The sequence below is a fragment of the Gambusia affinis genome, linkage group LG13, assembly GCF_019740435.1.
Source record: "Gambusia affinis linkage group LG13, SWU_Gaff_1.0, whole genome shotgun sequence".
In the NCBI taxonomy this organism is placed as follows: domain Eukaryota; kingdom Metazoa; phylum Chordata; class Actinopteri; order Cyprinodontiformes; family Poeciliidae; genus Gambusia; species Gambusia affinis.
The window spans coordinates 11140798-11429155 of record NC_057880.1 but is presented as its reverse complement, the minus strand read 5'-3'; the positions used below and the strand labels follow the sequence as shown (position 1 = coordinate 11429155).

The following is a 288358-nucleotide window of genomic DNA, read 5'->3' as shown; positions in this document are numbered from 1 at the left end:
AAGCAAATTCTTTTTTTCTGGCATTTAGGAGTTAGAAATAGTTTTGTTAATCCCAACTAATATGAAATAAGTGCTTTGTCTGATGTTAGAGAGCAAAAAAAGGGTATGTATTGTATCTTTCTGTGCAATACAGTGTAAGTGGTCCAACTGGATTAACAGACTTCTGGACAAAACGTTAAAGCATAACTCATCAAGGTCATGAAAACAATGACATTTTTCAGATTCAGGGAGGCCATCAGGATAATAGGCTGTTATGAATAGATCTAAAAGGCGAAGCAAGGACATTTTTAATTGGCATTGGGGATACAGTTAAATGTGGTAAAAGGTCAACTATGATGTTATCTGAAGTAAGCATTTCAGATTCCAGAATGAATATTTTGCATATTCTTTGACACCTTATATTTATTTGCCTAAATCAAAAATAGGATATTGGAAATAAATACAGATATGAAGTCAAAATAAGGTTTAATTCTCATGTTATACAGTTAGTGAAGGCTCACTGACATTTAGACAAAATACAGAGGAAAGTTAAACCTATAAATGGCAACATAAAACTTTTACACAGCCAACCAATCCTAAATCAATATAAAAGCTATTAAAGTTACACTTTTCAATGCCACCTTTAATAAAGTATGAATGTATTTCATTTTTACAGATGGGTTATAAAAAAATAAAAAATAAAACAGAAAGCACCCAGGCGCTCAATGTATTAGGAAAACTTAAATAAATTGACTATTTTGTATCAGACCTTTATGAGGATTTATATATATATATATATATATATATATATATATATATATATATATATATATATATACATACATAATACAGAATCTGGATCATCAAGTGTTTAAGTCTATTTCCCACAAAGTTTCTCAAACCACATTAAAGTGACAGAAGTTGAAGACAATGGTAAAGAAAAAAATTACTTCTAGAAATGCTTGCTGTGCTGCCTACACAGAAAAAAAACCACTCAGTTTTATTCTAATGGTTTATAATTAAATAAATTGATGGTGTTTACAGAAGATAAAATCTAATTTATCCCTTATTTACAGTGATGTTGGTTGATTTGAGGAAGACCAGGTGGTCACTCCTTCTAATTCCAGTTAAGGCACATTTTGAACAAGTTTCCAGTCCATTATGCAATGCTGAACTTTTATACTTATAAGAGTTTATAAGCAGTTAACCTAGCATGTATCTATGTGGTCTTTAGAGTTCTCTAGAAACCCACGCAGGCTAAAAGAGAACATGCAAATGCCATACGTAAAGGCCTCAAGCAAGGTTGAACTATAAACCATCCTGCTCTGTAGTGACGGTGCTAACCGGTGCAATAAGCCACCCACATAAAATACGCCAGCGGACCACAAATGTATTTTAGCTCTTACTTTATTTTCCCTTGCAAAAACGGGGCAGAAAAAGGCAAATATGGAAGACAAAATAAGCCCCAGGTCTTGTTGTTGAATGGGATTTTTTCCCAGTTGGACTTCTTAAATTGGTCTAATGAGGGAAAAATAATCCCCTTTTCCTTCTTTAGTGTTGAATTATTTTCTTTAAAAGGCCTTTAAACAAGGAATATTTTATACAACAAAGTAACGTTGTCGAACAGTCTCCATTAATACGTCTGACAAATCTATTCCCTGTGGGTTTTTTTTTAATTTTCATTTTTTTTAAACACTCTTTGTATGCTCTGAAAAATATCCCACAATAATGCTGTGCTTCAGTAAAAAATAACTTCATGACCATTTTTTTATGAGCTTTGGACAAAAAGCAATTGCTTTATGCAAGCAGCTGCTTTGTGAATAATGAAAACCTCCATCATTCTGGCGCTTTATAGTTTCACTTTTGGGTTAACTAGTCTTTCAACTTAAGAGACGAAAAATCATTAAACGTATTTTTCCCCCATTTCCACTTGAGTGTGCTGCCAGAGAGAGAATTGTATCTGGGAATTTAAGCTGTCAGCTGCAGCCAAAACTAAGTGAACTTTGAGCTCTAGAGACTGTAGTTTGATGCATTCTGCATTCATGGTCTGATTCTCTTCCCTAAAAGTTTGGGACTCACCATTTACTTTTATCATTAAAGTTGCATAAGCAACAACAATTACACAAATCAGTGCATTTCTAGCTAATGACAGAGCCTTGCTAGCAGCACCTTCTCTCCAACACTGGAGCTTTTGCTGTCTCACAAACACACAGGCTTTTTATCCAAGAAAAGTAAAAGAAAATATTTTATATATATATATATATATATATATATATATATATATATATATATATATATATATATATATATATATATATATATATATATATATATATATATATATATATATATATATATATATATTAAAATAATGACAAACAAGAACAGCTAATGTAAATTTAAGTTCCCTTAAGAAAAAGCAGAGATGTCTTGATGTTAATCCATGTCGATACACTCATTTTATGTCCAGAGGTTTCTTACAGGCAAAACAAAATCTTCAACAGATGATTTCACATGAAAATCTGCTTCATATTGGAGTTTACGTTGCTTGATCTTTGAGTTTCTCTTTAAACATTTGGGCTGATGCTTGTGTGCTTTTGTGAAGATAAAAAAAAAAAAAAAAAAAACACAAAAAGATGTTTTTCTGTTTTTTTTGTTTTTTTTTCACTCTACATAAATGTTTCATATCAGTAGCATCAGACATATGTTTGACAGGTTACCTCATGCTATCTCAGACATGGTCAGAGATAGCATGACCGTGTCAGTTTACAAACTGATTTCTTATTCAATATCCCAAACCAACCTGGCTTCAAAGGATGAAAAGAAATTGCCTCTCCTTGTTAAATGACAAATATGTCATATGTATGCCTGATTATTGCCCTGCAGAATCAAAAATATTCTTCATACTGAACTTGTCACATCTAAATCGACGACATGTATTGATAATCTTGGTGTAAACTGTATGTTGGAACACCAGTACAATAAATTTGTGCGAAAGATCTGGTGGACCTGCTAAGAATTTTAAAAAAGCAAAAAAAATATTATATATATATATATATATATATATATATATATATATATATATATATATATATATATGTAGTGTGGTTATTTAATTTGCTTTACTTTCATCTTAGGTTTTCCAAAAGTCAAACTGTAGAGTAGAGGGTAAACTGTGTCTTTGAGACATGTTGCTATAACAACGTAGCGAATCATCCAAATTAAAGTATGTTGTGTCCATAGACCACTTGTTCATCCCTTTGAGCTTTAGCAGCTTTTTAAGACTCAATGACACATGAGAGTCAAGTAGCTTAACAAACAGAGAAACATTCTCCTACAAAGGATTTGGTGTTAGTCTGAAAAAATAAATCTAAAGTTTGAAGATAAAGCTGGAAAAGCTCTTCAGAAGTGATAGAGGACTATTGATTAAAAAGCAGATGAGAAGGACAGCTGGCTTCATGCTCCTGTCCTTTCTTTCGTTTGCCGCAAGCAGTCAGTCACCCAACAATAGAAAGGCTTCTGCTTTTCCCATAACTTGTGAAATAGCAGAAAACTACAAATCTTTTGGCCTTGATGTGCATTTGCATTACCCCTTATGTGCAAACCTTTGCTTAACTACATTTCAGAAGATGGTATTGCTCAGTGGTATTGCTATTATCAGTGAGTTTGTTTTGTTTTTGACTAAATCTTTACACATTTTGAAAATAAAATATACTGTAACATGTTTGTATTCGTTATTCATTTTCCTTCAGGCAAACAGTAAAACCGTTTTTAAAGATTTATGACCTCTAGTAGCTGAGTGAGGTTGTATTCAAATGTGGTCAAATTGTTGTTCTGCTCAATAAAACTATTCCTTTCTAAACCTCTGACATTGTTACATTTAGATAAAAAAAAAAAACAGATTACATAAAAGTGTAATGGAGAAAAAAGGTTAAAATATGCCTGGCTCAGTCGTGTTTTGGTGAAAAAGAAAACTATATAAAAATCTAAAACCATACAGTATTTCTCATTAGAATGAAAACAAAATGCTAGCAAAGGGTTACGTTACTAGAAACCTGAACTCACGCACTAAGAAACATTTTAGTTATAATAACAGTAATTATCACGATGAATTGTAATGTTGTACAGTCAAAGTAAAAGCAAGCAATTTCTGGGAGGCGGTGGACAGGAGTAGGAGAAGTTCCCAAAAGCTGAGAGTTTGGTATTTCAGAATGAATTATTGTTGGTGGTGTCAGAGAGGTTGGCTGGGAGGGATGCTGACTTTCCAGGAGCTGGTTCTCTTTCATAGAGGTGGCATTTGGTCCAGAGATCCAGTGTTTGGTTCTGAGATTCTGACAGAGGCGATGCTGGAGGTGGATGAGGATGCAAGGTGTGGTGAGTATTTTCAGGCAGTAGCTGTCCAGAAGAAGACGGCTGCGAGACAAGCTGCTGATCCAGATGAGCGTAGCAGGTTTGGGGAAGCAGACAGATCTGGGATCTTCACGAGTGGAAACACAAAGTCAATCTCAGATTTGACTCTAAGACCACAGACAGACAAGTACTTACACAAGTGAGGATTTGTGTTTGGTCAATTATTTCATTGTTGTAACAATGCCTCTGGGCGATACGACTGTTTATTTCCCTTTAAATGGTGCCACTTTTTAAAGGAAAACTTATTTGTCTCAGCAGAAATTAGTATTTGGGTCGAGTCAATGGAAAACTTCCCAACACTGATGACACGCTGAGTTGTATTTTATTTAAAAAAAGAAAAGCCTAGTCTTGGAGCACTTGAGATGTATACATTTGATTAACTTTAACAAACACAAATACAGAAACAATGCAGTAGATAAAACCATAAATCTTATTTAAACTTCAACTCCCCAGTTATAGTTTCTGTTGCCTTGCTTGGTTACTTATTTTGTTCAACAGCCCTAATATACAATAATAACCCTCAACCTTTCACCTTCAACCCAGAATAAAATTAAGTAGGAATCGAAAGTCGATTAAAAAAAATATGTCAAAATGTCATTCTGGTACCTGCCTGCTATATTTTCCTGATATTATAATTGTACGCCTATATTTTACATGAAGAACTTCTAGCTTCTTTTCAAATGTACTTCAGCTCTGTGGTGCACTGCAGCAGAGTTGTTACCCTAGCTGTGGACACTTAGATTTGATAAATCACAATCAGATCTCCCCAGTGTCTCTATTTGACACCTAACAATGAAAACCGATGTAATGATGATAGCCCACAGTCTTACAAGGGGTGACAAAGCATGGTATTTAATTAGAGCCAGGTTTTAACCTCTTTCAAAAAAACGCAAACCTCAGCTGAATGGTTCTGCTTTTATAATACTCTTTTTTTCCCTCCATCTTTAAGTCTGAAATATTCTATGCCAATCACATCAAGAGGCACCCTGGGAACAAGTTCAGGCACATGTTCAAAATATGCTCACAGAGCAGGAGTGTTGCTCTGAGCTCCCTCCTCAAGGATATTTGAGAAAAAAACATAGCTACGAGACAATTTCTCTAAAGTTCAGAATTTTTTATTTATTTTTTTACTTTTTTTTGTCATTGCAGCAAAATCTAATCCAAGATGAATGGATGCATTAATATAAATTGTAGGAATTTAAATTAATTAGATCTGCAAACAAGTCCATGATGCTATTTCTTGCCAATCAAAAGTCCACGTGAAACAATATTTCACTGTGTATAACCACTTGTTGTTGAGTGATATGTGGATTACACAGAGTGATAGTCTGAATCTTAATTATTCTAAATAATGTACAGATAGATAATTGAGGTCTAGGAGGTATTAAATTACTCTCTCTGATTTGTTTCTTTTTTTAAAGCCACTTTCACGCGTTAAACGTTAGATTTCTTATTTAGACTGAAAGTTTTTGCTTTCGCTCAATATGTAAATCATTAGACATATTCCAGTATTGTAGCTCTCAAGAGAGCAATACTCCACATCATCATTAAAAGTCAGCGAAAGTAACTTTTAATGGCGTCTTCCCTTGTTATTTCATTAAAAATAACCTTGGACATTATTATGCATCAAAAACCAATGGCTGATACCATCTACTGACCTAGAAAACAAGGATAATTTTCTGAAAGTTTTTAAACATTTAAATGCTTTTTCAAAGTTCATTGACATTTCTATATCTTTGCCTTGAAATGTTATTGGTACGTTTTACCGGCATGTTTATAATGCCCCAAAAGAATTGACAAGGTATTAGACAAGTAGGCCTGAAGCCAAAGAACAATTGATTAAGATCTGGAGATGTTCCAGGTCTAGAACTTCCACCATTAGGCAGTTATTGGTTATTGGTTTTAATCCATAGCTACAAATTTAAGGAGGATGGAAGCTTGATTCCAAATCCTGAGGGCATGTTTGCAAAGTGAAGGAATCAAATTAACCTGTACGTGGCACGTTAGGAAGGATCTCTTTGGAGACAGCTTTTGGCACAGTAGTCTCAGCCTTAATCAGATTTGGACACCAATAGGACAGAGGAAATGATTGTTGCAAGTGGGAATGCTCTTCCAAAGCTTTTAATGGTTTTAATAAAGTCTGCTTTGCTCTTTTATCTCTGTCACCAATTCTTTACAGACGCGGTAGAAATTCCCTTTCAAGGATTTGGATGTGGAGGAGTGCTCACTGAAAGCTGTTCCTCAAATATATATCTCTGACTGTGCTCCTGGCATTATTAGGTCCTGGAAGTACCTCAGGGAATACTGTGGCTCCTCACATTTGAGGCAATCTGTGACACAGTGTGTGAAACTCTGCTTGCGTGACCCTGTTAAATGAGTTTAGTTTGAAGCCAATCCTGATATGACAAGAATGATGAAACAGAGAACTTTTTGGAGCTTATGACAGTAGTCTAGCTGGAATTTATTATGATCCCGGAGAAGTATCTCCTCTCTGAATTAATCGCCTTGACTCCTCTAGCATTGTTTCAGATGGTTGAGGCGTGGTTGTACCATCTAGTAGCTTGGCCTTATCAGTGTATGAATTTGCCCTTTTAGATTTCAATTTGATATGAAACAAATTATAAATCAAATTCATTGTTATTATATATATATATATATATATATACGCCTTGATAGTAACAACTTGTCGGAGATATGTTTTACATGTGGATCACAGAAGCAAAAGGTGCCTTGAAATAAGCAATCCCCTTAAATGAAATTCTAACAAAATCAGTCGCATCCAGCAACCTTTAAAACACGGGTTAAGGTACTGATATCATACAGCATTTTACTGTCTTCACAACCACTCAGTGAACATTTACTCTACAAGACACACTCGCCCATTTACACTCATGCAATCCTACACAAAGATACATTGAAACAGGGAATCGGGAACTAAACCTGCAACCTGCCAGTTGACAGACAACTTACTCTTCCCACTGAACAGCAACTTTCACCCGTCCATCCACAAATCTGTCTATCCGTCCATCACTCTTCCTGTTCAGAGTAACAGAGTCACAACAGAGCAGGGAGGACAGAAACAAACATTTAGTGTTTTTAGAAGAAGTTTCAGTTGTTGCTGTGTTGTTTTCCCTGAACTCAGAGGTGTATTTATCAGGAGCGGCAGCAGAGCTCTGTCCAAGGTGAGTGAGATGGTGATTATGAACATTTGTTTGCCTCTTTCTAAAAGAAATAGGCAACCATTGCATCAATAGTATAGTTGGTCATTTATTGTGCGTGGCTGTTGGGTTGTATTTTAATTTACTGTTCAAACTACTTGTCATATGGTTACTTTGATGGTGCATCATTTTCACTTCAAATTTTCAATAAGCAATGCAATGCAGGACTTGGCATTTTACATAGGAATCTGGTCAGTCTACCATCTTATTTTTTTCCCCAAATTTCAATCTTTCTTTTTTTACTCTCAGTAGCAGGAGTGATTTAAAAGATAACTGTGTACAATATGTAAAGAAGTGCTTCAATAACACTTTTTTAGAAATATGTAAGAGTGTAGCGGTAAACAAAAATACATATACATAAATAAGTAAAATATGAATGCTTTACGGTTTTTATCTGGAATGAAATGTCAGTTCAGCCTCCTGAGACACAGCTGCGTTCTTGATAAGTGTCTTCCTTTTTCTTTGCTCTGTTATTGCAGAAGGAATTTACTCAAATCATATCCAAAGACCTAACCCATCCAGCTGTGAAAGGAAGTCCTTGGCATTAGCAACACTTCTATTAAAAATGTAACACCTAACTGAATCTTAAAGCGCCTCTCCACCATTTGATTGGCTTGAGATTTTCAGCTTTTTTTTTTTTTTTTTTTTTTTCCATCTTGTAAGACAAGCGGTGTTGGATGGCCTTGAGACTTTTAAATAGCTGAATATCTTTCTGACAAAGAAAATTAAATAACTACGGTAATTTAATGTCTCATGACAGCAGCTTAGTGTTTTAAGGGATCTAGACGTGTTGAAGATGACTTGCTGATGTCTAAACCGAACATTAGAAAAGGAAGAAAGAGGATATAAGAGACCTGAATTGCATCATGGTTATTAAGGCCAGAGGTGTTCATCTGACTATTTCAGGTCTTGATGATCTCAAACGTCCATCCATCCATCCATCTGTCCGTCCGTCCGTCCGTCCGTCCATCCATCCATCCATCCATCCATCCATCCATCAGTTGAGTTGTGGGGACAGCCAGTCTAACAGGAAGGTTTATTCTTTTTCTGTGTAATCAACATGCTCCATATACAATACTACATATGCAATGCTACATATCAAATATTTTGGGTATCACTGAGTAACTCCAACAGATGACAGATGACCTTATATTCACTACATCATGATATCCATAAACCAAACGAGAATTCTTTAAACATTATGAATTTTATCAAATGACAGATGGTTTTTAATTCTCTAAACCATGTTACTTTTTTAAGTTAGTGCTTTTACTCAAATACCTTGTCCCTTTTTCTCACTTTTTTTGTGTGTTTTTAAAAATGCTTCTTTAGTGCTGTCTCTGTGTCTCAAAGCTTCACATTGGCAGCCATTATTTACTCACTGAATGTCATAACAATATTGTTTCTCTGGTTTTTGAAATAACCCATAAAGAAGAGCTAATTTTTAAATAAAGCGATCTAAATAATGTTCGTTGTGTGAGAACCGTCTCAGAATGTGCAAAACGCAATAAATTCAACGTGAACTCAACAGTCCCTCAGCTGCCCCTCAGCTGCCCCTCAGCTGCCCCTCAGCTTCCCCTCATCTGCCCCTCAGATGCCCCTCAGATGCCCCTCAGCTAGCTCACACGTGTACTAACGCATTAGCACTGGTTAGCTTTCAGAAATGTCCCGTTTTCTACACAATACTAATCACAAACCGAATAATGTGACTCAGTAGTTGACACTCGATTTATTAAACCTCTTCAACTCTTAAAGGTAGCAAATATATATGCATCAAAATACATTTTTACTGGCCTGTGATATAGAAAAGACAAGACACACATGCTGAACTTCCGTTAGCATCTAACATGAAGGTTTATAATTCTTCTGCATGCCCACATGGACACGACTGGCTCTCTCTAGCATTTGTATGTGGGATCACACTGAATAAGTGAAATAACACTAAATAACTTATTATAACAATAAATTAAGGATAGATAAGAAAGTACCTAAGTAACACTGTAAAATATTAGATTTTAGTGAATAGTTTTACAGATGCTTTAACACAGCTATGTCCAGATGATACCACCAAATGCTCATTTGGATGCATTTTGCCTCCATATGTGCCATTTGATCTTAATCAGGTGCAAGACTGGAAATGAATGTATTTCATTTTTGGCACAATTGGAAGATGATGCTTTCAAATCATTCATAAAGTTCAGAACTGCATCATCCACCACTGTGTCCCTGTGCCCCTCAGTCGTTCTTAGTATTCCAACACAGTTTTGTTCATCAATCACTGCAGGAGGCTCAGGTGGTTTGCCAAAAATAGTGAGGATGGGTGAGATTAAAGCAGCAGACATATTAATACAGAGAGCAGCACAGCTAATAGGTTGTGCATGCTGTTGTGAAAACTGATCAGTTTCTGGCTGTCCACCTTTTGGTTCAACACCTTTGGGAGGTTTTTCATTAGTTTTACTTTTATTTTGGCGTATTCTTATCCAAAAACAGATTTAATTTAAAATCTAAGAATATTCTTAAATAAACATAAAGTGCAGATTTTTGAAAGTACTTCAAATTTACAAATTTGTAAAAGATGTTTAACATTACTTTTTTTTCAACAAAAAAATTTAAGATTTTTACAACCCACATTATGTTAAAATGAGAATCTTTCAACAAAGCTGTAAAACCCAGCATTAAAGAGATCTTTTAATAGTTAGCATGTCATGTTATATTTTTGCAATTGTGCCAATCTGTGTCAATTTCAACATATATTTATAACATGAGACCATTTTTAACGTAAACAATAAGCAGTATCAATACTAAATTAAAATGCCATGTTTGTGTACTAATGTATGCCCGTATGCATTTTTGGGAAAAAATATTTTTGCGAATAATTTGGAGTCTGCCTTTTTAATCTGAGAAGCAGCTTCACAGACGAAAGAGGAAAATTACAGACATTAGCAGGATGAAGCTTTTGTATTTTTGTATTCTTATACATTGGTACTATACTGTATTACCAAAGTTGTTCAACACCACAACAGTTTGCCTTTTCCCTGAGGTAGCTATTTTCTACAGTGTACAGTTAGCTACTCATGACAGCATCACAAACTTCTTCCAACGTTAAGTGAGCCCCAGTTGTAACTTTGCCTTCCAGATCATAGTCTCAGTGGTGAGCATTCTAGCCAATCAATGACGGGAGTCTGCCTTTTTATTGGGGCCTGCCCATAGCAATGCATAAGGAGAGCAGTGACTGACTTGCTTCGCAAGTCAGTCACTGCCTCCATGCATTGCATGGCAGGCACCTATTGTTCTACACCCAATAGAATGTTTCTTTATTCTTAACTTATTCATCCGCCTACCGGAATGCGGCTCGTACCGCTGCGAGCCCACCCACAAAAGTGGTATCAAAACGTGCGGCTCGTGCCCGGGAGGGGTGCTATTATTTTTATAAGGAATCGGACTTACGATGGCGAAGTAAAAAGCGAAAAACGAGCAAAATTTCCAACTGCCGAAACGCAGAGCATAACTGACACCAACTGCCGCTTTTTTAGAGTGAGAATTTAAGCAGATTTCTGACCCCAAAGCGATTTTGAAATCGCCGTCACGCCCACAAATATCACCCGATTTGTATCAAACTCGGTCATGACATTGATACGCATGCCTGCTCCGGTAAAATGTGTTCGATATTTCTCTAGCATTTACGGTTTTCTGTCAAGGTGCTTCAGAGTGAAATCATGGGACAGGGTAACTGACGCTCTCCCAGATTCACTTCAATGTATTTCTGAAAATTTTCTGAGCCCTGCACACACTATTTTTTGTCTCATCACTGCAATTACTGTGAATGAGGTAAAAATATGAATTGCGGTACTATCGGAGACGACAAATAGCCCTCTCATACGCTTCAAACGGTTTTCAAATATGTATTACGGTTCCTGAACGGCAAAGGTTTGTTCGGAGTGCTTTTTCCATATTAATTGGCTGGGTGTCTCACAAAGATAGAATTTTTTTCCCCCCTTTCTGTCTCACACAGACATGACAGTAAGCAGCTGATCCATTACCATAGCAACGGAACACATGAGGCCAGAGCAGCTGATTTATGGGAGGACACTCTGGAATGAGCTGGCCTTTAGAACTACTTGTGTTTTGGGCATTTTATAACTGATTTTAACAAACCATTCTTACACAAAGGATTAGTGTGTAATTTTTAAATAAAGCTTAATGGAAATTTCCCAATAAAAACCCCAATATCTCTGTCAGGTGAGTGCAGCGCCGTAAGGCGCTGCAAAAATCTCTGCCTATATTATCTTTTCCTCTCAGGTTATGGCACTGGCTTGCGCAGCAAGCCAGTGCAATGGCATTAACCTTTGACCTAATGATATTAAATAGGACTATCAGAACACCATATCTGTAGTTCTAACTAACAGTTAAAACAGAGCTTCCATTTAGAACTACTGGCTGTTTAGGTCAGTAAATAAGGAATTTAACCCAAACACTGTTAGGCATTGGATTAGTGTGAGCATTTAATATGAAGCTTATGTTTATTTTTCAAAATAAAAGCCTTCATGGCAGATCATTAAGATAAGACTTTTACCTTAAATAAACTATTAGCTATTTTACTTACTTATTAGTCATTTTAAATATACTGAATTGAGTAAGTAAATTACAGAAAACATTCTAATGATACAGTGCAATGGCATTAACCTTTGACCTAATGATATTAAATAGGACAACCAAAACGCCGTATCTTGTAAATCAATTACAGAAAATATTCTAATGATACCCCACATGCTATTGGCAACACTTAGGTAAAGATATGTTTGGCCTGCTTTGATCAGAAAAACTAACTGCTTCAAACTATTAGGATTCCATCTCTCCCTGTGTGTTTCATTCTCATGACAGTTGAGCTGCTCTTTAGAACTACAAAGACTGAAGGTTAGAACTACAACATGGCAGGCATCTATTGTTCTACACCCAATAGAATGTTTCTTTATTGGGGCCTGCCCCATAGCAATGCATAAGGAGAGCAGTGACTGACTTGAAGCAAGTCAGTCACTGCTCTGATAGTCTGCTCTGATAGTCTGATAGTCCTAATAAATAGGACTATCAGAACACCATATCTGTAGTTCTAACTAACATTCAGTTAAAACAGAGCTTCCATTTAGAACTACTGGCTGTTTAGGCCAGTAAATAAGAGATTTAACCCAAACACTGTTGGATTAGTGTGGGCATTTAATATGAAGCTTATGTTTATTTTTCAAAATAAAAGCCTTCATATTGCCCTCAGGTTAATGCATCGCCGTAAGGCGATGCAATAATATTAGAATGCTTTATATTCTTCTCTCAGGTTAGGGAACAGCCTTGCGCAGCAAGGCAGATCATTAAGATAAAACTTTTACCTTAAGTAAACTATTAGCTATTTTACTTACTTATTAGTCATTTTAAATATACTGAATTGAGTAAGTCAATTACAGAAAACATTCTAATGATACCCCACATGCTATTGGCAACACTTAGGTAAAGATGTGTTTGGCCTGCTTTGATCAGAAAAACTAACTGCTTCAAACTATTAGGATTCCATCTCTCCCTGTATTTCATTCTCATGACAGTTGAGCTGCTCTTTAGAACTACAAAGACTGAAGGTTAGAACTACAACATGGTGGAACTGTCAGTTACTACAGAGGAGGACTGAGCTGGCCTTTAGAACTACTTGTGTTTTGAGCACTATAGAAACGATTTAACACATTCACTGTTACACATGGGATTAGTTTGACCATTTCTTATGATGCTTACTGGAAATTTCAAAATAAAAGCCTTGGCAATTTTTACATCATATATTTGCTCATTTTTGCTTGACGTGATTGGTTTATCCAAAGCACTCTTAGACACTGGATTAGTGTGGGCATTTAATATGAAGCTTACTGCAAATTTCAAAATAAAAGCCTCAATATGACCCTCAGGTTAATGCATCGCCGTAAGGCGATGCAATAATATTAGAATGCTTTATATTCTTCTCTCAGGTTAGGGAACTGCCTTGCGCAGCAAGGCAGTTCATTAGCATTAGCATTTTATCTTAAATAAGCTATTGGGTATTTTTTTGTCTTTTTAGCCATGTTTAGTATACTTAATGGTGTAAGTCAAGTATAGACAACATGCTAGTGAGCTGATTATCATGCTGAATCGTGCATGTCCATGTTAGTCAACATTCTTGTGATTCTCCACATGGTTCTTTGGAAGTTTTTAAGCTTAGCATTGATGCTAATTGTTACCATCAGAACGCTGGGTCCAAACCGACGGGCACACTTTGGCAGGCCCCAGTTAAATTTCTTCAGGAATTTTCTAGTTTTCATGCTACAGTGCTGTGTGTTTTATATAAAAGAGTCGGCTGACCAAAGCAAGTAACTTGGCAACCGCTCAAATGAGATCAACTAAATACGAGAATAGCACATTCCAAAGAATCTTAAACGCACCAAGACCACAGACCCAAACACTCATGCCCCATGAGAGAAGCTTTGATTTCTACTCAGCTGTTGGGCTCTGTGATAAAAAAAAAAAAATAAAAAAAAACTAATAAAAAAAACAGCAGCAGAACCAAACAGTGTTGATGCCTGTTCATGTTGCTGCCAGTCTGAAAGCAACTTGAGAAAGTGCCAGAATTCACATCTACAGCTGCACACAATGCAGCTCATTTGTGCGGGACTTTCACTGTTCAACTTTCTGGAGAGATTAAGGTGCCACGCTTCTCACATCAACCTTTCATAGCCGTGAATGACAAGGTTGCATGTTTTTATCCCTTCTTTTTCCTGACAATTCAGTCCAGTCTTATCTGTGTGATATTTGGTCTTGCAATATTTTCTTTAGGTTTTGTTTTTGCGGTAAGGAGCTGCACATTATATCACGTTAAAAAACACAAACACCATCTGTGGTAATCCTCCGGAATTAAAATAAAGTGTAGCCTTGCAAATTTATTTGTGCAGTTTATATAATATCCAGTGCCAAATGAAGACAAGTTGTGTTTCCCGTTGTTCTTTTTTATCACCTTCCACCCACTTCCATACCTCGCGTCAACATGTCTGCTGCTACATTGTGCAATGTGCTCGCGGTAGCCAATTTTTGTGATCATGTCACGGCTTTCCTCAGAGACACGAGCCTTCAAAAATGCCGAAGTCCTGTTTGGGCTGAAATCTTTATGAATCTGATATTCAGTTAGAAGTGGGGAATAAGAACCTCCCTTCCAACCCCCCAAATGCAATTATTCCCCCACTCCTGTTTTTCTCTTTCTCTCATAGCCTTTGTTTTTTGTGTCCCTACCACCAATTACTGATTTTGTTCATCATTTATTGTTGGCTACTGTCTTCCCCCCAATCCAGGGTGTAACCACCTTGTAAAAACCAACCAAGTTATAGATAATGGATTATTATTTGCATTCATTCCGATTTTTCTTTTATTATTCTTTGTTTTTTAATTCAGAATTTTTAGTGAGCTATTTATTTGTTAAATACCCCTGTTAAAATATGTATATATTTATGTTAATTTTTCTCCCCCTGCTGGAAGAGAGCATAGAACCCACTGTTCACTGATTCTGTAAGACATATCTCATCTATTATTAGATTAGATTGTCTGTCTCATGCTCTTTGAGTTGATTCTATTGTTACTTTTCCAAAAAAAAAGAAGGTTACGTGTCTGTTTAATCTTATTGTAACTATTAGTGTTATTATTACTGTGAATGTTTTACATTTTTCTATATTTTCTTTATAAATCTGTCTATGAAAGGTATTTAGGGCGGGTTTAATAAATGAACACAAAAACTTTTTAAAACAAGAAATTGTTTTAGATATTTTTTAAGTCAATAGATCAATTTAAAATTCCTGATCACAAAAATGTGGCATTTTAATAAGTCAACATTTTAAAAAATTCAAACCACCCAGTTGGAGTTCAGCTCTCAGAGGGATGTCGAGAGCATCTGACTGACACCGGGATCTGACATACAAACTTCACAGCCCAAAGCTACCAAAAACCTATTTTCTTGATTTTCTTCTTTTTCTCCCCACATCGCTGCTGGAGGATCCACGAAACAGTGACAGCCGATGCAACACTGAAGGAAAGCCTGCATTTTTAAACTCAAATGGTTCGCTAAGTAGCCACTAGATGGCAGTGTAGCGTTAGAAAAGTTCTAAGCAAGTTTCACCCCACCCCTCTCCCTCAAAAATGCATCATTACACAAACTTTCAAAGGATTCTTCGCCTTTCTTTTTCTCTTAGAGGATATGAATATGTAAAGAGAAATACTTGTGCGAGCCTGGATATTTATTTTGGGAAGTTGCTTCCATCGTGCCGTGACTCCTGACCTCATGCCTCGTTTGACTGGGGTCATCCTGTGGGTGTGGTTGCGGTGACTGCAGAGAGCTCAGGAAATGAATGTTTTATCAGCCTGCAGAAAGACAACAACAACAGCAGCGTGGTGGGTGGGAACACACAGAAACCTCTAAATTTATCCCCGTCAGCTGAGGCCAAACCAAAGATCAACAGCAGACAGTTTCCTGTAGGTTCCTCTTCCAGAACAGCTGAGATTTCACCAAATAGATTGCTCCCAAGTTTACTGAGACCTCAAATTATATGGATGCAGCTTCATAGCTGCTGCTGCAGCAGGATGATGTTGACAGTGTGGGGAGGAATCTGCGCCTGAAGTCATGACATTACACAGTGTCAGTGTTTCTTGCAGAATTCATGTCAGTTTGGAGAGCTATGCAGAGACCCCTCGAATCACAGGTTTGCTTCCCACACATCACCTCCCATCATTGTGTCCTTGCTGTGGCTGTGTAAGCCAGTGTCTATAGCGCGTAATTACCTCACATACCCACCAGAAAAGCGTGATCTCTTCAAAGGTCTTCTGTATTCAGGTGGTGCAGAGGAGAGGGAGAGCTGCTCGTCCTACTCATTCAGTGTAAAGAGTCTATGTGGGAGGAGGTGAACGCAGGCAAGCATTCGCTGTGTGCAATGCCATCCTAAAGAGCAAAATTTAGAACATGAGGCACTCAAAGCAAGCAGGAGAAAAAAAAATGTGCCAAGACGGAGATAGATGCAGTTTCCTTCTATTTATTTTTCAGCAGAAATTAAGCTTGGTTATTCCTGAATATTAAAGTTTTGTATCAGTAGAAAATGAAGTCGAGCACATCCCTACTTGAAGGAACTTACTCATTGTTACAATGTATAAATAGGAGGGGCGGACGCTTGAGACACCCATTTTGCCCATTGCAGTCCAGTCTCATTTGAAGGTTTCCACAAACCCCCCTGTCAGGTCTTCCTGCCTCCCCATGAGAATAGGCAGCCGCCGTCACAGACGAACGGTGGGAGTTCAGGAGATCTGAGGCAAAGCACCAGTTGCCTGTTTTTTCTGGGAAACCAGATGACCCTTCTCATACTGATAATGTAAACAGTCATCTAGCAGAGCCTGGAACCGTGGGACTTGGAAATAAAACCCGAGGATTTTCGCAACAGGGTAAGTGTGAAAACAGCCAACTCTGCAAGGTGTGTTCATTTCTCTTTTCATTACTCTTATATACAGAGAGCATATAAGTTACAGCGTCACATGCAGGAACTCCAGTGATAAGTGAGGGTTGATGGTCGAGGAAGTGCTGATAACTGAAACGAGACACATTCACTCTGACAACATTAATTTTTTTGCACATTGTAAAAAGTAATTATTTTCTAGGTCTGCATGAGAAAGGAAAAACAGGACATATGCATTAATGCCTTCTGTTTAAAAACTTTGTCAGTTCAACCATCCATCCATCCACCCACCCATCCATCTATCATTATTGATCAGCACTTTGGTTGGACCTGGTTGAAATTTAAAAGTACAGCATAAAAAAAGTGTTACGTGCTGTCATTCATCCATATCTGTCCATTCATTTATCTGTCTAGCCATTCATGTATATGTTGACCTTTCTGTCCGTCCATCAACACAAGTTCCATATTTCAGACTGGTCAGTGTAGAAACATCAACCGCAAGTTAGTAGGAAACTATTGTATTAATACTTTAAATTGGTGTAATATAGACGGAGAGCTCATGCAAATGGAGTCTGGAAAAGTGAAAAACTTTCACATGAAACGTGCAAGGATCCTGACGGTCTCGTCTTACTTTACTGGACTTTTAGATAACACCCTGGCGCTGCCGAACTCCACTCAATGGACTGTTTGCAGCTGCACTGTCAACTCCATCTGCAGAGGTTGCAAACAGCTGGATTCAATAAATGTGGGCCAGCAGAAACATTACTCTGAGTGAGCATTTGTTGACTTTAGATGTGGAGCTGGGGGAGCACAGGGTTTCATAATATGAGAGTCTGGTGATGTGAGTTATAGGGTCCCAAAAAATAAAATAGGTAGGTCATGACCCAGACCCTTTCACCCATGTGATCGATTATTCTTTGGACAGTTCATATCTCTTTACATATTTTGCGTGCTATAAATTTTAGCTCGGATTAAGCTAACTTTAGTAGCTTGCCAAATTCTTTCAAACCTGCATTCATTCATTACTCTGGTCAAATGGTAGATATTTTTATTAAATGTCAGCATGTAGTTTAAATGTAAAAGAGACTTTTAAGACATATCAAAATGAAAACTACCTTGTTTCAATCAGTTTTGCCTCAAAAACCTGCGTGAGATCTGCTACAGCCACACCACCTCCACCCAAATTTGAACTGAACCACATACTAACCACTGGAGGCCATCCAAAGACAACCACAGTGGGAACTCCAGCCAGCTCCTCCACTTTTGTAAACAAGTCTGCCTTTTACCACACAACTGCAATCTGTGTGCTTATGTGTGTGTGTGGGCATGCACGTGCGTGGGTGTGTGTGTGTGTGTGTCTGACTGTAATTACGAGCATGTGTAAGTTGACGCAGTTGCCGTAAAGGGAACCGTTCCAACTGTAACAATGTGAATTATTTCAAGTTCAAAGTGGACTCTCTATGGTGCCCCTCCTCCCCTTCCCCCACCCTACTAGCACAGAGGGGTGTAGCCCAGTCATTTCCAACTAACGCTGGAGTTTGCACTCTAAATATATCCAGACAATGACACAGTTTTTTTTTGTTTTTTCAGAAATACATAGTTGCTTGCACAACACTTCCCTCTCATTGGCCCATCCTACTTGTCACAGTGTAATTGCATGTAGTACATTGTTTTTCCTTCTTTAAGTCATAAAGTTTGAGCTCTGTGTCAGTTTCTGATTTTCTGATTTCCTGTAGCTCACTCAAAGGTTCCCCGAGTTGTGATAATATCGCATTCAGAATGAAGAACTCACCGTCAGTGCATCGCACTATGTCCACTCATGACAAAAGTAGTGATAGCAAAGTCTTCATCTGTGTTTACTTCCACTGAACACCCAGATTCCCAGCACATTTGTTTCCAAGTGTCTTCCAACATCATTTTTCTCTACTGCCAACTGGTGGTTGCATGCATTGAAATATTTTAAAAAAAAAATAATAAAAAAACTTCATAAAATGGTCATTCTTAATCAAGAAAATAGTAAGTATCATATGCAGGACAACAGTCAGTCACACACTCCAGATTCAAATAGTCATTTAAATAGAGCACACACTTCCTGTTTTTAAGAGATTTTTGGCTGCAAAGGCTTGTTTGTTGTCAAAAATTGGTTTTAAATTACTCATCTGCTTTGAAAAACAAAGATTATGATGGAATTGTGTTTTGTATTTTTAAATTTATGGGGTTTATAGCTCTAAAATATATCCCCCTTCAATACTGTTAAACATGTACCGGTAGTAAATTTTACATTTATACTGTGCATACTCTGTGCACAACACAGAGTTATGCTATTGCTCTATATAAAACATGATAATAAATTAACTGACTTGAAATGTTTGAAGTTATGTCTAACTTAATCTAAACCCATCCATTCTCCTTTTGAGCTTTATAATTCTTAAGGCTAAAGTTTTATCAAAACAATCTTGGTTGTGACATTGAAACTTCAAGAGTCCCAGATCACCATACTGTCAAATCCCAAACAGCAGCCAGTAGCTTGCTCTCAGCAATAAGAGTGATTGTGCTGACAAAAAGGTTCCTCGCAGAAGTGGATATCAGGGAAGGCTTGAGAAAACCGTGGTCAATATTTAATGTTTTTCTCCACTTCAGAAACAGTTGTGATCTCACCATTCAAGAAGACGCGATGTCTGTTGTTATTAAGAAAATACACACTGCCTTTCCCACAGGCTCTAATTACAGCCGAAAAGTTCAATTAGGCAGCATTAGCAGTGATATTGATACACTGCTTATGCTTCAAGATCCTTACTTGTGTTTCCTTGAACCGTTTAGGCCAAAGTGACTTATTTCTGCACCAATCTAGATTAATTATCAAACAATTGATAATATTAAAATGCAATCCAGATACCCAGGACCCAACTTAATAAAAATTTGAATTGATGTTCAGCAAACAACAACCTATTCCAGTGCTTCAAATATTATTAGTTAAGTTGCATATTACATTACATAGTACAGGGTGAAATTATGAACATGGATGCCTGTTCTCTTAACTGCAGAGGAAAGACACAGATATCTCTGTTTATTCCCCCATGTTTCATCATGTAAGGTAACATCATATGAAACAGACATAAACACCAATAGTCTCATTTTTACTACAAGACAGTTATATATGTATAAATATTTTTGGAGCATGACCCGAAAATGGAATTAAAGCTCAATAAATTTCTACCTGAAATTCATGTCTTTCTTCAGCTTCTCTTAAGGCCATTCAAATAAGAAGAACACACAATACACAATAATCTGCATCGTATTATTGTGTATATTTGGATGGGTGACCCATGCTAAAACTTTAATTACAATGTTCTAAGGCAGGGGTTTTCAAAGTATGAAAGGGTGAGCCCCCCTCCAAGGAGCACAATGCCTGCTGCGCCCCCACCCCGAAGGTGGTGGGGTTGTAAACTCCACCTTCAGCCCCGCTCTGGCCAAAACCAGTGATGGCATAGTTACTTTGAAAAAGTAACTTTAATCGGACTACTGATTACTCCTTGAAAAAGTAACTTAGTTATATTACTGACTACTGACTTGGAAAGTAACTAAGTTACATTAAAAGTAACTGTTTAGTTACTTTCAGCAGCTGCTAACAACAACGCTCCGCCTCCTGTGAAAATCACATTGATCTTTGTCAATACTTAATTGTAAGCTATTTTATAATGGTAACATCAACAATGTGTCTCCACTGATAAGGTTGAACTGAAGAGGAGATTGTACAAAAAAACAGCACAAAAAATAAAAAACGTGAGTAATTTGTGTGGTCCACTGTTGTCTGGAAAACTCTAAGAAGGATTTAAAGCCCCCCTCCCCCCAGCCTCCAGATTCTGCGTTACGGCCCTAAGTTTGGTGTCACAGCACAGAGCTCCTCCTGCAGCTCCACAGCTCAGATGGCTGCACAGATTTGTGACACTTATCTTAATATTAATAATTATAATGATGTTAAGTTGCCATTATAACTATTGGAAACTCCGGACACGTTCATTCGTGGCTGTTTTCACGTTTATTGCGCTGTTCATATTGGTCTCGATGTTTGTAGTTTTCTGGAGCATAACGCGCTCGGCGTCATTCAGAGGTAATATATTAACTTGACATTAACAAAGACACAGTGGGACGGATCATCCGGGAAATGATGAACAGGGAGACTGACTAAAACTACCTTAATGACGGACAAATTCTGGGATTTATTATGAGTCTCTGCTTATTCCAAAGTCCAAATGAGCAACTTCACGTTCAAAACCGAGCCCAAAAAGGCGCAACCAGCAACTCGTTAAATTTTCAAACGACTTAAAAAAATGAAGCCCAAAGCCGCTTGTAATAATCGGACTTGGCGACAGAAACTCAAAATAGTTCCAGTTTTTCCTCCAACAAAATGCGCATCTCCCTCCATTGTTTACATTTCTGTCGCATAGAGACGTCGGTCACTCGACAAGACGCGTAGAGGAAATATGATTAAATAACAAAAGAAGATAGTAACGCAGTAACGCAAAAATGATTTTGATAAGTAACTGTAGTCTGACTACTGGATTTGAAATAGCAACGCGTTAGATTACTGGTTACTGAAAAAAGTGCTCCGACGTCAGTAACGTTACTGACGTCACTGGCCAAAACATCCTCTAAGGGGGGAAACATTTCCACTGATCCCGCTCCACGCGCACCCACAGTACCAACTTTTCCTAAATCCACAGAGTTTATCGTGAGCGTAAAAGAAGTTACTCTAACATCAGTAGAAATCAAGCAGATAGCTTTTCCGGTTTATTTTTTTCCCTCGCACCGCGCCTCCCCTAAAGTGCTCTGGCGCCCCCCAGGGGAGGCGCGCCTCACACTTTGAAAACCGCCGTTCTAAGGTATTTCTTGATAATATTCTGGGGATGATCAGAGTACTTCATTGTGTTATTAGTTAAGCTATGTTAAGCTATTCAATATTGAGGAAACTATATCAACAATTTGTCTCTCAAGAGTCTAAAATTAGGTTTTTATGCTGCCTATTTTTGATTATGACATCATCTTTAAATTGCAAGTGAAAAGGACAAGGAAGCAAAGATCCAAAGGCTCTTAGCCACCTGAACCCATTAGCTTTCAGCACCAAAGACACAAACTAAAGAAAGAATTGAGCACCGTTCTACAATTCACTTCATACAGAGGGTCTGGACCCTGAGCTATTGAAAAACAATTGCTTACTGGAGATGTGGACTCTGTTTCGGTTTTAAATTTAGCAGAATCACTATTCATGCTCTCCTGGGATGAATAGCAGAAAACGTGATCAAAGAGCCAAAATAATAATTCCTTAAAACTTTCTGGAGTTTATTTATAAATAGTCAAGGGACTGCCGCTTATTCATAAAATATTTTGACAAATACATTTTAAAGAATTGAATGATACTTTTAATATTTAGTGATATCTGTGCGTGAATTATTTGATGCATAAAGTGATTCATTTCATTTCAAAATCAGTGTATCAGATAGAATTTTTGGAAACAATTTTAGAAACTAATGTGCATTTATCTAACAATTAAATCGGTATGACAAGACGCGTGATGCTGTATAACAAATCCTTTTTTTAAAAAAAAAAAAAACCTGTATTATTGCGATTCTTTTCTGAGTGTTCAGTCAAAGAAACCAATTTCTGCACATGCCTCCACAAACCCGTCACCAGCAGAGATAAAAACAAACTCCTGGGTGGGTCAAAGGTGGACTCAAGCTTCCCACTTTTTCAGATTGTTGTGCTCTTACAGACATCCTTCTGAAAGATTCAGCCATGACACGACTGACTCTCAGTCTCTGAGCTGAGGTCCCTCTGGATTTTCACAGTAGCTCCTCGTCAAGCATGACAAGCTGACGACTTTCAGATTTTCTATAAATCCTCGATCATGGCAAACTTGTTCTTGTCTTTCATTTTCAGTGTCTTGAGTTCATTTTTCTGTATTTAATGTGGTTTTACTCGACTTGATTGAATTCTAACAAGCTGCTGGTTGTTGGATACTTTTGAAGTCAGGTGAGAATCTACATTTTAATATTTAATTTGACCCTTTTTTTGGCAAATTTTGCATGAAATTCCTCTTTAACGTAAGGATCTGAATTTGACCTTTTCCCACCTTCCGAGCTATTTGTCGGTGGCTCCAATGTGCCTGCCTCTTTTAATAAATCACAGAAATCTCTCCATCAAAAAAGTAAAAATATTAGCTTTCAATCGTAGGCATCCTGATGGCCATCTGTGTGAACAAAGTGCCGGCTTATGCTAACTGACATTTGGTCAGTAGTTTCCAGATAAAACTCCCCTCCCTGAAAGTTCAAGTGGTTCGAAGGAATGTGGGGGCTGGACGATGGGAGGCTGTTGTGTGCAGGAGTCTAAGCTTACATGTGGTTTCATTGGGAACTCTGCCAGGCTCAGGGGCTGTTTTTTTTTTTTTTTTTTTTTTTTTTTGGTGGCGGGGGAGTGGGGTGGGTTGAAGGGTCACGTTGCTCCAGCGGGGGAAAGTTCTGTTTTTCATTACATTAACCATTAGATCACATATCTGCTCCGGCTCTCTGACTCTGCTGTTTCCTGAAATTTTCCTGTCAGTCAGCGATCCAGTCCTCCTCTGTATTGCACCACAAGTAAAGATAAAGGTGTAAGTGCCCGATTGTGTTTGACTGAAGGTGTAATAACTTTGTAGGGATACGTGGGCAGTGTAAGAAAAAAAAAAAATAACATTCCAGAATTGATTTCGGTTAATATGGGACACATGAACACTGCTGAAACTGACAAAGCAGCTTTTACAAAAAACAAAGGAGAGGCGATATATAACAAACATGTTCATGTTTTCTTATAATTATCATGTTGAAACCATATACCTCAATGTATTTTGTGAGAATTTTTGTGCGAAAAAAATTATAGTAAACTAGATGGACAATAATGTCTTTTTTATTTTGTCGCAAAGTTTTGTGCATATTTATACCCTGCAGGTTTTCCTATAGTATTGCCACATGTGTAGCTCCATCTATATTTCCAGCAGAGTTAGTTTTCTACCCAGCATATTTTGAATTTAGGCCAAAAAGTTCCAGTTAGGTCTCATTCGACTGGAGCACCTCACTCAATGAGTTTCTTATCTTAACAGCATGGCTCAGTGAACTGGGAACAAGATTTATTAAATGTTTTCTTTTAGCCACTTTTCAATAACTGCTGTTGTGAACATTTCCTAGTTGTCTCATATCAACACATTCCCTTACCTGAGCTGTGGATTTCTGCAGCTCCACCAGAGTCACCATGCCCTCATTTTCATGGCTAAAACAGCACATTCTGAGATTATCAAAATTTGGGATAAACGAAGCCATCTGTAAGCTTTTACATAATTTATTTCTGACCTGTCTTTTTTTTGTTTGTTTGTTTCCAGGTCTTCACTAATTTTCTCTAATCTTGTAGTTCACCCATTTTTCCCTCTGTGCACCACCCACCATCCCTTTACTAGGACCAAAACCCCTCAGTTTCATTATTTGACAAACAATGAGATTTGGTTAAGTGTAAAACTGGCTTTAATGCCGAAAATGATCAAATGTTACAAGCCATGCAAGTCATACAAAGTGACATTCATAGTCCAGCGATGGACTCCTCTTAGCTCACCTTAGGGGTGACACCGAAGTGAAGCGAAGATTGTCGCTCATGTTCTGCTTTTATCTTCACCTCATTCTGCACCTGCTCTAAGGGGGTGTTGGTCTGCCTTAATCAGTTTTTATTTATGTGCGACTGTCTTAAATATTATGGTTATGTAAGCAAGTGAACAGATAAAGACCAAGAACCATTTTTATCCACAACACTAACTAACATCTGAAGGCCTCATAGAACAGCTAGGCATTTTTGGTTTAATAGAAGTCAAAGCCTATTTTTATTTTTAATGTTTACTGAATCCCACTAAAATATATATAAAAAGGTCAAGGGTTATTGATGCTCAACAAACTGTAGGCACAGCTGCATTCACTCCAACCTTACCTTTATTTATGTTCACAGTGGAGGAACATACAGATATTTAGAGAAAAGCATGCATGTAAAAGCTTTTGCAGCAAAGGCTATTGAAACGCTTTAGTGGTGTTATTATTATTATTATTATTATTATTATTATTATTATTATTATTAAATCTACACGTGAAGTTACTTTTATTAAAATGGTAGAACCATGTTAGACACAATTTGTTGGATATTCCATATTGTAAGTTTTAAGTTCTTACTATATGGAAACGCTTTGGAGGGTAACATGATCCGTTTTGATACATTAGATTAGAGTCATAAACAGACAGCTGTCTTAAAGGAGGTGATAATACACAGACACATAAAAGAAACAAACTTCTTTTTTTGTTTATTTTTTGTAATTCACGCAACAAGCTGCTTAAGGGGTTGCGTGAATTTTAGGATCCATGTGGTTTAAAAAAAAAACCGACCGAAATCAGGCTGAAAATTCAGACACCTTCAGCTTCAGCGCGCAGTTGTAAAATCCCGTCCACAATAAGCGCCTCTTTTGTCCCGCTCGCGGGGCCCCGGTGGTGGGTGGATAAGTGGAGTCACATGGTCACTTTTCCTTTTTCCCACACAAACACACCCACATCCTCCTCCATGCTGCCGCTCTTCTTCCTCACTCCTCGGCTCAGCAGTGAGAGGACCGCAGCGGGCAGTCCCGCTCCGTCTGGATACTGTAAAGCAGCAGCGGTACAAGTTGCGCCTCGCAGGCTTCTTACTTTTGTATATTTTTTTTTCTTCCATCCTATCACAATGAATCCGAATCGACCATAGCAGCCGCGCTATTCCGCTTTATCCCAGTCTGTGTTGGAGAAAGTCGACATCAAGCCGTCCGGGAGGAGTTGGGAGGACTTTTTTAGAGGTAATTATGAATGTAAAGAGTTCACCATTTGTCTCGTTTTCTTTAATTCGAGTTTCACTTTTATGTGCATCATCTTCTGTGTTGCTTTCTTTTGGTTTAAATGCTTTAAAGTTGTCTGCATGCTCTGCTTTGTTGTAGTAACTTTTAAGCAGGCCTAATGTAAATGCAGTGTCCTATCCTCTGTAGCTCCAACATCCAGGTGCAAACTACTTTCAATATGAGCTCGTTTACAACAGACCCTTAGCTTTGTTTACCCTGCACCATTCTTTACAGTTTCCCTGAGTGGGGGGTTGTGTTTTTAAGCCTAACATTTGGAGGTGAAAGAGTTCTTGGATCGACATGCATCATTGGTCTTATTGTGGAATTATAGTCCAAAGAGTTCCCTTCCATCATGCTCAAAGCATCTCTGACTAATACAGCTTTGCACAAATCTGCCTCAGTCACAAAACAATGTTCTGATCTCTTTTGTCTATTTCACTGTAATTACATGAGTCACCACTGCAACCAGAACAGCTTCTTTCCCAGCTAAAATAACACCGGTTGCCTTGACAGCCTCAATCTGAATCTGAAGTTGAGGTGAGCCGATCCTCGTGTTTTTCAGAGAAAAGGAGGAAACCGAGGAGGAGGAGGACAAGACATGAGTCTGGTTGACGTGAGGCGAGCGGCCGGGGCCCTGTCCCTGCCCCTGTCCGGCAGTGACTCCAAGGAGCAGCACTTGGATGGCGCGGGCGACAGCGACCCAGAGTCGCAGCGTAACCGGACCCTGTCGCCGGACCTGAGGCAGGACTTCAACATGATGGAGCAGAAGAAGAGGGTCACCCAGATCCTGCAGAGTCCAGTACGTAGAGCAGAGCTGCATGACACTGCTTTCCTCCTACACAGAAGCTTTCACTGTGTATGAGTAATGAGTGGTGGTGTTAGCGCCAGAGAGGCAGTGAGATGCTTTCTTTTTCCATGTTTAAAAAAAACCCTTCTGCATTTACAAATGTTATACGGTAAATTACATGTTCTTTTTCTGTGAAATGCTGCCAAAAAGGTTCAACTTATGATACAGTTACACTGCAAAACATGAAAGAATGTTCTGGAACAACCAGAATTTCGTTTTATAGAGAGAAGGAAGATGCAGCATCTCCTAACTTCCTCCACATGTTGCTGAAATCTACTGGTCAGCTAACTTTAAAAAAAAAGAAAAATAGAAGCTAATACACTTGTTCAGCAGAAAGCTAAATTTGACTCCTTTAAGGTCTTTGTGGTTGCTAAAATCATTAGTAGTCTTGGCCTAAAATGAAAGGTGTGCCTCCCATCATTCTTTTTAATGCAGCACTTTGAACTATAGCTAGCAGGATAACTGTTAAGCAGCCAAGGGCAGATTGTACCAGACTTAATATGCTGACTAACTGGTTAATTTCAGTTCGTCCTGCAGAGTTTTCGGTAGAATGGGGTAAACTGTAATATTTGGATTTAGATTTTTTTTCCTACTTATAGAAAAGTGTCAAAAGTGACTTTTGATGTTTATGTGTCCATCATTCCTTTGTCCCTCCTTGCATCCCTTAATCAATCACTGTAGAGTTGCCATAGACTCACCATATGAAAAAATCATGTTGCCTACACGTTTCAGGGCCAGGGATGAGATACTATCTTCAACAATCAATATGCTAAAGTGTTTCATCAACAGCAGGAACACTTTTAGCTATTCTGTTTTAAATTCAAGTGTTTATGTAATTTTATACATTTTATATCTAAACCTTTTGCATAAATACAGTAAAATTATGGCATTCTTATTCAATATTGTAATTTCGTCATAACCTCATACCAAATTAGTTCCTACTTGTTGGATTATAGTCTTCAAAATCTTTACCCTTCCTCTACATTACTTATGTTTGTTCATTCATCATTAATTGTTAAATATTGCAATGATCATGTTACTGTGTCAAGTTTTTTTGCTCTCTTAAGCCACTTCAGCTTTTGTCCAAACTTGAAAAGCTTTCTTCCGCCAAAGAGACACAGGAACAACTCATCTCAGTGACACCTTTTATTCATTCTTTCTTTTTCTTGCCTTTAGATTAATCTCATTGACAGCATATGAGCAAACATGTGTTCACATGAGTAGGTCACAGAGTCAAAGAGTAGGTTGAAAACCTACAAATAAATATTAATTGCAGATCCCAACAAGTTAATTTCAACATTAACTAATTAACTAGTTTCTCAAGTAATGACTTAATAATTTACTTGTAAGTTAACAGTGAATAAATAAATAAACTATTTTCCAAACAGTGCAATTAATTTGCTTCCAAACACATGAAAAACATTGCATCAAACAAATCTATTTTGGTCTTCTGAACGCAATTTAAATGTTGTAAACTGTGAATAATGTCCATTCCTACCAGCGGTGTCATCGAGGAAGCTTTCAGTTGAGGTTTTTTGTCTGAAGACAGATCATTGTAAGCACAGGTGTGGCAAATGACCTTATAGATTTGCCTGCTGAGCTTGAGAAGTGAACGGGATGGGTGCGCTTGATTCTTTGCGAGGTGCATGCCAGTTGGGTGGAGATGTTGAATACATTCAAAAGTGTACCATTTGCTGTTTTAACTTGACGCTGTGGTAGAGCCACATTTCCTGACTGCTGTCTGCCTAATCTGTCGTTACAATGCTTCAGCCACTCTGTGTGACTCTCAGTATGTAGAGTAACTTGTATGATGAACGGACATCAAGACCAGCAAACTAATTATGTAATCGGCATGCAGTGCATGAATATCATGCCCACAGTGACATATTCTGATGAGACCCGGTTTTTCTCTCTTGAATTTCTCTCTGTATTTTGATGAAATTCAGAAAGTCTTTCCCAAACTGCTTCAGAAAGCGTCCTTTTCTGTACAGCTGAAAGCAGCACTGTCTAAAGCACCAGGAGGTGTAATGCACAAATTGCCAATGAAGTGCATAGAAATAAGACGAGCCCACACTCCTCTTTCATTGCATAACAGGCACAAAAAGTGTAACTCGTCACCATGGGAACTGTGGATGGATGGAGCAGAATAGCAGAGCTCAGCAGTAGCCCACAGAAAAAAAAGGAAAAAAAAAATATTGCTGTTTCAGGACTCACTGGCAAGTTCTTGATGCAAAAATTGATAGTCGGTTTTAATGTACAACCCCCTTCGTCCCCTCTTTGCTTTTAATGAAGCCCCCTTTTCACAGCCTCACAAAGAGCCTTTTTAATAAGCCTTTGGTGATTTGTGTACAGTGGTAATAAGGAGAGCCGCGCTCCCCGGACACATCCTCCGGAGACGCCGGAATGAGGTCAAGGTTGTGTTTGTCCCAGTTGTCAGGGTGACGCGAGATTTACAACAGTGTTTTTCCTCCTTCTGCTGCCTTGTTTACAGGTGTTCAAAGATGAGCTGGAGGGCCTGATTCAGGACCAGCTGACGAAGGGCAACAACCCCTCTGGTCTCCTGGCTCTCAGGCAAATTGCTGACCTGGTCATGGCCAGCACCGTGGGAGGAACTGGCCCTTTGACTTCACCCATCAGTGAGTGGTTGTGTTTGCAAAAGAGTCTGTCCTTGTCCCCGAGGGCCCGGTTGACTCTAAGCGCACTACATGTGTACGAGCGTGTTCTGCACCCTGATTAACCTCATTGTTAGAGGGTAAATTCTCAGACTCTTGTGACGCTCGACAACCCTGAAACTGCAGAAGAGGCACAAAGTTGTTGACAACGTCCTTCATTGTGTGCGTCTCTCATGACCACTCTTGGTAAAGAATTACAGCAGTTTGGATTGGTAATTATGTTAGTGTGACGGTTTGCCTCAGGGGAGTGTTCCGGGAGGTCACGGAGAAGTTATAAACATTTGGATCATGCCATGAAGGAAGTGGTTGTGAAACTGCTTATGCAAACCTTTCTTTCAAAAAGCCAGAGTGGCTGTAAAAGAAGGCCGTGTTCTGTATCATTATATGGCCTTATATGGAGGTAAAGGCCAAAAATATCCTTCTGTTTCACGTTGGGAATTGTGAGACCTTTTTTAGCCTTGGAGCCACATTCAGCCGTGGAGACTCCAGTTTTCTGTTTGTAGGAAGCTGCATATATAATAAAAGCAAATCCTGCAACTGGATCACAGTTAGATGGTTTCTATGCCATCTGGACAAGAATGGAAAAGGAAGATTTGCTTTGTTTTGTTAAATTGAGTGTATAAACTGAATAAACTAATATAGACCATGCAGAAGAATTTGTTTTTCCAAACCTTATTTGCATTGTTGCATTCATCCATCCATCCATCCATCCATGGCAAACTATTTCACCCTAAAGTTTGGGGTTTTTGACACGTGACATTGTGTCGGAAACGCAGACGTAAACTCTGATTTGCATCCTTGAATCGGAACAGTGCACTGAAGCTTTTATGTCTCGCTGCAGGCTTTGGGATGGTGACTCCAGTAAACGACCTGTACAGCATAGAGTCTCCGTCCTTTGCCAAAGGAGAGAAGCAGAGCCGCTGCAAACTGGCCACCCTCTACAGGCTTGTCGATCTCTTCAGCTGGGCTCGTTTTACAAGCTCCTACATCACTGTGAGCACAACCTCACTGTCACGCTTCGGTGGACAGCTGCTTATTTATGCAGTGGTTTGCATTTCTTTATGCGAGCTTGTCATTGTGACCTCTTTAACAATCTATAGAGGGAATCCCTCTTTAATTTCAGAAAGCATGAATGATAAATGGTGTAGATATCTGAGATCTTGAAGCAGAAATGGCTCTGAGAAGCCAAGTCACATTTCTGTCTATGTATAGAGTTATACTTCACTGTCATCAATGCAGATCGGCTTTTATATATTGGCCAGAGTGAATTTTCTTTCACATGGTTGGAAGTGTTGATATGCAGCTTTGCAGCTGGTTATTGTTGGCCCAAGGAGTGAGCTTACAAATCTCTCTGCGTCTCAGGTGCGTGTCAACAAAGAGCAGGACCATATTCTCATCAGTCCACGAGGCCTGTCATTCGCTGAGGTGACAGCAGCAAATTTGGTAAGAACAACACCCGAGCAAGACGTCACTAACTGAATGTTGTTAGTACCGGTGTTACAGTGCTTTCAGCTGCTGACCTTGTTTTCCATCTTTTGCCCAAATTCACTGAAACATCAACATTTGCTATGAATTCATTCAGTGCGAAAACTGGATGATTGTTTTTAATTAGGAATATCGAGACAACAATCTAACTTTGTTGTTGTTGGCATGTTGCTGGTTTTTTTTTTCACTTTCTGGGTTCTCATATCATAATGATGCATTAGATCTTTTTCCACAATCATTTAAATTATATTTTATGTGTTAGTTTCTGTAGCGTTTAGAGGTGCAGAAAAATCAGCTGGCAGGTAAAATCAGATTGGCTTTTGCCTGACTTTCTATCAGAGAAAGCACCACATTTAAGAGCCATCACATCACTCTAACCACAACATTCTTCATTGTGGAAGATGCTACTGCTAGAATGTGATACTGTGGAAGAACACTTAAAGTTCACCATTTTTAGTATCAGAGAAGTGTTTTATAAGAAATCAGATGAAGCCAAAAGGCTGTATTTCTGAAGAGCTATGCTAGCTGTTCATTAAAACAGCCAACATAACTCTTGTTTTAATCTTGTTTTATTTTGCTAAGGTTTCATTTTAGCAACATTACTTTCATAGCAGTACTGACTAGTGCTACTTAAAGAGTATTAGTCTCTCAGCTAATATTGATCTTGTTACTGTGGGTTTTTTCTTTTTGTTTTGTATCACATGTAGGTAAAAGTGAACATAGTGGGTGACGTCGTGGACCAGGGTTCCACTGACCTGGGCCCTGACCATTTTGGATTCGCCCCTCATGCTGCCATTTACTCAATGCGCCCCGATGTGAAATGCATCATCCATATACACACCTCAGCCACAGCTGCTGTAAGTATTCCCTGGTCATATTAGAGGTTTTTTCTCTTTTTTATATATATACATATTTTTTACTCTACATAAAAGTTACTGCTTTACAGCTAAAAAAACATGATCAAGTGAAAAGCAGCCTCTCACATGCCTGGTTGGTTCAGGTACAGAACCCCTGTAATGTATTTTTACCATCTCTTTTGAAGCCTCGCCGTAAACGCAGAGCACACTGCAAGCATCGCTATAAAACCGTGTTTTTATTTGTGCCCAAGAGCAAAAAAAGAAAAGAGAAAAAAAAAACAGTGCTTCTGTTGAAGACGTTCGTGCATCACAGTCTCGCTTGTTTTCATCCCACGCTAACAGGTGTCCTCGATGAAATGTGGAATCCTGCCCATTTCCCAGGAGGCTTTGCTGCTGGGAGACGTGAGCTGCTTCGGTTACCATGGCTGCCTGGATAATAAAGAGGAGAAGGTGGAGTTTCAGAAAGCGCTGGGCCCGACTGCCAAGGTACCACCAAACTGAAGCACCTCATTAACAGCTTGCTCACATTAACATGAGGCAGGCTTATTATATCACAATGTTTCACACAAGGGAGTCTATGAATGTTTTGTCGAACTGGTTTAATCATAGCCATACGTGCCACAAGGCACGGCTTAATTATAAGAGTGTATGCATAGTTTCTAAAAAGATACAGTCTCAAAACTTTTCAGAGATGTTCCACTATAAATTTGTTTTTTAAATAGCACAGTATATCTGTTGCTGTACATGGCTGGTTATTGTACTGAAAGAGGGCTATAGCAACAAATATTATGTTGTCATGGTATAAAACCTTAGAGAGTACTTCTAAAATGTAGCAAATATGAATATTGCCAGGAATCCTTGCTGAGCTAAAACGTGTACTTTTGTTTTGATGTTTACTAGTTAGAAAAAAAAGCATTATATGCTACATTGTGAACCATTGTGTGTAGGAACTATGCACAACGTCTTAGTCGTGCCAAACTCATCATTAGAGATTTAAAGTAATTAAGAGAACACAACCGATTTTGAAACATGATGAAATATAAAAGTTTGCGATCATAGTTGAGTATTATGTCCTTCCATTGCATGTTACACCTATAAGATTCTATTTCATACCCATTTCCTTAAACCATTCAGTGATAGTTTATTTCTCTTTGTGCTTTAAGCATTTTTCATGAATTATGGAATGAAGTGTTCAGATAACGTCATGCATATTATTTTATGAAAACTTTATATGGTTGGTGTTTACCCTTTCCGTGTTTGTAGTTGCTGCCAACCCCTAAAACAGCGACCTTGCAGATTTTGCTGCCAGTGCGTAAGGCTTCCCACCCTCTGAAGGCACGACATGCATCTGCAAAGCAGTCCATAGAAACTGAGTGGTTTTACTAAAACTTCAAAGCTGAGAACAGAGCTCAAGTTTCGTTTTCTTTCAGAAGAAATAGATTTATTTTAGCACAGGCAGAATATTGAGGACTTTTGCTCACCAACATCAAATTATCAAAGCTTATCCTGTTTAATTTTGTTTTGTTTTGTTTTATTTATGTTTTTAATTCAGACAGAAAATCAAAAACCAGTGTGAGTTTGTTAATGAAGTAGCTAGATCACATACCATGATCTCATGATGTGTTTTTCAGGTGATGCTTCTGAGAAACCACGGGCTGCTCGCCTTGGGAGAAACAGTGGAAGAAGCTTTTCATTACGTGTACCATTCACAGCAAGCCTGTGAAATCCAGGTAAGCAAATGATGCTCTTCATTGGTTACCCTATGCTGTACCGTTCGGCTCATTTCAACCCGAGTGTACTGTACTCACACTTGCCACCGTCTAAGGTAGCTGAGTTATTGTTAATCATACGTTGATTAATGAGTCAGACGGATGAGATAAAGCCAGCGCCTAAAATAGACGTGCAGCAGATGATGTCTGGCATGCAGGATTTCCAAGCAAATCTAAGTCAAATATGAACTGGATGAGGCTGTTCTTGAGTTGGATTATTTTGTTTTCTTTTTTTTTGTTGTTGTTGTTCTGGTCACAAATTTACAGTCAGGGCTTCTACACAGGCTAGGAAGTCTGAAAATGTGTAGAATTAGACCTTTGTGTTCTCCAGATCTGGATAGGTATAGAGAAAAAAAGAGGATGAAAAAAATATAGCATTTGCTGACTTTATTCCATTTTCTTTTTCTTAACTCTCTTCATCTCTTTGGTCTCTTTGTTTCCTACCTACATTTCTTTTTTGTGAACTTACTTCCTGGCTTCTTTTCCTTTTGTCTAGCCTTTCTTGTGCTGTGCCTAATGTTTTTCTGTGTTTCTTTTTCTTTCTTGTGTCCTTCCTTTTCTCCCTCCTGTCCATTTGGTCCTACTTTTCTCACTCCCATTTTCTTTCTCTGTCCTTCTTATGTCATGTATAATTTCCTTTTATCTGCTCTTTCTTCTTGATGTTTGTTTGTTTTTTGTTTCATTTCTTTCTTCCTTGTGCTATACATTTCTTCCCTTCATGTGTTCTTCCGTCCTTCCTTTATATAGACTAATAGTATCTCTGAGTTGCTTTCATGGTGCTGTTTTCAAAGTGCATTTTATTGTACACATGACAAAAACTTTCACACAGAGTGTTAAAATTTAGCTAACACTCTATTTGACGCCTTTGTTCAGGTGAATTCTCTGAGGTGTTCAGGCACTGTGGACGACCTTGTCCTGCTGGACAGGGACAAGTTTAAGCCCCGCACCCAGGGAGTGGCTGCTGCCGGCGTCGTCATTGACAACGAGGTCAAGTGGAAGGTGGGCGAGGCCGAGTTCGAGTCCCTCATGAGGATGCTGGACAACCTGGTGAGTGAACCCTCACCTTCCCAAAGGAAGCGCCTGATTAGAGAACACAATGAAAAGACTACATGTGTTTGTTAATGTTATATTTTGTGTAAATCAATCATATTGTTATGTGATTGTATTCCCATTCCCCTCATGGAGCATGTTTGTATTTTTATGTCGTTGGGAGCAGTGAGCCCGTTTCCAGGGTGTGTTTTTTTTTGTTTGTTTGTTTGTTTTTCATCTCTCTAAGGATTTCTGTGGGCTGTTTGCAGCCACTGTCATTGCACCCACTCTGATAATAAAAAAGCATCCGGCTCGCTCTGTGGACAGACGAGATGTCAGGCTCTAAGTCTAAGTGGACTTCTCGCTAACAGCTGCTGCAGCTGCGTTAACTCTGTGGAGTCATTACCCGCCTGTCCACTTGATCACAGCTTTTCAGACGGGAAGGAAGGCTGTGGGCAGCTAAGAGAACCACAGACCGCACGATTGCTTATTAGAACAGCTGTATTTCAATTAGTTTGTATTTGGCATTTCTTCAAAGGCTTTTAAGGGCTACCGCGTGAAAATACAAGTTCATTAAGCCTAACTGGTGGTCTGACCTTTTAAACCAGAAGGGTAAGTGGGCTAGTTGTGTGGGGAATAAATCATAAGCAATAGGCCCTTGCAGAAAGAAAAACAAATTAGGTTGAGTGCATTAGTTTTCTGAAGTAAGAAAAGAAACAGGTCTGAATTTCAGATGGGATTTATGATCTCTGGTGTTTTAAAAACCAAATATTAAGAAGTACAAAGAACGACATTGAAGTCGTCATTTGCTATCCCTAATTATTTTCATGGATAACATATTTGATGGCTTAGACACCCTTTAGTGACCTTATGTTAGTGATTAGCATGGTTAGCATTAGGAGTCTTTTTGTTGTACTCTGTGGACAGAATGTAGATTGTTACTTTAAATGTGGTATAATTTGAAAATGCTGGCACCTTTTCCAAATCTGGCCTGTTCCATTACAGACAGAAGTGAAATTCTCATTTTATTCCATTCAGCCTTCCTGTTATCTGCTGTCTTTCTTGCTCTCTCATACCCTGAATGAACACACTAAGGTGGGGCAGTTGTCATTAAATTTACAATTATTAAAAGATAAATTTGTCTTGATACAAATTAGAATTCATTGTGAGCACAGTAATCTTTGATGATGCTTGCAAACCCCAGAAATGGGCGTTATGGTTGGAATTATTACTATTCCCTTTTTCAGAACAACTTCTTTCACTGTTTTACTGTTTCAGTTACACGTACGAAAATTGGCATTTTGTAATGCCCTTTTTAAGTAATCAATATCAAGATTTTGATTAGTATTACAGCAAACAAACCTTTTTATAATGGTTGACCAGCTTTTTTCCTGTTTCCTGTGGCATTTCTGTTTGTTTATGTTTTGGTCTGTTTAAATATTTAAAAGCTAAACGGAAATGGATGTTTTGGGGCTTGTGGATTGTTTGCATTTTAAATATTTTTGAGTGCAACTCTCATGCCTGGGTAATGTAAATTGTTCCATTTTCACATCACAATTTAGTCATTTGTTGCCCCCTCTTCACGCAACCTGATAGGGATACAGAACAGGCTACTCTTATCGGAACCCCATTGTCCGTGAGAAGCCCCGTTCCAAGAACGACGTGGAAATCCCCGCCACGGTGTCGGCGGTGCCGTCGGACGATAGTGACCCAGGTCTGCGCAGCCCCTTTAAGTTCATGGCACAGAAACAGCAGAGGGAGAGAACCAGGTGGCTCACCTCGCCTCACAGCTACCTGAAGGTCAACGTTCCTGAACAGTCACCCAGCGGGGATGTCAGCCCCAGGACCAAAATCATGGTATGCTGATTTTAAAAGCTCCACCCTTCATGAGAAATTGAGTCATTCACAGTGAGGCCCTCTGCTTCTGGCTGCAGAAACAAACTCTGCTCAGTGCATTTTCTTTTTATGTAAGCCTGCCCTCTTGTGGTTGTTTTGTAAGAAAGCATGCATTAGATGTGGTGGCTACTTTAATTTTTCTAATGAATCTGCTTTGGATTATTGTTCAGTGGATGAAGTCGTCGCAGCCAGGCAACAGCGTGGGGACCCCGATAAAAATTGAGGACCCTAACCAGTTTGTCCCACTTAACACAAATCCCACAGAGGTGTTGGATAAGAGGAACCGGGTCAGTTTTCACTGCACAACGAAATTTCTGTCTCAGTTTCATGATATCACTTTCAAAACAACAACCAGACATGTTATTTAAACAATTACTGATCATCAATATCAGGTAATCTGACTGCTAAACACAGTATGTAGTTATTTTCATTGTTTAGCGTAAACAGTAAGCAAACAACCAGTCTAAAAATGTTTAAGCTTTTGTACAGATACTTGGACAAGCAGCTAATTAAAGGAGGGGTGGGCTCTTTATTTTTTATTTAAACATAATTCTTTTAATTAAATTATAAACAAAATGAAAAATTTCAATACTAGCAAATAAAAGCACCTAACTGAATCAGTATTTTAACACCAATATGAATATATGTAATATCTATTTACTTTTATAAGAATAACTGATACTTAAAAAAAATCTATAAATCATACATTTTTATGTGAACATAGGAAGTAAAAAAAAACAAATAAAAGAATCATCTTAACACATTGAAAAGAATATGCAAACATAAAAAAATTATATGCAGTACATTCGTATTCCTTTGACATTCTGATATAATAGCTGTTCTGAACAGTGAACTATTCATATAAAACAGATTAGCTCAAACTAACACATAATCCATGAGGTCGATTTTCAAACAGAATAATTCATCAGTCTCTAATCCTGATTTTGGCAGACCAGGTTTTTCAGCTTAATCAACAAACTGCCTCATTAGAGTAGCATTGGAAAAAAGACGAACCAAACATTGACATAAGACTCATAATGGTTCTCTAAGACTCTAAAACGACAGAGAAAAAGAGAAATGTCAGCTGATTCTACCTCTAGGAAAAGGGCGGTTTGGTTACAGAATCTCACTTCTTGAGTGAATAGAGTCTGGAGATCTTTTTACTTTGATCTTCACAAGAAGTAACTAACAAATTCACTCAGTATGACTACAACACTTCATATTAACTAGAATGCATTTTGGTGCCTATAGCACTTAGAAAGTAAAGTGTTTTGGATTATTATATTTACTAGGTATCCTACATTTGCTCCATAGTTTGTGAGCTGAATAAAACATGAATATACAACATGATATTTTTCTCAACTTTTAGATATTACAAACATCTGTATGACATAAAACATATTTACCCCAAGTATCTAAAAGGATCTTTGAGGAGTTGACGAATCCACTTAGTAAACAGCTTTAAGTTCCTGCTCTCTAATGTAAAACCTTGTTTTTATATTGTTCTAAAGTCTTGTCAAAAGGTTTGTATATACATATTTCTATATATATATTATATATATATTTTATTATTATTTTTTTTTAGATAAAGGAACAACACAGGGGAGATCAGATGACTCCAGGACCAAAATCTCAATTACTGGCAGGCATTGTAGTGGACACCAAACCAGGACCAGTGAGTATACACACATGTGATGCTAAGAGTTCAGTACCTGTAACTGTAGTTTACTAGTTTTTGATCTGTCCTTGTTGAACATAGCTTTATGGAAACATGTAGTTCTATCCAACATAGTTCATTAGAATACAATATTCCTTTTATTTTGCTTAAAGCAGGAAACAAATATTTAGGATGACCCATTCATTCATTTTTCTCATTTTTTTACTAAAGATAAAATTTAATTAATAATCTTGAGAAAATAAAAGACCACATTGTTTTTAGTAAAAGTCTTGTCTGTAACTCTGAACGTTATTCATCTGCTGTTGATGTTTTCTGGTAAAAAGAATTTTTTGCTATAATTAGCTATTATCATGAGCCCTCGATGTGAAGGTATGTGCTTAAAGACACCCTGTTTCTTTACCCTTAGTTTAACCTTAACCTTAATTTAAGGTTCTCGAAAGGAGAACCCTAAATTTAGGTAAGCGTTTAAACCTCAACATCAATCTAAACCTGACCTAAAGTATTCTGCACTGAGTACATATTCCTTGAAATACAGTTTCTGATGCATGGAAGGTTTACTTGGTTTGCATATATGAAAAAATGGGGAGTGTTTTGCCAAAATTATTGCTGGTGTCATCTCATTTCATGAACCCAGTATTGTTTATAGTCTTGTCTCGTAAAATGAATTAATCTCCGAAGTCCTATAAGTAAAACTGGAGTAAGAAATGGATAAACCTCAAAATAAGGCGAAATAACTGAGTCTTTGCCTTTTTCTGAGCTCTTCACACAATAGTTGTCCACAGTGACCAGGCTAACTGTTATTAGCATTCTAAGGTAATAACAATGTATTTGTTAGCATTTTGTCTACTGCTATTTTAACTGGTACTGAACCATGTTGACCAGTAGAAGTTATAAACTATTATGTGTACAATTTTTTGAAATCCAAACCACACTTGATTTCACTGCAATGGATTTTGATGTCTGCTTGGTGATAAATGTGTAACTTTTAACAAAATATGTACCAGTGGCACAAATGTATATCTTAAATGCTTTTTCCGAACAGTGTCTGCAACACGTTGGCTTAAAACAAAAATACAGTAGCCTGCCAGAAAAAAATATTGATTATTCTCTTCATATTCCTACTTCACGAAACCACTGAAGTTGTTTTCTTCTGTGTCGGAATTGAACGGCCTCTCCCACACATCCTCAACCTCGCTTTCGATTTCGCTTTCATCTTGAGACAAATTCACTTTTCGCTTGTGCCGTCGTCTTTATCGCCCCTTCATCAGTCCAGAAACCTGTTGGTGAAAAGTCGCATATTAACCGCATCACAGCTGTTCACAGTATGTGAAAAAAAAAGTAGCAGCTTGTAAATCCAGAAATTACGGTAGTAAAATTTGACTTCTCTTTCCTCCAGGCTTTCATCATTGAAGATGAGGAGCTGACCCGCACTCTTCCTCCCAACCCCTTCAATGATCTCACAGAGAAGGAGCTGGAAGAATATAAGAGCCTGGTAGAAGGAAAGCAGCAAGGCCAAGAAGGTATTATTATTGTTGTTATTATTAAAACTGTTATTATTAGTAGTAGCAGTAGTAGTAGTATTGTCATTACAGTGATCAGATGGTGTCTAACTGCCCAGCCCTCTCCCATGGCAGAGCAAAAGGGAACACTGTCCGAATTTCAGATCTGTCTGAAGGTAGATAAGATTGGTTTTATATGTAAATATGGGCCAATCCTCAATCACCCAAAATGTAGGAAATCGAGGCTGATAGGTTCACTGCCGCTCCCTCCAATAAAACACAAGTGTCACTGGAGGGTATCACTGTCTCTGTGTGACCCAGCTATAATATATTTCTGTAATAAAACAATTTTTATTGGGTTTATGTTATATAACCTTTTTTTCTTAGGAACTAAATTATGAGTTTTCATTAGCCATAAGCTAATAACTATCAGAACAAGCAGAAATCAAACCCAGGCTGGAATCAGGCTGGATGTAGCAAATCTACATAACAAATTGAATCACTAAATACATTATTTTTTAATTAATATTATAGTATATTGAGATGATATTGTAATACATGGAGATGCACCTGCATATAGCAGTTAGGTTATTAGATTGTTTTCCAGGCAGTTCATTAGTCCATCCTAGAGTTGGATCATTTCTGCCTGAGGAAATGTTAAGGCAAGATGAGCAGAACCTTGAAGTTTCCTGCAAACAAGCGTTGCAAACAGCCTGTCCTCGGTGCTGTTCAGTTAGCTCACAGGACGATGAGGGATGAGCAGCAAAGACTTCAATCTTGTCAAACCCTTCATGTCTCGGTTGTTACTGCAGGCGGGAATGAAATGTGTGTGCAGGAGAAGAATATGTTCACGACTGTGCAGTGGCGTGTCACCTTTATTTTCCTTAATAATGTGTCATTTCTGAAATATGTCAACTTTAGCAGATCTACGCAGCTTGTTTAACAAGCTTCTTGTGTTATTTTGGTTTGTGTGTTGCGATGCTAGCAGCATCTGAGCAAGTATCGGACGAAGGAAAGGATGGCACATTGGATGGTTGACCTCCTTTTTTATGATCTCATGCCTTTTGTAGAGGATGAAGATGCAACTGATGCTGATGAGATGACCACATTCGATGGGTCTACTATCTCCCTGTCACTTTCTCCTATAATGACACCAGCTAAACAAGGTAACCGGAGAATCAGCTGTCTTACAAAATGATTTATACTCCTTGGATATTTTCACACTTCAACACAATAGGATCATATGTGATTGAAAGTAGAACGTAGCTGTGAAGTAAAATGGAAAAGTCCTAATAAGTACAAATCAGAAACACCCACCCTGATCCCACCATATAAAATATGTTATCTATCTATCTATCTATCTATCTATCTATCTATCTATCTATCTATCTATCTATCTATCTATCTATCTATCTATCTATCTATCTATCTATCTATCTATCTATCTATCTATCTATCTATCTATCTATCTATCTATCTATCTATCTATTTTCTACTTTAAAATGTGATAAAGTCCAAGGAGTAGGAATCCTTTTGTAAGTCACAGAGTATCAAATTGACGGTTTAGCTCGTGATTAAATGTCTCTTCTGAAGCCGCTTTCTGCAGCTCGTCTCTGACTCAGTCTTATGTGTCGACAGATTCAATACCCAACGGTAAGGACCACTTGTCTGAGCTGGAGGAGGATCTGAGCATCGAGGTATCCAAGCTGAGCGTGAGCACTTCAGAATCTGTGGAAATCTCCATAACAACGAGGGAAAAGACGGGGGAGGCCCAGACCCCAGAGAGCCAGACCAAGTCCCCCAAGAAAAAGAAAAACAAGTTCCGCACTCCCTCATTCCTAAAAAAGAGCAAGAAAAAGAAGGAGGAGAAGGGAAAGACGGAAGCTTGAGTTTTAACATGAGGGGAAAAGCATGAAATGAAAGCCTTATTTCCGTTGTGTTGGAAGGGAAGTGAAATGAGAGAAACGGTCTGATAGGAGAGCCTTCTGTATGTTTCCCCTTATTCACAGCAATCTTTCCAAGTTCTTTCAATATTTTTTAAAATTTGTGACTGACCACTGAGAGCTTCAAATGGATAAATCAGATCAAGACTGAATGCAAAATGGCATTTCTGTACTTCTTACCCATATTTATAATGGGCTGTCATCGGTATCATATAGGAGTTCATACAATGAAACATCAAGGTGGAATCCTTAAACAGTTGTGTTTTTCTTATTATTGCACAAGTTGTTGAATGTATTCGACGATCTAGGATTTTCTAAAACACGTTTAGTTAACAGTAATAGAAGTAGTTTTAAGAGTGGCTGAAAAGTTGAAAGTTACAATGGTGTTTAGCTTTTTAAACAGTATGAATTGCATTTGAGCTTTGAATATAATCATAGTTATATTTACATGTAATAATATATGTGGGTTTATATGACATCTATAACAGTATAGTGTTTGGTAGTAAATGATTTGATAGCCTTTATTTACTCACACACTAAAACATGCTGTGATGAATGGGACGGTATCAATCCATGTTGTTTCCTACACGTGTTCACATGTTTGCTGCTTTTACGGTATTTGTGATGAGGAATCGAACTGTGACTAATAGAGAAAGCTGATTAAGCGACTGTTTATGAATTTACTTATAGCTACTTTTTTATTATGGGATGGCAATTATGTAAGTGCCAAGTGTGAATTGCGGCAAGAGGATTTGAGGACTTGGTTTTGTTTGTTATACTGTCAATGAAGGTATCAGGCTATAAAGCTTTTCTTTTTGCTCTCTGTTGGAGTTTTCCATGAAGTACAATGGAGGATTGTATATTTTTAACCCAGTCAATAATGTGAATGATTAGTTTGAACCCAAAGGGAGTGAACTTTTTTTGTAAATAGTCTTGTTTTTGTGCAGTTCCTTTGTTATGCTAAGCCAAATGGAAATGACTCTTTAAAAACGTGACAGAACAATCTAATATCAATATTTTAACACTCCCTGTATCACAATGTAGTTTTACTTACTTTGATTAAGCTCCATAATTTTTTCTGCGTTTACATTTGTATTGCTAGCGTGTGCTTGTGTTTCCCCTTTTGTTTTTGTTGCTCTTTGTATTGCCTTATTTCAATGTTAGCCTTTTTAATACTGCCTTCTAGCTCAATAAAACATTTCTTCTGTAAGTTGTTCTCACGTCTTATTTTCTAAGAAGATATGCAACTCATTTTTAAATCCAAAATCCACTGACATGCAGTAAAGAAAAAGATTTAATTCGATTTTTTTTGGCTAAACAAAATTACGCTTTCCATTTAAAATAAAGCTTTTCTCAACAGTCCCCCCTTCTTAAAATGCACTAAACTCTCCCCCCACCCATCAGAAAACAACTCATTCATTCCGTTTGGTGATAATTACCCACGTGAAGCTGCATAATCAGCCTTCAGCCATGATATGAATGAGCGTTGTCATGGTAAAGCCCTGAGTGTGGGGGCTGTGAAGACAAAAGAGGGGATTTGGTGTCTCCAACAGGTGTTCGTGGTGGGGGAAGTGACGGGATCTGCACCTTCACGACCCCCTTGAACCACACACACACGCCCACACACATCCTCCTCCATAAAACACATGGCGAGGAAGATTAGTATTTTTTTTTCTTTTGATTAATGCAGTAAAAGCATCTTTCGGTTTATTAGATTTTTACCATTTTTGTGCTTGACCACCATCAGACTCTATGTTTGCTAAATGAGCATGTGGATAACAAAGCTCAGTTTGGTTTCTGCCCTGCCTGTGGCAGAGGGTGCAGAGGGTAAAGAGCAGGTGACAAATGTCTGACCTGCAGCAGCTTTGAGCTCTGACCTCTGGACAAAGGGTCTCTATTGTCGAGAAACAACTATAGAATCAACAGATCACCAGTATGCGTAAACATAGGTTGAACCTTTTACTTTTTTTCACATCGAACTACAAACTCTAATGTATTTCATTGGAATATTATTTGATGGACCAACACACGGAAAATTATACTTTTACAAACATTTTTAAACAAAATAGTACTTGGAAAGCATTTGTAATAACTTGAGATTAATACAGCTGTTTTATGAAGGTATTGAGATTTGAAAGAGAAAATGTATTAAAGCATCATTGAGACAAAGAACTAAAGTTACAGAAGACAATAGTTTCCTAAATGTTGAGCACCTCATAATGCCGTGTTCAATCAATAATCCTGAAATCATAAAGAGCATAGCATAACTGGAAACTTACCAAGACAGATCATTAATGAAAAAAGCAGCCAACATGACCATAGATACTCTGGAAGAGCAGCAGAGATCTAAAAGGTAGGATGACCTGTTGAAAGAAAGCCACAATGTAGTTTTCCACAAGTCGAATAGTAAACATGTCGAAGATCATAGATCAAATCAAGATTTTGGTCCAACATGCAAAATACCTTTCCCTCAACACGCTACACATCAGTATGGACAGGGAAACTGAAGGGAAACTTATATATATATATATATATATATATATATATATACACGGGACAAAGGATGAGTCGTCCTCATTGAGATGTTAAATACACTTTCACAACTCTGCTATGTTCTTGCCACCTATACAGGAGTTTAGGGTGCTTTGAGAATATATATATATATATATATATATATATATATACACGACTCATCCTTTGTCCCGTTCTATGTAGGGACGACAACCATTAAAGTTATAAAAGGAATGGGTTAAAACTGAGCTACACATGTGGCTCAGTTTTTCTGAGACCAGATAGATAGAAAGACAGACAGATGGACAGACGGACAGAAGGGCAGGCAGATAGATAGATAAATAGATAGATAGATAGATAGATAGATAGATAGATAGATAGATAGATAGATAGATAGATAGATAGATAGATAGATAGATAGATAGATAGATAGATAGATAGATAGATAGATAGATAGATAGATGGATAGATGGGTAGATGGGTAGATGGGTAGATGGGTAGATAGATAGATAGATAGATAGATAGATAGATAGATAGATAGATAGATAGATAGATAGATAGATAGATAGATAGATAGATAGATAGATAGATAGATGTAGATGGATAGATAGATAGATAGATAGATAGAGAGATAGATCGATGGATAGATAGATAGATAGATAGATAGATAGATAGATAGATAGATAGATAGATAGATAGATAGATAGATAGATAGATAGATAGATAGATAGATAGATAGATAGATAGATAGATAGATAGATAGATAGATAGATAGATAGATAGATAGATAGATGTGTTTTCAGTTTAAAAAATAAGCAGCACCGTGTCTTTGCCTCTTCTATGATGACAGCCGAGCCACTGGTGTAATCCTCAGGCTTTTCAGATTACTCCAGTTGGGGTCACATTCTACACCAACCTACAGCGGGTCAGCTTTCCACTGATGAAGCTTTTTTTCTGGTGAAATGCTGTTAGGTTCCCTCCCCCACTGATCTCTCTGTGCAAATCTGTCCTTTTGAGCGCACTGGCCAGAGAGCTATAGGAGCAAAGGGTGATGTCTGAGTTACACACATCAGAGCTGCTGCAGCAGACAAAACTCTGTAAAGTGGAGTTTTTAAACGTGCACACCGGCAGAAATGCAAATGAGTATCTTTGCCTTTAATGACCAGCTTATGAGGTATCAGGGCTCCAGGCCTCACCAGGCGGCTGCTATAAGCTCCATGGGAGGGTGAACTCTCTTTCACTCGGGCGTCCGTTACAGGCCTGGCCACATCTGCAGCAGGCGAGCCATCTGCACCTATTGTCTCAAAGCCGCAACGCGGCCGTGCACGCATGGCTAGCCTCGTAAAGGCAGCGAGTCCCTTTCCCCTCTGTTCTCTGCCATCTCTCGTAGCGAGGGCGAGCATGACTTCTTAATCTCACAAAAGCAACAAACAGTAAGCAGACATCAAACTGAAAAGAGCTTTCATTTCAAGGTAAGCTTTATTAAACAGGAGAAAACATTAAACATCAGTGAGGTCATTGTCACTATCAAACACATGGAGATGGCAGAAAGGATGGGTTGTGCTCATTGATATATCAAATATACTTTCACAACTTTGCTATGTTCTTTCCATCAAAATGGCAATTTAAAGTGTTTTGAGAACATTACGTAAAGCGAAAAATATTAGAACAGGTACATCTTTAAGAATGAGGAAATAGTGAAAAAGCTTAGTGTATTTTGTCACTCACTTCAAAAAGTGAAACTCATGTAGTATATATATTAATCACATCGTGTTCGTTGTTTCAAGCTTACAGATAATAAAACCCCTAAATTTAGTATCTCAGAAATTTTAACATCACACAAACCCAATAAAAAAAAAAAAAAAACATTTTCAATGAATAAGTGTTACATAATTGCCATAATACCCTCAGACCACAAAAATGTCCAGAAGGCAGTCACATACACCGTCCACAATGAGAGTAAGATACAAAACCTCATTGCTAAAGAAGCAGGATGTTCACAGAATGCCATATCCAAGCATATTAATAGGAAGTTGAGTGTAAGGAAAAAGTATGATAGGGAAAGTGTGCAACCGGGAGAACCGCAGCCATGTGACAATTGTCCAGCAAAATCCATACCAGAATTCTGAGAAGCCTTATAAGGACTGAGGTTGGGGCCACTCTGTATAGACGAATCCACAAATGGGATATAAATGTCACAGAGTTCATATCAAGCCAGGCCTGAACCTCAAACCATCACCGACAGCAATGTTTTGGGATCCCATGTCATCTGGTGACGTTGATCCACTGTGTTTCATGAAAGCCACAGTCATAGGTCTTATTGGCGAGATAGTTGCGTGGATGTTTCAAAACATCCACGCAACTATGTCGCCAATATTTCATTTGGTTACAAAGAATATATATAAAACCATACCACTTTAAAGTGTTTTTATTTGTTGGACTTTGTAGCAAACAGCTAATAAGCCACTATTTAAAAATGGTGATGCCCTGAGCATGATAAGCATAACACTAGCAAGTTTCAACTGCTTTCCCAAGACCATGTAGGGCATAAGGCTGAATTTCATTTCCCAAGACCATGTAGGGCATAAGGCTGAATTTCATTTGGATGGTACACTTCTATCTGTGCCCTTTACAAAGAGACTGTGTTTGTGGTGGCTCTGAAGTCGAAAATCACACAAGTGGATTGTGCTCCAATTGCAAGTTGGAAAAATCCCTGAGACTTACAATTAGTTGCGGCGATGATGATTAGCAGTCATCATTAGGCATGTATTTGTCTCCATTTTATGAGCTTAAATACTTAAGGGATTGAACTGCACTATTTCCTACTGCTTTAATGAGATAACAATCAACAGAAGAGCTGATAAATAGTTTATACCTGCAGCTTTTACTGCACCTTCCACAGTAGCCATACTGGATTCAATGTCAGGCCTGTTCCTTGACCTCCAACTCCATCAGTCAGAACTCCAACTTTAAGGGACCTTTCTTGTTTAAGTCTGACTAGAAACTTGGAAAATCCAACTCCAAGACACAAAGAGAGCACACCAGTATTGGAAATTGGTACCATGTTTTGCAAGTCCTAAAGAAAAAAGCTAATACTTTTTTTTTTTTTTATCTACTTACAAACAGTTCTAGAAAGCTTGTGGCATGAGCAGGATTTTTTGAATTAGTGATTATAAATGTCTTTGTTAAAATATTTCTGAAAATATAATTTTTTTTTTGTAACTTTGTATAAGTTGTGAGTAACTGGTGCACTTGCAAATGTTCCCTAGCTGAAATCAAGCTGGACTAAGCCATCACAATGTTCACTAACACCAGCCGTGGTTACAGGCACTTTGCTTTTGGTGAATGTCTCTGGCTGCTTTACAAACTCCACAAACGGGCTTAGCAAAGTCAACAAAAAGTTTGCTTTCTTTTTGCTTTTGTATAGAGCTTAGGGTATTTCTACAAACAAAGGTATGCTCATAAGTACATTGTTCAAACGGAAAAATATAAGCAACATACAATAAAATGTACAGTTTGATATGTAAACATCAAAATGAGGTCTAAAAGAAACTTTTGGAAATATATTTGTTTGAACTTTCTTCAGGAAGTCATTGCTTAGGCACAAATTGGTCTTCCAAACAGGCAATGACTAAATATATCACAAAAGTACTAAATATTCTTGAAATGGCTATCACAAAAACTATAGAGAGAAGCTTGCGGAAGGACAGCCGTAACAATTAAGCCAAGTTATGCAGTTTAAAGAAATTCGAACAACAGTAACAACAACAACAACATAAGAACATGTTTCTGGAATTTGAAGAAAGAAAAATGTTTTGCTTATTGTTCTGGTGTTTATCTACTAGAAACAAACTGACCAAAAATAGCAAAGGTTTTGTCTGGATTAATGTCAGACAAATAGCTACGGATCTTTTTCCCCACAAGGTATTTGAATACTGACTGTCATGGCTGCAGATGACATCAAAGTTGAACTTATACTGTGGCACCAAATTACTTAGAAATCAGTGTGCACAAAACAAAAAAAAAAAAAATAATTTTTGGGTTTTTTTCTGAGGTAATAAAGTGGCTTTTCTGCTAGCTGAAGCAGCCTTTATAGTTGCATTTGCCGTTCTCCTGCAGTATTGATAATGAGGATTTATTATGGAACAGTTGACAATGAATGCAATGTGCATGCGTTAGTGGGAGGGATTATCCACCAAGTAGGGCAAGTGGCTAAGGCTAAGGACTGCAATTCCATCCAGCCTAGTTCATTTCAGTCATCCGCTCTGAGCACACGCACTCACACACATACGTACACAGGACAAGGGGAGCACATTTCTGCGCAAGCTCTTCCCCACAATAGTAGTAGTAATAATAATAATAAAAATAAAAAGCCTTCAGTGAAAGGAAAAGGGGGTAAAATGGTAAAGTACATTGGACAGGATAGCAGCAAGCTGAGAAGCGAAGAGGTCCTGTCGGAGTCTGACGCGTCCAAGGAGCAGCAGGAGAGATTCGGAGAGATGTCCGGTTGTTCTTTCAGCGACGCTTTCTACTCCAAATGTTCCGCAATGGACCAGATCGGGACTTTCATGCGGAACGTGCAAGTGCTGCTGGAGGCGGCCAATTACATTGAAAGCGCTGAGAAGAGCAACGGAAGTAAGTAAACAAACGGGACATTTAATGCGCCGAGCAGACAACAATAGAGAGCGAGGGCGACAAAAGACGCGCAGCAGACAGATGCACTGCTGGCCCGAGCGGCGGCTGCGACGTTTCACCTGCTGCTTCCTATTAAACAGAGCTCTTTTCAGACTGACACATTTAAAACGGGACTCATTTGCAGATGTGTTGGGAAATGCATTCAAGTAGGAAATTGGGAGAACAATCGGTTCATCGGAAGCAATATCCTGCAGCCGCCTCTCGCTGCTGTTTAAGATGATTATTTTGCCACTATTAGATTAGATCTAGTTTTTTTTTCGTTTGCTTTCTTAATTACGTGCACGATTTTAATGAGCCTTCCTTATGTGCACTTGAGTCCACATTATTATAGCCTATTTGCGGCGTCCCATTTCTACACCTAGTATTTATTTTTCATTTAACAGAACCTATCACCGGATTATGTCCTTTAAGTTTACACATTCACTGGGAATACGTCATGTTTACTGCCCTTCTATCGTAACCGAGACTCCGATTTGGATTTTATTTCCTCTTGGCTTTCCAAATGATCAGCCCTGCTGCCCTGTTCTCTGAGAGCTGCTGCTTCCTTGTATGTGTTGTTCACATGGTCTACACATGGAACAAATTGCAAAGTTTCTATTGGTCGGAAGCCACGTCCCCAGTCCCTTTTACACAGCAGCTAACCAATCGTAGGCAGGTTTCATTTCTGACGTCTTATGCTACCGAGAATAGTGGTTCATGGGAACTGTAGGAAACAGGATCCTAAACCAACACTAATTCTACTGTTAAAGGAGAGTAGAATATTGACAAAACCTTATGGCGAGGGAACAATTGAACAAGCTTTTTCCACTTATTCTGACCTTTTGTAAACTGATAGACATATCCTCAACGGCCATTTTATTAGGTGCACCTTTGCTGGTGTTGTTTTTAATTATTTGCAGCATATTTTGGTCTATACTGACATGATAGCATTCCAGTCACCACATCCAAAATGTGCCCAGTTGGTTTGAGATTTGGTGATGAGATAATTATATATATATTTTTAAAAAATCATAGAAAGATTGTATGACATTTGTTACATGATGTATTCTCCTGTTGGAAGTAACCTGTTAGAGATAGACAAAGTCAGCAGCAATTCTAAGGATGTCTGTGATGTCTAAATGACGTTCACTTGATACCAAAGGGTCAAAGAGCACCAAGAAAGCATCCCTGCTGTCACCACCAGCCTGAAATCTAGATATAAGTCAGGATGGAGCCATTCTTTTTTGTTGTTTATGCCAAATTTTGATCTTGTGTGAGCCTGTGCAAACTGTCGCTTCAGTTTCCTGTTCGTAGCTGACAGCAGGTCTTCTAACAGACTCATGCGAAGAACAAATTTGATTATCATTATCAAAATGCAACCAATATAGCAGCTCTATGTAGCTGCTGGAAGGTGTCCCACACCAACAGGAAGAACACTGAATTGTTAAGAAGAGACGTTTGCAGATATAGCTGACCGTCAGCCATAGAAAGGGAGCTTTCTGTTTGATAACTTTCACTCTCTGCTTGATTGCGAGACACTACAGAAATTGTATTAAAACAACATAAGATATGTCAAATTTCAAGACTTTAAAGATAAACTATGCATTATGTCGCTTGATAATTTTCTTATAGCTGTAACTATATTTGCAACATTAGATTTATCATCAATAAACATACATATTTGGCTGATTTATGAAAGAAATGTCTAGGGCTATGGTTATCAGTTGTAGTTGGAAGTTACTGAAATTTAGCTTAGGGGCCCATACAACCCTGGGTCAGTTCTGGCAACAGAGCATCAACATTTTCATTTGCTTGAGTGTTTCCAGAATTCTGTATTTTTTATTGCATGGACCTTTTTTTACAATTCAGTATGTAAACTTCAGGTCATATTTGGTCACTTTTATCAAGTAAATTCAGCCTTCCTTGTGGTTGTGACAGATTCAATAAAATAAAAATATTAAATCTCTATCTCCATTTATTTTTCTTCCACTTATCAGAATGTGAGCATGGTTATGCTTCATCATACCCTGAAGCACAGATCGCACATCAACAAAAACATCGCAAATTCAAGAACAGGAAAGTGGACAATATGCACAACAGGTAAGTGAATACTATTGACTTGTTGCAAGATCCACAATAATCATTATGTCATATTATCTTTGTTAATGACTGAAGTAACGTCAGTATGTTGGGTTTGGTGTTTGGACACAGTATGCTATGCTGCTGTGGATCTGGTTTCTCTATCAATTAAATAACTGACAGTAAATGTTTTAATGCTTTCAACAGATCAGCACACAATGAGCTGGAAAAGAACAGGTGAGTGAAGCAAGGTCCTTCCAATGCATGTTTTAACTTTTGAGACAGTCCCACTACAAACAGTTCTAAATCTGGTGCATGCTTAACACTTGTGCATGATAGTGAGTATAAAACCTGAGGAAAAAAGAGGAATAAATCAAAAATAAGAATAGACTTTCTTTCTTATCTGCAAGTTTCATAATGGCGCTCCAGGTGCACAAGCCCACAGCTTTCCTTCCCTCAGCCACATTTGCATATCTTGGGTAAATGCTAAATACATCAGCCATATAATTTTAAAATAAGATGTGCTGCAGGACTGTAAATTAACTTATCGTCGCAGCACCTTAAAGGAACTTTTATAACAAACAGCTTTGTCATTTCCGTACCGGATATTGGCGTAGATTTGCAAGGCAAAATAGAGCACGACCACAGTGTAGCAACACTGTTCCTCGAGGACATGCAGACATTTCCCCAGTCAGCAAATGGGAAATGTCCGTTTCCAGACAACAGGGTTCCTTCCTGAAAGATTTCCAGCTGGGAAAGCTGACTGCCGTTTGCGTTTGCTACCCCGTAACGTGGCTCCTGCTTTAAACAGGGAGCCAAGGAACGCCAATCAACCTTTTATTCTAAATTTAAATCAATAGCCATATGCATGTGTAAGAAGTGTAACCTTTTAAATATAAGGGGAAACACCCTAAAGGAAGATTCAGAAGAGATTACTCTAATTTACAAAATGGAGGCCAATGCAGATATGACATCATGATTTGACCTACATTTTACTCCATTATATGCAGGCATACTGAGAGTCCTTTTGCCAGTTATTGTGCTCACTCAGACTGCAGAGGAGTCTCTGGATGGCAGAGTAACAGATGACTTCAGCAACTTTGAGATCTCGACCCACATTTATGCCTACATTTGAAACATGATTAATGACATTATAAAATAGCCATTTTTTAAAAAGCCTTTATTTTTTGGGGGGGCGGGGGGTTATGTTCAGTGTAGAGAATGTGATGTACTCGTTGTGTTCGGTCCCTGCAGAGAAATTACCTGAACGATGTCTCCTCCCACAGGCGAGCACATCTCCGCCTGTGCTTGGAGAGGTTGAAGTCACTCATCCCTCTGGGACCAGACTGCAGCCGGCACACCACACTGGGACTGCTCAACAAGGCCAAAGCACACATCAAGGTGTGGTAGTGTGAGAGCTGTGGGAGAGGGGACTGCTGAAGGCTTCCCCTTTTTTGGCTTTAAGAAATACTTCTCATGAGGGCAGCTTTGTTTTTCTTCAGGTTTCACCACAAAGCAGTAGCTGGGTTATATAGGTTTTAGAAAAACTTCCGAAAGAGTGAAAACATGTCGTTTCAGGTTATGAAACGCATTTTAATGTTAGACAAATATAGCTAGAGTAAAGAATTTTGTAAATCATTTCAAACTGACTAAAGCCTGTGTGAAAACATAAATGCAACCTCAAAGTTTAATGATGTATCATAATGCATTGGCTGTGTCGAACCACATTTTCTAGACAGCTGAGTTGTATTTCACTTGCCACACTCAGACCTAATTTTAGTGCCAAACTTTGTGCTTAAAAGGCCAAAACAAATCAACAATTTAAAAAAAAAAAAACAGAGAGAGAGATGAGAAGCTGGCACAAAACAAAGAGAGAGAACACAAACAATATCTACAGCACTACAAGTCTCCTTTACTTCAGTTAATGTCAGTGTTCAGGATTAAACAAAAAGAAAGAGAGGAGGAAACTGAAGGAAAATGGCATCATTGGGAAAGGTTGCAGTTTGAAAACAGCTACTGACCAAAATGAACCTGTTTAATATTTCCCAGAAAACATTTTGGTTGTCTTCAAAATCTATGGTATTTTTGCAGCTTTAGCACATTCAAACAATGTTCCGATGATGGATGATCCTTGAGATGTTTAAAGCTTGGGATATTGTTTTGTAATTCATATTGCTTTAAACTTTTCTACAGCTTTCTTACTGACCCTAACTGGATTTTTATGATTCAGTTTGTCCACTAATATTTTCTGACACACAGATCGAGTCTATTTAGTAACTGGGTGACTTTTAAAAGCAACTTATTTTGTCGCTATCATGCGAAACTAACTAATTTGATTTTTGTAGCTCCAGCATTGACCTCTGGTATCAACGCAAGTTAGCTTAGCAGACCACAGTGTCTAAGCAACACAAGACAGAGGAGTTAAATAAAAACAAAAAAAAAATTAAGCTCAAAAACATCCCCCATTTAACACAGCATATGTAAGTCAAATCCTTTCTGAAGTGGAGTAGAGGTTGGAGGGAAGCCATATAAAAACTATCCTGGTGACAGCCTACAAGAGTTTATCACGTAGACGGGCAATACGTGAGAAAGCTGCGAGGTTTGCTGATGACGTTGGATTTGTACAATTAAAGTCCAGAAACTGAGGCTTTCCAAAAGTTACTGTAGTTTTATTTTTACAACCTGAGGTTGAGTATTTAAAGGTTGGAACAGGTGCAGCTGGCAAAGGGCCATAAGGCCTCCGGGCATAAAAGCAAAGCAAACTAAAATCAACAGCTGTTTTGCAGAGAGCAGTGATGAAAGCTCTTCTCCCTTGTATGAAGGCACTCTCCCTTGTGGAAAGCTCTCTATTAGTTTTAAATGTTTGACAGGTTTTAACTTTAATTTAGTCTTAAACAGTAATATTGGTCTCTACTGGGTTGTCTTTTTTTTCTCCTGTGAATAGAAAATGCCTTGATCACTTCTGCATTTTGTCATGTTGAATTTATAAACTTCAATGTAGCTTCCTGGGAGTATTGTGTTATAGACAAACACAAAGTTTAGCATATTGGTTGTAAGGGAAATTAAATGTGCCTCAAAGGTTTTTTTTTACAAAAAAAGAAATATCAAAATTGTTAAAAATTCTATATACATTTATTAATTTGTCGATGAATAAAAAAACAAGGATGTTATAAAATTTTGTTTAGGTCACCATAAGCCATTACGAGACAGTTCAGATAAATAACTGATCCAGAAGTGATGTACACAAATTACAAGCACTTTCTTTACATTTTTTTCAACTACAAGAGCTCTTTAATTAGAAATGAACATTCCTTTTTTTTTTTTTGTTTCTCTAAAGAAACTTGAAGAGGTAGACCGAAGGAGTCAGCACCAACTGGAGACCTTAGAAAGGGAGCAGAGGCACCTACAGAGGCAGCTGGCTCTGCTGCAATCTCATGGAGAAAGAGAGAGGGTCCGCACAGACAGCCTTGGCTCCCGCATGGACTCGGACCGCTCAGAGTCTGACAGAGGTCAGTGTCGCAATGAAACCATTTCCTTACTTTTTTTTTTCAATGGTTGATTACTTATTGATTGTGATTTTTTTATTATTATTATTTTTTTTTTCTGGACACAGAGGAAATTGAAGTGGACGTGGAAAGCACTGAGTTCTCCCATGGAGAAATGGACAGTGTTAGCACCAGTGGTGCAAGTGACCTGGACGACCACAGCAGCCGGCAGAGCTCAGCCAGTGACGAGGGCTACTCCACCTGCAGTCTGAAACTTGCCTTCTCCGCTTAAACAACCAGCCTATACCTACACTGAAGCTGCAGTCTTTATATGGCTTTCTCCCTTCAAAGTACCAGCCTAGAGCTCCGTTCTCCCTCGAACCTTCCTACATGAAAAATCTAATATAACTCTCCCCAGAACCAGCCTTAAGTTCAGTACACTCCCCTTCAAAAAAAGAACAGCAGCCTTCTCTCTATCAAATTATTACAATAATACAACTTTGGTAATGTACAACCATTATCAAAACATCGTTCCCTTTACCTTTTGTAAGTTCAAGTGAACTATACTCGTTTTAAAAGTCGATCCCGTGGAGGACCGGATATTTAACCAGTGTCAAACACTGACGGAGGAACTCTGCTTTAAACAAGCTGATCTTTAAAATAAAAAAACAACAACCAGCAAATCCCAGTTTCACGCACACACAACCAGCGAGGAGCTCAGCATTGGAAACATCTGCGCCATATGCCTTGTAAAAAAAACAACAAAAAAAAAACCTTTTTCCCCCCCACTGGATGACACGTCCAGACAGCACTTCTTGTTAACATACAAGCCGGCAAGGGCTAAAATATAGCTTGCATTCCAAAATACGCTCCACTAGTCTGTGACTCACGCTTTAGGATCCACAAATCAATCCTTGATTTCATGTGGCATCCCTCTTCTTCAACAAATCAGTCCAATCAAGACAGGTGGCGTGTAGTCCACCTGTTACTCCTAATATATTTTGCATGATTCTATTTATTTTTGATATATTTAATTGTACTTTAGTTGTGCTTGAATGGCAAACCTTTCATCACTGTTTTTAAATGTCTGCCAAACTGACTTAGTAGGAAAACCCCACAAGAAGCATTTGCTGTGCTATGAGGTTCACCCATTGCTCAGTGCTTAGTTAAAGGCTTTCACACTGTGTGCAAATCCAATGAGTTTAGTCGATAATAAGCTAATCTAGCACTTGTCCAAGCACAAAGCTCAAGCAATAATGTCTAGTTTGATCATGTGTAATGTTGGGTGGATTTGATAATTCTTTTCCCCCCCATCCGTCCAATTCCAAATACGAGGATATACACTTGCTTTTGGTAGTAGAATCAGCGACTAATAATCAGCAGTAAAATGATTGTAATTGACTCGAAACGCTATGGTGCATGTGTCTTGAATGTAGCCTTTCTAATATTGTAATGTATTTTTGAATTGACAAGTCTCATATTAATAATAATGTTGGTAGCATGAACAGCAAGTGACAGAATATTGGTTTTGGTTTCTACTTCTGTGTTTAATACTGTATCTTTTTTTGTACTGTAGCCAAGAAAGGAAAAGTTGAATTTCTTGATATTTGAAGACTGTCCACTGAAATCCAGAATATATTTAATACAAAACTGCACAGCTGATGTTTCAACAATTGAAACCAAAAATAGATATTTCAATATGAACATTTATCTGCGTTCTTCTGAACAAAGTCCTAAGTAAATCACCACCAATTTGTGTCTTAACGTGGGGATTGTCCAACGCCTTGTCGTTGGAGATCGCTCCCCTACCCAGCGTGTTTGGGGAAACTGCAAAAAAAATTAAATAAATAAAATGCACTATTTAAAGAAAATGTCAATTATGCCGAGGCACAATGTTTTTCTTATGCTTACTAAGCCGTCCAAGGTGACTTTTGTGCAAAATACGTGCTGCTGGTCCCCTGCTAACAATTTGTTACAACTCCTAGAAATTATTCCTAGAATCTTAATAAAACCTTTAAAACACAAAAAAACATGCCTATGTTTTTTTTTTTTTAAAGCTTCCAGTAAGCGTTTATGTACTGTACATCACAAATGATGCAATTAAAAAGTTAAGTCAGCAAAAATTAAAACTCACTTTTTCATTATAGTCATATATTTCAAGCATTTATTTCTATTAATTGTGATAAAGACAATAAATAAAAGCCCAACATTCTGTTTCTCGGAAAATTACATCAAGCTTAATTTAAACAAAGGTTTATTTTAAGTACAGAGTTGATATGGCCTACATAAACACAGGCAAGCCTGCTGACTCGACAGTTGTCCAATAGAAAAGACTTATTTTAATGATGTTCTAAGTTTCTAAATGTACCTTTGCCAGCAATTTTAAATCATGCTGCATGTTTACTGCTCAACTGAAGTCAGGTCTTTGTTTTTGTTGGGCATCTCCAAAAAGGCTTCACGTTTTAGCGTAATTGTATTGTTTGAGTGTAAAAGTCTCTGCTGCCATCTGCAGGGTCGACAGTCACTATACTACAACGAGGAAAAAAAACAATAGGACCTTTAGAAAAGAAAAGAAAAAAAAAAACAGATCATAACGTTTATTTTACGCTTTTATATATATGTACAGAAATTAAAATGCCAAGTTAGTCAATCCAAATTCTCAACATAATTAATAATCAGATATTATTGTTATTGATGAGAATTGAACAATCCAGCATCAAATGTACACTCCAAATCAACAAATCTTAGAGGAGATTTTACCTCAAAAATAAGTACAAACAGCAAACTCCACAGTTTTTTTCCATAACATACGTTCTTACGCAACAGGAGGCTTTGTTCCAGTGGTGGAAAAATCTCTCATGTGAATCTTTTAGTTGAGTCTATGTAATATACAAGAAAACTACAGCAATACTTTAAACACCGGTGTCCAACCAGTTCCTTTAAAAGCTTTCATTATACGAGGGACTTTAATCATGTAGAAACACAACAAAAAGCACCAATACAACTAGTATACAGTGGATTATTATGTACAGAGTGTGCGAGGTCATTGTGGCATCAGATGTCTGACATTGTATTTAGATGTGTCATTATACTGGGTCATAGGTTTGTCTGCAATGCCACATGTTCCCACTCCCACCTTTCCGTTTACACTTTCTGGTGATGCAAATATGCTTCTCTTTACCTATAAGGACATAAAAATAAACATGTTAGCTAGAAAAGAAATAATTAAAAAAAAACAATAAGAGGTAAAAAAAATATCGTACCTGTCCTTTCTTGTTCTTTGAGTAAGCTTTGTTGTTGAACTGTTGCCACTTAGACTTCTGCTCCTCCCTCTCTTGCTCCAGCTCCTTCATCCTCTGTACTTTTTTCTGAGCTTTCTTCTTCTTATACTCCCGCTGCTCTGCTATTTGCTCTTTTCTAGAAAGTCAAACAAGACGAGAGAAAGTTAAAAAACAAACTTCACACCAGAGATCGGAAACTGCAATTTATGAACTGACTTGAAGTAGTAGACCTGTAACAAAAATAATAATGTTAAAGGGCTGTTTTATTTTTAACAATTTTATTTTTTATTATTCAATATCAAAAATACATTAAAAGATGCTAATAAAATTGTTCGGTTAAATAATAAACATTGCATTGCCCAAGATGCAGTAAGTTTCTTTCACATGTGCAAGGATGCATCAGGTTTTTCCTGTCCAACTTCATATGGTGAATAAATGATCTGTTGCTAAAATGTTAGATTAACCAAATAACAATTGGACAGCAAAAACTAAAACCGTGTTGTGACTGCTGCAAAATTAACAGTGATTAAGATTTAATCCACATCAATTCATTTGCTTAGTCTTTGGTATTTTTTTTATATGTAATTAAAACAAAAGAAAATCTCAATCATTCGAAGTCAAGAGATTGAAATAATGTTAGCACCCAAACTAATCAGCGACTACAAATCAGGAGTAAAATGACTGTAATTCATTTGAAACGCTGTGGTGCATGTGTCTTGAATGTAGCATTTCTAATGTTGTAATGTACTTTCAATTCTCTCCACTTGAGGCTCCCCTTCCAGGTTTTATTGCTTTCTTAAAAGTCTTAAAGGCATGGGCACCTCCATATTTGTCTGAACTTCTGTGGCCCCAACACTCCACCCACAGCAATTAATGTGCACAAATCAGCTAATGGTGGACATCCATAAATCTAGACTCAAATGCAAACTCGAAAACATCCTCAGTGATGGCGCCTGATCTGTGGAACAGGTTGCCATGCACCTCAGGGAAAGACAAGTGCATTTTTTAACAAACCTAAAGAAAACACTTCTATGGTCATAGGTGGAAAGACACAAAGTCATATCTTATTTATTTGGGGAAGCAGAATGTAAAGTGTCAGTGATGCAAGGCTTTCACAGATTTCAGTGTAGAAATACGAACAAAACAAGAAACAAGATGGGGTTGTTCATTACCTTGACTTTGACTTTAAACCGCCGTCATCCTCAGAACGTTTCCCTTCCTCCACGACTTTGAGGTTCTGCAGAGGAATCACTTCAGCATTCCCGTACTCTGTGAACGTAACGGCCGCAGTGCCATTCTCTCGGTCTATCTCCTCAATCTCAGCTTCATACACCCTGTCAAAAGATCACGTCTGTAAGCAGGTGAGTATGAGCCAAAGAGTCAAGGTCTACTTAATAGGCAACGTTCAATAATTACTCAGTAAGTACAAAATAATTCCATTTCAATGTTACAAACTCTAATTTCAACTTTATAAGAAAAACTTTTTAAATATCTCCCAACTATACACTTATATACAGTTAAAAAGAGACAGACTCTATAAAGCAACAATGTGTTTCCTCAAGTTACATAAGAAGAATGGAATACAGTGATCCCTCGCCACTTCGCGGTTCACTTATCGCGGATTCGCTATTTCGCGGATTTTCATAATGCATTTTTTTTTTTTGGTGCATTGTGCTCTGCATTCTGATTCGCTAAAAACTCACTCCCGCTTCTTGTATCAAAACATACTAATTACTGGAAGGACTAACGCTTGGTCGCTAGCAAACCATGGTGCGAATGGCCACTGAACTTAAGCGGTAGCTGAGGAATGGGACCCTTTGATGAGCCGTCATTACAGTTCTCCAACGATCGATGGTGACATGTCGGTGTACAAGGATCTTTTGCAAAGAAGAAAAAGAGCGACAACAGCCGCAATCACTATGTTCTTCTCCGAACAAACACACCTGCACCGCTGCTTCAGAAGAAGAGAACACTGCAGAGCGCAGTCAGGATGCAGCGGCCCAGTCTGAAGAGCAGTGAAACGGCCTACACGTCAGTCACTGTATTTGTATACATGTAATAGTTGTTAATTGTAAAAAAAAAAAAAGTTTTCTATTTCGCGGATTTCACTTATCGCGGGTCATTTTCGGAACGTAACCCCCGCGATAAACGAGGGATTACTGTAATAAAATGCAACTGAATGTCAAAATACAGTTTTGAGGGTATTCACGCTTGCTTAAGGTTTCTGAAATGTTACAATTATGATTCGTCTTAATCAGTTTCCATTTACAGAACAAAACTACGGATAAAAATATTTTTGTGACTCTACTGAAGAAGGTGCTGCTTTATGGTGACACACATTATACTGGTGAGGCATTTGTTTATTTAAAAAGAATGTTGAAACTCACTGGCCATCCCGGCTCCACATTGCCAAACATCGTTCACCCACTTTCCAGCTTTTCTTCACTGGCACCGACTCTGAGCCGCTGGTGCTGGAAGCGCCATCAGCGGGTTGCGAAGACAGGAGATCTGTAGTCAGATCGATGACTTCCTGCAAAAGAGCAAGAAAAAAAAAAAAAAAAAAAGAGAATAATTACAGGAACTAAGGTGCTCTTATTAGGTTAGGCAACATAATGACTTCCTACTTCCTTCCTTTCAAATGCTTCCATGCCATCAGTTATTTTTAGGGTAGAGAATATTTCAAGTTAATACAATTCACCACATCTAGACTTGATCAAACTTATTAGACAAAGGTAAGAGTGTGTATTAAGGTAAACCATCCTTATGGTTTAGGATCTGCTTAATTGTGTAAACCTACAGGTTTAAGTCATTTTAATGAGAAGTCACAGACGCTCCTGTTGCTCTGCCAGCGGCAGTTAGTTGGAAGAGAGCAAATTTATATCATAAGATTGTCACACTGGCTCATGTCTATATGCAATTTTAGATTCTATAAATATTAAAACTAGGCGGAGTTTCTCTTCAATTGGATTTCCTGCACTGTACAAATTCCTGTCCTAGAAACTATGCATATGTGGGGCTCACATAATTATAGGGGCAAATTTTATTAATTTACAAACTTCAATAAAAACACTTATTACATATCAAGATCACAAAGAACTGCAGAAAATAAGTACCACCTAAAGCAGAAGGACATCAACACTATTTGCTTCAACATAGTTCATTTAACAATCATTGTAACTCTATTGATTACACGTTTCAAAGATTTTGTGTAGCCCTAACTTTTATTATGCATTTGGTTATCTTATTGAAGATAGTTTGTCTTTTAAGTCTATACAAAAGAAGATAGATTGCACAAAAAGTAATGGTTAAAACACCAAGAAAAAAAATACCCAAAAGTGACAAACACTTTTTAACTTTATTCAAAATTTCCTAATAAAAATAATGAAAAGGCATACATTTCAAGAATAATTTACTTAGTTTTCCGATGTTTTCAGTCTCATGTTTTTAAACGTATGGCAAAATATACCTACGGTACTAGGGTCCAGCTACGTCTAAGTAATCTGCAAAAACCATAGTAATAAAGAACAAACAAAATGCGAAGGAAGGATGAAAAATATTGCAATTGTGGGAAGCAAAAAATATAGAACGAGAGGCAATAAGAATGGAAGAATAATGAACACAAGGGTGTATTATCATTGGGATGGATGGAGCCAGACAAGACCGCATATCAACAAACATGATGACCCACGATCTTCCTAGTAAAAACTTTTTCTAAATGCTACAGTAAAAACAATTTTCAGATGAAGGGAGAAAGCAAACCTGCAAGTCCTTCTGAAGTTTCAGGAGGTCTTCATTATCTTGATCGGTTGATAAGGCAACTTCTACTTGCTGTAGCTGAGCTTTGTAGCTGCTCAACTGTTTCACCAAATCTTCCGACATTTGTGCGCTAAAAAACAAAAAGCGACATTAACCAGTTTTCTACGAGTAGCTGTTAGGAAGGTATAGTATAAACACGGTTATGACTATACTACTAATCCCGCTTTGTAAAAATTTGAATAAATTGATGTATAATGCGTTAACTAAAAAAAATAAACGTTAGCACATCGCTAACACAATTAGCAAGGCCTTTTCTTCGACGTACGTATAACGTAACGAGGCTACCGCTAGCTAACATCCACAGAAAAGAAACAACAAAAGAAGGGCTATGTGTGGTCTTACCTTTGTTTTAGAACCCTTATCTGATCAGCTGAGCAATAAATACGATTCAAAGTCGATTATTTTTCGTAAATAGCCGTTCTAATTTTTAAAATGTGCTCTTCGCTCTATCTGTGAATAGCACACCGGAAACCAATGTAAATCCCATGCAATGATATGCTGTTCTATAGGCTCATCAGCGCCCCTATCGACTGGACATAGCATCTTTAGTCTCTGACTTTCGACTAAAAAACCAAGCTTGTGCCGTCGCCAAAACAAATTCCAATAAGCTTAAAATTGTTTATTTATACAGTTTTGGTCTCTTTAAACATGCAAAAGCGTACTTCTTAATCTCACCCCATCATAAAGTTATATGTATTTAACTTCCCGCAGCTCTTACGCAAAAACGATGGCTGCACAGATGGTTTTCTAGGTGGTCAAAAGTAAAACCACATTTTCTTCCACATCATTTCTCCAAAAATACTAAAGTATATAAAACCCATTTTGTCACAACATTAAACATATTGCCAGAGTTATAATGAAATAGTTCAGATCAAAGCAAATGTATGAGTTAGAATTGCTTAATCACAGTTTTCCAGTTCCCATGCAAGACTTAAAAAATACTTTGTTCACAAACACTTTACATTCAGTCTGACTGAGCTTGCAAAGAATTTAAAGAATGTCACTCTTTAAATTAGAGAAGCTGCGATAAATATATACTTGCAGCTGTAACTGCAGCAAAAGATGAGTTGACAGAGTACTAAATCAGAGTCGACATAAATGGACATGACGTCTTTAAATTTTCTCTTAAAATGAAAATTGGAAAATCGTTTTCTTTACACTTCACAAATATGAAATAATTTGTGTTAGTTTATCACATAAAATCCCATAGACGCTGAAGTTTGTACATATAAAGTGAAGAAAATGAAAAAGTCCAACAGATATGAGTACTCTAATGCAGCAAGGCTGAGCTCAGCAACAACAGCTTCACTCACCCAGAAAGTCACAGATTGGACTGGAATGTAATGTAGAGGTGTTGCAAAAAAAACAAAATGAATAACTTATTATGTAAAACTATGTGCAGTGAAAAATAAGCAAAATGTAATAAATTCAGAGAAACTGCAGAAAAATTACATTATCAGATAAGAAGCACAAAAAGAACAAGGATCCTAAAAACCTAAATTAAAATGAGCCCATATGTTTATTCTTTCATTGCACACAAGTAACAACTTTAAAATATAAGCTGTATCTGACTTACTTTATAAAAGTTTAGTATATTAGTGAAACCCATTCATTTTGATTAATGCAGTTCTGCTCTGAAAACAAGATTAGATTAATCTGTGTCAGGTTGTGTGTCAACAGTCTTCTCTATCTGGGCCCTAAGTGCTATTAGTGAAAAGCTGAATAACCCCCATCCTCTCTCCAAAGACAACCATTATTTCCAGCTATTTTTTCTTTTTCTTTTTTTTTTTTTTACTTTCAAGATATATGATTGGTTTATGACACAGAAGCTCAAAACGATAGAGTGTACTTGTACAACACTGTAATCTAATAGTGCACATAAATTGCTTCTATAAATCACCAACATAATTATCCTCAAAAATCAACCAATGACTTAGGCGTCTGGAAGCAAGCACCGAATCACTTTTCATGTCTTCAGCAGTTGAACTCCTCCCATTCCTGTTCTCACTGTAGTGGAGGCAGCATCACAGTTCTCCAGCGTCAGATCAAGCCCATTGAAAACACAAGCTTCACTACAACTGCAACAGATGAAGAGACCTGCTTCAGTCAGAAATCAAAGGAAAATGGGTGCTTTATGATATGGCTTACAGGGAATTAAAATGTGTAGTTTTATTCCTAAAGGTAGGTGGATTCATATTTCTTACTGCTATTACCATCACTAAGTAAAAAAGAAAATTATGCAAAATCTGGAATGCATTAAATCACTTTTAATAGATCTTGTCTCTTTAACACAAAGAGATATTCATGGTTATTATGTTTATACTTTTTTACCCTCCAGGGAAACACAAACTATTGACTACTTCAGCAATCTCAGCAAAATGAAGAGACCATTCTCTGCTGCTGTTTTCCTTTAGAGAATCCCCTGAACAGGCAGTGGGAGAGCAGTTTCTCCTTGGCTTACAGTGAACACAACTCAAGACTATTATTTTGGACCACACGGCTCGTCCTGATGGGCTGCCTCAACCTCACCAGCAGAAACGAGACTTTGCCTGGCAAGCAGCCCTTCTCTGTGCAGACCTCGGTGATGCTCACCACCCTGGTGGGGATGCTCATTTTACTAACCGTGTTTGGCAACGTCATGGTAGTGATCGCTGTGATCACAAGCCGAGTCCTGAAGGCACCCCAGAACTTGTTTTTAGTCTCTCTGGCGTGCGCAGACATTCTGGTTTCCACCTTAGTGATGCCCTTTTCCTTAGCTAATGAACTCATGGGTTACTGGTACTTTGGCACAGTGTGGTGTGAAATCCACCTGGCTTTGGATGTTCTCTTTTGCACTTCATCCATCGTTCACCTGTGTGCCATTAGCCTGGACAGGTACTGGTCTGTGACTAAAGCCATCGAGTACAACCTGAAACGGACGCCCCGCAGGATTAAATGCACAATCTGCTTGGTTTGGGCGCTTGCAGCCTTGATTTCATTTCCCCCGCTCATCACAATGACAAAAAAGGAGGGAGGAAAGGACAACCCTGCGTGCAAGATCAATGAGGTGAAATGGTATATCATATTCTCGAGCATTGCATCCTTCTTTGCACCCTGTGTCATCATGATTATGGTGTATGTCCGGATCTACCAGGTTGCCAAGAAAAGAACCAGAGCCTCACCGGGAGAACGGCAAAGAGAGAACGGCAATATAGAGAACACCCAATTTGACATGGACCCCGGAGAAAAGCAAGAAAAAGAAATGGATGAGCTGAAAGATGGGGAAGAGGTCTACGGGCTGGATGTGGAGGAAGAGCCGTCCTCCTCTGATGGGAATGAAAACAACTTGTGTTCCCTGAGGAAAAAGAGGAGTGGGAGAACACCCAAAGTGACTCAGGTGAAATCTAAAGAAACCTGTACAAAGGCAGAGGACCTGTCCTCTGCAAGGGTGAGCAAGTGGAAGGGAAGGCAGTACAGAGAGAGGCGCTTCACCTTCGTCCTGGCTGTGGTCATGGGAGTGTTTGTTCTTTGCTGGTTCCCCTTTTTTTTCACCTACACGCTTGCAGCAGTTTGTGACACGTGCTGCATCCCAGAGACGCTGTTCAAAACCTTCTTCTGGTTCGGTTACTGCAACAGCTCACTAAATCCGGTGATATACACCATATTCAATAAAGACTTCAGAAAATCATTCAAAAAAATCCTTTGCAAAAGAAACACAGGAGGCTTGTAATTAAAACAAAAAAGTGTATTATGCTTGTTTTGCAATCTGTATTACAATGTTGCAGCATGCCAGTTTAGAGTTTTCATATTGTATAACTGTGACATAGTGGGTGGCTATTTAGGAAAAATGTTACATTAAATGTTTATGTTTATCATAATTATAATATTGTCATGAAGAGTACAAATTTAAAATGACACAGATGCATCAAAACATGACTTATATCTGCACGCTACAAAGGTATAAATCTCCTAAAATTTCAAAGTTTGTAAATAAACATAACTTGGCACATTATTTATTTCTGACAACTGCATAATATCCTCACAGCGGTAGTGATTCAGTAAGGGAAATGAAATGCCAAAAAGATGCATAATAGACCTGTGACACTTACATAATCACCTCGTCAGAGCTGGCCCCAATCATTTTAATTTGGGGCCCCATTTTCAGTTAAGCCCCCAGCCTCCACAACGCCATAAATCTGCTTAAAATTAGATTTAACAGCGGTAAGCTTTCACAGTTCACTAGCAAAACGACAATTAAATTGACTATTTGTATTTATCTCGACCCTGACATCATTTGCTTCGTATTGGTTATTAAAGTAAAACCTGAAAATGCACTAGGTTGCAAAACTTAGACATATTTTGTTAGGATTTCTTTTTTCTTTTATTTATTTATTGCATCTATGAAAAGTGAAAGGAACAAAAAGTGCAAATAAAAATCTAAGAAAGTGTGGTGTGCCTTTTAACTCTCCTTTGATGTTAATTTCTGAGACACAGTCTTAATGTTCCTGGCTCAAGTTGACCCAGGGTTTTTTTTGTTTGTTTTTTTTTTAAATATGCACTAATGTCAGAATCCAAAATTATTCCCCCAAAACATTCTTATATCTGATCAGTACTAACAATTTCAATCAATATTTACTGCAATGATGTTATTTGCCTCTTAGAGGTGAAGGCTGAATGAGAATAATGCACTTGTTTTTCACAAAAATAAAACTATTTTAATTTTTAATCTCCACTAGGAAAGCCTATACAGACAAGTCAACCTCAAAATTATATTTTTCTATGTTTTTGTCAGTGTTCAGTCGTTTGCCTGGTGCTATGTGATCCAGTAACCGTGTCCAAGTTACCTACTCCCCCTTTGACAGTATTACAGAATTTGTTTTCTTGTCCTTTCAGGTGATGATTTCAGCACTTTTTTGCAAAGTACTCAAGAGTTCAATAAGCTTTCCCTTTTTATTAGGGTACTGTAAATTATCTCAGATTATGTTTTGTCCCCTGAGACCATTTTCCATAGTAAGCACTGCCCATGTATCCTAATTCTTCTCTAGAGATGCTACAGCTGGTTTTCCAACAAAAACCTGCATAGTCTATGTATAGTTAGTGTTTGCATCACATGCTGCCCATATTATTTATGCCATATTTAGCCCAAATATGCATGAAAAGTATTTCCTAAAGCTCCATTTATTATTATAGAATAACCAAATAAATAAATAAAAATGCTAAGAGCTTTTGCATCTCCCACCCTACTTTTTTGGAGAATCAAATGTTGCTTTCTCTGGGGCCAGCCCTGCACCAAGTTTCAAGTTTCAAGCAAGTCAGCGATTTTGCATAACAGCAATCTTTTCTTATTAAAAAACCTGGAAGGAATTACCCAGAATTGTAATTTACTTTACTTTTGGCTGACAATTTCCATGATGTTTTCCATGTTTTCCAACTTCAACTTCAGGAAATGTATTTCTTCTCGTCTTAATGCACGTGAATTTGGATAGTAAAGCCACCGTTGTTTATTTCAAGGTGCTGAAGTGAAAATATGCTTCACATATTTAACAGGCTGCAGTTTTTCAAAGTCTCTGTTGATATGATTAGCTGTGATGGTGTATGACAAGAACATGGTCAATTGTTCCAATGTTTAACTCCAATAAATGACTTTTTGGCTTCTTTATTAAATGTGACTCTGCTTTTATAATTAGGCTTCATTAAAGAAGCAGAAAAAGAAAAACCATTAGCTCCAATTATCTGCTGCATGATATGCATTGATTGTGGCAGCCAGGCAACTGAGCGTCTTTCGCTGTGAGACCGAGAAAACAAGCAATGTAAATTTTCTGAAAACTATCATACATGTCTTCTAATGGCTGTACAAACAATTGTGCCCCCTCCTCGCCCCCAAAGCAATCTGTACGGAGGAGGATGTTATCTCCACCCCACCGGCTAGCTCACTCCCTCATAACAATCCCTAGAACAAGACAATTATACGAAAAGAAAATTATCCCTGGGAGGGACGAGTAACACGACAGTATTGAACACAGTTTATCATGAATTATAGCCCCTCATATCAGGATATCATTAAATCCTCCCCTGGAGTCAAACAGAACTCATGCTTGGATAGAAATATGAGTGTCTTCTGCAAATTACGCTGTGAGGTTAATATCCAGCAGCTTATCAGTATTTTTTTTTTTTTTTTGAGTGTTATCAGTGTTCCTTATCTCTTGTCCATTTTTGCTCACTTTTCATCCTGAAACTTCTTATTGTTTGTGCTTTTTTTCACTTAGTTAGCTTTTAGGTTCAGATTGATTTTTTTTTATAGTCAATCATTTGTTTTATAACATACAAAACATTTTCTTAGTCATGTATTTTATTATTTTTGTTTTTACTACAAACAACTGAGAGGTTCCCAGGACGTGCTTTCTGGGATTCCGGTATTGTAAGATTCCCATGGTTTAGCCACTTCTCAAAGGCTTAAAATACAACATAATAGAATTTCCATAAAATTCCATTATGAGAAAATAGTATTTTTAGGTTTTGTGGTGAAGCCTAATCATGCAACATGAATGTATTTCTACAGCAGCATGGATAGATCTGAAGGTACTCATGCAGAGAAAAAGTGGATATTTTGGTCTGTTTTGGAACAAATTAAAAGAAGTATCTGCTTATGAGAGTCTTGAGTATTAGTATGAAATATTTAGTACTATGAGGAATTCAAAAGAAATGTATCTCATCTGGTTCTGGCTCATTGAATATCAGTGTGTTTGGAAAAAATAAAAAATAAACTGCTGTGATTAGTTTCTGAATGCCTCCTTTAATTAAAATGACTATTCTCTTGGAGTCTGCTGCACTGCTTGAGCAGCTGCATTGCATAAATTACAATTTGTAGTGCCTCAACATCAAGCAATTGGGAGATTAAAATGCCAAAAGGAACATTACTGTCTTCCCCAAAAAGATTAATGAAACATTTGTAATCTTACGGACACACTCAGTTGGTTTGGTTCAAACCACAATAATGCTGGCATCATTTCAAGCCCTGCATGTTTTCAGGCTGTATTTTTGTCTCATGTCAAATTACAGTAACTTCCGTGACTTGTGTTTGGTTACAAACTACAAACGCTATTGTTGGAGTAGCTAAAGTACACATGAGTCCACTTCCACTGTTTGCTGAGACAATGATTAATTTCCTTCTGCGAAGACCGCAGACCATCACGATTTATGCCCATGATGGCTCAACTTGTAAAACTATCTTTTACACTTTATCACATTTGGAGTTCCCACAGCTTTCACACAGTTTCCCTGTCAGTTCTCTCCCTTTCATAGTTCTTTTCTATTCAGTCTGTATTTTTTAAAAACTTTTTGCACTCTAAGAAACAACCTACTTTGTATCATTTTGCTAAAAATGGGTCAAATACGATCCAATACTGATTATTCCTTCAAAATGTCCTTGCAATCCCATTTGGATCAAACTCTCATTAAATGTGTTTTTATTATGTTGACCATAGGAAGAATAGGCATTGGCACAACGATAGCTAATGGGGATCCTGAGCAAATCAATAAAGAAAACAACACACAGTCATCTATTAGTCATTGTTTAGATGGTAATTCTTGCATTAAATCCTGAATGAGATATTGTGTTTGTATTAAAATAGACTGATCAAACCTTTGCAACCTCAAATGTGAAAACCATTTTAGTTATGTCAGTAAATTTCTCTATACTGTAATCAGTTATCCACATTTTCGGTCTTCATAGTCTTCTGTGATTTACAGACAACACCACAATCTACTTCCTTTGTGCAATCGGACATGCCCACACACTTGTCAGACCCCACCTCTGATTGGATGATTAGCCTGTTCTGAGGACTCCTCTGGTGCATGAATGCAAGAGCTGACTTGGACTGCCAATTTGGATACTGAAGTTTGCCTGTAGTAATATCATTACCACAGCCCACTGCATTAATGAGCAGATTTTTTTGTTGTTGTACTATCTTCATGTTGTGAAAGAAGTCTGTGAGAGGTTCAAATTGGTAATCAGTGTGGAATGAAGACACTCCTAGCCTCTACAAACTGGATCAGGATTTTTTAGCAAATGTTTGATTAAAAATGCCAAATCTCTATCCTGACAGAATAAATCAAACATTTGTGTTGAAGAAATCACCCATACGCCTTTTCTGTTTGCCACACTCTCATAGAAGTAGTTAGAGAGACATCAGATAAACAAGAGTTGTCTAGAAGCCCTAACAAGTTTAAATAAAAGCATGAGATGAATAGGCTGTTTTTAATTTAATGGTAAGTCATCTATTATTTATTAATCAGAATGCACCAGGCACACTGGGGTATATTAGATCTCCTCCATGATAAAGACACAAGATAATATAATTTGACTCAGAGGACTGCAAGCGGCAGGAAGACCCTGTAATGCTTCATATTTCTTCCATTCCCGAGGGTTTACTGCTGCATATAAAATTAACAATTAACCCAGTTTTTAATTGTGTTTGAAGTGAGACACCTGTGAAATAAGAGTAGTTTTTTTTTTTTTTTTTTAAGAAACAGCATAACATCATAGTATGACTTCTAAAATATAGATTTGGCTATCTCCTCCTCCACACCCCCAGCCCCCTCAAAAATACATGATTTGCATAATTTATTTATTATTATTTTACATTTTTCATTTACCATGCACTTGGCCTCTGTTAATTCACAAATAAATCTTAATTCGCCTCAGGTCATCTTCTGATTGACAATAACCCCTAACAGGCCCAGTGGAGACAGTGTACCCCAGTGCTTTCATGTATTTTTTTGCACCTCTGCATAATTTGAATATTTCCACAATCTTGAGCAGTTCTTACCAAACAGTTTCCCTGCAGGGATCAGTGAGATTTTTTCTGAATCTGATTAAATCTTCAAGGACTCCACAGCCAAATGTTTCTTGTCTGCTTTGACTGGAGGCCACTCTTGATCTCCAGAAGAACACCTCGGGGACCAGAGGACCTCACTGGGAATTAAAAGAGCTAGAATAGAACTTATAAGGCATAAGTTCTACGCCTTATTCCAAGGCATAGAACTTGGAATAAGAAATCAAACATCTCTGCATTTTAACAAGCCTGTAATATGGTAAGTTGAAGGTTTTCAGTCTTGTTTTAGTTTGTTACATAGATTTAAAAAGGACATTTGTGTTCTCATACTGCTATGGCTTCTTCCTTTCTTCCTGCCCAAAGTGCTTATTTGGAAAAGAATGGCAAAATTACAGAGGCCACAGAGGTGATGTGTTTAAATAAACCTTAGTACCACATAATCCCCTCCTCATGTTGTATAAACAAAATAATGAACAAAACTCTACACTCCTATGTTATGAAGCTGCAGGAGAATTCTACCTACTACAAATACCATTAATTTCAGTAGGAAAAAGCTGATTAAATAAGGTAAAACTGCATAATGCATGCAGGAGTTATTTGAGAAAATTATACAAGCTGAGTACTCTTGGTTAGTTATTTAGCATAAAATGGAATAAGCACAGGAAGGTGTCCATTTTATACGTATTATAATTACCTCCTGGGCAGCTGGAAATGTATTCTACTATAATGCTATGAGCCATAACACATTTCAATGACTCAAGAGCGAGGAGAAAATGGAGCAAGTTTTCTGAAAGGTGATGATCTACATGGTGGTGGATGTGAGGGTAAGACGGCCTCAGTCCAAAGCAAAACTCGCAACTTCAACTCCTTGAAATTAAAATGAAACTTGATATGTGCAATGCTAGCACAGTTCTAACCAGTAGACACTTTATTAAAATATTCACTGACTCAACATGTAGTCAACAGACTAGGATTAAGCATGGGCTATACAAAATCCAACCAAATCTGGAAGTTAAACAGAAAAGGATTGCTAACATATTAGTATAATCCATGATCTTACCTGGTGCAAATTTATTGACAAGTTTGCTATCCTGTTATATCTGTCCTCCTAATATTATCATCTCCACTCTGTTTTCTCCTGGTGTTTTGCTCACAACATCCTCCCATACATGCACATGCCCTTGGGCAATGCCAGCATCCGACATACATAGACAACATAAGTATCAATTTCTATTTTCTTTTAGTGAACTATATCTATTCTCACCAGTCAAGTGTTGAATAAAAATTCTATTGATGAGATGTCATCTACAGCACACCTAGACACACAAAGACTTAGCTGAATACAGAGGTGTTTAAACAAGCTCTGACAGCTTCGGTAAAGGTGTCAACTTTACTTTATTTCATCTTAAAAGACTTTCAGAGAACAAAGTAAACCTACCAAGCTGGTATTGAATCATACCTAATGGCATTTTATTAAGTGATGTAAAGATGTATCATAATAACTGCAACATGCAAATCAGTTGGCATTAATATTCAATGATCTTTTAGCCCATAAAATAAAAAATATTGCGAAGACTGAGGGAGACATTTCTAAACAAGGTTCAGACTTTTTGATAACATAATATTTTAATTATTAATTTGATTGATTATAATCAATCATAGAAAGATAAATCTATCTTTCTATGATTTTCTTTGTTGTTTCTTTGGATTAATCATTTAATATGTTTCTCTTGAAGCTGGAAATAAAGCACTAAAATTATTTCAGGTTATTATGGTAGGTAAAGTTTGGGGTAAAGTGACCATATCTCAAATAATTGGTATTTAGCAGACTTTGAATTAGCTGTCTAAATCTTTCAGGGACTTTGGTAATTAAATGTTAAATGGTTGGCCATAAATTAAGGTTCTGCTGAAAACATCCAAAGGAAAAATAAATGCATTACTTTTTTTAATTATCACATTCTCAGTCGTACAGATACAAAACAAAAAGTGGTTTTCCTTAATTTCGACCATTTACTCCTCATTTTATTTGTTTTCACCATTCACCTACAAGAAGAATGACTTCTTCAATATTTGGCAATTGTCTTATTCAAAAATAATATCAATACTTACATTGCTCCAAATAGCTCGCAAAAGTCAAAATGTCCTGTATGATGTTAATCGCAACCTTTTATTTTTGTTGCATTTACAAAATTAATTTAAAATAGTCTTAACACTTCTCTCTGCCTAAATAAATCTATTCCTGTGTGGAAAAGGAACCCACATCACAGAATAATAAGAAGCTCTCTCTATTGTAGAAATAATTAAATTTTTTTCAGGATAATCAGTCATGCTTATCTCCATGGGAGCTAAAATAATTACATTTGCCAGATTCAAAATTGGGCTTGCCCGATGAAGAACTAATGAACAATGAATCTGTATTTTACCTTTCCACATTGGAGCATACATGAAGAGGTATGACAGGTAATGTTTTTCATTGTGAGTCTGAAAACTTTAATTCACTTTGATTAATAGGTCTATCAAAGTTAAAACTTAACTGATTTGCCAATTGCTTGGCAAAAGTATTCAGACCCCTTTTTTCCCACATGTTGTTATGTTACAACAAACTTCAAAGTGTTATATTAAGAAACCATGTGTTCAAACAACACAAAGTAGCAAATAATTTTAAAGCCTTGAGAAAATGATGCAAATTAATGTGCATAAGTATTCTGAGTCAGCGCTGCGTAAAACTGCTTTTGAATGGCAGCTGCTTCTGCAGTATTTTGGGGGGTTCTTCTAGCAGCTCTGGACCTAAAACTTAGATTTTTCCAGTCTTATTTACAGCCCCTGCCGCCGCCCAAAAGTTAAGACAATAACGAAGACATTAAAGAATAACCTCTAATAATTAATATTTAATTAACAACTAACTTTGCTATAACAATTGTTTAAATTTTACACCCTCTTCCACCCTCCTACCCCTCTCAAATGTTTATCAATACTTGACCTCAAAAAATATGTAGTGACACAGCTTGGAAAGTGCCAGTGCGGCTGCTACTCTGAAGGACACGACAGTGATGAGTCATTGCTGCCATCTTCAGACGGCTGAGTGGAACTGCAATATTTCAACAAACCTGCACAAAGAAATAAACTTGACATGAGCTAAGTTTTTTTAAAAAATATATATTGCTACAGTGATAATTTACCAGATCTTAATATGCATCCGTGATGCTTTAAACTTAACTGAAAGGGTATTCAGAAGACGTAGATGTGACTCTGCGCATGCGCACTGTCTCTGTTGTCATACTGGAACTTGGTGTGCGTTTTATACGTGCCCTCCTTTGTGGTAGCTGCCAATCCCAGTTCGGATAAACAAAATATTGCGTCACTGTTATTGTGCTAGTTGAGACTCCAGCTGGTCAGGGACATTTCGCCACCATTTCACCTACATTCAGGCCTTTAAAGCTGTGTTTGCGATTAAAATTCGTCACACGGCACAGCGCAAATGTCGCTTCAAAAGGACGCTTCATCTGACGAGAGTTTGCAAGGTAAAGTATTTAAATCTAATGATATATAAAACATTAGAAACGCGTTGTTGTCTCTATATTTAATGGCGTTTCCCTCCTCAGCGTGTGAATTGTTTGTTGCGCTGCTGTGCCCTTTACCCTTCGTTGCAGTTGTAACCAATACGCCTGTAAACAAATTGATAATAACGAGCATTCATGTGTAGACATTGTTTATTCTAAGGTTCCTGGATAGAGCTGCATTTCAGTGGAACTGGCTCCCAAGGTGCCAGTCATCGAGGAAGTCAGGAGCACATTCCCACGTCCAGTCAGGAGGGGGACGTGGAGAAAATGCTCCTAGAAGCGCAACACGAGTCAGGCAGGAGCAGCTCCAAAGGAAGTTCCCAGTGCAACAGGTTGGTCTGCAAAATAAAAAATGAGGAAGAAGAATCAGGGTTGCTCTTTCAACGTTGGTTGTGCAACACCTATTACCCAATAAGCTGTTGTTGCGTGTGTGTTCACATCTCTGTTATGTATTTTCTTCTCCGCAACAGCCCACTCAGATCACAGACTCCCCTTCTTCTGTGGAGAGGCTCAGAGGGAAACAGCTCTCAGGTAGAATATGTTGGAACTACTTAGTTTTTGTACATTCCCTGATCTTTTTTCACATTCAACTGAAAAATAGTTTTTAGAACCACCTTGTGCTGCAATTGCAGTTGGAAGTCTTCTGTGGAATGTGACTGTCGGCTTTGCAAGTCTACGGCCTGGGATTTTTGTCCATTTGTGTTTACAAAATAGCTCAACCTAAGTCAGATAGGTTGAGACAGCTACTCCAGTTTCAAGGCTTTTAAAGCCTTTAACTTCCACGCCTACCCTGTATTTAACTCCATCCATCTTTCCATATCACCACAGCGGCTGTTGACTCTACCATGCTTCACTTGGCGATGGTGCGTTCAAGGGAGGTTGTTGAGTTAGTTTTCCACAGTGCACATCGTTTTGCTTGTAGGTCAACAACTTTAAATTTGGTCTCATCTGACCAGAACTCCTTTTTTCACGTGTTCGTTGTGTCCCTTACATCGCTGGTGGTGAAGTTTAAACAACTCTTCTAATGGTTTTCTCCCTGCAAACGCAGACTCGCTGTTCTTTATTTAAATAAAAGTCAGATTTGTGATGTGGATGACTAACAGTTATCAATATATTCTCCCAGCTATGAATGTGTGCAAGTCTTCCAGAGTTACCATGAGCCTCTTGGCTGTCCCTCTGATTAATGCGCTTCTTGCTCAGCCTGCTGGTATAAGTGGATGGTCATGTTAACTTAGGTTTACAGTTGTGCCATACATACTCTTTCCATTCTCACATGATGGTCTATAATAAAACCGATTTCTGTGGTTATAATGTAGCAAAATGTTCAAGCTGTGTACTATAACGTGGTATACATTTACAAGACTGTAGCAGCACTATATTTGACATGTCAAAGCAGGAACAAGAAAATATGTCCTTATAACTCTAGCATTCCTGTAGAGGGAGGTTCTCATTTGTGCATTCAGGCTTAGTTTGTGCAAGTGAATCGGACTTAATATTACTTACGCTAATCTTGGACTTCAAAGCCATTGTACACCCTGAAAACCATCTGTTGCTCATGTATCATTTTAAATCACAGACGGTTGTCATTGCTGTCTACTTTTCCAGTCAGATGAAGACTTTCAAGAGAGAAGACGTGAAGTGGAGAGTCTTATGAAGAAAAATGCTGACTGGATATGGGACTGGTCCAGTCGGCCCGAGAACAGTCCGCCAAAGTAAAGAGCTTTTTTTTAAACACAAAAGTTTGAACGTTTAGGGCAGTGTTTCCCAACTCTTGCCCTCAGGGCACACTGCTCTGCTTTGACATACCTCAATCAACAAAAGTCTGGCAATCGGCCATCAATAGAAATCAGGTGTGTTGAGGCAGGTAAACATTTAAAAATGGGGGTGGTGTGCCTTGAGGAGCAGGCTTGAAAAACACTGACTAGGGCGCTGCTGTTCACTGAGGTGTGTAGACTGGTTGCTGTTATCAAGATATACAAAGGTTTGAAAAGTTTCAAAAACACTTACATCTACTGTCACACTATTCCTACTATTCAAAACCCTTTGAGATTCCAAGGAAAGGTGACTGAGCAATAGCCATAAACCGATACCATGAAAAGCATTGCCATAACTGTAATAAACACTATATTAGCAGCTAGCGTAATAGTTACTTTTCAGTTTTAAATGAAGTCACTTCAGTCAACCATATAGTTCTAGTGTAGTTTTAACTACAAACACTCAGGGCTCTAACCTGAATTAGATTGCTTATATTTTCCTCATACTGTCGTATTTGTGATTGGCTGACTTCACGGGGGTATCTGTGTGAGCACGGGCGTTCGCATGACATTAAACCAGAAATAGCTGATCTTTAATCTATGCAAAAGACTGAAATATTAATGTGCTGCTCTGCAGGGAGTTCCTGCTGAAGTACCCCAAGCGCTCGACCTCGCTCAGCATACGGAACACCAGTGTCATGAAGAAGGGCGGCATCCTCTCCGCTGACTTTCTGAAGATATTCCTTCCCTCGTTAATCATTTCTCACATTCTCGCTCTTGGCTTGGGGTAAGCGGTAGGATTTATATTCTGACTCTGGGAATGTTGTGGAGTCTCATTAATTTTTACGCAGCACACAGGTGCATCTCAATAAATTTTAATATTACTGATAGGTTAATGAATTTCACAAATGGAATTCAAAAAGCTCAGCTCATATATCCTATAAATTTATTAGACCTGGCGTAGCGTATTTCAAATATTATTTCTGTTAAATTCGATGGAAAGAAAATTACTTTTCTCAGGAAAATGTTGTGGTATGGCTTACACAGTCCTGAAAAGACTGCTGTCTTGATAGTTGTCCAGCAGTTACTTACACACCCAACAAGAAGAGTAAGCCATTAAAGATCATTTTTAAAAGTGCTCCATCCAAACATTTTATTAGGAAGTTGAGTGGAAGGAAAAAGTCTAGTAGGAATTGGTGCAAAAGCCAGAGTGGTAATGGCTTCCTTCAGGAGGTTGTGAAATCTCCCAGGTTCAAGTACTAGTGCATGCACTGTCCTGTGCAGTTTATGGCCATATGTATCAGTGGGGTTAACATTTCTGTTTTTGAATTTTTATGTTTTTTGTCTCTTCAGTGAAAACATTTGTTTTTTGTTCCATTTTGGCATTTTACTAACTGTAAGTCAAAATCATCAAAATGAACAAAAAATGAACCTATATCAGTTTCATTTTTTTGACATATTGAAATAAATAAACTTTTGGAATATATTCTGTATTTTTAGATGCACCTGTAATATTTGAATTCATTCATTTGTAAAGGACTACTTCACCATACAAATGTTTCTTTGTTTTCAGGATATTTATTGGGAAGCGACTAACTTCCCACAACACCTACTGAGCAAGCTGCTGATGCGTTTAGGGACACCGCGTTACGACCAGCTTGGCATGCCTTAAATTGGGACCTGTACCAAGTGACTTGTGATTCTGACTGATTGCCCCACACCAGCATGAAGACCCAATGATCTCTCACTGCTGTGTTGTTGAATGCACCACAACCAATCTCCCTGTCCATGATGTGTTCGCTGTTAACTGAGATGATCGTTTTGCTGCTTACTGCTCCTTACACATGCATGCTATGGGACAAATATATATGATATATATGTAGATCACTTTTTTTGATTTAATTAAAATCAGATTTAATTTATTATGATGTTCTGAATTTGCTCTTCTTTTTAGATCAGCCTTGTGACCAAACATTAATAGGAAAATTGTTAGTGTTGGTGATCAGAAACAGCTAAGTGTAATAATAAAATATGATAGAATTTTTAGGAAATTGAAAGTACATTTGATAAATAAATCAGCAAGTGTATTTGTTATTCCCAATAATCTAACATACAGATCATTAAATGTTACACAAGTTATATGACAAAACCATATCTGTTTGATAGATTTTGGTTTGCAGTGCACCGTGAAATATTAGTTCAGGTTTGGACTCACACAGGAAATGTGACCATTTCAGTCCAACTTCTACATGGGTCTGTGTATGAAGTTTCTTCAATCCCTGACTCCAGGTGTAGTTAGCAAATTGTAAATCTCCAAATTCCTTAATAGGCTTTGATTCACAATTCTCTAAAGGTCAGTTACATTTTTCCTACCACTAAACTTTCTCACATGTGCTTGGATACAAAACTTTAATCCAATGACCAGTAGTGACCCACATCACTGACTCTTAATGGTCCAGAACTTGTTTAAAATAATTACTGATCATGTTTTTTGGAAAGTAAAATACAGCTATGTGTTTTATCAGTACTCCATTTATTACATATTTAATGTTACGTTTGCTTTTAAATGTAAGTGTTAGGATCTATTGAATTGTGCGACGCTTGGACCCACGTAGTGTGGAGGTTTGTATTAAACATCAATGTGCCAAAACAACTCTTTATCACGCATAATAAAAAGAAAAGGAAAACATGCAGATGAACACAATTAAAATTTTATTGAACTTTGGTCAAAATAATAAACAAGTGAATACATTGCCACCATGTTAGGAATCAATGGACAAAGACAATGCATTATTATGTGTAACGTCATCAGTATACGTTTTGTGTAGTCAACCTTCATGTCTGCATTCACAACTACAAAGATCCACGTTTGCAGTATGTGGTTCAGATCTGGGTGGCATCCCTAATCAAATGGAGAAAAAAAAAAAAGGAAAAAAAAAAAAAAAGGGCACATGTATGAGGCCTGTCTCTGTTTCCTACTTATTACAAGATTCGGAGGCACTCTATCACATATACTGTATGTATGGTGTGCAATTTTCCTCCTTTATGTTTTTCCATAGACAGCCACGTGTAGCAGCAGTGTATGAGGACAAAACTCTATAAAATAGGATTTACAAATAATGCACATGAGGTTCGTATAACGCTCGGGGACACAACTTGTAGCTGTCACTGGTTGAAGTAGGTATTAAGGCTGCAGATTCCCTTTGTCCTGGACTCTATTTTGTGCCGTTCAGTTTCCAGTCTGCATCCTAAAAACAGTGTCAAAAAGTAGGACTTTATTATCTTCACGCAGACATCTTCTGACAGTAATTTCCAAACGGATTGCCCCAAATAGTTTTTTCCTCGACGAGTTTGCCGTGGATCTGCTCGAGAAAAAAAAAAACGAAAGAAGAAAAAAACAGTGGCGTGACTGGACATTTCTCCACCTCTCTACAACATAAAAACATGCAAAGCAATAAACATGTTTTAATACCTTACTTCTAAATTTAAAAACACATCTGTAGTTTTAGTTTCTTTTATTATGTCGATGACAAGGTGTACTTGAGTAGATACAGTCAGTGAATTTTATGTTGCTGTATTGACTGGGGGATAAAAAGAAGAGAACGGGGGAGGGCAAGGGAGGAAATGAAACAAGTCCACTTTTCAAATTCATGGGCCTTTTTCCAGCAGTAATTTGGCCTGCATACGAGACCAATGGGGGAATGTTACAGTTAGGCCTACTGGCCTATTCACCCGAGCTTCTCAGGGCCCAAAAATCTCTGAAAGATGAATACAACCTTAACAAGACGTCATTTTTAAGGACTTCCGAGAGTTCTGTCGTTAAATCGTGAAATGAAGGCTTAAAATGTCAACACAAATAGCAATGTTCAAGGGTTTGACCTCTAGGAAGTGCCATTCCATCAATTAGACCCGAATTGGGCTTTCTGGGTCAGGGGAGGGGCGTGCTGATTGCCCTGGTGCCAAAGGCAAAGAACAACCTAAGCTCAGACTCGAAAATAAAACAGGCCTATGGATCAACCTCCTGTGGCAAAAAAAAGTAGACACGTGCTTTCAATTTCTTCACCAGGAGGAACAACAAGGCTGTTTCTTCTTATACAGATAGACAAGTAGTAGGCTTAACTACACAGGTATGGTAAAAGCCCTATCCTCTGGAGCCCCAAATATTTTTTTTTGTTGTTTTTAGTTGATTTTGTCCTGGAAAATGTACAAGTTGTTGGTGGCTGCCACAGCTATCACGTTATCTTTGGGGTGCCAGGCAGTGTGGAGGATCTTCTTGTTGAAGTCCAGGCTGTCCACGCTGATCTCGTCCTTCTTCCTCTTGCCGCCGGTGGACACTTTGCGGGGTTTGAGCGTAGCCCGTGGTTTGCTGCTCTCCCGGGACGCCTCCAGTGTAATGTCCCGCCTGGTGTTGCGGTCAAACATTCGGAAGAAGTTGTTGTAGGAGCCGGTCATGATGGCACTGGTGGAGGAAGTAAAAACAAATTACCTGCATTGATTGTCTTGCCATAAAAAGAAAGGAGGGAAAAAAAGAAAAGCGACTCATGGATCGATGATGCTGAAAGATCTAAAGCGGCAGCAGGGGAACAATAACTGCTTGCAACAGGGAGGACGTTTGTTTACCTGTCACTGCCATTCCAGCAGCACTCAAACTTGTCAAAGATGCAGTCGTTTTCATACAAGGAGCAGAGCTTACTGCGAAGGTATTCATGGACCTGAAACAAAACATTTTAATAAACATGAATACTTGACTTGAAAAATACAATTGCTTTTAGAACCTTAAAGTAGTCACACAAAACTTGTTATGAATTTACAGCCCATGTTATTTTTAAACAATCATTCTCTGCAAAAGCAATAAATGGAGAGCAGTGAATTGCATGTTGTCAAGCAGGAATAATTGAGCCCAGACCTCAAGAGCTACTTGTCCTGCAGCTTTCAGATGCATCTGTTCAACACACCTGAATCTGATGAGGGAATTTAGGCATTTGATTTAAGTGTGCATCCAAAAGTTGCAGAATGTTAACTCTCAAGGATTGGACGTGGGCACCAATGGCACCTGATAGTGTTCCATTGTATGCTAATGTTATTGTAGCAAAATATAGCATTCACACATGACTTTCATAGTAAGTACAACTTATGTTAGGCAACATTTTGATGTATTGTAGCTCAAGACAGCATAGAAAATTTAATGAGCAAAGCTGAAAGAGGCTAACATGTACTTGTTAGCATATTAGCCAAAGACAGCATATATACTTCTTTTAGCACAACAGACAGGGTTAGCTAACATAAGCCAACATACTAATAGCTTGTTAGCTTACACTAGCATTTTAGATAACAAGCACGCAGTACTCAACTTTAGTAAAACATTGTCTAGATATTGATAGGAACATGTTAGTGTTAGCATGTCAGATATTTTTTTTGGAGATTCCCAGAGGGCCTAAAAAGCCCAAAGTTAATACATTTTAGGGATAACATAGCTGTCCCTGTACACACCAGGATTTCTTCAAGACCTTTCTAGCTTAATGTTATTTTGATTATTTGTATGTCAATGGAGCTGTCAAATATATTTCTCTTTTAAAAAAAAAATCAGAATGAAAAACATAAAAATTACTCTGAATTTGGCGGTTATTTACTATTACTTACTCAATATTGTTGAAATGAGAGACATAAGTCCTAACGGTCTTAGTGGATTTACATTTTATATATTTGCACAACGTCCAGAGAGCTGCACCTAAAACAGTTGTTTTAAACCCCTGCAGAAGTAGATCTGCGCACCTGATACGTCTCCACTGGCCTGTTCTCCATGTTGAGGTCCCAAACCTTGACGGAGAGGTAGTCACGTGTCATCATATAGCGTCCGCTGTGACTGAACTTCACGTCTGAGATGGAGGAGATGATCTCTGAGAAAAAGGATCGGCTGCTTGGATCCTCAGGTTCCTCGAAGACTAAAAATACACACACACACACATTCAAAGAAAAATAAGAATGGTTCCCAAAACTATATTTACAGATAGTTATATTAGGATTTAGGTAATCCTAATATCCTCTATTGAGCCATAAACTTACACTTAGAGTGCCTATCGCAGAGTGCCGCTGCTCGCATGTCACACAGGCGGATGGTGCCTTTGCTACTGCTGTACACAAATACATTGCATTGGTGTGGATGGCACTCAGCAGCTGTGATTACTTCTGTCAGTTCTTCCATATTGGCGGGCTTGATGTCTACAATATCTGGGAGAGCAGTGTTAAAGGAACAAACCGCCTTCCCCTCCAGTAGGACACAGACTCCAAACTACGAGGCATGCGTTTGATATTTGATACATATGATCGAGAAAAGGATACTAAAACTTCTGTCTGTGATTTCCAAGTGCCATAGATTTATTCTTAGGTCATCTGCAGAGAGGTAAGTTTCATGGTCACTATTTACAGAAATGGAATTAATGTGATAGGTGTGCGCATTTGCAAAGATCCTCCGTGGGCTTGCTTCTACCATGAGATCCATTGGCATCAGAACTGGTACCTAAAAGAAAACGCAGAACAATCACTTGTTATCGATTTTAAAAGTTTTAGAACTCATCACAAGCAAAAACTAACGAGGCAGGTTTGAACTGCGGTTGCACATACCCGTAAAGAGGTGATTCTAAAAGGATCTCTGAGTCGCCCATCTTCATCTTTTAGGTTGTAACCCTCTGCCCGTTTATCTCTTTCGCTTATTTTCCACAATTTGATAGTTTTATCTGCCAGAAGTTAAAGACGTCGTCAGTTTTCAAAACCATGTGTGAGCATAGAGTCTAAAACCAAGTCGAGGCCTCTCACCGTTTGTTGAAAGTAGAAAGTGAGCAGCATTTTGTTGGGGTAGCCATCTTATTTTATTAATTTTTTCCTCAATTTCTAAACTTTTCAAATAGTCAAATTCTGGCTCATGACTCTGAAAAGTGCTATAGACGTTGTATTCCCCACGCAGATGTGGACGATTCTTAGACTGAGGAGAACAACAAATAAGAGCACAAAAAAAAAACCCAACATGAGTCACCAGGTTTAAATCCTTTCACTGCAACAGAGGAGGGGGGGGGAGAAGAGGGGGGGCATTGTAAATCATCCCTTACTATACTGAATAAATCTTACCTCTTGTTCATGTTGAAATATCACTACTCGCCCTCCCTTGTCTCCAGTTGCAAGTAAATCTCCAGAATAGTTGAACTCAACAGTTGAGATTATGTCAGCTGAAAAAACAAACAAAAAAAAAACAAAACACACATATTGAGTGACTGCCACTTCACCCAACGTTGTCTTTTTGACTAAATTTAATATCTGCATGACAGCTAATTTTAAGATCTCGCAAAAATTATTCTGACGTCTCACATCCACAGTTACATAAATCTAAAATGATTTCAAATGTCATCAAGAGGTGTGAAATTGAGCGTGAGGTTGCTATAGCACTATGCGGCTCTCTGGAGCATTTCAAAAGTATCATCTTGAGGAGGAAGAACAATACTGATGTGAAACACAGCAGCAGATTTCTTGGAGACAGCAAGTGTTGACCTGATGATAAAAAAATAAATAAATAAATAAAATAATCTTTTGGTTTATGCTGTCTACTTGCTGGCCTAACATCTACATTTTTGTATTTCAGTGTATCTGTACATTGACCATTATACTTGCTGGAGCATCACCAATATATTGGCCAGAATTCGGATCAGACATTTTTTTTCCTTGATTGGCGTGAACATTTTATTTATGTGCATCAAAACTTAAGAACTATAAAAAATTTCAGTCTAAAAGAATCCACCAGCAGCAACTACTTTGATCAACTTCTTCATTTTAATATATGAAAAAACACAAAAATAACTAAGAAACGTTAACTTTGATTTTTTTTTTTTACGGGAATAGTTTAGCAATAGCTTTAACTGGTTTTGTTACATTTTAAAACTGAAACCTTTAGTAAAGAACCTGCAGCACAATTTTACTTTTAAAATATAAGGGGGAAAAAAATAACCTGATTGGCAGGTCAGAAAATAAACAAAATAGGCAATCAGCTACAGCCTACAAAAGCTTGATTGATACATATTTAAAGGTCCCTTTTATGCATGTCAACAGCAATAAGCAAAGAAGTAAGTTAGAAATAAGATCTATGGACCTGGGAGTCAAAGGTTGCACACTGGATTTCTGTGATTCAATATTTTACTGGTTTTTTTGGATCAGGATTGCCCTTGATCGATTCTACCTCAAAATCTGCAAATTTTAACTCTGTCAAATCTGTGCAGGATTACCTTGATCTATGATTATGGTCAATAAAACTTTAGTTTGTCTAAATTTAGAAAAGTGGCAGTTTTCAAGCATTTTCTTTCATACCTAGGACTGACCCAAGATTAGCAACACACATTTTTTTTAAAGGAACGTGGATTACTCCCCGTTTACATTTAAGAAACTTTTGAGTGTTATTTATTTATTATAAAGTCCGCAGTTGCTGTTGGTGCTCCAGTGGATTAACTTTTGAATATGCTAGTCTTGGCTGCACTGTCCCATAAAAAGGACATTTTATTTGCTATTGTAGATTCTTGTTTTGAAAATGAACAAAAGACAACTGTGTGTAACCTACACAAAATAGCAATTGTTACTTGTTGAATATAAGTTACTATTTCTGTATGTGACATGATATTGAGCTTATTTTCAAAGATTTAGTCTTATGATAATTAAGTACAAGCAGAATTCATACGTATCCCGAAACTAACAAAAAAATAAACTGATTTGATACATCAGCTAAAATAAATCAGCCTGTGCGAGGTCCAGAGATTCCAACCAAAATTAGAAATACTTTATTTCAGGATGCAACAGTGTTTCATTTGAACAAGAATGCATCTTTTTCATAAAGCAGGATTTTTTTTTTGTGTTGCTTTTCCACCATTTTACAATGGTGTAAACATAATTCGCTAACAGATGTCACCTGTAGGCTGAATAAAAAAAGGACTATTTAATAGCAATTAACTAATATTTAGTGACCATTAAAAATGCTAAAAGTTGATCAAATATTGTAAATAACCACAAATGTTTTCATTACAGCAAATCTGAATGCGTTTTATTTTGCCAGTAATTTTGACATTTGTTTAACTGCTTAAACGCTATATGCCAATCATAAATAATTTTTTAAATAAACATTGCTGTTTGCTTTTGGTCACAACCTTAAGCAAACTTCTGTATAAATTGAGAAACATAAGTTACCACAGAATTTCAGCTTTTAAAGCTGCTGTAGCAGTACTCATTTTTAACACACACATGATTTCAACACTTGAAAGTTGCTACCCTTTCAGATAAAATATTTGGTTTTGACAAACAAATCTCATGACATACACAAATTTAGCTAAAACGTCTAGCTTAATATTCTTTTAATAATGCCAGATGTCAAAAATGTGATGAAATAGCCCTTTAACCCTGCAGCAAGATCAAAGGCCAACTTCGACATCAATGAAAAAATTCAGAAAAGCAGAAGACAATTAGATGATTTGTAGTTTAAAAATGTTCCATTACTCATACAATGCCAAAAGGCTCCATTAGAAATTTGTTTAGCTTTTAAAATAGCATTTCCCTGAATGACTAAATATGTATAAAGAGGGTGTCTCTGAGGGAGTAACAGTGTTGCCTCGTTGCTAGTGAATACCTGAAATGTCATTCTACTGACAATGAGGAAGTACACTTCAGGTACAGGCAGTGCAGACATGTACCGAAAAAGGGAAGGACGGGCCATATTTCAGCGACTGACAGCTAAATACGCACAGCGACTCTTAATGTATGAATGAAAACAAGCCATGATGTCACGCCAGCAGCACACTGACATTTAGCTCCCACCTAGCTTACAGCTAGTTAGCGAAAACAGCAATTCACAGGGTAAGGGCGTTCCCACAACCACAGTCACACAAAACGGGAGAACTGACTTTTAAAATAAATCATGCTTGCATCTGTGGCTACGTGTCGAGAATTTCCTTTCAAGCCCACAGGGCGCCATCCTCACGGCATCCGAGTAGCAGCTTTAGCTTAGCTGCCGAGCTAACGCTAGCTACATACCTTCCGCAACATCTTCATCTATCGCTCCTTTCACTTGGGAGAAACACCACTGGAAATCATTTCCTCCTGCAACTCCTGTGAAAAGAACGATGGCGTTAGTTTGGGTTAGACTATCTCCTTCTTTTAGTTTTACAACTGGTGATGAGATGACCTGACAGGGACACAGTTTGACAACTTAGCTCGCTAGCGCTAACGTTGGTTCAGATTCAGGCCACACCGAGAGAGAGGTGGATCCTTTTTCCTCCCTTCAAAAGTAGCTTACCCGCCATTGCTTCATTTAGCAGCTTTTGTTGCACACAGCTTCCGATACCCGATCAACCCAACGCGGCTCGCTCGCTCCGGGAAACGGATAACATCCACAATCAGTGAGAAGACTCGGGTCCAGATCTGTCAAGACCACGGAAATTATCCGTGATTTTTTTTTCTTCCAAAATGGCGCACGGTACATGGAGAAACGACGTCATGCACACATGCCACATCCTGGCTCCATCCATCCTCCCGTGCATCCCTTTCTAACGCCTTACATTTTCTCTCTTTCTTCCATTTATCCAACTTTACTACACCAAACTAGATAATAAAACCTCCGCGTCTTGTTTTAAAGACACGTTTTCCGTTCTTTGGCGACTGAGTCAAACATTACATCCAGAGAACAACTATGAAAATGATTTCTAAATGTAAAGTAAAGAAAATACATCTTAACGAGCTACTATCAGACTATTACATTTTGTAGACCGCGTGTTCAACAGGCGGCATATTTTTTATTTATATTTTAAATACGAAGGGTTAGAAATGCAAAAATATTATTTTAAAACATAACGTTATTTATTTTTTTTTTTTAAGTTTTGTGAAATGGTTACAAATTTAAAGTAAGATGTAATTTAAAAACGTGACAGGACAGGGTACCAATGGTTCTATTTGACGGGCATTTGGTGACATCTAGTGGTGAAATGGTGGAAGTCCATGTCACTGTTGAATAATCTATGGTCAAAAGGTGTTACACTAAAAAAAAACCATAAGCGATTATATAAATATCCCTAAATGTGATTATTAAACATTTTACACAAATGTTTAATAAAAGCAGGCATAATTATTTAAATCTTTCAATGATGTATGAAATACGTGGATAAATAATAAAACATTATTAGTCTTCAATTGAAATTTGGATTGCAATTGAGGAATTGTATACACATTCCAAACAACTGCTGACATAACCAGGTTTTTCTTTTCAAACAAGTTCATCACTAGATGATTTCCGATCTCCGAAAATATCTGAAGTGTTATTGCAGAACCTACAGGAGGACTTTGCAACTGTGGAGATTCACCAGAAAAACACTGCATAGGTTTTACTCCTATGGAGGTGTGCAAGGATGAAAACTTTTCTCTTAATGGCCCATACATAATTCAGCTAAAGACCAGAACTTCTGAAGTAAAACTCTTTTGGGAGATAAGGCCAAAATGATATTTTGTACAACACCAGAGAAAAGCCAATAAATGCATTTGAGGAAAAAAAACAAAAATATCCTTCAAAATGTGAAGCATGAATGTGAAAGGGTGATGTTTTTGGAATGCTTTGACTCCAACATGAATTCTGCTGTTTGTCACACGGTTCTTGAGAAAAATGTCACTCTGTCTACAAACAAATCAACATGGATAGTGACCCTAAGCATATCAATGAATATCTCTTAGTGAGAATTAAGACATGGAAAGTCCAGGACTGATTCAGAATTTTGATCTTGATCTCATTGAACATGAACATTGAACTGAACATGGACCTAATTTTTTTCTCAAACTAGATACATTTTGATTCACACGGTTTGTTTTATCAATGAAATTACGGTTGTATTTTAGCACTTACCTATAAATAAATCACATTTTTTTCCAGCGGAAAAAAAACAAAACAATTGTAGATTAATCCTTTTAAATTTCTCAATCAAAACCCACAATTTGGACTATCCTTATTTTTTCAAATGGATGAATTTGTGGATGAAGAAAAAAATAGACCAAACATAATTTCAAGCCAACAACACATTTGCTTTTATTTCATCACTCGATCATATTAATGTTTCAACAAAAATAGATTTTTAGATACACTCTATGTTGGGCTGCAGTTTCTACTAAATGTATCTTGCAATATTAAGTATAGCATCATAGTGAAAGCTGTAATGCTCCACTTGTGAAAGAAAATCTGTTGGCCTTCACCTTACAATTCTGAAACAGAAAGGTTACGTATAAAAAGACAAAAGAAAACAACCAATAATGCTTTCCTTCCTTTCATTGAATGTTTAAAGATAGTTTCATTTAAATTGAACCCCAAAATAAATAGTAAAAAACCAACAGAAGAAAAAAATATGTATGAATTAATGCAAAAGACTGACTATCATATGAGGCAGCACATCATTTCAGCTGTGTATTTGTTTATTCCACAAAGTAGTATATATAAACAAAAACAAAGTTTCAAATGCTCTTCGACTCAACCGGAATTTATGCTGCGTACTTATTTATTTAGCATGCTCAATCAAAGTAGTGTAAAAATACACCGAGAAATAAATGTTGGAGCAGCAGAATTCGTTTATAGTTTCATACTTGTGATGCTGTGTGAAGTGCTTCCTGTACAATGAGTGCTGTCATGAACTGGGAATAAAAAGATTCCCCATTGGGACTGATAGTGCTATAAAAAAGTAACATTCCAAAAAAATATGAGGGGGAAAAATCTCATGTAGCGTGGGAATGCTTGATATCTGGGCCACATTTGAGTGGATAAAGTAAGCACATTTGTTCCTTTGAGTTCACAAACTGATAGAAGCACCCTAGTTAAGCGCATACTAATATATGTGTACATATATTTAAAAAACTGAAATAGGTCCTCTTCTTTTTACATTTTCCTCTTTGTTCTAAAATATCTCTGCAACTTGGAAAAGCACTATTTCCCAGTTAGTAATTGTGATCCATGAGCAAGATGTCTTACACAGAAATAAGACATCTGTGACTTCTTTTGTTATATGTTTTCTTCATCTGCAGATTCTCCTGGAGGTGTCAAGACAATGGATAGGAGTGCAGCCTAAAAGACCTGGACCAAACTTGACCAAAAATCCTCTCTCCAGTATCTCCCGAGCTATGCGCATCTTTCTCATCAATCACACTGCGTGTCCCGTGGGAAGGAGCCGAGCAGAGGCCTGGAGGTTAGATACACTCACGCACAAACACACTCACACATCAACATACACAGAAACAACCAGTGAGAGAGAGAAAAAAAGAAGAAAACTGACATAAATAACAGAAAAATTATGCATTGGGCATGTTAAAAACAGATAATTATGCCATATCTCTTCTTCTGCTTCACCTTTTGCACCAATCCCATTTGGTTATTGCAGATGTGGGAAGTTGCGAAAATTGATTAGAGGTGTACCCCAAGGCTCAGTTCTTGACCCACTCTTTCTAGTTTTACATTGGGCTGATTTGAAAACAAGCAGCAGGAAAAAGATGTGTCTGTATTGTACCTCAAGGCTCAGCTGTTGGCTTAGTATTTTAGTTCATATTGAACGGATTTTAAAATAAGCAACACAAGCAAATTTATCTATGGATTGATGGAGGTTTCAAGATGGATGGTGATGATACAGTTTGGATGGAGCTATTCAGGACATCGCATGTATTGATATTTGGTTTCCGTAGAGGAATGGCTTGTAAATTTATACATTATGCTGGCTGTAAAATATATATATATATATTTTGTTTCCTTGATGTTTTAGTTATATCAATTGTTAAACTGAAGTTTAATTGGTAACTTATGCTGCAAGTACTAGAAAAAAAAATTGTTTTGAATTTGACATTTGACAAGAAGGTGAAGAAAACCTATGAAAGCAGTCTTCTACAGACCTGAACTGATCAGACAGTAGTTTCTAGTTTATGCCACAAATTACTCTTATGACACTCTTGACATACTTGAGTAACTCCAATGCAAACTGTAGGATTAGTTTATGTAGAGATTTTCTTGAATAAGTATCATTCTCTTTAGGAGAGGTCAACAAATGGATTTGCAGACCTATGGAACTACTTCTGAACTCATACTGGGGTCATTTTAAAATAAAACTGAAATGATATGTAAAGGAAGGAAAAGAAAAGAAAAAGGAAACGTTTTGGTTGTTAAATGTTGTGTGTTTATAATCAAGCCCAAATTTACTTGGATAGCCCCAAAATTAAATCTATTGCAACCACCTGCTGTCAGAAGCCAAGGTTAGTAAATAGAGTCCGCCTTCCTGTTATTTATTCTAAGTGCAGTTGTTCTGAAAAGGCTTCGTTTGTTAGAGATCATTAGTGAACAAACAGAATCATGAAGACCAAGAAACGCAGCAGATCTGCAACAAACCTGAGGAGAATTTTAAGTCGGGGCTAGGTTACGAGGCATTATGTCAAGCTTTGAAAATCTTGCTGAGAACTGTTCAATCTATTATCTGAAACTGGAAAGAGTGCAAGATTATTGTAAAAATGCCAAGATATGGATGCCCACCTTAACTGGACCACACAAGAAGAGCATTATGAGTGGCAACTCTGGGGGAGCTGCAAAGATCCACAGCTCAGGGGAAAGAATGTGATGACACATCTGGGATTTTTTTATGGAGGAGTAGAAAAAACAAAACCAAAAGATCCCCAGTGTGTCACTAAGTTGGGAAGACAGAAAACATGTAGAAAACGTACTTCTCCTAGAAAATACTGTATATAATTGAAACATAGTGTTCGAAGTATCATGTTGTGTGAACGGTTTACTTCAGTGGTGAAAGGGAAGCTAGAGAGAGCTAAGTACTGGAAGATTCTGGAAGAAACCCTGACTTCACAATTGACCATAAAAATACAGCTGGAACTACAATATCACAGTTTACATCAAAGCATATTAATATGTAATGTAATACTGTTTTCCTTCAACTTCACATACTTTGTGTCGGTCAGTTAACAAAAATCCCAATAAGATAGAGACAATGATTGTGGTTATAACTTCACAAAATGTGAAAAAGTTTAGAGGTATAAATACTTTCCGAAAGCATTGTGCATTAGTGTAATATGTAGAGTTTGTCCTGATAGCAATGGACTACAAATCAATGAACACAAATTGTTCTGATGTCGCAAAAGAATCATTTTAAGAACCTTAACCTCTAAGGCATGTTTGACTTACTTTTAAACATGTTGGTTTGTTTTTATGTAGCTTTCACCTTTAGCTAAAATACATTGTGATAGAACTGAACTTTATTTGCTCCATGAGGTACAAAGATTTTTAAACTAAAAGCTTTTCCATTGACATATGTGATATAATAACACAGAGTACTGTATTTGGACCTTTGAATTCAAGGAGTTTTGCCAAAGAGAAATTGCATTTATATGATGTTGTTTATCTTATAAACGGCATCATATGTCGTATTTCTTTTTAGATTCTGAAAATGTGTTCCGATGCCAAATATCAAACTATTAAAATCATCAGACTATTTTCTGTCTATGTGAAATATTTGACTGAAACCTAATCTGCTATTTTATAAACTAAATAATTAAATCGTGTTTGCAGGATTTTAAAATGTTTCTTTACAAGTTTACAGTTTTGGCAGTGATTGTGCGTGTGTGTGTGTGTGTGTGTGCTGCCGTAGATTCATCAGGTATAAGGAGAGGTGTTGACTTTATTCCGAGCCTCCAGTAACACCACTGACTCTGATAGTTCCCCATCCCTGTGGGAATTCATTATAAGACAGCTAGAGGCTGCTTGTGGATGGTTACTGTGCTGTTAACTTGTCGCTATCGCGCAAGGCAAACATGTGGTGCAGCTGCTTTCTCTGGCTGTGGGCAACCTGGAGAGATTGATTGGTGAGCCTTCTGTTTTATCCAGGATCAGGGCCACATTCAGTAGACAAGGTGCCTCCGGAGAAGCAGCCATTTTCCCCAGAAAATATAGCTCATTACCAGCACAGACAAAATGAAGGTGTATTGACTTTTTAACATCTTACAACACACCTATTCCTGGGTCGTTTAAAACAGCGTGCATTTGTTTTTCTGAAAAATCATTACCTTATTGTATTCTTGAGCAAAAAAGAGGCATAATATGAGTTAACTTTGTTTTGGGGAAAAAAAGAAAAAAAAAAGAAAAAGTCAATGCAGCCACTGTCCTCTTGCAATTTGGTGCGAGTGGCCGCACAGAGGCATTAAAGCACAACACAAACACACTCCTCCCCCACACTCGGCCTATCAGATGGTCTTTAACACAAGCCATTGGCCAGTGGATGTGTCTGCCCTGCTCAGGGGCATTAAGCTCTGTCCAGGCCTTCAGTCTTTACTTACAGACACACACAAACGCACACACAAACAGCAAAGACAAACACAATCAATTATTCAAGACTCCAGTTTTTGGCTCGTGTTTTTTTTTTGTTTGTTTGGGTTTTTTTTTTTTCTTCCCTTATTATTTTTGATTCTCTTGCTTCTGTAACATCTTCTGGCAACCTTAACAGCCGGAAGGCCAGATGAGTGAAATGTGAGGCCTGATGACTTGAGGTCTGCGTATGTCTTTGTAATTTGGATGGCAGAGTGTAATTTGCATGCGCAGCCTTCGACATTGCCTCATTTTCTGAAAGAAGGTTGTCCTTGCAGCTCACCACAAACTAACGGCTGTCAGAGACCTGGCTCGAAGGGTAAATCTTTGTTTATTTCCCCCAACATGTATGGTCATTTAATTCGGTTATGCCCCACCCCGTAGCCCACGTGTATTCAGTGAAAAAGTACACAGACTTGCGCTCTCGTTTCTTTTCATTTTCTACCTTCAATGTGCCCACTGTGTGATGTGCTGTGCAGCTTACTTTATGTGCACAGGGACTGTCGCTCTTCAGTGTGCAAATGCGTTCACTAGATGGCACTATGACACTTATTATTCAAGCACATCATTTTTATTCTGGATGATGTACCTGTGTGTATGTCACTGGCACAAACAGTTTAAACAAACCTAATGGGTTTTCTTCCATTTTAATTAATGAATAGTTATTACCTTTAATTGTGAAAAAAAAAAAAAAAAAAAAAAATAGAACTCTAATTTTAATATCATGGGTTTGATGTAGGAAAATACACATAGCTGGATTCGTCCAGAGCATCAAAGTTTCCAGCTGGACTCTGAGCACATGTGCCTCGTTTTATGGGCTCAGCTGCACATCAAACAGAGCACACTCTTACAAATCAATGAAAACAGAAAAGAATTACATTGCGAGGAATGTACCAGGTTGCGAATCCTTGCAGCAATGATGTCCTCGTAACAGATCATATTGTAAATAAGATGGGTTAAATTGCACTTGTAGCTTCCCTTCAAATAGTCAGGCTTTTTTCTCTCAGGGGGGCAAAGAGAGAGAGAGAGAGAGAGAGAGCGAGAAGGAGAGGGAAGCGCTGCCGACTCTTCCTCTAATAACGCCAGACAATGAGATCCTGGCTCATAACGTAGGCCTCCACTATATAGAACAAGTAGCGGGGGCTTAGCAGCTAATAAAGTGGCAAGTCTTCAAATCCATGTCAGAGGAGCAGAGTGCCACGGGGACCTTTCATAACACTTGTACGAGCAGGTTCCAGTGCAGTGTAAAGGTTACACATCCGCGTTGTACTGATCTAACCTGATGAATTGCCTTAAGCCCCACAAATTTTCAAGGCTGTTTTTATTATTTATTTATATTTTTTAAAAAAGCAGATCCAAATAATTCTCCGTCTCCCTAAAAGATGGCAGGCGAAGACATGAGAGGGGAACGGATCCTAAAAAACAAGAGCATCTACAGTCAGCGTGAACTTTGCTATTGAATCTGACAAAAATACGACTTCAGCTGTTAAACCTGATTTAAAGAACCTGTCCAGGGGTGTATATTTTTCCTCTGACAGATGCAGGCTGATAATAAAAATACAGATGGGTAATAAAGTACAGATTTCCACTGCCAGATTTCACAAAATACAAAGTCTTTAAAAAAGAAAAAAACACCGAAGGAAAAAACAGCTAATCCTGATTTTTGTTTGATTTGGTTGACAGCAACACAGAAAGGTAAGAATTCAACATATTGGCTGGAAAAATTAATCTCAGTTAAAAGCATTAAACAGACTATAAGTTTTTTTTTTTGTTTTTTTAAAAAAAAAAAAAAGACATCCAACTTGGCTTGTAGTAATGGCTGCTGACTTTTAATAATGAAATCAGCTCACTGTACTCCAACCATGGCTGTTCAGATCCCATCTGTTTTATTGTTGAAAATTCTTCTGTGTTCTGACTTAAAGTCATATAAAACACAGGGAAACATCTTTAAATATGATTAAAAACATCCTTGGAAAAATAGAAATAGACACACAAAAAAATACATACAACAGAAGTCTGTGTTGCCCTATGCCAAATCTAATGTAACCAAAACATGTGTTCATACAAGCTTGTTTTAAGGAGTGTATATTTTCGCCAGGTTAAATAACAATTTCTTGATTTTTGTTGTTGTTTTATACCTAACAATCTAGTTTTGTCGGAATCATTTTTACTCCTCAATAACAGTCACTTTTGGTACTCCATACAATTAGTTTTATGTCAGGTAACCTTTTTACTTTTTCTGCATGACAATAAAGGTTTTCTAAAACTATTTTTGTATTTGTCCTTTCTGAAACAAGTATGGGCTTAGAGTAGAGGCAAGTTTCTTTTACGTATGCAAATCACAATAGAATGATGATTAAAGGTCAAGATCTTTAAGCCTAGTCTATATTTAAATACAGTGTATTTTATGTTTTTTTTTTGTTTTATCATGGAAAAAAAATCATGACATCCTTCCTAGATGCTTCTAAAAAATATATTAGTCAAATTAGCAGCAGGTATTTATAAGATCACTGAAATGCTCCAAAATCAAAGTCACACTGATTGACATGCTTTTGATCAAGAGACAAGAAGAGCATTATGAGATTGAAGTTTAGACAATAAAAATGATCATTTTCAAATAGTTTCAGCCTTCTACAGAGAGGTTCACAAAATTAAAATACCAAACTTAAATTAAAATTTTCTTAGGAGACTTATACAGCAAAACCATTGAAAAAAATTAAATATACAGTTCGGGAATCCCAAAATCTCAGGACCCCAGACTATGGCCCAGTAAGCCCTCGGTAAATTCTGTCCAAGTCCACAATGTGTGTCGCTGAATCACGCCGCCTTATGAGTTCAGAAACACAGCCTCAGTAATTAGCCTTCGACTGCCTGGTCTATGTTTGATAAAAAATTGTCGCTCCTTCCTTTTCTATGGTGAACCTGTCCTTCACTTGAGCACTCCTCCAGCATTTCCACCCACTTTGTTTATGAGTCTTTGATCCACAGAATTCCAGTTAAAGTTACACCCATGTGCTGCAAGTTGAAACTTTCAGCTTTGTTGCTCAGGGGAACCTTATACCCGTGGCGCCTTCTGCTTTTGTCCTTCCTTTTACCAACAGAACTCTCCTATGCTCCTGGACAAAAGACTACTCACGGCATCATTTTATGATCTCTGTGATGATACCGTTTCCTTCCCCTGTTTGCATGTTACCCCTTGCTTATTTTAATCCAATCCAGCGTTATGTCAAAAAAGAAAACATCATTAGGAAGGAAGGTGGAGGTGGGGGCTGGGGGGCTCTCCTTTGAGACAGTTGTTGATTTGGAGGAATGGATGAGGAAATAAGAAAAGATATGTGTTTTACTCCGAGATGGAACAAGAAAACCAATTTAAATAGGTTCTCTTTATGCACAATAACACAAAAGCATAAAAACAGATGCCGCCAAGTTTGTAATTTAACCATAAATCCAAACCCCGACCCCCCCCCAATTATATTTATTTGCACTAAATCAGCTGGACTAAACAATAACTCTCATTCTCTTGATTGTTTTTGTGCACGTATGTGACATGCATATAAATGTGATTGTGTGCTGAATTACACAGCTCTTATGTGAAGCGTAATTGACACACCACCACCAACCACTCTTTCTAACAACAACACAATCTGGTGGATAGAACACATGCAGGCAAAAGCCAACAAATACAGTATATCGAAGTTGCATGTGAAGTGCTGTGACGTCTGGCCCCCTCCCCCAGTTTGTCTAATCACTTATGTGACTGAAACATTCATGGTACGCTAGATCAGTTCAATATTTAATTTCCCAACAAAGACTACATGATGGAACAGATGCTCAAACTTTGCATGTTTCGTCAGCGAGAGGGAGTGTAAAACTCTCTGTTTGAGCCGCTGCAAGCACAAGATCAGATTTGCGTGAGAATTCCTCTTGTTTTGTTGTTGTTTTGTCCTCACTTATGTGCGCTACCTCAATTAGTTTTGAAATAATTATTTGATAACTTTTAAACTACATTTGCATACTGGTTGTTTTGCATACTTTTTTTTTCACTCTTTAATGTTTTATTTTAGTCCAGTGTAATATAAAATATAATTTTTAGTTGTTGTATTTCTAAGACTTCAACAAAGTTGATGCTTACCTCTAAATCTTCTTACTTGTCCTATGCAAGCAAATTGCCACAAATATTTGATTTTAAAATGATGGACTGCAAAGGAAGAGTTTTATAAAATGCTTAACAGAATTATTCAAAAATTAAGTTAAATATTATCAAATACTGTAGAAAATAACAGTGAAAATGTGTGTATTTTTTGTGATGTGTAAGTTGCTTTTGGTTTCTTCAATTAATCTGTAATATTCATATACTAAAATAAAGATAGCTATACGTTCATTACTTAGTAGGTTTATATTTAATGGTAGAAGCATATAAAAACATTTATATCTATTGTAAATAGTTTATGTATAATTTAGCAATGTAATAATGTAACTATTTTGACATTTCAATAAATACATTTAAGAAAAACAACCAATAAACAGCTCAGTTTTCAAAGTGGCAGTATGAGGTATTTTCTAGGCACACAGTGCCGTTTTATAGCACAGTCAAGTTACTATGTTACCTTTGGTTGTTATAAAAATGCTATATATACTGATCATGACTAAAAAGAAATTTGACGCCTTGAAATTGGGCCTCTGTCTCTTTAAGAAGATCCTGTTCTTTATGACACTGCTTTCAGCACATCATCGTGACATTTCTCTATTTAGCCTTTAATCACTTTCTTTTGGGGCGTTACACTTAGAAGTAGTTCGTATGATGAGCTCAGCAGATGCACAGCTCTGGTAGGTGTGTGCTCATTGCTGCTGCCGCTAGTCTGGGGAGCTAAGGCTCGGAGGAGGGGCTCTCAGTTCCAAGGAGGAGCTTTGTGGAAATGGGCTGCAGTTTATGGGAGCAGGAGGAAGATTCATGGATTCCTCAAACATTCATGAAAGATTCATAGTAACATTCCAGGTATATTTTAGAAGAGGGCCTAACATTATAGCACAATATAAAAAAAGAATCTAATTCACACAATACCACCCCTCCCCTTTCAGGTAAAGTATTTTCTGACCTTTTCTTGTATCAAACGTTAAAGGCATCAATTGTGTTAAATTACTTGTATAGCTCTTTGGTGCAACTGAGGTTGTTGTGAGTGTGCCCTATTGGTAAATAAAATCATTAAAATGCAACGCCGAAACTCCTGAAATTTTTGTTCCGTCTTTCGGCTTTGGTGCACTACTCCAAGATCATCAGTGGGGAACCCTTCCAGCCGTCCCTTTTGCAAACTTTCTGGAGTCAGCCCTGCTCCGACATGCACTGTGATTCGGTGCTCAAACCATGTTCTGAATACATCACTTGTTTACATCCAGGGGCACTGAACACTCATGTGTGGAACCACATTAGTGATGCGCCAAGGTTGCCCTTTGCCTTTATGTCACATTTCAAGTGAAAATTTGACTTGGCATGTTTACATAGGATTCCTTCATCTCCCTTTTCAAACCCCCTATGGGCAAGCTGAAGGTGAGGGGAACTAAGATTATTATCCCCCCACCACCCCACCCGTTTCTCAGAGGAGCTTTTCTTTATGCACACCCTCACAGATGTCGACATTTGGTTAGGCGGTGTACATAGAAGCCCCAGATTATCTGCCGCTCCAGGAAGTCTGTTTAGCTGAAGTTAGGAGTGGTTACTTTCCGGCACCTTTTTTTAATTTGTGTTACCCAGAGACCCGTTTGCTTAGCCTTACATCTGTGTTAAAAGGGAGTTTAAGAGGGAAATATTAGATTGGATAACGCTGTCCGTTCCCGAGCAGGTTTTAATTATACTGATGTTCGCGTCAATAGGACTCCACTTGTGCAGATGTAGACCTATACTCACAGGAAGTGTAACAGATGGTGTACTATATGTCATAATGCTATAAAATCCAACAGGAATTGACAATTGAAATCCCACCCTGGAGTTTGCCTCTTTTTAGCTTTTGCATAATCTTCTCAGGATTTCAATTGCAAAGTCAAAGAGAATAGTCTAGCACATGGGGACTAGTTATCTGGGGCAAACGCGGTCTAAGGTTGACAATGCGAGGGCTATGTTTATGTGCATCACACTTGCTATACTGAATGCTTCCCAGAGTGCAAGAACATCCTCCCCTGAATTCTACTGCTCTTCCCACGTCCCAGCGCTGCCGTGGAAAGTAGGCCAAGTGAGCACCAGGGCGTTGCTTTTTTTAAGATGATCAGTTTGTCAGTGTTTTTCTATGTGCGTGTGCGTGCGTGTGTGTGTGTCTGTGTGTGTGCTCAGGACAGCTATTCATGTTGCTCTACCCGGTGGAAACAAAGAGCAGCATTATACAATTTGCAAGCCCTTCCAAAAGAGGGGAAGAGGTTGTAAAATAGGGACAGGACGAGCGCGGATGAAACAATGACAAAATCTGGCTTGTTCTCTAATTCATTTACTTCCTCCTCTTTTTTTCCTCTTCTTCTGCTTCATGTCTTTGTTGCAGTAAAAAGGTCCCTTGCCGGTAACACTCCTCTGTAAGGATCACACTGCACTCTGGGCTGGCGTGGATTATTTTTAGCTATTGCTGTGCAGCTTTTCACCTTGCCTCCTTCTGTCTTGACATAATAATTAACATTTCTCTTAATAGCAACACAGTTCAATATTAATAATGATCTTTGTCTCAAATCAGAGAAACCACCTTCAGAGAGGAGCTGTGCAGCTGCATTACTTCCCATCGCCATCAAATGATGATATTCCCTGTAGAGATGGATTAGAGGCACTGATGCAACATGTTGAAAATATACATTTTGATGGGAAGGAACTTGAGAATTATTGGACTCCTGCTGACAACAGGAGGCTGGGGGGTGGGGGTGAGTAACAGTAAGTTGGCAGCACCTCCATCACAAGGGTCAGCAGGTGAATTCAAGTTCTCCTGAGTGCCAAGGCTGCAGGAATAAGAAGGGGAGGAGCAACCTTAAACTGATTCCTCTCCTCATGTCTGGACGCAACTGGTGCCTGAATTTCAAACTGACTGTTGAGAGATTTCTTAAATGACTTTTTCAAAGTCATTTTTTTTTTTTTCTGTACCTGCATTCAGCCTGCTTGGCAGCCCGGCGCCCGCATTATAAGTGAATATGTTCCGATTAAAGGCCGAAAAATGAAATTTGCCTCACTTTCATCAACGCGAGGCGGCGTGATAACTTTTTTTTTTTTTAAATAAGGAATTTTAGATGGGCCAACAAAACGGTGATGGACACAATCGAGACGTGCGGGGCCGCTCTGCGAAAGCGAAGGGTATACCCTGGGTATTTGGTCATGTGTATTTTGGTCCAAATTTCCAGGGGATATTTTAGATGTTAATAGCCCTGAAGTGGTCTCGGTTTCTTATTTAATTTCTCTCGCCTTCTTTAAATGTAATTCGCCCACAGACTGCGCCGCGAGGCTCTAAACCGCGCAGAAACTCTCTCTCATCATTTCCACAGCAGAATGGAAATGCAAATTGTGCGCACGGGCAATGCCCTTGACAGAACTCACCACTGCACACAATTAACGTGAGCGCTCTGACAGAAGTCAGTGACGAAATGTGAGGTCACACCGGCACTGAGTCGGAAAACCTGCTTCAATTTATTTAAGACAAAAGGTAAAAAAAGAAATAAAATAAAATAAAAACAATCATGAAAATGTGAAACGTATATAATAATAATAATAATAATAATAATAATAATAATAATAATAATAATAATAATAATAATAATAATACCAGATTTCGTCACCTTCCGTGACGCATATAGTTTTTTCTTCTTTTTTTTTTTTTACCGTTTTTACTTTATGATAATTGAATTTAAATATTTTTCTATAAAAAATATTAACTTTATAATAATCACTTAATTTAGTATTTTAAATATTTTTCAATTAAATGATTTTTTATTGTATGATGATAACTAGTAGATTTCTTTAAATCGATATAAACATGAGAGATTCTGCTATCTTGTCACTCATGAAGAGAACAGCTGCCTCAAAAATCGACACGATGATCTCAAGTGTAACCAAGGAGGGGCGCTGTCCGTCCATCAGCGCCAGCAACTTGACACGAGCTGGGCTGTGCAGCACCGCGCGCCCGCCCGATCCCGTGATTGATCTCGCCACTCTTGCCCGTCTGTGTTTTACCGCTATAATTAAAAATAACGTGCGGGCTTGTGTTTTAATGCGATGTTTGAATATGTCACCTCGGATTTTTTTCCCCCCTCCTTCTTTCGGAGGTCCATAAATCAGGCCTATATGGAGTTGGGAAAGTTTGCAAAATTTAGGGTTGTCATTTCAGATTAAATATATTTTATGAAATGATTTAAATAATAAATAAAAAAAAATCAGTTCCCATTAGGCCTTATTTTTTTATTATTATTATTTTTGCCATTTAGAAAATGCTTATGAAGCTTTTAGAATAATAACACAAAATAGAACTATATGTTTTTTTCCAACAATATGCGCGCAAATTTTTGGAAATAAAGATCACAGAAAAAATTTTCAGAGCAATTATTTCCTTTTTTTATTATTATTAATCTAACTGCGTTTAAGTTGTGTTGCTACAAGCAATACACGTGCTCACTATTTTTTCCCACAATGACTTTGGAGTGATGCGTTTACTGTAGGCGGATTTGATTAATAATAAATCGGGAAAAACAAAGAGAGATACTTGCTTAAAACAACCTCTATGATAAAGCAATGAGCGATGCAGCTCGATGGGTGCTAATAAGACCCTCCTCTCTCTCTTTTACTTTCTCTCTCTCCTTCTTCTTCTTCTCCTTCTTCTATCGCCAATCAATCCATTAGGAAACAATGCAGGTGAGCGTAATGAAAGTGTTGTCCCAATAAAGTGCATCGATGGACAGCTGGGCAGCGGCCGGCTGATTGACTTTGCCTTGACATCTGGGAGGCCCGCTGGCCCCTGGCACGCGTAGAGGCTGATGTCGCCATTTACATGCAAATTTAAGGAGATCATGAGGGCCTCGCCCCGTAAATTCACACACACACACACACACACACACCCACACACACCCACACACGCACACACACACACACACACAAAGAAAGACGTCACCTCTGAATACGAAGGATGCACATAACCCTTTGAGACTGGAGGTCTTCTGAAGTCACCCTGTAAATTTTTTTTGTGTAATCATTGCTATTATTATTATTATTATTATTATTATTATTATTATTATTATTATTATTATTATTATTATTATTATTATTATTATTATTATTGGAGGAGTTGGGTTTGATATCAGTCTTCAGGCTCAAATCTTTGGGGGCTCGCTCATTGTGGTCACTGAATAGAAGAGTGGAGATCAGCCGGTCATTTAAGACTGAGCGCAGCCATGGCTCCAACGCGGGCCAAAGATGCAGGAGATCAAATATAGTTTGCACTTGTCACCCACCACTTACCTCTAGCGTGCTGCTGAGGAAAGCCTTTTTTTTTTCTCCAAATAATGAGGAGGATCCCCTTGAATCCATGCAAGTTTTCATGCATGTAAGCATTAAACCAAACAGGGGATGGGATCAGCGTTTCTTTCTTACTTTTTTTTCCCATTTTATATATTATTATTATTATTATTTCTGATGCTGTACCATTTCACCTAATGATGGAGAGCGCATTTTCCACGGTGTAAAGCCCACCACGCAGATGATCCCACAGAATGAGCTGAGACGGATTCAGACTCCGCGCATGCAGCAGCAGCAGCAGCAGCAGCAAGCAGCAGCAGCTGACTCCCTCTCTCCGCGTCCAGATGGCTCCTGCACACAGATTTGCATTCATTTTCCCCCCACCACCCGCCTTTAATATCTTCTGAAATAGCGGGGGGACAGCTGCATTTGTTGTCAAATACGGTTTAAAACTCCCTTTCAGGACAGCATCGTTACCTACGTGACGGGTGTGGAGATCCATTTTCCCTCTCCAGTCAACAGTATCAGATCTAAGAGGATTTGTCTCAAAAGTCTCCCTAATTTGATAATCAGATTTAAATCGCCTCGGTGCGTGTAATCAGGGGTTAAGTTCTAATAAGCGACTTGAAACTATTCAAAAAAACGGGGGAAAAAAAGAGATGGAAAGAAAGAATGAAAAAGAAGTGCAATCTGCACAAACAACAGACCAAACATTTGCAACATGCGTCTCCTTTAAGAGGAACAATACGATTAAAAAGGCGTCAGACATTTTTTCTTTATTATAATTTTTTTGTGCAAACTGAAAGTGGGGTCAATTATAAATTTGAAAAAAAAAGAAAAAGAAAAAAAAAGTTTAAGGAAAAGCAAATCTTTATTTTGTGACTGAGCAATTTGGCAATAGATTTTGCAGAGGTGAAAGCAACAGCTTATAATTCACTTATCTTTGGCAGCAGCTATTAACCCTCAGCACCAGCTAGATAGATTGCTCAGGATATAGCACACATCTCTCTTCCTCGCACCCTCCCCTTCGCCCGCGTTCACCCCACTCCCTCCCCCCACACCACCCCCTTTTCACCACTAATGAACCGAATTGCTTGCTTGTCCCTCTCGGACAGAGTCGGACATGTAAGGCAGTTGGCCTCTTTAAAAATGATTAAGATGTTTCTGATTATTACTGATTTTACGGGACGTGCGTGAAATAAGAGGGAGGGCAGAGAAGCCACGCGGCGTGGGGGTCCCCTCGAAGTTGTGTCTCAACGCTCTCTCCGTGACCAAAAAGTGACAAGTAAATAAATAAATATTCACCTTCAATAACTGGTCAGAATTTCTCTGACTTACGGCAATGCGAGAATTATTGTCATTGTGTATTTCATCCCCCGTCCTTGACTCGTTCATAGCGCAGAGAAATCGAGAAACTCTTTTATTTTATGGGATAAAAAAAAACAACAACTTGATTTTGTTGCAACTTCTCAACGAAAAATTAATCCAATATGATAGATTTTTAATGACGTGTGATTCTTTTAAATGAAAGCTGAGTTATCCGTGTCATATATCTTAATTGCATTTTAGAAACTTCAAAACATTTGGAAAAATGTGAAAAAAGGGACAATTTTAGACAACTATGGTACAAGTATAAACGTAATGTGCCAGTACTGAAACGTATTTTCTTTTCCGGAACAAAATTATTTCAAAACTTTTTTAAAGTAATATCTTCAAAAAACAATAGAAATAATCAAACAAACATTAATCCAAGGAATACAACAAAATTCATCAATTTTAATCAACAGAAACTAAAGAAAACTTGCGATCATTAAAGAAAAACAAAGAAACATGAATTCTGAAGTCGGAGTTAATAAGCATTTTATTATTATTATTATTATTACTATTAATATTACCACTATTTTTTTTTCTCTCTCTCTCTCTCCTTATTATGTTTGATGGTTACACCCCGCTCGAATTGTCCATATCATTAAAAAAGTCAAACTCACCACATATAGGGGCCTAAGCAAGAAGGAAAAAAAGTGGAGCGAGTGAGTGTTCTCATGCTGCTGCACTAAATGGGCTGCACCCGCGGAGTGGAGCGCCGCTGCCTGACAGGAACCGTCAGCGCTCCGTATATGGTCAAAACCCCGCCCCCGTCAGCGTCACGTTCTGACAGCGCCTCTCCCGTGGGTTTAGAGTTTTGGCTCCCGGGAAAGATTTCAGTCCTCGGGGAAAGAGGGCTTAGTTTTGCATGTTCCCATCCATCCTGCACGACGCGAAAGGGGCCCCCTTATCCACCTCTCCTGTGTACGAGGAACACCTCCACTGGTGATCAGCCTTTGCCTTCGTGTGTTTGTCTTGCGGAGAAGCAGCAGCAGCAGCAGCAGCAGCACCTCCACCACCACCACCAGCAGCAGCAGCAGCAGCAGCAACAGCAGCACCTTTTTCCAGGAGTGGGGCTTGCTTTTTTTTTTTTTTTAATTCAACGAGAAGTCCTGAAGGTTTTGGATGCGGGCGCTTCAGGGATGTGGGCACTTTGAGAGCAGCAGCATCACCCACAAACACAAACAACTGCCATCGATTTTTCTCTGAATAGCACAGAAAGACAAGAAACAAAAAAAGAAAAGAAACAGAGGAACAATAGCAAGACAAAAAAAATCTCGTCTATTGAACAATTCACTTTTGCAGTTTGTGGATACCGCTCTAACTAAGTACAGCACTTTGAGAATTGCTCACATCGGACGGACTGAAGAGGGAGGCAAGACCTGTGGACCGGGTTTTTTCCCCTCGCAAGTCTTATCCCGCGAAGATAAAACCCTGAAGGATAACACGCTTGGACGTTTATTTCCCCTAATTTCACAGGAGGCTCTTCTCTCTCTTTTTTCCCCCCTTCTTCTTCTTCTTCTTCTTCTTTTCACGCAAATTGTCCTAAATGTTTGGGATTCAGGAAACTATACCGCGGGGTGGGACGACGATGAAGGAGGAACCGCTGGGTGGACTGAACTCGGTCCGCTCCTGGATGCACACAGCTGGGGTGGTGGATGCAAACACAGCCGCCCAAAGGTACGCATGCCAAAAAATGCATCTGATTTTTTTTTTTCCCTCGCACGCATTCAGCTCCTCATCATATCGACCCCTCAATCCCCTGAATACTCTGTATCAATTACGGTCTCCCAATAAAATGCCCCCCCTTCGGCTTTTCGCTTCTTTCATTACATCAGATTAGCCATTATTGTGACAAATCAAGAAATCTCCCCCGGTTTGTGCTCAAGCGTGCTTCTGCATCCTCAATGTTTCTCCCCCTCCACCAGCTTCTCCATCATCTAGTGGCATATCCCCGGTGTCCGGTGCTTTAACCGAGATGGTCTCTTGTTCTCTCCCCGCAGCGGTGTCGGCTTGGCACGGGCACATTATGAAAAGCAGCCCCCTTCCAACCTCAGAAAATCCAATTTTTTCCATTTCGTCCTGGCGCTGTATGACAGACAGGGTCAACCCGTGGAGATCGAAAGAACAGCTTTTGTTGACTTTGTGGAGAAAGAAAAAGTAAGACGTTTTAATAATAATAAAAAAAATAATTTTATTATTATATATTATTATTTATTTTTATTTTTTTTGGAAATAAATGTATCTGCAAATAACCTGCACATGTTTCCAAATTATGTTCTCTGAAATTATAGAGGCGGGAAGTCACGTGTATTATTGATTTCTTTTTTAATGATTATTATTATTATTATTATATATATTTAAAACTCAATTCGCTTGTGACAGAGAGTCGTTTTAACCACTAAAGCAGATCTTCATACTTACAGAATTAGAAAAGTGCATGTATTTAGATTTTTATATTTGATAAAAACAAAACAAAACAAACAAACAAACAAACAAACACGTGTGTTAATTCTGGAAACCTGTTTCACTGATGCTGATTTTCACAAATTGTTGTCTTCTGCAGGAACCAACCAGTGAAAAAACTAACAATGGAATACATTACAAACTACAGTTATTGTACAGCAACGGTGAGTAGAACTAAAACTAAAATTAATAATAATAATAATAATAATAATAATAATAATAATAATAATAATAATAATAATAATAATAATAATAATAATAATAATACTTTATTTTGAAATACGTTTTATTTTTTATTGAACGTTACTTCATTTGCAAGCTATAATTCATGAAACATTTCTAAAGTGCTCCTCTTCTTCTCCACCCTCCCACCTCCAGGCGTCAGAACAGAACAGGATCTTTACATACGACTAATCGATTCCATGACGAAGCAGGTAAGCTGTTTGTCACACTTTACGTTTCTTTTATGCACGGCGCAAAACCTCAAAGTGCCGTGCAAATCGTCACCCCCTAAAGCCTGAGGAGGGGAACATAACAGAACTTATGGTACAAAATAAAATCAAATTACGTGCGTAATCAGAAGAGACAGCCTCTATTTTTGACTGTTTACGTTTGACCCTACATTATTGCCATACTCCTAAAAGTCAATGTCACCCTGGAGTTTTTTTTTTCTTTCTTCTCCTTCTACTTTTTCTTTTTTTTGGCTTCTTTGTAAGTTCAGTTTGTCCAAGCATTAAAAATTTACGCATCACCTCTGCTCCATATGATCTGATTTGACTTTTCTCTCGCAAAGAGTCAGAGGTGACGCTCTAAACCAGTTCTGGAATAGTGTTTAACATCAATATACAGTTATTATTAATATTATTATTATTATTATTATTATTATTATTATTATTATTATTATTATTATTATTATTATTATTATTATTATTATTATTATGTTTTTTTCAAAAGGAGATTAAAGCCTAAACGCACGGTGTGGATTTTTAAATCCAAACCAAACCCGATTATAATGAAGAAATAGATAGATTAAATTAAATTAAATATTAAAAAGGCCGCACACACATGCATAATTTTTTAGCCTTCCATTTTCCCCCTTGTTTTGTTATTAAAGCAGAGGGTGTGGAGGGGAGGTTGAGAGAGAAGGGGGGGGTTAGATAGAGCCGTGAAGCTTGGACAACATTCCTGCGCGAATGATCCGAGTCAATGACGCAGAACAAGCAATTTATGGATTTCTGTTACTGCAGTTGCAAATAGCGACATAAATCAAACCAATATAGATAATCGCCAGTTACAAGCGGGTAAAATACTACAAAAAGGAACGAGGGGGAAAAAACATAATAAAACCTGCAGGTCAACCAAGTTATATTTTATCATGTGAATGATGCGACCTGGTTCAGATGTGTCACTCTTTTTTTTTTTTCCCCAAACTCGTTTTATCCTGTTGGCCTGAAGCGTGCCAGACGATGATTGAATTTATTAATGGCAACACAGCAAAAAAAATCAGCAATAAAATGATCACCCTTATTATTATTTGCTACGTCCCTTTTTATTTATGAACGTTGACTTTTATTCATTTGTTTATTTCACTCACATTTGCACATTGTGTCTCAGCCTTGTACGAGGGAGTAAAATAAAAAAAAAAGAGAGAGAAAGAAGTCTATCCTTAGAAATAGAAGAAGGAAGGAAAGGGGAGGGAGGGAGGTGATGGAGGGAGGGAGAGAAGAGCGGCAGAACTGATAGCTCCACGCCATCTGTTTCAGCCAATGCTCAAAAATTACTCAACCGTACCGCCAGACACCGCTTTTTATCCACAGAAAGATCATTGTTAGCGGCTCAAAATAAACAACAGATTGCCCATTAACACTTTCCCCCAAATATCCCCAGATTATAAGCATATTGATGACACTTCTATTGGATCTCTCCTCGTGAAAAATCTCTTCTGTGTGTCTGTGCGAGCCACAGGATATTACCGAGATTAATAATAATAATAATAAAATAATACTGTTTATTATTAGGCTATTTCTATAATTATAAAAAAAAACAACCTTAAATTGTGTGCTTTTTTTCATTTTGAAAAAATAATGCTATTGCTGGAATTAAAATATTTGTTTCTGCTATATATATTATATTTTGGAATTGTTGATCATGTTTAAGATAGATGGGGGGGCTGTTATGGTTTTTTTTTTTAGAGAGAGAAATAATTTGCACATGGGAACCACATTTCCTATTCAGTTTAATATTCTGAGCTGTCTGTACATTGTGTGTGTTTATTTTCAGGAGAAGTAAAATCAGTACAAAACATAAATGTACATATATTTATTTATGTTGCAAAATAAATTAACACAATTTATTTCTGTGTCATTTTGGTTTAAAAAGGCCATAGTTTATGAGGGTCAGGACAAGAATCCAGAAATGTGCAGAGTTCTTCTCACTCATGAAATCATGTGCAGGTAAGCATTGTGTATATTTATTATTATTAGTATTATTTTACATTGATATGCTGTCCATGTTGCAGAACCAGGCAAACTCGTTATTCTCTTTCCCTCCAATAAGTTTTGACACTTTTGATGTGATGCAGCAGCCTAAATTGTTCTGTGGTCCTTCAGCAGCCACACACACACACACACACACACACCTACACACACACACGCACACACGCATACTGAGCCAGAGCGAGAGAGCTAGAGAGGAAGAGAAAGCTGCTGTCATTCCAAACTTTGATATGATGTGATTAGACTTTGATACAAATATGACAGTGAAAATGAACTGACTGTCTTTTTTTATTGAATGGAAATTGACATAACCACACAAGATCCAATTTCTTCCTTTATTTCTTTTTCTTATTTAATGTGATTTCTTTAGGAGCTGCATGCCACTGTTAATGTTCTGTTATGCATAAATGCAGCATGCAGCGCATTCTCTATCTCTCTGTCTCTCTCTTTTTTTTTTCATTTTAGTACAGAGTCATTTCTCGCTTGATCCCACCTGTCAACACTGATCAGCGAGCCTTTTAGTGTCATTTAAACCACGTAAATCTCAACAGCTCACGTTGCACCCGCCTATTCATCGGTGTCACTGATACTAAAAGGAAAAAACTCCTTTTGTTGTTATTGTTAAGGCTCAGCGTGAGCTCTGTGAACACTGAATTTGGATACTGTCGGTTAACCTCTCCTTTGTTGCACCCGGTGCATTGTTCAAGTTGTGCTGGTTGGGGAGCAGGAGCAGCATGAGAGCTGAGAATGATTTGTCCTTTTTCATGCATAAACTCATCACTCACGCTCAATTTATACATGCATCCATCACTTATTTGTGACACACCGAATATGCTCGTGCTGTAGGGGTAATTTTTTTTTTTTTTTTTTTTTTTATCAAGAGGAAGTGCATTTTGCTGCTGCATAAAATAAGTACTGGAACATATTACGACATATATAAGAATGCTGTTTTGATATATTACCTAATTCTATCTTTATTTTTTTCTCCAGCTTGTTTTGAATTACATTTTTTTCTTTCCTTTAATACATCTCAGCTATAAAGCTCACCTTTAATATTGCCTCTTGTAAATAAGGGACACCCAGATAGTGTGTGGTTGACTGACAGAAGCTTTGTTTTTCTCCTTGCAGCATATGGCATAAATCAATCCCATTCACATACGCTGCTACGTTTTCATCTCAAACGGAAGCCGAGACGATGCATTTGTTTGTTGTTGTTTTTTTTTTTCCTTATGCACTTCCTGTTTCTGAACCAAAGCGGTGGTAGGCAGCAGCTATAGCTATAGGTTTTTCTTTTTTTTCTTTTTTTTTTTTTACACTGAGGAAAGGGCTGGAGCAATGTGCTGGAAGATAGATTAGTGCTTTTGAGGGCCATAATTGATAAATGCCCCACAGAAATATTGGTTGAGGGTGGCACCTTGCATCTCCCTCAGAAATAGCAGCTTGGCAATTAGAGGTAAACAAAAGCTGAAGCTGTGAAAAGTGACTCCCCTGCCTCCTGGCCCAGTCCCCACTCCCCTCCCTTCCATCGCTAAGCCAAACAACACAACATGTTGTTTTCACCATTTTTATCAGCCATCAGCATCAATGGGATTGGGTAGATTGAGTGAAGGAAATCTCAAGGCAATGTCTTACCACTCTGATGTACTTAGCGAATAAATGTTCTGAAATTTAGCTAATTATTTGTTGTAAAAAAAAAATAAAAGAATAATTTTCTCCGTGTCTCCAGCCGATGCTGCGATAAGAAAAGCTGTGGAAACAGGAACGAGACCCCGTCAGACCCCGTCATCATTGACAGGTAGGGTGTGTGCATCATTCTGCATGTGTGTGTGTGTCTGCAAAGCGGCAATGAGTGAATGAATGAGAGTCACACCGACTAAGCAGATGAGTGACGGAGTGCTTGATCTCCCTCCTGGTGCACCAGTCTGGCCCAGTTGGGCTGACTTGCATCTTCCAACAACACGGTGTGGGAACTGCGGGCGAGTCTGTGTGAGCGGCTGAGGGGCTTCTTTCCCAGGTAGCCTGTGCTCCACCGAGGGGGCGGTCACCACCTGGATAGGGTCTGTTGGATCACAGGTGGTCGAGCCACCAGAGGATCATGCTGGGAACAACGTCTAATTAGCTCGCTCTTATCTGGCACGCTGTCGTATCTTTATTTTTGACAGCGACGCCGTCAATAATAATTGCTTTTCATTGACTACTTCCTCCACTCGGGCGAGCTGCTTGCTGGGCCACCACTAAAGTTTTGTTTTCAGGGCGGATAAACATTTTATGGCTGCTGTTTTGAGCTCCACCTGAAGGGAAGTTGCACCTTGCACATTTATATTACCCTCACCGCTAAAGAGGAAGAATAAAAGCTCCTCTCTGCAGGCACTGACATTTCTTTCCCATGCCAGAGCAATAGGTCCTGGTCAGTAAGGGGTTTGTTTAGGTTGAACATATGTGCGTGTTTGTGTGTGTGTGTGTGGTTGGATATAGAGGTGATGCAGGGGGTTGCAGCCTGAGCGTTGGATCTCAATGTAACTCTCACCACGTAGTGAGGGAGGCAGCAATGCTAATGTTTGACTAGCCGGAATCACTGTTTGCTTAGCGGAGAATGCCTGGTATCTGACAGAGGGGACAACTCTCTTATTAGTAATCAAATAGGGCTGAGCAGTTGTTGCTGCCACTCCACTCCAGCGGCTTCTCATGCATCAGGAAGTAGGGAGCCGGCTGCCCTGGGAGCCTGGATGGATTACCAGGGCTACTGCTGTCTGAACCCCAAACTCACACAGACACAAATGCACGTCAACACACATACTCGGACGGAGACACAAGTGCAGCAAGAGACACGCTCTTTGCAGGCGTGCATGCACGTTTTTTGTATGTTGTTTAAAGTACTGCTCTGGTTGACTGTTTTTTATTTTTATTTTATTTTTCTATTTTTATATAGCTTGGGAGGGAAAAAAATAGGAGACATCTGTACAATTCAAAGTTCTGGTGATCTGACTGTAGCTCTGAGTTTGAGTAGTGCGAACATTTGTTTCAATCCTAGAAACATAAAACACCCTTCCTCCGAAATGTCACGTGATGATATTGTCGTTACGAGCATTTATTTACAGTAAGAGAAAATTTTAAAATAAACTAAGGAAAGGAAACCATTGACTTTTAAATAGCATGTTCTCGATGTTTTAACTTAGGAAGTGTTCAAGCATCAGTATTTGCTGGAAAATCAAGATTTCCAATCAAAGCTTTCACATGTCTTGGCATGCACTCCATAAGTTTTTCCTACTGATGTTGAGTTGAGGTGATCACCTAGTCAGTGCCGCAGTACACTGACATGTGCTTCTTGTGTTGACTCGACTGGCTTTCACGTAGAGATGCTGGTTTCAAAACAATTTGCAGGGGTCAACTTTATATTTTGAGAAACTCATATCTAATGGCTATGGCAGGTTTAAAATATTTTTTATTCATGTTTAATTTTTTTAAACAAAAACTGGAACATTTGTTAGATTCAGGTCAGTCTGATCTTGCAGGGGTATGGATAATTTTGTCAAACATTTTTTGTCATATTTTTCCTACAAATCCTCTTAATGAGATGACAGAGAAAGTGCTTATTTTCAGCTATTTTATGCATTGAGTAACGCAGTACTGCGTAACCCCTACAATTATTGCTGCACACTTCTGGTCAGCTGGCGGAAATAAGCTTACTATGCTTTTCCCTGGATAACAAGAAAAAACACTAAATAGAAAAAAGAAATTCAATTGTTAAAAACTATAGTTAATGGAGGTTATGCACAGCATTAATAGAGCTATAATTCAAAAATAATTTGTATTATTTCAGCAGTAGTAGGCGTAAAGGTGGGTTTTCAGATTGAAAAAAAAAATTACATATACGTACATTTTACTTTTAAATCTCTCTTTTGGCCTATGCCAAATGTACATACATATTATTTAAGGCATGCTCAGTGGATGTATACCAGACTGAAAAGCTGCATTTATTAGTCAAGTGGAGTTATGAAAAGACTGGACTAAATAGGAAATATCAACTTTTTCCCGGATTTCCGGTCCTTTCATGTTTGCTTTGTGTCGTTGCTACTGTTTAAAGTTTCGCACACCATTGTCCCTCATTCTGATCGGACAAAAGCGTGTAACTTAAGTACAATAAGCAAAATGAAAGCAAGTAGAGTTAAAGTCAAGAAGAAGGGGTGGGAAAAAAAGGGGTGGTAAAAAAAAAAAAAAGAGAGAGAAGCGGATGGATATTGTAAGCTCAACCAGCTCAGGGAGGGCTCGGATTTTCATTGTGACGACTCTGAATAGGAGCAGAGTATCCCTTTCCTTGCACAATGAGCAGCTCTGTTGAAACACAAAAGCATATGTTCCTCATTAGACCCTCCCATTGTCTCCATGTCGTAACTATGAGCCCGTCAGCTCACCCTAACAGACCCACGCAGGTTCCCAGTGACTGAGGGGGGAAACGCTCACAGAGAGAGGGGCGCCTGTGAAAGTTTGCAGAGGTTAGCAAGAGTTACGGACATGACCCGAGCACCAAGCGCGCTTACTTACTGTACGATTATTTAGTGCAGTCACTTGACTCTTCCTGCAGTGCATATGGTTAAGCTTTTAGTTTAAGCCCCCATGTTTTACAGCCATTTCTGTTACATCTGTCATTTTCCCATACACATCATTAGAGGCACCTGTGCTGTGGTCGCTGCTGGCAGAAACTGATTATTTCCAATTGAGTAGAACATAGCTGAGTGACATAAACCTAGAGGAGAGGTTTGATTGTTGAATCAAGCATGTCTCATCTGTCTAGAATTACAGCATGAGAGAAAAAAGAAAACAAAAAGAAAGAAAGAGAGAGAGAGAAAAAAGAAAAAGCCCAGCGAGCACTGCCACATTTCGTTGAGAAACAGTAGCATGGCTGAACCTTAAGAAACAGATTTGGAGTGAATCATTGATGGCTTTCACTCTCTGTAACATTTTCCCAGATGGTACGAGGGGGGAAAGCGCACACAGCTAGCTGGCATCTAGCAAGACATTAACTGGCGTTCCCATGGATCTGGCATATCCAACGGAGTTTGGGAAACTTATCATTCCAAATGTGTCCTATTTTCCTGCGGTCAAGCCAGACATCTGTTTACCCTATTTTCTCTTGGAGTTTTGATACAGATTTTCACTCAGATTTCTGAAGAGGAAGGATTCTCTTAAAAAAAAAAAAAAAAAAAAAAAAAAGAAAAAAAAATGTTGGTTAGATATTGGCCCAACAGCTGTCACAAAGTTTCAGCGCTACTTGGGCTTTAAATATTTCAGCAATTACACTAGATGCCCTTGCATTATTCATATTTGGTTTTGGATGAAGAAAAGTCCTATTTTTGATTAATTCTCGTGGTTTTATATCAGGCATGGGGCCGGCATGAGGTTCTCACGGTGTGTTTAAGGCGCTACAAAAAAATCTAAAACAATATCTGAGTGCCTTTATTTAAAACTGGAGCATTATTCATGCTACTGAAATAAGATTGTATTGTTTATTACAGTCATGGTAATGTTTCGATAGCCTTTATTTATAGTTACTATGAGTCTGACGCATTTAAATGTGCTTAATATTATAAGTTTGTTGGTAATATCATTATGAAAACTTCTATTATCTGGTTAATTACTGAGGCTAATTCCTTAGTCAGTAAAAACAGAAACCTGCCCTTTAAAATTATGTTACACTAATAGGTTGATAGGTGGGGCTCTTTCAGTTTCCACGCCTCTACTTTACTTATTTTCAGAGACTAGAATATATATATATATATATATATTTTTTTTTTTTCCACCAGCCAAATTTGTGTTTCTTGTAGAAAAGAAAAAAAAAGGTAGCAGCCATTCTATTGGTCAGCTGACCAGCAGTGTGCAGCAACAGATAGGGCAAGAAGATTACTTGCGGTACTCCCTACTCCATACAGCCAGATAATTAAAAGACCCTTAAACTGTAGGAATGAAATGACAGACAGATTTATGCAATTTTGAAATCACCATTTTTTAAATACGTATTATACCTTTATCCCAGCCTCTCTTCACTTTGTATTTACCATGACTTCAGTCAGTAATATAAATGTGTTTTTCAAACATAAAAAGTGAAAAAAATGAAAAAAATTCGAAGCCAGTTGGTGCGAGAATTAGATTCATCTAGAGACTAATTGTTGCGATGTTGCTATGGCCGCATCCCCTTCCAGTTTGCATAAATCTGGCAGAGCTGCAGATGTCACTTTTATAAGTTAATGGTGCTTTAAAGTAACTGGGGGGCAGGTTTATTTAGTCTGTAATTTAAATCTTGAGAGTTATAGTGATGAGGTACCCAATATCTGATTAGATGTTTTTCTCCCCCCCATTTACAGTGCACGCAGCATATATCCCAAACATAACTTAATTTACGATGACTCCTCTGGTCTGGGATCTGTCTTCACTCTTCTGCATATTGACTTTGTCTTCTCTTGTGCGAAAGATTAGATACATTGGCCAGGCTCTACGCATGGATTTTGTAATAAGGCGGCACATGTTGTTGAAAGATGAGAGAAAATGAGTCATTCTGACTGTCTGGGTTCAAAGGTCACCTTTAGCCTGGGAAAATTGGGATTTTTTTTTTCTGTTTTTTTTTTTTTTTTTTTTTTTTGACGGCAGAAATCAGTCGGACAGTGTGTGAATTCTGGTTTTATTGTATCTTCGTGAGGTCGGACATCCTGTCTCAATTTTCATTGCCATTCGCAAACAGTTTTTGGAAGAGAGCTAAACACGTCAGCTTCATTTTTTCCATCGGCCACAGCACTCCATTTCACTTCCTGTCACAAAGGTCAAAGAGCGCTGACCTTTGGAGTGCAGCCCAGCCACTGAATAATTCATGACATTGACTTGTTTTTTCCCCTTATTTTTTCCCCCCATTGCCTCCTTTTTTTTTTTTTTTTTTTCGGTCAGCACACATGGCTGTGCGGTGGGAGGCTTTTATTCATTTAGCTCATTTATAAAAGGGCCTCGCTGCACCTGTTTGTGTGTTAATGCAATTAAATTTTGGCCTAATGTAAATTTTGCTTAGCTTTCTGTTATGTCCCTCATTAGGCAGCCTGTATTTTCTAAACGACTTTGCGTTATCGTTCATTTGTGGGAACACCTACGAGGTCATTTCCCAGAGTGCACTTGACTTGTTGTCAAGTTGTTTACCAGAAACAAAAGGGGGGACCGCAAGCCTCAGAACGTCTCGCGAGCGGCCTCCTAAGAAACAAATCGTGGAAATTTGTGCGCTCCCATCTGGTTTTTGCAGAGCCGTGATTACCTCCGAAAGCTGAACAAATGCCAGTATTTATAAGGTCAGCCCTTTATGTGGAAATGCGATGTAAATGAGAATCAGCGAAAGGGGACATTAAACAAAATTAAATTCATTGTCTCCTTTAATGTCATTTACATTTTTGGCTAAGCTCCGGACTGTCAAAGAGGATTTCTAAAACCATTTTAATTGCACATCAGCATTGAGGGAGAAAACCCCCCCCAAAAAACGGAGGGTGTTTTCACTGTGCAGCTGCCTTGATAACCTGCGAAAAAGAAGTGTGTTTATGAAGTACCTAAATGACATGTTTTCACTGCGTCTGCACAGGGGCAATTAAGATGGCAGTCAGTAGGTAGTGTTAATCTGCCATGGTACTCCAAGCATCCTTAATGAAAATGATGCTGAGGGTCTTTATTTTATTCTTAATACTTTTTTTTTTATTATTTTGCATTGCACTTTTAAGTTGCAGCAGTTGAGTTGCAGTGCTTCCTTTATGGTTTAGCCATTAAAGCTGTTAACATGTATAGGAAGTGCCCTCTTCTTATATTTCTGCACGCATGCAAACACCTGCGAACACCTAATTACTTGCGACTTAACAACACATTCAAGTCGACGTTGTATTTATGGACGTGTTTGGCATCATTCCTGAGACAGATGTGGGTTGAGAAATGGGAGCACAAGCCGGCCACCCCTGCTTTAAGCCGCTGTGGTGTTTGAGTGAAGCCTGTCTCCTGCCGGGGTCCAGAGCAGGAAGAGCAGGAAGTGTTGAGAGCGAAAGCTGTACTTTGGCAGCTCTCCTTTGGCTTGCACTTGCCGAAAAATGAAACCCAGACCCTCTGTGCAGCCCCTAAAGGAGCCAGAAACCTTCCTTCCCAGCGCTCCCAACCATCCAGGATTGGGTAATACTTGTTCACTAAGCAAAACATTACCTCAAATTATTCTCGCCCTGTTCCCCCTATTCCCTCCTCCCCTCGTGTCGGTTTTTTATCGCAGTTTGTAAATGTCAAGACACGTACGACGACGCAGAGTATAAATGATATTTTCCAAATTATGCTCACATGTTTGGGTTCACATGAGTGGCGGCTGAATGTAACGTGGTGCCTGATGCTCCCGCGGGACGCCCACCTCACTGGGGTAGCATTCCCCAGTGGCATCAGCTAATGGCAAGACTTGACAACAGCAGAGAAGCCGGGGGTGTTGTGTTTTACTAGCGCTGAGCAGGGGTGATGACTTTAACATGTGTGCAGAGAGAAAGACGGAGATGTTTGTGTGCTCTGTGTGCGTGTGTGCGTGAGTGTGTGTGTGTGCTGTGCTAAGGAGAGAGGTGTGCAATACGAAAGATTGGCGCGGGCCAACAGAGCGACGGATTCGGCTCCAGCTTGACGGCAGTGAAAGACGAAACATGGTTCCACATGTGTTGAGAAAGAGCAGTCCATCTGTCCATGGAGACAACCCCTCCTCCTTCAACCCCCGTTTCTCTTCCCCTCTTTCCTTCTCTTCCTTTCCCTCTCCTCCACTCTTTTACTCCCCTGGTTCAATGCTGACAGAAACAAGGCCAGAGCTGGGGTGATGAGATGAATGCTGGGCCAAAAGCAACACTGGACCTTGTGTACACACACAGAGAGCCACGCACACGCACACGTACACGCCGCACGCACATGCACACACGCGCACACATATATATCCTGAAGAGGAATGAAAAAGGCTTTAGAGAGATTATTTGTTATTTTGTGTTATGTTTTATATATGTTGGTAAAAGTTTTCATTTTTAGTTCTGTGCTGTTTGTGCATTTTAAATCTCGCCGCCCGTAAACAAATCTGAGTTAAAAAAAAAGAAATCAATCTATAAAAACAGGGATTGTTTACAAAAATAAACTGTATCCAAAGAGTGTCAAAAACATTGGGATACAACTATGCTAACACTGAGCAAAAAGGTAACATTAACTATTGTTTGTAAACCCTACGAACTGAAAGTATGGTCGGAGTTATGACTTTTTACCAGTGACGCCCTGAGGGAGTCTTTTTTTTTATGTCAGTACATAAAAAAGAAGACAAGATTTAGATCTAAATGCTCTCTATTTTATTCTTTATAGTATTTATATTGAATGCCCTCAAATGATACCAGTTATTTTACGCCAAAATGTAGGAGGCTTGCTGTATTTTAAAGTAATGAGCTACAATTTGCAGGGATAGGAAAAAAGAGAAGTTGTAACACATATCACCTGATATTTGGTATGTAGGTGCGCACTTCATGGACGAGGCAACAATTTTTTTTGTGCCATAATGAGACTCCTGAAATTCTGTAATAGCTTTTGGATTTCAGTCTGCCTCCCTAACAATGTAATCTGGCAATCTCTTTCAAATCCTTCCACTGCATAATCCATTGGAGCAACAATAAGTATCAATATTCGGCACTAGTTCATGTAAATAGTAAAATGATGTGCTGCTGGTGTAGCTTATTTGATAAAGTTTTATTGTTTAATCAATATTTGTGTTTGTGGAACTTTGCATGCAGTGACAAGTTTAATGTCAAAAAGACTGATGAAGTGAAAAATAGGATTCCAAATCCTTTCTACTGTAATAATAATGTCGTGATTATTTTGATAATATTTCAGTCCATATTGCCAATCCCCGGTGAAAGCTCTAATGAGATAAACAAAACAAGCACTTAGCAGCACTCCTTTCTAATTTAGCTTTATTGCGGTTTTGAAGGTGTTTTGCTTTTCCAAGCGGTAGTTTTTTATTTTTTGGTCAAATCGCTTCTGATTCTGCGAACCAATTTGGTTCACTCAAGCCTATGTTTTTCCTTTTGCAAAAAGTGTCTGTTTTCTTTCTCTTGGCGTTCTCTCCCTTCTCATTCAACCCTTATTAGGTTTCCCCTAATTGTCAAACAAACTGTTGGGTCAACCTCAGTCATATCTGGCCGTAAAACAGCACATTAGGCCCCGGCGAGGGATATATGTGGTATTTCATCGGGAGACGGAGTAATGCTGGGGTTTTATGGTTAAGTACCAGTTCACGCCCACGCCATTTGTTTCGCATTAGAAGCGAAGGTTTTGTAAATCAGATCAATATGTTCGCTGAGATGTGATTCCATGTCGGGATCTCCCGAGTCGTTCGTTCCTCCAGTATTTTTCTTAGGGGACTGGTTGTCGATGCGCACTCTTCCCCTCCTTTGCCCTTCCTTTCCACCCCCCTTTTTCTTTTTTTCTTCCTGTATTTCCCACCTCTGCTGTTCCCTCCCTCCGTCTTCACCTCAATCTATTTCCATTTTCTGAATGTAGCAATTTGTCGCGTGACACGGACGAGATTAGGATGGGAAGCGGTCCTGAAGATTTCATCGGACATGGTCCCGCTCCCGCTGGTGTGAGGTCACAGGACAAAAAATGGGGGGTGGCGATGGTGGGTGGATTCGGGGAGAGGGTCATCAGTTACCTTCGGGGAAACGAGCTGGTCTGCTGGCTGCTCCGTTGGCCCCCAGGGGTGCCTGGGATGTATCGGAGGAGAAGGCCCCAGAGAAGGAGCCCTGAACCAGTGTCATTTATTAAAAGTGACAAGTTATTTCTAACTATAGCTCTGTTTTTATTGTTTTACAATGCTGTCGTTTGGAACGGCGGCCCCTCTCTTCAAGCATCACAAACAAGTGATGAATGAACCAGGTGACCAGCTTTTTTTCCCTTCCTCTTTTTTTTTTTTACATGCTCAATGCACTTAAGCGCCACATGTGCGCAGTTAAATCATGTAACGTATCTTGTTGCTCTGTTAAAATTAAACAAACGTGCAGCTTTAATAAAGATCAGACCATATGTTAAGTGTAGAAGAAATATTTCAGCATTCGCCAGTTTTTTTTTTTTCTTCAGGACATTTGTTCAGTAAATTAATAACAGCTTACAGTATGAATCTCAAGTTGACCTCTGCATAATCAGTTCCAGAACATGACCAAACTGCAATAGTTGAGCTTTTTTCCTCATTCCATTCAGCACTTCCTTAATGAAAACCCCACTAATAATGGAGTGTTATTCAATGTGTGACCAAAGCTCCTTATTGAGGGTCAGCAAGGTACCCGACTGCCCTAACCTCCTCAAACCCTCTCCCCCCCATTTTTTTTTTTTTTTTTTTTTTTTTTTACAGCCAGCTCCAAGTGCGTTAATGATATATGACAGAAATTTCCTTGTGCTGGTTCAGTGGCAAGAAAGGTCCTGGCTAGTCTATATCAATCCATCTGACTTATGTTCCCATGTCTTGAATTACCGCTTGATGGAAACCTGCTGCGGGCTTCTCTCGCCAATTGAAATCAGATCTCCTCCACAGCCTGGTGTGATATTGATCCATATTCAACACCCAGGCTGCGGATCGATCAGTATTGATTTACAATAAAAAACACTCCTCTGCTTGTTCAGCACTGCAATCGATACTTTAAAGCAAAAGAGAGAGGGGGGGAAAAAATGCAAAAAGAAGAAAAACAGGACCTGCACTGTCCAGCTGGAATTTATATATGAGGAAAAAAAAAATGAGGATCTGTTTTATTTCATTTGAGGAGCAAGAGTTTATGTGACCAAACCTTAACCACTCTGGTAACCCCACAACCTCTGCAGTGATCCTCTCCTGCAATGTAAGACAAACCTATAAAAATGGTTTTACAGGATGATATTTCTATAAGGACCCGTTTACTGAAAGAGGTGTGTCTGTTTCTGAATTAGCGGCACATCTGCACTGCAGTCTGCAAGCGCTAAAACTGTCACATCAAATCTGTTGGAGAGCTGAAATGGAATGCTAAAATTGGTGGATCACTTTAGCTTGATTTCGGCGTGTTAACACAATGACATGATTTCCTGTGGTTTTGATATTAATTCATTTCTCATTTTCCACCCCTCCACCTTCTCCCCAATGCTCACACACAGACACATAATCTTGGTCCAAGCCTCCCACACGTTCACGATTAGGGCCCGGTACAATGCTGAACACGCTGGAACAGGCCAAGGCGACCCAGTGAGCACCGGCCAGATCCACTTTCCTCCCTGTCACATCTTAGTCCTAATCTTTCGGACTTCCTCTCCCCTGCCAAATAACTGTTCCCATCCAGCAGGTCCCAGCATTGGCTCAGGCTGCCAACATCTGAAAGTTATTATCCCCAATCTCTGACATCCAGGAGTTTACAGTTATATAATGATGGGGAAAACCACATGTCCCCAGAGGCAGAGAACATTTTTGAGATGCCTCCCCATCTGTTTTGGGGGGAGCTGCCCATTTTGGGCAAAACTCAGAATGGCAGGCAAGCAGAATTTTTTTGTAATCTTTCAGTTATTTATTTTTTTATTTTTTTTCCAACAACTGTAACAGGCTGGTCTGGGAGTCATTATATGGGGTGATAAAGCAAATCCAATTGGGTCAAGTTCCCCTCTACACAGCGCTGGTGGCATCAGCTCTCCCCGCCTCACCGCTCGTCCCTGACTGTGTAAGTGGCGCTTGTTTGTTTGTCCTAGAGAGTCAGTGTTGGGGGGGCCTAATGCAAGCCCAGGGGCCAGCCAGGTCGGAGGCGACGGTAAACCCGAGCTGCCTGGTGTAGCTGCGCTCCCTTGCTGCCGGCTTGGCCTTGTTTGGACTGCAGCTCCGGTTTGCTTTCTTAGAGGGAAGTTGAGCCTCCGTAATCACTGAGCCCTTCGCTCGGGTGGGGAGTGCAGCCGAGGCCAGAGGGAGTGATGACATAGGTCCGCAGAGGCCTGGCCCGGTCCACCCCTGCTGCTCCTCGCATATTTATTTTCTCTTCCCATTGCATGGTTTAAGTCACACCATATTATGTTCGGACCTTATGCACGTGCGTAAGGCACTCAGATGTGATGAGGTGCATCGAGTAAGCCGTGGGCTTTGTTTTTACTAATAAAGCTAGGGATTATTGCCTTGCTGACCTCAGTGTAAACTTTATTAGTCTCTTAATCACATACTCTAGTTATGAAGCAGCCCTACCTGCCTTGGGAGTACTTATACAGCCATACAGTTCACGTTATTGGGGAACTGACTAAATTGCACTCAATTATTAAAACCCCAGCCACACAACTTTGGAAATTTTCTTACATGGGTAAACTATTAGTTTTTTGAGAAAAAAAAAAAAAAAAAGCCCTGTCAACACTGTCTCTCGGACTCCTGCAACGATAATGTAATACTTACTCCACTCCAGCAGGTGGCAATAGTGTGGTCAATAATCATATCAACATTTCAAAAAGATCAGTGACTCTGTTAATTAAAAACTTCCACCGATTTTTGCTGCTATTTTTTAAAAAGCAGCAACAATTGGCAAATCTATCAATATTTTTTTGATGTTACAGAAGACTTTTGTAACTTCTGACAAGGCTTGCATCATCTGTACTCTTCTCAATGAACAGAAGTACCTCCCAGCTGCAGAGAGAGAGAGGAAATTTTCACACTTCTAAGGTGTGAGTAAACTACGCATGTGTGAAGCAGTCATTGCTAAATCTCCAAATCCTCTAATCTGATGTAAGAAAGTTAATCTGTTTTCAACTATTTAGATTGTTTTCTATGTCACTTCCATTGCGTGTTTTCTCTCTAACAGCGTTCATAAAAATTACGTGTAGAATTGTGTTAATTAGATGATTTTCTGAGATGCTAAATGTAGCTAAAGCAGCGCAGGGCTAAAGGCTGGCCACAACAGCTGCAGTGCTTGATTTCTTCAACACTTTACACTCCTAACTATCAGTCATTGACTTCAGCTTGCAGTTTAGTACAAACAGAGTCATGGTAAAGCAAGGTATATTTGTAGAAAAAGTGCTTTGTTATATTCTAAGCGTAGTCTTTAGTCTGGATATCAGCTTTGGGGATCCACTTTCTAAGAATCCAGATTGCCGATCCGCTTAGATACACCACCATTCATTTTTAAACTAATCGGGAGTCCACACTTACCATACAATATAATTCACTACCTGTGGTGCTCCAGCAGGTGGTGATAACAATGATATGACCTGCAGAAAAATAAAAGGATGAATAAAATGAGGATGCCGAAAGCAGTGCTAGGCAAGAGAGTCTCTTAAATCAGTTATAGTTCATGTTTTCCTTGTCATCATTTACCCGCTGTCCACAAGCTGTTGCATCAGAGTTGTTAAAAGGCTCCACTTTGAAAAGTGCTTTTGAAAATCTTTTTTGTCACAGACAGCTTATTTTGAGTGTGGACAGCTACGTGGATGCAGCAGAAAATCGCAAAGCATCTCAAAGTATTTGTATTAATGTGGACAGCGCCTGAATCACTAGGTGAGACGTTGTTTATGTCTAGGTAAATAGGTGCTTTGGCATAGACGAGCAAAACTCTTCCCAATTTTTCGCCGTTTAAAATCTCATCTACGTCAGTTCTTCAAAAATGTTTTATTCAGCATGACCACTCTGTTTTGTTTTGTTACGTTATTGAAATGGGTTGTCGATTCGAATAGAGTCAGCCTGGTGGGCCAATCTCATTGTAACCAGTGGAGAGTGAAAGCCATCTCCGCACTGTGGGCTCACCAGAACACACACTAAGATTGGACAAGGGGGGCAGTGAGTGAGAGAGAGGGTGCGCTGCTCTCCAGATGGAGATCCCAGATATCGGGAAAGGGGGGCGCGGAGGGGGTAATGTCCGGGCCATTTTCCAGGGCTTCCATAATGGGAATCTACCCCTTGCTTGCTTATTAAGTTGTGCACACACGGCAGAGGGACAGGAGAGATGGAGGGGAGAGGAGATAAGGGCAGGCAAGGCGGAGGATGGACAACCTGCTCGCGTTCACCTCTCCGTCGCAAGTGTCAAGCAGACCCTGTCGGAGAAATCGCAGGTCATGTGGACAGATGATTGTCAAAGCTCCACCTTGATAGAGGGCTTTTCCGTCTTTCTTGTCGCTGAGCTGCTGAGGTGAAAGATAAGATTTGTTTTTGTTTTCCGTCGGAGAGGGAGAAAGTATGACGTTCCAGTCAGGAAGGTCGCCTCCGGGGGGTCACCGGGTCGCGGCCCTCACGGTACCTGAGCACCCTCACACAGCTAATCCATTTCTCAGCCTTGCCGAAACGACGAATGGGGTGCGGAGAGGAGTGGGGGGTGGGGAGGGGGTCGGCTCGAGGAGAATGATCTATCAGCGGCAGCAGCAGACATGCAGACAGCATGGCAGCTACTACAGCTAAACAGAGTGAGACGGATAGGCCAAAGTCTCTCATACGTAACACCGGCAGCTTTAAGACGACAGCGCTGAGTGTTATGGATGCTTGACATTGACCTCCGATGCACAGATGGTGTATTTATCAAGGTTGTAGGACAATAGTGTATTTGTTTGTAAATTATTTAGTTCGGCGGGCGAAATGCTGCCTCTCTTCACATAAAAAAAACAAACTTGCCACTTCTGTGAGATAAGAACAATCCGTTTCTGTTCTCCCCTTTTTGTGCCTCTTGTCAGCTGTTTTCTACACGGCTTAGAATTTAGGTGATCATATTTCCAACACTGTCAGTTCTATCAAGTCAAATCTGCTTTAAAAGGCAGAGGAAAAAAGCTCTGCAGCGTACATTTTTCTCTAAGAAAAATATTTGTGTAAAGATAGGCCTGTCATTCCGTGAAACAACATTCATGATTCTTTTATTGGTGCTCTGCCATCGCCCCCCCCACCCCCCACTCTTCTTCCTCTCTTCCCTCTGTGGAAAAAAGGGCTAGTCTACAAAGTGGCTTTTTGTCGTCTGAGAGAAGTAAACTTCATCAGGTCGACGGTGAGGTGTGCTTCACATGTCACTCAGTTGAGCTCTTTCCTAATGAAATGCTGCATACAGATTTCTGCCTGCGGGCTCAGGGGGATAAGACCGTGGTAACAGAATGAAACAAACCCCTTCCCATTCCCTTCACTCACACACACACACACACACAAGCCACACACGCACGCACACATCTTTCTGGAGAGCATCCATGTGAAGAGATCCAAATCTGCAATTTATTCAAATATTGATATTTCTACTTGTCAGGAGAAAGGTGCCTTGAAATTTCCTCTGAGTACTCCTGTCAAAAAAATAGCAGGAAATATGTCAGATAATTCATAAATGGAGTTCAGCGCTGCAAAGTCAGTTGGGAACAGTGAAAAAATATATATATGCTTGTCAATGAAGAATAGGAGCAATATTCCAGAGCCTGCTGCTCATTCTTCCATCATGTCAAGCAAACAGCTTTTGCTGGCCCATAAGCGTTTGTTTCACAGTTTGTGTGTATATTTGTGTACGTCCGTGTATATTTGAACATGTCCTCGTGTATGCACATGTGTATGTATATTTATGCATGTGAAAGTGTGTGTGCTTTGGCAATGTTGTGACTCCTACTTAAGATGTGTTTGTTATCTTTTTTCCATCAAGACACCCCATTTCCCGTCCCGGAGCAGCCAATGGGAATGTGTCCACTTTTTTTTGCTTTTTTTTTTTCTCCTGCAGAGGTCCGTAACCGGACGCTGGCCTCCATGTGGTTTGAATTAGGGCCCCTGAAACTGTGAAGGACGCCTCGAATGACGTGAGGCACTTGCAGACCCAAATTCCATTCTGTTGAACGGAGGAGAAGAGAACTCTGCGGAATCCTCTGAGATTTTTTGGCTCGGCCCCCGTTAGCGATTAAAACAGGGCGGAAACTGAAAACTCAATGAATCATGTGGCAATGTCCCATGAAATCTCTCTACCCTGTCACACCCTCATGCAAACTCGGATCAGCTTAAGTTGTGAAAAAAACAATTGCCTCACTCGTCTGTGATATCTAGTGAATGAAAATTTCTCCGTTTTGGTCTGAAAAAAGTACTTTTTCTCTCTCTTGTTTTACCCCCATCCACTTCCCTCCTGACGGAGTGGCAGCTCTGTGATGATGCATCGCCTGACCACGTCGTGCCAAGGCAAGACAGAATGGGACCTCACATTTCTCCCGCGGTCATGTGATGCCATAGTTCATAGCTGTTGATGAGATGCAGTTTGGCACAGCTTGGGACCCATCTGGGAGATGCAGATACGCAGACACGAGAAGTATTTTACAGCAATGCATCTGCGCGCTTGAAGAGCCATTTAGCATATGCTGCTATACAGGAGAATGTGCAAGGCTGTGGCCAGCTGCAGATTAGGCTCCATTTCTCGAGAATCCGACAAACCAGCTGATCCGTTGTCAGAGATGTGGCAATGCATCGTGTTAGTTGATATTGCGCTTTCAATACTTTGAAAAAGTGTTTTGTCAATTAACAACCACAAACGTCAGTGAATTTTTTCAGACAAAAATCTGAAAAGTTTGGTGCCCATTTTCATTCACCCCCTTATTTTAATAGCCGTAAATACAATTCAGCGCAACCAGTTGGTTTCAAAAAAAGTCATATAATTAGTAAATAAAGTTGAATAAAAGTCTGAAGGGTATTTTAGAGTAGAATTAAAAAAAATATATATATATATGTCATGTTTCATCGTCCAAAAATAGAAAAATGATGGCGCAACTGCCAAGACGCTAAGCGACGCATGGTAACTTTGGAGGAGCTGCAGAAGTTTAGAGCTGGGGATGGAGAATCTGTGGCAGTTCTGAATTTAGCATGCATAGTAATTCCCTAGTCAAAATTAAAACCTAAATTAAATTTAGAGTATGTGGTAAGATTTGAGATGAGATGTTCTGAGATGCTATCAACCCAATCTGACTGACTGACCTCCTTCACTGGGAAATGGCGTGTTAAAAGCCCAAATATACATCAAAGACTTGCAGCTGTGATCGTAGTGAAAGGAGGTTGAACAGTGTAGACTCAGACGGATTAAATACTGTACAAATTCATCCTAAAACTATATTTTCACGGATTTCCATTTGTAAAAGACAATATACTTCTTTTCACATCACAGTTAGATGCTTATGTTGGTTTATCTCAACAAGATACACTGTAATGTGACAAAATGTCCAAAAACGTTCAACAATTTGTATGAAGTCTTCTGGACATCCCAATAAGTATGTGTACATGGCACAGAAAAACATCACAAAAACAAGTAAATTCAGTCACACAACGCATACTTTAAAGTTTTCCTTGTAACGAGGAAATAAAGCAGAGCAACATTGGAGCTGCCAGCCCAGCTTGTTTTGTTTCTGTTAGCTTTAGCAGAAGTCAGAGCCCATCCTGCTGCTCTAGCTCAAGTGGCTGATATGTTCGGCCATCTAAGGCATGGCAGGCGGTTGACAGTCCATGCAGCCTGTCTACCCACAGGACATCTCCACACAGTGTGTCCACAGTGGGGGCCAGCGCTGTCATCTGGGCCCACTATGGACCACTGCTCTGCTGACAGTGAGATGGTAAACGTTTACCACCTCAATCCCCCATTAACTCGGTGAAGGCACTTCGATCCTCTGTGAAAATAATGATATTGATTGGAAGCTTGGGCTTTACAAACAAAATGGTTGCAACTAAAAGAGGGATGGGCCCGTGCATTAGAATATGGGATTTTCGAGGATAAAAGAGTGTTTGGATCTTGTTATATTTTTCCTCTCCTCTATCTGCCTCAAGCCCTCCTTCCCTCCCCACCACCACCTCCTCGTCTTCTCTCTTTCTGCATTTTTTTTTTTTTTTGTGCCTGTGTGTCTCCCAAGATTACCCTCCGCAATCCCTACAATCAAACAACAAATGACAACATCATCGCTCGGGTCCTTTTCAAAAAACGACACAGAAAATGTGCGTTGTAGCTACATTAACTTGCAACAACCCCCCTAATAGACCCTTGTGGGTTTTGTATCTTCTCGCTCTTTCTTTTCCCCCCACTTTTCCTCCTCTCTTCTCTCTGCAAGGGCTGTCACATTTCCACCCCCCGCACCCCCTCCTCCTCACAGCGCGAGCCTCCGAGCCTCGGTGGAGATCAGGAGCTCCCTGTCGGAGGTGCTTTGTCACGTAGCCCAGGGAGCGTGGAACTCACCCAGAGCTGTTGAACAAACACAAGCGCAGGGGCTGTCAATAGCAGCTCCGCAAACTAATTGCCTGTCAAATGAACCACCCTCGTTAAGCTGCCCTCACGCGCACGCACACTTACATGCACGTGCACGTGCCGGGCCCGTTTGATTCAAAGAGTAGTGATACCTTGTTAAAAGGAGAAGACACACGAGTGACACTTCTCTGTTTGCCGTCTTGTTCCCCGCGATCGTTACCTGCGCGTGTGGAGCAGTCACCGTGAGATTGGCTTTTTGTTATTATTAAAGCGAACATGGCATCGTATAGCATAGCTGATGTAATCCAAGCTCATCCAAGGCGCCCCGACGACACATCAGCCCCGTGTTGTATTTCAGTTGTTAAACCCACTCATTAGATGGGAGCAGAGCTCCATATGCCAAATGTTATTGTTTTTATGTTTGTTTTGTTTCTCTCTCTTTTTTTTTTTTTTTTTTTCTGTAGTCATTAGGCGGTAGCAGTGGAGTGCCCAGCGCCTTGTCTGGGTGCCTGTAACAGTGCTGTCGGATTGACACAGCTGGGGAGAGCAGCTTGAGGCTGCACGCTCAGGAATACACAGGGGTGTTCAAAGCCCCTCTCTGAATCCTGATCAGAGCGCTGCCCCGGCCAACTGATGGCCTATTAAATATACATGCGCAGAGGTCAGAGCTGGAGGTCCCGGCTTCCTCCCAGCCATGTGCACTTAAGCGGAAGGGCTGGGCAACAATAAAACCAACCCTTCTCTCTCTCTCTCTCTGTCTCTCTCTCTTTTTCCTGCGAGCTCTCCCCTGACACCCTCACCTCCAGTGTGTACGTCAAGTACAGTGCTCACCTAGTGCAATATTACAACCGCCTTTGTGAAAAGGCCAAATGATGCATTTTTTACATGGTTATTATATATTTATATTCAATAACACCAGGACCAAGCCTTGAGTCTGTCCGTCTCCTGTTATTTCTTTCCATTGTCACCTTGCTCAACAAATTGCGCACGAGTGCCTTCTTGTCGTTTAGCGGGGCTCGAGACGAGAAGGTTGAAGGAAGATCCCCTCCAACCCCCCATAATGGCTGGTCATGATTAACATATTCAGAGTGACACTCTCTGTGTGTTCCTTCGTTAAGCCCGGTCTGTCTGACTAATGAAGTGAAGCGGCAGTTTATCAATTAATCTAGCTCTGAGCCATTTGTGTAGGGGATAACACTCACGCCGGGCATCAGAGTGATCCAGTTTGATGCCCTTTAACCTCCACTGGCGTTGTGATGAGTAAAAAAAAAAAAAAAGGGAGCACTAAAGAGGATGTAGCAGAGAAAAGCACGTGGATTGATTGGTTATTAGGATCCTGGAAAAGCAAAAAAAAAAAAAAAAGCATAACAACAAACTAACATTGGGGGATTCAGCGTTCTCAGACTTCACATAGATCATAGCAAACAACTTAGTGCTGTCTCTATTAAAACAAGGCCTCCCCTGCCATTATCTTTCCCCCCACTGCTTCCTCCTCCATTTCACATTGTTTGTGTTCATTAAGACATGGGCGACCTGCCTTATCCACACATCAGACCCGGCTCTCAAGAGTAATTGCGATAGTCTTGCAGAGGATAATGTGGTTTAAACTCAGTATAGCCTGTCTATTAGGAGAGACATGATGGCAACCACAAATAATAAAGAACTATTTATTCCTCTCTCTGTGACGCTAACTAGGTAACATATCAAGGCAGCAGCACTAAGGGTCTCTCTTACTGTCAGAAATGGCACCCTCCATCCATTCCCAATGGTCCTTTGCCTCGACATCTCTGCTCTTCATTTTCTACATGAGCTTGGTCATAAATGGACACACACCTCATATATATTTGATGGTTAATATTTATCCTCGCTGGGGAAGTGCACTTTACATGTGGTAACATACGATTACCTGCAATTCTTATAGCAAAGAAACAAAATCGATATGGATATATAATTCATGACAGAGGGGCTATCAGTTTTTATGGCTCTCTATCCAGCCTCATTAAAGTTTTATCATAATTGACTGCAAGCAGGAGTTTTTAAGGCATGTTTCTCCCGTACTTTCTACCTTTAATAATTGAGCAAAGTTTAATTGGTTGTATTTTGAAGAACCTATAGTGGATGATAGGATTCTCTCCAATCCAGAAGCATGAATTATACAGCGTTTTGTTATGCATTAACCTGTCAGTTTGTTCATTCGTTGAAGCAGTACAGTATCCCTAGCAATTCAAAAACTCAGAATTCAAATAACTAACTGGACGGGACAAAATAAAAATAAAAAAATCCCTTTTTTATGTCTCTCATTGCTGTGTTAATGTAGTGACACGACGCTGTCACTCAGCGCGCGCCCGTCAAGTGCCGGCCCTCCGAATCGACTCCCCCTGATTGGTGGTCAACTTGTTCTCTTGAAGGGAGATTGACAGACGGAAAATTGCACTCTCAGATTTCACCCTTCATTCGCCGCAGTTGTTCTTCCACTCGTCAACCCCTCCACCAGTGCCTGAGACAGACAGAGGCTTTATCCATTAGCCGCTGGTGCTGGCGGGTGGGTGGGCAGATTGAGGCGGGGATGGAGGAGGAGATGGGGGGGTGCTAGGAAGACAATCCTACATTTGAGCACTCTGAGGGAAAATCAATCATGTCATCATAAGTGAGAAGTATGGATGAATTTCATCAGCTGGTTCCTTTCCTGTTCGCGCCACTGGATTTCTGACTGGCCTGTCCCTCCTGATTGGCTTTCCCAATGACCCTTAAATCCAAGAATGGGCGAAGATTTTGAAAACACTTTAATAGGAGAAGTCAGACAGCACTTTCAGGGTTACAATTTCCCACTTTGCCTGCTGCTACACTGCGGGAAACCTCAAGTGGTTTCTCTTGACAAAGTGGTAATAGATTTACCATATGATTCTGTGCCAAACCAGCATTAGGTGGTTTTGTAAGAAAATGTTTCTCAACTATTTTTCCATCTGAAGCAGATATGATGAAGTGTTATAAAGGGCAGCCTCAGTCTGCCACTGAAAATTTATTTTATAATTTCCGCACCCCCCCCATCATCATCTCACAAGGTCACAGATGAGCACTAAAAGCATCGCAGGTATAGGGTGTGAAGCAATCAGAAATGGACGAAAATGAAGACATGGGAATCACAGATGAGAAATGGACAGCCGTTTACAGCCTTGTTGTTGATGTGAGTGAGGAGGGACGGGGGGCCTGAAAGCGAAAAGGAAGAAAAGGAGAAAGGGAAAAGGAAAGAGTTAAAGTGGTGATAAATTTAATGGAAAAATCAAATACAAACCAAATTCATTCCTCTAAACTTGATGCTCCGGTCGTTCTTTTCTTAGCCCGTGCTAAGCCTTAGAATAAACTGTCACTCCCTATCGATTGCATCTGAATTGTTACCGAGATTTCTCAAAAGTAGTCTTGACACACACCCCGCGAATGGTAATCTTGGGAGATGAGAACATCCAGACCGAACATCTAACACCCCTGGCTTAAAATAAAAGGAGGCTTTTCTTTTTCTCTGCCTTTTTTCGTATCCAAACTAATACACTTTGGTGAATTACAAATTCGGTGATAAATATGTGCTCGAGAAAGACGGGGCGGGGGGTTTATTATCTTTCACGGTACAGTGCCCTAAAAAAATACTCATGGCTTTTGTCACAAAACAGCTAGAAACTTCAATATATTTTTATTGGATAGACCAATCCGAAAGAAAGCACATTTCTTAAGTGTAAGGGAAATTCTAAATATTCCAAAAAAATACAAATCTTGAAAGTGTGGCCATAATGGTTTTTATGGAACCCCTTTTATAACCCTTCAAAATGAAATTCTACCTTTGTTTAGTTTAATCACAGCATAAATCCAGTTCTGTGAATGAATCAGAGGCTTGTTAGAACAAACAGCATCACTAAGACTCGTCAGAAATAAAGTTATGGAGAAGTTTAAAGCAAGGCTAGGTTATGGAACAATAATCAAAGCTTTGAATATATCATGAAATATGGCGCAATTGACTTGATCCCACCTGTCAATCAATCTAGTGGGTTTGTCAGCAGCTGATCAGTAAGCAGTCACAATTTTTCCCAAAGTAAACGATAGAGACACGGAGGAACTGAACCGCCTACATAGTGTCAGGGTTTATCATTATGAATGAAAGACGTTGTAAGCCAAAAAGCTGCCGAGAGGCATATGGTGACCTTGGAAGAACTGCAGAGATCCAATCCTCAGGTGGGATAATTTGTTGACAGGAAAAGTATCAGTTGTGCACTCCTCAGATTTGGATTTTACGAAAGAGTGGAAAAGAGAAAACAAAAGAAAAAAAAGAAAAGTTTGCTCTGCTGTTTATGTGGGGACGCAGTAAACACGAAACAAAGTCACTGTGGTCTGATAAAGCCAAAATTAATATTCTCAGCCTATTTGCAAAATGCTATATGTGACAGAAAACCAACACCCTGAGCTCACAGTTTCAATTATGAAACAAGGTGGTGGCTGCATTAGGTGTGGGAATGCTTCTAGGGATGCTGGTGGATGTTGCTGGACGAAACTCTTTAGCACTGCATAAGAGTTCAAGGAACAAAGCATACTCATGTTTTAGGATGGTCCAGTCAAAGTCCAGCCCTCCATTAACTTTCTGGATTGTGTTCAGAGACATTCTCTATCCAATTTGTCTTAGCTTGAGTTATTTTGAAAATGAAAACTGGCAAAAGAAAAACAAAAAAACATCTCCGTCTCTAGATATGCAAAACTGATAAGAGTCATAAGACAAAGGACTTGTGATTGTATTTGTAACACACACAAAATTACTTAGTATTGACTCAGAGGGCCTGAATGCACACCAGATTCTCAGATTTGTAGGACTATTTTTCCCTCCACTTTTTTTATGATGACACCCCTTTGCATTGGTTTGTCATAAAAAGTCTTAATTTATGTATAAGTCTGTGGTTGTGACAGGACAAAATAGACAATAAATTTCAAGAGGTATGAATACTTTTGCACAGTTCAACACAGTAGCTGCGAATACAAGGGACGCCTAATGTTTTGTCATGGGGGAATGTTTAGAAGCAGCAGCTGAGCATGAAATGTTTGCACACAATTTGCCTAATATTTGTGTCGGAAGTGACATGATCAGAAAATCAATTCACTTCACATGTAATTTCCAAACAAGCGGCTAAATGACTGCCGCTGACAGCCGCCGCTGGAATTCATGTATCATGGTATGGCTCATTATATTCTGATGGTGTATTAATTATGGCTATAGATAGAGAGCTAAGCTATGAGCGGTAGCCTTGCCGCTGTGTGCCAGGGGGAGCTCGCCTGAGGAGGAAAAGCTCCGCTTGTATCCACTCATCCCTCAGCTGACAGGCCTGCTCCGGGAGAAAAGGATTTCTCCGGATTGAGTGCCATTTTCTCTTCTTTAACAAGGAAATTAGTGTGTAAAGGAGATCTGTCAGGATAAAGTGCAGCTTGACTGCTGCCGCCCTCCCCTTCTCTCCTCTCCGCCTTTCTTTTCCCACTCTCTTTTCCCTCTTTCCCCAATCCTGTAACCTGCTCTTCACCTCTCTCTCTCTCTCTCTGTTTCTCTCGCCTTCCCCTCACACTCTATTCGTTTCTTTCCTTCCCTTCTCTTTCTTCTCCTTCTCCTCCTCTCAATGGCTCCCTCAGGGGATCTTCCTTGAGCATTAGCAGAACACATCCAATGTCCCAGCTACATGATTTCATGATATGATTTGTACCGGGGATTTGCAATAATCCGCAAATAAAGTTGAAAGTCAATGACTCTCAATAAGAGAAGCAGACAAGCACAACCAAACCTTTTAAGATTTTCTTTATCTTTAATGGCATGAAAAATGAATTTGTTTTGCATTAGATCACAACTATTTAGGAACAGGCTTGAGTGCCTTGTTTTGTCTTTGGCTTTTATGATCATGATTAATTCCTGCACAGGAATTTCAGTGATATACATAATGCATCACACTCTCATTTAAATGTTCAGCTCCTCTGCAGCAGCAGAGCTTGGTAGCTCATTACACATTACCCACGTGTGCCTGGGAGTTGGAGTATGCCAGTTTCTCACTTGTAGTCAAAGATTCAGTATGTGCAGCTTTACTTGGATGTCATGTTAAGCCCAGGTGTCATCTCCATTTCACCGGCTTCATTCGCCTAATGCTGGTGCTTTTATTTTTGTTGAACTTTTTTTTTTTTTTCCCCCAACTCGAGCGGATGGACAGGAACGATACCCGCTGGCACATTTTAATAAGTCTGCTTCAAAGGTGTTGGACGAGGAAGAGAAAAATCAAAACATCCTGGGTTAATTTGAAATGTACTCTGCATCTGTGATGGGAAATGGCCTCACAGGTAAGTATGGGGAGACAATTAGGGAATATCTGTTAGTGCAGGGGGCTGCATAATAATAATATACAAAAAAAAACGCAAATCACTACTTCCCCCCATCTGGCCCCCGCTGCGCTGAGAACTGCAGCTGAGGTCCGATTTCACCCGTCAATCATGGCCTCCTCGCTGTGGGGTGTGTGTCCTGGTGAGAGAGCCTACCCCCAAGTCATTAGCACACACAGTCAAACTGTACTGAGAACTGCCCCGCGCCGCTCTCCTCAGCACCGCGGTTTAAATATCCCCAGCCTGTGACAGGATCAGTTTAGCGATCTGTAGGATTGATCTCCTCTTTAAAGTTTTGCCTGAGGCGACTCTAATTGGGAACGAGGCTGCCTCCCACTCCCCTCACTCCCTTAACTGTCAGTCTTGGCTTTGTTTACTGAGGACATGCCCAAACCTATTTACTCAATAATGAGGAGACGTGGTGGGGATGCTGCTGATCACATCCAGGCCCCCAGCGGGATTCATACCTGCTGGGAAGGGCGGGAACATCGGTTTTGGACTGTTCGAGTCGGTAAAACTTGGCCTGTACCCCGACATTGTAACGTAGACTGATGAATCTTTTTTTTTTTTTTTTTGCTCCTGGTTTTCTCGTCTGGCTCTCACACCTTGATTTGCAGATCACTTCTCTGCCTCCGGGTGTTTATTGTTTTTCTCAGTCATGTGGTGCGTTTATCTAAAATAGAACCATCTTTGAAGAGACAGCACATACAGTGCCTTTCAAATGGATTCATGACCTTTCTTTCCAGTTTACTGCCTGACAAACACAAAATCTGGTACATTTTATTGATGTGATGCAATTATTTCATAATCACAAGGTGAAATGAAAATGGCCTGTCATAGGTTTTTACAAATAGGAAAAAAAAAGTGTGGTGTGCATAAGTATTTAACCCCATTTTACTCTGGTACCAATAAAATATTTCCTGCAGCCACCTGCCTTCTGGCAGCACCTAAGCATTAGAGTGACATCATGGTATTTTTGCAGCTTGTTACTGAAATATACTCTGGGCAAAACAATTTTGTTGCGTGGTTTCCAATAAATATTGTGTGATTGGTCAGAAATGTAAAGCGGGCATAGTTACAACTGTGATGTATGAAATTTCCTGGTCAGCAAGAACTCTGTTCTCTGCTATTTTCCTCTCCTTGAGTAAAACAAAATTGTTTTCTGCTCTTGCACAGCATGCATAGATGTTTTGGAGAAGCTGGTGGCTCTGGGGCAGCTGCAGCGCTTAGGTGGGGAATTTGTCAACAGGACAACTATCTGGCCTTTCCCACAGAATATTTTCCCTTAGTAGGGAATCTGGTGTGTTATTAATGTGACGGCCTGGGAAGAAAACCTGATAACCTGTCTGCAGTCTGTCTGGGACAGAGGTTCATTCTAATGACCCTAAACATACATACAGAGCTCAAGTAGACTGGTTTCGATCAAAGCAGGTTGATGTGATAAAATGGCCTAGTCAAAGTCCTGACCTAAATCTAATTAGATATATGTTAGATTTGACCGTGGGGGTTAATATAAATGCAATGCTGCACTTATTTTTTTGCCACTTCTCAATAATGCTCTACTTCTGTCTGGTCTGTACATTGAAGTTCATGCCTGTTATTTGAGAAAGTCCTGTATATACTGCACAGGATTTTTTTTTTTTACAGTTTAAGTAGCACAGCTTTGTACTTCTATAGTGATGTTTGATGTCATATTTGCAGAATAAAAGCCCACTCCCGACATGTGAGGCACCACCAACGCTTTGCTGTGGATTAGACTATTCATGATTCAAGTGTTTTGGCCTGCCAGCTAATTTCCTCATCTCTTTTAGCCGATCCCTCAATGCTCTCATTTAGGTTGTTTTCATTTTGCACCGAACGACAAAGCCTTTGGTGTGGCCAGGCCATAGAATCCATTGATGCCCATTGGGATTATGAATGATGAAGTGGAGAAGCTGCTGCTATCAGAGGGACACAACACTGCTCTTAATAGAAAAGCATTTAGAGAGGCAGCAGGGAGGAGGTGGTGGTGCAGGGGGCTTTCTGACACTCCACTGATAAGAGGCAGCCCTTCAGAGGTGGTAGTGTGTACAATGAAACACGCTGATGGGGATACAATGACACACATGTTGCGTCTGACAGCCGCGTGATTTAGATGTGCAGTTGGGAAGAGAGAGAGAGAGAGAGAGAGAGAAAACTGGACCACACAACAGAGAGCTCTGTGATGTGGCGTTCTTGACGTGGAAATCTGCATTTGCATGTTGCTGCTTATTGGTTTGATTTGAGGAAAAAACGAGTTGTCGTAACTCATATCAAGCTCTTTCACAGAATGAAGAGGGAAAAGAGGAAGGACGAGAGAGGAGTTAGTAGGGTAGTGGCACGGGAGTGAAAGAGAGATACGCAGAAAGGAAGGGCTGTCAGTTTGAGGAATGAGCCTGATAAGAAAAGGGGACTCGGCAGATGGGAGGAAGAAACCGGCAGCGCACTTCTCAATTAAACATGTAAATACCAAAAGCAGGCGGCAATCGAGAAGAGGGAGTTGGGTAAACACAGCACCGTGCTGTGATTACAAGCTCAGAACGCTGCCACCTTTACCACTCGTTTTAGTTTTTGGAATTCCCAGGAATTGTTTAATCAATCCCAACTTTTGCTTTGCCATATATATACAGGAAGTGCATACCAAAATAAGAGTTTTATAGAAAAGTTAAATAATTTTAGTAATTTAATTTTTAAAAAACTTCAAAAATTAACATACACTAATTCAAATGTTCATTTCTGTTAATTTTGATATACATTAAAGTATGTCCGTTTCGCTCTGGTGTAAACACTCAAAACTTGGACTGGCCCCCTTTTGCAGTGTGACATGAAGATGATCAGCTAGTAGCTCTGTTGAGGTGCATTGTTGATTCTTGTGTCCTTCATGTTTCTTATCAAGCACAGTGATACCATGGTCATTAAACCAGATATTGGTATATTGGCAGTGTTGGCAACACTGGCTCGGGTGATAGACCGGGCTGGCCATAGACCCCACTCTGGTTCGAACCTCACTCGTTCCCTTCCTGGTGATATTTGAGGAGGTTGCATTAGGAAGGGCATTGAATGTCAAACCTCAGCCAGGTCCGTGTGCATGCAGCTGTGGTGTGTGGAGGCTGCTCTGCTTTTGCAATCCCATGTTGGACAGTGCCACAAAAACAATAACATTGTGGGCAGGTTCCAAATCCTGCGGGAAAAGTGAAACTCCATAGAACTTGTCAACAGGGAGACGCATGAAACTCTGACATTTCCTAAGAGATGACTGCATGGTCTTTGAACTTGTGTGGACCAAATTTAGCAAATGACACAGATTCCCAAACTATCACTTACTATGGAAACTAACGCCAGCCCCCGTCTACATGTTATAAATCTCCCTCAAACAAGCTGTTCTTCACCGTCCTATCAAATTGGCATACTGCTGCTGTGTGTGCAACTTTTCCTTCCACTCAACTTCACATTAATATGCTTGGATGCAGCAATGTGTGAACAGCCAGCTTATCTTGCAATGACCTTTTGTGGCTTACCCTCCTTGCGGACGGTGTCAGTGTCTGTCTGCTGGACAATGGTCAGGTCAGCAGTCTCTCACATCATTGTGTCATTGTGTAGACCACAACATAATATTTAGTTTTAAAAAATATTTTTTTATTGGCCTTGCGTAATATCAAATTTTTCTAGGAAAAATATTTTTTTGCTTTTATTATCTGTAAGCCATAATCATCAAGATCAAAAATAAAAGCTTAAAGTATATCATTGTACACAATGAATCTATATGCAAGTCTCATATGTAGATATTTACTTGTTTTAATCACCTCCTGTGGGTGAATTGATTCATGCAGAGTCATTCTTTGGAAAACTGCACACCCACTAGGAAATCTTGATAAAGACCTAATTAATGCCATTTATCCATTCACTTTGCCCTTTTGTTGTAATTTCTCTATACTAATATCTTTTCTAATATTCTTTGTCTATCACTTCTACATATTTGCCCCTCCTCTGCATGCACCCCGGTGTGAACTACAGGGAGTATCTTAAATACTTCTGTAGGCAGTGTCCCTGACATTAATAACAATGAGCTTGGCATAAGCACAGTGCGTTCTCAGGGTAGACTCACAGTTTGACATTCAGCCCAGATGCTATCGCGAAGCCTCGCCGTTTAAGACCGCAGAGAAGACAGACATCTGTCACTTGTTACCTTTGAAGTGAATAAAAGAGGGATGCAGAAAAACACAGTGGACAAAAGGCCATTCTGACCACAGACCTTCAGTGTTTACAAACGGAAAGAGAGAGTGACAGGAGAAACTGGAGATGAATGGATCGCCGCTGTTGATCTCGCCTCCTCATTCCATGTGCTAAGTTATTCTGCGGCTGCTGCCCCAGTGGGGGGTGTAGGGAAACAGGAAGTTGAGAGAGAGAGGCAGAGGCAGAAAGAAATGCCTCAAGGAGTCTAAAGGTGCCGAGCACTGCAGCCTGCATGGGAAAGAAAAAAGTCCCTAACAACTTACTGTACACTTCTCTAACCGGAGGTATCAAACATTACAAATGTGAACACCATACAGCTTTTAATGAGGGGATGATGCTATACTAAAGCAATATTTGCAATAGTGTTGTTGAAATAACCGCTCTTCTTGCGTTAGCTGCTATTTGTACACAGTACAGTTTAAGACTTGAAGTGTAAAGAAAGGCATTTTCATACAATTATTAGAACAATGGCCACATTCATTTATCTTCTGTCATGTCTCCTTAGACCTGTTTCTATTTCAGGTTGCACGTCAAGTGAGAGCAGCTATATCTGGCTGGCAATTAAGTCGGTCCTGCCTCCCCTTGATGCTTGATTAGTCCGATTGATGGAGGAGGCCATATGTGGCGGTGTCAAAACTTGGCAGCCAGTCCCCATCCTCTCAAATGAGAGGCAGGCAATAAAGAGGCAGGCTGCCCAGAATGGGTGCATGTATGCAAGGCCGGCAGCACTGCGATTTTAGGCCCTGCTGATGCGATGTGTGGTGTTTTTCTCTGGGGGCCTTCAGGGTCCTGACCGCTTCCGCCAAGTTCTCGTCAGGCCAGAGGTGGCCATCGGCAAGGCGTGTCACTGTACCAAGCCCTCTGGGGGGGCCCAGGCTTCGGGCAAGGCATAGAGAGGGAGGGAAGATTGGGGGAAGTTGGGTGCGTTCGTGTTGTTGGTGGGGGGGGTGGGCCGATACCATAAGGGGGAGGGTTGGGAGGTTTAGAAAGCTGAGAGATATGGCCCCCATCCCAATCTCGCTCGGAGACAACAAAAAGGGAATGCTTGAGAAGGGGAAGCAGCGGGAGGAGAGCACAAAGACAAAGGCGCGGGCAAGGTCAGTCTAGCTAATGGGCCTGAGCCGTAGGCTGCCTGGGGCTAGGCACACTTCTGTTCTCTCTCACACACTGGGCCTTCAAAGACCCTTCAGTCCACCCCTCTCCTTCTCTTCTCTCTCCCTCCATTCTCTTCCACTCCTCTTTTGCTCGCTTCCCTACTTCCATTGGTGACACTTCCTCCCTTCAAAAGATCCTGCACAGGTGCTTTCACCGACACGCTTTTCCACGAAAGTGTCTCCTGAAATCCCGACTCGTTGCGAGTATCAACAACCGTGAATTAATAAATGGCAGAAATAATTCAGCGACGTGTTCAGCGGGCAAAGAATTCTCCAAGTTTACACAAGCACCATCATTAGCTTCAAGGTGGGTCTGAGGAAGTGCTAAGAGGAGCTGTTGGAAACGAGGAGGAGGTGGAGCGGTGTTGTCAGGTTGGCTGGCTGGCGTTGCTTGGCTCCACTCGAGGGCTCCTTTAATGTGCAGCGGAGTAGAATAAGTGAGTGGCTGTGGGCACCAGCTGAGCTCACTCTCGTCTTCGCCTGGTAGCTGAGGGGTGAGCCGCCACCACCTGACACTGGGCACACGGCTCAGGGCTCCTCTTGGCAACATGGCACGGCACACATGTCCCCTCATTTGGATGGAGATTCAGACACAACACACAAAAGCTTCTTCCCCCACCCCTCTCAGCCCCTCACTCACTCAGTCTCTCGTTTCGTCTCCCTGCCTTTTTTTTCCCCTCTCCTTCCTTTAGTTTTTGACAGCATCATAATAATCTGGGTATCTTCTTGATCATGCCCCATGTTTTTTTTTTTTCAGCTTCTCTTCCTCATCTTCTCAGAGACGAGTTTGAAATTGCCTGCGTCAGGACTTTGCTAATTAAAGTCATACTTTCAAAAATGCCATAATAACTGTTAATTAGCTTGATGCTATTTTCAGCATAATTTGCTAATTAGTGGAAAACCTGTACAGCGTTTCTCTCTAATTACAGTATGGCTCTGCACGGCGCATCTGTGCCTTGACTCCAAATGATACCATTACAAAGTCCCGTATTACGCATTCTCTCAAAACAGTTAATTGCCTCCACAGATAGTGAGATACTTCAGTCAGCTGATTTTTATGGTAATAAATGGACAGGCACAGACTCAAACCACCCTGGTTCATATTTATGAAATATGAAGAAGGAAAACAACCTCCTTATGAGATGCATGGAGTTAGTTTGGAATATAATCTAGTTGGTTCTGTGATGATTTTGTGTGCTCATGCGTTGAGTTGCTGGGATTTTTCTTTAATGAAGTTGGTTTTATTCTTTGTTGCGACCTCTTGTCAAGTAAACCATAATGCTGCAATTAAAGGGAGAGTTCAAATTTATTTGAAGTGATTTTCTGTGTGATTTTGAATAACAGTTCCTTTATGTGGTAGAAAGATGTCACGTTACCAAGGGTTTGCAACAAACTGAAGAGATCTTCAAAGGTAAAAGGCTAACAGCAGATTTTAGCTAATTATAGACTTTAGCTGAAAATGTTAATATCTGTGTGAAGTAATTCTGTATTTGACAGCTATTAAAGGTTTACACTTTCACACAGAAACGGTTAAGTATGTCACTTTTTCTTTTTTTCTAAGCCAAACAACTTCTACGCAACTACACTAAAGTTACGCTCCTGGAGGCCTTCACCCTCATCAATACACCTAATCAACTAATCAGCTCATAGCAGGTCCACTTGATTTGGAAACACACAGAGATTAACCATATTTGATGCCACTGCATCCTGATGCAAATCCAGATGTTTACTCCACTCTTGGTAGGTTAAGAGCGGACTGATGAGTTGCTTTTGATCAGGTGGAATAATACGGCTAGCAGCTTTAAGGACTTTATCATTGCAAGCTTTTTGAAGTTTCTCAGCTGGAGAACATCTATCTGCATTACCACCTTGAAGTTATGTTGGTATCCTCTAACTCTGCCAAGAGTGGAAAAAAAATTGTGATTCTGTGAAATGCTGTCATTTCTGAATTGGGCAGTGAAGATGCTATGGTCTTGTGCCTATCCAGGTCTTACATATTTGCTTGAAAGTAATGTTGACATTCTGCAGATTAACAAATTGGATGGATCGACACAGTCGGCAGCCTTGCCTGGCATTAGTTTAGCTTCATAATAGAAAAACTTGTTGAATGACAGTCCATAATATATCATTGTATACCACAGACCTAATCATTTTTCAGTTTGATTTGTTATAAATTTCTAAAATTAGCTAAAGGTATTCTTCACTTTTCTACAATCCCACTGTGATATCTTTCAACTACACGTAAGGGAACTGTTACTCATAATTGCTTCACAGAACATTACTTCTAAAACATCTGAACTTTCCCTTTAAAGTAGAAGAGAATCATACCATTATACGATGAAAGGCAGTGCTGTGATGGAGTCCTGCTTCAGAGAGGGGGGTTAGCGTGTAAATACAAGCGTGTAAATACATGCGACCATGCCACTACTTATTACTGAGGATGTAACTATCTTGTCGCACCGCCGTTTATTTTCATGTGGTCTAGAATTACGGACATGACCATAGGTTGACCCCCTGACACACATGTGTACGAGACGCAAATTATGACTCATTAAGCGCGGTGAGGAGTGTGATTGGCATGACCTTTGAACCCGGATACGTCAGCTGTGCCCATCCTCCGCTCTGCCCCGCTTTTTGACAGCCACCAGTCTGACAGGGGTAGCATTGGCGTCGGCTAATTAATGCGCCACTTCAGAGACCCTTTCATTTATGGCTTCTGAAAGGCATTATTAAATTAATTAAACCACCAAGAGTTAGTCATTATGAAATCAGGAGGTTTACATGGATGACAGCGTTTATGAATTAAACATCCCCAAAGTTCCTCGCAGGAGATACCCCGAGCTGCATGCGGGTACCTAGCGCGACAGATGTTTCCCCCCCCTCCACCCACCCCTCCTCCTCGAGCTAACCTGTATTGCAAGCGATTTAGGTCTCATTTGGGGGTTTGAAAACTAAAGGCAGGGAGAGAAAGAGGTTCAGGATAGCTAATGAGCAGAGAAAGAGAGGGGAAAAGGAGGTCACTAGCTCTGTTCATCTGTAGACAGTACAGATGGTTCTGTTTTATACAATGCAACAATAGCGCACATCAATTTGTTGATTGCTAATAGATAGCTGCTCTCAGAAGAATTGCAGTCTGGGATTAGCTGTCTGCGGGTTCGAGCTGAGAACTCCACATTCATAGCCTGGAAACATTTAGAGAAGCTCTGTGCTGTTTTTAACTCATCATGTGATATGAAAACTACAAATGGTTCACGAGATAAATCCCATAAACTCAGGCTTAGCTGGAGAGCAGAGGGCAGAGATGAGTGGCTCGCTCAGGAGCCTTGACGATAGACTTCTTTTCATCTGCGGACTGAGATTCGCAGATTATCTCAAGAGGCTCTCTATCTCTGTCCTCGTCTCTATTTCTCTTCCTCTGTTACACCCTCCCTCTCTCTACCCCCCCCCATCCACCTCCCGAATCAGGAAGTTTGCCAGCTACTGTCTTTGTTTACAATGCCAAGGGAAAATGTCAGAGCCGTTGAGAAAAATATCCTTAGAATCTCTCTTTTTTTCATCTTCTTAATCTAACAGTTTACTGAACTTGATAAGTGTCCTATCAACATGCTAATCAAATTACTTCGGAACCAAAATTGACAGTTTTCATTAATTATACAAGATTATTCTAATTGCAATTCAAATTTATTCATTCTGAACAGAAGGTATTCAGTAATATTTTACAAAATTTGCATATTAAATGGAGGGAGTTGTGCATTATGCATGGTAATGTATGCACAGTTTCTTATTTTTAACTTCACGGCCATATGTGGTGTCGTTGTAGGAGCAGGTGAAAAGTCTAAGTGTGTTTAATTTGCTTGACAAACATTCGGCTGGAGCTTGTCAAGGGAAGTATTGTGCATGCCAATCTTTATTCCCTCTTTATTGATTACCCCCAAACCCTAAACATCTGGAGGTAAATGGCACTGAGAGAGATGAACTGAATCATGGGATTAGTACCCTCAATGACTGAATCACTATCAATTACTTCAATAGCATAATTCAAGTGTACTGCATAAAAAGCAGCAGCACCACGGTCTGAGCATGGGATTAATATTGCAATTTAACGTAACAATGGAGGCGCGGGAATGATATGGATGGCGTCCAACTTTTTTTATTTTTTTTTAACACTGATGTCAGGGAGCTAATGCTGTTATCTAAATATGAAAGTATTTAATTCCTAATTTGAGCTTTGTTTGTGGAATGAAAAGACTCCACGCATTAGGCACATGTTTTAAAAGGTAATGGATTCTGTGAGTAAAACAACCTTATTTATTCACCGAGACGCAAAACCCCCAATTTGCTCTTTGTTTTTATTTCCTAAAGCGGGCAGTGAAGTGCAAACAGCTTACTGGGAAGCTGTTTACTACTGTATATGACAAAAGGAGTGTGTGCGTCTGGGTGCGTGAGTGTGTGTGTGTTTATAGGAAAGGGGGCTGGCTCTTGCAGCTCCACAGGCAAGGTCTTGTGCTGTAATGTAAGCGTAATAATTATCAAACAGCATCGGGGGCTCTGGGTACGGGCTTTAACAGGGGGAGAGCATGTTTGATATGTAGAATCAGCCCATAGTGCATCCATAGAGGGTGACTAAATCGCACGGTTCATGGATCACATTAGTATTGCTCTACATCCACCCTCGCACTATAGGTGATTTCCATTTAGACACACATTTCCACACGAAGATAAATATGACTTGAATCGTAATTTCCCTGAAGTAAATATAATACAAATACAACATAATACAGTGTCAGGCCAGGCAGGCTAATAGATTACTAGCGTGTTTTCCATTTGTATGGTAAGTGGTGAGCCAAGGTGGTGGTCTGGCGAGTAACAAATTGAATGTTTAATCCATCTCAGTGCAGATTGAAGGTATCAGAAAAGATCGGTAGTCTTTGCAGTTCTCCTGTGGCCGGTACTATATTAGAGATTTCTTTTTTTCCTTCACTCTTTGGGGAATTTTGAGGAATGTTGTCGGATTAACAAGAGGTGCAAAGTGCTAGATAAATTCAATTTCTTATCTCTTCAAACGTCATCTGCTCTTTTTTCAAATAGGTGTTTGGGTTTGATGGGCAGTGTTTCCAGTCACTCGCAAGTGTAATCTCTGATGGCTGATTAAAATAAGACCAGCTCTGCTTGAGCTAGATAGTTAAAATATTTCACGACTTTTAATTACTGAATTTTTTATTAGAGTATTGAATTATTAAACTCCCCACCAGTCACATATGTGGAAGTCATTACACCCACTATTAGGTTCATCTTTTTAGAGGCTTCTTCCCTATAACTATGGTGGAGGAACAGTGACAAATATGCAAAAGACATGCCTCTTTAATGCTACCAACTATTCTCTAAGTGCGTGTTTAATTCATTAATAAATGTTTGCTCTTGCATTTGGAAAAGCTAGATTAGCCCCAACTGTGCAGCGTCTTATATAAGTGTGACAAATTGATATTTTTATATAGCTTAATCTGTTTACTATGATGTTTTTTTTTTTTTGCGAGGACTTATTACAAACTAATTAAAGAAATCACTTTGATATAATTAGTCAGATTTCAGGAAGCTCATTAGTAGTAATTTGCATGAAAAATAAGCCCTGTAGTGGTGCTCAGACCCAGCTATCCGATCTGTGTTTTATCTGGTTACACATCATCCCCCATTGTTTGTTGTCTGAGGCTTGTCTGAAGTGGCCCACGATATTTTCAGTCATTGCCCTGAGAAGCGGCAGGGTGTCTTTCAACAAATTCCTCCGCCTAAAGCTAGTCAACCTGCATGTGGAAGCAGACACGCGCCTCTGTGTACATAAGGCAGGAGGACTGAGCAGCAAAACACCGTCTATTTATCTGTCAGGTTCCTGACAAAGAACTGAGCTGACAAGTAATGGTTTCCCCCAGCAGAACTGGGGGGGGGGAGCTTTTTTTTCTTTTTCTCCCACTGTACTTACATGCCCAGTCTATGCCCAGAGACTCATGTTATTTGCAAATCACAGCCTTTGAAAATTCACAAGCGGGGCGAGACATGCCATGCTAGGGTTTTGTCAGCTGCCTTCATAACAACGAGCTGTATCACTAAGAGTGTGCGGTTTGGTAAGGAAGCAGCTTTCTCCTAGCATTTGCCTCGCTGTCACTTTTTCCAACACATGCATTCTGTGTCTTCATGCATGGGGTCTCTCCTCCCTCAGAGGGTTGCCATCTTCCCTTTGGACTGACAAAACGTCCACACTCCCACTGATATAAAGAAAGAAGTGGGGAGGGAGGAAAAAAAAAGAAAAGAAGGGCCGAATTATATCATTCAGTGCTGTGGTAGTTCTTCCAGAAACTGACACACAAATGTTCTATTTATGATTAGATAAAGGTAAGTTAAGGGTGTTTGACAGTGAGAAAAAAAAAATGCTATCATCATTTCTTTTTTGCCATTGTTCTAATAATAATTTTTCTTACAAAAATGCTTAATTTAAAAAAACTTTTGGATGTTTCCAAGGAGTAAATTTCAAGAACTGGTCACTTATAAACTACACACCATTTCTGGTGGTTATATTAACTGTTAACTGACTTGTAACAACCTTTATAGTGCCAATAGAATTTAATATTTTTACCATTAAAAAAGTTTGAAACATATTCTGCTTACATTTTTAAATAACAATAATAATAATAATAATAATAATAAGAATAATAATAATAACTTTGAAAATTCTGATTTCTGATGGAAACTGGACCTTGCTCAATCTATATAAGTGTGCTCGTTTATTAAATCTATCGATTGTTGGTACATCGGTACTATCATTGTTTAAAAATGCTACTTGCCCGTTGAAACACAGTTCTACAATTAGCCAAATTTCTACAATAAGCTTTGGTGCTGGCTCTCGCACTCACAGGAATGAAAGAAGGAATAAATTATACTATTTAGTTCTCCACGAGGACTCTTTAAACTCATACTCAGATCACTCAGAAAAGAAGAATCCACGACTTCAAAAGCCTCACAAAATGACTGATTGATCGATTACAGTTTGCAGATGCACTCAGGGACAAATACCTTAAATGTTGGAATTGTGTTCTATAGTCTGCTGATACTACAATTAACATTTTTGGCCATAATGTACACTGTCACATTTAAAGAAATAAAGGACAAGTTTGCATGCCAGAGCACACCATCCTCACAGGGAATTTCAGAAGTTGCAGGATTATGTGGTGGAGTTGTTTTGCTGCAAAGAGAGGCTGATAGTATTTGCCAAACAGTTGACAGTGTGAGGGAAAGAAACATTATGTGAAAAATATTGAAGCATCATCTCAAAACATCAGCCAGGTAGTTAAAGCTTGAGCACAAATTGGTCTTCCAAATGGGCAATGAGCCAAACATAACATATTAGATATAAAGTAGCTTAAGGACAACAACGGAATATTTTGAAAAGGACCATCAAATAGCCTAACTCCGATAGAAATTTTCAGCACAGGGCTTAAAAGAAGGATCCAAACTCACTTGACTCAGTTACTCCAGCTCTGTTGGGAGGAATAAGCACACATTGCAACAAAGTACTTTAAGAAGGTAAGGTATGGTATGGTAATTGTACCAAATACTGAGGAAATGCTGGTAAACTTCTGAAACGTGTTTTTCTGTCATTTTGTTCAGTGCGTGTAAATATCTGGTTTCACATGTATATTGCACAAACTTTGGTGATGGTTATGAATCTTCAGTTTTTTAAAGAAATTTTCCTTCAACATGTGCGGTTCAGAATGACGGCACAAAAGTGGAACCTGTTTATTCTCCATACTCTTTTCCCACCACGGGACGAAATCCTTCCCTAAACATCCGGACAGAGAAGCACTTGTGTGACGTTGATGTCACAGACCTACCTGGCCTCCCTCTCACAAAAGCTAAGGTATCATTAGCTAGGCCCACACAATGGCCATTCAACCAAGCCACTGCGCTCCTCAGGACTGAGGAACAATGTTATTTTTTGTCTCAGAATTATAAAGACAGACTTTTGCAGGAAACCTGACAGACAAAACCTTTTAGAGGTAAATGCTCCAGGCGGCTTTTGGGTTTAATCTTTTCCCATTAGCATTTCAGCCCCCCCAGCCCCCAGCCCCACACCCACCAACACACACACTACGCTCCCTCTTTCCCTTTGCTCACACACAAAGACCATATTTACAGGGTCAAAAAGTACAGACTCTGAATCTGATTCTTTCTAACTTTACATTTTTGCACTTTTTTTAACTTTAGTTAAATCTGATCAATACATAACACATTACTTACATACATACTAAACATTTTTAAAATTAAATTTTTTCTGGTAAGTATTTTTTTTTTAATAAAGCCACCTAATAAAACAATATATAGACAGAGATCACACGTGTTTACAAGAATATGAAAAATGATTTACCTACGAATGCAAAGGCTAACTTAATAGTCACATTGTCAACAATACAACAGCCGTGCTAAGGGTTCATAGACCTACCTTTGTGTGTGTTTGTGTGCATGTGTGTAGGCGTGCACACATTCACTTACACTCATGCGTGTGTGTGACTCCATGTGTGTGATTCATTCCAGGGCAGTTTTAGTCCTTATAAAATATTCATTTTGGTTGTGCAGGGCCCTGTAATTGCCATCTCTCACCCTGAATTATTTATACCTCGCACAGACTGACAAAGCTTTGCCATACGGCCCCAGATGAATCAGAAAGCAGCCATCTCTGCTGCCAACAGCACTGGGCTTTCACACAAATATGGCAGCCACGTCTCTCTGCCTGGCCTCTCTTAATTTGACATTTTCTTTTTCCCCCCTGCCTTTGTCCTAGGTGCAGAGAAAGGTTACCTGTTAGCTTTAAGCACCGACCCACTCTCTGTCTTTCTGTCTCTATCCCCCCTACCTACATGACAGTCCGTTATGTTTTTTTTTTCCCCCTCTCTCTCTCTCTCTTTTTAAAGTCTTCTGAGAATGCGTCAAAGTAGTGGCAATGTCACAGTGACTGCTTCATGATGACTGATCAGCTCTGACAGCCACTTTAGATGTATGTATTATACATTAGTAAAAATATGATGTAGAGTAACACTCACATAAATATGAGCACGCATGGACAGACTGCAAAACCATTGACTCGGTGACCTAAAAGCAGCGCACACACACATGTAAATCAGCCCCTGATGGCATGCTGAGTCCACCAAGGCTGTCTGTACCGTAAGCGGTCACAGCCTCCCCGCTAACCTTCTCTGTACAGCCGTGTTCCTCTGCACCTCGCCTGGGTCTGATCACTCCGAGGGGTGTCACAGGAGAGCGCCCGTGCTGTTTGGCTTTCGTTGTGAACAGACTCCAGGAGCCTGCAGAACACCACGTCCAACACCCTAAATACAACTATTCAACCAGCCACGCCAACATATGCTTATCTTCCATCTCACCAGTGCAGGGAGGTGCTGACTGGTATTTCCTCAAGGCCACAAGCTGCAGCATTGACCAGTAATCAAAGCCGCATATTTCCTTTTATGCACACACGAAAAATAATAATAATAAAACAAGAACATAACAGCCAGATACCTCTATGGTGTCCAGCTGGTGAGTAAATATTTGTGGCAGCTGTGTTGTTGATGTACGTGATTGTTTTTGTAATGACAGAAATCTCGCTGGTCTGACTTCCATAGTCAACACTGGTAATAGGCATGGACCTTTTACTGCTATACCAAGGTTTTGCTAATTTAAACCATCAATATGCCATTCCTGCATGGACTGGGTATATATCTGCTTTGAAACAGAAATAATATGGATCTGAAAACACTGGTAAACAATCTGCTAAAATTAAGATGCATAAGCTGCAAACTCCAATCTGATACAACTCAACCACACTTCTGTTCAGTTCGGTATGTTTTGACTATAATAATTACAACGCAATTCAATTTTATGTGACAGGATACAATAAAGTAGAGTGAAGCAAAGAAATTATCATTTGCAACTCAATGAGAAGAAGCCATGTAGTATAATGTCAGTACAATGAGCCTCGGTGGATTATAAAACATCTGCAATGCAACAGATCATCATTTTATGAACCTTTCAGTAACCAAATAGAGAGCGGCAAAATTGTGCTTTCTAGATTGTGAGCACCCAAAAATGAGTTAGACCAAATTCTCAAGACAGGTCTTTAGAACTGCTCACAAATGGGAGATTTAAACTTAGTGACATTCACTGGGTGTGTAATTAGTCCCATTGTTAAAATGCAGTAACATAGATTAGAGGTAGTGAGAATTTTATTAAAGTGAACATAAATGTTCAACAGAAAGGCCTGGATCGCACATGTAAAAACCAACACATCTAGACTTTATCTAAATGAGCCAGTCAGCATACTGCCAGCCAGCTGGTTGAAATAAGGCTACCATGCTATCTTTTGTTTACATGAACAAAACATTTTTCTGTCTGGAAGTGTGTCATGGTTTTGGAAACCGGAGGACTGCTACAACACTAAAGTTGTGAAATGGCAGGTCTGTTAAGCAACTGACTGCAAGCTAGCTACTGGAGCGCATAGCCACATAGCTAGCTTATGATAGCTTGCTAAACCTGTGCTACTCTGCTGCATCTCTGCCAGAGTAGAACTGAATAGAGGTATGATATTCCATGTAGTAAGTGTTAGAAAACCGCTTCTAAAAATGGTAATTGTTTACTTTTTAGTTTGGTTTAGGATCATGATGTAACAACAGATAGTTGATGACTTTATTGGAACTGTAATATTCAAGATGTCGGAAAAATTAGAAATAATTATTGCTTTTCTCTTTCTAACAAAATCAGTTGGATCATTTTTCTTTAAAACTTGGCTACCGTTAAACCTCAATGTTTTTACTTAACGTTATACCCTGAGAATTTCTTGCTTGCCAATGCCTATAATCTGTAGTGAACTTCACATGTTTTTCTTTTCAGGGGCAAACAACAATTCAGCTGTATTGAGAGATTCCACTTTCAATGCAGATGATGTTTGTTCTACAGCAGCATTTAGCATCAGATTTGTTTTTACCACAGCACCAGGCAAGACAAAGTAACATAGAATTATTTATGTCCAGCGTCTTATTATATTGTGTTCAAAGTCCCGGTAGAGTAACGTCGTATTCTGAGTAAAACAAAGAACAGCGTGGAACAGTACACAGCCTTTGCGGTGTCTCGATGTGAATGGGATGGGAAAGGCAGAGAGAGCAGAGAAAGCTCGGGGCTAAACATGCAGTGTGTGGCGGGGCTGAAGCTAAAAGCTGCATAAAGCACACAGCCTTAGTCCACTGTTAGCTAGTGATGGATAGTTAGCAGGAGCTCCAAGTCTTCGTCTAATCTGTTACAGTAAACCTATGCCAAAGCCCGAAGGGAATCAGTGGGGGCTATAGCTGGGAGTGGGCTTGACGTGAAACCATTTGTGAAGACGAGTGATTCTCTTAAGTAAGAAACTAACAGTGTAGAGAAAGAGAGAGGGGAAGAGAGAGAGCGAGAGTGAGGTGGAGAGAAAGTGAGACAGGAGGTGAGGAGAATGAGTGAGCGTGTGAGGGAGAGTGAAGGAGGAAGAGATACCATAATGAGTCCTGTAGCCATGGAGTAAATGAAGAGGGATTGACAGAGTGAGGGATCCTCAAGTGAAATAATGTCAATGCCACTCTGCCCATTAGAGAAGATGGGGGTGGTGGAGCTGGTGCTGGTGGAAAGGCTAAGGAGGGATGAATGGAGGGACAGAGCTACATCTTACGTTGCAGAGGAAGCACATAAATTATTTGTGACACCTTTGCAACACACGTGTATGAGCTACAAAAATATGAAATATGAAACAGCGGAATGAACCGACAATAGCAGCTGAAAAAATATAGAAGAAAAAATAAAAAAAGGGCCTTGGAAATACCTAATAAATTCTCAGAGACGTGCAGTCGGGGGTATTTGATGTCGAACAATAATAATCACAGCAACATCTGCCTTGCTGCTCTCTGAGGAGGTGGGCAGCACCAGTGGGTGGAAGGGGTTAATCTCCCAAACCCAATAAGGTTGGATAGTGAGGCACTTGTTCCCTGATAAAGAAGTGATAGGATCTGTTGGTCTGGTCCCTTGGCGCTTGTACAGGGGTAGAGCAAATATTGTTAATGTGCTGTGGTTTACTTCAGCTAAGGCAAGAAAAAACAGCCCCGTTTGACGAGGGAGAACAGCAGCAAACCAGAAATATGATGGAGAGGGTCGAGTTTGCTCAGTGCGGCCTCCCAAGGTCTTAACTGGCATGTATATCTGGGCCTACTCAGCTGCATAAATAAGTGTTCGGGGAAGATTAAGATCTATAAGTGTCTCTATTTCTCGTTTTACCTGCCCCTCCTTGTCACAACAGGGATCTGAATGCAGTTCAGTGAAGTGCCTAATAACCAGAGCAGTAGGTAGGAAAGGCAGGAGGCTTGACATTAAGACCCTGGCGTTTTGGAAATCCGATATGCTATTGACCCGTGTACTACTATCTCAGCGTAGAGATCTGGTGTCAGCAGATTGTAGTCTGGTGTTGGGAGCCGTTTCTTACAGGGCTCTTGTAACAGGGGCCCATTGAGTCTGGGAGGCAGCTGGGGCCTGATGGGCTAGAGCTGGGTGGTGATCGATACTCACCACCCCGCAACGGATGACCTCACTGTCATGGCTGCCGGCTGTGGACACTGCATGCTAGTCATTAGTGCCGGGGCACCAATCAGGAGCTTAGAGTTGTCAATACCTGCCTCTTACAGATACTGTGGCCATCTGTCAGTGTATTGTGTAACGGCCTGAGTAAATACGAGGAAGCTCTTTTGAACAATAAGAACAAGGTGTACTATCGATAGAAAAAAATTGCTTCGCTGTAAGTAGTTTAAGAAATCACTGAAAAGTTGTTAAATAATTCCGAGAATTCAAACAAAAATAAACAGATTTAAAAAAGGTTTTATCGTAAATTCAACATGAGACCCTCTTAGGTTTAAATTTGAGAAATGGAACTTATATGATAACAATTATTCAACTTGCCTTATAGCTTAATCAAGTAAAATACTTTTTTGCGAGTTTAAGTTGCTTTTTACTGGATGGTTTTATGCCTGGCCTAATAAGATGCACTGCTTTTGTAGGATTATAGCAATTATGAGTTTAGCTGACCACCAAAATCTTTGAGTCAAACACATTCAAAGATACACTTTTCAATCATCTGTAAATGTGTGTTTTTTTTTTTATCTGAATTCCAATAGGAAAATATCAAATGTTTAAGAAATATCACTCAATGTCACTGTAGAATAATAGAAAACTCACATTACACAGATATACCGAAGGTTGCAACAACCAGTGCAGTGTCTCTTTCACCGTTCTTTCATTGTGAACATCAATGAAAAGGTTGGGAATTCTTAACGGAAATATTTTTCTTAAACTATATGCTAGAGATTTTATTTTAATCCACTATATTCCAGTCTGAAAGTGAATTCCTGCATCTGAATCTGCAGGTCATAGAAAGTTGCATGTGGAAAAATTATTTCATTTTTATTTATTTTTTTGGTTTTAATAATATTTTTGTAATCACATGGAGGAGAAATTGATGCACGTGATTGATTAGGTGGATGGTCTAAGTGGAAAATGAACAAGAACCTCCTTTTACTTCAATCATCCTAAACATTGGATTTAATAATTTTGCTTCAGAAGCGTTACATTTTCAGAGGTTTGAGGAAAGGTTGAAGATCTTAGGTTATAATATTTATTCTACAGTAATTATTGCATCCCTGCATTGTGGGATTTGTAGTTTTATTACAATAAAAATAACAGTAAAATTCATCAGAGCTGGGGCGTGCTCCGGTGGCGTAGAGGTTAGCACGCCCCACGTTTGGAGGCCCTCAGCCCTCGACGCGGGTTCGATTCCCGGACCCAACGACATTTGCCGCATGTCTTCCCCCCTTTCCTGTCAGCCTACTATGATAAAAAGGGACACTAGAGCCCACAAAAAGGACCCCCTGGTGGGGGGGAAATTAATCAGAGCTAAAAAGAAAGAAATGAAACTAACTTGACTTGACTTTATAAATTTAAAAACAGACAATGCAGCTGAATTAATATGAGCACAGAGACTAATTTTCACTGGCAGTTCTGGGAAGGTTAGCTGGTAGAAAACAAAATGGTAACATTCAAAACAAATTACGTAAAAAAAACCCCCAGCAACAAACAAACAATAAATTAATACAACAAGTATTGAACATGTGACATAAATACATGTAATTAAGCACCTATGGAAAATATGGTCATATTTAAGATGTTTGTGCCGTAAAATGAGGATGAATGAAGCCTTTTCAATAATTTGCAGAAACACTGGAAAAAAGAATGAAAAGGAGAAGACAGCAAGCCTTGGAGATCGATAGATCCTCCTTAATAATACAACATTATCCTTATTTGCCCTCCTCACTCAAATCAAAAGGTTGGACATTTATGCATGAGTGACATCAACCCGGCAATTAAGTTGGCCATTTAAATGAGAGAAGGGCTTCCTCACCTCCTGTGTTTGTTTTTTCCCCCCTCTTCTCTCTTCCTTTTTTTCCCTATTCCCCCCTCTGTTTGATGAGGGGAGAGGGTGAGCTCGAATTAGGGCGATGGGTCTTCCTTTGAGTGTCAGCCTAAAATGATCAGAGTAAAGATAAGAGGGTCTAGCAGCCCTCAAATCAGTCAAAGTGCCAAAGTCGGCCTTTTTCTCCTCAATTACCGGGTCTGTGAAGCCAGGGAGTAGAAGGCGCAGAGCCTGCTGCATTACTAAAGAGACAATCTATTTCCCCTTTGACCAGAGGGAGAGAAATCATTATGGCATGATTAGTAGCTTCGGCAGTGGGCGAGCATGGAGGTACTACAGGAGAACCGTATTAATTGCCTTAGACCGAGGCATGAGCGGGATTGTTTTAACGTTGATTTGAGGACCTGTATGACTAGCTGTCGGAGATAAAAGTCCATGTCAGGTCTTAGTTATACTGGCAGACTTCGGGCGTACAGAATGAGAGGCTTGATGTCAAAAAGAGCTTCTGTGGCTGGCCCAGAAGTCTTTCTCTGTATGCCTGTCGATGTCTTCCTCTTTGTCTTTCTTCACACTTCAGAGTTTTTCCTTTACGCCTCCCATTTTCCCTCCCTCCACTCCCCCCCACGCTCCCCCGCCTTTCCCTTCCCTCGCGTGGACTGCACCCCACCCCTTCCCACACTCCTGTTCTCTCCCTCCTCCAACTGATAGCTGCCTTGGCCGATTATTTCATCCAGTGCAGTCCACTGAGAGCCTCCTCTCTCGGCTTTGGAAGAGCTTTAATTAGCCATGTTAATATCCCCTTCATTGGCCTTAATATCACTCAACACCTTCCTCCATCTCGGCGGCCACCAGGGTCCCCCTGTCCTGTCAGAACAGCTGATTATTGAGAAGGATAGCTTTAATCAAACCTAATTGCAGTTCATTCTTTCCCTCTATCCCCCTTTGCCCTCCATTGCCAACATCTAATGGCAGCGACGACTTGATATCCCATTAAAAAACAATTAAACAACCTCCTTTTGTCTCTGTGCGTGCCAAAACACCAGCACAAACTTCTGTAGATATTTAAGAAGTACAGGAGAGAGAGGGGCCTTGTCTTAATTGCTCTCCTTTCCACCAAGGACCAATTTGCAGAGTACTCATGGAGAATCCTAACCAACTCAAATGTAATGAATGCTATAGTAGTGTGGACGGTGAAAATGAAGCCTCTTTCTTTCTTTCTTTTTTTTTTTTAGGGGAGAAATTGTACTTAATTGCCTTCATAAGATTAAGCATAAAGAGCTTCTTTGTAACAATGTGGACACTCAAACTTTTGGTTGTGCTTAGGGAGGAGCTGCATGGGAAGTGCATTGAAGCATCCAGGATACAAGACCAACTCTGAAAGTGATGCGTTTCTTTTATGAAGTGAATGCCTGGAAAATATATTCTGTCTCCAGCGCTGACATAAATTGTCTCTCAATAGGTGATGCATGTGCATGCACATCCTCACACAAACCCACGGCAGCGCACACGCCCACACACACACGCACACACGCCGCCATACAAATACGTGCATGCCGTATGAGAGGCGACAGACAAATAAAAGTCGTATTTCAGGTCTGCTTTCCGCAGATGTCTGCTGCTCTACATTATGACTCTTCTGGGAAATAAAAACAGGGTCAGGGAATTAGAGTACATAATGGTCATTTTGATGATCAGCCAACAGATGCAACCCGAAAAAACGCAGCGAAAACAATCAAGTGAAACGCACTAATGACAAGTTAGGATTTTTTCATTTTTATTTATTTATTTTTTTTTTTTTTCAGATAGCCACACACTGACAGGCTATCAGCATTCTGGCATGGTTTAAAACATCTTTTATTGATGTCGAAGCCAAAGCGCCTCGGATGTGGAGAGAAAATATTTTCTCACCTCCGCTCACCCTCCTGGGTCCACGGTGGAGCGCAAAAGTATAGAAGTCTATCGAAGAACGCTTCTAAATGACCAGTGCATGTGTTAATGCGGCCAGGGTTAGAAGGGTCATTTCAGACTCTGATTTATGGCCTGGCTGGAATCCCAGTGGGCGAACGCAAAAGTCTTAAGTGTTGTGAAAGCGTCCTCGCAGGACACACAAGTCACTGAATTTAGCTGAATGAAATGGCCACGCAATCTATGGTGCAATCTATGGTAATCCAGTAAGACACGGCGATTCAAAAGCCGAGTCACTTTTACAAAGGCAACAATGGCATTGTATATAGTAATAATGGCGCAATGTGATGAAAAAATAAATACGACTGTGCTGTATTTCTAATTGGAGAAACCGTAGGCGCAATCAGTCGGGATCTGTGGTCGATTTCACTGTTTATTCTGTGTGTATGCTTTTTAACACAATGACTTACAGCTGAGATAATTTCTTGCCGTGCTTTTCCCTTCCTTGTAAATTTTCCCTCCTTAACTATTTTGCGTCGGGGAGGCTACATCTTGATATGTGCGACTCTAAATTTGCTTCCTTATCAATAAATCCAGCGAGAGAAGAGGGCAGCTTATGTGAACTAAACCAAGCCCAGATCTCACTCAGACGTGACATTTGTTCAGAGACGATTAGCCAGGTTGTAATTTGTGGCATAATTGCCTCACCCACCCACAAGTACATGGGTGTGTGTACGCATTAGGTGTGTGTGCCTGTGTGTGTGTGGCATTCTGCGGTCCCAGGAGTGTCCGCCTAATTGCCTGACAGGACTATAAGTTTTGTGGCGCGCTCTCACCTTGTTAGGTCCTTTATCCCTGATGCTCTTCAAACAAGACCTGGTCACAGGTGGGCCTCATTTGCTTCCCTATTGAACAGGGGAACTTTAATTGCACAGGGGGTGTCCTGGGATTAAAGAGGTGGGTGGAATATCAAGTGACTTCCTGTATGTTAGTGGCAGATGGGTGTTGGGGAAGACCTGTGAACTCAGGTGAGATCACAAAGAGGTTGAAGCTCCTGGGTTAGAAAAAAAAAAAGAGATAAAAATGTTGAGATGAATGTGTGAATGCAATCAGGTGTGCCGGGAGAGTTTAATTTAAACATTCTGTCACTTTTTTTCTTCATTCATTTTTAACTTTGGGAACATAACTAATAGTTTTGCTGTTCTCTGTTGCTCTTTTTCAGATTCTTCCTAAAGTTCTTTCTCAAGTGCAATCAGAACTGTCTGAAAAATGCAGGGAATCCACGAGACATGCGCAGATTCCAGGTGACTGAAACCTATTTCACACATACGCTCCATTTCTGTCACTGTCTTTCACTGTCTATCTTCTTCTTTTTTTTGCAGACACACACACACACACACACGCACAGGTGTAGAAATGTGCAGCTACAGCTGCTACTCTGCACTAACTCACCCTGACACAGATTCACATATGAACACATTCTTATTACTGGCACTAAAGGAGGCAAAAAAAAAAAAAAAATAGAGGAAGAAAGAGTGAGGGATTTTGTGTCGTGTGTGCCCTGGACAGAATATTTATTAGGGAATACCATCTGACACAAATAAGGATATAGGATTTAAGAGTGCCATCAATTGTGTTCCTGACAGCTTTCTGAGCCCCGGCGCACAGGGGAGGACGATACAACCACATGTAACAACAGTGTTAACTCAGGATCTGTCTGGCAGAGGAAATGCATACCTTCTTGCGCACTCATATGCGCGGGCACGAACCACATATGGATGCACGCACATAAACGGAGCGCATGTGTTTGCTTTCTTCATGTCCGTCTCTCGATTTTAAGCCACGTGTGCATATGCTTAATGCCAGTCATGCAATTCTAAGTGTAGCCAGCAAAACAAAAAAAGGTACACGAGCACAAAGTGATGTTGGATGTTTCTCTTACCCTATCACTTCTGATCTGTCAGAGAAGTAAAGACGAGCGGTGATTGACCCACTCCTGATCCATTTATCCAACCGTTCATCCATTCTGCCCTGACATTTTCAACACAAACAGCCCACTAGGTCAAGGTGAGACAGCAAGAGTTAGTGTGATTTGTCCTATCAGGGTTTACTACAAACTACAAGAGGACGTCCGTGACTGGCAGCACTATTCAGTGATAGACATATGAGCCGGCATCCTCCAGGAGGAAGCCCAGACATGAAACAGACAAGACAGGGTGTCCCCTCCTGATGTCACCACCATCAGACCTCCCCTGCCTCCTCAAATCTTCCCTCAGGGTGAATGTGGACTGATGCGTGACAGCCACCATGGGTTTTCAGCTTTCTCACATTCTGGTATCAAGAAGTAATTCAAGAACCAACTTTTTTCTTTTTTTTTTTTTTTTTTCTTTTTTGGAAGGTTTTGAAATAATAGAATACTTTTTCCATCGTCGATTATGATGATCATAACAGTTAAGATGCCATTACCCCCTAATGGATTTCCCAGATGTTCCTGCATAGGTATTTCTCTGGCCAAAGTTGTGTATTTTACATGCCTTCGACTCTACTTATTACCCCCCAAAACCAGCTGGAGGCCAGAAAGGGCCCAATCCATCATCCTCTCCTTGGCCCAGCTCTGAACCTGCTCACAAGAATGGAGCTCTTTCACTTCCCCTTCTCCCTCCACCTTCCCTTTACACCCCCACCTTTCTTAACCCCCCCACCACCAAAAAAAAAAAAAAAAGTACCCCCCTAAATTCCAGCGCCACACCGAGGTCACTTACCGGCGAAGCAAAACCTGAGAGGGGCTCTCTGTTTCCGGCTCAGAAAACACTTTGGCCATTCACATGCAGGTTTGCTTGTTTGGAGTGTGGTAGCCAAAAAACAACAACAAAAATAAGCGATATAAAATATGGAGTGTGGTTTGGAATATGATCCTGGTAAAATGTTTGCTGAGTGATGGGGATGGCGTACGGCCTGGCTGTTAATGACTCCGGTAATATTTTAAAAGGAAAGGGCCTACCGTATTCAGAGTTGGTGGAAAAGCTGATCAATATTTCTGAGTTTTAGTCATGATGACAGTTCGGGATGTAGATAAATGAAAATTGTATTCCAGTCAATCTCTCTAAAAGTAGGGCATTAAAAACAAAGGAAGGAGCAGGAAAACTAATGGTAATGCAATATTTCCAAGGAGAACAATCACTTCGACAGGTTTGGCAGTACTTACAAAGGTATGCTCCTCTCTGGGGAGCAGTTGCTCATTTTCTTCATGTATTAATCTATTTACTTAATTATATCCTACATTGCCCAGAACTGCTTTACATTCTGTCACATTAAAACTACAAACTGGAATGCAATTTATTGCAGTTTAACGTGATGGCCCAACACAAGTGCAAACTAGTGAAGAGGAAGCAGAGGGGTGCATAGCTTTTCTTTTTATAAACACATTATCTGAAAGGTTTGGCATGCAGTTTTATTAAGATTAGTACATACTGTGGAAATCCACCTTCTATTCGCCGCAATCCCACCTGCTTTTTGTTAAAGAATTTTCAATAATTTATCTGTGCAAAATAACTCAAACGCCATTATATTGCATGGAAAATTCATCTCAGTATTTTTAATTTGATTTAGGTATAGTCTTTAAGATATTCCTTATAATGAATATGCGTTGATCTAAACCACTTCAGTGTGTCTCTGGCTGCATGTTTAGGGTCACTGAACCTCTGTCCCAGCCTAAAGTCTTCTGCAACCTTTAACAGTCAGTGTTCCCAAATTACTCTATATTTACTTTAATCTATTTCCCATAAACTCTGTCCCACAGCACGATGCTGCCATCAACACCCTGGGGACAACATATCTGTGTTGTGTTCTGGGATGTATGGAGTTTTGATGGGTGAAAAACATGCATCTTTTTCCATCTATTTCCCAAACACAGACTGGGTTTTTGTAGTTTTTCAAATGTAATCCTGTTAGCACCTGATAGACTAGTAAAGCTAATAAGCTTCATAACTGTTTTGATGAAAATAAAGTCAAGGCGGTGTATGAATAGTACAAATATTGGTTGATACATGTGTCTTTCATACTAAGGTTACCATCAGAAGTGCTTTGATACGTGTCCAGTTGTCGAAGTGTGGACTACATGTGATTCATGGAAATGGATGTGCACAATGGACAGACCGCATGGAATTTAGCTGATAAAGTCAATAAATAATTTTAACTCTGAGCCAAATTATGCAGCAAAAACTATATTTAGGAATTACAGATGTAGTTAATAGCTAGTTGTTTATGATTTTGGGTGTGACGTATTTTAGCGACACTAGGCAACTAAGGAATAAAAATAAGTAATACTAATATAATAAGGATTCAGGTGTAATTGTAGAATTTGCAATTTGTGTGGATGTATTTTAAAATGCAACTTTGAATTAAATGATTACTTCAGGTTACAAAAAATGTTAATATAAACATAGATGTAAAAATAATTACTTAAATGAGTACATAAATATTATTTTCTTTTTTCATGAAACAGGATAAAAGCTTCTAAGAGTTTAATAAAACTATATTTCAATGTTTAGCTGTACTTAAAACACTGCAGGTTGAACACCAACAAAAATATACATTGAAATTAATTTGTAACACTGATTTCTTATTGTTAAAAGTGGTTAAAAGCTCATGGGATTGTGGGGCAAACCTTTTTTTGCTGCATTTGAAACATTGTAGCTATAGCTGTTCAAAAACATCCATAGCTGTCTGGAGTTATTATGTAACTCCAAGTAACTCAATCTCAAAGTTTTGTTTGAGAAACAGCAGGATGAATAAAATAATCCACACACCACAATTGAAAAGTTAGTTTCAGTACCTAAATGTCTAGTGGATCTAATTGTGTCATACATACAGCATACCAATATTTACACTAATAGTTTGTACAATGTTCACAATAATAATCCCAAATTAATTTAACATCTAACTGACAGCAAAAACACAAATAATACTTTTTTCTTTTGGTACAATTAGAAATCCTTTCAGGCATTTAGGCGTCAAACCACACTTAGTTTGTGACTGTAATGTAACAAAATGGGAAAAGATTCAAGGCTCCATGTCTTTATCTGTATGCAATCCGTTTTTCAAAGCCTGAATTTTTGTCTTGTATCTTGCTAAACTACATCTTGCTCCTCTCGCAGGTTGTCGTATCGACGACCGTCAACGTGGACGGCCATGTCTTGGCCGTTTCCGACAACATGTTCGTACACAACAATTCCAAGCATGGGCGAAGGGCTCGCAGACTCGACCCTTCAGAAGGTACGCCTCCTTATCTGGAAAATGGTAGGCACATTTTTACATCTTATAATTTGCTACGCTGCTTTTTTCCCTATTAGTTTTTTTTTTCCTTTTTCCATTTTTCAAATCACACACCTATAGCTCCTTTTACATCCGTAGAATCAATAGTTCCTCCATCATCTTTTTTATTTTTATTTTTTTCACTTTTTGAGTTGCTTCTGGCTTCCATCCGAACTTCTGTTATGCATTGACGGGAAATACTATGCATTAGTTTTTATCATTCTTGCACTGCGAATGACAACTAATTCAAAAATGTTATGCTACTTCTACTCTGGTAATGCACCTACATTTGTCCTAAAAGCCACAGTGAAACATGATCAAATTGCTGAAGAATTTGGCTGTAAGGTCAATTTCCTGCCGTTGGAGTTCTGCAGATTTAGCTGAGAGAGTCGAAACAGGGGGAGGAAGGAGAAAGACAGAAAGAGGGAAGGGGGGGGAGAGGGAGTTCGACTGATTCTGTGTGTGTGTGTGTGTGGGTGGGTGGGTGCATGGAGGGGTGGGGTGGCCTATGAGCAAAACAGAACTTACTGTTTTTCTTCCAACTGATTCCATATGATAGACTGATTGCCTTCTCAGCCAAAAGGGAGAAAAGAAGGACCACCAAACCATGGGAAATCCGAAAAGTAAAATGTGCTATGTGTAACCTTTCGACCCCCCTGGCCTTGGCTTACAGAAAGCAGCTAACCCACAGCTGAAATATTGTTAAAAAAAGAAGGGGAAACCTGACTTTTGTGCGATTGCTTAGATTTAAATTGTGAGGGCCAATTAAGGCAAGGCAAACAGTTTATATATGCCACGAACTAAAAACAAACTTCTCTGCACATTAATGGGCATTAATGGTTCTGTCACCAAAAGCAAATGTAATGTTTAATACAACAACGATGAATACAAAAGAAAAAAAAAAAGAACAACAACAAAAAAAAACAACATAGCAGACAATTAATATATCTCGGTGCTCTGTAGTCCTAGTGGGGGAAAAAGCTAATCTATTTGTTTTTGTCTTTATTAATGACTCCTCTACTGGAGAACAAAATCAAATAATTAAAGTCCTGCCCGGAGCACCAAAGTCATTATGTTCGCTGACGTTCTGTTTGTGTGTTTCACATTTATGACACGATAGGTGTGGATCGCCTAGCAACCAGTTTCTTAATGAGGAGAGCAATTAAAGAGGTTGAGCCCTTGCCTCCGTGTTCCCCTTCTCCCATGAGACCTTCTGTGTGTTGTGCGTGGTGTTTGTGTGTGTGTGTGGGCGTGTGCGGGCGTGTGCGTGTGTGTGTGGGTTCTTTACAGGTTACCCCAACCCATCCTTTATTCTCCTCTTCACCGCACTCTTCAAAGCAGCAGAGTGACGCCCCGTAAAGCAAGAAAAGAAGCAATTGTCAACCGCCCAGTTGAACATGTCTTTGTCTAATAACTTTAATACACCTTCCCTCTTCTTTAGAAGTTGAGATCTGTTTTTTTTTTTTTTTTTTTTTTCTTTTTTTCCCTCCCAGGCTCAGCTCTACAACAAACTAATTTATCATGCATCAACAGCGATGGCTCACTTTGTTTTGGGTCACCTTTAACAAACAGAGATGTGGCACGGGAGGAGAGGGAAAAAAAAAAGAAAAGAAAAGAGAGAGGCGGTTTTATGAAATGTAACTCCAGCCATGTCCTTCGCAGCGGCTCTGACAACTCGAAGGCAAACAGTCAGACAGCGTGCTTTAAATTAGCAACACATTCTTCCTCTGGAGTTCACAGGGCGAGAGGCTTTCAGCCTTTGTGGCTGTCTGACTGGCTGGAACAGGGAGGCATCCTTTCCGAGCGCAGCTCAGGCTCAAGAAGTGCTGCCCCCTATTGGCACTCAGAGGGGATCGCACCCAGATGACAGTCTGAATCTCGCCATGTGACATTTTTGTTCACTTGTGTGCTCTGTCACACAACAAGCATATTATGCATTCAGACATGAATGTGCTTTGAGGCCGCCTGTCACTCAAACATGTATGGATTCAGGCTCAAAGGTGCATAAACATGCTCACAAATAGCTGAGTCTTTCACACACATCACCCCCCTCCCACCCTCACCTCCAACACACCAAATAGAGAAATGCTCTCACTCACTCACCCACACACGCATACACACACAACCATAGACATACACTCATGCGCGCACGTTCCTTAGCTCAGTTTCACCATTATAGAGCCCCAGACAATATAGGAGACTTAGCATAGGGCCTGCAGCGCCTGACTCATTTGCATGCCAAGTGGCTGTAATGCTGTTAGGGTTTATGCAATAAAGACAAGCGAATCCAGACCGCCGGGCCTAAGAGGACGAAAAAAGAAGGGAAAAGAGGATGGGAGGAAAAGGAATAAGCAAAGGAGAGAGACTGAGGGTGAGACAGCGAGAAAGAGAGACAGAAGAGAGAGTCAAAGGGAACAGATGGCCCAGGGAGAGGTAAAAGGTATAATCCCATCAGCTGCACTATCAACCGACCATCTGGACATCCCACAGCACAATTACAACACATTTCAGCAGGCAGAACAAAGGACGGCTTCACAGGGCCACATCAGACCTGTTTGAGTGTCACAAAACCAGAGCCAGAAGCTCCTCCGCTCAGATCTCGAATCGGCTTTGACCTCCTCCACGGCTAACGCTAAACTGAGAACAAGAAAAAAAAAAAGTTGAAAATGGGTAGCAAAGTTGCAGCACGTGGTTGTTTAAAAACAGAAAATTATTTAGATTCAATTTAAGGTGATAACTGGCCCTTGATTTGTTTTACTTTCGATCCTAAAGTTTGTAAAGACTTAGTGAAGCAGCAGAACATTGCAAACTCCTCCGTCCACTTCAACTGATGTCTATCATCTGCCGGGGTGGGGGGGCACACTGTGCGTGTCTGTCATCAGATCGCCTGTGCTGACTGTGTAATCCACTTTGCCACGGTCCCCATTCAGCACATGCTCCCCGCTCTGACTGTGCATTGAGACATATGCAAATTTTCAGGCAGAAGGGTGGACGGCTTAGGGCCTCAGTCACTGCCTCTCCATGAGTCCTTCTGCGCGTGGGAGTGAGGCGTGGGGCTGGGGGTATATGGATGCAGAGAGGGGTGTGATAGATGGGATTTCCGAGGTGGTGTTTGTCTATTCTCGTGTGCGTGTGTGTGCGTGTGCGTAACTAAGCGCAGGCCGTCATAGGTTTCAGGCAGCAGCTGCCCCCCCCCCCCCACGTCCCCACCCAACAGTCACCATCACCATCAGGCACCCTTCTAGCCCCCCTCCTCCTTCCTGCCCCTCCTTCCCTCTCTTCGTTCTCTCTCATCCCAAAGTCAATTTGTTTACAGTAATTTTGAAGGGTGAATTATTTGCTGTAATCGTCCGCACTGATGAAGGTCAGGCCCTCAGAGGGGGCCCCGGCATGCCCATGGAGGGTTGGTCCTCTTTCAGACGCTCCGCTTCGCAATTAAGGAAAGCAAATGTCACTCCTCCAGGCCTCACAAATGAAAATCTGTACGAGGTGATTAGCATGAAGTCAACAGCGCCTGTTAAAGTCAGATTCCCTGTAGTACCAATGTGTGTGTGCGCACTTTACGGGCAGAGAAAGAGAGAGCAAACATGACCTGAACAGACCCAACAGTAAGGCAAACAAAGGGAGATGTCTTGTCTGAGGTGATCCATACAACAATGGCTGACTGTGATTTACTTACTGGATGGAGGGGATAAAGGAGGATAGAAGTGTGCTTGCAGTGGGAGGAGAGTAAGAAAAAAAAAAAAAAAGAAGAACAGAAGGAGAACTTGCAGGAATAGTTGCACGCATTTTGAGGAGCGGGAAAACATGCGCATTTCACGCCATATTATAAGATATTGATGAAAATAGATTAAATTTGATATTGCTATTTTATGGCAAGCTGTCATGCTATTTCTGTTGTAAACATGGTGTTTTGCCGAACGCCATATTAAGGCAATGCATCAAGTGACAGCGAAAGTGAAGCATAAGATCACTCAAATTAGATTATAATAACAACTCCCACTGTTGATGAATGGCGGAGCTGCACAGCAGAAGTCATGCCAGATGAAAAGCATTGTAATAAACAATGTGAAATGGATTGAATCGATCACAAAAAGAAAACAAAAAAAAAATAAAATCTCATACTGAATAATTCATGAGCGCATTTCACGATATGAAACCTGAAACTACACGCAGTGTGCCTTCACTGTATTGTAGAACAAAGGTAATGAAATAACATGAAGCAGCAAAGCTTTAGCTTGTCATTTCCACTTCTTGACTCATTTAAGATGTGTTCAGCTTTAAAATTTTACTGTACATGTCCGTGCATGCTTAATCAATTCTGATGGCTACATTTGCCCTGACACATAATTTGCTCCATCAAATCATTTTCCTGGGGAGCCTGGGCGTTTAGCCTTTGTGAAGTGGACCATTTGAAGGGTCTGCTTAACTACACCACTCCACCGGGCTGATAAATGATTTTGATTCTCGTGCCTTAAAGGACAAATCCATCATTTTTTTTTTTTTTTTTTCTGGGGGCAATTTCCATTATATGTCTTTGTGGGAAAAGACACGCAGGGCTGAACGTAGAGGTGATTCAGTAACGTGTCTGAGAGAAAAGAGACATGTGCTGGAGTGTCAAAGCCTGGGTGCTGAATTTGCTCTTCTCTTTGTCTTGGATAAGCAGCCACCCCATGCATCAAGGCTATCAGCCCCAGTGAGGGATGGACCACTGGAGGAGCCACCGTCATCATCATCGGGGACAACTTTTTCGATGGTCTTCAAGTCGTGTTTGGCACTATGCTTGTATGGAGTGAGGTACGATAAAACATTTGTTAAAAAAAATACTTCAGGATTTGTTCTCATCAGTCAGTCTTGGATGGTGAAACTGGTCTGAAAGCAGGCTTTCAAACTGGATTATACAAACATAAGTTTAGCACAGCAGTGGTGATTATTTACATAGCTGTAAAAAGTGGTACGCCTCCAATAGTCCTCTGCTGAGAAATGTACTGAGAAACAGCAGGTAAAACTAAACTTGCTTAAAATTAATCAAACAATGGTTTGTCAAAAACAAAGTAATATATTTTACTTTTTCCACCACTTCACTTTTAAATCATTTACTTTGATGGAAAGTTTTGTTGAACATGTTCTGTTCTTAGTAAATGTTTCGAACAGGAAGATCATTTTTGGTGCACCACCTTCTACCTCCATGTAAAAAAAAAATCAAAAAAAAAAATCATAAGCCTTTTGTGTGAAATAAACACCAAATGCAATTATGGAAATGATTTCAAGGTTCATGAAATAACATCTGCATGAACAGCTTTGAGATTGGAGTAATTTCGGACTAGCAGTTGGCTTCACCTTCCAGGATCAACTCATGTGGATTTGTGTTAATTGACGCCAATATATATTTTAACCTTGCGGCCTGAATGGCTTTCCCTCTTGCATGGAAATTATTATGTTCTCAAACGTCGATTGTTTGTTTTTTGTCGGTAACTCGTGATTTCCTTTCGTTTTTCTCTGTAATCTAGCTGATAACTCCCCACGCCATCCGTGTTCAGACTCCCCCTCGGCACATCCCCGGCGTTGTGGAAGTCACGCTGTCCTACAAGTCCAAGCAGTTCTGCAAAGGTGCCCCTGGGAGATTTGTCTACACTGGTGAGTCAGAACCTTCTGTTCCTGTTTTTCTTTGTATTGTCCAATCTTTTACTCTACTCTATCTCCCTTCTGTCATTGGGGTGGAGACCTCAACTATCTATCCTAGACAATAATAAAGAGATGTGGCACACAAGCTTTTCTGGCCGGCTTGTCTCTTGTTTTTAAAGCCTTTCCAAAAATGATTTTGACTGATTTTGGATTTCTCCTTAAGAACTATTATATAAGAAGATAAAAGAGATATAATCAAGATTTTTTTTTTCTTGTTCTTCTGCCATGAGCAGTTGAGATTTTTCAAGAGCAAATGTTAACAAAGCAAATGTTTATGAAAGAGCATGTTAACGGTGTTTTGATATTATTTTAAAGGCAAAGAGATTACAGAGTTGACATTTTGAACTTACATTAGCATGATTCCTCAAAGTTCCCTTTAAAAACCTCGCTGATATTGTACACAGCTAACGCAGTCTTCTCAAAATCCAAACTTGTCAAGCAATCTAGAGCCAATTTCTCTGCTCTTGTTAAGTGATCTGGTTCGATGAATGTTAAGTAACCGCGATCCGGTGAGGTATCATGCCAAATTACAGTCAAAACCCTTCAAGATAAATCTTTCTCCCAATCGTTTATATCTGCCATTAAGTATAACAGATTATGTTTTAGCGCAATTTGCTGAATTTATAAGTCAAGCGTGGTTTCATTTTTTATGAATCAAATAAGAACGTCTATAACTAGGTTAAGTGAATGAGTGTGTCTGAAGTTATTCTCATGTGTGATCAGCATGAATTTGAAAGAGAAAGTGTGGGAAGAGAGGGTGAGAGAAAGAGGGAGCGTGTGTGTGTCACACCGCGAGTAAAAGATCTGATTATCTTGGCTAACAGAAGGAAGTGGTGGTCTTATCTGTCATCATTGGTGAGTAGACAGAGGTTGTGAGGGTCAGAGCCTGTCTGACCTGGAAGCCTCTGTCTGTTCCAACTCTGGTGGGCAGAATGAAATGACCCCTCCTTCCCTCTCAGCACTCCTGAGCCTTAAGCAAAGCTCTGGCCTTGAGCACAGCAAGGCCAAAGCTGGGGGCCCCCCAACCCCCTCTCCCACCCCCCAACAAAAAAAAAAAAATCCCAATCCAGACCTTTCCATCCTGCAGCAGCTGTTTCTCATCAAGTCCCCCTTGCTCTCCCTGATGCCCCAAAACTACCACTCCCCCCCCAGCCTCAGAAACAGCCGTTGGTCCCCTTCTCCTCCAACCGTGCAGTCTGGCCCAGCTCTCCTGCGTTTAACCTCCCTAGCAGGAGTGGAGCAGAGGCCAACAAGACACCGGGATAATGAAACAGGAGTGTAGTATGACTGCATAAGTGTATGTGTATGTCTGAAAGTGAATGAAAGTGGGGGAGAAAGTGTGAGTGCAAAAGAGTCTTTGTGTGCAGGTGTGTGTGTGTGTGTGTGTGTTACTAAACAGCCCTGAGAAGGTGTATAAGTTAAGACATTAATGGCTTCTATAGCACCCTAGTGAAAGTGCCAGGTCCCTTAAGAACAGACCCCATTAGTCACAGAGGCTAAGCGGATTGGGATGATTACCATCAGGTTTTACTGGAGAAATGTGTCCCCTTCCCTCTATCTTTGTTGATTTTTCTCCCCCCATTCTTCCACTCCGTCTTGCCTGGCTCCTTCTCACTTCCAGTTAGTATTAGGATACAATTACCCCTGGAGGCAATGGTGGTGCAATTGATTAGTGTGGTGAATTAAAAGCGAAAGTCACCAACAGACAGGTCCAACTCCTTTGCTTCCGTACTCCCGCAGTGGCTCGCTGTGATTGTGCGATGGTGGAGGGTGAAGCTTGAGCGAACGAAACCGTTAAAAGGCAGGGAAATGGCAGAATTAGGTGCCGCTGATTCCATATGTACAGTAATTGCGAGATGAAAAGAATGTTAGCTACTCATCTCGGAGATTAAAAAGCGAATTGAGTGCGGGGAGATTGGATTGTGTCTTTAAAAATGAAACAGCTCATTTTAAAACCACAGTTTTTCTTTGTCTTTCACAGCACTTGAACAAATGGCCTTGACACAGAAATAGATCGGAGTTACACGAGCGGGGAAAGTGAGTGCGGTGAAACGGCGCTGTCGAATAGGCGCCAAACATCACCGTAGAGCAACACGTGTATATCAAAAAGCCTAGCTATCAAAGCTTTTTGGCTTCAGAACATGACTGTGTTGTTTTTATGTGTTTTTTTTTCCTTTCATGTTGATTCCTCTTTCCCCACCGTCCTAATTGTGGAGATTTAACTCAGTCAATTTAAGAAATTATCACAAATTACCAAGAGTCAACTCAGAGGAGACTGCAGTCAATTGGAACAGCGGAGGGACACGTCCTCAGTCAGGTTAGCACCCTGGATCAGCTCCAAAACTCACAATCCTTTCTCGGAAAGAGAGGATCCTGTAGCATATGTCAAATAATCCTGTCGGCATTGACTATTGAATGTTTAAAACACTAATGAGACAAACAGACAGACCATATAAAACTTAACTAAGCTGTAGCTGACTGCTTCAAGGAACCTATTTATGTTCTTTAATTGACACTTTTTTAAAGGAGTGAGAAGCTATTTTTGTTTGTTTTGCAGCCTTCTAAAAGAGCCTTGTCCCCTGGAGCTTACATGCCTGTCCTCTGTCTAATCCATGTATTGGTTATCCATTGGTCAGGACAGAAGTGGTGGAACCAGCTGTCAGCAAGGTTGTGGAAAATCAAAAGGAGAAAGTTACGGCTGCACCTGAGTCGATATTTTATTTTATTTTACGCTTTATTAGGCAAGAAAAACAGCGATGAAATGGGTTTAATCAAATATCTTAAACAACGAGTCCAAATTTTAAGCCTCATTTGTTGCCTCCCAACCCTTTTACTGCATACTTATAGAGCTGTGTGAAGGAGTAAATCATAAATAAAAATTTGACTGTACAATTCTTCCAATTTAAACTCCTAATTGCATCAGAGCCATTGTTGTATATATATATATATTTTTTTTTCTCAGCCAAGTTTCCATGGAGAAATCCCCTCCAGGGCCAGCGATGATGCAGGCCTGTGGTAATATGGTTCTGCAAGCAGTCCTAACACACTCAGCCGCTATTTATCCTAATCAGTGACATCCACATAACCAGGATTGCTTAAAATGAACCCCTTCCGCGCCCCAGAAAACGCACATTTACCGGGACCCCATTTGTCATGGGTAAATTGAGGGTCAGTAAACTTCGCCTGTATCCTCCAGTGGGGATCCAGGACATGCATCATAACGTTAGGAGAGAATGATTGGCGAAGGCGAGCTGTCACATATTTGTCAGGGGGAAGGGAACATTATTTGCTAATTTCCCAAGCTGGGCACTGACAGGGTGCTTCGTCTTCAGACCTTTGGTGACCAGCATGGCTTCCCGGCTATTAGTACAAGTCAAGTGTTTTTTCTTTTTTCTCTCCTCCCACTGTAAAGAGGCAGTAATAAGAGCCTTTCGTTCGACCTCACAAGACTGCAGCACACTGGGTGAAGGATTTTGGATGAAGCAGATGCCCCCCATACAGAGAGCTGCTCTTGCCAGGCCTTAGTTGTGGCCAGACAGCCTTGAGGGCTGATGGATCACAAACTTTCCTCGTCAAGGTGACGCTATCGACTCCACTGCACCAAAATCTGACAAAATGGGTATGAGGCAGTCATTCATCAACATAAGGACAAAGGGGTCATGTGTGCTTCACTCAATACTGTTGGAGATCAAGAAATGTCAACCCTGTGAGGGAATAAAAAAGGAAGCGGTTTAGAGTGCTGAAGTGGGTTCTCTATATAGATAAAATGCTTTTCCGAAGTATTCATACCTCGTTAACTTTATTTTTCCATTTTGTCACAAAGCAACCACAAACCTTGTTGTGTTCAATTGGAATTTGTATGTGATAGACCAACAGAAAACAGCACAAAATGTTGAGGTGGAAAAGAAACACATTGTTTTCAAAGTACTTTTGAATAAGTAATCTGTTAAGATTTAAAACAGGGTTAGGTTAAAATATCATCATATGAACATAGAAGGATTATTGTAGAACTACATGGACTTCCACCTAAATTCAAAGGCTGGGCAAGTCGAAATTTAATTATTACGGCAGCCAAAAGGCCCGAGGTATCACTAGAGGAGCTGCAAAAGCAAACAGCTCACGTTGGAGATTCTGTGGACAGGTTAAATATAAGTCGAGTCACAGACACATAAAAGACTTGTAGCTGTAATATGAGAGACATGTCATTCAAAGCATTGAATCAAAGGTATAAATACAGAGCTACAAAACACTTTTATTTATAAAAAGAAAATAATCCTATGAAATCTTTGGTTGTAACCTGCCAAAAGATTAAACAAATATATGGGTATGAATACTTTTGCAAGGCAAAGCACGCACTAAATGTTTTAAATTTATTAAGCCAAACAAAAAAACAAAAAAAAATATGCATAGGCATTGGATTTTCCAGCATCTTAGCAAATAGCCCTTTTTACTCCAAAGCTATAAATAGTGGTATCCAAAAATCAAACACTTCCTGCTCCACTCATGGAAGGCGGAACAAAATGCAGCGCCATTCTTGACCCTCCTCTCGCCTGAAAAAATTAAATAAACAACCAAAGACATCTTTATCGGCACACATCAGACAGGGTCCTGTGCCGTCCAGCTGGTGAATTGAGCCTATCCTCTCCGCCCTGCCGGCACTTTGAAGTCCCAGACTTACAAGCTGATTAGATGGAGAGCTTCCTTTTCATTTCCTGTCCTGCAGGGCTGGGTTTGGTACTTCACTAGCGAATGGTCAGTGACGGGGTGTGGCCTACTGAGAGATATGTTATAATCAAAGGCATTCAAGGAGGTATGTAAACAGATCGGCTTCTGAGGAGGACCTGCAAACACACAAAATACTTCATACTTCATTTGTGTATTTAGAATCTGCTCCACGCAGGGTTTTGGAACCTTCCCCCAAAGCCTATTTTTAAGACGAAAGTCAGCGCAGGAGCGAGAAAGGATGACACAGGCATTTATAAATGTCATCTCTGCAGTGAAATGGGTTGTAACCAGTTGGCACAACAGTTTTAGCATGTGTCAAGGCGTGTTATCCACTAGCCATCGCCATACCTGCCTGTCTTATTACAACTGCTGGTATTTAGCGCGGGCTCCACAGGAGTGGAGCAGACACTCATTGCCAAGTGAGATGGGCCTGGGCTTGAAGGCCTTGTGAGCTTGTGTGCATCGCGACAAGGTTCCACAGAGGAAGGTCCTTGTGTCCAATTAGAGGGCTGACGTGACACGTGCTCACACTCCCCCACTGTCAGGCAGCTTGTCAGGTAAGCTTTGAGAAGCACACTGTGGCATTATTCCACAGCGTGTTATCAGCAAGTGACCTGTGAAATCCAGCTTCAGGAAATTGATTGAAATAAGTACTCGCAGTTGAGCGTGTATTTTCACCCATTACTTGTTTCTGAAAGTGGTTATTTTTCAGGAGCGGGAATAAAAAAAAAATGAAGGTTTTATTGTGCTTTTTCCGCCAATAAAGAAGGTATGCATTGATTTATTTTTAATTGGGCCCACCTTTTTGTTTAACTGTTAGCAGTTTGTTTAGTAAGGGAAAGTCGTCACCAAGTCGCAGCATTAGTCTTCTGCCACAGGACAAACAGGCAGAAATGTGTTCTGTTCTCCTTTCACCGCCTACACTTCTTGCCCCATTTTCAGGCATGATCCAAACCCGACAGGCTTTAAAGGAACTCCAGCCCCCGACCACCCCCATCCCCTCTCCTCCGCTGCCGCTTTTTGATTGAAATTCATCGGCAAGTTTATTGAGAAATGAATGAGGGAGGCAGCGCGGTATTGACTTTGAGAGGAAAACACAACTCATCTTGAATGAGGGGGAAAATTCACCCGTAATTTAGCCGCCATCGATCCATGCCCCGTCCATGTATTGATCTTCATTTTACAATATTAATTTGCGCTTGCAATCAGCTGTGAAGGGAGCCCATTTGATTTCTGCGGGGCCGGTAATGTGCGAGAGTCCACTGACGTCCTCGGAGAAGAGGCACACATGCTTTAGATGTCATCTAAGAGGATTGAACAGGTGTCTCTGGCACCTTTCTAATAACACAGCCAATATGAAGGGAGCTGAAATTATGGATGTGCGATCTGTAACATTGCTCCCTTTTAACTGTGTTAATTACATTTTATCTGTTGCAGGGGCAATATCTGTGGGAGACTGTAACTGTTGAGCTTTTTTCATCTGTATTGGCTCAAAGTTCATGAAATTTCAATGAACATTGATCTGTCTCCATTGATTTATCTTAACTGCAGATCTTTGAAATTTTAATTTCCTGTTCATCTCGAGACTGCTGGAGATGGAATCACTGAGTGGTAACTGGCTGCAGTGGATGGAGATGATATGGTCAGTGTTGAAACAGATGAGGTTTGCTTTGCGTGGGGTTGCTGTGAAAATTTCAATTTGGCTTGGTTTGGTTGGTTTATAGGTTGGTTTCCACATCTGTCTGCATGTTTTCTACTCTTCCAAATGGAACTTATCTAGACAAAGCAGCAGCATGACTTCTGATTTCTTTACCTTCCCTCTATGCACAGCATTCAATTTTAATTCCTTGGAGTTACCATGGAAAGTTATTCGCCCTTTCTACAGTGCTTTATAGTAGTATTCAGACCTGAAATGTTTTCCTGTGTTATTATGTTACAGCCAAAGACATCAGAGTATTTTCAAATCTTACAACAGTCCCAATTGGCTTCATGTCTAGATCATTCGAACACATGGACCTGATTTGGTTTAAGCTACGTTTTATTGCCGCATGTGTAACATTTGGCCTCAAATAGGCTTTTCTCCAAGAATGCTTTGTATTCATCTCCATCCATTTCCCTATTAGCAATGATCAGCTTCTGCTGCTGAAGAATAGCATATCCACAGCATGTTGCGGCCACCACTCTTTTTCCTGGTTCTTTGTGGGTATGGTGTGTTCAGGGCGATCTGCTGTGTTAGGTTTTCTGCCACACAATGTTTTGCATGCAGTTACATTTTAGTCTCGTCTTACATGAGCAACTTTTTCTATATGGTTCCTTGAACCAAAATGCAAATTGGACTTGACTTTCCTCTCATCACTTTTCCATAAAGAGCACAAAGAAAAAAACAAATAGCTTTCCTTTCAACAGATTCCCCCCACCTGAGCACTGTATCTTTGCAGCTCCTCCAGTTACCGTGGGACTCTTGCCACATCTTGGCAATTTTGCAGTAGCATCATAGACTTCCCGACCTAACACTAACTTTTAACAACTTCGTCCTTGACCTGTCAGTTGAGTTCATTGCTTTTCCCAATGCTGTTTGCTCACGGATATTCTCAAACAAACCTCTGAGGCACTCACAGGACAGCCAGATTAAATTATATTAATTAATTGGATTAAGTGACCTTTTTAGGAGAGGATTGGATTTTATTTTAGAGTATCAGAAGAAAGGGGGCTGAATTCAGCCTCCTTCAGAAAACTGAAATCTCATGTAACTTTTGAGATTTCAGTTTTATTTGAAAAAACTATATTTCTATACATTTTCTTTCGATTTTATGCACTACTCTGTGTTGGTCTGTCACATTGAGTCTTAATAAAATACATAATTTTTTTGTGGTTCTAGCATGATAAATTGAGAAAATTCTCAAGGGCTATGAATCCCACAACAAGACACCAAGAAATTCCTGCAGAGTGGTGAATTTCAGCTGGAAGAGGTCATTCTGTGTGATGATAGATCTGCATTCGCGTTACAGACTACAGGTGCCTACAGGGCTTCAGTTTGACAAGTCACAAATGCAATAACACTTGAATGAACTACTTGCTTGTGCTGTTTATCTGTCTCCCCCTTTCCAACTCCCACTCCACCTCTAATTTGTGTTAAGGGGGGAAAGAAAAAAAAAACTGCTCAATGGTGTAGGAGGAGTGGAGATAAGCTCGAAGCAGTTAAGTATAATTAGCGAAAGTAATAGCTGGCAAATGGCAACAAGGCTAGGTTTTTATCTCCTGGAAAGATAGAGTTATCGTAATAAGCTTTAATGGCTGGCAGGAATGCTAGTACTCTGTGCAGGCTTCCATTCAGGCTCGTAGACTTAACAAGGAACAATTTCCCTTGAATTTACTGCTTTGCTCAAACATTTCCCTATGTTTATACCCTGATACTGTAAGTCAATACACGTGTTCACTCCACTTTCATATAGATTGAGGGCACACACAGCCGTATTGCCATGTAAGCACTTCTGGCTGCCAGCATCGGCCATGTTCTTCTGTTCCCTCAGAGCGGTTACTCATGTCCCATTTCCAGAGAACACGGAGAAGTGAGCAGCAGACCACACTCATACGGCATGTACAAGCGATCCACTCTACATTTTAAGTAAAGTGGCGGTGACCGAGGCTGCTGAAGGACCTCTCGCAGAAAATGAAGGGAAAAGGGGGGGAAAGATTGAGGCGTCGGATCGAAATAAGATTGGGAAGCATGCATTCCAGGAATGGAGGAATTCAACTGAAGGCCTGCCACGGCTGCCAGTGCGCATGCGGGGCTGTTCAAAAGGAGGAAACGATACGGTCGCAGCTGCACAAGGAGTCAAGCATTCCATTTCTTCATATTCTGAAACACGATCATTTGGTCTCTGGAGAGAATTGCTGAAATAGTCATAAAAAAATATTCTATTTCCCAACCTCCAAGACGGTCCACAGTAAGTCTGCGCATTTTGCCACTTACCATGCTAATTCTGCTCGCATGTGGCCATAATTCTTTAAGTTATCAGCTGTTAAATTTGAAACATATTTGCTGTCACATTCAGTTAGGAAAATTTCTATCATCCTGGAAATTAAAACATGAAGCATCTCTGATCCAGGCAGGGTGAACAGATATAAGGAGTATAATTGAACAAAACACGCAACCTGTCGAAATCTGTGCAGAAAATGAGAGAAAATGAAAATTCTATTAGTGTCTAATGTTCCCTCCTCCCCCTCGCCGTGCGCTCTTCATCTCTCCGGCAAAGTATTCAAATGCAAGCCCTGCCTTACCTCCCCGTGTCTCTTTTTCTCTAATTATCCATGAGGTCAGTAAGCAAAATGGGGAAGAAGCCAGGAGATCAATACAAATTATCCCTGAGCAAACCAGTGCTGACAGTTTGAATTGCAGCATATGTTTACCCAAAATCAGGCAATTTATCTTAATATCAGGCGAGTAATGCAGCAGGGGTGAGAGGTCACACAATCTCTCCACCTCATAATTACCCGCCTCTAAAACAGGAAAGTGGTATTGATTGGCCGCGGGCCGGGAAGCGGGCGTGACTGGAACGTGCCAGTGACCCCCACCCCTCCCACTCCCCGACACCCACCCTCCCCTATCATACCTCCCATAGTTCTCTCTGTCCCTCCGCCTCCCTTCGGCTAGACTCCCCACCCAGCGCAGGATTTATGGCATGTGTGTGGATGGTTTCGTGTTTCCTCGAAGCGACTCAGAAGTCTTACAGAAGGGGTAAGAATGGGTGAAGGGGGCGAGGGAGTGTAATACTGCTTTCACTGTTTATCATTGGAAGGTCAAGGAGGACTACACAAATTTTGGCTCTGGATCATCGCACCACTTTATTGCAGCGCAAAGTTTATGAGTGAGAAGAAGTACATGACGAGGTGTTGTAGACCTGGGAGGTGAAGAGGGTAAAAGTGTGGAAACCTGCATGTCAATGCAGGAAAACGTAAGGAGAGTGGTCCCAATGATTCTTGTAAAAGCTCAGCAGATGAAAGAAAATCTTTGCATGGAGGGGAAAAAAAAAATCTGCGGAGCGGTGCAGCGACTGCACATTTATTGTCCAGATTGAACATAAGTGCTCAGTATATATCATCAGCAGCTCTTACAGGATTATTGACATTGTCTGTGTCTGTCTGCGCCGGTGTTACACGCTATGACTACAAAACTGTCAACTCATCAACTGACAGCACCGTTTAGCGCTAATGCAAGTCTCCATCAGCTGTCAAAAGCATTTGCATGAAATCAATAGCAGATGGCGGTCTGTGTCACCAATTTCATTACGCCAGGGTTGTTACAAAGATCATCTCCATGATAGATGAGACGGCGACATGCCGGCATGGGGAGATCATGCCTCGTGCTGGAACTGGGACTGCACTGAGTTCTGACACCGACTGAGACAAGTTTTAATATATCTTTCTTTTTTTTTTTTTCTGTCACCAGAGCGTGGTGCCAACTGAGTCCTCCAAATCACATTCATTGCAGTTCTTAGGCCGGCATTTACAGTAGGGCATCATTATCATTGGAAAGACATGTCAAAAAGTCCACCTCTCCCGTTCTCCATCTCGTTCTGTACTTTACATCTGTCCGGCCGAGTTCCCAGCATGCCTGGCGGGTTCTGCAGGCCCCAGCTGAGGCAGAGGACAGGAGAGCGTGATGTATCACCCTGAGAGAGCCCACTGACAGCCTCTGATGATGGATGGCCTGATTATGGAGTGCTTTTTACACATACACAATTTACATCACACTAAGCAGCGGGGTCTGGCAGGGCCATCGAGCACATACGCGTTTTCCACGCGGGGCACGGGCGTTCACACGCTTGCATGTGTGCACATACACGCCTGCACGAGACTGCCAGAGTGCATAAGATAAGGAGGGGAATGGAAATAACAAAAGAAAAGGGGGCAAATTCCTCACTACAGCCTTGTCATGTAAGATCAATATGGCAGATCAATCCTTTATTAAGGAGAAGATGGCTTCTCCCCCTACATTCCCAAGCAGACCTTTGTCGTTTTGCGACACATGATGACATGTCAAATCAGATTTCCAGCAGTGTATGTAGCTGTGGCGGGGGGTTTATTCAGGTGTGTCTGCACTGCCGGGTTGAATACCACTGTATTTGTAAGCTGGATCTGTGCTATCGATTAGAGCCCCCACATTGTCCATGCTTGAGTACATAATTGCTGTTTGACCATGCTTGAGTTGGCAATTACTGTATTCAGCGTTTAGCTCAACTGCTGCATGTGTTCAGTTGCAGGAAGAAGTTTGAATGAATAGGAAATTAGTGTCTATGTCAAATGTTGGCATTGAAAGTCCCATTTTAACATAAACCTAAGTCTAAGCTCTTGACCCCACACTACTGAGGGGCAGAGCGTCCAAATTGGTTCGGTGTTGTATAAAGACACCAAAGTAGAATGAATCTTTAGCCCTTGAAAACAGAGCCACACTTTATAACAAAAGGGGTAAAAAAAAAAAAATAAAAGCACATTTTTACTCAGTTTACATATTTTTAATGACACAAAAGCACCTATGTTGTCAAGTCTTAAATGGCCCACTAAAGTATGTTTAGAATCACTGCTAAATATTTAAATAATTCATCATCACACCCACCAATATTTGTGCTGTTGGACCTAAAACAATGTGTTTATTAATATAATATTCAAGAATCTTTTAGGCAAAGTAAAAGAAAGGTTAGACACAGGTTATTACAATGAAAATAAAGAATGTACTAATCATCAGTGTATGTAAGATATTTCATATTCCATTTGAAGATTATTAAGCTTAATGTATTTATTTTAAACTATTTTCAAGTTGTTCGTGCTAAGTTGAAGAATGGAGCATAAAAGCAATTTCCACTTCATTACTGTTTACATCATAACATAAGAGCATATTTGGTCACGTGCAGACATAAAATAGATAAAAACTGATATTATATCAGTGTGATGAAGAAGTGCACTGTATCCAGTGATAATTTTTACCCACAACCATAATTAATTGCAAAGAAATAAGGAGGTAGATAATGGTAGAGGTAACCTAACTAAATGGTCGTTAGGTCATGACTTTTGTGTTGCTGTCCATGGCTCTTTGTGTTTGAGATCACTTGTTTAAGACCTTTTCCTGAAAAAGCAGCAACCTAATAAAGCGCAGCAGGCTTTGTATAGACAAAAAAGCTCAGTCCTAATCCAGTAGAACTTAATTTCTGGTTTAAGAGTTCAGGTCAAAGTTCTGGTGATGGTCATGGTTAAGTACAAGTGAAATTACTCAAATGAATAAAATGTCCCAATGAGAATAGGAAGACAAACTCGTGTGCGTGTGTGTTTTTGTGAAATTGTTGGGGGTTGCGTTCACTTGCTTATACATTCAGCAGGTTCAGCGAGCTGTGTGGTGTTAATGCTGAAATTACATGCTGAGTAATGAGTGATGGGCCAAATTACAGGCTGAACAATGAATAGAGGCAGGCAGCTCTTATTAGTCTCCATAGAAAGCCATTGATTTATGAAGCGCCTTGCTCGGCAGAGTTACTCTGCTGAAAATGATATCTACATTGAGAAGTGATGTTCTCTATTAAGCCATTCTTTCCCCTTTTGCACTACTCTCCTCCCCTCAGCCTCTCTCTGAGTGTACACATGATTGTTTAGAATCAGGCGGAGCTGTAAGGAAACCTTCAATTACCCATTAGGGCTGTCAGACATAAAACGCCCGGCTCTCTCCAAAGTCTGGGTTATGATTCATTTACTTTGTGCCTCTGATTCATCGCCCAATATGCCTCATGCCCCAGATTACTGTTTGAGGGGTGGGAGAGATTAATGGCTCCATGGGATCTGCCACCGTTTTTCAAGGGCCCAGTGTTGCAGTAGAGTTGGTGCAGAAGGGTGAAATGACAGCAACTTACACTAGATCAATGTGTGGACAGTCTTTCACAGATTATTAAAGCTCTGTTAGATTAAAAGACCCCCGCTATGTAGTTTACTGTAGTCAATATTCCCAAGCAGATAAAAAGGGGAGGGTCCCTCTAAAGGATTCTTAGTCTGATGTAGGTCATCATGGCTGCTAATGAAATAGCACTTGGTGACACAAGTGTCAAAAGGAACTCCCCCCAAAGCTGATGATGTTTCATAAAACATTGTCTCACCCTTGAGTTTTTTTTTTTTTTTAATTAGGCATTCTGAAATTCTTTCTGTACTGTAAACCATCACAAATTTTTCAATTAGTTCCCTCATATCTCTGGCAAAATTAGCCCTCAAATGGGTCTAATCTTTATCTTCCCTTTTCTCTCTTCTAGCCCTCAATGAGCCCACCATCGACTACGGTTTCCAGAGGCTGCAGAAGGTCATCCCCAGACACCCTGGCGATCCTGAGAGATTACCAAAGGTCAGTACATTGTCCTTTCCGAGCAAAGAAACAGGGTGGTAATGACACAGAGCACCTCAGCTTCTGAAGGAACAGTTTATATCTTAGCCATAGCAGATAACTCTCATGACATCGCTATTTCATATAAATCCAGATTAGTTTGTTGGTGCTAATTGGCTAGTCCGAGAGGGGCCATCGTCCGTTGTGTATTGGTGACTGTCCTTGGAAGCTCGTTGGGGGACTAGTGCTCCAGCGGTCATTGGGCAAAAGGCAGGGTACACTCTGTATAAGCCACCAGTTCATCACAAGGCTAAAAGAAACAAACTATAGGCAAAGTGAATGTGCGTGGAGTACTGTGGAAGGAAGCATCAGTAGTCTGGACATTGCCCACACATGTAAGGGGAGAACATGCAAACTGGATGCAAAAAGGCCTCGTCCACAATACAGAGCATAGATCCTATACAGTAAAATCATTTTATTGCTGTCCAATTTTCCATATTGATATTGCACACATTAATGCAATGCAGGTCGATAAAAATGCATCTGCCTTAACAGCGGCAACGTTTTTGGGAGTGACGTTGTGTTAAGACCCTACAAGTAAACTTTATTCTTGGCCACTAGCTTCAATCTCCAGGGTCAATTAATCTGGATTTACACTAAATGAAGACTCCAAAAGAATTATCCCCTTGAAGTAAGATATTTACTGCCTATAATCTTTTAACAGAACCTCCCTTCAAAATTTCTGAACCATCCATTTACGATCTTGCTAATACTCTGTGACAAATAAACTAAACAACATTCCCATCAACGCAGAGCACTGCGACCCAGAGCGCTAACAGCTTTTACTCCACATATGTGGCTCACCCTCCAACCAGCGTGGTAATGGTATTGGGTTTTTTTTTGTGTGTGGGGAGAGAGGCGTAAACTCTCTGTGTGGTAAAATAGCTCAATCAGGCGTTTTCCTCTCCAGTAGTCTGTGGAGATGGTAATCTGGTCAGAAACGACGCCTGCACCCTCATTACCCCACTCATGTTTTCCTTTCATTTTCTGCGGCTCGATTTGGTTTAATCTTTTGTTTACAGAACCCTGTGCCGTAAACCTTTCTAGTCTTGCTGCAGCTAATAGACAAAGACTGCATGTTATTATGCTCTGGCTTTTATAATGCTTTGTTTTTTTTATCTTTAAGTTGAAAGTCACATCAGTTTGGCATGACACATCAATAGGCCAAACTGAAAGAAAGAACTGAGAATTAGCATTAAGGCTGATATGTTCACATCTCTGTTTTTTTTTTTTTATATATATAAATGCTCTCCTGCACAGTCCTTTTGATTCCTTTGATTCTTTCACTCCTAGTTTCCCACTGATAGAATCTGTGTGTTTTCTCTAATTGCCACCCCGCTAGTAACCATTTTGATGACCAACGCTCCAAATGTGTCAAAAGTAATAATATGACTGATTAGTCAATTCAGGACCCCTCGGCACGCTGTAAAGCGGGGACCACCTCAGAGTTTTAATAATACTGTAGAACCTTTAAAGACCTTATCTATCATATCCCAGCAAGCAACACAACAAAATTATTAATGTCCAAAAGACAATTTAATAAAGAACAGAGTGTGATGTTTGACCAAGGCAACCTGGAGAAATGGAACTTCACAGCTAGTCTTTGGCTCAGTATATGAAGTGTTTCAATTAGACCTGGTCCCCGTGGAGACAGGAAGCTACACCTCGACATGAAATGTTGCTCTAATTTCAGGTGTAAACGTTGACCAAAAGGTGAAGTTCACTTACCTTTCATATCTACAACTCTATCTCCGCTGGCAAGACTGTTTGAGTTTTACAGGGTTTTCAAAAGTTTTCACCCTCTGTTAAAATTAAAGCATGATAAATAATTTCAGAATATTTTTACACATATTATGTCAAATATATCTGCACTACAATCACTTAAAGTAAGAAAAAAAAATGCTGCAAAAACCCGACTGTATAAGTGTGGAAATTTTAAAACCAATACCTTATTAAAACATGTTTTGATTCAGTTTAAAAAACTGAATCAGTTTTCAGACTGATTCAGCTTCAGTCTGAAAACTGACATATTATGTGACATGCTCAATATATCAGCAGGTAACATGAAAGTTATCCAAATCTATCAGACTACTACTGCACATGGCCATCTTTAGATGGACCCAAAGATTTTATGTTAGATTTGTTTAGCGATTGCTAGCTTGGTCAGTCCAAAACTTTAATGTTTCTCTCACAAAACTATTGTTTTATTAATTGAACAGTATGCTTGGACTTCAGGGAATGTTGACAAATTAATTCCCACTTCATCTTGATGTTTTATAATAAAGCTGACTAGTATTTGATATATTTTCTTCCACTTTGAACAAAGAAAATATACAATTCCAACTGAAGCCACCATGTCTCAGTGCGTTGGTTATGGTGTTCTGTTGGTGGTGGGTGTTGTTTTTGAGTCAAACTCATCCTTTAGAATTGTGGCCCAAAGTTCAATGTTGGTTTCATCTGACCACAACAAATCTTATTTGAAATAAAAGGTGACCCTTCTTGCAGCCCAAATCCTTAGCAAAGATATTTGAAGATTATTGGAGATGTAGGATATTTTTTCGTCACATATAGAACACAAAATGTTTGGAATAGGTTCCTGCAGTTTCTTTATTTTAATTACTGATGACTGTCTTCCATTTGCCAAGGTGCATGCATAATAATTTTTTGGTAATTTTATAATACGAAATCCTTAACTTCTCAGCGAACCGAAAGATGCAAATGGAAGTGCAATAAAAATCCTTCCGATTCACTTTAATTAGTATAAGATGTCCAAAAACTAAAATTCTTAAATTAAATCAAAAGGCCTTTTAACATCAAGTATTAGGTTAAGGTTGTGAACACCTACACAAGAAGGTTATTGTACTTTATTTTATTTTAATTTGAAGACAGACGTATTGGCTTTTTACTTCAATTCTACGTGGTGAAAGTTTGTTGTGGTTTTGTTTTATCATCAAAACATTTTCACATTTTAACAGAGCTGTGCACACTTTTGAGAGCCACTGTATATAAACAAAGTCCACATCTTTTCTGCAACCAGAGACACAATGCTACATGGTAACATGGCTTTATTACAGAGAAACCTTGAATACAAAGCATGGCTGGTTGTGGGACAGATTTTGACACTGAGACCGAGATTAGTTTCCTGGGTGAGCGTATACTTAATATAGCACGGTCTCCCGGCCTTTGCATGAAACAATCAGAGAGTGAGATGAAACCCTGCACTCCCAATAAACAACATAAATATTTGATTTGCTCTCTAATGGACCCAAATATGGGGTTCAGGGGGCATGTAAATGATCCCACGAAGTGATTCGTCATTGTTAAGCTTGCCATCTCAGGGTCAGCTCTCGGGGTCAAAAGCACATTCCCAATAAAACAAGCCTGCGGCGGGCCGAGGCTGCCGTGCACATTCGGAATGAGAGCAGAAACAGAATATAGAGAACAGCCATTACAGGGTGCAGGTGAGGCAGGGAGACTCTATAAAAAGAAGATAAAGCTGGAGGACGGCACGGTGTGCATTAGCAGAAAGGCAAATCGACACCAAGCCCACTCACCACCTCTATCCAAGAACCCCCCCCCCCAACCTCCGTCTCCTCCGTTCCCTCCCTCCCATGACTTCACCCTCCAGTTGATAATATTACTGCGCTATTGATTTCCACCAGCCTTCTCCCTGGGACCAGTAAGACACGTGGTAATTGTAAGGAGACAGAAAGCCAATATGGGAGTGCTCATGGATAGCAAGGGATGCACGCTAATATTGTTGCTACACAGAGAAAAAAAGGGGGGAAGCTGCCTCTGATTGAAGTTTACCTCGTAATTCTAAGACAACATCGCAGATGACAGCCTGACCCTGTGGGAGGAGAGGAGATATAAAAATTCAATGCAAAGTCCAGGGTGAATATGAAAGTAATAAGTGTGAGCAGTCAAGTGATGAGAAAGGAGATTGGTTTGCGGGCATGGCGTTAAGTGAAGAGAGACTTTAGAATTCACCCTCCTTTTTAAGATCTTGTTATAAAACAATTTTCTATTCATAATATAAAAAAGACAATTTATAATACCATTTTGTGCCCTCTGGCAGTAATGGACAAATAGACTGGATATCACATTATATCACACTCAATTTCTCTCCTCTGCAACAAATTAGATTCATTATAAAATTAAAAGTGGAAACTCAATATTGTTTTATTATTAAGCTGATTGCTTTGGATTCTTCTTGTTCCCCCCCCAAAATGAGCATAAGCCCATTCTTTTCCAATTCTTTGTGTAATCCACAAGGAGAAAATATTACAAATGTGTTCATGTCAAGCAATTACCCATGTATTTAAATGAATCTCTCTTCCTGTGCTCTTTGAAGTACCTTCATCTAATGGCCCTATGCTTCTAAATGCATTCATTACCTCAGGCTAGAGCTAACAGAGTAATTGCCTTACAGTTTTATAATGGCATTAGCACTCCAAGCTACATAACCTAGGCCCTCTTTTATTAACTGTGATAATATAAATACAACATCCATGTTAATCTAGTGCTTGAAGACTCCTTATTGTTAGATTTTTTTCTTTTTTCTTTTTTTTTTATAAGACGTCGTTTTGGATTTCTTCCCCTCAATTTTATGCCTCGGCAATAACACGACCGGCTTTTAAATCTTAGGTGATCAGTCATCGGAGCGTTTGTTAGCAGAGCACGGGACCTTTTATGCAGAACAGTCCCAAACAATAGCCGAAATCAGTCACGCATTTGTCACAGAACAGCAGAAATCATTCGAAGCCGTTAATTGTTTCAATTTAACATGGTGTGTTCAGATATGTCTCCATGACAAGAAAGCCAATTACACTTATGCCGGAGCAGCATTTGAGATTTACATGGAAATGCCCTCGGAACGCTATTCCGTGCTAATCGTATTCACAGCATGAGCTGACGCGCATGAAGGCGTCTCGTCAGAAGAAAACAAACTTCCTTCCTTGATTGGGTGCAGCACTTCTCATCATCCGCCGATATGACTAGGTTGCCACTTAAGCATAGCCCCGGCGAGTCAGCTTGGTTAGTTAAGACACCACGCGGTAAACGACAGATTAAGGATGAGAGGCAATATCGTTTTCTCCCCTCCTCTTTTTTTTTTTCCAAGCTGTCCTTATGTCACTGCTGCAAAGTACCATATGGACAAGGAGGGAGAGGACGTTTCGCGGAGAATGAAACATGGCTTCCGAATGCGACAGTCTTAATTGCTTTAATTGTTGTTTAAAATTGAGAGCCATGTAGGAGATCTTGAAATATGATAGAATAGATTATTGGTAATTATTAACTGCAGACAAAAAGAAAGGAAACCACTTTATCTCACTCAGCAAGAGAGAGAAAAATCTGTTCTGCCTGATGAGAACACATCAAGACAGCTGGTACACTCATTTAGTCTACCTGCTTCACGACAACCATAATTCTTTATTTGTATGCAAACTAGATGCATGCAACGTTGAGCATACACACCAATTTCAGAGGTAAATGCCCATTCTAAGAGCCACCCATCCGGTAACTTGGGGTGGATTAAGCGATATGTTTCTATAAGAGAGCATGGCACACGCTGCAAGTGGCTCCTACAGCGATTCATCTTGATAAATCAAGGACGGTGGCTAGCTATGCTCCTTAGGATGAAAGGGGGGCCCCCTTACACACGCTGCGTACACACACCGCATACGCCGCGCCTCGGAGACGCAGGCCAAGTCTTGGAGGCCGCTGTTTGAAGGCGCGAAGGCTGTGTTTACATTCATTTACGGCAGCTGCCGTCTTAATCCCACACTGCCATTGCCAAGTGATGGAACACTTCAGACAAATTACCGAGGCCTGCAAAAGAAAACACAGTGGATGTGGGAAGAAAACAAGCACCATCTGAGATGTTTCTAGTGACAGATTTGCATTGCTTTTAACCGGAGTTCTAACAGCACAGTCGACAAATCTCTGCTCTACAGCAGGTGACAACAAGAGAGCATTTTAAAAACACACACACACAACACCCATGACTGCAACTTGCCTTTTGTCAGATTAAATGCACTCGTAAGAGGAGGAGAGGGTTTTCATACAGCAAACTGCCTTCTGTATTATGAAAAACAAAGAGAGCAGCCTGGTTTCTGGAGAGGGATTTAATTGTAAGTGCTGAATTCAAAGAGCCGATAAGGACACACAAATGGGCCAAACCCCACCTAGCCGAAAGCCCAAAACAGAGAGTGTGTGTGTGTGGTTGACTGGGTGGGGGTGAATGAGGAGTGGGGGAGTGCGGGATCCGGGGCCAACTCATTTTCACCGTTAAGAGCCAATGCAACACAGCTAATCCGCATTGTCAAGCGGGGGCAAGCATGCAGACATGGATAAGACCACATCCTGAGCATCCGTGTCCCCAAGGCACGAGCACCCAGCTCTTGCTGGATGGGAAGTCATTTGTGAAGTCCTTTGCAACAGCCAGTCAAAGAGGTTAATTGAAAAATTCCTTAATGTCATTACAACAGAACTAGATTAACCCAGAGCTAATTCACTTTATTGTTCTGAAGAGAGGGGACTCGGCACTGAACTCCGGAGCAAACGTGAAGCCGGAATCAGGGGTGAGGTGTTGTTTTTAAAGGACTATGCCAGTTTAATTAAGATAGGGAACATTATTCACTGCTCTGCATGGTTGGAAGGAGCAAAATGGTAGTGCTGTATAAATTTACCTCCGGTGCCTCTTAAATCTAGGTGGCTCTTATTTATGTAAACATTTCATAGCACTTTTTAACACTGTTGTTCACCTCTCCGCGTGTCATACTTATTCTGCATGTACAGTGACAGCACACCTCCCTACTTCCCCCTCAAAAGTAATAACAAAACCAATAGTGGTGTATATTTTGTTGGATTGCCTTTGACATCATCTGATGCCTTTGTTTTTGGTGTTTCAAACTAATTACAATCCCTTTTTTTTAGATTTGTATTGATGGGATGGTTAGGCTCCTTTGTAACATGTTTTCAAGTCCATCAAACATTTTCAGAGGGCCTAGGGACCTAAAAACCTGGCGCTTTGATGCTCCTTGAACCACTTTCCCACTATTTGGGCCCACTGAATACTGGCATTATTATTTAATTTGAGCTGGACGCTAAAACAAACATTTTGCACAATTATTAAAGGGATAAGAGACATAAAACTGGACTGTTTTGACTTGCATAACCTGTTGCCTGTAGAAACATGTTAATCACTGCAAAAATCTTCCCAAAAGCAGGGGTCTTCTCTTTGACTTGACAGAGGCCTCAGGCTAAAGAAAACTCTGTTGTGGGAGTTGTATTTATTTCCTTTCCCTGTTTCCCTAATCAGGAGGTGTTACTGAAGAGGGCGGCTGATCTCGTCGAAGCCCTGTACGGGATGCCCCACAATAATCAGGTACTTCAAAAATCCTCTCAGTGTGTCTGATTTACACATAAAGAATTTTTGATGACATAATTAAGGCCCATATTCAGGACTATATCTGAAGGAATATAGTGCCGCGAGTCAACTCAACAGCCATGTATTATGCATTAAAAAAACCCTTTGCCTTCTTTTTTTGCCTCTCAGGAGATCATTCTGAAGAGGGCAGCTGACATCGCAGAAGCCCTATACAGCGTTCCCCGCAACCACAACCAGATTCCCTCTCTCGCCAACACAGCCTCCCACGGCATGATGGGAGTCAACTCCTTCAGCAGCCAGCTAGCAGTCAACGTGTCAGAGTCACAAGGGAATGACCAAGGTGTGTGATTTGGGGGGGTTAGCTCCATAACTTAGAGGTGCTCAAAAGGGGGTTGCAGAAGGATTGCAGGTGCTTCTAAGAGGAATACCCAGGGACTTACAAGAATATGGCAAATATGTTCTCCCTTTTGTTGCCTTCAAATAAAAATAACTAATAAAAAATGGCCTTATACGAAAAAAGGTATTAATCCAGTCCGCGAGTCTTCTTTCATTTTTAGTAAGGAGAGGTGTTACGTATTTCCCAGGCACATAGCAACATTTCATAGCACAGTTAATTAATTATGTTACCTTCAGTCGTTATAAAGAAAAATCCTGTATATATCAAACCTAGCTTAAAAGAAATCAGACTTTCTAATTTGATACCTTGAATTTGAGCCTCTGTCTCTTTAAGAAGCTCAAATTCTTCCCGACATGCCGCCTTCGGCATGTTATCATAACAATGCCTTTCAGTTGTGCCGTTTATAACCATTCATATGAGCATTGGACTGAGAAATAGTTCATGTGATGAGCTCAGCCATACCCAACGTCCACCAGATGTATGCTAATTGTTGCTGCCGCCAGTGTGGTGCAGCGCAGTGGGGAAGGCTTGTTGGGTGAGGGTTGCTCTGTGAAGAGGCTGGACACTGCGGCTCCAAGGAGGAGCTTTGTGTAAATAGGCGGTGCTTTGAATGAGCAAGCATTTTAGGCAACCTGAATGGCTAGCAGGGGTGCACAAAAGAATCAAAGAACAACTCCAGGTATGTTTTCGAACATGATATAAAGCTAAAAATTAACTATATTTTACATAATACGCCCATTTGAATTTGGAACTTGCAATATGTCTTTATAAAAAAAAATAGAGATGAATTTGGCTGATTCTGTCTTTCATTACCAAAACCAATTTTAGCCAACTGTGATTTTGCTGTACATTATACAGATATATAATTCAGATATTATTGATATGATATACTATAAATACTTCTGTTTAGTCTTCTCACTGGTGTGAGTGATTAATAATTATTTATATTCAGAACAGACGTGATGTTATGCCCTGTGTGTGCGAGACAGTGTCTGTAAAACAGTTGTGCAGCTAATTTAAAACAAAGAAAATATTATGCAGCTTGCCTTTTAAGCTGTCTTCAGCATTTTATATTAGCTATCAACAGGATTAGCAAGACTAGGATTATTAAAACAGCCATCTACGTGTTTATTCCCTGAGGAGAATGCAGACGACATTTTCAACTCCAGCAGATACAGAGGCTGAAAGCTTAAAAGGATAAAACAGTTAAACTTTTGCTTAATGTTCAGACTCCTTATTAGTCCCTGAAAGTCTTGCTCTATCACAGCTTAAAGCTGCAGTAGATAACTTTCATTTTAATTTTTATTTATGTTTTTTACATATTTGTTGAAGTTGCCACTATGTCCTGACAATGTAACTTGAGACAGATAGTCTGTGAAAAAAATCCTCTGGTTCTATTGTTATCTGCAGATTTATACCACTTCCGATCAGAAACTAGGAGGGTCTTAGTGCTGTCAATCAAGCTGGTGTACTCACTGCTCAAGATTGGCGGTTTGCTGCAGCTTTGGTAATGGCGGGCAAACAACTTACTGCTACAGGAAGACTGATTGTATACTGTTGTTACTAGCAGGCACTTTCACAACAGGCTATGCTTTGGGAAAGGAGCTGTATTTCTGATTGGTTGCTTCTGACCAGGATTGGTGTGTTGGTGCAAATAGCAGTCAAACCACAGGGAAGAGGCAGAGGAGCTTGACTTTTTTCACTGATTATGTCTCATACTAAGCTGCCACAAAATAAAATAAAAACATATGTGTGTAATAAAAGTTATCAACTGCAGCTTTAAAAATACTGCAGAAACGTCTTGACAGCTATTGAAAAACAGATTTCTCGTAGCATCTTACTAGTATGGGCCTAATCTGAATTCCTTTTTAATAAACTCACTGTCCCTGAAAATAGAGTTTTGGCTGTTCTTCACTCAGTAATAGCGTCCACATTTTGGAGTGTTGCTGTATGACGTGTGCACTGCCACACAAAAAAAAATCTTTGAACAAGTCCTCAACAGATTTCTCAGTGCATCCTTTTAGTGACTTTTCATACTGAATGTTATGTAAATTCTGGAAAGATAATAGAAATGTGTTGTTTCAGCTTCCTGCCTCTCTCATGACACTCTAAAGTCATTGAATCATTTACGTTCTTCATTCAGCAACAGAGGACTTGTCAGCAAAGCTTTGTTAGCGTCTTGATAACAGAGCTATCTGGTCATAGAAACATCATATTTCTCGCTACGTTGCTGCTAAAGATCTTTGACTGTACCAGTTCATTTCCACTGCCATTTCCTTTCAATCACCGGACAATCCCTCAGAAAGAAAGGAATGAATGAATGTGCTTGTGTTTCTTCCATTTGTGTTATCCAGTTGGCTACAGCCGGAACACCAGCAGCGTGTCCCCCAGGGGCTACATCTCCAGCAGCACCCCACAGCAGTCGAGCTACAACACAGTCAGCAACAGCATGAACGGCTACGGCAATGCCGGCATGAACCTGGGCGTGCCAAGCTCCCCGGGGTTCCTCAACGGATCCTCTGCCAACTCCCCATATGGAAGTAAGTAGCTTGCCACTCTTGCATGCTGTAGTAGCACTAAGTTGCTGCTGATTTAATTCCAGCTCCTGCATTCATTCACACCTCTACGAGGCGTTTCTGAAAGGAAAAGGGGTGCGGGGGGTGAGCGCATTGTTGATGGTGAGAATATGTAAGTGTTCATTCACAAAAGCTTGTTTAGTTTCAGGACTTTAGGGAGCACACATGTGGCTTAGAATTGTGGAAATATTAGGTTTACTTCGCCACACGCCACCTGTATTTGTTCAGCCGGACCAAAATGTTGATCATAGGGGCCTGTGAGTACTGATCATGTGTCCCCCACCCCAACCCCGCCCTCCCTGACAGTAACTCTACCCCAGCCTTACCTTAACTGCCCTCTCCCCTCTCAAGCACTACTCACAGCACGTTCTCACTCTCGCCCTCCCTCCTTCCCTTGCCCTCCCTGTCGTCTCCGCAGTTAAACAAAAGAGCGCCTTCGCCCCTGTGGTCCGACCCCAGGCCTCCCCACCCCCCTCCTGCACCAGCGCCAACGGCAACGGACTGCAAGGTGAGCCCCCCTCACCCCCTCATCCCTTCCCTACGGACTACTGGTCAGATACCGCTGCTCAGGCCTCTGTCCGGTTTGGTGAGGGATTAATCATTACAAATATATGCATTTTGACAGGCCAATTTACACCTTTCAGTTCACATTCAGGCACACACTCTTGCATAGAGCATGCCCACACACACACACCCGCACACACGCAAACAAGACAGCGCAGGTCTGAAAGTGACAGTGCAAATGTTTATGCATACATGCATCCTCGTTGCCCTTACATACAAATGATCCGCTCCGATGTCGCAGGACAAGACCTTCGGCGAATTGTTTTAGTAATTATGTTTATTAGGTTTTGTGCGTGTGTCATGACCAACATGATTGCATTGAAAACAAGCTTAGCTGTAGCGCGTGCCCCAAGATTAATAACATTGGGCTTAATGAAGTGGGAAATTAAAGTTCATCTTGCTACACGTTCATACTTATTAATACATGTTGTGCAGAAATTAATGAGCAATGCCTTGCCATCATCTGCGCTGGCAAACTTAAAAGCATTTCAACCATGACTCTACAAATATACTGCGAGCAATACACTAATACATCATCCTAGCACTTCACTAGTTGCCTAATTGTTAAAACATGTGAAAATACTGAATATATAAACTCTTAGGGCGAGCTACAGTTGCTAATGATATCCAAAGCAGATGGTCTTAGCGCAATAACAGGGAGCTACTTTTGATCTTGCCTAATCTCTATTGGATAATGACGTGAAGGCAAAACTTGAGTCGATGATAAAGAGACGGAGGGGGGGCAGAAAGGAAGGAAGTCGCAGAAATGAATCCGAGTGGGAGACTGAGCCGAGTTGCGGCATTGAGGGAAACGACCGTGTTGTTGCTCCGTCGCCACCACAGCCGGCTCTCCTGGGAGTCTGGGCCACTGTTTGCCATTACCCCGACGGCAGGAGAAATATCACACATAGCAGGAGCGGCGTGCTGAGAGCTGAAATGTCAGAGCAGGAGGGAGGTTAGGGGAACGTACGGCGACGAGGGCCGGCGGACACAGCAAACACTCGCAGGCACATGCGCAAACAGGCACATTTAAAGGCTTACATCCACGCACTTGTGCAGCATCAGGTGGCTGGACTCCGAACAAGCACGCACCGACACACACACTGCACACATGCATCCACTCATTTTATTTTATTTTTTTTTTTTTCAGTTTTGATCAATTTTTAGATCAATAAAGCCAAATCTGCTGTAGCCAATCCAACTAATCTGCTCTCTTCTTCTTTCTTTATCCCCCCCTCAGCCATGTCCGGCCTGGTTGTCCCTCCAATGTAAATGCACTTTTGTCATCTCGAGCACCAGTCGACACACTACCACTTCACAGGACACTCCCCTTTGTCCCCGTACCCCTCTTCTTTCCAAGCACACTGCAAAATGCTGGTGTAATGTATAGTCAACTGCTCGTTCTGAAGAAACAAAAATAAAAATATAGATTCCCCCCCACCCTCCTTTTCAATGACTTTCAGAACCTGCAAAAAAAAAAAAAAGGATTTAACAAGAACATTTTTTTTTTTTTTTTTTCTGTGGGATTTTATTTTTCTTTACCCTCCCTAACCCACAATTTTATCAACCTTTGAAGAGAAACGGACGCGGGATGATGAAGGATTTATTTTGTATACCTGTCGAGTTGAGCTTCAGCCTCGGACAGCCACTCAGTACTGGAAGGGACTCTGTGGACTCACCATCTGGTTGTAAAGTAAAAACACTGATGTACAGTCCATTTGCCAACAAACTTGTTTGCCTCAGTTTTTTTTTTTCTTTCTTTCTTTTTTTTGTGTTTCAACTCTCTTTTAATAGATTCACAACAGTTGTGCGTCTTTATAATGTGACTTTTGTATTTTTATGTGTGAGAAAACTACACAGGGGCCAAGACAGTTTGAATTTCAACTGGAAAAATATATGAAATATATAATTTAGCAAAAACCGGTCATAAAAGTACAATAAATATGAAGTAAAAACAGGATTTCTTTTTTGGGGGGGGAGGAGGTCGTGGGGTGGGGAGGGGGGTGGTGATGGGTGGGTGATGTATCATGTTTCATTCCTGCATTTTAACTTAAATTTTGTAATTTATTGTAGCTAGAAATCATCTTCAAAAGTGAAAAAAAAAATAATAATAATCCTCCGCGTCAACAAGCACACTGATGTGTACAAAAACACTACTCTGTTGATGAATATGATGTACTTCCACGTCTAGAGCTTCCTTTTAAGCAAGTGTGTTTTGCCATGTTTTTTCAACTTTTTTGCTAGCACTGTATATTAATGCATTCCTAGGCTACTGTGAAGTCTGTTTCTTGTTGATGAGGAGCAGTCTCCTTTTGGCTCCAACTCCCTTATGTGTTTTATATGTGGTTTAAAAAAAAAAAATTGTAGACTATTGTGATATTGCCAAACTTGTGCTAAATATTTATACATCTGTCTTTTTCATGTTCTTTTAGATCAACAAAAAAATGTTTAAAAACAAAAAAATTAAAGCCCATTGAGAATGTAGGAATATAGTCGGTCATTGTCATTTTTCTGTTTAAACACACACTTGCGCTCACTGAAGGAAATTTTGTAACATATCAACTATAAATAATGTATTTATCTCTGAAATTTTGTATATTGCTTTTCATTATGTATGTATTAATCGTCATGCCCTTAATATAGTGATGCAGCACAGATAATTCAGCCAAGAACTGTTGCCTTCATTTGTTTTTCTTTTTTGTATTTGATGAAATGCAATGTGCATATATTTCATGTGTATCCTCGAAACTTTTTTGTGTTACACCGTCGAGACTCTCTGTTCATTTTTTTTTTTTTTTTTTTTTTTTAAAAGGGAAGTCAAACTTCATTGTTTATTTTTATATTGATTTTAAATTATCTATACAGACCATTTTGGAGAAAACTTTGTTGGTTGTATTGTCAAATAAATTGTTTGTGACCCATATGATAGTTGTTAAGATCCAATAGAGACTAATGTGCATGAGGGACAACCTTGGAGATAAAAAAACACTCCATTTGTGGTTGTATTTTTATTTTTAATTTTTTTCCTGTTTTGTAGAATGTATAGAAGTCATTTTTACTCACCACTTAAGACTCTGCCACATAGCTTACATGTGTTTACAGGGAAGAAAATTTAAAAATGTCAGCATTTGGAATGGAAACAGAAATGACTAAGTGATGTTTTATTAAAATTTTCAGTAAAAAAAACACAATAGCCCCTCAACTGTGGACTTCTTCAGTTTTAAGCCCAGTTTGGATGGCAGATAAACTGACAATCAGGAACAAGGAAACAAACAAACACAAAAAACAACAACAACAACAACAACAAAAAACAAGAGAAAAGACGGTAGACAAAACCTGTGATTCATCTGTAAGATGTAGTATTTAGACATTGCTATGGAGATAACTGTTTGAACCTGTGGAAAAAGTGTAACATCCATAAAAAAGATGAAAACTGCTCTTTCCTCATATTCTTTCAGCGAAGCATTCTGAATTTGTTTCTGCTGGTCTCTGTGTGAGCACATCCTGCGTCTGTGGTGCTTCAAAGGTACATTGCAGTCATTCATAAACAGTGCAAGCTTTTTTTATTCAAAGCACCCCAAATGGGGCTCATTCAAATCCCTCATTTCATTGCATTAAGCCACCTAGTTAATAAAGAATCGATACATTGAAAGAGCAAGGTTATCCTTTGTCTATAAGGCCTGGTATCGTTTTGAACCTCTTATAGTTTGAGTGCTGAAAGGGGGGAATACAAGGGGGGGCGCTGTGAAATCTATACTCATCAAGTGGGTCAAACAGGAGGATAGAAGTGTTTGAGGGAAGAACAGTGGTTCTCCTTAAAAACAACTGAGCATCTTATCTGGCATCCTGAGTGCTCGCGGAGCGCAGGTCACAAAATGTCAATTTCTCATCAAGGCGCCATTGTCCGAGGCCACGTCTGCCTTTAATGCACAATTAAATGACAGCAACCCGAGTGGCAATCAGCATATCAGCGGCTTATTACGCCAGCCGGCGTGCGCCGATCTCGGCGGTGCAGGAGATCCACCAGGAGCTGCTGATAGTGCAAAGGACAGACACACCGAAAGCAGCAATTTCATTTTCTGCAGGCTTCAAATAATTTCCCTGATAACCCGGTGCATCTGATAACAACGTGCACACAACTGTCTCCCTGCGTTATCTGGGTCGGATACACAAGTTTCGATCCATCACGTTGAATTCTGCTTTGTGGTTTTTTGTTTTTTTTTGTTTTGTCTTGTTTTTGGGGGGGAGAGTAGGGGTTAAAAAACAAACAAACAGGCAAACTCGATAATAATCAATGCAGTAAAGTAGATGCACAAAACATGAATTGGGATTGCTGAAGAGAAGCTCTGTTAAATTATGTTAGGCAGTTAATTACGTACCTGCTGTAAATAACTCCATTAACATCTTTATCTGTGTAAAACCAGATTAGCAGGGACTGCATTATATTTGAGGGTTGTTTAAAGGGAAGCTGTTGATTAGTTACTTGGAGAACAAAGCTACCTGTCTGAGACAAAAGCAAACATACTCTAACCATTTTTACAGATTTTTATGTTGTGCTATTTTATTTGCAATAAGTGTCGCTACTGACAGCTAACAAACGTCCTTTAGATTTATTACAAAATATATATTTGGAATAATTTAGCTCGGCAACAATCATAGTGAATTCAGAGTCTATTTTGGAAAATGATTTTTTTCTCGTGATGTAAGGTGTCTCCAGTTTAAACAACTACCGGTATTCAAGATAAAATTGTTTAAAAAGCAAAAAGAGTACAAATAAACAGGGTTTATACAAACCCTATTTTATTTATTTTTACCCTGCCTTACTGTTCTTTGAGGTCGTTACTGAGTTTGGAAAAACCTGACATGTTCTCAGTCCATGTTTCACTCAGGAAGGTCACTGGTGGCTCACCGCCTCCAACCTTTATTTCCTTTGTAAATAATCACTTTCTAACCACCTAATAAAATGTGATGATGAAATGCAATTTGCCTTAACCACTAACATGCTTTTGACATTGGACACTAGTTTGGGTTTTGCCACTCTTCTATTACTCTTTAAGCTCTGGGATCATCCAACCTCGATTTACACCAGAAAAAAAAAAAAAAATGCCAAGAATTATCTACTGTAGGCTACATATCAATTCCTTATAACAATTTAACTAAACCTCTTTTTAAAGACTAAAATCAGAGGGTAAAAAAACCTAATGTACATATAAAAAATGACAAGTTAGCTCAGTTGCTGGGTGCTTTAAAAGCTCTGAAGCCTTCCAGGCAGGCTGGAGGTATAGTATATATAGTCTCAGCAGGTTTCTTTGTACCCAACAAACAACCACTAGCTCTGCCACACCATTCAATCATCGTGAGAGCCTCTTTTATTGGAGAACTCTAATGGCCACCCTCCACCATGATCTTAATGTGTGCATTAAATATTTATAAATCCTGGGTCAATAATGCCCCATAACCAGAGCCTGACAGACCCCCACCGAACCATGTGGCTGCCTTGCTCTCAAACAGAGGCATGGGGTCACGGGGTCACACAATCAAAAGAAAGCGAAGCTTACCGCATCCATATGTTGCCACTCTTATCAAGACTTTCCTCCGTACTGGTTATCTGTCAAAGGAAAGAAATATTGAAAGCAATATCGATCTTAACTAGCCTTGTGTTGCCGAGGGCCACTCTTCAAACATCTGCTCGTGTATTGTTATATTTCAAAAAAAAAAAAAAAAAAAAAAGGGGGAGTAGAGAGAAAAGAAAAAGTCGTCTCAGTAATAAAAGCCCAAGCTGTAAAATTGAACATCTCTGTGTGACGCAGGTACCCTGAGCATGACTAATGACCACGTTATTAAGAAGCATCGCCGGAGGTTTTTAAAGTTTCAAATATTTTTTCACCACTGTCGGGTTAATTACGCAACCTGGCATCTACACGGGTGACTCGCTTGTTTGTTTTTTGTTGTTGTTGTTTTTTTTTTTTGTTGTTTTTTTTTAATGCGACCACATCCAGGCTGTGCGCTCCTGAGCTGTTCAGGTGAAAGATTGTGCTCCGGTGATAGCGAGGCACAAAAGAGCGACCGGACAATGAGCCAGTCAATGGAGAGCTTCAGTTGAAAGCGCCACAATGGCCGTGCATGCTGGGAATTGGGCTGGATGATATAAAGGAATGAAACCTTCATTGAGGCCATGGAGGACAAGCATTCAGAAAAGAGGGTTTTGTTTGCTCTTTATCAACCTGCGCTTTCCCATGAGAAAAAACAATTCAAACTGACCTTAAAAAGAGAATATCTATTACCCTGTGCATCTTCTCCCTATGTAAGTTGTATACTTAGAGGCGTTTGCATTCATGCTTGGGGGGCATTATGTTGCTCAATATCAAGACAGGTCATAAAACTAGGAGGTGGACGACGGTTTATCTTCTCTGCGTGGTGGGCAATGCCGAGGAGTACTTTTTAAGGATTTGCTCTTTGACAGAGGGGATTTGTTTTAACCGCTGAGTGCAAAAAAAAAAAAAAAAGGTGGCTGCGACTCTCCTGTAGCTTATGCACAAGACAGAGAGTCATAAAAGCTGTACGAACCAAGACCATAACTTAAAAATGAAGCAAATCTGACCTTTTTGAACAATTCAGTATTTGAATCAAAATAAGACATGCCCTCCCCACCCTCCTCTCTCCCGGTCCCTTTTTTTTTTTTTAAACAGTCCTACATTAGAGCAGCCTCCTGTCTGTGATTCTGTACATCAGATAAGACACCGCTCCCCTGTTGCTGTACTCTGGGAGTGAGCTTTGTAAGGAAAACTTGTGAAAAGTGGAAATCTTTTCGATCCTTGCAAAGATTTCCACTTCACTCGCTGCAGCCGAGAAGCAGGAGCAAAATATCCCAGTGCTTCGGCGTCCATTAAACTTGTATTCACATGTCATTTGATACTTCATCAATGTTTCAGGGCATTTCAAACCAGGAAAAGAAAAGCCAGATTTACCCCTTGATGCAAATAAAACGTTCACCATATTTTCCCTGCACAGTGCCCTGCAAAACTATAAATTTACACATTTTGTAATGTGATATAAACTGAACCTCATGTCTTTAATTGGGATTTATGTGATAAACCAACATAGAGTTGGTTGAAAGGATTATTATTTGTTTTATTTTTTTACAAATAATAATAAAACACAATATGTATTTGAAATCAATCTGTCCCTCAACTCTGACCAGCTTCCCTAGAAAAGCTGCAGAAAACCTTCCCTACAGCATGATACTCCCACCATGTTTCACCATGGAGATAGTAGTACCTGAGCTACAATATTCTGCAGTTTTGCAGTTCTTCCATACTCTCTCCATTACAAGTTTACTGACTGGACAGTACTCTGTAACATGGTCAAGGCTCTGTGGATTGTTTTACAACCTTCCTGCATTAAAAGTCTCTACAACTTTGTCAAATGTTTTCTAACGCTATGTTTTCCAACTCCAGTCCTGAAGGCGCACTGCCTTCCATGTTTTTTTTTAGCTGGATTCATCATAGTTCAAAATGCAACCAGGTAAAATTATTTACTGAAATGACTTACATGACTTTAGAGGGCAGTTTGTAAAGGGGATGGAGTATCTATTCACAGAAAACCTTTACATACTTTTATTTTGCACAACTATTAGAATCTTGTACATCATGCGCCTTCCACTTCTCTATTACATTACACCGACCCATCACAAGATTTAAAAAAGACAAAACACACACACACACATATTGGAGTTTATGGTTGTAACATGACAAAATGTGAAAAAGCTCAAGGGTATTAATACTTTTGCAAGGGACTGTATATGAACTTCGCTAAGCCTACAAATTACAGTGTGTGGATTTCTTGGCACAGGCATGCAGGGCTGCAGTGATAAAATAATATCACTTGAACTGTATTTTCTGCCACAGTCTCCAGCATATAGAGCTCCTTTCATACTAGTCCTGTGTAGTGCTTTGTCCAGTATAGTTCTGGATATGATATCATCTATTAATAATGTATTGGCAATGGATTACATAAAAAGGGAGCAGAAATAACATCCAATATTCATGCCCCCTGAGCTCGAGTGTGTCCAATCCGTTTGGCCCATAAAACCTTAGCCCCATTTCCATATCCGCTGTGGGTCACAACAGGTCTGCCGCACAAAGGCTCACAGAAAAGCTCAACTCAGGAAGAGGGCAGTAAAAATTGGGTGGATTTCTGAACCCTTATGAAACAGCCCTCCTTTGAGAAAAAAAAAAAAAAGAGTGAAAAAGTGAAAAAGCCCTTTTCCGATTTCAGCGCCTGTGAAAAACCTGTTACAGTGTTTCCCTCTTTAATTGTGCCACTTGAGAAATTGACGTGCCTCTGAAACATGGCATGAATCTCGCAGTTATTGCAGTCCCCTTGGCAGGGAATGTTGATACAACATCTGCATGCTATAGAAAGTAATGGAAGTAGCAGAGGTGGCAGCTGCAACTCTACAGGAAGTGTGCCATTTTCAGGCAGCGCTGCTGTGAGAACCACTAACTGCCAGCCTGGTCGTGCAGGCAGCTCTGATTGCCAGGACACTATGACAAACACGCAGGGGCTGGGAGTGTTGCATCCTGGGGGATGACAGCTTCTGTTTGATTGTCAATAAGGCTCATTAGCAGAAAAAATGGAGAATGCGGAAAGAGATTAAATGACTTGCAACAGGGTCCCCCTCATGTTTCATTACAGTGGATTTATCAGACCCTTTATTTCATCAATACCAGGGAAAAAAACAAGGAAGTGGAAGGACTGCTGCAGAATCCAATTTTGTACATTTCTATACATACCTGATAAAGTGCGAGCCGTTTTATTGAATTCAGCACCACCTAACTCAAAAAAAGAGAGAAAAAAACCCTCTCCAGTGCAACTCCTGTCTTAAGACCAAACGACGGATGTTTCCCTCCATCTTAGGGAGGGACGGCCAACAAAGCAGCGTGTAAGGGCCTTTCCCTGAAGAGTCCTTGTCACGCCGCGCCAAACCTCTGTGATTATCGTTGTTTTTGCAGAGAGTGTCCACGCCTGCCAATACCGCTGTTCCATAAATGAATTTGGCCCCTCGTCAACGAATTACCTAACACGCAGAACTGTGTATGTGTCACATCCAATTCCAACTCACCGGCTTTGGCGGTGTGTGTCAGCTGGAGGACTTAATCATCAATCGTCAATCATAATAAGCGAAACGCATTGATAGGAGTTGTGTTTTTTTTTCCCCCCCTCCTCTTTTTCCTTTCCGACGCCGTTAAAGTGTAAAGGGAGAAGTTAAAAACGACCTTGTTAAAATGGGACCACCATTTATATTCCTAATTTAGTGTATGGATTAATTAGTGTTGGCGACTGAGTGTATCAGTTTCCATGTGGCAGAGCTTTGGAGTGATCAAATCATTACTCTCTTTCATAAGGGAACTCTGGAGTGATTTCTATCAGACGCATGTTGATGTTTCTGCTCAGAACCAGCTTTGCACATATTTAGAACCGTGCTTTTAATTAATTCTTAATTGGACAGTTAATAAACAGGCCTTTTTAAGTATTAGGAGCCAATCTATAACCTCAATTTCACACCATGCAAAATTAATGCTATCAGGGTCTTTAAGGGACACATAGGACGTTTCAAGTGGGATACTGTCGAGATGTTATAAGTGGTTAATATCTTACCTGAGGTAGATAACTATCTAGTTAGCTAGCTAGTCTAAGGTAAGCCAACAGCAAAGTGGTCATTTTATGTTTAAAATAGTTATCCATATAAATAATGAAGCTTATGCGTTAGCTCTCAGGTTGAAGATAATCCTGAACATTTAAAACTGTTGCCTGCTTGTATTAGGGGGTTATTTACTATGTAATCAATTGTTAGTTAAGTGAAAAATGGATTCAGAAGGTGTTGAACTACCAGTGATCTCGATGAGTTAAAGGAACTAGCTCTTTGCATTTCCATTATCACAAGTTTTTGCCTGCAAGACCAGCCTTTTTAAAACACCAGAGTTAGTTTTCCAACTGAAAAAATAAGGTAAAAGCAATGAGCGTCAACATTTACAAAGTTGGATTAGCAATAGAAGAACACAAAACCATTGACTCTCATCTTCCCGATGTTGAGCTGATCTCTGTAAGGAAGTTGCAATGTGATATTCTCAGCCGGATCTTTAAAACTCATTTCTGACTGAGTTCTTAAACACTGTTCAGTTTTTAATATCGCCAGGTGGTGTTGGTAAAACCTGCTATAAAAGTGTTTAACCCCCCACTTTCTGGCGCTGGTAGAACAGAAACTGGATTGTGAAACATTTACAATCACATTATTGTTTAAAACAGCTTTAATAAATAAGGATGACGATTTTAGGAAACTTGTTTGCAGCCCAGTCCGGGTCATTTCAACATTTTATTCTGTCAGAGTAACCTTCTGATTTAAAAGTGGTATAAAGAGGAAAAACATTATATCATTTATTACCTCCATTTACCATGTAAATAATCATCAGCGTCTCTGTAACTAATCACCAAATGCAAACATGACAATTTACTCCAAATTTATATAATAGACTTCTCATGAATCACAATGTATTTTAAATCTGAAGTTGTTTTAAGTGGGTTTAAGTTCACTTAGGTCTCATGTTAGCCTGCAGGTCTAACTAATCTGGAAGACAAAAGCAGGACTATCAAGTACAGGTAAGATTTTAGCAGCTTATAACCTTTTAACAGAGTCTCACTTCAAAAAAAAAATAAAAAAATCCTTTTAATGCTGCCTCACATCCACATTACACACTTACTGGCACAGAATATCTTTTGCACGGGCCAGAGGAATCTGGCTCATATTTTCCTTCGGCCTGATCCATTGCACTCCTCTCTCCCGTCATATAGATCGGAGTCTGCAGGGGCCAGAGGCGCTGACAGAGCCCAGATGCTCCCAGTCTGTCTGGGGGACTGGGGAGACTGGTGCCATGGGGTCCTGGAGCCTCTGAAGTGCCGCCCCTCCATCAACATGACCAAGGCTAGACCTGCACTTTCTCCAGGCTGAGACACTCTCCTTACCACGCTGACAAGTGCGCTGCACAGTCGCAGATTGATATGTGCACACTCAAAGGTAATCGCTCTCACGTAATGTACGGCCATTCGTCAGCCGTTCCTAATCAGGGAGCCCAAAAACCCAATGCTTGGGTTCTCACTGACACAAGGTCGTATGCTGATACCACAAGGATTTTTTTTTTGTTTCCTCATTTAATCTTCAACTTGCTGCTGTAGAGATCAGTCTCTTTGTTCTCAAGAAACCAACATTAAAAAAAAGGAGGCACCATGCGAATCCTACGTCCTCCTGGTTTCTGTCTCAAAACAACAGACAAAGATCATTACAAGAGCATCAAAGTGTGCCATGTTTGAAACGCTGGTTCTCTTTGTAGTAGCGCTGGAGCATGGAGTGTGTTGGTATTAGACGCTGCTGTGGCAGCTGTCGTGGCTGGCTGTGTGGTGCCTCGGTGTTAGGGCCTCCGAGAGAAAGGCCGTCCCGGCAGACAGACACTGGGGGAGGAAACCCGATACGGCAGCCAAAAACCCGGTCCAATGTCTGTGTATCCAGCTATCTATCCCGATGTCTGTCTGTCTGAGTGTTAGAGGCTGCCTATCTGCATGCTGGATCCTCCTCTGGCTCCACAAGCACGACTGCGCTGCCTGTAGCTGAGCTTAAAACGCACCAGAAAGTTGCAGCTTTATATGTTTTAAGCGTGCAAACTTCTTCTAGAAGAATGGCTGTTTATGAAATCGGCAACGCGGCTGCGTCATTAATTCTGCAGGGCGGGGCCGTGGGAATTGGTGGTGGTGGTGGTGAGGGGGGACTTAGCGTCGGGACTTGTTCCAAAGGGGTTCAGGTCGTGATAACGGCAGAATTATGAGCCGACATGTATGAAGAGAAGGAGATGGAAGCGCAGAGTGTGTTTGTGTTTGATGTGGGGGCAGAAAATTGTTCTATAATGAGGAGGGGTGCCAGGATATGAGATGGGAAGCGGGGAGTTGGAGACAGGATATAAGTTATGAGAAGGAAACTAATGTTAGGAAATGCAGAGGGTGTTGTTGTTGTCTCTGCTGCAGCTTGTACGAGCCAGAATGTATCTTAGCTGCTATTGGGCTGTGATTAATACAGCCCGGCCAGGTCAGAACCCCGCACTGATGCTACGGATGCCACCAACCGTATCCCCGCTTTTTCAGGGGCTCAAATAAGAGTGTGTCGCTTGTGTGCGTGTGTGTGTGAGAAAGAGAGAGATATAGAGAGAAACAGAGAGAGAGAGAGGGAAAACACGCACGCACGTGTGCGCGTGTGCGTTTGTGTGAGGGGGTTAATAAATGTTGAATCAAACGCCGCACGAGACACTCACACTCCTTAAGGGTTGCCCATTAGCGGTGTGTGGGTGCATGGGGAGTTTATCAGTGTCTGGGTGATTTATGAAGTCAGACTCAATATCATCCACTTCACCCACACACATATGGACATGCACATGTGCACACACACCAGCATGCATGGCCACATTCTCACGTACCCACATCCACAGCAGCCCCTGCGTGCCCGCACGTGCACTCCAGCAGTCTCTTTGTGAAACGGGAGGCAGGTATGAGGGCAAAATTAAAGGTTTCCCAGAGATTAACAGCGTGGATGAGCCTCTTTAAAACTACTTCTTTTTTTTATCTTTGAGCTTAAATTATAAAAAGGTGGTGAAAATCTGACAAAATAAGGCAAATATTGTTAGAACGCGTCTATTGGTAGGTTAAAATAAAATAAAAAAATGGTAAAATGGTAAAAAGTTGACAAATAATAATGTAATAATTGTTAGAGGGACTCTTTGGACAAATTACATTACCAATTACTGGCAGAATATTTGATGCTTTGATGCCGGACTTGTTTTAAAAACATCAACCGCTCAACTCTAAAGACTTCAGTTGCTTTTGGTTGCTAAATTCATGGCATTCCATAGGATTTACTTGGCCAGTAGCGAAAAAAAAAGGAGGGTGCTTACAGTGCACTTCAGAGTGCGCCTGGCTTAAATGGGACCCCTTGTGGCTGTGTCACAGCTCCCTTCGTTAGGGGGCTGACTGTAGCCTGTAGTCACCACAGGCATCATTAGCCCTCTGTGAAACCACAGACTGAGTCTCATTCTTCATCTGCCTGTCTGCTGCCTCAACATTTACGCTGCGATGCTGCTCCAATGGCAGAATAACTGAGTCCGGCGAGCTGCGGTGAGAGAGACAGCCGCGCGGAGCCTGCTGGATAAGAAGATTCAAAAATGCAGCAAAGTTCAAATATATTCAGCAGGCGGGCCACTCGAATTGGTTCTGTAAAGGTTAGAGCCGGGGTTATTTTTGGAGGGTGGATTATTAGGCTACCTGGGCTGAAGAGAAGAGGAATAACTATGAGCGAGTTAGGGTCACTTTGGAGCAGAAGACAGTGAGGTGAATCAGGAATTCAAACTGTAACTGTAACAACAGATCAATGGGAGGGAAAAAAAACAACAACAAAAAACACAGAAAGTAAAAGTTCAAGGCACATTCAGTTGAAACAACAGTTTTCTCTAAACACACGCATCACCGCATGCTCTCTTTTTTTTCCCCCCAGAAAGAAATAATAATTTATCCCACAGAGATTAAACGGGGTTGTGATGATAATAAAATAACACATAAACATTTAAATTACAGATTAAATGCACTGGATGAATTCAAGGTTGAAATGTTGATTTTCTGTTTCCCCGTTCTGTACTGCCCTCTAATGGAAAAGCCCACTCAGAAATAAAAGAAGGAGCTCTGACAAGTCAGACAGCGCGGGAAGAACAGACACACGGCATAATTAAAAACGAGCCGATCCGAGAGCAATTTATAAGAAACCGGCGCTGAAATTAAACAAAGTGAAATTGATGAAAAGAGCAGATTTGTCGTTTTGAAATGTGTTTATTTAAACATGTCGAAACGGAGGAAGAGTACAGTATATATAACACATGAGACATCTCTCCACTCTAGGTGGATTATAAGGCGAGAGCAAACAATGAGATCTAAATGAAGACAAAACAAATGCTTCACTACAAAGCTTTGTAGCCATAAAATTCGGAGCCTTTATCACTGGATGTCGAACAAAGCTTTCACTTGGCAGGAAATTAAAAAACCAACGAGAGGTACAAAGACTAATTCTGCTAAGGAAGGAAAAAAAAAAAAACAACAAAAAAAAAACAACAACAACAACAATGCAAGAGACATATTTTTAAGGGAATAATAATGCTTTAGAAAAACCATTCCAGCACTATCTGGCAAACGCAACGAGGACCCACGGGAGCATATGTTTGTAATTCCTACTGTTCTCTGTTTAAGTTATTTTTTGCAACAATCTAATTCTGCAACAATTCTGTATCGCATTAACGATGCAGCATCTCTATTCTTAGATTAAAAAAAAAAAAAAAAAAAAAAAAGAAAGAACTCTAGTGAGTGTTTCCAAGTAATTCCAGTTGTTCCACAGTTTGTGCCAAGATGCCTAACTTTATAGCCTTGTTTTGTGTTTAAAAAAAAAAACAACAACAAAAAAAACAACCCTGTGCGTGTGTGTGCTGTGCGTGTGTGCGCGCACTGAATGAAGGACAGTCGGGCTCTGTCATGCTTCAGCCTTCCCCTCTCTGCCTCTCATGGGTGAGCAGCCATTGTTTGAGATGGTCGCCCCTGCCGCTCATGTACGGCCCACTCTGTCCAGAGCTGGAAATGACTCGGTGACAAGGAATGAGTAGAGGAACCTGGCACAGACGGGCAGGGAGAAGTGTGACACTCTCAGGGAATAGACGTGCTTTTTGTTTTGTTTTGTTTTTCTCATACATTTCACAACACTTCCTCATGTCAAAGTAACTTTTCACAGCTGGATGTTGATTTTTCTTTAATCAGTAAATTTTTTTTTAGCTTGATTTATCATCAAAAAGAAGTTGCATAGATACATTTTTTTTATCTAGGAAATAGAAGGTAAATATATATATATATATATAAAAAAAAAGAGCAGATGACCACAGACTGCAGGTTTCCGGTCACAGTTTAGCATTTATAGTCCCGGCAAATCATTAATTTAAAAATTTTGATAGCAGGTGCGCATGATAAATTCAAGAATGCGTGACTTAAAAGCACACGACGTGCAGAGGATATGAACTACACCTTTCTGAGTTATTTTGCACTTTTCATGTTCTCTCGCTGCATAAAAAACAAAATGCCACACCGGATCTGTTTGGTTTGATCCTGTGCGAATCCACATTCAGGATGATGGCTCAGTCTTACGGTATAAATGTTTTTTTGTTTTTTTTCGTTTTTTTTTTTTTTACTCTTTAATAGTGAAAAGCAAAGAAGCAATCAAAAATTAATGGGCAAAAACACCAGCAGGATGAATATTCAATCGAGAGGGTGTCAACATTAAGATCTGATAACCCTGTGATCATTAAAAAGAGGAAGTCAGTGGAGCGTTTACTCTTGTTGCAGACGACTGCCAGGGGGGGTCCCGAGTTCTTTGTAAACTAAATGGCTGGAGAAAGATTAAACAAGCAAGCCTAAAACACTTCGATCATTGTGGATTCGGAACAAGAAAAGCGGTAACCGTCGGAGCGAACCGCTGGAATTGCCTCTTTCTTAAAAATATTCTAAATGATGTCCTCGTTTTGTTCGAGCTGCACGAACAGGAAAAAAACAAAGCAAAAAAAAAAAAACACATCCCAAACCACTGCTGCTCTCTGGCTGCATCCCCTCTAATTTAACAGAGCTGTGCGCCAAATGGATGGTTCCACTCTCGCTCCCTTCATACGAAAAGTTGGACAAGCAGTGTGTGTTTCGGTTAAAATCCATCATTAAACCCTCTTCCATATCAACAGCAATAAAACTTTCTGAGCCCCCAGATTAACCTTGCAGACAGAGAAATACTGCTCGACTATTCGGATCAATACTGTTCCCCGGGTTTGGAGGGAGAGCGGGGTACCCTCAAGGCCTTCGGATCTGCCTCTTCACATAGGGGGGAAAAAGAGCACTACGCCAGGCTTATCAATACTCAAATCCTGGTGAAGAAGTGCCACAGAGAGGCGAGGATCGATTGAGCACACTGAGCTTTTCACAGCTGAAGCCCGAGTGGAGCAGTGCTACTGACAAGTAATTGACACTGACAATCTGACTCTGGATCTGAATCAGGAGCTAAGGGCTCAGGCTCCCAGCCTCCCTGGCGAAAGGGAAGAAATGTCTGTAAAACATGAGGCTGAGCACTATTATACAGCTATATACCAGTATTGCCACTGGCTACTGAAAAGTGTAAAGTATATAGAGAATTTAATGCGGCGCATCAAGAGCCAAACTGTGCATTTTTATCCCTAATTCTGATAGGAAAAACTGCAGAGTTTTAAGTTTTATTTATTTTTTTCTTTCTGCAAATTTAAATTCCAAACCACAGCGGATGAAAAAACGGAGCATAAACACAATTTTTTTCGACGTGGAGTTTTATGGAACATATAAGGAGATAACACAAGAAGTGCTCTCTGCCTTCACCGAGCACACCGGTGGTGCCCACAGCACTACATGGGCAGAGTTAAACAGGCTTTGATCAAAGGGTCTGATCAAAAGAAGACACACCACTTGCCCTCTGGCCTTTCATTTTGTACACAGTGGATTTGTGGGTAAAACGATGCGGACCAGGTTTCCTACAAGAATCGGAGATTTGAGGGGTGAACGATACCAACAGGAGAGAGCAGGAACAAAAAGGTGTGGGCTTAAAAAAAAATAAATAAAAAATAAAACATTGTGCTGTAGGTAGTTTTCCTCCTCGGCTGCTCTCGGCGGGAGGTGCCGATTGCATATGACGGAACACACCTACGGTTTAAGATTCAATATCCTGGATTGCGGAAAACTTTTACACAACTGCTTTTGAGCAAATGGCATCTCAGCAGACGGCTGAAACAACAACAATGGGTCTGAGAATCAGTTAGTGTTAAGCTCGGGCTGGTTGAGGTTTCAAAGTCTGAAAAATGCAGAAATTGTCAAACATACCGCTCCTCTGGTTAAAAGCCTTTTTGATGGGATGCCAGAGAAACTGCTGGAGTGACCAGAGTTCTTTCCAGCTGCATTGACTAACACGCTGCTCCTCCCTCACCTGTTACTGTTTTCTGAAGGAAGGTCAGCTAGTACACTTTGTCCTTGTGTACCATGAAAACTAATTTGCCTGTTTGTAAATATTTTAAGTCATTAAAAAAAAACAAAAAAAAACATGAAAAGTGATTATGTGGAATTGAAAGGACCTCTGCTAATCACTCTTTGGAAAGCACCATTTATAAGTGCCATGTCTAATAGACCATTATTTTCAATGTTACTCTGTAGTACAGTCCATTAAAGATAATACTAAACTCAGCATTTAGTATAGATTTTAAATTTATACTTGTTCTTACATCTAACTATAGTAATAATTTAAAGGTGCTTTGTAGAAAGAATACAAAGGGGTTTGTTAAACAGTATTTTAAATAAAATTAGACACCTTTCATAAAATTAGAGAACTGTGTTAACAATGTAGATCACATATAAGAATGATTTAACTCCTGTGTTATTTTAATTTTTTACGGGTAAATGGCACCTTAAATATGGACTTAATAACTTTAAGCACTTAATTTTTTTATGTCTAAAGTGAAATTTTCAGCATAATCTTTCCTGGAAAATTTCTATGTCAAAAAATATATTATTAAATCCAGGTTTCTTTAATTATGAATATTTCATTTTAAATGGCTGCAAACGTCTATGTTTAACCTTCTGTACATTTTTAAGAAATAATTAACAAACCACTTTTTTTTATTATTCGTTCTGTTCACAATAGATAGTTTCATGATAAAAACCAATTTCTGTCCCTTTTGGCCTGAATAAATTAAGTAATGATGGAAGCCTGTCAATCAATGTCATCCACACTCACCGGATTCCTCCTCATGGCCCCTCCCACCGCCCGCACCGCTCTGGGGTTTCCCGCCATCTCGGCGAGGCGTTTATACGAGACCGTCTCTCCAAACTTCACGTCCCTCAGAAGTGCTTGCAGCACGCGGCTGGTGAAGGCGTCTTCACCACACGGCAGAGGACAGGGGAGAAAAGAAAGGGAAAAGAGAAGGTGAGATTAAATCTGGCAGAGATTTGATAAGACGAGGAAGCGTCGCACGCTGATGGGACTCTTTTCAACCAAAACAGAAAGTGGGAATATGCCCGATTAAAACACTTGCTGTATACCGGGATGTCTGTCTCTCTTTATTCCTTACAGCACTCATTAAAAACTAAATACGAAGAAGTCTCCCCTCTTTGACCTTAGAGCCAGTATTAACATGCTACACAAGCAGACGTGAGAAAATTATTCCTATGGCAGAAAAATCTAGGTTATGCTTCGGAAAGGTCACAGCTAAAATTAAAAAAGTTCGCTCCTTCATTTAAAAGGATTAAGAGGGGCCAAAAAGACTGCAAATCTGCTCCAGATTTTTAATAATAATAATTTGAATGTTGCAAAAACCATTTGTGGCAGTGGGATGACTTTGAGGTTAATCAGACCAATTTGTCCTTTTAATTGCTTTCTATTCAGAGTAGATTCATTATATCATCTTCACTTAAATGGCGGAATTCCTCAAATCATCCGCAGCTTAACCGACCATATTACCGGCTTTGATTTCATTAGCACTTTAGCAGCAGTATTATCTTTTTTTTTTTTTTTCTGGATTACCGGGCAGTGACTGAGAGGCATGTTTGTCTAGCTCCGATTGCTGAAGAAAGGGGAAAAGTATTTGAAGCGTCTCGAACGCTTGAGACACTGATGCACTCAGCTTGTGTAGCGAGTGGAAAAACACTTTTCTCTTTTCTTGCACACAGGACAAGAAGGGGAACAATAGTCTCGTTATCAAGACTGGGTGAAATTCGTCTAGTATACACATGTACTCCGCCATGAAAATTCAATTAGTGATCTCCCATTCTCTCTCATTTATATGGTCTAAGAGAGCACATGACAACTGATCTATGTGAAATCCCTCTAAATTGGCATTGTGTGAAAACATGTCACACCCCTGTCTCTCTTCTACAGAGCGAACATCCTTTGCTCCCCAGGCTCCCTTGCTACCTTATAGTCACTCTCTGCTACACAAAGCCACGCGAACAAGGCAATTTGCCTAAACTGGGGGGAATAAGTGTAAAACCTAAAGGGGATACGTTTGATTGATGCACACCCATGTGAGTTCTTTGTCTTGAACAAGGCCCGTAGGTACTGTTTAATAATTTTTCAGGTAATAATCACGCTGTCAACGAGATGACGGGCTCTTACGCAGACAGCCTTAATGTTGTGAGGAGATAAGATACACCCCCTAAAAAAAAAAAAAAAAAAAAAAAAAATTTTTCCTTTTTATGCTTTTCACTCTCCCTCCTGTAGCTCAGATTTGGCCTCGTGATGTCTGCGGTGAATACTGATATCGCTTTGTCACTGACGGGTAGACGAATGTCTGCCCAGAATGAGGTGACGACAAATCCCTGTTGATACTAACTTTTCTGGCAAACGAAACAAGGTCTGCGTCGCCCTGGAAACAGGTTACAACGCGCTTAATGTGTTTAAGAAAGTTCATTTTAAGACTTTTTAAGACCACTGTGATTTCAGTTTAATAACTGATCTGTATTATGAAAAATATCCTAGTTACAACTTATTTTTGATTTGTTAAACAGCTTAAAGAAATTTAACATGATACTGTCAACTAAAACTGTGCTTTTACACTTTGGCGACAGAACTAAATCACCTCCTCAAACTTTCTTAGTGATTGGTATCATTAACTACTAAGCAAGATATGAATATACACTTCCCTCTAAAAAAGGAGCTTGTAGTGGGTCTTAAATTTAAGGGACAATTAATTTTTTCACCAACTTCATTTTGCAGTCCAATCACAAAAGATCTGACATGTATGTGACAGTTTTGGAAAGTTTATAAAGTGTTAGATCCAGACAAATAAAAAGCTTCTGCAACCAACACAGTCTCTCCATCACTGTTGTTTCAATGCAACATCGTTGGAAAGGTTGGAAAAACCCATGCTTGTGAGTTTATTTCCACATATTGAACAAAATTCCACCACATTCCAATTTTGAAATGGATCTGGATTTTTTTTTTCCTTTGGGGAAGCTGTGGAATGTGATAAAATATTTTGTTTAATTATTGTTTTGTTTTATTGTGATGGGTTTTTTTTTCTGAAGGTTTGGAGTCTACATTGAAATTGAAATCAAAATGTGAATTTATTCTTTCCAACACCGCTAATTGTATCCCTTTATTATCATCAAACAATCTTTATTTTTAAAGGACTTTTCATGCAAAAAGTCTGCATGAACTATTTATTAGACAACAAGGAAATTACTTGGTTATAAAAACAAATGAGTCACCTATCAACCCCCCATCAACAACACACTAAACACATTCTTAAGGCGAGCCCATACACCTTGTAGATAGCAAGTTTTGTTACAGCATAATAACTAAACTACTCAGTAAATCAGAGAACAAACATATCCTACCACCTTACTTCTATCTTAAAAACCTTAAAGAAATCCTCTAACTAGTGATGTACCAATTTATTGGCCAGGAATATTGTGAATGTCTGAAAACTAAGAACTTGCACAATTTTAGTTTTGTAAGAACATCACCCTACGACATGCGCTTTGACACACTTTGGTCGGAGTTTAACCAAACATCAGTTGAAGGTTACAATATTTTTTACTTTGATGCAAAAAAAATGTATAATCTTGCAATTCTTTCTTTTTCAGCTTGTTTCAAAGCTACTCTAAGGAATTTTATTTGAAATATTTCTAGGATTAAAATAACATCGAAATTGGCAGATCGGATTTCGCAGAAAAGAGGGAACCCGCATGAAGCCAAGAAAAGCCTGACCGGTCCATCTCTGCTCCTAACACTTCTGCACGAATCCTGTTTCTCAGAGCAGGTCGGGCTGGAAAGCAAGTGTCTGTTCTTTCATCTGCAGATACAGAGGTTAAAGAACTTTGCCCTCATCAGTGTTTGTGACAGACACTTCATGCAGGTCGCCCAAGGTGACCAGCAGTGATTCAGAGAGCGGTCCCCCAGCCCCATACTTCATAAAGAGCCTAATACGGTGTGTCTGAGGTCAGGACCCTCTTTAGATCAGAGTGCAGTGATGTCAATTGTTTAAATAAAACTTGAGGGAAACCACTTACATGTTTACACGCGGCCCATAATCATGTCACAGGTCATTACCTGCAGTGAGGCCAGGTGATGGGGCTGCTGCGGAGGCGGAGACAGATTTACTCGGAGAAAAATCGAATGCATCTAGTGATTATGAGCATATTGACATATATGATTGATTTGCTCATAATTTTGTATACGAGAGCAATCTTGAGGAGGAAAAATAGAAAGCTGTAAACTGATTTCCATCAGCCCCGCTAATGACAGATTTGGAGAGACGACCTCCAGCTGACAGTCACCTCTTACATGCTTGTGAGAGAGCAAAAAGACAATAGTGGAAATGCAGCTACCTCATTATCCTTTGTGTCTAATGGGAGGGAAGACTTTGACTCCCAGTCAAAGTGTCTCTTGAGCCTTAAGGGATCCATACTTTTGAAGGCTGACGGGGTGCTGATGATTCTCTGATTATTCGATATTCTGAAAACGTTCATTTCCCTAATTCCTCTCCACATCACAGGGGCGAGTCCTGGTGAGTGTCTCATCTCGCCCTGCGCTGTGCACAGGGGGAGGTTCAGGCTCCTGCAGGAACACAGTCATTTGGGCTTTGAAGAGCGCCCTTCCCCCCACCCCCTGCCCCCCCCGCCTCCTCTTTGCCTGGCCCCCCTCCCAGCACATTCCCCGTGCCGCTTACCGAGACTAAGATCCTCTCGTCTGTTACATATGGATGTATAATTAATGAGATAAGAATATGCATCATTTTAAGAACCCACGTTGGCGTCTGTGGTTTTCTGAGGGAGCAAATGCGAGCACACACACACCCGCACACACGCACGCTGGAGCTAACTGAGCGTAACACGCGCATGCTCTCACCGTTCCTTTACCCCTGTTGGCCAAACTTCCGTGTGATGTTGTGCGTGACAGTCAGACGATATAGGGAACTGCGCCTTGAATCTCCTTTCATGTCACCTCTGTTTCTCAGGTATGCCGTGACAGCTAATATGAAAAGTGGCTTGTTTTGTCAGAAATGTGTAAATAAACATGGCAACACTTCAAGTGAAGGTCACAACTCAATATTACATGACAAGTGCTGCGAGAGCGCTGTCGCGTTCAGGTTCTCCCCAAAGATAACTGAGCAAACAAAAGTTGGTTGTCACAGATTGTAATGACCTGATTATACTTGTTTTCTTTTTATATCCCTTTCTTTCTTGGAGACTGGTGGCAACAGTATGAATTTTTAAAGGAGAAATTTATGCTCCATAAAGGCAAAATCAATTCATAAATTTTTTGAGCACACACACACACACACACAAAAAAATATATATATATTTATATATATATATATATGTGTGTGTATTTTTTTTTCTTTACCCTCAAAAGACAAATACTCCTGATGCACACATTTAACATTTTTCCACTAGTTTGGCCTCTAGTTCTGACTACTGAGAGACTAAACCTTGTATTTTACGGAGCCCCAAAACAAAAGACGAGTGGGGGGAAGAGGTGCAACACGGCACAATCACCTATTCAGATCAGGTACTAATGAAGAATTCCATCTATCCTGAAATTTAATTAAAACCCCAAAGACTTTCAGATGAGATGCGATTTGAAAGAGCCCGGGGCTGGTACACAAGCACTTGGTGGCGAAGGGAATCACACTGAAAGTTGATATCGTAATTGGTCCTGATGTATTTTCTGCATTGCCTTTGCGGGAGCGTGGGACTCATAGCTGTATACAGGGTCTCGACGGAGTACCTGCTCATTGAAAATGCCATCACTCAAGCACCGCAGATCTGCATGAAATTAGAGAGCAACTAAGGCCTGATTGCAGGGGAAGGGAGCCACAATTGTTAAATGCATATATTAGGGTTTTTCTTCTCCATGTATGTGTGCATGTGGGGCTAAGTGAGCTGGTCTGAAAATCCTTAAGTTAAAATATGATGAGCGCCTCAGTAAAATAACATTTAAAAAAAAGATTCTTAGTTGCTGTGAAAACAGCACTGACTTTTTATTTGATGTCTACATTTAGGTTTGTCATGTGATAAAATTATAGTGTCTTCAAAAAAAAAAAAAAAATCTCTTATTCATCTTTTTCTGTTACTTACTTTGCAAACACAAATACTCACTGAAAGAACAACAATTGTAAATGTAAAATACTATGTATGGTGAAAAACTAACACAGTGCACATCAACTGTAAATTCTTGCAGTGGCAGCATCATGCTGTGACATGCTTTTCATAAACAAGAAGAGTAACGCAATAAAACCTATTAGAGGCTGCAAACTGGACAATGACCCAAAACATATGTTAGAGATATGATGGGGAGGTTTAAATCAATCCATATTTATGTGTTAAAGTGGCTCAGAGTAAGTGAAGTCTCATTGAGAATCTGCAGCAACACCTGATTAATTATAAAAATTGTATTTATTGTTTTGACCAATGCACTGACTTTAATTTGATTTTTAAAAGTTTGTTAGGCAACAAAATCATTGTTTTTAAAAGCACCAGAGATAATTAATTCTTCATTTTTGTCCTTTAGCTTCTCCATCACTAACTCCACAAGCACAACTTCCCACTACAAGAACACTAATTGTCCAGTTTTCTGGGCCGCTTTCATTTTACACACCCTAAGTGACTGATCAAGCCAACAATAAGCTCATTCAAACTTTACCACCATTCACATGTTCTCATCTAAGAGAGAGAAAAAAAAAAAAGACAGAGAAAGAAAAAGAAAAGAAAGCTTCCTGTCTGAAAATGTCAAGAGTGGAATTCGATCAGTTTCAAAGAATGTGCCAAGAATCATGAAAAAGCTTGCCAAGACTAACACGCGTGGTAAGAGCTGCCACAGATTACTGAACCAAGTTACAGCTCTGTGTTCTGTTCTCTCTCTGCCGCTCACACACACACACACACACGCACGCCCACGCGCGCACACACACCACCCACTTTCCTCCACTCTCCCTCTCAGCCATAAAATACTTCATTATAACACAGTGAGCCAGTGAGTGTAAGTGATGTAACTGACAATTAAGAGTGAAAGCCTGATCCCAGTCACGGCTCTGCAAATATTTATCCATGACAGACCTCCTTGCAGGGCGGGGTGGTGAAAGGCAGGGAGCGGGAGACTCCCAGCGGTCTGCGGCTCGGTGAAGTACGCCTGGAGCCATTCAACGCAGCGCTGCATCTCGGGGCTCGTTTCTGCTGGGCTATCGGTGACCACGCAGCTCAGGGGGGCCTCGCTGCTCCTGGGAGGGATGTAAGGCAGGACAAGGGAAGTAAGATGGGGATCAGAGGAGCAATCATACCACCCCAGCTCTTGCTTGAACGGTGCTAAAAAAAGAAAAAAAAGTCACAGGAGTGCAGTAACACGCGACACAGATGGAAGATGGCATTATATGCAGAATAAAACTTAAGCTGTTAATTGAGACGTGCTTTAAATCTAAAGTTGCACACTGCCAAGGAAGTGTTAACACTATGTGAACTTTTTGTCACATTACAATAACAAACCTCTTGTGTGTTTTATTTGGATTTTGCACGACAGGTGAACACACAGTAGCATAGCAGTTTATAACTGTGAGGTTTTCTTTTTTTATTACAGATACAAATCTGAAAAGTGTGGTGTGAATTTGAATCAATTCCTCCTTGGATATGACACCCTACATCAATAATGGAGCCCAATTGTGTGTAACTTAATCACAGTTGTGCTCTAATGAATTGATGAATATCCAGCATAATGAAGACAAAGGGACACATGAGATAGGTCACCAATAAAGTCAAAAAAAAAAAAAATCTCAAGCTTTCAACATCTTTAAACAGCTCTGTTAAATCCATCATCTGAGTATGGCTCAACTGCAAACACATCAAAACATGGCGATCACAAAAACTGACAGTCTGGGTGAAATGGAGATTATTTAAAGAAGCAGCCAAGATTTCCACTGTAAGTCTGGAGGAGCTGCAATCATCCACCGCACAGGTGGGAGAATCTGTTGACTGGACAATTACAATGTGTATGCTCCAGAAATCCGTTTTTATAAAAGAATGGTGTGGAAAAAGAGCTGAAGACAGCTGTAATATGTCCTGTTTGGATCTCAGGGGCATCTCAATAAATCGGAATGCAGTGGAGCCCCACCTAAACACAGATGTTCCTGTAGAATGGGACTCCAACTTATAAGTTATTTTCCAACTTATTTTCAGCTAAATAAGGTGGAAGGGCTAGATTATTAGAATAGATTTAGGGTTATTTTAGATATTTTAGATATATTAGTGCATAATGCATATCTAAAATATTCTAAAGAAAATGCTTAGGAAGCTTGAACAACTGGACACAGTGCTACTTGATAAGCCATTGGCTGGTGCCTGTTGAACAGCCAATCCATTAGCTATGCTTTTCTTGGTGCTGATTGGCTGTGCCCTTAAGAGCGGAAGTAAGGAAGAGTGTAGATATTTTCTGTCATACTGCCAAAATGATTTACACTGCGAGTGTTTATGCATATTAGGGTATATTCAAACGATTAAAACAGGCAGCTGTAAGCGTTTTTGAGGGTCTAAAGTAATCACAGATTTTAGCCATTCACAAGTGATTATGGTCCGTAACCTTTGCGAATATCGGGAGTTCACTGTATTCATCAAAAAGTTCATTTATGTCAGAAACTCAATTCAGTGAGCAAACACGAGGTATAGATTAATTACACACAGGCTGATGCTTTCAAACCCGTGGTTTTGTTAATTATGATTTTCCACTTACAACTAATTAGAACATGACATTTAGGCTCTGAATATTATATAAGACCAATAAAAAACATTTCCTATAGGCAGATTTATAGGGTTAAGAAAAAGAACTGAATTACAAAAGGTAAATTGAATGGGATTGAATATTCTAAGTTATTGAAACTTACTTGCAGGCGACACGGTAAGCATGCAGGAGAAGGTGCTCTGGTCAGACAATTAATTTTCAACTCAACAGTAATGCAGAAATATTGTTTGTAATTGAGAATGAGTGGTATGACTTGGATAAAAAAGAATGACAAAAAGTTTCAGGTTCCGGCTTATTCCAAACATCTATTCTTTCATCTCCCACTGTATAAATTTGCACTACTATGTTCAACAAATGACAATGGCATGAATATTTTGCAAGGCATTTAACACTTACAAGTTTACCCACTGTAAAAGCAGCAGGTAAACTGCAGCAGCAAGCAAAAAAACTGGAGCAAAACATGAAGAAATCCAGAAATGTCTCACAACAGATTTTAAGTGTGTGTATGTGTATAGCACAAAGTGAAAGAGGAATCACAAGGGGCAGAGTTTGTGAAACAGTACAGATAGTTTTTCAAAAATAACTACAACAAAAAAGGGGGGTTTTAGAAATAGTCAGAAAAAGTTAGAAGCCTTAACAACCGTTTCAACTCTGCTTGGGCTTTGTTTAGAGTTCATGACAAGAATAAATGGATTTATTTATTTTTTCTTTTTGGACAAACCGGAGCTGGCCAGTACAGCACTGCACTTGGACGTGCATCTTAGCATGAGTAGATGCTTGGAGGAATTTGCCGATGGTTGAGTTGGCATCACTTAACAGCTGAGTTTCTCTCTGCTGCTGACCACCCCCCAGGTCAACGCAAGCAGGCTGACCCATATTTGACACTTAAAGACCCTATTGGGAAGGTCCTCTCTTAGCATGTGCATTACTCCAAAGTGGACCACAAGCTGTGTTGCGGATTCTAAAGCAGGCCGCCAATTCCATTAACTGGTGTACAGGACTTATAAATAAATAATATCGCCATTTAAGTGCCCCCCTTTTTTTTAAAATTGGCTTATCCTGTACGGTATTAATAATAGACATTTACTTTGTTAAACACACAGGCTGTCTCCCTCCCGCCTGCCGTAACAACGTGGCCCTAAAGTGTTTTTACACTTCTGCAGGTCACAGTTTGAGCAGCGTTTTATATTGGACATGTGAAGCCGAGGTTTACTGGAGTGTTATGACTGAGCAGGTCAGTTTTCAGAGGGCCGCTCTGCCTGCTAGTTTGTGGCTGTGTGATGGAAATCTCCTGGGTGCCGTTTACCAGTGGGTGTAAATACAGTAAAAGGTGTAAATACTCTCATTTCTAAATAAACCTCGCAGCAGTTTATAGCCGAGCGGTGGAGAACTCGGAAACCCACCAGCGGGCTCTGCGCTGAGACCCACTCAAACAATGGCCATGGCTCATGGCAATCTCTGTCGGCATGGGTGAGTGCCCAGCCAGCCCCTACTTGTCATTGTCTCTCCTTTCTATCCCTTCCCTCCCCCTTCCCCCCTAGCTCTCCCTCCTCATTTCGCCCCCTCTCTATTTCTCTGTCCTCCCACACCAGCTCTTTTGGCTCCCCAACACCACCCCGCGCCCCCCGCCTACTTTCTCTCGGCTAGGATCTCCAGGCCACCATTCCCTTTCTACCCCACCACCACCAACTCGCATCCTCCCACCTCTACCTCCTCCTCTACCCCTCTACATCTCCTCTTTCTCTCTGAGAGGATGTTCCAGACGCTGCACACTGACAGCTCGGGGATATTGTGTGTGGAAATGTTCCTGTTGGACCCGCAGGCCCTTACAATCTACCGGACAAAGGCTGGTGCACCTTTGCTTAAGGCTTGGCACCTTTGACCCCCTCCCTTGCTTGCGCTTCAGACTTGTCACCGTAGCTAATTTTTCCTCTCCGCCTTTCGCTTTAAAAGTTGCCTCAGCGACACAACGTTGACAGTGGTAAAACTTAATGTAATGCAGGACATGTTATGGTTGGTAAACAACAGCAAATATAAATAAATAAGTGAAAAAGGAACAACATCAGTGGAGCTGAAGTCTGTCACCTCTTGGTGCAATGGGGGATTGTTTTTAAAGAGCATATGGGCTGTGGAAGATGGAGCTCCTGCAACATTTCCAGACGCTTCAGTGCATCACAAGTCAACCCTCGTCATATGGTCTTTAAAGAGGCCAGACTGGCACATTACCAAGCCTTTTACATGAAATTTGACATTATTTTCTGAAATAAAGTAAGAAATACAAACTTTATCCTTGTTTTGCTTAAGTAATGAACGCATGCATGGATGGAATTGAGACTCTTACTGAATTGAGATTCTTACTTAAAGTAAAATTATCTTGATATCGCAATATCACAAAATAAATAATAATGACACACATTTATTATATTTGATATTTACTAAGGCATTGTTTTTATATAACATGACATGTTAAAATAAGTAGTAAGTTTTAAATCAACTCTTTGTGGGCACAACATTAAAGCTATTTTCTGCTATTTTCTTCATAGAGTAACCCTGAGGCTCACTAATATAAGCTGATTAACAACTTGTGTAAACTTGGGGTAATCTTGCTTATTTTACCTTTGACTGGAAGTAATATTAATATTTCGGAGTGGCCCAACCAGAGACTCAATTTGAATCTGATAGGGAGTCTGTGGAAGGAGCTAAAGATTTGGGTGATGGGAAGGAGGCCCGCCTTGGAGCTATTTACTAAATATATTTTTTTTTAAATACCAGTGGGAACATGAAGAAGTTGGACAGCAATTGTAAGGTGAATTTAAGTGTTGTAAAGACAAAGCATATATTATTTGATTATTATTGAGAAGGGCATAACTTTTAAGAGATATTTATCTCATTTCATATTTCACATTTATTGGTTAAATATGAATAATTCTAGATGTTAACATCCCACTGCAATAAAATACATTGGAATTGTAAACTATGATGATTTTATAAACAGTGCTACAAGATTACGTGGTGGTGACCAGCAATGCAGAGCGACAGGTGATGGGGGGTGGAGTGATGCTGCACCATGCATGCCAAGAAAACATTGTTAACATCACTATATTTTCTGACATCTCATTAAAATGACTTCAAAATGTAGGAATAATGCAAGAAAGACTAGCATGAAAGAAAACTTTAGCAGTTTGGAAACTGTTTAATATTTTTGGTGTAACTTGCTATTGGTAACAAGCTTGTGCTTGATTGTGATAAGAAAAAAATGTTCAATAATTGCATTTCAGTTGAAATAAACAGTACAAACCAGGTTAAAGTAGAACTGCTCTTTCATTATCTTTTGACTGCATAAATCATACTTCTTGAGTGTCCTTTGGCCATTTTCTATTCAATCACAGGTAAGGAAATAAGAAACTAATTCCAAACTAGCAGAGGATCTGCTGCACTAAAAAGAATATTTCCCCTGATACGAGATAGCGATTTGAGAAAATTTCTAATACTGTGCTCCTGTCACAATCAATTTCCAATTACCATAAATCATTGTTGCGTAAAGTGGGAGTCATCTGGAGTTCCACCTATTTTCCAACTCTAATATAAAGAATGAATTGAGCATTTATGTAATGTTGAAGGTTATTCCATCAATCAATGAAACAATGAGAAAAAGACAAAAAAAAAAAGAAGAATATTTGGCATCAAAATTGTCAGTTTTCCTGGAAACATCTGGCATCTCCACTTGCACAAGACTTCAGTAAGACTTTTTCTATCAGCTACAGATGTAAGAATGAAACAGGTTAACCACAGGATCTAATTGAAAGGGATCTGGCGAAGGGTGTAATGGTGTATCGCACAAAAAAGGGGAAAAACTCCGAAGTGAAGCCTCCATCCTCTGAAGCGTGATGGCGCTCATCCCGACTCGATCGGCTGTCACTTTTGACACAGCCTGCCAGAGTTCTCCTTCACCGATCATGGGTAACATGGCGGGTCAGAGGATGAAATAGAAAAGGCCAAGAGCCGTTCAATATTTTTCCTCAGCCTTATAGCTGCAGATACTTAACTCAGAGACGTCAAAGACTCAAGAGAGCATGAAAAAAGCCTAAAATGACTGTCTAAAAAGGGAGAAAAAATACAGCATGTCTCTATGAATGTCAAGATCCTGATGGTCTCTGAGCAAGAGGGTGTGATACAATTGTAAGCCACTTGCTCGATGCAGAGCGTTCAACCATTTGAGATCAGATGCCTATCTCAGTACTGGTAAGCTTTAAGAAAGGCTTCCTATTCCACTATGCGAGAGAGAGAGAGAGAAAGAGAGAACATTTTGTGCTCAGCTGTTTCGAAATAAAAACAACTAGGCCAGATAAACTGCTCTCCTGATATCCAGCAACTCTTATTAGCAAATGTCCACCGAAGAGGCCGCACGCTCAATCCAATACATAAAGGTGGTGGTGAAATACTGCAGAGGAGGCAACAAAGCACACAACAATTAGGTCTTCTCCCAGCTGGCTAGCCACAGGAGTCAGTGAAGGCATGTATTACCAGAGCCTTAACTCTTACTCCATTATGTAGTGTATCCACACCCCAACGCTGCAATGTTTATCTACAACAGAGTACTGAGCAGTTTCAAATAGCGTTTTTAGCCTCTATTCTCAAGTGCCACAGTAAGAGATTCCAATTACCCGAATGGTAAGGAGCCAGTGAGGGAGGCATAAAGTACATTAGGGATCCCCTGTAACTGCAGGGACCTTTTAGAGACTCAGCTGAAGAGGGCCAGGAGACTGAGGGGACAGTGACCCTGCATGGATAGCCTCTGTCAAAATTTGACCACGTCAAGCACAAAGGCATTATGGGAATCCAGTGTCACCAAGTCCTAATTACTGTCTGTGTTCAGAGCAAATTACTGCCTTGTTCCTCTGATTAGGGAGGAGGCTAATCTTCACCTGTGTACGCCAGCACTGTTGAGGGCCCTTGAGTGTTAGCGCTTCGTCTTCTGTAATTTATTTTTAAATCAGTGCCCGCTCCCAAGAGTTTTGAGTGTTTTGTTGTGAACCGCTTACCATGATCCCCACCGCCGCCCCCTCACCCCTAAATCCTTGACTAAATCCTTGTTTGGTGCCACAGGAAGATAAGCAATAACAACACTTGGGCATAATTGACTCGTACTCCTCTCCAAGATGTCAGAGCGGAATCATCTCTCTGCATATTGCCGTGGTATGTCGCACGCTATACACTTCTGTGCGTTGCAGATACAGAATCCAATCAAGTTCTAAAACAAACTTGCCTCATGTTGGAGAAACTTCACGGTCGACAGCAGAGAAAAGGGAGGGGGAACAAAAAAATGCAGGAGCTGCTTTTAGTTCTGAGCGGCAACTCTCATTTGGCTTCTGGGCTCACCCTGGAGGTTCTGCTTTGGAAAATCACAACATTTGCAGAATTTTATCAGAGCGAATGTCAGTGTCTCGTCTGCGTGGGCGGTTTACAGGTAGTGTGTTGCACAGGTGTTGGTTTACACAGGAAATGGCACATGCAGCCTGATTGGGAGGATCCCAGGAGACGGGGGCACAAACATAGAGCACAGATGGGTCCAAGGGCCAGTGGGAGCAGCACCTTAATGAATACGCAGCTGAGTACTACACTTCAAAACATGCAAAACAATATTCTGAGGCGGTCATAAAAATAGAACAAAAAAATAATCTGAATATCATTACACAATGAATAATTCATATATCTTTTCTAAAGGGAGTACGTCAAAAAGTCTCCCCACTGCTTTATTGATGATTTCATTCAATATTTCAGCAGTTTGCGGTTTGTATGACGAAGCATTTTAGTTACAAATGTAAGCAGTTTACTTAGCACACAAATGTGTATTTAGAGAAAGAAAGACTGTGCTAGACAAAGACTGGTACAAGATTAAAAAAATTTAATAATAACCCAAATGTCCAAATATAGAAGCTACGTTTACATATAAATTTACCTGAGGGGATTCCCGGCTATTGCTAAAGTCTGCCTTTTAGGGAACATTAAGCTTACGTGTTAAGCTGATGTGATGATGGAGAAAGAAAGATGGAATGAACCAAAGGTTTGTCACCATTTTTCAATACATAGTCACTCACTTGTCTGTGTTATTGCAAGTCAGACAACACCACTGGCACTGGAATAAAATGAGCTCTGGTGGCATGTTGAAAAATTATTCCTACCCTTCTCAGTGCATGTGTTTTGGATCTAATGATATGCACACACATTTTTAAATCAAATATCTGTTCTAGTATTTAAGCTTTATCTATGTACTCCAAATTCAGAAAAGTGCCAGTACACATGCAAAAACACAGCAGAGGACAGCCGATTCACAAAACATATATTTTGGTCTAAGCCACCAGCTCCAAGACTTTTTCAATACAAGATGATCGTACTGTTAGAATATTATCCTTGCTTAATATTTGGGCTGCACAATATATCACATCACAGTTGTCATCGCAATATCAATGTGTGCAATATTGCAATCGCAAAGGAATGCTTTGGCTTGTAGCTCAGTAAGTTATTAGAGTTCAAATGTCGTTCATTGACCCTGTGTATATCAATAATGTATTTGGCCAGGGGAATGCACCCTGACTTCCCTCAATGACCACACCCTGTGTGTATTTTTATTGCCCTAGAAACTTTTAAGCTAACAGAGACGGCTGAGGAAATTGCAAAAGCAGATTTAAAAAGATGAAGAAAAGAAATCTGACAAAAATGGGTCAACTGTAACTGATATTGCCATTATAATATAAATTTTCAGCAACACATACCTCTGGCTTCTCAACTGCAAAAAAAAAAACTGCACTGTACACAATTCTTTAGTCTTTGCTTATTCCTTTAAATCTTCATTCCAAGCTCAGACTTTCTTTTTTATCTTTTAAAGTGTATCTTAGAAACCTGTTTGCGACGTTTGGATAAAATCTAGGAAGTTTACCAGGACACAGCACATCCTAAAATTGGTCTGGCAAAGCCTTTGGTCAAATTAAATAGAACAGATCCAGAAAGGAACCGTAGTGGAAAATAAGTTGTGGTTGTGGTTTCCCGACGTGTGAGCACATCATGTAAACAGACCCCAACCAGGGAAACACATTTACCATACCGCTATTCAGCGCAAAGCAGGACATTGATTCACAACACAACACGAGTGTGAGAAAAACGATAAATGCATCACCTCAGATATTTCACACCAGCAGTGGTAGTGTGTAAAAGCTGTTGTGACAGCTTGGGTATTAGAGCTGGGTAGATGGAAAATGTCTGGCTGCTTATGAATGCCAATGCGACTGGGGTGACGGGTTTGACACAAAAACACTCCACCTCAGAACAATTAGGCTGTTCTCAGGCCCCATCCAGTGTTGTCGGTGATAATGGAAAGCTGTGAGGATAACTGGTGATAAATAGACTTTAACACCCTCCTCCTTAAGAACAGTGCGGTCCTGCAGTCCTCTCATATGCTTAACTAATCATGACCATGGCCAGCAAATTTATACAAAAGACTAATTACTGTTGTACTTCACTTCAGTCTCAAAGGCCTCTTATAGAAGGACTTGGGGGTTCTCCTGCCTCCTTTCTCCTCTTGATGGTTATTTTTTTTTTTTTTTAAGTAGGCCTCATGCTAGACAAAGGCGTTTAAAAATTTGTGATTGCTTTCATCCGCTTTAATTGCATTCAGAAATGGCATTTCTGCCACATAATGCACTCCTATTGTTTCAGAATTATCTGACTTGGGGAGTAAAATCTACAATATTTGATGATGCTCCCGAGCTAAATCGCCTCTTGAAATTGAAATATGCCGCCGAAATGCAAAATAATAATAAAAAAAAGCAAGCCTTTGCAGCTGATATACTGGAAAGCTCCTTGGCTTTCTACAGAATGCTATTATTATGCATATCCAGGTAGAAAGTTAATTAACCCAAAGCTTAAGCTAATTATGGTAGCAGAATGCTATCAACCAAACGCTTTCAGTCAGACAGCTGTCCAGAATTTCATTTGCTAATCATTTGTCTTTTGCCGGAGCATATGGTACATTTCCCCGCTATCACAGCAACAACAAACAGATGAAAATCATTAACTAAAAACAATGTGCAATGTGAAAAAAATCAGACACAGATTTATAAGGCTTTGTGTCAGAAAAAAAAATGGGGGGGGTTGATGGTGGGGATTTATGGCCTGGTAAGTATAATGATAATTTTGGTTTTAGCCACTTAGGATTTTAGGCTGATCACATGACCTGAGTGTGCAGGGAATTCGCATGCACAAATATATTGTTTATATCTATATGCAAATGAGAGAGAAGTGTTTATCCGTGTAAAATTAATTACAATTTTCTATAGAGGCTTATGCAAAGAGCTTGCTCTTAACAATTTTTAGCTTCTAACACATTTTGTGCCAGTTTTTTTTCTCAACATTTTTATGTTGTTAAAACAAGAACTCCCCCAGCTCAGAATTAAATCAATTATTTTCCAAGAAATGCTTCATACTTTATTTTTTTTCTTTTCATAAAAACACATCACATACGGCTGTTAAAGGGTGATTGATATCAGCATTGCCTTGCGACATTATCAGGCAATAAAGGCTACTCAGGTTCTAATGCAACATGTCATACACCAGCTCCTGTAGTACATTTCTATTGAGGACCTCACAAGCTAAATTGCTTTTTTCCCACTCCCCCACATCTCAGCCAGCTTGACAGACAAATTGATCAAAGCATTGTAAAATAATATGCTCACAAAATGTCTCGGGGCAGGAGTCCAGACCTTTTTTCATTTTTCACCCTAATAAAAAAGTGCTCCATGATTTCCTCTGTATTGCATGTCTGTGCTCTGTGTGAATGAGGCAAGAAGAATCATATTTCAGATAGCCGTAATCTCCTGTAAACAAAATGCAAACCTTTTTTTTTTTTTTTTTTTTTTTTCCTCTGTGACTGCCGAGGCAATGCTAAAAACTAAAAAGGGGTAAAAATGGTTAAAAGGAAGGCTGGTGTGTTAAGGCCCCAACAGGGGTTGTTGAGATGTAATGAATTTGTTCATCTGATGGCGCCTTCAGGGCTGTCGTTAGACTGGCAGAGGAGGCTGATTTCAGGAAATGCTTCTTAGATCAGTTAGGAAGCAAAAGGGGCTTGAGACATTTCTATTATAAAGAGCTGACGGTCACGGTGTGTAAGCAATACTTCAAGGGCGTTTAGGTAGGTATAATGGCATTTATCAATATCTATCTATCAATGCCAGAAATGCTTTTTTTTTTGTTTGTTTGTTTGTGCTAAAGCTGCTTCAACACCAAACAATATTCTTAAAAGTATTACCCTTAAATCATCTTATTATTTTTTCCTCTTTTATAATTTTCCTTTTGCTTTCCTTTGTTTACCATTGTTGCTGGTATGGCTCATCACCAATTCAAAACAGTACCTATTTTAAATCTTGCGAATATTTTAATTTTAATTTATTCTGGTTTTGATCCTTGGGTTAGTTGGCTGCACGTTTCTTTACAGCAGATTAAGAGTAAGTCACAGAAAATGAACTTTAATTGACGGTTTTCAAAGCAGGTATCGTGGTTATAAAATGTCCTGCGGGGATCAGCTCCAACTCGAGCCCAAATAAGAGCGTCATACAAAGAGACAAACTGATTGGCCCCTAACATTTTTTTCAGTATGTTGAACCTTACTTTTCTGGTATGAAGTGTTGCTGTATTCTTTCTGACAAAAAAAAAAAAAGTTATATGTAGAGCCAATATTGGATTAATTAGGACAAAACCATTAGGCAATAGATAAGTCGGCATATACTTAGAAAATAAACACTTAAAAATTTGACTTTTCTGTTTAGAAAAACAAAAGAAGAGATAATATTTCATAGAAGTTTTAGTTTGTTTGTTTGTTTTATGGAATGTGTACATTCAATCTAAACAAGGATCAGATAATTCAACAACCTAGTTCAATTTCTCTCAGCGTTGTTAGTTGCCACAAGTTCTGATTAGTTTTTACTTAAAATATCTGGTTCAGTCTGGATCTAACATTTCTTTGAGCTTGTTGTTTAATTTTAGCCGGTTAGCTGCTAATTCTTTTACAACTGAAACAAGGAGTACCAGACAGGCGTAAACTGGTCGGTTTGACTTTTATTTCTCGCTCAGCCACTCAAATGGGGATGAAACTATGCACATGGTAGGATGGAGTCACTGTGTGGTGGGAAACACTTCTCAATGGGGAGATATGATCTGATGTAAAACATACTACATGCTATCAGCATGTTGCTAATATTTTAAACATATAGATTGTTATCTATGTGTTTATATATTTATATGCCATCAGGCATATTCACTCCTTCATTGTTGCAGATACGTGAACATTACTGAGTTTTTTAAATCTTTCTCCTACATCAGAGTTTTGGGCTTTAGGATGCTCTTGCAGTTCCTGCTCTGTAGCCATGGCTTGTTGGTAATCTTTGGCTCTTCCTGTTCATCTGCCACAAAATACCTAAGAACAACGTTTGCCTTTTCAGCTAATGAGAGCCAAAAAGGTTCTTCTCCAAGCATATTTGCTACGTTACCAGTTTATACTCATTTCCAACTTTGGGAGTTGGAAATGTGTTTACCGCTTTTGATGAATCCTTAAAGAATTGATTATTTTGATAACTCTGGTACAAATAATAAGTAATAATAAGTAATTAAGTCCTGTCTATCTTTATTATATTTTCTCATCCTTAATATTTATGACAATTTAACAAGAGCGTAAATAAAAATTATTAAATAATTTTAAAAAGGCATTCAGTAATTCAGGTATATGGTATGAACAATGTTTTTTACAGATACAAACAAAATGGCAACACAAGGGTATAAATTTGGGGTCCTGATTGTCTTTTTATTACTGTAGTAGCCTGTCCACATAATTGCTTAAATCAGATACAGTTATTAAATTGACAGAGTCAATTGTGCAACAGGACAAATATCTCACTTTTCCTGTTTGGCAGAAGAAATCTGACCTGACACTGCAAGGGATTCAGACCCACCATGGTGTTGATTTAGCTGCCATGGCAAGACACACACACACAAAGAAAAACAAAAAAAACAACACATACACGGTTCTGTAAACCTATAAATGCACTGTAGGTCTTTCTTTGTTTTATGCATGGATGTTATCTATTTTCTTATCCAAAATATGTTCTTAGAGGTCATTTATCACAGTGACTTCCTAAGCCTGTGCAACACCACATCCAAAGCTGGCAAGAGCCTTGTTTAGTATGTCATAAATAAATCAATGGAAATGCCTGATCTGAACTATTACAGCTACAGCCAGGCTTTTCTGAGATCTACATGAAAAGCCAGTTGCGAAGATAAGCTGGTATTTTGTCACTTTATCTCGCCTCCCTTAATGCCTGTTTACATAGAGTAACTCAACATATCTGAGGTGGCTCTGCTTCACCATCTCCTACAACACTGACAGCATATTCTACTGGCCAAGATAAAATCTAAACATTTTCCTAACGATTTCTTGCTCTCACCTTGGAGAACATATAGACAGTGATGCGATCGCTCCCACTTATGACCGACATCGCAAATGATATTAAACTGAGGAATGATCTAGTGATGCGAATCATTAAATTCATTTGCATATTCTTACTGAACCTGAACGCACAAATTAAACCCCGTTCGCAAGTCGACGGAGAAAGGTGCCCGCGCATGGTTACAGGACATCTTCCATAATCAAAATTCCATATTATTAATTTTCTCACTTCAACTCATTAACAACAAGTGGAGTGTTTTTGCTGCTTGATGAATTTTGGGAAATAGCAGACAGTCGAGGAGGAAACACATGTTGAGGTGTAATATACAAGGTCATTAATGGGTTTCCATAAATTAGAATTTAAACGGACATTTTGAAAGGGATAACTTCTTATCCGGATGCATTTGAAATGGTTTAATTTCCCAAATCATTCAAGTTTATCAAATGTGAATCTGTGAAACATGGATATTTAATTTCAATCTAATCAAAACTAATCTAAGATGTAGGACGTGGACCTTTAAAACTAAGGAGTAAGTATCTATTAGTGCTGACTTTAATCAGTTTCAGTCGCTTCAGTAAGAATGTCTATATTCTGACAATTTTGAGGGATGGGAAGGCCATGAAATGCAACCACATAATACATTTCTGAGTGTCAGTTGACACTCCAAACTACTGCATACAACTTGAATGAAACATAAAGAAACAGGAGAGAACAGGCCACACTCCCTGTGGCCTTAGCTGACCTCCCAGACATCATTTCTAATCAACTCCCTTGAGGGTAATAAACAAGTTATTTTTCTGAAATTTCAAATATACTGCAGGAAGAATCACAACCACATGCCATCAGAAATCTAATTTCGAGCCCAACAGTATTCTAGTGCCCCTCATATTTCTAGTGCCTGCTCATATTTGCCCAACTTTCTCCCGGATATTTCTTGTGGGATCTACAAAAATGCCCTGCTTCCAATGAGGAATGGTGGCACTCCATCACAGGAGTGGATTCTGTCTGCCTGTAAATTTCACACCTTTGTTTATCACGTCACCAGCCCGGCTGTTGTACAGTACCTTTCAGCAGGTGCGACATCCATTAGGATCTGGATGGTGTGCACACCATTCTCACATCCACTGACTTGGATCGTCCCCAGGGGGCTCAGCAATGAGATGGTCTTCTGAGTGCACCGGCTCTCGTCTTGCTTCTTCATCTCGCTGCCCTGCCGATGAAGAACAAATTACACCCTGCTTATTGACATATTCATGCGGCAACTTTCACAATTTTCCATGAAAAATTTGCATTGAGTGATCTATTGAAAACCAAGCATGCCACCAACACAAGATGACTTGCATATCTGAACACCTAGCCTTCCAACAATGTCATGATGTGACTTGATCCCCGCATTATTCTCAAATATTTCTTTTGTGCATGGAATAGAATACGCCTATCTAACCAATAAATCGCCCATTTTTTCCTCTCTTTCTGTTCTATATATCACATAAATGAGAAAAACAATGCAGTCTGTTCCCTTGTCTGGTGGGGGATTCCCAAGATAGCTCGACATTATTTTCAATCCGTCATTTTTGGTTGATGGCCGGGATGTTTTTCTAGCATTAAATTTGTTCCTTAGGGTGCAACTCCAATGGGATTCTGGTTTCCAGCCCTTAACAACAGCAAAAACGTGCAGCTTTTCTGACGACTGAGATGGATACTGGCAATAACCAGACAGCAGTTCCTTTTTTATTTTTACTTTGAGGGACTGAGAGATGATTGACTATGTTATATGTGAGATTTTGAGAGATGGGGGTTATAATAAATAAAGGTCACATTGACTGCAAGCAACCTTTACTTCCAAGAACCTTGATGTGAAAAGTTGAAATGATACAAAAATACTTATCATTCGCTTTCAACTTTTCAGCATTTAAAAAACAAAGCTGTACATACATTTTAAAAATAATTTAAACTTTAAATTATTTATCTTCTGTAGAACCAAAAAAAAACATACAAATATATGCTTCAAAATATGATTAAACTCAAAATATGTATAGTTTCTACATACTGGTTGCACTGCTTAATGTTGATGAATGCACTGATTGTGTGAAATAATAGATTTATAAATAAAAGAAATATATACTTTAGTACATAAAACAAAATTGCCCTGCAATATATCACTTTTGTTGATATGATGCTAAAACACCTTTCATATGTTGAAATTATTTTCAGTTAAAGTCCTTATCCTAAACATTACTATTTTTTTTCATAGCTTGGGAAAAAAGATCTTGTTTGTGATTCCAACCTCGACCGTACTTGTCTCTCAAAGTCTTTGTCTTTTGGGACAGCAAACAAAATTTTGGGAAGCTATGCACTGTTAGTCAGGCAGCACAAGCAATTGACTGATTTTGAGAGTGTGAGCTTCAACAATTTCAAGACTGTTTTTATTATTGTTATGTGAACCACCAGGTGATAATAGAAAAACACTAACTGAAAGACAATATATTTTTTGCACTGATTAGTATTGTTTTTGTTTTTTAGATTTAAAGGTCTGTTTGTTTTATTTTAAGATTACCTCTTCTCACCCCCCCACCCAATACACAAACGCACACCACTACCAGCACATCTGTCATGGTATGTGATCACAAATGCGTCTGCTTCAACTTTCTTGTTTCTACTCTTGCAGCTCTCACTGTATTCATCAGGGGTTTGCCTGAACTGACAATAAAGGCGAGAAATTTTCTGAGCCAAACAATGGTACAGTGCACTTTGGATAAGCGTTGGACACACTGTCTGCCATTTAGCAAATAGACTCGCAAGATAGAATAATGGACTTTGGCAATAATGGTCTTTGCTAATCGCCTGCGCTGATTAAAAAATAATGTCCTTCGTGTTGTTGGTGCTGCCGTATTTCGGCGCAGTAACACTCGGTCTACTTAGTGACTGCTCGGATGTTTGATGTTTACCCAGCTTTTCACGGTGAGGAACAACAAACAATAAGCAGCTTGTGTTGTTAAAAAAAAAATGGCTGGCAGACTCCTCATGCTCGTCAATCATTTGACTGGTTTCTCATTAGACTAGCTCCTGGTCAAACCTGCGTGATTAATTGAGCATAAAGCTCACCGTGACTGCGCAGGTGTGAAAATGCAACATGTGCCGTTTAAAAATAAATAAATAAATCACACAATTTATGCCGAAGCACGCAAGATATCTACCGTAATCTGTGAAAGTGAGTATTGGCCCTCAACGTTCTTAAACACACCTTCAATTTAACTACAGCTTAAAATGTCCAAAAATTAAGTTAAGTTTCTAATCGAATCCGAAGAGACTATGTTTAGAACAAGAAACAATTTCAGAGCAAAATTTACTGTTAAAAAAGGGTTATAGTTCAATTAGTTACATTAATTAGTAGCTTGAAGCTTACAACTGATGCCTTTTTCATACTCCGACTACAGTGCAATGTCCAATCTTCTTTCCTGTGAACAACAAATGACACTTCCTGTTTCTTCTAGCAGCATGGTCCACCGATCCAATCACAACACGGGAAAGTCCGTTCTTGTTCCCTAATTGGCCAGTACAAAGTCATCGCTCCACCCCCTGCCAGGAACGGAGTTGTTCTCTATAGATGTGATAGAAGACTCCTCTAATAGGTCTCAAGTTGGGATTTGGGGTTCTTTAGGGGCTCCACAGTAAACCAAAGACTTGTAATGGTAGTGATTTATGTATTTGATTTGCTTGATGTTCATACACCATGGAAAAAATATAATAATGCATATTTCTAGCATTAATATCAAACACAGTTATCGCTCTGCTTATATCTAAGACATTTATACAGTGCTGCATCTCTAGTGATAGCTTCTCTGTGAGGGATTCAGAATCCTAGGCATAGTGTTTGTGGATAAACCACATCTATATGAGAGCAATAACCAATAACCCATTATACATTATTAGCTAATAAAGTCACCATGTTATTATAAACAGCACAATTTGATACTTTTATTATAGTTTTGTGCTGTCTAAAGTAGACAAACTTGCTTCATTCTGCCTGCAGCAGTATTGATCAAGATATGCAGGATAATACAAAGCATTTATAAAAAAGGAGTGTGGTATCAATCATGTAATTTTTAAGTGTCTGTTCTCCTCTGCCGTGTTAATTTTTATTTCTGTGGAGCCTTGAGCTCTCTGCATGCCTCCGTTTGGAATGTGTAGGCCGGTATGGGCCTGTGGCCCACACCCCATCTCAGCGGTGAGGATGGGAGCGGGGGGAGAAAACGCCACCCCTGCAGAGACCATTTTGAAATCTGTGAGGATTTCCGTGCCATCTGGACCCGCTGCCAGTCTGCCCCAGATAGTAAGGGTTGGCAACGGTACCCGACGGTGCAATATGGCTCTCTCTTTAATGAACTACTAACTGTCCCCCGTTTTAATTGATGTGACATTTGAGCCATTTATCTCTGACATTTCAATGAAGGATGATTCTCAGCCTTGCCATTTACTTTTTTTGTGCTATTTTCTAAGAGTCATTTGCATTTTTCTACTCTAAACCTGCTTTTAGTCTCTCATTAGCTAATTAGAGGAACATGCACAGTTAATAAAAATGGACATAACCTAGTTTGATATAGGCTTGATGAGGGATAATCAGAAAATCAATGTTTTCTTAACATTTATCACAAATGATGTGAAGGGCTAACTGTGGTAAAAGGTGACTCTGATAAAGCTCTGTAACCTTTACCCACATACCAACATGTAGCCTACAGTGTGGGACAACTTATGTTCACAGCATGGGGAGAATCAAGCTCAATTAATCAGCATATGATTGCAGTAAGCAGCCCCCTCTGCTGGATCTTTGGAGCCATACTGTTTGAAATCATTTAGACACTTGATTCAGTTGCCAGACTGTTATCTTATGTCAATGGGGTTTTTTTTCTTCTTTTTTTCTTAAATGCTTTATGATTGTTTCAATACATTAAATTAAAATATGTTTAAAGGTGTCACATTTTTTAAAGATCGTTCATTTTGCTTTTGTTAACATTTTTCTTGAATACTAAATTAAATTACCAAACACATCAGAGATTATTTGCACCGTTTGCACTGTGTGTGTAAAGTTATTTATGTTTATTCTAATTAAGCTAGATGTTGTATATCAAAACAGGAAATATTTTAGTGCGTATGTATTGAAGAAAACTGCCTAAGGTGCGTGTGAGTGACATAAAAAAAACCTCAAGGCTCAATTGTTTTCCATAATGAGGCATATTTTAATCTTTTTAGATATCCTTTAAAAACACGGCTCCATTGATGACGACTGTTCCTTTGATTGTGAGTGTTATCATTGCCAAGGTGTGGTGCCCTGTCTGTGCTGGCAGCCGGGCTTGATATCTTTTGTTTGGGAGTCAAAGAGCTCCTTTTCCTGCTCAGTTTCCCTCCCTATTTTTGTTTGTGTGAGGCGTTGATAGACTTATATGTTGCACGGCTTCCTTTTAGTGTGCTGCCCCAGATGTTTGCAACAATAACAACCCTAACCTTTTTCTCTTTTTTTTTTTCGTCATTGTGGCAGAAATTGTTTATTAGCAGTTTTGTCCATCCTGTGTATCGTATGATTGTCACAGCTCAGTCAAAAATGCTGCCTGTCTGCGACTTTGCTCTCTTTTTCCTGTGTTCACTGCCTCTCTCTCTCATGTTGGCGTGGGAGGAGTTGAAGTCATTTATGATATCAGATATTCTCTTGGAGAGCGGGAACGTCCTGACAGACGGAACAACCACTATCCTCTCATGCAGTGGTTTGTGTGTGTGAGTGTGCATTTTAATCAGGAAAAATGGCTCTTTGGGCCTCACACGGCACATCGAGGAGGTTTGGGGCTTCTCGTTGTGTATATCAAGGGTACATAAATGTTATGTCTGTTTCACTAAATCAAACTGGGATCCAGCCATAAAACCAGCACCCTATTACAATGCCTCGCAACACTTTAATACAGCTTGGGTTGTTTTTTGTCGTTTTAACAGCTACACGTCTTTTGAAGTAAGTCAGATTAGCAAAGCTAGACACTGAAATTTTTTCCCATTTGCTTTACAAAAAAGCTTAAGATTTTTTTTTTGTAGGATGGAGAGCTTGTGTGAATATCATGTCTTTTTTTAGGGCAATTCATCTTTTTATCATCTCTGACCAGCTTTTATGTCATTACTGATAAAAGTATCCCCACAGCATAATGGTGCCACCACCATGTTTCTCTTTTGGAATAGGATGTTCAGTGTGATAAAATGCTATGGCACACATAGCATTTTGATAGCAGACTATTAAGTTCAATTTTGGACTGCCTTCTCCACGTTTGCTTTGCCAGCTGCATGGCTTGAGACAACCATTTTCTATATTTATACCGTTCAGAATTAATTCTGCAGCTTTTGAAAGTCAGTTGTTGCACTGATTAAAGGGTCCTATAAGTGCATCTGCATTCACTACTTTCTACTTCACAATCATGAACTAATTTGTGTTGCAGTGTCATTTAAATTTCCCTTAACATAAATTAAAGTTTATTATTATAACATGATAAAATGTGAAAAAGCTATTTATTCTCTTGAAAGACTCTGTGTTTCGTTCTTTTAATGTTGGCTCCTTATAATTCCCCTCCTCTCAGAAGAATTAGCCTGATCGTCGTGCAAGCTTCTCCATACCCACAAAGACGCCGGCTAAATTTGTCTGTACGCCTCGAGTGCCCACTTATTTAGTACACCTGTGTGCTTCTGTCCCTCTGACTCTGATATGGTGTGTCTTTCCTATTTTACTGTTGACACAGTGCTATGAATGTCTGAGCATTTTTGCAAATGAAGAGGCTTGAACTCCTGACAGGCAGTGTCGCCGGCACCCTGACACACTGGCCCGCACATGCTGTGCGGCATAATGATGACATTAGGATCCAGTGATAATATCAGGACGCACTTCAGATAAATGACTGATAAACCAGGGGTTGTGCCTCTCGTATTACACGCTTGACAGAGCAGCTAATCAGTGTCCAAGTGACTGCTATTACATAAATCATGAGCTCGACTTTGATGCATATTCCAACGGTGTTCCCTATTCATCACGTCATCTGGGGGAAGATTCTCTGGATGACTGGCTGCCGAGCCAACACACATTTTAAGAGCACATTATGTTTTCATTAGAATTTGATATGATCCATTCCAGTGTTGATTTGATTTTACGTGCTCGGGTCATTTGATAGGAGGCTACTAAGGAGAGGTGGTGTATTGTTACGCTATGCGAGCTGTTTCCTTTTACTACCCACATTTATTGCCAAGATGCGTGTTGATGAACAACCACATTCTTTGTATAAAAAGCATCCCCCCAAACCCCAATTATTATTGTGTTTTGCTATATTCAGGATCCATGTTAACCCAAGATCTTGTTAATTTTTTAAAAGTTGTCTTATCTTAGAGTGTGGAAGTTGGAACAAGTATTATTGCTTCCCTTAGTAATAAAATCAAAATACACCCATAGGTGAAGTTGGAACTGAGACATTGGGTGCTGAAGTGAGTCACGGTGTATGTTTTATTCCCCTGTATTGGGGTCAGAAGATGTGAAGGTGGGGGTGTTAATTTAATCCCCATTCTTACCCTGAGCATGGCCACACTCTCTAAGGAGCTTTATCTCTGACAACTGTGTCAAATTAGAGAGACCACGAGCCCCTCATAAAGAATATGTCTGTCAGACTACATTGTTCCTGGCCTCTGAAATATATGGCTGAGTGGGACAAAAATAGAAGATAACTCCGTGGTCCCTGCTGTTGGACTCAAACATGATGAAATAATTTTCAAACCATGTGATCCTGTCAGCGAGACGGACTGCTAATAAAACTGATGCACACATATTACTGCGTACCTTTCGATCTTTGTAGAGTTCTATGTGCTTTTATGTTTTAAATCTCATTTATTACTTAATCCTCTTTGTGAATAAAACATTCAAGGAAAACTTTTAAGAGATGTTAATCAACAGTAACACTGTAAAATGAGTGTAACAATAATAAAAAAAGTTAGTTTTTTTTCTTTTTTTCCAAATTTGATGTCTCCATCTATTTCTTTAGTATTTTGTGGTCTTCTTTTAAACTCTCTGAGACTTGAGAGAAATGTTGTTGGTGTCCCTCAACAAGCTTCTCAATAGTTTGCCTAAATTTGGGCCCTTAGGTTTGTTCAGCTCTAAGAAATTAAGATCAGGACTTTGTGAAGGCCACTCCGAAACACAAACTTTATTGTACTTAACCCACTTTGCAACTAATTTGACATTACATCAAAGGTCACTGTCCATTTGGAAAATTAATTTGCTGTTTTAGGTTCTGCTCATAATATTCTTTGCCATATGTTCTGCAAAGCATAATATCTCTTTTTTTGTAGCTAAACACTACCAGACAATACAGATGGTATTCTGAGGTTGTTTACCCTCAGGTATAATAGTTGAATAAATAACTGTGGAGTTTTCAGGTGTGGGAATTTTATCCTATTGCAAACAAAATTTTTATAGCTCTATTTCGGAATTCCTGATATCCTGGTTGATTTTCTTAGAAAACAAATTTCCATGGATGGGTCCACATGTGTGTCTCTAACTCTGTTAACATTTCAGAAGTTTACAAATTGCATTACATTATCATCCGGCCTTTGCAGATGACAATCTTAGATTATGTAAGCATCTGAATATGAGGTAATAAAAAAATATTTCTCTCATTATTCTGGCATTCAACAAATATAAATCATTTCCGATAATCTTGACTGACCTATAAGTCAAAAAAAATAGTCTGTTGTAATATTAGACAGTGAGAAATACAGGGTTATTTGTCATTTAATACAGTGCATGTAAATATCAAGTTTGAACTCCAAATCTTCTTGACTCTATAAGTGATGGTTATGTTTCATTCCATTAAAATGTGGCACATAACTCCAGGTCAGTCTAGCCTAATAAGTGCCCATCATTTATCTCCCCTGTATCATCTCTTTACCACAGTCAAACATGTAAAACAACTCTTAATGTTCTCCTCAGTCCCCTATGGGTGGTTCTCCCTGTTATCATCATTGCCTCTATTCTGCGGGGACTTCCTCAGGAGACAACATTTTCATAGACCTTTGACCTAAACCATATTTTCCATTTGAATGGTCTGACTTGTGAATATTTACAAGCATGTTTAATGTATAATAGATCTCATCTGTGTGTAACAGGAGCCATTTTCTGCACAGTCAGATTCTGGCATCGGCCTCAGCCCCTTGCTTGGGGTAATTTTGACCCTTTTTAAAAGCAAAATGACCTGTGCCTCATTTAGGGCCAAGTAGTATGCATACGTTTCCCACAGGTCCCAAGGGCATACATGTTTATAACAAGAAAAGCCGGCAGTCTCAAATGTAAACATCTTAGTACTGTAATATTATTGTATCAGTAAAGTCCCAGAAGGTGGAAGATTTAATAATGTGGGTGGATTATATAAGAGAGAGAAATAAAGCAGTAATTTGAAATTGTTTGGGGACCTTTTGTGTCAATGGTTATGGAGGCTAAGGGACAACTCTGTTCCCTCAGGCCACTGTTAAAAAGGCAATGACTTTCCTTGTACATGCACAGCATTTTGGAATCTACATGCATCACTAGTAGCACCACAGGCTTTTATTGTGTAATTACTAATACATAATATATTGGATTCTATTTTCACATATAGATAGAAAAATGAATGAAAGCAGTGAAAAAGGAAGAATATGTTGATGAATAACTTCTGCGCTGAAGAGCATTAATATACATTTGCTGGTGAAACAGATCTTGCTTTGCTTCTCGGGTGCTTATACAACGATGGGGTTTTTAATCTCTTTCTTGCGGATGAAAGTCCCAGTAATTGCTATATTTCCCTTTTTGTTTCAAGGACCTTTGATGATCCCTTGGCTTGCATCAGAGGGCAAAGTCATTAGTGGAGAAATGAGCTCAAGTGAAGAGAAAGAAATTGCAGGGCTCCCAGCATGATTGGAAACTTTGGCTCATGTTGGAATGTTAATTTGAATTCAATTTTCAATATATGTTTGATAGATAAAGCACAATTAGAAAATATGTACTTAGAAAAACTGATGAGTTCAGCACCCACTTTAGTGTTTAAGCATTAGCCAATACAACATTATGTTAAGTATTACTTTAGCTGCATCAAGCATAAAAGCTGCATCAGGCTGTGCAATATAAATAATGGCACAGCCTTTGACAAGAACAAGTACTAACTAGTAAGAACAATTTTTTTCTTCTTGCCAAAAAACATGCAATTATATTTTAATGCTGGCTTACGTTTATATAGTGAGCAGGTTAATACAAGATTGCCACTCGCATTAACAGCACATAAGGACTCTCAAATTTGTTCAAAAGTCAGGATCTGATTTTTAGATATGATCAAAAGCACAAAACAGCTTGTGAGAAGCAAATTCTATTAATTAAATTGTACTGGCAACTTAGAGAAATAAGTTATGTGAGTTGTCGACATCATGTTTTATTATTTTACATCACTCTTACTATTATTTTACTTCCTAATAGTTTTTAGATATACTGTTAGAAAAGTCCATCTAGAGACAAGTGCTGCAAATTAGCTTATACTATGAGCACCAGGACAGAGGTATAGACTGCAGTTTCATTCAGTTTTGCATTTCATCATATATTTTGTTTGTAAAATTTTATCAGGTCAACATAAAATAAGCCTATCATTTTTGGTATCCATACACTGTTGCCATAATATAGCCAATGCTGCTTATGTTCCACTAAATCTAAACTACTGCTACTACTCCCACACGGCATTCGGTTGAGTGGGTCTTATCACTCAGACAGAGCGGGAGCATCGGTGACCAATACTGACTCCTTTTTACTACTCCTTACTTTAAACAGCAATGTGAAGGGCACAACACTTAGACTGACGTAAAACCCCAGTTTTGTGAAATCCACAAGTCATCAACTTCTTTTGATATTATTTGTTGTTTTCATTTACCCAGTTCCACTATTATATCTTTGCTTTTCACACTGCAGGAATCATTGTGCTCAAAAATACACTTTAAAATGTGTCTATTGGACTTGCCATTATGTCCTGATCCTGCTCAAAGTCCCACCTTTCAAAGTCAATGTTATATAAAAGTAACTGTATGTATTTTATTTGCACTAAAACATGCTGGTAGTACATAGACTGATAGCTAATGGATTATTTATACAAAACAAAAAAGTAGATGTATTTATTTCACCCATTCAGTTCTATTTATAAAAGTACACATTTGTGAAATATGCATTTGCTTTAAAATACAATCTTGGAGGATTTATTTTAAGCTAATAATTTTTTCAACCTTTTTTTGAGCATGAGGAATGTATCATCTTTATCTTTTCTTCCTATTAGTCTTTGTCATTAATTTAAACCCTCTGTTTATAATTTATATCTTAGGTTCGCCAGTCTGAAACACCATCTGTATCACAAGCTAAATACAGAGCAGTTACATTTCACAGCAGCTAAACTGGCAATATGTTTTATGCTATAATCCTGCAATCATCATCAAGTTGTTCTGGGAGGGAGCGGGATGAGGGGTTGGGTGCAGGGACATGTGAAATATGAAATCCTGTCAATCAAACTGCAGCATCCAACACTCGGTTGCGGTTGGGTGACAGTGGTTCTTTCATGTAAATCACAGACATTAGAAATAAAAGACAGGCCTGTTGACTTGTTTCATGCTGGGAATCAGTGGCCCAGCATGTGTTGCTCTGTCTCTGCTTCACTCTCCTGTGGAACTGCTGTCCCCTGGGTTCCCAGCACTGCTCCCTGGAGTGCACTGCATATAATTACCCACAATCCACCCTGAAACAGCTCTCATTTACAGTAATCAACAGTCTGCACTTCAAAGGATTCATGTGGCATCAGACACCAAAAGCCAGTGTGTGTTATTACAAATTATTATTATTATTATTGCCTCAGAGTTACCTTTACACACTGTGCCTGATGACTATATTAACTAAGGAGATGATGAGATGCCTGTGTGTGTGTTTTTAACCCATTAAGGGCTGATGAGGGCAAAGATGATCTGCTATGTGCTGTTAAGAACTTCAAAAGCAGCCTCAGTTCCATATGAGCTCTGAACAACAGCAGCAAAGCATCGAATGTTTAATATTATACAGAAAGATGTGAGGAGAATGAAGGGGGGTGAGCTTCATCAAGGGCCTAAAATTACATGACTAACAAACTCAGATAGCAAGAAAGAAAACACAGGATCATTTGATCATTTGGCAGACATGATGGTGGTCTCTGCAATAATGGTCATTATCATAAACAGAAGCCGTCATTAGGCTTGATTTCAGATAATGGTCAGCGTGGAAACCATTTTATACCAAGAAAAGGCTTCCCCATTAAAGACATATTAAGTGAATTAACTCACATCATGAGTAGAAAACCACTGTGTGGTATTGCCTGGAACATAATGTTCTCATAATGTGAAGTGATTTCTCTTGACTGGAGACAAGTCAGCCACTTTACATCCATAATTATTTGCTTCAAAACTGAAAATTGTGCTCCACAGCATAAGCAATGTTGTGTTTTGCTGTGAGACATGTGGAACAGTAATGTCATAATCATTGGGATTTCTCAATTGCTATTGTATTTGATTAGTAATGCACATAGCATAGTGCACATGCAGTCAGATACACATACACACACACACCCACCCACCCACATATATATATATATATATATATATATATGGATATATATATATATACTTTTTGTCACTATAACATGGTCTTCATACACTTCAATTTTTGACCTTAACATTTATGTCAGGAATGCTATAAAACTAAACTTTTGTGGTAATGTTTCCGAAACATTTTATTGTCATTTCTTAAAACAAATAAACTCAGATAAAATATTCCAGCACACTGATCTTTGTTTCAGATGTAAACTACTTAAATTATAAAGGCAGTGGAGAAAATTTGAACATTTTAAGTATAAGCTAAAGTTGTAAACAAAACTGACTGGTAGTACCGTTGCAAGCTAATAATGTAATTTAGAAATTAGACAAATGCTATTTTGTTGTAATTTTCTCTATCCATTTAAATGGATGGCAACCATATTGGCTTTTGCGGTTGGGGATGGTTAGAAACCTTTGACTTTTCCACATATAATTTTGTCATTCGGGGAGGAGCCTGTCAATTCAAGTCAGAGCTTGAATATTTCAACTTTGGATTGGATAATTTATTGCAGAATTAAACTGCATTCTCAACTAAACAACAAATGAAAAGAGACAAAAACAGTCCAACTCCAGTTGCTCTACCGCATTAAAGTAACTGTTAATCGGTACTTACAAAAACTTTGTTGTCTTAGTTAGTACCTATAATAAATAGTTAGAGAACCACTGTAACATTATAAGATTGAATCGTGTTATATGTTTATGAAATTTACAGATAGCTTGCTTGGCCTTACGGCTGGCATTTTCACTGAGGATATATTTGTGCATGCTAAATATACAACTCTTCTGTAATTCCTCTACAACTTACCCCTTGGCAAAATGGCTGCTGTGCATCCAGAGAGAACACCTTCAGACATGACATCCCCCATTCTCTGGTGGAAAGAACAGCGTCCTCCACAGAAGCTGCCTCTGACCCTCTGGCACTGCTGGGCCTCATCATTGCCGGTCCATTAGGGATGCTGGAGCAGGTCTCAGAACGGGCATGGCTGCACCGCATTACTCCTACCGCTCACTGCTGGCAGGTCCCCTAGTGGCCAGGTCATGTCATGGCATGGGTGCCCTGTGAGTGAGCTTGTACCAGGTCTGCCCTTGACATGCCCCCCCTCCTCTTCTTCTCCGCCTTTACTCCTCCTCCTCCTGCTTTTCCTCCTCCACAGAGAAGAGAGAGCAGACTGTCCGGATGGGGCACTGGGGGTGCCAGCTGGTGCCAGCTGCGAAGGGAGATATCCAAGGTGGCGGACACCTGTCCTAGCTTGTGCCCCCAGCTCCCACAATGCATCTGGTGCAGCCCTGCAGACCCATCGTGGGGAAATGAGGCGCTAACCTTGAGGAGAAATGCTCCCAGCGACGCATTAAGAGAGGCCCTAATTGCCGAGCGCCAGCACTGCCAAATGACATTAGGAAGTGCTGTCGTTTACTTTAACATAATGGCTCAGCGTGTTTTTTGGCTAAACTTCCTTCTGCTTCTCTGAGGTGCTTCGCCACTGTCGCCATTTTGGCTTTGTCACGACCAATCAGTGGAGGACTTAAGGATGAATCTTAAGGACAGAAGCTGCAAATACGTCACAAATTCTGGCATTCGAGTCTGAAATTTAACCATGTAATTCCAAGTAAAACTGCAGAACGTCACAGGACCACTCGCTATACCATGAAACTGCCATTTGTGGAAAGCAAAGTCATTTACACCACAAACAGAGTGAGTTATTATATTATTTATTTCCCTGTTTTATGATGAAACCATATTTTTATGGCAGGGCCATTACAAAGAAATACTAACACAGTCCACTCAGTGTGATTAAATTAAACAAGCATGCTCATTACATTATGCATACTGTAATAAGAATAGCCATGACCGGTCTGTAGCAGTATAGCAGGCTCCACAGAGACTGATCACATGTTTCACTGCTGTGCTAGATTTTTGGGGCACCCATTAGCAGAACAAAAATCACCTTTGATTTAATGAAAGGTCCTCATTTGCTTACCGGCTCCCCTCACTTACGGGCACATGGTTAAATTAAGCACCGTAGCCCCCTCCATCCCCCCGCCCCCCTCCCATCTCCCCTCCACTGTTGCCTCCATTCGAAGGAGACACCGTCCCCTTTCCTGTAGTATAATGCTGTGATGATTCTATGATCTGGTGTTTCAAGTCTGCAGGAGTGTCAGAAATCCACTGCAAGGTGCTTCTAATTGCAGATACACCTCAGCACTTGAAAGTAATGAATGTGAGCATGGCGAAACCTCCAAGGATCAAACGCTAGTAATACATCATCAGTTCTGAAAAGGGTAATTCGTTTCCCTTCGCCAAGCAAAATATTAGAAGTTCAGATAGGGGGTTTTATTATTAATTTATTCTCCCCCAATACATGATTTTTTTGTAATTGAAGTGCTATGAATAAAGTAACCCTTATAACTTAGTGAGATGCTATGCATCCGTTGACTAGACGTGGGATTTGGGTGTGTAAATATTATCTATAGCAAAGCGCAACAAGGATGAGTCTTTGTCAAATATACTTTGGTGATATCTTTGATTGGATTTGGAGCTATGTATTTCCCAAGATCCTCGCGAATCACTCTATATTGTGTCTCATCTTAGGTCTATAGTGTTATTTACCGCACTTTGAGCAAGCCTAACTCCTTGAATTTATTTGAGGCTTTGTTCAAATAAATCCTCATATTGGTGGCAAGTCTATTCTAATTGTTTGAGATTTCAAGTTCAGAAGACATCTGTTGCACTCTGCATTCCCCCCTGTCAGAAAGACCCATGCAAACAATCCAAATGTTCTTCCTAAACTTTACTTCACCTGATCCCTCTGAAGAGCATCACCTCCATTCACCAGCGGGTAATTGTGCCACAGGGACCCAGTCAAAATAAGTCCAGCAGTTCACTATAAGACGGCCTCTTGCTGCTGGTTGACCCCTGTAGCCACCAATCTGCTGACCCTGGGAGCGTCGGGGTAAGAAGTTCAAAGCCCAGCTGTCTGCACATGATCTCTCCGTCTAGGCCGCGGTCGTGCACCGCGGGGGCCACTTCCCCTGCTGACTAAAGCTGGTCTTTTCTAAAACAAAATCAGGATATGCCATGCTACTCTAATGGCGCTCTAAACAACTTAAACTCAGTTGAGCACAGAGTGTTTGTGTGTTCGCGGGATGTAATTTACAACCTTGTGGTGAATGCAAGCTACCAACCTCGTGCAGGGACGAAGAGTCGGGGCTGCTCATGGCATCTGCTCATACAGGCCGCTGAGGAGCAGGCATAACAATGTGCCATTCACGGGCCAGATGATGTCCAACTGTGAAGAAGAGCTCGAACAGGAAGGGCAGCAGAAGGGCAAAATGACAGAAGAGGTTGATGGACTTCACAAAAAAAAAAAAAGCCAAAACCAACTTAAAAAAAACCCATATTGGATATTTCTGGGGGGGAAAAAAAAAAATCCCTTTATACGTTTAATTTGGTTAACAAATATTAATTTTGTTAACACACATTTATAGATCAGGAGAGTGTTGTAATTCCACTGGCCAGACAAATCAAAGTTGTGGTCTGCAGTTAAAGCCAAGTCTCAGAGACATGTCATCGGCGGTGTACAGTCAGGAGGTGGCTACCCCCTCGGGGAGGAGAGAAAGTGCTGGGGGGTCTGAGGTGTAAAAACCAAGGAATTTCAGCAGCTGATAAATGAGGCTCTTCCTAGCTGCATATGGTATGTGTTTTAAACTGCCTCCCCCTTGGCCCTCCTTGTAGCCAGCCATCCTTCATGAAGAGTTCAGGGGCCCTCTGCTGTTTGGGGCCCTGTTTTGTTGCCAAGACAGGCCCCCTGCATAGGCTGCATATGGGACTGTAGGATGACGGGCTTGGCTGGCTTTCATGAATTGTTATGGTGGTGTTATAAAGGCTTCACATTGGGTCATTGTTAATTTACACTGACTTTGTAAGCTATTAGTTTTACAAAGAAAATGGTTTTGTCACTCAGAATATACACCTGCTACCTGAGAATAACAGAAGTGAAAGTCTAATATGTTGAAAAGGAAAAGCAGTCAAAAGGCATAGAATTAAATGACATCTGTCTGACGGTTTCTTAATGTAGTCTTGAAGTCAGGACAAACCCGAAAACAGCTTTGACACAACCTTTCTTTAAATAGATTCCACTTATCGAAGTGGGGAGCCACTCTCCGCAGAAAAAAAAAAAAACACTATGCGTCGGGATGATACTGTGAACTTTCCCGACATCAACAGCAGGACTTGTAAATTTTAACTAGTGACAGTAAGGTGACCTTTTTGGAGCAATTGGCACTTAGTATCCCTCATTTCTGCAGGTTACATCCGACTGTTTGCCATAGTGGTTGTTCACTGTCCTTTTCTGTATTCTTTCAACCAGCCAGCTGGACACATATGCCCCCCGGTTATTCCACTGGACCTTTACCTCCTCTCTTATAACAGCACCCCACTCCCTCAGTCTTTCAAATGTATTCTACTCATTGTTTACTGTACATGCGGGTCCACAGTAATAATAAATAAGGAGCGTGTGTGCCGTGCCAACATGATTGATTACGACAGGGAGGCAAGGTCAGGATGGAGGAACAGGCTAGGGCTGTCCGACTCATTGAGTTAACACTGTATCCGTATTGTATGAATGTCACCAGCGATCCTGTGATTTATTACTACAGCCACTGCTCAATTCTGCTTTTCTACCTCCCCCCTTCTTTTGGTACCTGACCGAGATACAGGATATGAGTAAAAGTGTGGACAAAATTTAGTATGCTAGAGAACAGGCTACATCGTTATTAGGGGTTGTTTTTTTTTTTACCATTTGAAACTTTATTTTTTCAAATTCTGTGAATCTGAAAATATACATACATTGTACATATATATGCATTATATAGAAAAAAATTGTTAGGATTTTTTCAATAGATTTTTTTGAGGAAGACAATTAAACCTGACTATAGGACTCATGTACAAGACCACAGGGTGTCTTTTATACCTTTTATTGTATGAATTTTTTTGCTAAAACAAACTTAGAAACTACCGAATAAATCACATGCATTTCATTTTGGTAGTGTAGAACATTTATTTCCAAGTTAAAATCATGTAAGTTTAATATCTAAAAGACACTTAAAATGTGTTTGAATATAACCAACGTTTAGCTGCTCTTGCCTAAGCAAATCTATTTCTAGACAATTTTGAATTTTATTTTATTCAAATAAACTGGTTAGGTTCAAACTAACCTGTTTTATAACAACCTAAACCTTTGGCACACAAATTGTATATTATTCATAACATCAAGTTATAAATCACCATCTCAATCAACAGTTCATTAAAGCCTACATCAAGGCTTTCTTAAATCTACAGTCTGTCTGCTGTTTGCAGGTTTTGTGGGATAATTTCATAATAACAACAAAACCTAAGGCAGGTTGCACAAATGACAACCTGCCACAAAATCCAAAAGTTTACTCTGCTCTTAGTGGGCATTTTACATCTAATAAAGCAGACTGCTAAAATCAGCAACCTCTGGAAATGTAACATTAGCTTAGCATACTAAGATGAAAGTTGTTTTGCAGAACAAACTTTGGCAAATTTAACAATGATTTCTTGTACAAGTATAGATAGATATTTAAAAACTGCTCAGCTATAGTAAATTATATTCTACGGATATAAACATTTTCAGCCTCAAGTTATTTTAAATGCCTAGATTTAATTAAAATAAGTGGCTCATTGGACCACCTGTTGGTGTTATATTGTTAAGAGAATTTAATAGGGTTAGGGTTTAATAGCGTCATAGTGTGAAATTACATCTTTCTATTACAAGAAAGGGAAATATTACTGATGAAAACTTTATCGAAACTTCCTTCAAAAAATGGAAACCATCTTAACCCCAAGGTCTTTGATAGTTTTTAAATTACTATGGTGGTAATTCATCAATAATACAACCCGCAGAATACAGAAGAGAATAAAAAGAAATGTTGACTGAACACATATTCAAGTTAAATTCTTATCAATATTTTTTAGCTTGATTTGTTCTAAAAACAAACCCTTGAATGTGTTTAAATTAACTTTTACCAACCAATTTTGATCTCTAAGTACCCTTCAATTTCCTTTTAATATTTTTTCATATGAAGTCTATGTATATCTGTTTTCATTTCACCTGCACTCAGCACCTATGTTAAATAAATTGAAAAAAAAAAAAAATCTGGAAGAACTGACAGAATTGTTTATCTGCTTGAATACACCCCCACATCCCACAAATACGCACACACACAAAGTCATTGTCACTTCCCAACGATATATACTGAACTACTCTTTCTTTTGAGAGAAGCTAACCTTTCGTCTTGGACTGAATACACAATGCCCCCCTGGACCCCTGGACTGCTCACTCTTTAGTGCATGTCAAGAAGACACCAGTCTGAACTATTTCCTCTGGGAGGTGGGTAAGCAAGCGCCACGCTCTGTCAGTTAGCGTAAAATGTTTCAGACTGAAGATGGATGGAGACGACGTGTCACTGCGGCTCAAACGGGCTTTCACTGCTGCCATGGCCATGTCCTGGTCACATCAACCCAAGCGACCGAATCGCTAGGACCTGTCCTTCCTTTTGAGTTAGCATATACACTACATGACAGAGCTTGTGGCCTTCAGTCACTCAGGGCAGCAAGAAAGGGAAGAAAAGGTTCTTTTTGTATGGTAGGTCATCTGGATCAAAGTGAATGCTTCGGTTGACTTGTTTTGTTTTAGTGAACTTTTACTGTTTTGCTAGCAAAAGGAGGAATCACGTCATTGTCCATCTTGTGCAGCTTGATTTTCAATCACAGAAAATCACAATTAAAGCAAACCACTTGAAAGTCTGGAAGGGCTCTGACAAGAAGGGGACCCTGACATGGAAAATCTTGGGGTGCTGACCTCTTTCTTTGACCCCCCACCCCCAATATGTTTCCACAGGCAATTCCATAACTCTCCAGCCAACATTTAAATGCTTCCTGTTTGACAGGAAGTTCCACATGACTCTGTGGGACAAGGGCTTATATTCAACTGTGCGAAACGGCAGCATGCTGAACCCACAGTTAATTTATATCACATCTCATCACCTCTCTTTCCTTGTGGAAGACTGCACCCACACATGTAAGCATTCAGAGAGTAACATGTGAGCGCTGGCTGTTTTGGTCATGCTCACATGCTGGTTCTCAAAGCGTGGCCCCTCATTTGACTCATAGGTACTGCATTCATCTGCCTTACACACTCGCTCAAGTAAAAGTCTCTGTGTGACAAGATATTTTTCTCACACTTTTACTCTCCCTCTCTGTGTCTCTTACTCACTCACTCACTATTTCACTGTGTTGTTATTGGAATGTGTGTGTGTGCTGGTGCGGACTGTGAAACTGATGAATGACCAGCCATGGCAGATTCATAGTCCGGATCTTGGTGCAGCTGGAGAGGAAACTAATGGCAAGCTGGGACTATGGAGGTCTCAGAGCTAATACCTGTCTCTTCCATCAGGAGACCTGGGGGCATTTTTTTACACCCAGCCAAATAAGAGGCAGCCCCCCACCACCACCAGCACTCCTACTTTTAACACCTTCCAACTCCTTGCTGCTACTCCCGCAACATAGACCACCTTTTTTCACACACGTACACACGCACGCAAAGACACGCAGTCGAGCATGGGAGCACGCCGCCACATACAGATGGACACGGGCACACCCCTGCCGAGCCCCAAACTGTCCAAACTGTAGGGTGCTGGGGTAAGACTTCAACAGTGAATGGGTGGCCTTGCCTGTAGCAGGCATCAGCTGTCTGAGTGTAAATGTGTGGCAAAAGAGGACAAGGATGGGCACTTTCCTGGACACTGGCTTTTACTCCCCTGCTGAGCAGCCGCACCATGAATTGTGTCTGTTGTGCGTAGCCAAGGTGAAGTCATGCAGCTTGAAGATGTGCCAGCAGAAGTGTTGGGGTTACACCCGTTTTTCCGGCATCCAAAGTTTTCGACTGTGCCCATGTCTGAAAACATACATTAATGTTTGCTGTCATACTGCATGCCTCCTAGTGTTATCCTCATTAGTTCTATACTATGCTCATCCCGAGAGCAGGCTGTGAAATAGAATCAGAGCGCTAGTGGAAGTCATTAGTCAGTTTTGAGTGTGCATATGTTCAATTGACCTGCAGTATGTAAATTCCTGCAATGCTGGCCTTGCATATGGGCCGCTTGCCTCACTGGAGGCCCGTCCAGCATGGTGCCTCATTACAGAGCGGCTTTCCAGAGTCCTCTCTGTTAATTAGAGAGCCTTTGTCTGTCACGTGACTCCGCTTCTCTGACACTCTGAGGTCATGGTAAGGACTTATGGATCTTCGCACAAAGTCAGTTTGTCTATCTGTCAACTTGCACCAGACTGACTTCCCATTTTTCTTTTTTTGTGTGTGTGTGTGTGTGTGTATGCTTGTTGGACAGATCTTCGATTGAAACTTAAGCTCATCTGTCAACTTTTCTGGCTTTGAAAAACAATTGTCATCTTCCAAAGTTAAGAGTTTAGTTAAATAAAACAGTGTTTTTGTGCAATGGGACTCAATTTCTATGGAAAATATCTTTTTGTCCCCCCTTTTCTACCTTTTCACCTGATTGTCAGACCTGCAAGGCACAGGGAGGGAATTATCTCCAGGGGTAACAACAAAGCACTGTCAAGATAGCCAGCATCCTGCGGCTTAATTGTTATTAATTTACTGCAATTAAAATGTGTCTCTCTGTCTGTTTTTTTTTTCATGCCTTGACAAGCATGGATATTGTTTACACGCAATGAGAAACTGTTGAAGAACATTTCCAAGCAATGTCACTGTCTGTGCATAGCTCCCAGCAATTCCGGCACACATCGCGATAAAGCCCATATTTGAATAGGAGCGGATATCAAACACATTCATTAGGTTACATGCTTCACTTGATTAATTATATCTGAAGAAAATTGCGGGCACTTCGGATCTTAGTCTGGTAGTATCGCCATGTGCCACGGATCCCTAATTTCCAAAAGAAAAAGGAGGGGAAGATGTGGAGGGGGGCTGAAGGGGATTTTTTCCCCCCTCTCTCTCTCCCTCTCTCTCTCTCTCTCTCTCAGTCTATCCCGGACAGCCTGCCTCTCTCCCCGAGGAAATGAACGTATTCAAATGTATCTCCATCAATGAGCACAGTAATTATGAATTCAGCACTAATTAGTAGATACACTACTTTCCTTGCATATTTGATTTCCACTGTGAGATGTTAATAAGGGAAGTGCCCATTTTTGTCCTATCTCATAAAAATTCCAGAGTGTTGGAGAGGGGGGAGGGAGGGAGGGAAGGAGGGAAAGTGGAAGGGAGGGAGGGCATGGGGGGTGGGGGTGGGGGACGGGTGAAATGGTGGGGGTGGGGGGCAGATGGCGAGAGGGAAACTGGGGATGCATTAAGTATGCATGGAAGTCGGAAAAAAAAAAAAAGTTTACAGATAATTGGCGTGGTTACTGAGGGGCTAAAACAACACTGCTTACCTTAGTTAACATTCTGCCGGCTAAACATGGCTTTTAAAAGACACACGCATTATATCACTCTTCTGCTGTTTACAAGACAAATAAAGACTTTTCAGGAGAAAATTAAGAGACCCCAAAAATAATCATAATAATAAGTTGAATTACAAATATCCCATCCTTGTCAACGAGCACGCATTAGCATATGAATAATAGATATTTATTTATTTATTTTTATTTCCAAATTTTACATCCTTTTCTGATGTAATGGGAGAAAAAAAAAGCAAAAGCCTAACTGTTTTGCTCTCCTACAACGCCAAGGGGTAATTACAATATTTTCCCAGAGTGAGAGGAATAAAAGAAACCCTCCCCTTCTTTGATAATGTTGGAGAAACATATTTACAGAGCACCACTGCTTGTGATTTATTAATATTAGAAGACAGCTTTTGTGTGCAGTGTTTTCGAGTGATTAGCACAGCCAGCTACAGTGAGCAAACTCGTAAGTGGATTAAATTATCAAAGTGGAATAAATCTAATGGTATAAATGTTTATTGGAAGTGAAGGACTTCATATTCATGGCGCCGTCAGATTACGGAGCAGATGGTCACCCTTATGCCAGCGTTGCTGTGCGAACGCTCGTGTCAGAGGCCGTACCTTTACCAATAACATGAACATATTTCTGGACAACACACAGTTGCATTGGATACAGTGGATTTATCTAATTAATCCAATCATCTCTTTTGAATAGGGATTTCTGTGCCCATTGGTCTTCTCCTTTCTGACTGAGATTGGCGTCTTTGTGCCAGGCATCCAGGCTGCCAGCCTAAGAGGCTGGTCTCCTTCTCAAGGAGACTGTTATGACCATTGGTGCCTGTGCCAACCTCTGGCTGCGGCGAGGAGATAGGGAGTGCAGGAAGGAAAAAAAAAAAAAAGAAGAAAAAGAAAAAAAAGAAAGACGGACAGAAATACAAACAACAATACACACATATTCTCATAAATGTGGTTGTAAACTTGATATATACACAGATATAAATATTCCTCACACACACACAGATCATGGGTAAACAGGGCTGCCACTCTGCGATCTACTTAATCTGTGATCAGATAAACTACAATAAAGGCAAGTCTGGCAATAGAGGGCACGGACTATTATGAATGATCTGTATGTCACTCAAGCACAAGTGCACACAAACAGCCACGCAAACACGCACACGTACACACAAAGGAGGCCCCCTCACACTCTTATTTGACTTTGTGTGTGCTTCGCTGGGTTTATTATGACAGGCTGAGCGGCGGGGAGGGAATTAAACTGTTAAGCAGACATCAGAGGCTGTCTAATGTTTAATGCAGGAGCCGGGGCATGTGCTGACTGATAATGAATACAAACAGGCCAACGTCTTATTTGTTGTGCTTTTCATTGGGAATGACTCGGGTGCTTGACATCCACGGCTAATGTACTGTATGGGGCTATTGTTCAAGCCGTCCTCTCATGCTTCCTTCCATATCTCTCTCTCTGTTTCTTTCTGTCGCTCATTCTCTTTCTCCATTTCACGTGTCTTCCTTTATTGTGCTGATTCTTCAAAGCTGCTCTGTCACCGCCGTCATGCGGCAAGCCCGTCTCGGCCGCGGTGTGACAGGATAATGTTGTAATTTTTGTGGAATCACAATCTCCATCATGATAATGTGTTGATGGGATCTGGTAATAGTTGTTAAAAGGTCACCCAGTGTGCCGTAATTGGCTCTTTCATACTCCACTACGTTTACTACGACAGAAGGCATGACCTCGCTGGCAGAGATGGTAAATATGCCATCTTGAGAGTGTAATTATACAAGCCAAGCCTTCTTGGATCCCTTTCCCCCGCCTCCTTTGCCCTCTTGTGCTACTCGCTTTCCTTACAGTCCCACTTTAGATGTCCAAATGTAAGTGTAAGTTGGCATGTTGAATGAAACAAAGCTAAGGCACAATACTGTACCAATGCCACGATTGGCAGTTGTACAGTATTGTTATCACTGGCCAATTGTTAAATGAAGACCTGCTTTGAAATGGCATCCATTAAATAAAAAAAAAAAACAAAAAAAAAAAACAGACAATACATTTCAGACACAAAGGTTTTGTCAACTTTATTTAGATGGGGAGGAAAAAAGACATCATGCAAAACAATGCAGCTCTACATCTGACGTCTTGCTAAAAGATACACACTCTAGTATATATATATATGTGTGTGTATGTGTGTGCATTGTAGCATTTGTATAGCAGGCTGACAGCGCAGGGAATAAATAATAAATAACAATCCTACATAATTATTTTTCAAAGACAACAGCCTCGGTTCTGCCTTTAATTAGTTCAAACATACAATTAAGAGGGGGAAAAAAAATGTGATTTATGTTTTTTGGGCTTTAGGTGTTAAGTTAAATCAATACTCTAATTAATACAGTGATACAAAGGGACTCTAAGTAAAAAAGCATAATTACTAGCAAACATGTGTGAGCAGTCTTCCTGTTATCTTGGCTCTGATGGCATTTGAATTTTCTTTTTAACAGTTCACTGTAGCAGAAATATTACATTCTTTCCATTAATCAGGTATAGATTTTACTCAATTTTATTTATTTATATTTTTTACATTATTTCTTTGCTACTTTCTTTTTGTAACATGTGTTTGTTTTTAATTAAGTGTAATAATTATGTTCAGCTTTTGCCTCATTGTTCTGGATCAGTAATTCAGACCCTCATTAGTTTATTTTGTTCTGAAAGTATTGTCTGATTGTCTATTGTTGAAACAGGTGCTTACATAAATTAGTAATAATTATCATATTAAAACATTTTTTTCCTCCGAAAACACTACTGTGTTGCCTGCCCTTTCACTACAAGACTATGTAGCAAACACACTTACCTGTCAGAATAATGTACAGTTAAAATAGATGTCATGCTTCATTCTAGCATCTTATTTTGTTTCATTTTTGGTCACTATGGCTAAGCATTTACATTACTTATAAATTATTCCAAAACGTACCTTTTTTCAGACTAACTGATTTTAGATGATTTTTTTTTATTTTATTAATACTATTTATTATTATTTTTGATGTTTAGTCAGGCAAAAACCTCTGAAAAACTGGAAGCATTTCTGAACTAATTTTGAAGATACACCAAAAAAAACATTTTACTTTGTGTGTAATATTAGTTGAGCTGAGTGTAATAGGGGATACAGATCCATAGCACCTCCCTGTGGCACTGACCATTTTGTTCTGTGCTCTGTGAACTGACTCTACTTCAAATATCTTATCTTACATCTGTTCTACTTATAGTCTCCTCTTATGTACCTCTCGAGGATTTCCTTGCCATCTTAAGATTACCCTGGTAAATTACATCATCATAAAACATTAAAAACGAGCGCTTCTTTGTGAAAACTTATCATCCGCTCTGACAATATGCTTCATTCAGTTTAGGCGGGTATTGAAAACCGCTGCCATCATTGTAACATTGTTATGGTAACTGCTTGAGTGAAGTCACCAAATCTTATTGTAAAATCTCCTACAATATCATAATAACACTTGGAAGCGGGGGCAGCAGAGTTTGACAATAATATATCTGTGGAAATCTTTCCCCCTCCTCTCTCCAGATCCTCAGTGAGAGGCACATCAGAGGAGACATTTGCGCTTTATGAAGTGCATTCATTTGGCCATTTGCCATGTTTCCTCACCAGAGGACTGCTATGATGAATGAGAGAAGAGAAGAAGCAGATTTTCTCTCCCACCTCTCGGCTTTCCCCTGTGATTACTAATACAGAGCCCTGCAACCTCCCACACTATATGAAAACTGTAGGCTTGCTCTCATATCCAGGGTAATCCTCAATTTCCCAGAATCATTAAACTGAGACTAGCATCTCTGATGGCTGCGGATACTTGACGTATTATGATTATTATCATATGAACACCCTCTTTTTTGTTGTTGTTTTTTTAAATCTTGGAAAGTGGTGAAGTTGCCTTAAAAAAGCTGATGTGGAACACTGGCATAATAGCTTTTCTGGTTTGTTGAATTTGAAAATGAAAACCCCTGCTTACATGGATAAGATAAATTACAGGAATTCTGCCCTCAGCTGTTGTCAAGGTGGACAAAACAAACATAAGAAAGAATCGGATGCTCGCGAATGAGAAGTTTCAAAGTAAACTTTTAAACACCCTCTGCATGAAGCAGCAGGGATACTGTTTATTTTACTGCCTTTCAACCAACCAGGTATCAATGTGCGCTTTGGAGGCTCATCCCTGCAACCACCTGAAATCTATGCCGATGTCCCCGGTCAGAATGGGCTGCAGCGGGAGACTCCCCAGCAGACTCTCAATCGTGTTTGTGGTATGGAAACACTAAAACTTTCAAATGCATCATTTACTGTTCACATAAACCCATGTTTCTGATTATGAATGCTACCCTTAGGTGAAATAGATAAAATTTATAAAGTCAAAATGCTGAATTTAGAGAAATAAAGTCAACTGCTACTGTGTTGGGGGGGTTAGTTTGCTGCGGTGGGCGGACAAGGGAAATTTATGTGGGAGAAAAAATGTATGTTCAGCGGATCGGCTCCAAACCAAACATATAATCTGTTGGTTTGCCCTCCCCTCCATAGCCTCAATCAGTTGTTCACAGTGTGTAATTCGCTGACATCTTCACCATGCAGAGACTTAGGAGAAGGCGCTCTCCCACTACCTCTGAGGGGAAGCATATACCGAGCTGCAACTGCAGCTAACCTGGCACCCCTTCAAACATCCAGCAGGGTTTACTCACAGATGGGGTTGTTTTCCAAAGGTAACACAAAATGCTAGAATCAAAACCAGAATAGCATTTTTGTGTTTCACTTCATACCCACTTGGACTGCAATGTACATAGCAAAAGGTTTTACAGCACTTAAGGCGCTGTCTCCTGCAAGTTAATGACTAAAAATGTCCCGGAGCGTTCCAAAACTGGAAGTGAGCGTGGAACACATCGTGGCCCGGAGGGTTACATTAGGAGATATCCATGTGGTCTTGTACATGAGTCCTAGCGACAGTTTTGGAGGATGGGTCAGATAAAAGACAACAGAAGGAAAGCCGGATCAAAAGCCATATGCTTTCCTGCATCCCTACTTGTTCTAAGGGCCATACATAGTGCATAAGATTCATATCAAGGTCTTTGTAAGGGGAAGAGAGGGCCAACACGCTGTGGCCTTATTATTCTTTACTTCAATAACAAACTCACACCCCCGCCCACCATCAAAGGCACAGATCTCCACAAGTGAAGATCCACATCATATATGAGTCATTCGTCTTCCTAGGAATTTAAATAACTCCTTTGAACAATGTCTTTGGCAGGATGTTGCCACATACAAGTAAAGTGGCTTTCAGAAGTATTCACACCCCTCAAACTTTTTTTTTTACATTTTCTCAGATTACAACTACTAATAGTGTCCATCTATACAACATTTTATCTGTTCAAGAAAAGCCACAGTGGTTCATTGATAAATCAGCGTTTGGCCATCATAAGCCTTGACCGTCTAGTGAAGCACTGCTCCATCCATCATCCGAACATGAACAGAGTTTGTGTCAACTGCAAACCCACCGACACCCTGAAAAAACTGGGCCACGCTAGTTCTGGAGCAGCTGCAGAGGTCCACAGCATAGGTGCATGAATTTGTTGACAGGACATCTATTAGTTGTGTAGAATTCAGTCATTTGTTTGCAGTTTCCCACATGAACAAACATGTACTAAACTAAAACGTTTTGACCGTCAAGAAAAACTAAAACTGCATCTTCCTTATTTTATCAGACCTTCAGTGAGACATGGCAATGGCAGCATCATGCTGAGGGGCTGATTTTCTGTAGTAGGGAAGGGGAAGCAGGTGAGAGCTAATGTGACGAAGGATGGAACTAAATAAAGGGCAATCCCTGAGTTACATGTTAGAATGGCCCAGTTCAAATTACTGAATGTATTTCACAATCATTGGCAGTACTAGTAAATTTGCAGCTGTAATTTAATTCAAGTCAAAACTTTATTAAGCCCAGGAGGAAATTAAACTGCAGCAAAAGGTGGCTTAAAGTATTGACTCAAGAAGTCGGAAGACAAATGTACAACACATTTTTCATACTTTTAAATCCTGGACCGTGTATCAATTTCCTTCTACAGTTATGCACTACCTTGTGTTTGGTTCATCGCATAAGATCCCAATAAATGCATTGGAGTTTATGGTTGTAATGGAACAAAATATAAAAAAGTTGAAGGGGTATAAATACTATTGCTATGCTCTGTAACTCTGCATGTGCTGCAATTTACAACATTCACACAAGACAGTTCAGTTACAGCCTCCCCCCACCCACACACACCCCATTCATATTATATAGCGTAAGAAATGTGGCTTACTTTTCTCACTCTGCAAAACTACACCACATAACTTTTCATACCTTTCAATCAAGTCCTATTCGCAACCCAGTAACGACATTCCCTCCCTCGCCCTGAGTGACAATAACTAAGTTGTCCACATCCATTCCACACAGTTATCTGCCCGTAGCCTATAAAACAGAAATAACGTGGAGGTTTACTCACAGTGAGGGGTTACTCTCAGACCGGACCTGGGCAGCCATTTGAAGTGACAGGGCCGCCCATCATGTGCCTCTAACGGGGTCAGGGGGCCTTATGGGGACTTGATCCAGAGCGAGGCCAAAGGGACCGGGCCTTTAGAGAGGATGGATGGAGCGGTGGTAAGAAGGAAGGACAGGCTGATTACATCATTTTTCAGACCCACCAAAAGGCCCTGTAAGGACCTCTGGGCAGCTGGATTGACAGTTGGCCTCTCTGCTAATACATTTTGGAGTGATTTGTCAAAATGAAGAAATTGTTCCAGCTGACCTATCTCACTCAGCTGTGAGTGACTCAGTTGGTCAGACTTGACGAATAAATGAGAAGCCAAGTCATAACAAGCATTCATCTCTATGAAAAACTCCGACTTTGAAAAAAACAGCAATACAGCCTCACCAGGGCGAGGAAATAACGTTAGGGCAAAGATGTCAGGACCAGAGTTAATCACCTCTTCTGTCTGCAGCATGTACTGTAGGTGGCGTCTGCTTCTGTCGGATGGGGAAGTGTTTTGTTTTTCTGCATTTCCTGAATATCTACAAATATTCCCTGAAGGCACACTGCTGCGCGATGTTGCGCCACCTGTTTTCAAGGCACAGGAGTTCCCCGGGGCCCCTCGACAAATCATCTTCCTTGTTTCTCCTGCGGGGAAAGAGACACCGTCACTTCTGGGCTTTGGGTGTCATATCATAGCTAAAAGATGCTAGAGCAAATTCGACATTTCCTTCCATCCCAACAGGTAAGGTGAGAATCAACAAAGCAGGAAATTGTGAAATTAGACAGTCAGGAGTTATCCTCTTAAAATAAATCCACCAGACTACAAGTGGTACCTACAGGTGTGTCTCAGTACATTAGAACACAATCATAAAGATCATTTAATTCTGTAATTTATTCGAAAAATGCAATTATGTTGATTTATTACATACAGAGTAATATATTTCAAGCATTCATAATTGTTTGTTCTGATGATTGCAGCTTCTGAAATCTTGGAAAATGGATTTTCGATGCAAAAATGTTATGTTCATGTTATAATGTACATGATCACAAGGAAGACTGCTGACATGATAGGTGTCCTGCAGACAGTCACCGCAACAAAAGGTCATGACGACAAATATTAGCTTTTGACAGAGTCCTGTTTGCATGCATATTATTTGGAAGGTGAGTAGAAGGAAAGGCGTCACGGTGCACCATCTGCAAAGTATACAAAAAAATTTGGGAGAGATGTGTGCGGTGTGACAATATCGGGCAGATTTTATCTTTTAGTGTTGGTCTACTGAGTTTTAACAAGATATCTACAAGGAAAGCTCCTATTTACAGTAATTAATTGTTCTTTGAAATGTACAACAAAATAATAATTTTCTAGGTTGTTTATGTTTTAAGTTAGCAATTATTGCAATTTTTTTTTACAAAAATAATCACAACGAATCTATCCAGGAGTTTGACATCTGAATTACGGTACTATAAATTACTGAAGTGTGTCCTTTTGTTCTGTAATATTCCGGTTTATTGAGTTGCACATAGTTTTATATGTAGTTTCTCTTTTGCATGAAAAGAACAAAAAGAGCAACACTAAAACTTCCGCACAGTCTGGTATCTTTATTTGAGACATAATGACTGACCTGGATTCAGACTACTGTTTTCAATCACCATCTTCCTCCAAGGTTATTGGCCGAAATCCAAAGGTTGCTCTGGGATTCCACTTTATCAGAGGCAGAGCAACATGCAGAGTTAATAATTTGGTCTGTGTTTTACAGCTGTTACACAATGGACACTGTGTAAACCTCTTATGGCACCAGGGCCACTGAGCTTTCCATATTTAGAACCACATTCCGCGCCTGTAAGTCAGTCAATGACAAACAAATAAAAGAAGAAAAAAAAAAGTATGTCATGGCAAAGAAAAAAACAAGACAAGAATAATTGGTGGGAGTCTAATTTGTAATGCAAACAGTGGGTTACATTATGTTCTTTTGATGATGTAGTCAGATGGCAGCGGCTGTGATGAAATTTCCCCTTAATAGCGCTAGTGTGAAACTTCCTATAGATTTCCATTAGTCTCCCAATGTAGTGTGAGAAAGTAGTTACAGAGGCAGCAAGGAGGTGCTGCCATACTGAACATCTGCTTTCCCCATCGCAAGCTGAGCCAAGAACACATTAAGAGCTACAGGTAAGCAGCACACCAGCGCTCCTCGGCAAAGCCGGGATCGTTGTAAGCTCCTACATTCAATATAGATTAAGCCAACATTATAATGCCGCTGTTCATCCGGAGAGCAAACATTTTTAAAAATTGAAAAAGTGAAGTTTTTTTCCTGCAGTAAATCAAAAATAAAAAGGGATCTTGGTTATTTACTGCTCGACTTGGCATGCTTCTAATGATGGGACTGACATCTGTCAACAATGCCTTTATTTTAGGAATAATGAATATATTTACAGTGTAATTCAGAACTCCTTTTGCCTCCAGACAGTTCAGCTTCCCCCTCCGTGCACCGCTGTATTTCATTCAAAGCGGAATCTCACCAAAGGAAAAAAAACTTCTATTATCCAGCCTAACACTGCAGCCCGAGGAGAAACACTGGGTAAAACAGACTTAATATTTCATATTGGTTAGATTATTCCTCCACACGAAGACGTTTCCCCCTGTTTTTATTTTTTTCTCTCCCTCTCATTGCAACGCCCTCATTAAAAATGGGACACTGCACATTGAAACTTTTTAAAAATTCAAATATTTTCCTTCAATCTTTAAAGAGCTTATATCTAATGAACTAAGATTTAATTTGGCATGGCTTAACATCCATTTGCACTGTTCATAATTAGGAATACAGGCCTCGGTATTAAAATGAAGGGGCAAAGCCCTCAGTAAGTTCCCAAGTGAAACAAGAATTGGTTCCACTTTAAGTATTAATTGATTGGCTTTGCAGTATCCCTTACAGGAGGAGAGTACACACACATCCACCCACGCACCCACACTACACCCAGCCACCCACGCATACACACACTCGCACAATTTACAGAGCACTCATTTCTCATCAATCTGGTGCTGCTTCATTTGCCTGTCTCTCATTCCCCCAGAGAGGGACAACCTATCTGCTAGCAGAGCTTAGCATTTGATCATGAGTGTCAATATCAAACTGCAAAGCAGGATTACACACTGCTGTCGTCAATAGGCGTAATGGTTTTACATGTGTTAAGGTTAACTCAGCCATTTAATGTGCACGGCACCGGCAAGATAATCATTCAAAAAAAAAAAAGACTTAAAAAATGTCACAGAAGCCTCAGCAGACCTGGGCCTCTGCAATGATCACACACTATGCACAGAGGGTGTTGTTGCATTTTTCTCTTTTCCAAGATTTGACAGCCTATGACTATGGAATAAAAAATTTCTCCTCTATGAGACTAGTCTTCAAGGTATTTGATTCAAATTTCTTGCAAAGAGATATTGTCTGTGATGTATGATCAGACTGTCTGCAGAGTCACCAGAGATCCTATTATTGATCATAGGCCTGACCTAATATAAATTCTGTTAACTGTTTATTAAGGGAGAACTTTAGTGCTGCACAAAGAGTGCTCTTTGTTGATCATTTTATTTCACAGTGGACTGTAATTCTGATAACATTAGACACATAAAGTGATTTCTTTTCCTACTTTCAGCTCCAAACTGTTGAAAATTTAACTGACTGTCTGCCTGCGCTTTTTCAATTCTTCATATGTGTGTTTGTGTGTGTGTGTGTAGGCGTGCGCATTCAAGTGTAGCTACACGAGTCTCTTACATTTATTTCTCTCAATAAAAAAAAAAAAAACACTCTTTCACTCTAAACCTCTGCCCGTGCAAGTGACAGCTAAAAAATCCCCCACAATGCTGTGAATTAGGAAACGGTCTATTAAACACATGATCACATGATGTGGGATTAGCGGACTGAAGTCTTCAAAGCTGCTATTACAACTCCAGAGATGTGATACAGGCTCCCCCACTGCTCTCTGCAGGGGCGTGTGGCTCTTCCTCAGAGAATTACCTGACACTGTCGTGTCTGCGCTCTGGGAGACAAGTGCTGTGGCTCGGAGTGGAACAGCCAACATCCGTCAGAAATTCTCGCTCCATGCTGCGCTGAGCCAACAAACCCTGCATTTAATCCCATGTGTGAGCAGCCATGATGGCTGCATGAGTTGACATCAGAGAAAAGGAGTTAAGGTGCTAAGGCTGGAATGATGGGTGATAAAGTGGATTACAGATTGAGGAATGGCGTCATGTTTGAACACTAAGAGCGATTCACTGTTTGGTGATCAACCTTGTGTAATCTGGAGATACTGTCATGTTGTTAGGATTAAAGGTGGGGACATTTCACACATTATTACAAAAGCTGAATTGTGTAAATTAAACACTTCAGTGATACATTTTGTACATGCTAAGAAAAATTATTATTAACTCATCTAACAGAGAAAGCTAATGATATTTTAAGAGGAGCACTGTTACAAGGTTAAAAGTATTTCATATCTTGGTTGTAGTGACTCTCTTGGTGTCTTCAAGTTCTACAAATAGCGACTTACAATTGGAGTCAACTAAAGGTAGCGGCTAGCCTGAGAGGAGCAAAGAACGAAGTGGACTAATACTGTCCTAAAAAAGCTCCAGTACAAAATACCATTTCATCAATTTATATGAACTCACCATGTTTGCATCTTATAACGATTTACACAGGAACCGAATGTGCCAATGACATTCATACATGAAAGAACGCATAAAGCATTTTCCAGGCCGCCAACTGTCAGAAAAGAAAGTAGCACTTATTGTACTTTGAAGCCACAGTTCCAACTCTCCATCTCATTTGGGAATGGCATAAGTAAATAAAAAGATATATTCTGCTCTGGACTCACCTGGGAGTGGCTTGCGAGGTCTGTCTGTGAGTACTTTGGGCACTTTGAGGAACGGGACTGTCAAATCAGAGTCTCCAGTATCAATAGGCTATTTTCTAGTCACACTATCAGGGTCTGAATACTTTTTAAATATGGCAAATTCAATATGATGGGAGCACTGAATTATTCATATCTAGTAGAAAAATTAAGCAGAAAAAAAACTATTCACTTAATCTTATACAATATATTTTACTTTTACTCCATTTATATTGTCTGGATATTCTTTATGTTTTGGTGGCACATGCCTGCTAACTTCACATTCTGTGCAATGGTCTTCTCTTTAACCTAAAGTTTTCAAAAGCTTGATCGAATGGGCATTGGGTAAATCATGCAGTTTTGAGATTGGAGAGGTCCAGAGACAATAGATTTTCGGTTTGTTGTTGCTCATTCTTGGGCTAGATGATATATTAAGGCTCAAAGTCCAACCAATCTTCATGACTACATTTTGATTAGCTACATATAACTTTGTAGTTAAAGTTAAGTAAAGTGAAGGTTATTTTGAAGTGAAAACTTCACTTTAAAAAAGTGTGAAGTGTCTCTTTAAGACTGAAACAAGTTACAGGATTGCTTGTTCACATGGCACGTTGCCAGAAAGAATAGTATATTAGCAAGTTTATAGTGTTATTACTGCAATATAGCCCATAACATCATATACAACAATAAACAATAAAAATAGGAGAAATAAAGGAGAAAAAGACATAATTTGAGGATGAGGGAAAAAAAGTGATTGCATTCTGAACTTCAAGTTACCTTTTCTAAAGCTGAACAGAGGGAATTCGGACCTCCCAGCGCAAACATTAACGGCCTGAAATGCAGCTCTGGATGTAACAAAGGAAACAATACCAGGGAAGAGAGCCAAGACGGCAGAGCTGGCACGCCTGTTCCTGGGACCATGGGAATTTGGCTCCCAGAAATAATGGGGTTGAACAGGGCCCAGCACCACTGCTACTGTAGCTGGGAAAATGGTACACTGCAAGCCAGGCTCCATCCAGGGAGACTTAAAACAAGGGAGGGAGGAGGGGGGAAAAAAGGAATGAAATATACAGTATAGGTTGCACCTCACAGTGTGAAGTGAGATGAGTAAAATAATGGAGGAAGGGAAAGCTGGTCTTATGTTTGTCCTGACCAAGTGATGGTAAATCAGAAACATTGCCTGGCTTTGTGGCTGGATGTGAGCGAACATAATGGACTGTATGGACAAACTGCCACCTGGGCAGAAAAGCGGAGGACAATAAAAAATAATAGCACGCAGGATCTAAAGGGTCCTTCATGTTTACTTTACAGCGTATGAACAAAACTAAGGAGAATTATTGGTGCATGTGTATTTATGATATTGGTAATGTTAATGCTAGCAGCCCTCCTCCAGCCTAATTAGGACAATAAAAGGCTATGGGCTAATGTATGACTGCCATGCCAAAGCTAATGAATGCCTGGTGTACCTTGTTTCCTCCCAAGCGTCCTTGGACTGTCATCTCCAACCTTTTGATGTTGTATCTGATTATCCAGGCAGCGATTAATCATGATTAAGTAAGCACCAAGTCTCAGAGAGAGAACGCAAAAGCTGAGAGGGTGGGTGGACAGCAGGAAAGTTGCCCAGGTTCAGGCCCTAATTCTAGGCAGCTCAGGCTCCTGCTTCTGCCAAGTGGACATTGGTAATGAGACAGCAAAGCAAAGAAAGAAAAAAAAAATTCTGTGTTGTTTGATTTTTTTCAAGTATTGCAAAAGGAAAGATTCATTATCTAAGCCAGTCGTTACTCAAGCTGTAACTAAGGCTTTCCAAGAAATGCTGTTTGCCTTTTCTGACAATGACCAAATTAGACATAACTGCACATTTTCACATGGTCTACGCTGCTTGACAGAAATTCTTCCTGCATGTTCTGTCGACACAGACATTTCAATGTGATTCGACACAGTCCACATTGAACATTTTTTTTTTTTTTTTGATATCAGTTTATGGAATATAAATGGGTTGGAGCAAATCTAAGCTAACCACCTATTGCCCTCCATGCATTTCTAATGTAACCCACCCTGCCTGTGTTCACAGGCTTCATTACTCTGAGTCTTTCATGCCACAACTCTGCCTTTTGAGCACATAGATCACCCCTGTGACCAGGAACTCCGATACTCCACGCACCATCTGAAAGCTGGAGTTGTTTGCCCAGGTGCCAAAAAAATCAAGTTCAGCTCACATGGTGGGTAATGAAAGGATATTAATGGTGGGAACAACCCAGTTTGACACGCGTCGCCCAAATGCATGATCAAATGAGCTCTACCTCGGAAAAGGAGATTTCCAGGTACTGGCAAGGAAGTCTGCTCTTGTGATGACACCAACTTAATCACTGTTACTTTAAAGTCAGGGAGGTCATTGTTGTAATGGGTTTGGATAAAGGTACGATCATTTCCACTTTTTTTTCTCTCTCTCTCTCTTTTTTTTTTACTCCTCGACCTTTTTCTGTTAATGCTTTCAGCATACCCCCTCCATAATGGGTTTCCCAGCAAACTAGGAGGGTGGAAGTCGTTGTTGAAGTACGTTTAATGACAAACCGTCAGAGGCACACATTATTGCGCTATCAATAATACAACTGTATAAGTGGTCCACTCGGAGAACAGGCATATAATACTTCCTTTTCTGTTACGCTGCTGCCGCTCACTGTGAGAAGTGTTTTTTCCGATGAGGTCCGATGTGAAGGAATTTATTTTGAGAGCTCAAACTGTGGAAACCACACAGGCGTGTCATGGTTTTCTTGTCAGGGTTTGTTTCTGTTAAACAGACCTGAAACTTGATTTTTCTTGGAAGACCAGAGGTGGCTCAGGGTTATAAGAGGCTAATTTCTTTTAACCCCCCCAAAAACCCAGCAAGTGGCCCAACAATGAATTCAACTGACAAAATAATGGAATGATTTTCAAGTGGCAATCAAACGAATCCCTTCACAACATCTGATAAATAAATGGCACTCAGGATTAAGTGCCAATTTTAAAAGTTTTTGGGTCATGTCATCAGCTTTAGGTGCGAAACCTGAGAAACTAATATATAATATTATTAGCTTTCCTCTGTGATTTTAGACAAATGGTAAATGATATGATAGTAATAAAAGTAATAAAAGCAGTAATAAAAGCTGCATGTCTTCAAAAGTTGTTTTAGCTGGAAATGAGTTTGAATCAGCTATTTGTAAAGTATTTAAATTATTTGAAAGCTCATTGCATTCATTTTCTATTGCAAACTACAATGAAAAATATATTTTTTGAAAGAGGTAAATATTTATGAAAGTGAAACAGTTCTAATAACTAGAAGTCATAGTACACAATTGACTAATCTGAATGTTGCAAAAAGAAAAAGTGGTTCAAATAATACAAAATATGTGAGAGCAGTCAGCGAACAAAGAATTGCAAGAGGATCACAAGCGGATGCTTCCCAACATTCACATTACAAAAAAAATAAATAAAAAATACTAAATTGTGTAGAGATGATTTCAGTTTGAAAAACTAATTCAAGCATAACACCCACATGTGTTTAGGTTGGCAACCAGGAGTAAAAGCAGAAGTTTTTATGTGTAAGGATTAAGAGATTAAATGGTGCATTCTATTTGTGCTCGGAAGCTGGAATTTCAGAGTTCCCAGTCGGAAATACAAGAATGTCCTGTAAAGTCGGAATTTCCGTCTAGGAAAGTTGGAGGTCCCTGAGCAGCCTCGAGTTCAATTTTCAATATGGCTGCCATCACTCATAAAATGTAGCAAAAGCTGTGGCATAAACTATTTTTTGGACAACTGATGGCTTGTATCTTATAAAACACTCTACCGTACAATCTTTATTTGTGATAGAGTAGTAATTGAAATCATTAAAGAAGGGGCAATAAATTGATTTTTGCCTGGTGCTACTTGTTTTCCAAATAACAAGCAAATCCCGCATGCACACTCTTAACTCAACTTTATAGAATGCACCAAAAGATTTAATGTGCCCAATGACAATAAAGCCTGACATTACAAAGACAAAGTTATTTGTTTATAAACACAGTGTGTATGCTTGTGTTTGCTTCCCCAGCTCAGACGAAAGCGGCAAAACTAGTTAAATTAGCATTAAATTGTAACTCTGTTAAAGCAATAAGAAAGTTCTGAAGGTTTTCTGTCTCATGTGGACGACATTTGTAAACATGTTTTGGGATTTATTCTGGTTTTAATGAGTCCTCCAGAACAACAGGGCCACTGAGTAGCCACAGGGTTTGCTTCTACCTCAGGCTGGCTCTTGCGGAGGAGGAAAGGTTTCCACCTACATATTTTTTATTGTTTTACTTTCCATCGGCCGTTCTGTTTTCCTCCTTGAAACCAGAAATTTGCGCTTTGCGAATTATGGCAAATGGTGTGTGTTCTGTGTGTTGTGGGGAAAAGCAAAATAACCCCATCTGACTGTACTTTAACTGAACGTTTCCCTCACAGCCTAGTGTTTAAGTGGAAAACTTCCCAACCGCAGAGGCATAAATCAGCTACCCTGTCCTCGAGGTTTCATCATAGAAATGTAAAACCAGTGTTTCAGAGCCAATATGAAAACATGGGAAAAGGAAAGAAGCATGAAGTTATGTATCTTGTTCCCATCAAACACAAGTGGAAATCGAGGAGATCATCATATAATTGGCTGGGCTGTGTGTACACATGTCTCCCTCCAGTTCCAGCACAGTCTTTCAGTTCAACACGGGCTTTGAAATGTGGATTCAAAGCTCGCGGACTTTCCTGAATCACTGAAAACCCCCAGGACGTGCTTTGGCCTTTGCGGAGGTGGAAGCCAAATATGAGTCTGAGAAGATGAAGCACCCTGGCCTATCGTCTGTTCCTGGTAGGTGTTCACTCCCGATAAATATTTCATTTTGGTACAAAACAAATAACTTGACATAATTCCTCCCTCACTCATCCGAGCAGAATGACAGAGTGGCTGATTTACGCTTGGAGAGAGGTGTAAAAAGAATCAAGGCATCTAATGGCTGTAACCCAACAGGCTAACAACTGTTCAGCTTTTTTTTTTATTTTTTTTTTTTTTTTGTGAACTGTAAAGTTTCTTCATTTGAATTGCTCACTCTGATTTGTGAATTGATCCCTGGCGAATATTAGTAAGGTCATTCTGCTCTGATAATAGTTGTGTGCAAGGCGGCTACAGTTGAGGAAATAATAATCCAGGCATTCACATTTGCAAAAAAGAAAAAAAAAAAGGATTGATCAAACTGTTAATCATTCCTACAGAGAGATTTTTACGACATGGAGGCTAAACAGTTTGACCCAGACCAAAGGTCCATCTGAGACATGAAAGGGGAAGCTGTTTCAACTTTAAATCTACTGTGAAGACGTGTTAAGCGCTTAACTGTTTTCTCATTCTTTCTTCATAAATGCTCCAGGCAGTCTCTGCTTTGTTGCATTTGTCAATCACTGTGATTTGGGCTCCATTTCCAAAAATAATTATCAGGTGAGTGGCAGCCCTTTGCCTGGAGTGCCAACTTGGAAGCGATGTGCCCAAGAGTATTAATTATGCCGCTCAAAAATATGAAGTCTTTTAATAGAGAGGCTGACGTGACATCATTGTTTAGATTCTTTCTTCCCCACAAACATGACAATCACGGCTGTCCCTCTGGTCATCAGCAAAGATGAGGAGGAATTGTCAGAGGAAGTTATTAACAAGCTGTGTACCATGTGATAAAGTCAGTCAGCCTCTCGCTGGTACTGTGTCTGTTGATTCGCGTAGAGGAGAAGCTGAGAGCGAGCGAGGAGGAAAGTCAACAACTTCAGCAGCTGTAAGAGATGCAGAGCGAGGTGGAAATATGCAGAGCAGCGACTGAGGGGGAGGCATTATGTGAGAAAGCCTCAAATCTTTCAAATGCTTGTACAAGAAGAAGAGGGGAAAAAAAAAAGATTGTCGAATGTAAGCGTTGATGCTGCACTCTGAGGACCATCCGGTTTGGTACAGTCGCCAGCCTAAATCTCATTTTCCCTCTCTCCCTCTCATTCTGCCAATCAAGCGCTCACAAACAGTGCTGCACTGTAGTTGCAGCTCACATTCAGCAGTTGCTTCTGTGAAACCCTAAGAGGGAGAGACAGCTTCCAGGTCTCATTAGCATCCAGTAGCAGCTAATGCTGCCTCCCTATTACTGTCTGAGGAGCTGAAATTCAGTTGGAGATGAGCACAGCCCAGGGGGCTTAGGGTTGCCAGTTTAATTAGTGCCTGATAATTTCAATAATGAGTGACAATTCATTGGGGCTTTTTAGGTTGGCCCACTGTTTGAGTGCAAATCGATAATCCTCTGTTTCTTCCCCCACTCTCACGAGCAGATAAAGGGCGAGTGTGTGTATGGTGAATGTGTGTTTGGTTGAAGGGTAGGGTGGGGTGGGGGTGGGGGGGGGGGGAGGGTTGTTGCTCTATCCTTTTGCAGAAATTTAATGAAAAGAATCAACTTAGAGAATGTCCCTTTGAAACCAAGAAAAGAAAGCCTATGTGATTTGATTTGCTGTTATTGGATGAGCAGGTGGGTCTTTAGTTGCTGTCGTGGAGTCCAGATGAAAAAAACCACAAAAAAAACAATTTGCCTGGAGTAAGTGAGTGGAGGGTGAGACTTTACACTTGTTTTGTACTCAACTAAATGACGTTCTTTTGCTCAAAGCTAAGCCTCAGTGTTGTCTAATGGACAAGGAAGAAAACCTCTAACTGTTCAACATTGCAACTAACAACTTCATTGTTTTTATTGGGGTTTAATGTGACACCTCAATGCAAAGTGGTGTATAGCTGTGAAAGCGATATATTTAAACATGATTTATGCCACATAAATTTGTATATGTATGTATGTATGTGAAACTGTCTTTTGCTGCAGTTACAGCTACAAGCTTTCATAATATGTCTCAACTAATTTTATCTCCTTCAACTTTGAAATGAAAGTAAAAACAAACTGTCTTAAGACCATGAGTAACAATTAGTAAACCTTGAGAAACATGTAAACTTACATTTTGTGTACAAAAAAAAAAGCATTATAACAACTGAAGTTTAAGAAACAATGTAAGTGAATTTATTCTAAAGCGGCTTTTAATTTATAAGGTGTCTCTCTGTTGTTTTTCTCAGTTGTTTGCATGGTTTGTAAGTTTAGGTGTACAGCCATGTCTTTGTGCAGTCGCGTCATTCTTGTTTCATTATTTGATAATTCACCAAACAGTACTTGGTAAGACTTTCAACACTGTAATTTTATAACTTGACCCTGCTTTTAAGTTCTCAACAGCTTCCTTTCCAAACTGTGGTGCATTACTTGGTCTTCATTATGAACTATAGAAAATCTGATCTGTAACAAACCCATGACACCTTTGGAGAACAGCTGCATTTCATTGAAATTACATCACTCACAAGAGGTCTCTGTCTTTGGTGATTGACTGACTTAAGAAACCAATTAAACTTTATTTGGGGATATCAGATTAAAGAACACGCAATAAAATTGAATGTCCCACTTTACAGAACTTTATTTGGAAACCATTTTTAAAATCACGTCACAATTATCCCCTTAGTTCACAATTATGCACTGGCTTTAAGATGAACTACAACATAAAAACTAAATAAAACACAGAAAATTGTGATTGAAGCATTTTTTTTTCTAGGCACTTTACATAAATACCAAAATATCCCCCTTAGTACATTTTGAATGTTTTTTGAATGTGCACAGCTAAAATGCAGAGCTCCAATTTTAATGAAATGATGAACAGTAATTTATTCAGCTGCCCTGAAGCTGAAAGAGCAGGTTTACCTTGGTTACTTGAGAAAGGTGTTTAAACCTGCTGTAACTCGGTCGCAGGCAACACAATCCTGCTAACACACTACAAGACGTTGACTTCTCTCCGGAAGCTATTTCACAGCTCAGCAAGAAGAACAGGTGAGGCTGAATAAAGTTCAAACAGACACTTTTCATACTCGCGGAAATAATTATGCAAAGGTGGCATGCTGTTTTACAATGTTATTGAAAATGAAGAATCAATTTTAGGTGTCGCAGCTAGTGCATTAAATCACCAATTAACCATATAACACCCAACCACTAGCTGACACTTGCATTGTAATCACTGCAGAAACAGGAAGTTGGAGCCCTATTATTTCCTAATACACAGAAATGAAATGCCTGATGGATGCTGAAATAAATTATCGCAGAGAGAAAAAAAAATAAAAATCTGTGAACAGAAAGTAAAGCAGAAACAAGAGAAGATTTGCATCAGACCTGCCAAAATGCAACATGGAACCCTCTACCCGAGCAGCGAGGACTGAGGTAACAGCTTTACGGTCCTGTGTGACATATCTGCATTTGACACACTATATGTTTCACAATATCCTGAACAATACTGAGTCAGCACTTGACTTGCCTCTATATTCAGGCTTCAGCCATACAGCTCTGGAATGAAAGTGCAGTAAGAGCATGCGGCATTTCCTCAGTCAGTTAGCCTGACATATTGTGAAGGACAGTAGCCTAATTATTCGCTAGCAGTGGCACAGACCTGCCAGTCCCTTCAGATTGAGTTGAACCACCGAGGCTGGAGTTTGATTCTTGAATGTCTGCTGTGTTTCCAGTCAGATAGGATCATGTCCACTGGAGATTTAATTTGGACACTCAGTGGTGTGAACCTAACCCCTTATTACTTTCACCCCCTCATCACCCTGACCTGTAGTCTCCCTCTATTACAAGCCCAAGAAAAACAGCAAATCATCACGCTAATACAAAGAACATCAAGAGACTATTGATTGCGGTTACTTGCCGAATATTCCCTCCATGACATGTGGTTCAGTGCCCCCTTCATGCTCGTCTGTGGCAGTCTTTTTAAATATTCATGACGAGGTTGCCTTATGGTTCTACTGCTGAATTTCTAATTGGGCCGTCAAAAGAGATACAACATGCCCTTAAGCAGGACCGTAACAGCGGTCAGCTCAAACAGAAATCGTGTGATTCAGCCAAAGGGCTAATTAGCGATTAGCATTCACTGTTTACAAGGGTTTTTACCTGTGGGCCAGGCGATGGCTGAATTGAGCTTAAATCACTCCATTCTGCCTTTGAAGCTTCAAGAGCTGCCTGTCCATATCATAATGACTGGGAGGGGAGTGGGAAGCGCTTCCACTGTGTAACAACATAATCATCAATTAAGGCAGGGAAATGGCAAGAAGTGGGGATTTTAGCTCATTAAAAAAGCCCAGTATCCCTGGATTTCTATATATTTTCTGTCTCTCCTCTGTCAACGTCTGCTATCTTTGGAATTCAAATGATTTTTGTCTTTCAAGATGAGTGGATATCCCAAAAATATAATTCAGAAACCCAGAAGCAGACATTCCCTAATAAGGGGCTAAAATATGAATGACATTTGCCACGCGGAGATCCAGAATGGGAAATGGGATTGCCAGTGATTTAGTCCCTCTTATTAGTTTTACAGTGTCCCTAAATTATGCTTAATGCATTTTTACAGCCATTAGAACAAAAATTAATGTCGTTGAATTGCAAGGAGATTCCTGAAAATTATTGAGTTTATAACAAACTTATAGCGGTAAAAAAAAGAAAAACACAAAATTGCTTCTGCTCATGCATACTGCATAGCCTTAAGCCCTAATTGGGACATTTTGAATGAGGCATTCATACCATGGTACACATATGGACCATGGTCTGCATATTATGCGTTTACATTACATCAGTGTGCACCTTGCAGTCAGAGTCAAGGCCAATGAATTCTTTATTTTAAAAAAGAAAAAAAGACGAGTCCTTCCACACGATGCAAAAGTCCTGATGCTAACAAGAAGAATATTTAATTATACCTCCACCCCCGGAAACAACAAGAGTGACACTTTATCTGACTGATATGTCACTTTTACTGCACATTCAGGTCTATTGTGGTCTATTGTCCACATCATCACGATGAAGCCACTACAAGGACACATACAGTAGCTCATTCCAGCTTTCCAGACATTAAAAAGAATACCAGATTCCCCCAACTTCTTTGAGGATGCACTGCCTTTGAGAGAGGACTTCTTTTGAGCATATCCAAACGTTTTCATCTCTCTCATTTTTTTTTTTAAATCTATTTTTTGCCACAAACCGGGGACTCAACACAAACTAATTCAGGGTGATAAAACTGCTTGAGTGAATTTTCTGCTTAACAAAGTGCAAAGAGCGCTGATAAAGGGAGCCTTATTAGAAAACCATCATTACTCTCACTTTAGCTTGAAAACGTTGACTGGGACGCACCGTTATGTCCGGTTTTTTATAGTTTTTTTTTTCTTTTTTTTTTTTTTTGCTGATGTGGACACAATCTGAGGTGATGGCGTGGCTTTTTGCCCAGCATTTTGGAGGGATAGTTGAGCAGACCTGTCAGAGATGATATACAGACAGCAGGAACAGTGCATACTAAGGAATAAAAGTCAACAGTAATTAGAATCCATCTGGGGAAGGAAGGGGCTCTCGTGCATATCACGCATATGGTCCCTGCATGCCACATCTTTAAGGCATCTTGTTTGTAAACATTGCTACAAGGTTTACAATGTACCGTAGATATGCAAAGATGTTATATATCTATATGTCCTAACCCTGGAGGAGCTGCTCAAAATGTCTAAAAAACATGCTCTTTGGAAAGAAGATCCTGCCTGGATTCTTCCTTTTTCCCTAATTGGTCATTAATAAGATGGAAATATATTTCTGTTCCAAAGTTTTTGAAAAAAAAAAAAAAAAAAAAAAAAGACGCACTCATTGAGAAAGGCATAAATCTAAACATTTGAAAAGGAATTAGAAACGGGAGCCTCCCATTCTTGTTCTCTGAAAAATTAATGCGGCGCATGTTATATTTATTACAAGGCTGACTGTCATTCATTTTACTCCGAACTAACAGAAATTAAAAGTGACAGCAACCTCATCAAGAATGAATGCCATTGTATTCTACATGGAGCAGGAGAGGCAGGGCAAAAAAAAAAAAAAAAAAAAAAAATCAGATAATAAAACACAGGCTTCCATGGTTGCATCTTTTAACAGGGAAGAGAAAAATGAATGAGGGAATGAGGGCAGAGAAAAATCCAAGGAAAAAACAATTTTTTTTCTTTTTTTACTAACTTTTATTTCACTGCACTTTTAGATACAAAACTAAGTTTTGAATCTGACGGCTAATCACTATACCAGCAATGCAGAAAATTGCATAAATAAACAAGATGGTGAAGTTAAAAGCGACCTATGTGTGGAAATGTTTTCCATTTTGTACTCCAAATCTATTTTCAAATGCTTTCTGAGACTTGTATAATTGCTGGCCTCACTCATTAAAACAGAGAGGTTCTGATCTGAGTACGCTGCAGCTAAATGGTCAGGTTCCCATGTGAGGGGAATAAATGAAATATTAGTTTATTACATATTTAAATCTCTCTCCCCAGGCTGTCTTACACTTTTTTTTCTTCTGTTGGTTTGCATTATAATGTTCAGCAAACAGCTTTTTCCTCGACTAATGGCTTGTAACAACGCAGTCCTGCTTTCCCCCTCTGCTTTTGGTCTAGATTTTCATAACAAATTACCGTGGTACGCCAAGGGAAGGAGGAAAGCTCCAACTTCCTGAGGAGGCAAAAGGGAAAAATTCATCTTTAAGTGGTACAAAGTTGAGCATTGCCTGTGGAACATATTCACAGTGTGTGTCCGTTAAACATTGAGTAGACACTCAGCTGCAGATAATAAGTCAATGTTGTCAGGGAGCTGACAGTAACATTTGGTAATAATAAAAAATCCATATTGCATACTGTTCCTTGAGAGAAAGAAAATATTTTTTTCTTTACCTAAGTTCCAAAGATTTTGATGAACCTCACACCGCTAAACAATAGTTTGATCCCTCCTTTCGGCAGGTCAGATCCAAGGTCACGTTTCAAATTCCAGATTGCTTTTGTAAGTTCATAATCTAAGTCCTATCCATCAAAACGCTGACGTATCAAAACAAACAGGAGGGCTGAAAGTGGCGATACAGACCGGGATGGGCTTCCTGAATAATTGTTAGGGGCAGCCCCCTCACTCTCCCTATCTCAGGTGTGTGATTAAAATCAATTAAATCACTCCTCTGGTGTCAACCCGCCCCAAATCTCCTGACAAATGAAACGGTGCTTTAGGAAGACGAGGATGTTCCTGGTCCTGTCGTGGCTCAGCTCATATTCACAAATGAGATTAAGATTGGGCTGCTGGGGGATTTCAAAGGCCTGTTTTCCATAAGAGCATGAAACAGCCTGTGAAGCCCATATAGGCTGCAGTAAGTAGACTTGAAAGTGTCTGGAGCAGAGATCAACTCCCAGCCCACAGTGAGAGTAACTAGCTGGAAAAAAAAAAAAGAGGATTATTTACCTGAGACTATATCAGTGTGTGGTGCAAAAGTATTCACACCCCATGCAACCTCAGATCCATGTATTTCAATGATAGAGTCATACAAAATAGTGTATAATTATAAAATTGGAGGAAAGTTACTAATAAATATTTGAAAGTGGTGTGCATTTGGTGCGGTCTGAATTTCCCCTTTGTGGGACAATGAAGGCTGTTTCTATTTCTACACTTATTCCGATACCCCTAAACAAAATCAAGTGCAATCAGTCACCTTCAGAAGTTGCTTAATCAGAAAATAGAGCCAATTTAACCTCAGTATAAATGCAGATAGTCTGTGAAGGACCCAGATTTCTGTTAGAGAACATTAGTGATCAAACAACTTCATGAAGACCAAGGAAAACACCAGGGAATTAGCGTCTGATCAATCTGTCATCTAAAAGTGTAAACACTGTGATAAAATCAGTGCAAACATGCCAAAACATCAATGTCCACCTGAGCTGACAAGCTGGGCAAGGGGAGCAATATTGAGGGACATAACCAAGAGACGCATAATAACTCTAGAGGGGCTGCACAAATCCAGAGCTCGGGTTGCAAAATCTGTCCACAAGGTAATTATTCACTTTGCAAATCTGGCATGTAAAGAATAGAAGCCAGATGAAAGCCACATTTGAAGGAAAACCACATCTACATGACTTGTTTGCCGCAAACAAACAAGTCAAACAACAAGATAAAAATGGTGAAATATGGCAGAGGTAGCATCATGAGTCATGAAGAGAAGGAAGCTGTTGAACTCTTCAAGTCTGTGCAGAGGTTTATCCTCCAGAAGCTACCCTGTAGCCAGAGCTGCAGTGCAGAGGTTTAGATTTAAGCAAAAGTCTATGTTAGAACAGCTGAGTCAACGTCCAGATCAAAATTCAACTGAAAACATAAACGATGCTAGAAAATGTATCTTCAAAGATGTTCTCTGTCCAATATGACTGAGCTATTTTGCAAAGAATTTGTTATTTCCGCTTGTGGAAAAATTTTGAAAAGCACACATCATTTTGTACCAGTTTATCTATTACATAAAATTCCAATGGAATATATTCATATGACAATGCATGTATGTATGAAAACGTTTGCATGGTAAAGTACTACTCAGTAATGAATGAATGAATTTCTTGATGAATGAAGAACAATTTCCTCGGGCATTAGTACTTTTGCAAGACTTGGAGTATAAAATGCCTGAAGTTGGATGTGCAGTAAAGCAAAGTTGAGAAAAAAAAACCCTAAAATATTCCATAAATTCTTAAAAGCCCACTGTCTATTTATGTGACAATAATATGGTTTGTCTGATGCATCAATTAATGAGGTTTTCATCTAATATTAATACACATTAAATCATGTTGTTTGAGTCGACGCAGTTTCCACCGCAGCTCAGCCTTTGCTGTGCATCTTCAGACAAATTAAGCTATTTACACAGCATCAATATGGAATCATTAAATGCCCTTTGTGTATTGTTCTCTGTGGTCTGTAGACCACCCCTCATTTTTTTCTTCTGCTTCCTTCCCTCACATGTATGCCTGCTTGGCTCATGCTTCAGATGAGAGCCGGGCTCTAAGCCCTCCGCAGGCCTCTTTATGACGACAGTCGGCGAGATCTGCTGATCCCATCTCCAATGGGCCTCTGTAACCCCCCTTTGCAACATTAGGCAAAAAACGCTAAATCAAAGTGTAGAGTCAGCCCAGTGTGTGTGTTTAACATCCCCCTGCTCTTGTCACCAATGACCAGGGGCGGGCCGCCACGTGTCCTTGCCCTATCCCCCGGTGTCCTATCACTTCTTTATCTGTCCACGGGGCATGGCCGCTCTCCCAAAGACAACCACACATGCATGCTCAAGAAGGGTCTTTTTTTTTATTCATCTCAACACCCACAGAGAAAATCAGACCTCCAAAATTGTTCCCCTACAGCAGTTGTTTTATTCATTCATTGCATTTGATATCCTCTTCCCCTCCCTCATTTCTATCCATTTCCTACCTGTAATAAAGATTTGTTATTTTAATTACATTTAATTTTTTAATTCAAAACCTTATTTATTCTACAGCACATTCTCATGTAAAAAAATCTAATGCGAAAAGCCTTAGTGCTGATTTTTCCAGATTGCAAAAACTCCTCATGTACACCTCACAGATGTTTCCAAAACTGCAGAAAACTTATGTAGGACACTGACCTGTATTTCATTTTGAACAGTAGACAAAAGAAAGAGAATACTTTTTAACTGTGAGGTTCTTGTGGGAAAACAATAACAGATAGAATGTTTATTTGCGATGAAGCTACGCAGCACAAAGAAAGAGCAACCATACCGAGGGATTTTCCTGACTCCTGAGAAGGGTACAACCAATATTCCCAAACCCATGCCAGGACTTGTGATTCCACCGTATACTTTTTTCCCCCCCTTCTTTATGAAGGCATGATCAAATTGAGCATGGAAGTGTGTTTCATCAGTCTGTTGGAGGGTAAAGAGAGACTTTCAAAATAATCCCTTAAGTAGATGAGAATTTTTCATGTAATGCGTTTCACAGGAGCACGCGCGGCGCTTCAAGACAGTGCAGGAAATGACAATTATGTAGAGATGCTATCTCCATGAACGACGCAGCCTTTTTTTCTCCTGCTCAATATGGCCACACATCTGATCTAACAGCGTTATTATTCAGTCTCTTGACAGGTCATATTTTGTCAAATGAAATGCTGAATTGCTTCATACTCTGCAGAGAAGCTGAAGTGATACATGTAAGTAGAATTAAATTACTCTATAGTATATTACAGCCTCAGTGGGATTGTGGCTGTTCCTCCATTTTTAATAAGCGCTTATTTCCCAGGGGGCTTTGTTGGGCACCATGGGTCAACAGTGTCCAAGAGGGCAAAGCTTGTTCACCACATTCTAGAGCCCTTTAATTGCTCGAGGTTATGTGTGCTATTATCTTCCTTTTTCTCTTTCATTATGGAGGTGCAGAGGTTCGGATTGACCCATCCTCTCAATTTTGAAAGCACTCTCTGTGTTTAGCGCACTTCAATTAAGCTTGCAGAGGAGTGCTCTGATGAGATTTATTTAATTAATTATGCTGCCTCTGTTTTGGTCAGTGCATATGTTCACTTAGTTCTTCTTCTGTTTTTTTTTTTTCTGTTTTTTTACATTTTCATGATTGTCCCAGGCCCACTCTTATTTATTCTGTTGTGATAATGTTACAACTGTAACAGCAATATTTTCGGAGCTCCCAGGAGTGCTCAGTCTGACTCAAACATAATAACCCACGGCAGTGTCTGTCTGACTCTCAGCCATTCTCATTCCTTCTTGCAGCTGATGCCGTAACCCCGGTCCCTTCCCTGCAGGCTGTGCTGACGGCTGACTCCGAGCTGCACACACACACGCACAACCCTGCACTCATAAAAAAAAAACAAAAAAAACACGAAAGACCTGTGGACCTGCATTTGCATGGACACAAATGTTCACATGCAAACATATGCAAATACACGCACGTGAATGTAAGGATTTACTTTTATTATTATTTTTATTATTATTCCAATCTACTTTCATTTTACTCTATTGCCTGCCCCGCTTCAGGGTTATTTTAGATCAGTGGGTCTCACGTGTTTCATGACAAGTGCCTCATGTAAATGCCACATTTTCGCGTGCTGCCATTTTGAAAGACATTTTAACATGTTACAAAACGACTTGGTCATTTTTCAGTTTGTGTTATATCATAAAACCAAAAGGAAAATGTTGTCATTTGGCTCTAGATGATGGGTTGAATGCTCCAATTTGACAGTATGGAACATTTTTACTCAGAAGAAGAAGAGTAAATTGAAAAATACCTAAAAATCTGAATTATGAGTGGGACCATTGGGGTTTTCTCCTCCTCCTTTACCTAAAAATCCACTATTTCTTTGATACAGTTAGAACTTAGTGATAGCAGAAGTAAATAAAACCTTATCAACAATGCTATTAGCTATGTTTGCTAACAGCAATTACCCTAGTTGCTGAGTACATCATTCCTCAATTCCTCAAGTTTTTAAGCTAACCTACATTTAGTGACAAAGGTAAAAAGTCACTTATTTGCCCTTTTGAATATTTGTAACTTGTTAAGTCTTTCATCACATTGTTATATTTCACTTTAATTAACATATTGTTAATGTTTTAAAAAATATAGTCCACCCAAAAAAGAAGAAAAAAAAGGAATACCTTGCACTAGCTTCATATTTTGCTAAGAGTAGTTAGCTCGGTCTCTAAGCATATCAATTAACAAATCCTGGTGATTTTCCAACTTGGAACTAGAATATTGTTTTGTTCAATTTAATGTCATTCCTACAGTGAAATTCTTTATTCATACATCAACATAGTCACAAAAACATGTTATTGGTTTATTGTTATCCATTGTATCACAGTTATTAAGAATGTATTTCTCATGCTAATAATTAAAACCACAATTTCCCTTAAATACCACTGACTTTAGCCTGGGTTCCGGGAATAACACTTGTATCTCAGTTTTAGATTGAAGAAGGGAAGTACTGACTACCTATTACCTTCTGGAATCAACAAAAGTCACTGCAAAGTTGTGCTAAGAGACCTAGAGTGTTGGAAATAATTCTGGTGCTCATTGTACTCCAAAGTGGCTTGTAAACATTGCTCCCTAGTTAGTGCAGAGTTGTGCCTTGTTAAGAGGATTTGATCACTTTTTTCCCCAATTGCACAAGCCTTTAGTTTACCTCAAAAGGAAAAGCAGACGACTGATCAATATAAACACAGGTGTTTGGAGAAAAGCTGTGGATTGATCAGTAATAGTCCCTCAAACTGGAAAAAAAAGAACAAATCACAGGAAGGAAAGTGAAAAGTTAAGTAGGACACTGTCAGGGATTCCCTGGGTGCGAGTCTTGGAGAAACTGCACAGCACAAATGAAAAAGAACAGAGGAGAGCTGGTTGGGGAATTCAAAAAAGAATAATTAAAAACTCAAATCGGGTTCTTAACTGTGAGAAAGAAAGAGAGAGAGTGAGAGAGTGAGAGTGGGTTTTTTAAATCCACCAACAAGAATACACTTGGATGATAACTGCCTCAGCCGTAGGCTATTAAAATATTAACCACCGCTGTCCGAGCTGGGACTTTCCAAGCGGTACTGAGCAGTATCCTCCCCGGATGCTGGGCCTGAGAGGAAGGCTCTGCTCCTGCTCGTTGCCCTGTGGGAGGCTCAGGCTTGCATGAGGAAGTGTTTTAATGTTTCTCAGATGCCTGACTTACTGAGAGAGCTTTGACAAGGCAACTATCCTGGGTGTGATTTAAAGGTGTGCACAGAGGGATCCAGGTACGGGAGCTTAGGGCCTCTTAAGCTACCGAGTGCCTTTCTAGAGGAAAAGGAGCAAACTCAAAAAAAAAAAAAAAAGTAAAAGAAATAAAAAAAACATTCCCTTGAAGGAGAGCAGAAGTATGTCCCTTAAGTTTGACTCAATTTTATAAGATGAAACATTTGCCATGATGTGCTGCTGCTTGAAAAGGTTCACTTAGCAACTGAAAACTGAAAGTGTACGAGTCTCAGGTACTGTGGTTTACTCCAAATTATAGCAAATAAGTCTTGATGCAGCGCCTTGAAGAAGTATTGTCATCTCTAGAACTTTTCCGCAATTTGGGATTTTATGTGTTACACAAACACAATTCTTTTTCGACAGGCTTTCTTCCACGTCCGCCACGTAACCAGAGCCATGGTTCCGTCAGCTCTCACCAGCTTCCTGGTTCCTGTTGAAGAAAAGCATCCACACCGCAATGATGCTTTCAGGAATGAAGCAAGTCTCTCTGCAGAGGTGATGAGTTAAAATCAGTAGACAGTGTTAGTTTTACACCCCTCGCATGTAAACCCAAATTTCAAATTTTGTTCTCATTTGACCAGAGCAGCTCATTTAACCATGGATGCAACATGAGCATTACTTGTTGTCACATATTGATTGGTTTCCTGAGAATCTGGGATCGATGAGTGATGAGCAGGAGGAGAGATTCCATCAGGACATAAAGGAGGTGGAAAATTTTGCACAATGAAAACGTAATGTTCAGCTGACATGTACTTACGCTTGTAAGTGTCTATCATTCAATTTACATAAATCTGAGTTTGTACCATTAAATTAATCCATTCTTTTAGGAAACAAATTTTCTTCTCCTAAAACCTTTTTTGGATGAGGAATATTAATGGAAAGCAACTGATGATGCCACAAAAATATAATCAATTTGGTCAGGAGAGTGGATTTCTCTAAATCACATTAGAATAAAAACCAGACCTAATTGAGAAAAACAGTTGTCATTTTTGGATTCAGTGATGCAAAATAGTCCTAAATCATCTGCATAAACATAGACAACTTCCAAAAAAAATTTTTTTTGTAAGCCAGTGTAATTACTCTTCTTGTTCTGTGCAGAAACTTGAATACCACATTATTTTCATTCCTAATGATCCACAACAATGGCATATGTGACAAAATATCAAAAGTTCAAAGGGTGTAAATAGTTTTGGATGTGTTTTTCTTTTTGATTTACTCCAACAGCTAGAGATTCCCAGTAATGTTTTTTTGGACTTGTGCTCATTACAATTATATTGCAAAAGGAAATTGAGTGTACATGTGAAATCATTTAGTGGGATTTTGTTTAAAGAGAATGTGTGGACAGATCCGCCCTCTTATCTCAAATATTGCAGTTGTAAAGGCCGTATTGACTCCAACAGATATCAGCAGTTATTTCTCTGAGTTTGCTTTCTGCTCTCTGCCAAATATGAGCTGGCAGATTATTAAAAAGACAAGTGGTCTCTTTGATATCAAGACAAAATGAAAGCGTATATTTTTAGCAGCTATAAAGGCTTGCCAGTTTTGTTCAGGTGGAATTTCTGCCCAAGAAAAAAAAAAAAAAAGATATAATAATAATTCCTGCTCATGTGCTCGCTCGCAGCAAGAAAGTCACGGATTGAGACATGGCGATGCGTCGGGAAAGTTGGTGAATATTCAGAGTGGCAGCTTCTTTGAATATTTTATAAGGTTACAGACTCGTGGCATGTATCATGGCATTGACTTAAATTGTGAAAGTAGCCTGAAGTTCACGGAAAGGGTGAAGCCTCTCATCTTTTATTCCCCAAACTGCACACAGTGCGTCTCTGTCTGCCTCACTCATTTCCTACTGTCCTGTCTTTTCCTTCTCGTTTCTGACGTCCAGCCATTATTTCCTGGGGTGCAACTCCCACTCCAACATTTCCCTCTTGTCTCCCTCATCCATGCCCCCCGTTCGCTCCTGTGTTGTCTCAAGCCCCACGTCCATCTACCCCACAACACCCCCACACTTCTCCCAGCACTGTCCCGTCTCTCCCTGGAATCAGGAGCCTGGCTCTCTGGTAGGCAGATGGGACAGATGAGGATGGCAGGGATTGGCTAATCCCTAATCTGCTGTCTCCTTGCCATTCTGGACCACAGAGGAGAGGAGAGAGAGGGAGAGGCTGATGGAGCCAGCTAGATGGAGCCAGCTGTCAGATGGAGAGTCTTTCATGGTCCTGCGCACACAACAGCTGCACAGGGCCCGCCTGCACGGCTCTGCATTATTAAGCATCTTTTTAGTTGGTTCCAGATGCAGACCTAGCTGTGTTTACCCAGGCTTTGTGTTTTCTTGCACGTCCCCCCCCCCCAACACTCTCCCTCTTCCTTCCACCTTCCTCTTACTTTTTCACTGTCCCATCATTTCTTAACTTCTTGCGTTTCCCCAAAATAACTCAAAGTCCTGACTTTGTTTGACAATAGTGTAATATTCAAGCATGTGACCTGCACATGTAGCACTTTAATAACTCATTCTAATTATGTGTTTCCTTCCCGGAGCTGCTGGCAGTCGGTATTTGAATCATTTAAACACATGTGGGGTTTTTTCTTCTGGGTCGAAACAATTTCCTTCGTATTGGAAAGAAATGAAAGCTAAGACGTGTCATGACCATAAAACATGCCTCCTAATGATTTCAATGATATCTAATGACATAATATAAAAGGGAAATCTTTTTCTTTCAAACACATGTTGTAATGTGTAATGGAAGAGAGGTAAAATGTAATTACGACATAATTAAATGTTTCATTGCTGTAATTACATGCTGTTTAACGTGCCTCTCTCCATGCTATTGTCTGCATATAGAATGTGCAAACAGGCAAATTTGTTTAAACATAAATGCACGCACTCACACACACGCCCACGCACACACACACATTACATCAAGCCAACATACACATATTCGCATGGCAACCTTTAGCAAAAGCCAGCTTTGAGAGGGCTAATCTGTGCCTCGGTGTCGTCTCTTGTCAAGTTCAAGAGGGTTAACAAATCTTTACCTCCAGAACAGCCCTTCTCTTCCCCCTTTCATGTCCACATTTGTTCACTGTATGTCCAAAAATCTACAGAGGCCCGTCCCGACTCAGTTGGGATTGGTTTAGCTGAAGAGCTGGAGGCTTTTCAGTTGCTGGCATCTGTTGTTCTTCTTCCCAGAGCTGCTGGCAGTCAGTTAATGGCCATGCTTGGGACCCAGAGAGAGAGAACAGTGGCTGATTTCCCCATTGCCATCGCACCAATCCCGGCACACCACCAACTGCAGATGAGCCACCAGCAGCTAAAAACATTCAGGCTAATGCTCCGCTTCTCTGAGAGTTTGGGGCAGATGTTCCTCACTTCTTTTTTTTTATTTATTTATTTTTTTTTTCCTGTGTGTGTTTGTGTGTGAGTGTGTGTGTCTTTTTGTGCATAGCTTAACACTCTTGAGTTAGTCTTTTGATGCAGGGTACAGAACTGTGCTTACAGCTTTTATCCTTTTGGTTGAACTGATTAAAACAGCCTCGTTATAAAAAAATAAATATAATAACATTTGAAATATTTATAACACACATCCATTCCTCCATTGTTTATACCTGCTTATCGTGGAGGGCTCTCAGGGGAGGCGGTTCCTTTCTTCAGTGGTCATTGAACAGAAGGCGCTGCTCGCCCCAGACAGGTCGCCAGTCTATCACAGGCTGGCAATAAAGAGACAGGACAAACAACCATTCACACACGCTCACTTCTAAGGGCAATTTAAGGATGACTAATTAACCCATCATGCATGTTTTTGGACTGAGGGGCGAAACCAGAGTTCCTGACAAGAACTCACACTTTACTGCAAGGCACCAGTATGCAACCTTACCACATTGTTTCTCCTGTGCAGGTCACACAGAAATATGGTGAAGAAGGTGCTCAGGTCAGGTGAATAAATATAAAATTCTAAATGTAGTGAAAAACGGCATGTAATCTTGAAAACATTATTCCCACAGAGAAGCATGGTGAAGGCAGCATCATACTGTGAGGATGTTTTTACTCTTTTATTTTTTGAGGACGACAGAAGCTGGTCGGACATGATGTGAGAACGCTCTTCATTTAATCTGATCCATTTTAGTCTATTTTGCAAAGAAAAATTGGCAAACTGTTTTTTTAAGTAGGTAGAGGTATATTTCAGAGTAATAACAGTTATAACTGGTGAACGCAATTCAATTCAGTTGAACTGAATTAAAAATAAAAAAGAAGATTGGCTCAGAGTGGCTTTATACAAATACATGCCACAACATTCAGATATTATTTCTAAAAGGAAAAGGAAAAAAAAAACTGAGGAAAAACAGTATTTATGCTGATATTTGTGTTTGTAGCATTCAACAAAAATATATTATTTTTATATTTAAAAAGTAAAAGAATGTGTGCGAGGCACTATTTACAATTACTGCAAATATCTTCTAAATAAATATTTATAAATATTTGTTTATTTGTTTCTATATGTAATAAAGTTTGTCTCCCAGGAGCACTAAGTTCCGCTTCAAATATAAGATCAACAACTTATTCTTCTGCATTTTATTCCTGTGACCAATACATAGTTAATCTTGACTTAGTGTGGATTATGCATCTTATTATTATTACAGACACTCTGAGCTCAATCCTCAGCATCTGCATAATACTGAAAGAGCTTGCTACAGTTTAATCAGTATCTTGTTACTCTGGAGAGTTGGGCTGGATATGTTATCACTAAGGAGGAAGTTCAAATGAAGCTCAATAAATAAATTAATGCCTTGACGATTAGCTGTCACATAAGAAATTAAAATGACTTCAAATTATTCATTTTCAAACAGGTGCAGCCAAAGAAGGCTGTGATTGTTGTAGTAATTGTCAAAATCAAACAATTTGTTTTGATGAACCTTCCATATGCTTCTCCCATGAAAAATTCAGGAGCTCTTGAATTCCTTCTAAAGTTATCGTTGCCTTTTGTTTCAGTCCTGCTCAGGCCTTTATTCTTTTCTTCTTCTCCATCTCCCTCGCAGCGTTTTGAGGTCTCAACAAAAACGCCACGACAAAACTGTGTTTAAAACTCAATCACATTCTTTTAGCAAATTATTAATTGTGACTGTCATAGTAGTGGCGTCCTCCTGACAATCACACGACCGCCTCAGAAAAATACACTTGACAGCTCAGGACCCCAAATCCCACAATGAATTCGTCCTTGACACATCCTTAATGACGATCATCTTGATGATTGTAAATACATTATCATATCAGATCACGTCTGTGTTGCAATCATCACCTCCATTTCCTTTTAATTAAACAGCAAAGCTGACACCACATCTGTCAAAAAGGAAGTGAGACTTCTTGAAATCGGTGTGAACTTTTTCTTTTTTCTCATTTCTGCTCCAAAGCAAACAAAAGAAAGGGAAATGGCTTTGAAAATAACACGCTCTATCAGTGCCTGTCGTCTCCTTGCCCTCTTTGCCTTTCTTCCTTTAACCCCCCCAACCCTCCACCCCCACCACCCTCCACCCCAACCACCACTACCACCTCTTTCTTTTTCTCTCCCTCACACGCTCTTACCACTTCTCCATCTCTTCCCCTTTCTCTCACCACTTGAAAGGCAGGGTAATGAGACAGCTAGAGAGCAAAGCAAGGTGTCCGCGAAGCATCAGTTGTGCACAGGAGAAGTGAAAATTTACTGCAAATGAGACAATGCCCGTAAATTCATTTTTATTCAGATTACTGTCATCATACATTACGGCTCTCCCTTGTAAACATTTGGCCTCGGTTTTTGTGACGAGGTGTCATTATATTTGCCAGATTACGTTATTAAGCTATTAACACGTCAAGCACGGCAGGCAACAATACAGGGGCACGCTTAAGCAAGCTGAAGAGAATGGAGGAGGTGTCACTGGCTTGACATATGAAGGCACTTTAATAGCTGCTGCTCTGAAGACAGAAGAGCGAAATTAAATAGACAGCTTTCATGCCGGGAATGGAGAGCGCTATTCGCAAGTGCTTCAGAGAGCTGACTTAACCATCTTTACGTGGTGATTATTTAACGCGCCTGCAAATAAAATGTTGCAATTTGGGTCTGCTGAAAACATATTTCCCCGCACGTGTGTGTTTTATTGCTCATATTTACTGGTTATTGGTGTCGTTTTGAAAAAGAGGCCTGTTTGAATTTGGAGGCCCCAGAAAGAGAGAGAGAGAGAAAACATATCCTCCTCTTAAATCATACGGAGACTAACAGCAAAAACTTGAGATTAATTTATTTGGTTTTATTGACCTTTAATGAAGCATTAAGCCTCAAATCCGCCCTTCTCTAGGCGGATTTGTCCAATAATTATCACTGTTAAACTGCAAATGTTAAAATCCTGCCAGTAACATCAAAACAAACACAAAAACATTTCAATGTATTGCTTTCTACTGATTCTATTTCAGCTGGAAATGCCTCTCAATAGTCTAGAGACGTCAAGGCTAACATTTAAACATATTTTGTGTAAAAGTGAAAGTTTTTGTTGACATTTGAAAGCACTTTTTAAACATTCAGAGGTCTAAATGTAGATTTATTTTGAACAATATTGCTGAGCATAAATAAATGTGTGGATTTAAAAGACCTCAATTACTATTGGATGAGTCACACTAACAACCTTCTAAGCATATAAAAATAATATACTTTAAGTTCAGTACTTTTTATGTAGTCCAATCATAGTTTTATTGTGATTGTTATAAGAGAATTTGTTTTTAATGTAAATAAATAATAATAATAATAATAATAATAAAAAGCTCTGTGTCCGCCCTGTAGATACTCTATTAGCTCTGCATCATTACTGGATTACAAGCAACCTGGTCACAGAGCTGCAGCTGCTGTATGAGTGTTGTCGTTCTGGTTGGAAACGACTATTCATGCTGAGCAAAGGAATTTTTTTTTTTTTCCCTTAATAAAAACAACATCTCTAGTGATATAGAAAAAGTGTTTTGTTGTCAGTGCTCAATGTTCTACAGAACTGTGGATATGAAATGTGTGTTTCTGTCTCCCAGTAATGTACAAATGTGTCAATATGATCTCATACATGCTACGTACATCTAAATCTGAAATTATTAGCGCTCACACAAAAAGCTCTTTTTTGCCCCGCACACAAAATAGTATTACTGCAATTTTACAACTACAACAAAGGATAAAATTAGCTCATTTAAACTAAATTAAATGAAGCTGTCTTTAAGTTTTAGTTTAGGGTTTTATTTTTTTGTTGTTGCACAAACTCACATAAATTATGTATTTTTTGGGTTGATTTTTTTTAAGATATGTCAATATCCCATGTAAATGTCTAAGCTTTAGACACCTTTGTTGTTTAAATTTAAATTTAAATTAAAGGTCTATAAAATAATCAGAGTTACATCTAAATGAAGTCTACATGTTGCCTCAACTGGTCTGTTGCTAAGTAGGTGAAATATAACAGTTGCACTCTTCAGTTACAAAAGCCTTTAAAATGTATTACCTTTTACAGCTTTGTAAAAAAAAAAATACACTAGAGCCCTTGATGTGATGTGATGTGATGTGATGTGAATCAAGTTTCACAGATTCACGTCACCTTTCTCAAAATATTGTGATTTCTATGTAGATTTTGGATTACACTTTGTTGTAAACATTATTAGTTTACATTTTCAGAATAGAAAACCTAACAAACAGAAGAATGACTTACTTTTAAAGAAGCTTAGAAAATCAGCAAGAATCAACTCCTGTTCAAATGTAAAATACAAACCACACCTTTATATACTCCTTTATAACAGGCACACCAGGTTAGTCAGGAGGTACTGCTTTTAGTCAGGCAACCTTTTTGGCGAGAGCTCATACCTGGAATACTGTTCCAATGGAGTTCATGCATCATAACACTTACTAATTTTTAAAAAAGAAATTCACAAAAATGGTTGAGGGATGGCCAAGTGTGTGATCATTTGCTCTGAGATTATACAACATTTGTTTTCTATTATATGTTCATTGTATATTAAGGTATGGTAAGTACTGCTCTTGCAGAGATCTTGTCTCCTGCTCCAGAGACAATGGCTGAAAACTAACCTATTTGGCTAAGCTGGCATGTTTACAGAATTATTTTTTATTAATGGTTAATTATTTGTTTATATATTTTAAACAAATAAAAAATGCATATGTGCAAAGGTATTGATAAACTCAGATGAGGTTACCTTGAACAAAACATAAACTAAGCAAGAAAATACTAAATAAATACCCATTTTAAAACAGCTTATTGAGAAATGACCCTTAATGAAATAATCCTATTAACTTTCTTGAAAAGTATTATCATTTTCTTTCCAACAAAGTTTTATGTCAAAACTTTTCACATGTAATCGCACATTGCTTTGTCACCAAAGACAGACCATAAGTAAAACCAGCTGCATTAAGTAAAGCAAATTGTTGTGAAACCTAATGAGCAGAGATACACACAATTTAAACAGAAGAGTGAAAAGGAAGCAGCATGCATAGAAAATTAGACTCTGACCTGGGGATTTTTTTACACTCTCTGATAGAAAGGTTACCACTTGCTCAAATATTTGTTGGGTGATACTCTGTTGATGAAGTCATCCCCTTGAGTTATCTGAGATCTGGAATAGACTTCTTGAAAATGCCATTTTTTTTTACTTTCTTTTTTTCTTACATTTAACTTTAGACCAAACTGTGATACCTGTAAACTAACTCCAACTTGAGACAACTGACTAAAAGTGTGTAAAGTGTACAGAGTTATCTGCTTTGAGGCCCACTTAGTTGCACAGATATTCTTCTTGATGATCAAAATGAAAAGTAACTAATTCAAAGACAAAACTAACTAGCAATAAAGTTTCTCTTTGTGTGTTGTGTGTTGGCCTGAACTTTGAATTTCCATAACATCTTCTCACAAAAAAAAAAAAAAAAAAAAAGTCAGCATTATGAAACAAACAGAAACAGGGGTCCCACTGGTGACACGAGGAGGCTGCACATGGACGGCCAAGTCAGCGGTTTTGAGTGGATAAATCCGTGGTAACCTATTGAAACGGTTCAACCACAGCCAAAATCAGTTGCGGCAGCCAGCGCCGCCAGAGCTTCCCCTCCGCTCAAGCCAGCACAACAGCTTAGCAGTCTTAACACAGAATCCACCACTTATCATCATCGGCATCCAGCGCCACAACACTCCACCATGAAGAGGCTTGAGTTAAGCCGGTTAAAATAACACGAGACAATACATCAACAACAGCTTCCTCTTTCCCCCTTTTGATGCCTGCTTAATTTGAATGGTACAATGGGTTGAATCCTGTTCTGGTGCTCGACCAAAGGACCACAGAG

General features: G+C 39.7%; 8 protein-coding genes across 15 annotated transcripts; 5 read left to right on the top strand and 3 right to left on the bottom strand.

Annotated features, from left to right (window-relative positions):
* Positions 1 to 16892: 16892 nt before the first annotated feature.
* Positions 16893 to 42903, top strand: add3b (adducin 3 (gamma) b). 2 transcript variants are annotated; one of them, XM_044136509.1, is made up of 15 exons: positions 16893 to 17084; positions 26581 to 26817; positions 29357 to 29501; positions 30379 to 30530; positions 30900 to 30980; positions 31730 to 31879; positions 32222 to 32365; positions 33511 to 33609; positions 34522 to 34695; positions 36274 to 36534; positions 36744 to 36860; positions 38159 to 38248; positions 39648 to 39771; positions 40821 to 40916; positions 41389 to 42903. In XM_044136509.1, the coding sequence occupies exons 2-15, from the start codon at positions 26617 to 26619 to the stop codon at positions 41637 to 41639; spliced, it is 2085 nt and encodes a 694-aa protein (XP_043992444.1). In that variant the 5' UTR covers positions 16893 to 17084; positions 26581 to 26616; the 3' UTR covers positions 41640 to 42903. The 2 variants fall into 2 exon arrangements, with proteins under 2 accessions (XP_043992444.1, XP_043992443.1); XM_044136508.1 differs by lacking the exon at positions 16893 to 17084 and adding an exon at positions 25089 to 25979.
* A 5508-nt stretch (positions 42904 to 48411) lies between these two features.
* LOC122842537 (max-interacting protein 1-like) lies at positions 48412 to 56472 on the top strand. Its single transcript, XM_044136505.1, has 6 exons — positions 48412 to 48839; positions 50876 to 50978; positions 51165 to 51194; positions 52244 to 52358; positions 54295 to 54466; positions 54571 to 56472. The coding sequence occupies exons 1-6, from the start codon at positions 48605 to 48607 to the stop codon at positions 54732 to 54734; spliced, it is 819 nt and encodes a 272-aa protein (XP_043992440.1). The 5' UTR covers positions 48412 to 48604; the 3' UTR covers positions 54735 to 56472.
* A 120-nt stretch (positions 56473 to 56592) lies between these two features.
* Positions 56593 to 62058, bottom strand: smndc1 (survival motor neuron domain containing 1). The gene is made up of 6 exons (XM_044136507.1): positions 61882 to 62058; positions 61483 to 61609; positions 60111 to 60253; positions 58896 to 59057; positions 57706 to 57859; positions 56593 to 57623 (listed from the first exon to the last, which is right to left on the bottom strand). Exons 2-6 carry the CDS (start codon positions 61600 to 61602, stop codon positions 57486 to 57488), a joined length of 717 nt encoding a protein of 238 aa, XP_043992442.1. The 5' UTR covers positions 61603 to 61609; positions 61882 to 62058; the 3' UTR covers positions 56593 to 57485.
* Positions 62059 to 63552: 1494 nt separating this feature from the next.
* On the top strand, positions 63553 to 67173 carry LOC122842536 (alpha-2A adrenergic receptor-like). 2 transcript variants are annotated; one of them, XM_044136504.1, is made up of 3 exons: positions 63553 to 63720; positions 63878 to 64585; positions 64673 to 67129. In XM_044136504.1, the coding sequence occupies exons 2-3, from the start codon at positions 64049 to 64051 to the stop codon at positions 65246 to 65248; spliced, it is 1113 nt and encodes a 370-aa protein (XP_043992439.1). In that variant the 5' UTR covers positions 63553 to 63720; positions 63878 to 64048; the 3' UTR covers positions 65249 to 67129. The 2 variants fall into 2 exon arrangements, with proteins under 2 accessions (XP_043992439.1, XP_043992438.1); XM_044136503.1 differs by having other exon boundaries at positions 63878 to 67173.
* A 6460-nt stretch (positions 67174 to 73633) lies between these two features.
* Positions 73634 to 77589, top strand: bnip4 (BCL2 interacting protein 4). The gene is made up of 6 exons (XM_044136502.1): positions 73634 to 73873; positions 74073 to 74244; positions 74383 to 74443; positions 75518 to 75624; positions 76304 to 76453; positions 77240 to 77589. The coding sequence occupies exons 1-6, from the start codon at positions 73831 to 73833 to the stop codon at positions 77280 to 77282; spliced, it is 576 nt and encodes a 191-aa protein (XP_043992437.1). The 5' UTR covers positions 73634 to 73830; the 3' UTR covers positions 77283 to 77589.
* A 772-nt stretch (positions 77590 to 78361) lies between these two features.
* ppp2r2d (protein phosphatase 2, regulatory subunit B, delta) lies at positions 78362 to 86237 on the bottom strand. Its single transcript, XM_044136501.1, has 10 exons — positions 85985 to 86237; positions 85723 to 85797; positions 82789 to 82886; positions 82480 to 82645; positions 82288 to 82400; positions 82006 to 82183; positions 81730 to 81894; positions 81439 to 81608; positions 80287 to 80378; positions 78362 to 80125 (listed from the first exon to the last, which is right to left on the bottom strand). Exons 1-10 carry the CDS (start codon positions 85989 to 85991, stop codon positions 79846 to 79848), a joined length of 1344 nt encoding a protein of 447 aa, XP_043992436.1. The 5' UTR covers positions 85992 to 86237; the 3' UTR covers positions 78362 to 79845.
* A 17166-nt stretch (positions 86238 to 103403) lies between these two features.
* ebf3b (EBF transcription factor 3b) lies at positions 103404 to 191695 on the top strand. Of its 4 annotated transcripts, none has more exons than XM_044136494.1 (16): positions 103404 to 104570; positions 104894 to 105050; positions 105457 to 105520; positions 105735 to 105790; positions 107736 to 107809; positions 109578 to 109646; positions 156482 to 156563; positions 160416 to 160533; positions 165239 to 165369; positions 166083 to 166209; positions 179271 to 179359; positions 186723 to 186788; positions 186960 to 187131; positions 189543 to 189728; positions 190183 to 190350; positions 191569 to 191695. In XM_044136494.1, exons 1-16 carry the CDS (start codon positions 104440 to 104442, stop codon positions 191598 to 191600), a joined length of 1722 nt encoding a protein of 573 aa, XP_043992429.1. In that variant the 5' UTR covers positions 103404 to 104439; the 3' UTR covers positions 191601 to 191695. The 4 variants fall into 4 exon arrangements, with proteins under 4 accessions (XP_043992429.1, XP_043992428.1, XP_043992431.1 ...); XM_044136493.1 differs by having other exon boundaries at positions 103405 to 104570; positions 165236 to 165369; XM_044136496.1 differs by having other exon boundaries at positions 103423 to 104570; positions 190183 to 190272.
* On the bottom strand, positions 129649 to 231235 carry mgmt (O-6-methylguanine-DNA methyltransferase). Of its 3 annotated transcripts, none has more exons than XM_044136500.1 (5): positions 231115 to 231223; positions 228797 to 228942; positions 214572 to 214732; positions 208249 to 208388; positions 129649 to 130254 (listed from the first exon to the last, which is right to left on the bottom strand). In XM_044136500.1, exons 1-5 carry the CDS (start codon positions 231154 to 231156, stop codon positions 130213 to 130215), a joined length of 531 nt encoding a protein of 176 aa, XP_043992435.1. In that variant the 5' UTR covers positions 231157 to 231223; the 3' UTR covers positions 129649 to 130212. The 3 variants fall into 3 exon arrangements, with proteins under 3 accessions (XP_043992435.1, XP_043992434.1, XP_043992432.1); XM_044136499.1 differs by lacking the exon at positions 129649 to 130254 and adding an exon at positions 204699 to 205072 and having other exon boundaries at positions 231139 to 231235; XM_044136497.1 differs by lacking the exon at positions 129649 to 130254 and adding an exon at positions 204699 to 205072.
* Positions 231236 to 288358: the final 57123 nt, after the last annotated feature.

Excerpts from the sequence above, each read along its gene's own strand:
- LOC122842536 (XM_044136503.1), top strand. The coding sequence starts at position 64,049 with ATGGGCTGCCTCAACCTCACCAGCAGAAACGAGACTTTGCCTGGCAAG.
- LOC122842537 (XM_044136505.1), top strand. The coding sequence starts at position 48,605 with ATGGTAAAGTACATTGGACAGGATAGCAGCAAGCTGAGAAGCGAAGAG. Across the intron at positions 48,840-50,875 it reads CGCTGAGAAGAGCAACGGAA|AATGTGAGCATGGTTATGCT; the intron begins GTAAGTAAACAA and ends TCCACTTATCAG. Across the intron at positions 50,979-51,164 it reads GTGGACAATATGCACAACAG|ATCAGCACACAATGAGCTGG; the intron begins GTAAGTGAATAC and ends TGCTTTCAACAG.
- mgmt (XM_044136497.1), bottom strand. The coding sequence starts at position 231,156 with ATGAAAAAGGCATCAGTTGTAAGCTTCAAGCTACTAATTAAT. Across the intron at positions 228,943-231,114 it reads GCTTCAAGCTACTAATTAAT|GGCAGCGAGATGAAGAAGCA; the intron begins GTAACTAATTGA and ends CTTCATCGGCAG. Across the intron at positions 208,389-214,571 it reads CCACCCCGCCCTGCAAGGAG|ACGCCTTCACCAGCCGCGTG; the intron begins GTCTGTCATGGA and ends CGTGTGGTGAAG.
- ebf3b (XM_044136493.1), top strand. The coding sequence starts at position 104,440 with ATGTTTGGGATTCAGGAAACTATACCGCGGGGTGGGACGACGATGAAG. Across the intron at positions 179,360-186,722 it reads ATCCTGAGAGATTACCAAAG|GAGGTGTTACTGAAGAGGGC; the intron begins GTCAGTACATTG and ends TTCCCTAATCAG. Across the intron at positions 189,729-190,182 it reads TGCCAACTCCCCATATGGAA|TTAAACAAAAGAGCGCCTTC; the intron begins GTAAGTAGCTTG and ends TCGTCTCCGCAG.
- ppp2r2d (XM_044136501.1), bottom strand. Across the intron at positions 82,184-82,287 it reads TTAGAATCACCTCTTTACGG|GTACCAGTTCTGATGCCAAT; the intron begins GTATGTGCAACC and ends GTTTTCTTTTAG. Across the intron at positions 80,126-80,286 it reads TGCTGGAATGGCAGTGACAG|TGCCATCATGACCGGCTCCT; the intron begins GTAAACAAACGT and ends TTCCTCCACCAG.
- add3b (XM_044136509.1), top strand. The coding sequence starts at position 26,617 with ATGAGTCTGGTTGACGTGAGGCGAGCGGCCGGGGCCCTGTCCCTGCCC. Across the intron at positions 32,366-33,510 it reads CGCTGGGCCCGACTGCCAAG|GTGATGCTTCTGAGAAACCA; the intron begins GTACCACCAAAC and ends TGTGTTTTTCAG. Across the intron at positions 33,610-34,521 it reads AGCAAGCCTGTGAAATCCAG|GTGAATTCTCTGAGGTGTTC; the intron begins GTAAGCAAATGA and ends GCCTTTGTTCAG.
- bnip4 (XM_044136502.1), top strand. The coding sequence starts at position 73,831 with ATGTCGCTTCAAAAGGACGCTTCATCTGACGAGAGTTTGCAAG. Across the intron at positions 74,245-74,382 it reads GGAAGTTCCCAGTGCAACAG|CCCACTCAGATCACAGACTC; the intron begins GTTGGTCTGCAA and ends TCTCCGCAACAG. Across the intron at positions 74,444-75,517 it reads CAGAGGGAAACAGCTCTCAG|TCAGATGAAGACTTTCAAGA; the intron begins GTAGAATATGTT and ends CTACTTTTCCAG.
- smndc1 (XM_044136507.1), bottom strand. The coding sequence starts at position 61,602 with ATGTCGGAAGATTTGGTGAAACAGTTGAGCAGCTACAAAGCTCAGCTA. Across the intron at positions 60,254-61,482 it reads AACTTCAGAAGGACTTGCAG|GAAGTCATCGATCTGACTAC; the intron begins GTTTGCTTTCTC and ends GCTCTTTTGCAG. Across the intron at positions 57,860-58,895 it reads GGTTTAAAGTCAAAGTCAAG|AAAAGAGCAAATAGCAGAGC; the intron begins GTAATGAACAAC and ends TTGACTTTCTAG.